Source organism: Cryptomeria japonica, chromosome 8 (genome assembly GCF_030272615.1).
Source record: "Cryptomeria japonica chromosome 8, Sugi_1.0, whole genome shotgun sequence".
NCBI lineage: Eukaryota > Viridiplantae > Streptophyta > Pinopsida > Cupressales > Cupressaceae > Cryptomeria > Cryptomeria japonica.
The window spans coordinates 33,384,937-33,673,294 of record NC_081412.1 but is presented as its reverse complement, the minus strand read 5'-3'; the positions used below and the strand labels follow the sequence as shown (position 1 = coordinate 33,673,294).

Genomic DNA, 288,358 nt, shown 5'->3' with positions numbered 1-288,358 from the left:
AAAAACTCATCATCATTTTCACCCAACTTCATCAAAAACTCATAAACAAAATGGCTCATACCCGATCATAGTCAAGGCAGCGGGAAATAGAAATTGAAGAAGAAGAGGAGAAAAATATCAATGAATTTCAAGAAGCGCTTGGAGGAAATGCGAATGATAAAAACCCAAGTACTCCTACTCTTGCAACAATAGAAAGGGCTCAACACAACCCTCTGTTTAACAGACTTTTTGACGAAATACTCAGGAGCAATGCGGATGCTCACTTTTTAAAGCTTGCTTAAGAAGGAGCTAAACTCCCCTCTGACTTTGATCTTGCACAACTAAGACATGCATCAAAATGACAAAGTCACCATGTAGAAGAAAGAGGTAGAGATCCCATCAAATATAACATTCCTCGAGGCAACCCACCTCCTCCTCCTCCAAACGACATAGAGATGTTGCGGCAACAAGTTGAAAATCTCGCCCAACAACTTCGTAGTGGTGTAAAGACTAATCAATTTTCACTCAATGATATTTGTCCCTATCCCTTTGATAGGAATTTTTATATGCCACCTTTTCCACGAGGGTTTGAAACACCCAAGTTCAAAAAATATAGAGGAAAAGGAGATCCTCATGATCATGTCAGAGAATTCCATTCAGCCTGTCTCGAAGTAGCATACAAAGATACATACCTCATGCGCCTTTTTCCCCAAAGCTTGGGAGCAACAACCACATCATGGTTTTCTTGATTACTAGGTGGCATTAGGACCTTTGAAGAGCTAGTTCAGAAGTTCTTGGCACATTACTCTCATAACATTGAACGTGATATCACCATGGTGGATTTGTGTAACACTAAACAAAAACTAGGTGAACTATTCTCAGTCTTCCTGCAATGATGGCATCAAATGTCTAGCAGACATTCTCTTCAGTTGCCTGAATAAGAACTAGTGGAAATATTTATTTCCAACTTAAATGACGAAATGGAATTTCACCTAGATGTAAAAGACATAGACTCTTTCAATGACATGATCACCAAAGGCTTAAAATGTGAGTGGGCTCTCATCAAGAAAGGACTTATCAAAATATACAATGAACCAAAGGATGGCCCTCGTCCACGCTTCAATAGTGACAAACCAAACTTCTCGAACAAAAACAAAAATGTCGTCAACGACGGGGTTGTGGATGTAAGAACTATCAAAAGTGCACAACCTGTAGTTCGATTTGCAGGACAAAATCCCCCACCTAAGACTAACACAGTTGCTCCTCCAAATCAAGGCTGCATCACATCTCAAGATGAACCTAAATCGCGTCAACAAAAACCAAAGCAAACATACACTCCCTTAGGGGAACCCATCGAAACAGTATTACGATAATTGGTTTCTCAAAACCTGGTAACCCTACCTAAAACATCAAACTATGAACCTCAAGTCAAACCTGCATGGTGGAGAGATATTGAACACTGTGATTTTCATCAAGGAAAAGGACACAAGACAAGCAATTGTCATAGATTAAAAGATCTTATTCAAGATCTTATTGACCAAGGTGATATTGAAATCAAAGGACATGACCCAAAGACAACAAACAATGATCATCTGATGTTCAAAAATCCACTTCCATCACAAGATCAAAGGGGTCCTTCCACTTCCAGGAGAAACACTGATAACACTGATTATACACAAGCCGCGTATAATTACACTGTGAATCACTTGTATGATGCCAGTGAACAAATTGCAACTATTACCATAAAAAATTCACCCAATTCCGATTGCAATGTTGTTACATGTTGTGGCAAGATTATCATAAATGCAGCTCCACAAGGCACCACCTCCATACCAAAGCAGTACAATCTTGTGGAACAATTAGACAAAATGCCTATGCTTATATCCATTTTAGAGCTATTGCGCCTATCTTGGTCTCATAAAACAATCTTGGATCAAGCTCTCCAAGAGGCGTCAGTCCCTGCTAGCTTGAATACAGATCAATTCCAAGCCATGGTTGGAAGTCTAAGATCATCCCCTTGTCTCACTTTTTCTGGAAGTGACAACTCATCCTTCCAGCAACCTCATAACGCCTCACTACACATTGAAGGATTTATCAACCAACATATGATCAAGCGAGTCTTGACCGATAATGGAGTTGGCTTGAATATTTGTACACTGCAATTGGTCATAGCTTTGGGATATGCCATTGAATCTGTGGATCCGCGCAAGAAAATCACAATCAAAGCTTATGATGATGCAGAGTATTCATCCAAAGGAGCTGTTGTACTACCAATCTGAGTGGGCCCGGTGGTGAAGCACATCATATGTCAGGTTCTGGACCTTCCTCTGCCATACAATTTTTTGTTGGGAAGACCTTGGATACACGCCATGCAAGCCGTTCCATCCACTTACCATCAATGTATCAAGTTCCTACATAATGGTGCAGAAATCACAATCCTGGGCAATGCAAACCCCTTTGCATATTGTCATAACATAAATCATCAGCCAGAGATAACTGTTCCCAATAATAGAGAAGCCATCTCCTCCACATCATATGTAAGTCCAGCTTCCCTCTCCAGCTCAAACACTATTATACCCAAGCAAGAGAAGCTCAAGATGAAAATTGCAAAGGAAGGTCCGGGAGAATACAATCTAAGCCAACTCTTTTGTGTTGGACAAATGCCTACTTCTCCTAAAACACATGGCAAACCTCAACAAGTACTTCAAACGGCACTGGTTAAACCAGCATGTGCATTGACACCTTTCATCCTTGGAAAGAGTCAAGAATAGGAAACCAAAGATGAAGACGTAGTAGAATGGATCTATAAGGATCCTATCACCACCAACATTCCACAAGCTCAACTTCCCACAAATCAATATGGCAAAGGTCTTCTCATTATGCAAAGAATGGGATATGATGGTCAAAGTGATTTGGGGTAATGTAAACAAGGGTGACATGAGCCGCTACTGCCGGAATTACAACCCAAAGACAATGCAGGCTTAGGCTTTCAAAAAGAGATCTTTCCTAAGCTCAGATTCAAAGGAAAACCCAACAAACCACTATATCAACCTACTACAAAGAGGTCACCTTTGATTATAAAAGCAGCACCCCAGACCATTACAACTGTCTCATTGAACCTAAAGATCCCAGCAAAACCATCCGCAAGGACAGTTGTCCCATCAATCGAACCAATAACACCATCAGCAGCAGTGATAAGATCAATAGTCCCATTAGCGGCCACAACTATCTCCGAATACCCAGCAGTATCTACAACACCAACAATTCTAGTAGAAGTAGCATAATCAACACTCCCAATGCTCCCTGTATTGAATTCATTAATCCCCCTCATTCTTCCTGTAGCACCAATCATTTCATCCACAAAGGTACATCAACCGATCACACCTGCAGTGTTTAACTCAAAGGATATCCCAGTATGGTACAGTAACTGGTTACTGGAAAGCAACTCAGAGACTGAATCACATGAGTGGGAATTTGATTCTGTTCAGCGTAATACTTTAGATGAGGAAGACACATCACTACCTCCACCCTGCAAAGACATCCCTGTTTACGGAGAAGCACAAATAAAGACCTCTTGGGTTCCTGAGCTGGAAACTTCTTCCACAGACCCTATGTCACATCCTACGCCTGATTCTGATAGGGAGAGTACCATCAATGACCTTTACCATAACATCTTAACCCTCATTGATACATCTAATGAACTTAACCTAATTGATGAAGTAATGCCCATTATCCATCCTGAACTCATCGAATGGAACCAACCTAATCCCCCATGTCTTGACCACTTCCAAAACGATGAGGAGATTATTGACTTCTTGGACTTACGGGATAACATACCAAGCGGGGATCACAAAGCTGGATTTTCCATAGAACTTAATAGCGCAACATACTTTGGGGTGGATGCCAAACCTTTTAGCTACAAAAATATAGCAATAAAGCATGGATCTTCCAGTGAAAACCACATTGTGGTAATGTTTGATCCTACAAAAGTAAAAAGAAATAGCGTATCCAATGGTGAAAACCTCTCTGAGGCACCTAAGGATGAAAGGTTTGACATCCTTCCCTATAGCACACAATGGGAACGATCAACAATTTGCATTGAAGAAACCAAAGAATACAATGTGGGGACTCCTGAAACTCCTCACCTCATACATCTGGCATCTCTGATAACTTCAGAGGAACAACCCAAGTTTGTCGATTTCTTCCAGAAGCACTAGATTAACTTCACATGGTCATATGCAGACATGCCTGGACTTGATCCTGATTTAGTCATGCATCACCTCACAGTAGCAAAAGGAGCCAAGCCTGTCAAGCAAAAACTTCATAAGATGCATCCTTAGATAGCAGTATTAGTCAAAGCTGAACTCAAGAAACTTCTAGATGTTGGCTTCATTAGACCCATTGATTATGTGGATTGGATATCCAACATTATGCCTATCAACAAACTAAAAGGGGGCATTCACATTTGTACTGACTTCAGAGATCTGAACAAGGCATGTCCTAAGGATGACTTTCCCCTACCAAATATCAATATCATAGTGGACCTAACAGTAGGACATGCCATGCTTTCACTCATGGATGGCTTTTTAGGGTATAATTAGATAAAGATCACACCAGAGGATCAACACAAGACAACCTTCACATGTCCATGGGGCACATACTGCTGGAATGTAATGCCTTTTGGTCTAAAGAATGCAAGAGCGACCTATCAACGAGTAATGACTACTATCTTCCATGATATGATGCATACCATAATGGAAGATTATGTTGATGACTTACTAGCAAAATCACTCACAAGAGAAGGTCATCTGGACATATTAGAGAAAATCTTTGATAGGCTAGAACAATATCATGTTCGACTCAACCCAAAGAAATGTGTCTTTGGAGTAACCTCAGGGAAACTTCTAGGATATATTGTCTCAAAAAAAGGAATTGAGGTCGATCCAACAAAAGTCAAGGCAATCATGGACATGCCACCTCCAGAGAATATCAATCAGCTTAGGACACTACAAGGGTGGCTCCAATCTATTCATAGATTCATCGCACAACTGGTAGATAAGTGTCACCCATTTACATACCTGCTACACAAGAACATCCATTTTCAGTGAGATGCTAGATGCCAACAAGCATTCCAGATGCTTAAAGATTATCTCATGAATACACCATTGTTGATCCCACTAGATCCAAGTAGGCCTCTATTACTCTATATATCCGCAACAAGTACAACATTGGGTGTACTACTAGCACAACATAATGCAGAAGGGAAAGAGTGTGTTGTTTACTACATCTCTCGCACACTGGTTGGCTATGAACTCAATTACACCCCTATTGAGTGAGCTTTCCTAGCAGTAATCTTGGCAGCCACTAAACTAAGGCACTATCTATTAACACACAAGGTACAACTCATTGCAAAGATTGATCCACTCAAATACTTACTTAGCAAAGTAGCATTGACAGGCTGCTTGGCCAAATGGGTGATGATTCTCAGTGAATTTGACATCGAGTATGTGGACCGTAAGGCTATCAAAGGTCAGGTCATTGCAGATCAGTTGGCCCATGCGCCACTCATAGGCAATCATCCTCTCATTTCCAATTTTCCAGATGAAGAGATATTCCTGATCACAGAAGCACAATCATGGAAGTTGTACTTTGATGGTTCACACACTAGGCATGACTCGAGGGCAGGCATTCTATTTATCACACCTCAAGGTGAGAGCAACTTGAAATCTTACAGGCTTGCATTTCCATGCACAAACAACATAGCTGAATATGAGGCCTTAATTACAGGACTTAGGCTCATCGTACAATGGAAGTTACAAGAACTACAAGTATCTGGAGATTCCCAACTGCTCATTCAACAAGCAACAGATGAATATCAGACCAAGGATGATAAGCTCATGCCATACAAGCAAATGGTGGACAAATTAAAGGCATCATTTACTACTATCACCTTTGAGAAGATACCCAGAGAACAGAATCGAGTTGCTGACGCTATGGATACCATCGCATCTCTCCTAGGTCTTCCACAAAATTCAACATGCTACAAGTTCTTGGTAGAACAACTTTGGATCCCCGCTTATGATATCCCCGAATCTGAGATGATATGTGATCTTGTTGGTTCCAAATCCCCATGGTACGGTGAGTTCTACACCTATCTCCGCGATCACACCTTTCCTCCTAACCAATCAAATAACCAACGTAAAACCTTCATTTGGTAAACTGCTTGATATACCATTATTGCTGAAACCCTATACCGACGCAGTCTTGATGGTACTCTCCTTCGATGTCTAGAACAAGATGAGATAAAAAAGGCCTTGGAAGAAGTACATGAAGGAATTTGTGGGACTCACTCAAGTGGCCTAGCCCGTCACTAGCCAAGAAGATCATACGAGCTCGATATTATTGGCCATCCATGGAAAAAGACTCCTACCACTTTGTCAGAAAATGCAAGAAATGTCAAGTTCATGGAGACCTGATACATGCACCAGCATAGGAATTGCAACCAATCACAACACCATGGCCTTTTTGTCAATGGGGACTTGACCTTGTGGGTAAAGTCCATCCATCTTCATCCAACGGCCACAAATTCATTATTACCGCCACCGAATACTTCACAAAGTGGATTGAAGTTGTTCCACTTACCCAAGTTACCGGAAAGCTGATCACCTCATTCATCCTCAATTACATCATCTATCGGTATGGTGTCCCCATGTCTATCATCACAGATAACGGTCTTCCTTTCAAAAATCAGGATGTCCGTGAACTCTGTGACAAATTTCACATCCAACACCGCTTTTCCACTCCCTATTACCCACAAGGCAATGGTCAGGCCGAAGCGTCAAACAAGAACATATTAAGAATCCTAAAGAAGACAATCAATGATGTCGGTCGTGATTGGCATGTTCAATTGAATCTAGCACTATGGGCATATCGAACTAGTATTCAAACCCTTACAGACACAACTCCTTACTCACTGGTCTATGGTGCAGAAGCTATCTTACCTATTGAGGTCGAGATACCATCACTACGGGTTTCCTTGCATAATCTAATAGATGATGAAGCCTACAGGGTATCACGTCTTCAGGACTTAGAGCTACTTGATGAGAAATGACAAGTTGCATACAATCACCTCAAAGCTTATCAACAACGCATGAGCAGAAGCTATAATCACTGAGTTAGACCTTGTACATTTGAGGTAGGTGATCTTGTTCTATGAGAGAATCCTCATAACCAACCCAACTGAGAGCATTAGGGAAAGTTCACATCAAACTGGTTGGGTCCATATCTTATCACTGTTGTATTTGGGTCTGGGGTATATCAGGTGGCTACTTCAGAAGGAGAATCGCTAGCAGATCCGATCAACAACATGCACCTCAAATGGTTTTATACATAAGCTATACAGAGCATCAAGCCCCCATACATACCAACAAAATACCAAAAACATTCAGAAAAATGTCCTGAAGAAAATACAAAAACATCAAAATAATAAATAAAAGATAATACATCCAAACGGTGAACAACCACTCTGGTGGCACCTTGGGTAAGTGCGATGGTGAAAACCTGGCAAACATGTACCACTCATAAAGGGTATGGCTCCATTGTCTTTCAGGCTTGTTGTGATCGCATTCATTCATACACACATCCATCCATCCAAACCATGGCTTGTTATTGATTTGCAATCAAGAAAGTACTTCATGCATCTTGCATCCCGCTTTTTCATAGTCATGTCTAAACTGGGGGCAATGCCCTTAACCTATTTTGATGGAAGTGGGTTCTACATTACTTGTGATTCATTGGGTTCTTCATTCAAAACTGTCTCACAAAAACTCCAAAAACATTCAAAACAATCACAAAAACTCCAAAACATTCAAAAACAATAATCAAAATACCAAAAACATTCAAAACAATCATCAAAATACCAAAAACATTGGAAAACTATCTCACAAAACCCAAAAACATTTCAAAAACATCAAATAAACAAAAACATGGCAACACCTTATACATACTCATCCAAGCAGACACCAAGCAAACCTTGTGAAATACTCAAATGATGACCACTTATCAAATCGACCAAACAACCAACATCAACACACAAACTGTCTTAACAAGGATGCATCCTTCCTTACCAAAACAAAGGCATCATGACATTTTCTTTGACAAGAAAATTTTGTTTAAGCTATCAAATACTTGGTTTATTTGTAGTTTATTCATTCATTTATATATATCAGGTTCCTACGCTACTCCGGGATATCCACGAGTGATTAGAGTGGCTAGGATGGTTCCTAAGCATTGTTTGAATGTCTTTTGTGAATTATTCTGATGAAGTTTTGGGGCATGTACTAATGGTGTCTACATGGGAAGTTCACTAAGTTACATGATCTTATGCGAAATACAATCATATATCACTACGGCTTGCTGACTATAGCGTATACCTCGACCATAAAAGCATGAACCATTATTGAGGATCCATATTCTTTATTCTTTATTCTTTATTCTTCATATATGATGTTTGCTTGCAGGTACAATGCTCTTTCTTTGGTTCCTCCTACCTCATCCAAACTGGATAAAGGTGTTATCTCTTATTACGGTATGAACTTGTCTCGGGATACGATCAACCCAAGATCAAGGAGGACGTTCCAAGTCATGCATGAAAGGAGATGATCCTTATCTGTTCCACAAGCAATACTCAGGGCAACTTGATCAATTATATCAAGTTGCTTGTATTAACTTGCTATATCAAAATCCATGTAAGGAATACTCAGGTCATCTTGAATCAGTATGTCAAGTTGCTTGCATTTCTTACAACATTTTAAAGCTCAATGATGAAAAATAAAGCACTATGGATCGCCATTCCATCTCATCTGTATATATTGCATTCCGTTGCATTCCATCCATCCATACATTCATAATAGATGCATATCATGCATACATAGTAATGACAATGGATACTCTATTTTCCTTTTCTTCCATAGGAATGCATCATAGGTCCTCCATTTCTTCTATCTAAACATCAAACACTCCCTCACCCTCCCCATCTCGATAATCAACATCACATACCCTACATCATTTCCCATCAACCCAATCAAGCAAGTTACTCTATCTGCATAGATACCTCGAATCACACACACCTAGACTATCAATAGATACTCTGATCAAGTATCTTCAGGTCTGAACAGGTAATCGATCATGGTAATCCTAGACTACATCAGGCATTTATCATAATGACCTAGTCGCAATGGGGCTGCTATGATTAACCACAACCATCCATCACACACACACACTATCAATTGATCAACCAATCAAACACAATCCAATAGACAATTACATCAATTTTCTAAGTCACCATCAGGTCACTTTGATTCACTTACTCAGACTTTATCTTGTCCAAGCAAACAACTGACATCAACTATCGCGCTTTGACTCGACCGGGGCAATTTAACTAATTGCACCAGATTGTCCAACCATTTTGATCAATTATATAACATCATTCAAAAGCACAACACCACATTTGTATTGTATCTCCTGCATAACCTACGGGTACTCACTGGCTTGCCATTTCTCCGTATTTACTCTATTTTCTTCCATTCTTTCACCGTTATTGCTAATTTCTTCTATTCTACCTCCCCTCCACTTCTCGTTCTTTTTTGAGGGATCGCCTGATTTTTCAAAAAAATTCAGCCCATCTCTCGAGGGGGCATACCACCCACTAAATTAACATTTATGGGGCACATTTCTTCACACCTATTTTTCTTTCTTTGAAACGACGCGATAAAACCACACCATCTCAAAGAGGGGCAAATGTAGTCACATAAATCTGTCCACTTAATTAATTGAATATTTAGTATTTATTTGATTATTTAACCATCAATCAATAATTAATTAAATTAATATATTTAATTAATTCATCTTAACCCTCTTCTCCTATTAAATAAAATAAATTATTCAATTTATTTGATTTAATTCACTTAACCAAATTCAAACCATTAATTAAATAAATAAATCCTATTTATTTAATTAAATCTTCTCTCACATTTAAATAAATTCATATTTATTTAAATTCCCCCAAAATCCCACCTCTCACATTTAAATAAATTAACATTTATTTAAATCACCTTTATTCTCTACCCACTTGTATTTTCCAACAAATGCAAGTTGCACAACTATTTTAAATAAATCATTTATTTAAATCACCTTTATCCTCCACCCACTTGTATTTTCCTACAAATGCAAGTTGCACAACTATTTTAAATAAATTATTTATTTAAAATCCTATTTATCCTCACCCACTTGAAACCTTTAATGGTTTCCCTTAAAGTCTTCAAACTTAATGGCTTCCTTCTAGAGTCTTCTCAAGCCTTTAATGGTTTCCCTTAAAGTCTTCAAACTTAATGGCTTCCCTTAAAGTCTTCTTAAGACTTTAATGGTTTTCCTTAAAGTCTTCAAACTTAATGGCTTCTTTCTAGAGTCTTCTTAAGCCTTTAATGGTTTCCCTCAAAGTCTTCAAGCATTTAAATGCTTTATCTTCCTTATTTTCATGTAAATAAATTAAGATTTATTTCAATCCAAAATTCACATTCACATTTAAATAAATTAATCTTTATTTAAATATCTACCCAAATGCAAATTACACCATTTAATTGAAATAAATGATTTTATTTTAATTGAAAATCTCAAAATTCCTCCCACTTGCATTCTCTACAAAACCCACTTGCATGCCTAAATCCCTTCTAGATTCTTCTAACTCCTTCTAAATTAGCCTAATCCATCCCCTAAATATTGTCACATTCCTAAGCAACTCGGAGTCACTTCTCAAAGCCCTCAAAGTATTTGAAAGGAATTTAAGGAATTTAAGGCTTTAAGTCTTCAAATGGTTGACCTCTAAAGTCTTCCAAACCATTAAAGGCTCTTACATAACCATTTATGGTTAACTCACCTTTTACCTTTGGTTAGAGACTTTCCTCTAACTTAACCATCCTTTTGACTCATGCGTCTCTTCAAAGCATTTATTTCTTTGACTAGGGTAACCATCATGTCCCCTCAAACATTTAATGCTCCTTATCTCTCCTCTCAAGCCTCCTCATGGTGACACTTGTCAACATGGGATTGGGTTGAAAATCTCACATGGATTGAATATCTTTTAATCCTAACCTTTGTTAAGATTACTCAATCTTAACCCTTCATTTCCCCATTTCTTCTATAAATAGAACCCTTCTCCTCAAGCAAAGGAGGAAGCATTAGAGTATTGTTGTTATACTGGTATCAGCATAGATATTTTTCATAGCATCACTATCTACACTTGCATAGCATTTGTTTATCATATTCAACCATCTTGAATCTCCATATGGCATCCATGACTAGTGCTAAAAGCTGAGAGCTACAGTCATGTGGAACTTGGAGAGGAGACCAACAAGGGAGGAGCAACTATGAGCATTTTGATTAGCATTTGGAGGAGTATAGTTTATGTATTCTATGTTTGTATGCTTTCTATTTCATGCTTAATATCTCTCTTGATATGCCTGTTTAGGATAATCTTTTGTTGCTAACACTAACATTTGTTTCTTGTGCTCTTGTGTGTGTTGCCATCAAACAGATTTTCTAATCCTTTTTTGCAGAGCATCACATGGTATTGCTCAAATGTTCTTACCATATCAGAGAATTCAGCCAAAATACAAAAGAACTTCTCCACGATTTATAGAATAGGTGAAAACATCAAAACCATCTTATTGTCGAAGTTTTTGGAGAAGACTGGATCAACACCTTCACACTGCACAATGCTGGTAAACAAGCCATACTATTATCAGACCCATAATTGTGCTGCAACAAAATGTTATCATCTAAAATCTCAGAAATAGACATTAGACCACAAACAAAATCTATTTCCAAAACCTTATGGGAATATCTAGTAGTACATATCAATGCAGACCAAAAAGATATATGTCAGACTCAAATGTATGCCAGAGCTTGTTGGACTCATACCAGAGTATACTGGACTCATTTTGCTGAATCAAAAAAATATCAATGACATCAATGAAAACATTCTAACAAAGGTAAAACTTGTTTAGAAACAACCTCAAACTTTAGAGTTATCCCTTGAACCCTTGCTAATTACTTGAGGTCACAAAGGTATCATTTCTCAAGCATTGCCTGCATACCTAATTCTAAATGATATTGAACTTGCATGTAGTTTTCCTCATAAGGACTCTCAAGGGAACATACACTTGGAAATCTTACTAGAAAACTCCTCATCCAATTAATAAATAATGATGATACAACTTTCCACCCGAAGGGAATTAATTAAACCCTAGCATATTAATATTTTTTCTTGCAAACCCACCAAAGTTCACAAATTTTGAGATTATCTCATGCAGTTGAGAATAATGATTACCTTAGTTTTGTCAAGAATACTACTATATAAGGTCTATCTCTCCAAGCATGGAGATCTAAACATAGCTAGGTACAAAGTTGGTATGAACTATGGACTAAATTTAAAGACTAAACATCAATAAAGAGTGTTGTAGACACCTAAAAGTTGTACAATGAATTAAGTGACTTTTATTCATTAACTATCCTTAATTATTCTAATTAATTAAATTAAGATTTAATTAAAATCCCTATTCTTCTAATTGACCTTTTAATCAAATTAAATATTTGATTAAATCTCCTTCTAGCCTAACCTATTAATTAAACTAAGGTTTGATCAAGTACCCTTAGCCATTTGATTAAATAAATCTTATTTATTTGATTAAAATCCCCTTTTCCCATTTTGATTAAATTCACATTTCATTGAAAATCCCCTTTGCAAATAAATAAATCATTATTTATTTGTGAATAGTCCCCCCACTTGCAAAATCCTACAAATGCAAGTTGCATTCCTTTTGGCTAAATTAAATCATTTTAATTTGCTAAAATATCTATTTTCCTCACCCACTTGCAAAATCCTACATTTTCCATTATTCCCCTAATCATCCTTCTAGAAACTTCCTCATCATGTCTAATCTCCTAATCATGTCCTTTCCCTAAATTTGGGGGTCACTTCTCCAAATTTGGAAGAAAGTCTTCAATATGCATTTAAGACTTTATCTATTTCAACAAGTTAACTTGTTGAGTCTTCCAAACTTGTAAGGCTCTTACGTGAGACTTAAGGGTTATCTACCCTCTAGCAAGTTAACCTCTAAAGTCTTGAAAATGTATTTCATGCCTCTTACAAGCCCACACCCCTTAGCCATGATGGTTGTCCCTTTAACCATTTTCCCTTGTTGCACAAGGGTTTACCTCCTGGGTAATAGCATGCCTCCCTGGTTAATGATGTTATCCAATGATGTCACTCCTTGAGGTTATCTCTAATTGCTTGTTTAATATCCTCTCAAGCCCTCTCAAGGTGACATTTGTCAACTTGGGATTGGATTGAATCTCTCCCATGGATTGATAACTTTCAATCCTAGCCCTTGTTGAAATTACTCAATCTCAACCATCCATTTCTCTATTTGCCTATAAATAAAGCTCATTTCTTCAATTCAAGGATCTCAATCTTGTGCATCCAAATTATAGTCCTTTTTCAAGTTATCAAGGAGTTCATTTGTCATCTTCAAGCATCTAAGTCTTCTAGCATTAGCATCATAGCATTTAGCTTAATTGCATTATGTTTTAGATCATTTAGCCTAAATTGCATATCAAGTACATACTTTTTCATCTTCATCTAGCTTAATTAGCTCATCATAATCTTCAATTTGGAATTAACTTAGCCTCATATCATCTCCACCATCTTGATCATAACTAGCTTTTCATCTTGCATCCTTAACTTTCATTCATATCATCATCTCACCATTCACTAGGATCTTAGTTGCATTCATTTTGATCCTAGAATCATCATTTAAATCGTGTTCTCTAGGTTGACATCCAAGAGATCAAGTGCTCTTCCATGTGAGGGCCACCTTGAATCTTAAGGATCTTTAGGGATAGAGGAGCATGGAACGATTTTGAGATTTTTTGGTTCACTAACATGTTTTTGTGATTACTAACTCTAATGCAATGTTTCATGTGTGTGTTTGAGGTGTTTTCTTAACTTTACAAGATGATCCCACATTTCAAGCACACAAGTGTAAATCCCTATAAACTAGTAGAAAAAATAGCATGACATGTATGAACTATGCAAAATATTTTACATGGCTCCAACTAAGGTCCCATTACAATAGTATTCTATAAAATTAAGTATATAATCATTTATGAAACATGTATTAACAAGGTCATATAAATAATTCATTGAACCTTGAAAGACATACATCTATTACTACACGCTTGCTTTAAGCATGATCAATAGTAGTGCAATACTTAAGATAGTTGATGACTCTATAGCTTGTAGATCATCATACATAAATGTCCCCTTAATAATATAGTAATAACATTCTTAACCCCTTGATTTCAATTACATTATAGTGACATCCAATATTCTTATAATAGTCTAGTTAATTGACTATTATTAAATATTTTAACAAGAGTAAATTTAATGTTTCCCATCAACTAAAATGATTAATTTTAGGTTGGAGAACCAAGAAGTTGAAAATATAGCAACCCATGTAAGAAGTCTCAACAAAGGACATATGGATCTCAACTTGGACCTCCCCAATTTTAATCCAAATTCAATGGGATCATCCCAGAACACTTACAATTATCTATATGGGATACCATGCAACAGATAAGCATATTTCTAATATCACGTTATTTTTAATGAAAATATATAAAGAACTCAACGAGTGATTCTTAGCATAAAATACAATGAAGTTTTCTTGCCCAAAAACCTTTTCATTTAGGTCTTAGATAGCGAAAAGATTAAGCACAATCCCTCACTAGGTTTAACAAAGTTCCTCAACTTTAGTCTACCGTACTTACCAAATTATCTAAGCCCAAAAAGTTCCTTAAAAAAACCATCACTCCCAACTATAATTGTAGACACCTAAAATTGGCACTTTGCCAATTTTGATTATTTCTTCTAAAATTGATCATTTACATTTGATAAATTTCCTTGTTCTCAACATATATATTAATTCAACAATATTTTTATTATTTAATATTTATCTCTATCCCTATCATCCTCATTCCTCATCTAAAATGATTTCTATTTTATCCCTAATGTCTAGCCCTTGGTAAATATTTATGTGGTAATTATTTACCTAGACCCTTTATCTTCCATCTTCCCAAATTAAATAAATATTTTAATTTTCTATTTTGTTCACTTTTCATTATCTTACATAGTCCTCTATTACCACCTAATCACCATCTATTCATGTACACATGGGATTACCAATTATTAATCTAGGATATGACTCACCCAAGTCCTCATGAGGATCCATTTGGCATAGCATATACATGACAAGTGGTACTTAAGGGTACGACCAAAACTTTTATTCTTTGATTTTCAAGTTTTCCTAAGTACTTGAGACATGGGGTGAATCACCATTTTTCATTAAATCCAAATTTTACCTTTTTAAAATTATTCCCAATGTACCTTTTAATATACCCCATACACACCATCCACTTTCTGCTATGTTCAATCACATCCACTGATCTTCCCATATTCTTTGAGCCTTCCTTTCCATCTAGTCCCCATTTTCCAAATTTTTAACTCCATTTTCTTGAGAGATCTCATTCATTTTGAGCCCTTGATCATTTCTTTACATCTTAGCCCCCCGTTGATATAGGAGCATCCCCGGTTCACAACAATGTTGCATCAACCAAAAACATTTCTTTTTTGTTTTGTTTGCAGTTTTAGTTTTCCTTTCTGTGGGTCACGGTTTTGGATCACTAGATCCTATGGAGTTGGATTCTACTTGAATACTTGATCATCTTTGTTGCTTTTAAATCAAATCTCATTTGGATAACTTTCTGACAAGATACTGCTACAAGTTTTCATGACAGTTTCTTGTTACGAGTTGTTCCTTTGTTATCGGTTGCCTGAGACCTATTATGGTGATCTACCATAACCCTTTCCGAAGCTTCCAGAGCCTTGAGTATTGATCTCAATGTTTCTTGGCGTGTGGTCGACCTTCTACGTTTCATCCTTTGGGTTTTCCACAAGAATATCTTGGTGGGGGCCGAGCTTGTTCATTTTGCACGTTAGGTCTTGTTCTTAGGGTTTTGATCCTTTTTTGGCTGACTGGATCCTTTGGATCGATATATATATATATATATATATATATATATATATATATATATATATATATATATATATATATATATATATATATATATATATATATATATTTGTAATCATGCTTTAGAATGTAATCAATTGAAGACCATGATAGACTTATAAAGCACTGAGAGGGGGGGTGAATCAGTGACACTAAAAACAATACTACTTTAAAAACTGTCCGGTAGATATACTTAACAAATTTACTCAACACTATGCATGCAATCTAAAAATGATATTAAAGCATCCACAAAAAGTAAAACATCCACCATAACGGAAGTGTTTATACATGGAAAACCCAAATGGGAAAAACCACGATGAGATGGGACTCACAAGTTAACTATCTGTAGTAATAGGTAATTGATCGATTAAGGTCTACAAAAATGCTTTGCTAGGAGCGAATCTTGTTAAAGATCCCAAAGCTCTGTTAGGAGCTATACCCTGTTAAAGGTAGTACCCTGTTAGGAGTAACCTCAGTAGAGGATTTCTGAATCCAAACTAATGGATCACCTGGTTAGAGGATTTGTACGATGAAGCTTGTTAGAGCTTACCCAGTTAGGGGATTTGAGTATTGTAGCGATTAGAAAACAATAGGTGGTGTGATCTAGAAATAACACAACTTGCTTGAATAGATCCTCTACTGCGCACTCAAAACTACATTATGAACATATTCTGCAACTTAACACTTTTATCTTTGCATAAAATCATCTCATATCATATCTCATCATATGTCTAAAATAGTTCATCATAATGTCATTATATAGACATTTAGATTTCATGTCGGCCTTATAAATTATATCACGATTTCCTAGGTGCAGTGTAACTGGACAATCAAACATAACTCATCACAAATTACTGCCAAAATTTATCGGTTAGGATAACTCATCATGACCGGTGATAACTCATCACACAATCAATGAATATCGATTGGAACACCGATACCGGTTAGAGTTAACCTATGTCAACATATAAACTGATTGTCCTTCATTGTTTCTTTGATAATCTCCACTGGATCTTCAAGTTGGTGTCGGGATATTCTTGTATATACCGGTTGACGACATGTACTGGTTTGACACCATCATAAGCTTTCAATACAGGTTGCAATACAAGTAATCTTTAGAAGTAATACCGGTAGACAATATGAACATATGTGTGTGAGTACATGTTCCTTCAATGATAACATATGAATTCATTCATTACAATCATCATCAAGCCAATAGATCAATTAGGATCAATCAGAGATAGATTGTGCCTAGAAGATAGATCTTTCGATTCAAGGTCCTGGTGAGACCTATTCTACTAGGCCTATGTGCTGGAATATTGTAACCTGGTTGTTACTGTTTGGATGCAATCAAATTTCATGCAATAAAATTATTTGTTCTGCATTGCCTCCATCATATATGTGTGTTTCCATTGTGTTTACTCCTGCTAATCGGTTTGGAGTGATCTCCTTGAGGTCCCTCACTAGTGATTGCTTCAAGTGGTATCAGAGTGAAGTTTCATTCCGAAGGTTGTGTGTCTTGAATTTTGTTGTAGGGTGGTGGATTGCGGATCCAACTTGCAATTGTAGAGGACAAGCGCCAATCTATGGCATGAAGAGGAACTAGGAATGGTGGAGCACGTGGGAATGCAGACCCTGCTATGATGGAGATGTTGCAAGGAATAGTAGCCCAATTAGAAGCTATGGAGACAACCCAGAGAAGAGGTTGACCTATTGAAGATCCAAGTGAAGATGAAGGAGAAGAAGCCTCGAAAGAACAAGTAAACCTACTGGCAATTGATCCAGATGAACAAGGGTTTTTAAGGGTTTTGAGTAGGGAAAACACTAAACCTCATTTTACCCCACCGAAATATGATGGGAAGTTAGATTCGGATCAATTGATGGACTGGATCTTGGAGATGGAGAAGTGTTTTGATTTTGAAAACATTGCACAAGAAAGGAAGGTGAAATATTGTACCTAGTTGAAAGGTCATGCATCTCTTTGGTGGGAGCATTTGCAAGTTGATAGACAAAGAAGAGGTAAAGAGAAGATTAAGACATGGGATTGGATGATTGCTATGTTAAAATCAAAGTTTGTCCTGGCAAATTATCAAGTGGATTTGTTCCAGAAATTGCAGAACCTGAGACAAAAGGAATCTAGTGTGAAGGAATACACCGAAGCATTTTAAAAGTTTAACATCAGATCCAGACAAGTTGATGATGAAGTTGAACAATTTGCAAGATATTTGAACAGATTGTGGATTTCTATACAAGATGAACTACTCAATATGATCAAATTGGAGAGTGTTGAAGAGGCTTACTAGTATGCACTAAAGGCTGAAGAGAAATTGAATAAAAGACATGAGCAAAGATAGAGAGGTAGGGGTGGAAGGTTTACTGGAGAAAGATTTCAAGGAGGAAGAGGATATACCGGAGGAAGAGGAACCTATAGATCAGAACAAGGACAAGGAAGTGAGCAAAGAAGGTAATTCATACTAGAAGGATGATAGAAATTTTTATCGGGGGAGAGAACTAGATGGTTACTGGAATGAGAACTTTGGAAGACAAGACAAGAGGACATTTAGAGGAACTTGCTTTAAGTGTGGAGGAGAAGGACACCATGCATTTGAATGTAAGAAGACAGAGGCTACCGAAAGAGTAGCAGTGGTGGAAGAAAAATCCATCGGATTAGACAATAAACAAGAAGATGGAAAACTATTGATGACGAGGAGAGCTTTGTGTCATACCAGAGGAGATGAAGAACCCTTGTAGAGGAAGAACCTATTCAAGACCAAATGTAAGGTATCCGGTAAGTGTTGTAAAGTTGTTATTGATAGTGGTCGTTCAAATAATCTTGTTTCAAAAGAGATGGTGAACAAGTTGAAATTGGAGAGATTGAAACACCCCCAACCTTATCAAATAGCATGGATTCATGATGAACCTAAGCTGTTAGTAAGTGAACAATGTTTTTTAAAATTAAAAATTGGGAAGTATCATCATGAAGTTTTGTGTGATATTATGCCTATGAATATTTTCCATCTTTTGTTGGGAAGACCTTGGCAGTTTGATAGATAGTGAATACATGATGGAAGGAAGAATACATACACTATTATGGCTATGTGAGTTTGAATTCCATCCTCAGAATGTTACCTGTAATAAATTATTTCACAAAATACAAATGGAAATGCATACAGGAATTCCAAATTCAACCAATGAAACTACATGAAATACATATTAAAATAAAACATTATTTTACCTTCATGATTTATGTCTCAATTTGTCCTAACTCCACTGTTCCTGGTTGCAGATGGTGTGCTCTCAGACAATGCATTGATGGCTTCCAGGATGGCATATGAAGAATGGTTTGATAACTTGTAGTTAACTGATGCTATGATATGCAAATACTACAAGATTATGCTAAAATGCTATATGATAATTGTTATTTCTATTTTCTATTTACTTCAAAAAACTCACGAATACATATGATTAATTTGAAGACTAACTCTCTCTCAACTGAAGCTCTTGATTTTATAAAATTTGAGAGGATTAGATGATGTGGCTCAGATCAACGATCATGATCAGATCTATAGATTTGGATGGCTGTGAGCAAAGGTGAAGGTTGAGAGAAAGGGGGAAGGAGAAGACAAGTGTCACTCATCTCACCTTGATTGGGTTGCTGGCTGAGAGAATCTAGGGATGGTTGGAGGAAATTTAGGCATGAGAGGACAAGTGGACTCAAGTCCTTCCTAAGATGTAGGGATGTTGGAGAGAATATAGGATAAGGTTATGAAATATGTGTACGTACACAATATTCATTGAATTTTGGAAGTTGGAGATAAATGGTGAATTAATATTTAAGAAATATTAATTTCCTTAGCCACATGATGGATGAGTTGGCAAAGGGAAGATGAAGTGGAGATGAAGGGTGAGTTGGATAAGAAAGATTAAATAATTTAAGAAATTATTTAATATTCGAGACTATAGGATAGGAGAATAACTATTAAATATTAGATATTTAATTGTTTGAAGAAGATAATTAAATATTAGATATTTAATTAACTTGGTTAGAAGAATAATTAAATATTATATATTTAATTAATTAGAGGAATAAGATAAATGAATTAATTAATAAAATATTAATTAATAGAAAGACATGAAAATGAATTAAAAAAATTAATCTTTTCAAATTAACTATTTAATAGAAGAATAATTATTAAATAAATATAAATTATTTATTTAATTGCTCATAGCCATTTTTATGTGGATACATTTTGCCCCTCTTTGAAATAATGTCAAGACAACATTGTTTCAAAGATTAAATCAAGTCTCGATAATGCACCTGATAGAGATAAAAATCCTGATTGTGTGCCCCCTCAGGAGATTGATCGTGAAATTGTCGAAAATTCTGTTTTGAACGATTGATCTCATGATAATTGATAAAAATTTAGTCAATTAAATTCATTTGTAAAAAACAAATTAAATTGCCCCATTTGAAATTAATTACTCTTCAAATAGTAAATATAAAATTAACCAAAGCTAATTTTAATTTCATTGTTATCCTTGTCAGCTTGTGGAGAAAATATTCTTGCCGAGGTGGCGAAATGGTATCTTATCCTGAGCCTTGTTTGCAAGTTTTCATTCAAATTTTCATGTTTTAGGCGCATTTTTGAATTTTCAAAAAAAAATTTGAATTTTTTCGACGTTAGGTTAGCGCTTTTGCAATTTGTTTTAGCGCAAATGCATGTTTTAGCGTAAATGTCTTTAGATTTAGTGCATATGTTAAAGTTGTTAGCACTTATGCATAGGATAGCACAAATGATTTATTTGTTAGTGCTTTTACTCAATAAGGTAGTTCTTTTGCATGGGTTTGCGCAAATGTCTTTAGATTTAGCACATTTATTCAAAAAGATAGTGCAATGCACTAGGTTAGCGCAAATGCTTTTAGATTTAGCGCATTTGTTGTAGTTTAGCGCAAATGCTTTTAGATTTAGCGCTTTTGCTCAAATTTGATGTTTTTGATAAGTGCAAAGGTTAAAAATCACTTTGATGATTAGATTTAACGTGTTTAATACGCATTGATGATGAAATAGGGTCTTGATTGAGTGATTGCATGATTGATAGATCGATAGATAGTTTTGATTGTTGGATTGATTGATAGGATTGCTTTGACTAGCTTGATTGATAGAGTAGCTTTGATTAGCTTGATTGATAGATTAGCTTTGATTAGCTTGATTGATAGAGTAGCTCTGATTAGCTTGATTGATAGATTAGATTGCTTTGATTAGCTTGATTGATAAAGTAGCTTTGATTAGCTTGATTGATAGAGTAGCTCTGATTAGCTTGATTGATAGATTAGATTGCTTTGATTAGTTTGATTGATAGAGTAGCTTTGATTAGCTTGATTGATAGATTAGCTTTAAGAAACCGATTTAGTTTTTGATGTAAGAGCTTAGCAGAGTTTTGAGTGAACTCGGTGTTTGATAGAAAACCATGATTGATAGGTTTTAAAATGTTTTGATAGCATAAGTTGTTTCAATTTGATTCAGTTTGATTTGATAGATAGATGATGATTTGATTTGGTTTGATTTGATAGATAGATGATGATTTGATAGATAGATAGATTTGATGATTCAGTTTTGATTTGATAGATAGCTAGATGATGATTCAGTTGATTTCTCTTGAAAAATAGGAGAAACATGATGTTCTCCAGTGTCGAGAAAAATTACTGGCAGTGCATCATTTAGTTCCGGAGTTGACCCAGGGTGAGATTAGACATATAGATGCTTGTGGTTTACGCTATTTATTGTATATGCCTGAGATTATGCATAATAGAGGATTATTGATGATTTTGGCCGAGAGATGGCATAGCGAGCATAAATCTTTCCACCTACTGACGGGTGAGATTAGTGTGACTCTTGAGGATGTCTATAAGATTTTGCACATCCCAGTGATTGACGAGCTAGTGCAGTATGATTATCAGGATCAGGTTGGGATAGAGGCTTGCAGAGTCATGTTTGCTGATGAGAGCATTAGTAGAGGAGAGATCTGATGGGTTGATATGGTGATGTATTACGAGGCTCTTCCTGTTATTCTTGTTGTTCTGATTGGAGGATTTATATGTCCTGATAGGAGATCACGAGGTTTTTCAGTTGGTTGGGGTGAGATTCTCCTGAGTATGATGCAACATCATACTCGATATGCTTGGGGTGTTTGCATGCTGGCACACTTATATCATGATCTTCATCAAGTGGTGTATGATGAGAGTGCGAGTTTGTCTACAGGATGTACTTTATTTAGATCTGGTGTTGGGAGCACATTATTATTACTCGGCTTATCCATCATAGAGTTCGGGGAGAGAGGCAGCCATATGTATATTTCTATGCAGGTATCCTTACTCAGCATAAGTTGGGTAAGATGGAGTATTGGCATTGGGTGCTTGATTCATTAGACAACATTACTTGGAGACCATATGTTGATTGTGATCCATGGATGGATGATGCATAGACATTACCATTTATCATGCAGATTAGATATCTCATTGGTCAGACACCTTTCATTATTTAGCGACAGTTGATTGGTTGCATTTTAAGACAGTTTGGTATCATACAGCCTATGCCTACTGGTGTGATGATATATACTCGACGGTACAGAGATGGGTGAGATTGGGGACCTTCTTTATCATTTGAGATTGCTCGTGCAGAGTTTGTTGCTACTCCGAGAGTGGCTTATGATATGAGATTACACATTCTTGATCCTGGGGTTACTGCAGATTATGCTCAGTATATATTAGCTCATCCATTTCCTCGTATTACTGATCGAGTAGATCCTCCTCCAGCTCAGGAGATGATGATGATGACTCAGATGATCCAGTTTCTAGGAGACGCAGATGGAGACAAGAGCTTAGAGCTGCTCATGAGGCTGGGGGAGGTGGAGATGATGGTGGGGATGGAGGTGGTGGTGGTAGGAGACCTGGACAAAGGGGAGGTCAATTAAGAGTCCGTGGAGGACCGTTTGGACCAACTGACAGGATTGGGAGAGCATGTCCTATGGGTGGGAGAGATGTTGGATGGATTGGGAGGGAGCATGGCAGGGTAGGCATGAGATCATCGAGAGGGTTTCCATTGACAGGAGGCAGGGTAAGTGGACTGGATGGGGGTTGCGGGAGAGGTATTGATTTTGGGCAGATTCAGCCAGATGCTAGGGTTATTGCAGTGCATGGTGGAGATGATGAGGATCTTGAGGATCATGTTCCCCTGATTAGATGATGGGTTTAGAGAGTTACTCAGACTGAGATTCCAGCAGTTGGACAGGTTGGTGGTGAGGGGACTGGGGTTCATGCACCACAACAGGATTTACTAGAGCAGGTTGCACCAATACATGATATGCCAGAGCAGGATGCACTAGAGCATGATGTGCCAGGGAAGGATACCATTGACAGTCTGAGAGAACAGATTGATCAGCTTCGAGCATGGGTGCAGACTCTTATGATTGAGCGGGATAGAGCTCTTAGGAGACAACAGGATACTCAGGGCCTTTTTTATCACATTCAACAGGTTGGATCAGGTTCTCTCTTGGCTAACACTGTTAGAGCATTAGTTCAGGTAAGGAAGGAGACTTCCCACTGGCGACGACAATATGAGGAGATAGTTGCAGAGAGCCAGAGAGCAGGTAGTTATCATACCAACATATTGATGGATACTAGTAGTGGTGGGGTCATGGGACCTCCTCAGAGGAGTGGTGAGCATGGGAGACAAGCATCTAGAGGATCTTCTTGCCCACAGCCATGAAGATGGACAGAGTCAAGTGGTAGTGGTACAGGACAACCGTGACTTGATTTGTATTTGATGAGGCATTTGTATGGTTTATTTGATATCATTGTATACTTGGACTTTCATTGTTTTATGATGATCTATATGCAGACATGGACTCTATATGATGATGATGATTTATTTGCATGTATGTTTTTATTTGATGATGATCTATATGTTGTGATTATATAGATGCAATGATTATATAGATGATGCCATGATAAATGCTTTTGTTTGATTTTTTATTTTATTTTGATGGGCTTGGATGCAAATGAAAATGATTATTATCTTTAAATGATGCAAATGCAATGATCTATATGGAATGCAAATGAATGATTGATTTGATGCTTATGATGATGAAAATGATCTACATGAAATGTTTTTGTACTTTATATGTAATATTTATGAATCTAAGTGCAAAGATGCAACTAAATGATTGTTAATGGAATGATAATGCAAATAATAATGATGATACACTACATGATGAATGAAATGCACTTAATTGAAAGCAAATTAATGCAATGATAAAATGCAACTAAATGAAATGAATGATGATTAAAATGATTCTGAGAAATGAATGCACCTATAATGATTAAATGCAAATTGTTTTTGTTTGTCCACGTATACTCAATCTTTTTTTATTACCGTTGATCTGTGAATGAAATGAAATGCTTATAATACAACTGACCATGAATGCTTATAATGCAACCGAATAATGAGCTAACTAAAAATTGTACTGCTTTTCTTCATATGTTATCTTGTAACAGTGATTTGATTTCATTATTGAGCTTTAAAATGTTGTAAGAAAATACAAGCAACTTGACATAATGATTCAAGATGACCTGAGTATTCCTTAAATGGATTTTGATATAGAAAGTTAATACAAGCAACTTGATATAATGGATCAAGTTGACCTGAGTATTGCTTGCATAACAGACAAGGAGTATCTTCTTTCATGCATGACTTGGAACGTCCTCCTTGATCTTTTGCTGATCATATCCTGAGACAAGTTCATACTGTAGTAAGAGATAAACCACAGACAACAATCAAAGAAAATAATCATGTCTCATTATAGCTTCTCTAGTCATGGACATCCTTGAGTTGCATAGAGTACATTATTACCAATAAAATCAAGATATAAACACTGAATCTTGTATGTCATTCACATGTTCTTATGGTCATTAACTGATATAATCATCTTGATGAATGATCTTTAATAATCCTGTATTACTTGTTGATCTATTCTTTGGTTTCTGATTTGCATGATTCAATTGTTGATAAAATGCCTTGATTGATTTGTTGCTTTGTTGCTCATTATCTATTTCAAAATCCTAGGTGTTTCTGGTTTTTCTAAGTTTTTCAAATGTTTTGGATTTTCAAAGATTCAAGAGATCACCTTAGAAAAAGGAATTAGGATTTTGCCCCCAGCGGAAACAAATTTATTATGGATGTATGAATTGATCAAGATCCAAACCATGGAAGAATACAAATGCAGATTGATTGATTCTGATAAGGTCCAAGATAGTGACTACGACAAGTATGTCAAAGATTGATAAATGTTGGTAGGCTGCATATTTTTTGCTAAATGGTTCAAAGCAATGGATGCAAAAGATGGAATGGATAAGCTAAAATATATGGAAGCGATAGATGCAATAGGATGGAGTGGATAAGTGTGAAAAGAGATCTCATAGATGGAGGAACCTACTTCATAGATAGCGCCTATTTACTAGGTTTTCACCATCTAAATTTATTGCAATTTTTTGGATTTTATATGCTTTTTATTGAATTTTTCAGGACTGTATATGCTTTTTATTGATTTTTTCAGGACTGTATATCTCAAGCATAAAATTTCTTGAGATGGATAGAATTGATAGGTTGATCAAACCAATCACCTTCAGGGGTAGATAACTTGTATGATCTTGATCCATATGTTTCTACTATGACAAAAGGTCCTAGCCAATTCGGTTCAAATTTTCCCTTCTTTTCTTGATCTTGTTGATTTCTTGGATTCTCCCTTAGAACTATATCTCCAATTTGGAAAATATGTGGCTTGACTTTGTGGTTATAAATTCTTTCCATTCTTTGTTGGTATACTTTCAAATGTTCTATTGCATTTTGGCGACGTTCCTGAATCAGTTCTAGTTCCTGGAGTCAAGAGACTTGTTGTTCTTCTTCTGGTATAAGATCGTGCAAAGATACTCATAGAGAAGGTATCTCTGCTTCTATAGGTAATATAGATTCTGATCCATAGACTAGACAATATGGAGTTGCCCCTGTTGGAGTGCGGACGCTAGTTCGGTATGCCCACAGAGCAAGATTTAGCTGAATGTGCCAATCTTTTCCAGCTACATTGACTATTTTCTTCAAGATTTTCAAGATATTTTTGTTCGATGCCTTAGCTTGACCATTACCTTGTGGATAATATGGATTAGAGAATCTATGTTGGATATGAAACTATTCACATAGCTCTTTCACATCTTGATTTTTGAATGGTCTTCCATTATCAGTGATAATGGTCATAGGAACTCCATAGCGACAGATTATGTAATTCAAAATGAATGACGATATTTGTTTTCCTTTCACTGTTGTTAAAGGCACTGCTTCTATCCACTTAGTAAAATATTCAGTAGCAAGCAGATTGAATTTATGTCCACTAGAAGATGAGGGATTTATCTTTCCTACCAAATCAAGGCCCCACTGTGAAAATGGCCTTGATCCTATCATAGGATATAACTCTTGTGTTGGTGCATGAATGAGATTTCCATGGATCTGACATTGTTTACAATTTCTAGCATAGGTGAATGAATCTCTTTCCACAGTAGGCCAAAAGTAACCCATATGAAGAAGTTTCTTAGCCAATGTTAAATCACTTGAGTGTGTACCACAAATACCCTCATGAATGTCATTAAGAACTCTCTCAGATTCATCTTTTTCAAGACATCTCAACAATGTACCATCTAGACCATGGCTATATAGGATATCAACAATAATAGTATATTGAGAGGATTGACGGATAAAGTTTCTTCATTGATTACGAGATAATTCAAGATGAAGGATATGATCTTTCAAATATTGGTAGGTTTGATCGTATAAGGATTGACTGGTTTCTGATATATGGCAAATTCGATAGGTATGCTAGGATTGGATGGTAGGGGTTAAGATATCTTCCATGAGAAATTCGTAATGCTGTTGATTCTCTTTATTTTGCAAGAGAGATGATATTGTAGCCATTGCATTTGCTGCTTTATTCTCATTTCTGGGAATCTGGGTGAATGTGATTTCTTTAAAGTGTCCTTTAAATTCCTCCACTAGCTGTTTGTATGGCATAATCTTATCATCCTTTATTTGATATTCATCATTTACTTGATTAATAACAAGTTGTGAATCACCATAGACATGGAGTTCTTTGACATTCCACTTAATAGCCATTTTAAGCCCTATAGCTAATGCTTCATACTCTGCAGTATTATTAGTGCATGGAAATCGTAGTCTATGTGATTTCAGAATTGTGTGTCCTTGAGGTGTGATGAAAAAGATTCCTGCACCTGATCCATATTGACTATAAGAACCATCAAAGTACAATTCCCAAAAGTTTGTACTTACTGTCAAGATATCTGGATCAGGAAATTCGATGTACAAAGGCATGTCATTTTGTAAAGGTGCATCAGCTAATTGATTGGTGATAACTTGTCCCTAGATAGCTTTCCAGTCAACATATTCTATGTCAATTTCACTTAGTATCATAACCCATTTGGCTAGTCTCCCTGTCAATGTTGACTTGCTCATCAAATATTTGAGAGGATCTATCTTTGCTATTAGTTTCACATAATGAATCAACATATAATGTCGTAGCTTCTGAGTTGCAAATACAACTGCTAGACATATCTTTTCAATAGAGGAATAATTTAATTCGTAGCCAACAAGCGCTCTACTGATATAGTAAACTACTCTTTCTTTTCCTTCATCATCATGTGGGGCTAGGAGAGCGCATAATGATACACTTATTGCTGAGACATAGAATAACAATGGTTTTCCTTTGGTTGGTGATATTAGTACTGGAGGACTCATAAGATATTCTTTTATTTGCAAGAAAGTTTCTTCACATTTTAGATCCCATTTGAATGGAATATTTTTATGTAGAAGATGGGTAAATGGAAGACATCTATCGGCCAATTGAGAAACAAATCTCTTGATAGATTGCACCCTTCCTTGTAAAGATCGCAATTGACTTATGTTCTTAGGTGACTCCATCTCCATGATAGCTTTAACTTTTCTAGGATCTACTTCAATGCCATGAGCTGATATAATGTACCCAAGGAGCTTTCCAGAGGTTACCCCAAATGCACATTTCTTTTGATTTAATCTCAATTGATATCTTTCCAGCCTGTCAAAAATCTTGCTTAAAATGTTCAAATGTTCTTTTCTTGTGTGAGATTTTGCAAGTATGTCATCAACATAATCTTCCATAAATGTATGCATCATATCATGGAAAATTGTCATCATAGCCCTTTGATAAGTTGCTCCTGCATTCTTAAGCCCAAATGGCATAACATCCCAGCAATACATTCCCCATGCATAGGTGAAAGTTGTCTTCTCTTGATCTTCAGGTGCAATTCTTATTTGATTATATCCTGAGAAACCATCCATTAATGAAAACATCTTGTGTCCTGTTGACAAGTCCACTATGATATCAATGTTTGGTATAGGGAAATCATCTTTTAGACATGCTTTATTCAGGTCTCTAAAATCTGTACAGACTCTTATGCTCTTGTCTGGTTTTGATACTGGTACAATACTTGAAACCCATTCTGGATAAGCAATTGGTCTTATGAAACCCACTTCTAATAGTTTCTTCAGCTCGGTCTTCACAAGAAGAACAATGTGCGGATGCATCTTTCTTAGCTTCTACTTAACAGGTTTTGCTTTTAAATCCACATTAAGATGATGCATGATAAGATCAGGATTAAGTCCTGGCATATCGGCATAAGACCAAGCAAAATTTATTTGTCTTTGCTTAAAGAAATCCATGTATTCTTTCTTCTCTTTTTCTGATAATGAGGCAACAAAATGAAGTATTTTAGTATCCTTTGATGTATCAATGTTTACTGCTTATGTTGGTTCTATCAGGATAGTAGATCTCTCTTGAAAATATGCAAGAAGACTGTCAAACTTTCCATCTTCTGGCACCTCAAGGAGGTTTTCACCATCAGATATGTCCTTTGTTTTCTCTTTTGATTGATCTAATGTTGCCATGAAATGGATTTCAACAATAGGTCTCTTTCCTTATTTTATTTCGCTTTTGCGACTGGAAAATTTGGCATTCTCTCGACTATGAGAAACATCACTTGATTCTGCAATGGAAGATATCTTAGTTGGGATGGGTTCAACAACGTTAAGGTACACGGCTAAGTCATGATCATTCGAAAAGACATTCAGTTCGGGATTGTCTAAATTATCCCAATCAATTAATTCAGGATGAAGAAGGGGTAAATCGTAATCGTTGTCATCATTAGGTGTTTCAACGTTCATGACATAATGATCATAGTTTGGCATAGAATAGGTATTGTTTAAATGTTTTTGAGAATTATCTTTCCCAAGCGTTTCCAAATTAGTCTTAACAAAATTAATATTAGCATTGTGTAGTTCACACTCAAGTGGTTCTTCAACTGTCCATTAAATGAATGGATTATGTCCACACGCACATCTTTAACACTGCAAATTCCTTCTTGATTGACCTCATCTGTATTTTGGAGTTGACATACTTGTGTATGTGATAAAGAGGATTCTTTTGCTAGATTTTGTCTTCTTTCAAATTCAGCTTCTTTTGGACTAATAGTCAATCCAACTTGACTATCTCTTAATTCTTCTATGGTTCTTGCACACCTGATCTTTGTTTGCGCTTCTTGTGGCATTGCTTCTCTGTCTTTTTCATTCCCTTTTCTTTTTGCACACGCCTCTTTTCTTTGAATTCTGACTCTCTCTTGTCTTCTTTCTAACTTCATCTTTTGTTCTGCAATAGACAAGTCTTCTTTCATGATAGCTGCTTGATCTTCATTGTTTTCCTTACTTGATGTAGTAGATAAGACATCTGGACCCCGTTCATATTCATTGGAATCTGTCTTTGAATCTTGATCTAAGATTACTCCACTATACCATATCAGAATGTCATATGGTGCAAAATGTTCTCTGATTTCTGTCATCTCTATTTTTATTGCTTCTAGAATATCTTGTTCAGATTTTATCTTTGTTTGTATTTTCAGAACTTGTTGACAAGATTTTTCATCACCTTGGATGGTAATCTCCTCCTCTTTCTTTTCATGTTCTTCTTGCTTCTTTTGTTTATTGGTTATTGTTTCGACTGCTTGATGTAGCTTTTCTTGCCAATTTTCTTCTTTAGAAATTGATTTCTTTCTCCATTTTTGCTGTTGATGATTATGTTGCTTTTAATTAGACTTTAGATATCCCAGCCTAGATTTATCTTCTGTGGATTGTGAGTGCTGACAAATAGGTTCTTAAATACCTTGATGTTGCTTACCAACTGGTCCTTTTCCTTCATATCCCATATTTTGCATGATTTCATATCCTTTGCCGTATTGTTTTATGGGAATATTGACTTTTGTTGTCATTGCTATAGTTTTGTCCTCATCCTTGTATAACCAACCAAGAATATCTTTGTCTTCACTTTCCTCTGTAAGAGTTCCAGCACTAACAAATGTTCCTTTAAACATATGTTTTGATCTTTCTGATGGCTTTGATTGAATATCTGTAGGCTTTCCATATGACTTAGGGGAAAGTGGAAAATTATGCAAAGAATATTTTCCCATTTCTTCATCATTTAACTTTAGCTTTTCTTCAAAAGTTTCCCATAACTTTGCTTGAATTTCTTTTGTAGGATATACTAATTCTCTGTTATGCGGAATTCTTGTATCTTGTGTAGGTTTCAAATTATTGCAATATTGACTAGAATTTGCAATTATACTAATTTCTTTTCCTTCATGAGGAGATTTCACACATTGATGATATGTAGAAGGAACTGCTTGCATCTTGTGAATCCATGGCCTTCCTAGAAGAAAGTTGTAAGAGAGGTTCAAATCTAAAACCTGACACAATGTATCCTTTTCCACAGGTCCTATCCTTATTGGTAGTACAATAGTTCCTTTAGAAGAACATTTTGCTTCATCATAAGCTTTGATGGTTATTTTTTTTTGGGTCTACTGCATTCTCTGAATATCCCAAAGCTTTTATCACACTTAATGCACAAATGTTTAAGCCATCTTCTCCATCTATGAGCACACGTTTGATACGAGTTTCATTTATGGAGCATGTAAAGGAGCATTGTGAGGATGTTGTAAGCATGTGTCATCATTTTTAGAAAATGATAAGCAATGAGGAGCTATGAGGTGTCCTACCATGTTTTGGAACTGATCTACTTCCAAATATTTTGAAACTATTGTTTCCACTAAAGCTTTCTCCAAAATTTCCTTGTGCATAGGTGAAACCTTGAGAAGTTTCAGAATTGATATTTGAGCGGGTATTCATTATAATTGCTCTACTAAATTGTATTGTTGTGATGTGGATGTTGGGTCCTTTGCTATACCTGGAAAAGTAGCCTTTGCTTTGCTTCTCGTGATAACATTGATTGGTTCTGAAGATGAATTTTTGTTAACAATGATCACATTTACCACATCATCGTATGTATAAGTATAATTAACTTTGGCTTTTCCTTTGTCATCTTTTAATTGGGATGATTCACCTTTGTCATAAGTCAGAAGTGGAGTTTTAAAAGCCCAGTGTGATTCGTTTGTCTTATGGTTATCCACTGTGATGGTTCCATTATCGATTATATCTTGGATAAGGTGTTTCAATCTCTGACAATCATTTGTTAGGTGTCCTTTATTCTGATGGTAATTGCAAAAATGATTGTCATTCCACCAATTCGGCTTGACAGGTGGTTCATAACTTCTTGCTTCTGGCAAAACAATCAATTTGTTAGCAAACAAAGTTTTTAGAGTTCATTCCAAAGATTCTCCAATGTTTGTGAATTTCCTCCGTGGATTGGAGAAAAAGGACTTGGCTTTATTATTTTCTAGATTGTTATTGCTTGGGATTTGACTTGATAGATTGAAAATTGGTTGTTGTTGTTTAATAGTACTATTGTCATCATTCCCTTCACTGCTGACATTCCTCTTCTTTGACCAAAACTTGGGTTTCTCATTGTTGTTATTGTTGTTGTTGTTGTATGAATTATTGTAAAGTTTTAGTTCTCCTTTCTTTACCATTGCGTTCTCTATTTTCAAACTATTCTCGATCATTTTGGCAAAAGAGGGAGGACATTGCATCCTTAGTCGATAACTCATTTCACTGATAAGATTATCAATGAATATGTCCATTTTTTCTTGATCAGTTACATCTCTGGGATACCTATTAAACATGCATTTCCATCATTGTAAGAAAATCATAAAGGATTCACCATTCTTTTGTTTAACATTACAAAGATCCAGCATTGTTATTTCATTCCTTATATTGTAGGAGTATTGTGAAATAAACCTAATCACAAGTTCTTCAAAGGATTTGATTCTGGATGGTAATCTTGAAAACCACTCCATTGATTATCCATTTAAACTCCTAGGAAAAAGATGCATTAGGTAAGTTTCATCATGAGAAAACTCCATGCTCATAGTACAAAACTCCTAATGTGATCTTGAGGATCAGATTTTCCATCATATTTGTCATATTTAGGAATCTCGCAATGTTGCGGAAATGGTATCATATTCAGATTTTTATCAAAAGGATATGGGCATATATCTTCTAATGAATATTTCTTGGAGCTTGTCCCATTTTTCATGTCTTGTATCTGTTTTTGTAGAGTTTGTATTTGTTGAGTAAGGTTTGACAATGGATTATCCACATAGTTTCTCCTTGTTTCTTCGTGAGTTCTCTTATCACTACGCTCTTTTCTTGTGTCATCCTTTTCCTTCCTTGTTTCTTCATGACTTTCTTTGTTTGCTTCCTCGTTATTTGGATCATTTGTGTTTTGGGTGTTACTTGCCTCCACATCTTGTTTCAAGCTTTCTATGTTAAAGTCTTGTGGTAGTTTAGCTCCAGATTTTGGCAACATCAAGAGATATTTTTCTTTTTGTTTTGCTAACAATTTTTCCATTAGCCTATCAAATTTGAAATTTTTCTCAAGGTCTCTAATGGTGCTATTGACTACTTCTTCGTCAACAACGATAAATCTAAAAGTGTGGAATACAGGAGTATCTTCTTCCTCCATTTGTTGTTGTTTTCTAAGTTGTTCGTGTTGGGCTCTAGTCCAGACTGGCATGTGATTATTTCAAAAGTTGTTGAAAGTTCCAAAGGATAAAGTCAATAGGTGATTATTGGTTTAGGAAGATATACTTTGTTGATCTTACCACTATTTTTTGTTCGTTGGGATAAAGCGTCTCTTTTTTGAAAGACACGCCTTTGTAGAGTTTCACCGTCAAATTCTGTACTGCAGCCACATAGGTAGTGACGAAAATGATGTAGGAATGTCCTATGTTTCAATAAGATCTTGCAATTGATATACACGAATCTTATCCTTTTCTGAGTAGCTTTATAACTGGGTTTTCTTTTCTTAGGGTGATACTTAAAAGTCATATAAGCATTTGGCAATTCACAAGTTTGTTTGATTCCAATGTTGGTGCAATTTTGGTTTTGATATAACCTAGGTTCAAAATAGGAAATATATATCCAAGATTAGGAACCTAGTATAGATTTGATCAAGCTTCATGATAGAGGATTTCATTATCTTGATGAGAAACTTGACAAAGATGTTGATTTTTTTGCACTTAAGATGGTTGAATCGATAGCTTGTTAAATGTTGATGTTTATAGATCCTTTTGGGAATAACCTGTAGGATTAGTGACCTAGTTGTTTGAGCTAGTTTTTGACAATATGTGATGGTATAGAGACAATATTACTTCAAGAATTATTTTGATATTGATGTTTTGACACTTCAATTTTGATCTGGTGTTTCAAGTGTTGAAAAGCTTTTTGTATTACTCTTTTTGATCAAACTTTTCCAGCAATTTGTTGGATTTTTGCTCACTTGTAGATGATGATTTTCTTCAAATTTTTGACCATTTGGAACATGTTACAGACATAGAAGACACAATGTTTAATAAATAAAATACACAAGCAAGTACAAATCCCTATGGCAAGCTGAGACAATAGTTGTTGAATCTCACCTGGGGTTTCCCTCGAGGCTACGCTATTCAAAGTGGATATTTAGATGTTTGACCCCATTGGCTCCACCCTCGGCACCCACGCTATTCAAAGTGAATACATGATGGAAGGAAGAATACATACACTATTGTGGTTGTGTGAATTTGAATTTCATCCTCAGAATGTTACCTGTAATAAATTAGTTTCACAAAATAAAAATGGAAATGCATAGAGGAAATCCAAATTCAACCAATGAAACTACATGAAATACATATTAAAATAAAACATTATTTTACCTTCATGATTTATGTCTCATTGTGTCCTAACTCCACTGTTCCTGGTTGCAGATGGTATGCTCTCAGACAATGCACTGATGGCTTCCAAGATGGCATATGAAGAATGGACTGATAACTTGTAGTTAACTGATGCTATGATATGCAAATACGACATGATTATGCTAAAATGCTATACAATAATTGCTATTGCTATTTGCTATTTGCTTCAAAAAACTCATGGATGCATATGATTAATTTGAAGACTAACTCTCTCTCAACTAAGGCTCTTGATTTTGTAGACTTTGAGAGGATTAGATGATGTGGCTCGGATCAACGGTCATGATCAGATCTGCAGATTTGGATGGCTATGAGCAACGGTGAAGGTTGAGAGAAAGGGGGAAGGAGAAGACAAGTGTCACTCATCTCACCTTGATTGGGTTGCTGACTGAGAGAATCTAGGGATGGTTGGAGGAAATTTAGGCATGAGAGGACAAGTGGACTCAAGTCCTTCCTAAGATGTAGGGATGTTGGAGAGAATATAGGAGAAGGTTATGAAATATGTGTACATACACAATATTCATTGAATTTTGGAAGTTGGAGATAAATGGTGAATTAATATTTAAGAAATATTAATTTCCTTAGCCACATGATGGATGAGTTGGCAAAGGGAAGATGAAGTGGACATGAAGGGTGAGTTGGATAAGAAAGATTAAATAATTTAATATTTGAGACTATAGGATAGGAGAATAATTATTAAATATTAGATATTTAATTGTTTGGAGAAGATAATTAAATATTAGATATTTAATTAACTTGATTAGAAGAATAACTAAATATTAGATATTTAATTAATTAGAGGAATAGGATAAATTAATTAATTAATAAAATATTAATTAATAGAAAGACATAAAAATGAATTATATAAATTAATCTTTTCAAATTAACTATTTAATAGAAGAATAATTATTAAATAAATATAAAATATTTATTTAATTGCTCATAGCCATTTTTATGTGTATACAGTGGCCAATGAGATGAAGCAAACCTTGTTACCTTTGGAGGAATCTTTGAAGGGTGAAGTTTTTACAAATACAAGAATCTGTTTAGTAGATGGATGGAAATTCATGAATGGACTAAGACATGAGAATGTGTGTTTCGCCTTAATTCCTAAGAAGGCTGAGAGACCAGAACTGGAAGGAGAATACCTGGCAGAGATAAGAGATTTGCTGATAGAATATGAGGACATCATTTCAAATAATGTACCTGATGGATTGCCACCTATTAGAAGCATTAGTCATTGTATGGACTTGGTTCTCGGAGCTAGTTTGCCTAACAAAGTTGCACACCGGTTGACACCGACTGAGAATGAAGAACTGAATAGACAAGTGCAGGAGTTGTTAAAAAAAGTTTGATCGGGGAGAGTCTGAGCCCTTGTGCAGTACCAACAATATTAGCACCTAACAAGAATGGATAATGGAGGATGTGTACCGATTCAAGAGCAATAAACAAGATCATAGTGAAATATCGATTTCCTTTGCCTAGGATGGATGACATAATGGACTATTTGAGTGGAGTAAAATACTTTACAAAGATAGATTTGAAGAGTGGATATCATCAGATCAGGATCAAAGAAGGTGATGAGTGGAAGACAACATTTAAGACAAATGAAGGACTATATGAATGGTTGGTGATGCCTTTTGGATTGACTAATGCACCGAGCACTTTCATGAGGCTGATGAATGTGGTATTAAAGAAATTCTTGAGTAAGTTTGTTATGGTGTATTTGGATGACATTCTGATTTTTAGTAGAACAAAAGAGGAGCATTTGTTATAGTTAAGACAAGTTTTACAAAGGTTGAGAGAAGAAAAGTTGTTGATCAATATCAAGAAGTGCACTTTCATGAAGGATGAGTTAGTCTATTTGGGCTTTGTAATATCTGAGGATGGTTTGAAGATTTGAGAAAGTGAAAGCCATTGTTGAGTGGCTTACACCGGAAAGCATTGGAGAGTTAAGATCATTTCATGGATTGGCTAGTTTTTATCGGAAGTTTATCAGAAATTTCAGTTCAGTTTGTAACCCTATGACTGAGACCATGAGAGGAGATCAAAAGGAATTCAAGTGGACCACCGGAACAAACATAAGTTTTGAATTGTTGAAGTAAAAATTGACTGAGCAGCCTATGTTAGCTTTATTGGATTTCAATAAGGTATTCCAAGTGGATTGTGATGCAAGTGGAACAACAATAGGAGCAGTTTTGAGTCAATAAGGGAGTGCGGTAGCATATTTCAGTAAGAAATTGAATGATGCCCGACAGAGATATTCAGTATATGATCAGGAATTTTATGCCATAGTTCAAGCCTTGAAGAAATGGAGACACTACTTGTTGCCTAAGGAGTTTGTGTTGTATACAGATCATCAAGCTTTGCAGTATTTGAATAGTCAGAGTAAGTTGAATCAGAGACATATGAGATGGGTAGAATTCTTGCAGAGTTACACCTTTGTGTTGGAGCATAGAAGAGGGATATCTAACAAAGTTGTTGATGCATTGAGTAGGAGAAGGAATTTGCTGAAAAAAAGAGAGTGACAGTATTAGGTTTTGAAGATTTGAAGACCTTGTATGATGAAGACCTAGATTTTGTAGAACCTTGGAAAACATGTAGAGAATCAGTTATGATTGATAGGAGCAAATGGTTGGATTATTTCATTCGGGATGGGATGTTATTCGGGGGATTTTGTTTATGCATACCTAAGAGTTCCATGAGAGAGAACCTAATCAAAGAGAAACATAGTGGAGGTTTAGCTGGACATTTTGGCATTAACAAAACAATAGCATTGGTGAGTGAGTAGTACTTTTGGCCCTAGATTCATAAGGATGTAAAGGGATATGTGCAGAGTTGTAGAGTTTGTCAAGTTGCAAAAGGTAGCAGTCAGAATGTGGGATTGTATAAACCTTTGACAATACCGGTTAGACCTTGGGAGGATATAAGCATGGATTTTGTACTTGGATTGCCTAAGACACCGAGAGGGAATGATTCTATATTTGTGGTAGTGGATAGATTTTCAAAGATGGCTCATTTCATGCCTTGTAAGAAGACATCAGATGTATTTCACGTAGCAGGCCTATTTTTCAAGGAAGTGGTGAGATTGCATGGATTACCTAAGAGGATAGTTTTAGACAAAGACACTAAGTTTGTTGGATATTTTTGGAGAACACTTTGGAAGAAGATGAAAATAGATTTGAAGTTCAGTTCTACTTTTTATCCATAGACTGATGGACAGACAAGTAGTTAACTAGATTTTGGGAAACTCGTTGATATGTTTAGTGGGACATAAAACCGGAAGTTGGGATTTGATCCTTGCATAAGCAGAGTTTTCTTATAACAATTTGGTGAATAGAAGTACTGAAAAAACATCTTTTGAGATTGTTACCATAGTGCATCCTAGAGGAATAGCAGAATTGAGAGACATTGGCAGTGAAGATCGGAAGAGTTCAGAAGCAGAAGATTTTGTAGATCACATTGTAGTATTGTATATTCAGGTTAAACAACATTTGGAAGACATGAACAACAAATATAAGGAGAAGGCAGATGAGAAGAGGAGACATAAGGAATTTGAAGTTGGCGATGGAGTGATGGTATACTTGAGAAAAGAGAGATTCCCAGTTGGAACTTATAGTAAATTGCAGATGAAGAAGTTTGGACTCTATAAGATTTTGAGAAAGTTCAATTCTGGAAATGCATATGAAGTGGAGCTACTGGATAGTTTAAGTATTTCATATATATTCATGAGTACCATGAACCAAAATTCAGTGAGGAAAATGTTGCAGACTTGGAGAAACAATTGTCCCGGAAGGAACCGGATCAGATTGAAGAGATTTTGGACAGTAGGATTGGGCATAGTACCCAGAATAGTCAGTACAAAGAATATCTTGTGAAGTGGAAGAGTGGACCAGTTGAAGATTCATCTTGGATTTCTCAGGTAGAGGTAGACCGCATTTGTTCCCCTCTGACCCCAATAAAGTGAGAGGCTCACTTTTTCATTAACCCCAGATGTCTGATGCAGGAGCATCCCTGGTTCACAACAATCTTGCATCAACCAAAAACATTTCCTTTCTGTTTTGTTTGCAATTTTAGTATTCCTTTCTGTGTGTCCCGATTTTGGCTCACCAAATCCTGTGGAGTTGGATTCTACTTGAAGACTTGATCATCTTTCTTGCTTTCAAAACGCATCTCATTTGGATCACTTTCTGGCAAGATATCACTACCCGTTTCCATGGTACTTTCTTGTTACCGGTTTTTCCTTTGTTACCGGTTTCCTGAGACCTATTCTGGTGATCTACCAGAACCCATTCCGAAGCTTGCAGAGCCTTGAGCGTTGATCTTGATGTTTCTTGGCATGTGGCCGACCTTCTACATTTCATCCTTTGGATTTTTTGGAGGAATCTCTTAGCGGAGGCTGACCTTGTTCATTTTGCACGTTAGGTCTTGTTCTTTGGGTTTTGATCCTTTTTGGGCCGACTGGATCCTTTGGATTGATATATATATATATATTTGTAATCATGCTTTAGAATGTAATCAATTGAAGATCAATTAGGATCAATCAAAGATAGATTATGCCTAGAAGATAGATCTTTCAATTCAAGGTCTCGATGTGACCTATTCTACCAGGTCTGTGTGTCGGTATGTTGTAATCCGGTTGTTACTGGTTGGATGTAATCAAATTTTATGCAATAAAACTATCTATTCTGCATTGCCTCTATCATATCTGTGTGTTTCCATTGTGTTTACTCTTACTAACCAGTTTGGACTGATCTCCTTGAGGTCCCTCCTCACCAGTGACTGCTTCACTGGTTCAATCCTTAAAAAATCTATAAATTAGAGGTGTAACTAAGAATTTGGAATGAGCATCAAAAGCGAATAATTAGGCAACCACAAACCTAATTAGCTATGATAGAAACTCAAAATTCAATCAATAGAAGAATGAAAGACAAAATATCAAAAGAAAGTGTAAACAAAAACACAGATGTTGCCTTTATTGACCTCCATTGTTCTTCTTTCACCTTCAAATTGGATGTGGATCTCACCTATAAATGCAAGTGAAAATGAAAGCAAGTTGATGACAAAATGATAGCAAATTGGACAACATAAGGATATGCAAAGCGTGGTTGAAATTAATTGATGAAAGAGACCAATTTATAGAGAAATTGATGAAATCATGAAAATAGAATGAAAGATGATGGAAGAAGCAACCTCATTTGAAATTTGCAAACTGATTTGAAAGAGACATGATTATGACAAATTAATGACACATTTCTATGTCATTTATGACAAATTGCTATGCAAGGAATATGACAAGTTGCTATGCAAGGAATATGACAAGTTGCTATGTCAAGAATATGACAAATTGCTATGTCAATTCTATGACGAATTGAGCACAAAAATAGCTCATGATTTATGACAAATTGAGCACAAAAAGTGGAGAAAAATGTGAGAGAAAATATGGGAAATGGGAAGCATGAAATTAGGGATCACAAATTATAACAAAATTAGGAGAATATTTAGGGAGAGAAATGTAGGAATAATTAATAACTTTTCATTTATTAATTAGCCCACAAAAAGGAAATTAGCCAAATAAATAAAACACTTAATTTTGACACAAAACATAGGGTCCTCAGAAAAATATTAGTAAAAGATTAATAATTAAAGAATTATTTAAGCCTAGAAAGGAGAAAAGGAATGAAATAGGTTAAAACAATGCCTTGATGTGATTAATGTGATAAATGAATGATGACGATCATGATCAAGAAGATAATTGACAAGGAACAAAAGTTTATTAAATTGATAATGACATAGACCAATGACAAATTGATCAAAATTGGCAAGATTGATTTGATAAAGGATGATTGATAAAGGATTGAAGACAAATCGATCAAGATTGACAAGGATTGATTGAAATTGACAAAAAATGATAATGATAAATGATGATTGATAATTGATAGGGATCGGTGATAAATCAATCGAGGTTGATAGAAATTGATAATGATTGAAGATGATAAATGATGTCTAATTAACATTAAAAGTCGATTGTCATCATGAAACAACAATTGAGAATGACATCGATAAGACCTAAATTGAAACAACTGAATAGGATCGAATATGAAGAGAAAGTAGAAGAATGACATGATGTTGACAAATGATAAAGATCAAATTTACAACATAGAGGAAGTGTAAGTAAAATGCAAAAACTTAAAAGAAAGTAACATAGACAGATTAAAGTATGACACCGCAAGCATTGACCATTTTTTAGTGCCTCAATTTTGCACCTTTGAGACAATGCGGTTTTGAGCATTGTTTCAAATAATAGTAAAGAAAAATCGCAATAAACATTTCCCCAACAACGATGAGTTACAAGGGTCTCCCCTCGAGAAATTGGGCGAAAAATTTAGAAAAGAGGCCAATTTATCAAAAATATTGCTAGGATTAGACTAAGATGATTTCAAGGACTGGCAAAAGGAATGTTAGTAAGAGGAAATTAGACAAAGAACAATTGGTGATGAAGAGAAACTTGCTTTCACAAATGCACAAATGTAGGTGAGAGCCTTTATTTGATATGGCAAAATGGATGTGGCACACCATGGCAATGAAGGTCGGGGCGCTAATGCAATCCCTTTGCGTAAAACAAACACGTCGCACACAAGGAATGAATCAAAACATCCTAAGACATGAAGTGTGTCAATGGTCGAGGTATGTGAGATAGCCACAATGTTGACGTGCAAACACATACACCCAAGACATACTTGCCCCAGAATGCTAGAAAAACTCCACAAACAAAAGACAAAAACAAAAGAGGACCATGAGCCATCTCGGCCACTCTAAATCACTCAGTGACATCATTGAGTAACATAAGAACATGAAGAAAAAGATGGCTATTCAAAATGTGGATCACAAAGCTATGAAAGTTGTTATTGATACCATGAATGCCCTTGAGGCTGAGGTCGTTGAGACCCTCAGAAGCCTAATGTAATTGGGTCGTATTCTATTTTCTGGTTGTTGGATCTGTCTAAGACTGGGTTTGGTCTTTTTGTTGTCTTTTTGTGCCCAACTGGGCTTTTGTTGTCTCTTTGGCTGCTATTTCTTATGCTTATCCTTGCAGCCTGTTTTGTTTTGGATGTCTTTATCTGATTCTATACCTCTTAGAATCACTTTGTAAAGGGTTTTGGGGCCCCTTCAAAACCTATTTTTTCTTTAATTCAAAACATAGGAACATGGTCGAAGCCAAAGATAAATCAATAAAAAGATAAGACTCGCAAATTCAAACAAGTCAAACAACCATTTTGATCTTCATTGTCAAAGTGATAATGTTGTGATGAAAGGACAATCGAGTTGTTTGGTTTTAGGGAATGCAATACCCTATCTAAACAGGACTTAATCTGGTTTCAAGTATACCACACCCTATATAAGACCCATGATAATGTTGACAAGGACTAATGATATTGATGTTGATTGATTGATAGGACAATTGGATCAGTTTGAATGCTTGATTGATTGAACAGTTCATCTGTCGTTACATGATTTGTTTAAGAGAATTGTTTATAACATGTTTTATATTTGTTGTCTGCTCAAATGTTTGTCTATGTACAAAGTGATAGTTTATTGGTGAAATGAAAAATGATTGTTTTTGTATTTTGACATTTTCCATTTTTTAGGGTTTTTGAACTTTTTGATTTTTTTGTGCTTTTTTCAAGACATTTTACGAATGTTTTTTGGATTATTTCAAGACATTTTATGAATGTTTTTGTTTTATTTCAGGACATTTTATGAATTTTTTGTTTTATTCGGGACGTTTTGTAATTTTTTTGGATTTGTTCAGGACTTCATTTTTTTTTAGGGATTTTTTCATGAATTTTATGATTTTGCCCCCAGTGTCTAGCAAGGCAAGGAATATGACAAATGGATAATAAGCTTGTTGAAATGTCGGTGGATAGAGGAAAGATAGAAATCATTTATGATGGAGATAGAGTGGATTCAATTCTCAAGGGCTATCACGGAATAGGATAAGAGACTTGATATGACAATGTAAAGAAATGACATAGCATGAGGAACATGTCAAGAGGTTTTTGAAACCATGTTTTGCATTTTACGTCCTTATGTCGGATCAAGATCAAGGGATAGAAAAGAGGGTATGGACGGTGAAAAGATTCGAATAGGATAAGAAAGATCAAGAATGGATAAGGGATATTGACTGAAGGTTGTGATAGGTCAAAGGATAGTGACAGAAGGTTGCAATAAGCCAAGGAATATGGACGAAAGGTTGTAATAAGCAAATGGATAAAGACCAAAATCTATGATAGATTGAAAGTTGTAGGCAGGATACATTATGTTCATGAAGATCCTCAGCCTTGTCAAGATAAAACGTGGAAAAGGGAATATGGATATGAGGAATGATAGGATAATGGAGGGTATGATAGGGGTATGATAGGATATGAAGGAAAATAGGGTAATGAAGGGCAATAGGATATGATGGGATAACAAAAATGAAACTTGCCCCCAAGTATGGTATGCAAGAAGTTCATAGATTGCACATGACACCTATTTGTCAGGTTTTCATCATGGTACTTGCCCAAGGTGCCTGTTTGTTAGGTTTTCACCAATGGACGAATTATTTTTCTTTACTCTTTTTATGCTTTCTTTTTTTTTTTTTTTTTTGTATTTTTGAGTTTTTTGAAGAAAATGGACACATGATAGGAGATGGAAGTAGGACTCAAACATCTCATTGTCTAGATTGTATCTTTCAAAATTGGGCAATGACTATTAAAAGTATGCTCAAAGACGTTGGTAGGATAATGACGTGGAAAAATGACAAGGGACTAAGGTAAGGATTTATGCAAAATATTAGACCAAAGGGATAGAAGGATGGAAAATATGCATTGGATAATGGATAGGGTATTGGAAAAATTGGGCTTGAGTAGATGGAAATGTTGGCAAGATCAACATTGGCACACACCTTGAGGGGTGATGGACGGATGGAGGAAAAGTGGATTTTGGATATTGAGATTTTGATGGAGGAAAGGCTAGGTATTTTGGGACATAAGGACCCAAAATAGATGGAGGAGGTGATGGAGAAATAGACTTGGAAGGTTCGGATAGAGGAATAGAAATGTTGGATGCCAATCTGGATTTTTCTTTAGACTGTTGTGCTTCAAGGAGCTGCTTGGGAATCCACAGTGTTTTAAATTATTTTTCATTCTTTTGTGGTTCCTTGGAACACATTGCTTCTACAAGTGCCTTAGAAAACCATATAGCTTTCAACTCTTCTTTATTTTTCTCAATGGGCCTTTATGGCCTTTTGGATACTTCTTTTTTTGGGGGGGTCATATTTTGATTTGTTTTGACATGTCGATTATATTGGACATGTTGATCCTTGAATACATGTGGATTTTTGGACTTATGAATTTTATGCTTCGCATCCAAATTGCTTGGAGAGGGAAAAGAATGTGTGGATGGATAGGAATGAAATGGACATTGTTTGGATGGACGAAAGGTGCTCAAGGATGTGTGCCTTTGTTGATCTTGAATAGGGGACGAAGGGATATAAGAACCTAAAATGGATAGAAGGGATGAAGGGGAAGCCGTATATTTGGATTTACGTGGAGGGATACCAATGTCTTGAGGGTGAGCTATGTAGCCATGACCATTAAGATTTTCTTCAATATGGAGGAGTTCTTTCTTGTGAAGGTCTACCCCTTTGCCTTTATGAATATTTTGACACACAGCATACTTGTTGCTTTGGGAAGAAGATGCAAGTCCATTATGAGGTGGATATGATATGATGGGAATGATGGGATCATGAAGTGGATTAGATTGGACCAAAGTGGAGGAACCCATTGTGCATGTGGAGGGTTCATGAACATCTTGCACCAACATGTTAGAATCATGAGGGGGATTAGAATCATGTGGGGAATCAAGATAAATGAAAGGCTCTTCATGAGATGGCGTGGCAGGAATAATGGGATCATCAAAAGAAATGAGATCTTGGAGTGTATATGGAGCATTATGACATTAAGATGGAGGGATAAAGGAATCTTGTGGAGGATTTAAAGGGATAATAGGGTCTTGTGGTGGACACGAATCTAAAAGGATACTTTGATCTTTACAAGGAGGAAGATCATTGGATCCTCTATAAAGGTGCTCTGCTCTTGACTTTCAATGAGATCATTCGAAAGAATGGCCGGAGGGATATTTGGATCTTGCTTAGGAAGTGGAATGTCAATGGGATTTAAAAGGACATCTTGTTCATGAAATGGAAATGGATCATTTTAGATAGGATGGATTGGGATGGGATCTTGGTGAACAATTGTATGGGATGGTAAGGTTTCAGGATCTTGATCTTGATATGTTTTAGGACTCAATTCTTGGTGCGTTAAATCATCCTCTTGACATGGGGTTGGACTTTGAACATACACGGAGGATTCTAGCAAGGAATAAATGCTCATCAAGCTTTTGAGTGTAATACTATGCTATCAAATTTAGGACTAGCATCACTTAACAAGTTGACAGATTAATATTTAATAGTGTAACTAGGAGGTTAATATGGGTTGTCACTAGATGATTATATTTTTTTTCATCTCTTACATGCCTAATCTTGAGTGTATGTTCTTGATTGTGATTGATCAATTTTGTTTGTTTTAGGTTGTTCGTTTATAATCACCTTCAATTGCACATACTTCTAGCACACCTGATGGGATGCACATACCTTGTTATTAATAATTTTTTTGTTTTTCACATCTGTTTATTATAGTTTGGCAATTAAATTATAGGTCCAACAATTCCGTCTTGTCTTTCAGTGGATATATTAAGCACTCACTATCACATTTTCTAGCGTTTTCTTGTTAACTAACATAAGTCATCCTGCTACTATTTTTTCACATTCTACATCTATGCAAGATTAACCATTGTTGTTGCAAGATTAAATATCTCAGTCGCTCTTGTTTTAATTCAAATCTTATGTTTACAATTGGTTGTTTCATCCTATACTTGAAGATGGTGATTCCATTGTTTTTTAGGCATATGTTAGCTTATGTTTTTAATATTACAAGCACATAAATGGCCATAAACCCTAATACATTAAACATTAAATAGAAAAATAATAAACTAGAAATAATAAACTGGTATCTTGAGCAGCACCAAATCTACATACTATAGAAAGTTAGTTTTAAAAGGTAAACAAAAGAGAGCAAACTAGCTAAGAACCAGGAGATAAAGAGAAAACAAAAAAAAATAGACTTAACTAATATGATTCTATTTTTCTTTTTTGCCTATGTCTTGTTGTTCCTCCACTCTATCTTGTTTCTTTGTCTATTTCTTGATTTTGGAGTTCCCTATTGCTATACCAAAAATAGTTTTTTTTCATAATCACTTAATTATACTCCCAAGACTGTAGAAAGAATTCTCCATTTTTCTAACTCAGTCTTGATATTGACTGAGAGTGCTATAGATATTCTTCCACTTGTAGTTGTCACAATGCTTATGCTCTTACTTTTTCCTTTACATCCCCAACCTTGATTTTGAGAGCTTCAATAACTACATCTAAAGAAACCACAAGGTTTTCCCAATCTTCCTTGTGCTTTTCTTCCTCATTCTATTCAATTCCTTGAGTTTTTTCCTTGTCATCTAAATTCTTAGGAGTCTCTTCCCTAGACTCAAAATTTTCCTCATTTTCTCAAGCATAGACCCCCATCTCATTATAAGGAGAAGAAGCCAATTAATATTCTTTATCAATATCCTATTCTTTTCCATCCTCTTCACCTTCCTTCTCTTGAATACCTTCCTCAACATCTAGCTCCTCATCTTTTATATCCTTTTGAGGGGGGGGGAATCATTTCCCCCACATCTACCTCTTCATTTATAGGAGGTTGGAGAATCTCTTCCTTATCATTTGGCCCCCCTTCTTTATCAATCACCTCATATTTTATATCTTTAAAAAAAAAATAAAAAAATTTAGTGACAACCATAGCTAACCTAGTCAACCTTCTAGTTAACGTTTTAAAAATGTATTTACATCATTTTCACTAGCAATTTCTCTTGGTTTCTAATAGAATCAAATTAAACTACATTACAATTAATTGAAATCTATTTTTTGTGCAAGAATCCTATTCCAACAAATCCATTCTTATTTTATTGGTTGTGTATGCTACATTAGTGGTTTTGTCATAGTATAATTTTTTATTTTTTACAATTCAACAAATGCGTCTATATAAAAACAATTGCATGGTATAATTCAACAATTCTATTTTCTACATGTTTTTATTAGCTTTCATTTATTTTGTCTTGGTCCAATGTTTTAATCTACCTTTCTTGGATTTTGTGTTTTTTCTAACACCTATTCAATAACTTTTATTGTAATTTAGAAACCAAACAAACTAAAATTACCATATATCATCTTCCATCTTCTAGCACTTATTGTCAAAGATTTTATTTTCCACTAGTATTAGTTGCACTTAATTAAAATTGTGTAAAATAAATTATGTGACATGTCTTGGGAGCTTGTAGAATCTATTCTCTCCCTTTGCATCTTTTGGTGACCTGGGAGATCAAGTTTCTACACTTTCCCCTTTGTTTAGATTAAGACTTAAGAATACCACTCACGCATGCTCTCTCATACTTCGAACAATCTTGGAGATCAAAAGTGCCTAGTATTTTACTTCCATAAAACAAGATTTCTTGTAAATTGCATCATCCCAAGGTACAACCTCAACCATGTGGTTTGTTGGGGTAATATGATAGGGGGAGAACAAAAATTGTACCCCAAACTAGTTATATACCATGTAATATACAACTTTGGGATTCCTTTTCCATTAGGACCAAAGACAAAGGAATTCTGTCTTGCATAGATATCATGCTTGTTAGTGGGTAAGCGTCCACATATTAGGGGTCACATACCATTGTGTTATTTCAGGGATACCCTTAAAGAACCTATATATCGTAGATAGGACCTTTGGTCACCCTCTTATGGTGCATCAAATGAAGAGTACTCTAAAAAGTTACTCCAATGTATCTCTAATTGTTGAGATAGGGTTAACCTTGACTGACGCCTTTGGCCATCCTTGGTAAGGGATCAGATGCATTGTAGTATTCCCTAGCTGTCCCTCGCTTGGTAGATTATATTAGCTGAATTTTGTGAGCTCACAAGAGGTACCAATCTCACCTGACTAATCTTAGGAGTGTGCATGCGTTTGGCATGTAATCATGCGTTTTATCAATGATTGTTTCAAGTCGTAAAATACCTTGAGTACCAAGATTGAGTGCCAAGTTTACATGGTCTTTCATTCACTATCTCCCTAATTTCCAAGATTCTAAGCGCCCCTAGTATTATACTTTGTTACAATAGCGTGGTTAAAGAGCAAATAGATGAGTTCAACGGTAAAAAATCTTGGCGTGCCACAAGTCCTCTTAAGACAGACTAGCTATTAATTTAATTTTGTCTTTATCTTTTTCTGCGCATAGAATTGAACCACCAAAAAACACCAAATCCTAAGGTTTCAGAACTTCCCTGTCAACGTTATATCATAACAACAACGACAATGACATACTAGATTTTTCCTTGGCATTTTGCATAATTGAGTTGTCATTCTGAGATCAATATTCTTTAGAATAAAAATCTTTGAAATCCATAAAAAGGACATACTGACTCAGATTGTATACTTTCTGTTTGTGGGCTGTATGTCCTTTGTAGTCCGCTTGATCTTCTGTATTGCTTTTTGTGTGATCTTGCTTTATGTCCTTTGTATTCCGTTTGATCTTCTGTATACTTGCTGTTTGTGGGCTGTATGTCCTTTGTATTCCGCTTGATCTGAGTTTAGTGTATTGCCTACTCTTTGGGCAGCAGCAATAGCCTTTCTTTGCTGATGTTTGCTGATTGAGCTGTATATTTTTTGTATCGTATTCTTGATCTAATAAAAGAAAATTGAAATCAATAGCAACTTTGGCATTGCAGGTTGCATTGTAATTCATTATTATAGTATAAATGCTGAGGTAAGTATTTATCAATTCAGTGTGCCCTAGTATTTAAGTAATAATGTTTTGCCAAATTTGAAACATTTGCATTACTTTAATGAATTAAATAAATATCATTCCAAACTTATGATTCAAAAAACTATTTCTTCAACCATTTTAAGTACCCCTTCATTCAGGATTCTTTTCTATTTCGTTTCTCTTCATTAAGCTTTCAATGTTGTTGACATTTGTACAGAACTTATTACGGTGAAATTTCTCCAATCTAGTGCCATGGGCAATTTGGGAGGAACATCTTCTAACTGTGAATCTCAGGGAGCTCATGCTAGCCAATGATCCTCTTTTCTATAAAGTAGAAAAGTATGTGTCCTGCCCACAGTCACTTGTAGATAACACTGTAGGAGTCAGAATTACAATATACCAAAAGTACCACCTTTAAGAGAAATGAGCATGTAATTTCTGGTCGTGTTTCTATGAAACTTGGGTTACTGCAGGATGCACAATATGGTAATTCAAAACGAAATCATGATTCACATACAAAAGGAAAATAGAAAATCAATCAATATATTCACAAATCCCTGCAGAGATGATGATATACCACAAGCTTCACCTCAGAGCTCTGTAAATATGCCCTTCTTGACCAGACAACAAAAGCAGCAAAATAGAGACTATTTAATGCAAAATGGAGGGTAACATGAAAAATCATAAAATCAAGTTGCTCACTGATCAATATGCAGACTCCATTTGGTGCATAATGGAGGGTAACTCAATACATCATAAAATCAAGTTGCTCCCTGCTCAACATACAACCATTTTCAGATGCATCTTATCAAAAAATAAATCATCAAACGCTCGGACACATATCGACATATGATTCCTATGAATGGTAGAATGCCACTATATAAAATAACTCAATGCAATAATTAGTCGTGGTCACCAAGTAGCTTCTTAGGGATTGTGCATCTTCCTTCAGTGTGAGAACAAGCACTATCAGCAGTTGTTTCCTGTATCCATCTATCTTCAACCTTATTATGCTTGTGGTGCAATATCATGTTCACGGTATTTTTTGAGTCATTAGTGTCATTGCTCAATTCAGAACCTGACATCTTACCATGCTCTGAGTGGCTGTCAGTAAAGGAAAATAAAGGCATGGGAGGAGGAACCCTGCATTTCAAGCCTGAAACGCCAGCAAAGCCACCTGCAAAGCCCCCAAGAGCCCTGTGAGGTGTAGCTCGGTCAACAGGAGTAATCATCACAGTGCTCAAATTTGAGGATGACTTTTCAAGCGATTGGTTGCAGAACATACTCCAATACTGCCTGAAGATAGAATCCCTACAAGGCCTCATAAACTGTGACTCTATAGCATTAGGAGATCCCTTCATGCCTTCTGCTTGCCAGCATGGCATTGACTTTAGAAAATGCAGCCTTGCTCTTCGGTCAAGAACATAAGCCAGGAAGACACCCAATAGGTGACTAGCTGTAATTACAAACAATAAAGCTAGACTATCTTGTCGTTTGCCTCTTGCTGAAATAGCGGCAGCTTGACATGCTAGCCCAAAAATCCTTAGCCGCAGATGCATGCTGTTGCAGAAATGTGACATTTTACATACACTCAATGAGATAAAGACAAATGTCAACTCTGATGAAAACACAAATAATTCAATTACCTTAAAAGGAAAAATAATTATCATAGATTTGAAATCACATAACAATTACTTGAAGAAAGTTTGGAAATCTATACTTACAAATTAAAGTTAGAGACAAAATAATGTACAATATGGAAAAAGTTCCAAAGGAAACAAATTTTGAAATCAAGCTCACCACTTACCAAAAGGGAATCTGGTAAAGGATGCTCGTGCATGTGGAAAGGGCTAGAGCGTGATAACTAATGTAAGTCCATTCCTGCTTGAACACATGAAACAAGTTTCTGCCTTAATAAAACAGATCCTAAATGAACGAAGCTCTTTGTGGAGACAAATCCACAAGCCAGTCCTCATAAAGACAAAACAACATTACAAATAAAAAAGATGACAAAAAATCATCTTACAGTATCAGCCATCAGGAAAATCTGAATGCTTTCCCAGATCCATAGTATTGTTGTCATGTACTGCAAGATGATACCCCTGCATCCTTGATACCTGAAGGATCATTTGCGTTATTCTTCACAAAGAGATATTTAATACGCTGAGTTTTAACAGCCCATAAGTTTGACTATTATATGGCAAAAAATTTATCTCAACCATAGAAGTATATGAACATCTAAAGCAAATGCTCATTTCTACCATGACTTGTAAGCCTTTTGCTACCAACTAATCATTTTCTATAATTGGCTACTAGTAGAATATTTACCATAAAATTTATATTACAATCAATCAACTAATCAGTAGGTTACCATTTCCATTTTCCAATGCATTCAAAAAACATTGACCTAATCCACAAAGAAAATTCTCCAATCAATTTCATCACACGTTTGAAACTATATAGCCAGTCAGGTCACCACAAACAAACAGACTTTTAAATCCACCATATTTGCTTGCCTTTGTTTACAATCCTTATTTGACCTAAACCAGCCCTATTCTTGCTAGACAAGGTACGCATGCATTAAGGAATTCTGATTTTTCTTCTTCTATTTCCCTACCAATTTCTCCCAGTATTTTTGCCAAATATTTTGCTCATGTGTTCTGGTCAAATTATCTGTCTATATTCTGCCTGGTTCATGCAACTTAGGTGAAGATATTATTGCAATAGCCAGTGCAAGAAAGAGAAAAAAAAGTTAATTTGATTAATATACTAGCTTTCTCTTGAGACTGTTACTAGAGAAAAAATTACAAATTACCAAAGTTATAAAGAAGTGCTGGCAAAAAGAAGGAAAGAAAATTTACCATTTAGAAAATAACATCTGAGAGCTTAGAACTGTTATACAGCATACAGCAATCCAAATGTAAACCAAGAAGTGTACTTGGGAAGATGGTGAATCGTTGATCATTTTCTGCAAATGAAAAAAACTCCACCGGTAAGGAAATATTTATAAAATTTCCTCTCAAACCAAAAGAAAACTTTTTTACAAGAGTACATAACAATTTTGCACTCTACAGATTGGACCTTCAAGATACAGTTTCAATTTGATCATATCAAAAGGACAACAGGAATCATTGTTTTAACAAGATGTTATGTTTTTATGTTGCAGTTCAGAAACCTACCCAACTTCAGCACTGTATCAGAGTTATGTTAACAGTTAAACCATATTTCAAAAGCCTTATTTGAAAATCTGCAAAAAATTCAGTCATATTTGAAAAACCTTGGCATATCTGAGTCGCAGATTTTTCAAAGACATTAGAAAAACATAAATGATGTACTAAGCACACAGTGGTACTAAGAAGTAAGAACCCTACTCAACCTTTTGCCATTAATCATGTATATCAGTTTGTTCTTAGTTCTTCCTCTCTTTGCTTGTGGAAGTGACAAGAACCTACAGTAATGCCAGGGTGAAAGGGAAGAATTCTAGTCTAACAGAGCAATATTGTTTTGTGCATATGTCTTCTAAATGGTCCTTAATCCTTCGTTGCATTCACAGAAGAGGCATTTCTTTATGTGATTGCAATTAGAAAGAGAAAATGTGAAATTGCAAAGCAGTATTAAGTAGATTTTTCAGATTGCAAAGCTGAAATTGCAAAGCTGTATTAAGTAGATTTTTCCAAAACTACAATATTTTTGGGAGATATTTTTCAGATTGTACACAACCGGCTTCAGGGTTCTAAGTAGATTTTTGTAGTTTTGGAAAACTTTTGACATCCTTTGCCATTGATGTCAAAGGGGGAGTGATATAGTGAGAAAAATGTACAGAGTAAGGCATGGTGAAAAGTGAACAGAAGGAGATCATTTGCTCAGGGGGAGCACTCGCAGTTTTGGATTTCAATTTTGGATTTCATAGTTTTGATTTTTCTCATGAGTGTTGCCATCAATGATAACATCTACCTTTCTCATCTGAGTGTATAATGCCAACATACTGAAACTTGGCATTTAAGAAAACAAAATCAATACTCTTAGACTCCTACGGAAACTACAGAAAGACTCTTACAGAAACCACAGAAAGGAAGTGTTATGTTTTCACTGGCATAGACATAACAACCAAAGACATGGTTTATGCTTAAGTTTCTCACAATCTATATTAAGAAGTTCCACTTAATGTTTTATTCACACTACAAAAATCTTCTATTATTATTAACTAATGTTGACTTGATAAAGATTCACCTATGCAATAGCAGGATTTCTTCAACGTATCATTCTGTATGTAAGTGTTTAGAGTATTTTTCTCGACTCTATTGTTCCCCTGGTCCTTTCTTTTATCTAAGTTTTCTTCACACAGCAAGAGTGAGCAAAGAGAAAAAAGCTGTATCGTGCAAATACATTTGCATAGAAGCATAAGACCAATAGACAATGGAGAAACATAAAACAATGTACCAATTTGAATAAATCAATATCTTCAAAAGTCGCACAATTACACAACTCATGTTTGACATTTAATCCAAAATAGAATGTAGAAGAACAAAGACACTGCAAGCTTCCCTGTGAACAGCATATTCAGTGGACGCCTGAAATAAATTGTTTATGTTTCAGCTCAAAAAAATCTAGTTTCGTCAATGCAAAAATTTGTTGTCAATAACATTCATATAGAATTTACAATCGCTTAACATTGCCACCCACATATACAAACCACCATTGACCTAGTTATCTCATTCCTACCTTTACCTCTACATTTACGTTTACTAGAAAACTTTTTAATGGAAGACCAAAAAAAATTAAGCAACACACCTGCAAGCAATTTAAAGTGGGAATAGGAAATTTGTTCAAAAGCATTAATTAAGAGAAAAGTAAACAGAACTTAGTTATGGTATTCTCCTATCCATCTCCTTTTGCATCTGATGTTGCATACGAAGAAGCATCTTAAGATTTAATTGTTGAGCAAACTTAAAGCTGGCTTAGTATTTCAATGAATTGCAGAAATAAAGGATTCCAAAGCTCCCTGCAACCTTAATGATAAAACTTCCTCACAAAATTAAACATTGTATGTGCACACTATTATAGTTATAACGAAAAGTGGAAACCTTAGACTAGTATCGTTGATAAAGACCCCAAGCTTTAAATGTATATTGTACAAAAGACAAACAGTGAACCAATATAGAAATGCCCTTGGTGATTTGACATGTTTATCTATATTTCTAATCATCAAAAAGCAAAAAGGAAGTGACCTTAAGTTAAAAAGACGATATGCAAAAGGCAAAAAAATGGATGTAGTAACCATACAGGCCTGAACAGATGTAAGGTGCATGCGGCCAGCTCGCATGCAACAGGGAAGGAAGCAATACTATCCATATATGAAACAGATTTAAGCCTGTAAGCTCCTTCAAGTCTTGAATCTCTAAATCCCAATGACCACCAGTTGTAAGAATCACAAAGTGGCTTCACTGCTCCACCTGCCTTCACCGCTGCCTTAAGTTGGGCTGCGCCTTGCCTTTGTGCTTCTTCAGCTGCCTTTTTTGTTCTCTCATATAGCTCCCTCTCTGCTGCAACTCCTAATCTCACTCCCATCCATGACAAACCTTCATAATCCATGATAATACTTTCTTTGAGCTTCCTATAATTTCTCACTTCACAAGTTCACAGAACACATTGCCCTACTGAAAAACATTATAAACCCCAATTCTAACTCCATGTGTACACTCAACTACCTATCAATCTAAAACCCACCCACTTGACAACCCAGAAATTACACCATTCTAAAAATCCCCAATACACACCACCAAAGCCCTCCCAAAAAACTCTGAGAAAGTGCACTCACAAAACCCACATATATACACAAACCAATTCAATAATCAACACCATTAAGAACTACTGCTTACCCAAATCATAAAATCAGAAATTACACGAACCCAAATCCTAATATCAGAAATTATCCAAACCAAAAAGCATCTCTGTCTTCCCTAAAACAGCCCAAAACCGCTGTCTCCGAACGCTACAAGCACAAACCCCCTATCGCATAATCATCATCATTAACAACTACTCAAGTAAATGATAAAATCATTAATACACAAAGCCAAATAATCACATCATCCCATTGTCAACTTTCCCCTTTTTTTTTGAAAAAGAAAAACAATCTCCAAACCCTACGCATACTCACCCATCAATCCCACAATCAACGCCATTAAAATTCATTGCTTAACCAAATCAGAGAATCAGAATTTACACCGCCCCAAACAATCACATCATCAATCTGTTCAAACATACCACGTTGATCCACCTCATTACCCACAAATCAAACACTTCAGAATTTAAAACAACAACATGAGAAGCATCCCTGCATCTCTGCAAATCCAACTTTTAAGAATTTTAAGTTTGTCAGGTCAGTCAATTCCTAGTCAAAAAAGGAATATAAGGTCAATGTGCGACAGCCATTTAAAAAATAGTAAAATAACATTTTCACAAAGTTCATCATTACTTTACTTTGCAGGTAAAATGTTTATGTTTCTGACGGTTAACAGACACTGTTGTATGTCCGCAGTTCCTAAAAAATAAGTTGCCTTTTGTAAAAAGATGCGATTAAAATACTTATTTTATTCCTGCAGCGGCGGCGACAGAATTTGCACGCTGAACGTACAATTTTGTTTGTGGGCTTTCAAAAATCGTAAGGATTTCTTTAGCTGTTTTATCTCTTTCAGAAGTTGTGTTCATAATCATGAATTTTCCGTCACGCGCAGACACAGGGATTAAAGTGGAGGAAAATCTGTTAACCGTCGTGACTAAATTATGTGTAATACTCTGTTTTGCCCTGTCCGGACTGTTAAGCGTATTCCCGACATCCCTGTTTGTATATTCTGCTCAAATTTTATCCGTCGATTGACGGCCTCGATGGGCCCACTCATGTGAGTGTTGTTTTCGAGGTTGTTAGTCAAGCATTTGTTTTATTGGTGACCCATATCATGACAACTATAAAAAATTATAATTCTTTCCTTCAAATTCAAGAGAGACTGACCTGCAAATCACTAACCTGCCAAGGTCATGGGGTAATACTTTTGTTGATTTTTGTTCAACAAATGATTAACCTTTGGTTGAGTTTGTAATGAAGGTATCTAAAATTCAAATGAGTTTATCATTCTTATTACTTCAAAATGATTAAGGGTATTTCAACATGATTAAGGTTGGAGGGTGTTGATTAGGGGGATAAAAGTGTTCATTTCAATGTGAATTTAATGTCATAACATTTGATTACGTTGAGAGGTGTAATCCTACAATGATGGCGAGTGTATAGGAGGTCAACACAATCCATGTAAGAAAAACAAAGTGTCACTGCTAGCTATCAAATAATATTCATCTTTTGATTTCAAATATAACATTCATCTCTAGATTTCAAATGAAGAAAAAAGCAACAACTAACAATGAATTTAAAATTTAAAATGTAAGACATAATTAAAGCGTGCAAGTTTCTAAGTTTCTACTAGCATATATATCAAAAAATTAATCTATATATAATATGCCAAGAGATATCCTTGTTGAGGCATCTATTTTTTCACAAAATTAAATAACTTAACGAAAATAAAAATATAGACATCTCAAGAAGGATATCTCTCGACATATCCTACATAGATAAATTTTAAGATATATATGATAGTTTATTTTGTTTTATATATATGTTGATTTAAATATAAGATCTATAAGATCATCCTTTTTTTTTTTGAAGAATTTAATAGTTTGAATCATTTTCTTTGCGGTTATTGTTTTAGTTTAGGTTGCATTATGGGTGTAGTGTGTCCCTTGGATAGGATTGCATCAATTGCCCAGTCCTCCCAATTCAACTTTCATCTCTTGCTTTCCCAAGTTGAACACTTGGATAATTTATTTGTTTTTAAGCATAAAGAAAAGAATTATATTAAAAAAGCAACTAATTACAGTTGGAGTCAGCTAGTCTTAAAAAAGGCTTGTGACACAACAATCTCGAAAAAATCATAAAAATCCAAATTGATTGGAGATAAACCATCAAAATAAGAGGAGGAACCCTTTGAGCTCAATAGACAAGGAATAAACCCTTATATCCATGAGTAAAATCTATTTGTTATTCATTACTTTGTGCCAAAAACTCTTCAAAATGAGCATCTAGGATATTGTATTTAAGGATAGTACTAGGTCATTAATTATCATCAAATATTGTTTACATCACTGTATAAAGACTTGCAACTTGCATCATTAGTGGATAGTCCATTATCAATGTAGGAGCATTTCAAGGGTCATGCAATCTTGAATTAACCAATAATGTAAATATTTCATGTAGTTTGTTTTTAATTTGTTTCTCTTGTGTTTTATGTGCATGTTTGCACAAGTGTTGTGTATCATGCATAAGAGATCCTATGAAGATTCATGCTCACATATAGGAGTATTTTGATTGCATGGTGATTGTACAGCTTCATCTCTAAAGGTCTAGTTGTGTGCACATATTTTTATTTGCATGTCAACAAGTTATTTAATAACACAATTGACTTTAGAGCTTGCATACACAATTGACTTTAGAGCTTGCATACAAAATTTAGACGGTGACATAGTTATTTTATCACTGTGGCAAGAATGTAGTGAACCACTAACAATCAAGAAAATTCTTATGAGTTAACCATTGGCTTATGAATGTAGCTCATGATATCATTCAACTCGTTATTGTCTTGGGCATAGTAGTTAGTTTTCATTCTTAGAAGGTGAACTAAGTGTTTATACCAAGTACCTAATTTCTATTTATAACAAATTAAATCTTAAAGGTTAAATAGAAAAGTTTGAATTAGATGGAAACAATTTTGACCAAGGATCTCAATGAATGAGAGAATGAATCATGAAGCACATCAAGATGGTTTTATAAGTTTGAAGAATGAACTCAATAAAGAAGATACATTTATTTAGCCTTGATGAAGTGAGGGAGCAAATGAATATTTTATATATTGAGCTACGTAAGAAGCTTAAAGGGAAAGGAAATAGTTTGCTATACTATTGAGTCAAAGATGTATTATGAGTTTGAATCAATAGAGGACCCTAAGCAAGTAAAGTGTGTTTTTATAAATTTGAAAGGGCATATTGCTTTGTGTTAGGATTCCATCTAGAAAAGTTGTGCGTAGGGAGAAAATATGTAAGGTCTCATAGTGAGATCGCATGGTCACCAAGCTAAAGGGTGAGTGCATGTTTGCCAACTACACTTTGGACTTATTCAAGAATATGGACATAAGTTACACCAATGGGAGACATATGTGAAGGAATAAATCCAATAGTTTTATTGATTCAATATACATGCTAATCATGTGGAGGGTGATATAAAGAGAGTTATTCGTCATTTAATTAGTTTGCCCACCTTAATATGGGATGAGATTTTAGTGCTACAAACTCATTTTGTAGAGGACACCAAACAACTCACACACATCATAGGGGATAAGTTGAAATATATATAGCAGAGCATTCACAACAAGAATAAAGGTGGAAAAGAAAAGGGATGGAAAAAGGAAAAGTTATGTGTAGAAGTAAACTATTGAATCCATCAATAATGCACAAATATTAAAGGATGAGTAGACCTCCAAAAAAGGTGGAGGAAGAGGAAAAGGAGGTTGTGAAAAAGGCTTTGGTGGTACTTTCTTTAGGTGTGTATGACTAGGTCATTGGTGCTTGACAATTTAGACAACGCGTGAGGGAAATGTCATATAAAGAAACATCTACATATTACACAAGGAGAAGAAGAAATTAATAATGAATAAGAAATCATTACCTTAGATGCAAGGGAAAATTTGATGATGCACAAGGTTATTCTAAAACATGTTAAAAATGAAAATGGACCATGGGTAAAGAAGACCATATTCCACACTAAGTTCAAGTTAGGAGGGAAATGTTGTATTTGATCATTGATGGTTTTAACAAAAATAAATTTAATTCCACATAAATGATTCAAAATTTAAGGTTGAAAATTATTGCACACAATACAAAGTCTCTTGGTTGTAGAAGGGAAGGAAACTCTCTTGTGACAAATTAGTGTCAAATTTTATTTCATATTGGAGCATATGTGGATGAAGTATGGTCTAAATTGACCCTATTGGATATATGTTATGTTTTGTTGGATAGACCTTGATAGTGCAATAGATGCACACTATAAATGGAGGAAGAACAACTTCGCCATCATGAAGGATGTGAATAAATTTACATTGTTGTTGATGAGGGTGAAAGAATAGCATGTAGAGGGAAATTTTATGTTTTGTATTCATGAATGAGTTTTCCAAGGAGGTGAGGAACTCAAAAAACTACTTTGCACTATAATTAAGTCTACTTAAGAAGATACAAATGAGTTACATAGCTCTGAGGAGAAATATGTTGCGGCAATGCTATGAGAATTTACTAATGTGATGGATGGTGGTATGTTAGGAGAGTTACCATCAATGCTCAACATCTCACTTTGGATGGATTAATTTGAGTTTCTAGTTTACTAAACAAAGTGTTGCATAGGGTAAGCCTTGATGTGAGCATAAAATTATATAAATGGGTTGGAGTTGATGTAATGAGGTCTTATTTGAGAAATTGTGAGTCATTGCACCATACCTATATTAGAGTCACCAATGGAATCAAGCTCCTTGTAGACATCTAAAATTAATTAAATTAATATTTAATTAATTTAAGCCTCTCCACATAATTAATTAATTTAATTATGTTGGTCTCTTTCTTCCTAAAATTAATTAAATCAAATTTAATTAATTTAATCACTATGGTCCTATAATTAATTTATCAAAATTAATTATTCCCCCACTCTTCTAAAGTCATCTCAATCATTAATTCATCTAAATTCCTCTTAGTTAGTCATGTGATTCCTACAAAACGCTTATCCTAATCCTCACTCAACCTAATTAATTCTTCTAGAAGCTCGATTACCATCATTCCTCAATTTTATATTCCTCCACTCATTATCTCTCCTCATATCACATCTTCCTAACTTTCCCACTTGCTCCCTAATCACTCATTAAGCCACCTAATTGATAGGGAGCTTGCCCGAAAGTGCTTAACAAGGAGGGTTTGAGTCTAATGGTTCAATTTATTTTCCAAAGACTTGTTTGAGGTTGTTGTATATGTTTGCAAAATCATTCTTGTGGTTATAATGCCTAGCAACCCATCATCACTTTCCAAACAAACTCCCATTTTTAGTGAGCTCTTTCCCTTGCTCCTCCATTATTGGCTATATCCAACCATTACAACTTTCCTACACATTCCTATGTCCTTTGGACATTATTCTGATTGTTCTTTGTCATTACAAACTCCTCCATGTGGTCTAGGAACCCAAGCAAAAGTATTGTTTTTGGCCTTGTGTAAACTTGGGGTAATTAAGCATTTTTGGTCTTCCTACTCAAGCCCTTTGCTAGACTTCAAACCACAAATGTCTATGTCATACTGTCAAGAAGGTGGATGGTTTTCCTTCAATGTCCCTAGGTAGCTATCCTTAGGTTCTTCAAGTTCTACCAAACCCAAACCAATCGGGTTCTTGAAAAATGTGTGTTATGCAGTCAAAAGGCTTGTAGCCCGTGGAGGCCTAATTGGCACCTTTTTGCTCATTATGCTCAACGTTGGACAAATCCTCCCACAAAATTGTTTTGAATGATGATTTAGAGGTCTAGGCTTAATTATTTTTTAGGTCTTAGGCTCCATCAACCAGGTTTAGTGACTGTCCATAAACTTGGGCTTAAAAGTAGGGTTTTGGAGTAATACCACAGTGTTGGCATCTTTGTTCACCAATGTAAGTGCCTAACTCTTCAAAGAAACTTTGTCATCACTTCAGCATGTGTCCCCTTCCTTTGTCACACAAACAATATACCAAACACTTGGCAAACAACTGAGAAAAGAAGTGAAATACCACTGTGATTGTTAAAACACTGCCCTTTTACCAGTCAACTGCTACTACATCTTTGGACCTACATAACAAGGAGTTTGAATTGGAAATATACCTCAATGAGGTCTAAAAAACACTAAAGAATCTTCCTATTACACAGCCTTCACAGTTACAAGGCTTGGTTAATGCTCTTGAAGCATTCCTTGAGATATTTGACAATGCAAATCACAAAACAGTGAACTTGCTGCTAGTTACAAAAATTGACAAAACTTGCATATTACAAACTTGTCAACTATTGAAGTTGAATCAGGCTAACTTGTAACACTTCTCAGACTCCTTGCTTGGCATCTTTAACACTCTAATGCATTTTATTACAAGAATTTGAGTTTTCAAGAAGGATATTAGTCAAGTTCCAAAACCTGTCTAATCTTCACTCAAATTTGTCCTCCAACCATAGCTCTGACTCAAAAATAAATATATACACAATGTACATGCATAAACCAACTTGAACCAATCCATTTTGTGGGATCCCAGACCTGGATTAGTCAAGTGGTGACATTTTGAAACCTCAAACCCTTGATAGGGCAGTGAGCACACAAAATGAAAGTTTTTTTAATTTCTCCAGCTTGCAAAAAGAAAGCCAGCGCAGTAATAAATTGAATAGCATTAGGAAACCAATATGTACACTTCCCAAAAGGTACACTATGGATAAAGAGTGCTACAGTACGGACTGCTACTCCAAGGAAGGAAAAAATAGTGAGAAAAGCCAAAATTTCATGATTTCTATTCGGATTCACTTGTTCATACAATAACCAACCTTTCTCAAGGAAAAGGGAGGCCTTTTTATATTATTTCCAATTAGTTACCAATCCTTGTATGGACGTGAGGCTTCCACAACTGCATTTTACAAGAAAAAACCCAAAAATGACAACTTTGACAACTTTTGCAAGCTCAAATGACAACATTTCTTGCTCCAAAAGACATTTTTGATAACCTAACCTCATCAACTTGTCTAAACACCTAATAAATTCTTAAAACTACTTAGGAAACATGTTTCAATGCTTTGGAAAGCATTTGGAGACATTTTAGGTAATTTTACACATTTTTGCCCAAATTGTCAACTCAAAGCCTGAAAGGCAAAACTTGACCTCTTTAGCCCAAAATGAGATCAAAACCACTAGACAAGACACATAACAACCTAAAACAATAATATAAACTTAACAAAATACATTACAAACATGAAAGCACAAAATACTCAAAAAGGAGAGTTTTACCCAACTAGGTGCTCCTGCACCATACTCCCCCAGAAACAAAGAAGTTATGTGACTCCTTGAGGCAGAAAAGAAGAAGAGATGTCAAACTTATGAAAGTCAGTTTCAGGTATCCATGTGGCCTCTGAGATAGGCTTATCCTTCCATTTTACTAGGTGCTCCATATAGGTGTGATTCCTTGTCTTCTTAAGAATCCTGGAGTCTAAAACTTGTTCTGCTTGGGGAATAGAAAGAGAAGGGAGAGATAGATCAGAAAGGGATTGTGGAACATCTGAAACTCTTTGAATCTCCTCAGGTGGCTGCCCTTTGAAAGCAATCAAATCTGCAACATTAAAAATGGGAGACAAAGAAACATCAGTAGGCAAATCAACTTTGTAAGCATTAGACCCATACTTAGCCAAGATTTTGCAAGGGCCTATTCTCCTCATCTGAAGTTTGCTTGGAAATCCCTTTTGTAGCCTTGCCTTGTTCAAATGAACCATCACATAATCTCCTATGGAAAAATAAACATCTCTCTTTGTAGCATCCACTCTTGCCTTGACTTTTTGGGAGGTGTCTTGAAGAGCCTTTCTCACTTGCTCATGAACCTCCTTCATGGATTGAGCCATGTCATCTCTTGTTCCACTCTTAGGCTGCAAGTTAGTGATATCCCTCAGCTCCATTATACCCCTTGGATGCATACCATAAACAACTTCAAAAGGGCTTTTACCTGTAGACCGGTTGATACTATCATTGTAGGCATATTCTGCTTGATGAATGAGATGATCCCAACTTTGCCCATATTCCTTTGTCAAACACCTAAGCATGTTTCCAAGAGACCTATTCACAACTTCGGTTTGGCCATCAGTTTGTGGATGATAAGCTGAACCAAAAGAGAGATTAGTACCCAGTCTCTTCCACAATGTTTTCCAGAAATGACCAAGAAACTTAACATCCCTATCTGAAACAATGCTAGTAGGCAAACCATGCATTATAACAACTTCTTTGAAAAACAAGTAAGCAATATGACTTGCATCATGTGTTGTCTTACAAGGAATAAAATGAGCCATTTTGCTAAATCTATCCACTACTACAAAGATGCTATCAAATCCTTCTTGATTTCTAGGTAATCCTACCACAAAATCCATACTAATGCAATCCCAAGGCCTATGTGGAATGGGAAGAGGCTAATATAAACCAACATTGGAGGAATTACCTTTTACTTTCTGACATACCAAACACTGCTCCACATACCTCCTGACGTCTCTCTGCATCTTAGGCCAATAATAGAACCTTTGAACCAACTCTAAGGTCTTGTTGAGACCGAAATGTCCACTTAAGCACCCATTGTGCTTCTTCTGAATGCGGTTCTCTCTCATAGAGCCTTTTGGAACACATAACTGTCCACCCCTGAATAACAAACCATCCTACAAAGTGAAATCAACATATGCACCATGGAAATGATTCTCAAAACCTTGACAAACTTTATAAGCTTCAGCAAAATCATCATTAGTAGGATACATATCTTTAAAACTATCAATACCAATGCTCTGTACTTGAATCTCATGAACAGTTAGCAACCTCCTACTCAAAGCATCTGCTACTTTATTCAACTGACCCTTCTTATGCTTAAGAGTAAAAGTGTAAGCTTGCAAGTACTCTACCCATATAACATGCTTATGATTCAATTTATCCTGTGAGTTCAAGAAACTTAGTGCCTGATTATCTGTGTATACAACAAACTCTTTAGGAAGAAGATAGTGTCTCCATTTCCTAAGTGCCTGTACTAATGCATAGAGTTCTAAATCATAGGAAGAGTACTTTTTCTAGGCATCATTCAACTTCTCACTAAAGAATGCAACTGGTCTATTGTCCTGACTTAAAACAGCTCCTACATCAATATTACTAGCATCACATTCAATAGTAGAAAGCTTATCAAAACTAGGTAAAATGAGCACTGGTTGAGTAGCTACTTTAGTTTTCAATAATTCAAACCCCTTATTGGCTGCATCTGTCCACTGAAATTTTACCTTTACACCCCCTTTGATGGTGTCTAACATAGGAGCACAAATCTCACTGAATCCCCTGATGAATTTTCTGTAAAATTGTGCCAAACCATGGAAACTTCTGACATCACTGGTTGTCTTAGGAGTTGGCCAACTGGTTATTGCTACAACTTTAGATTGATCCATTTTCAGATTGCCTCCTGATACAACAAAACCAAGATAGACCAATTCTTGCTTCAAGAAATCACACTTTTCAAGATTAATGGTTAGTTGTTCATCAGATAATTTTCTCAAAACATTAGCTAAATGCTTCAAATGCTCTTCCTTAGTTTTACCAGAGATAAGAATATCATCTAAATACACAATAACAAACTTGCCAATGAAATCATGTAAAACTTCATTCATGAGTCTCATGAATGTGCTGGGAGCATTAGAGAGTCCAAATGGCATGACAAGCCACCCATAAAGACCCTCATTTGTTTTGAAAGTTGTCTTCCATTCATCACCCTCTTTGATTCTTATCTGATGGTAACCACTCTTCAAATCAATCTTACTAAAATATTGTGCACCCCCTAAACAATCCGTCAAATGCTCCATCCTGGGTATGGGAAATCTATATCTGATGGTGATCTTGTTTATGGCTCTAGAATCTATGCAAAGTCTCCATGTTCCACCCTTCTTGGGTGCCAACACTGTAGGTACTGCACAAGGACTAATGTTGTTCCTAATCAGCCCTTGGTCTAAGAGTTCTTGTATTTGTCTTGCTACGTCTTCATTTTGTTCAGGGGTCATCTTATAGGGTGCCTTATTGGGTAAAGAGGCTCCAGGTATAAAATCAATCTGATGGCTAATGGCTCTAGGAGGTTGTAAGGTTGCAGGTGTACCATCACTGATTATTTCTTTAAAGTTATCAAGGATTTTCTACACCTCATATGGTATCTCAACTTTATTTTCTACCTTTTCTTCCTTGGGTTTCACTATGACTGCAAATCCCACTCCTTCACCTTCTTCTAGTGTTTTTATGAATTCTTTCTCATTCACTAACAAGATGTTAGGCACTTTATTGCTGCTCTCTCCTTCTTCATTGAGGGATTGAATCTGATAGGTTACTCCATCTTTCTGAAATGAGCAGGAGTTTCTTTCCCCATCATGTTGTGCTTTTCTATCAAACTGCCATGGTCTACCCAACAGTAGGTGACAAGAATCCATAGGAAGGATGTCACATAGGATCCTATCCATATATCCACCTATGTGGAAATCTACCCAAGCTTGCTCATTTACTAACACATGTTGTCCCTTATTTAACCATGTGACCTTGTATGGCTCCTTGTGTTGTATCCTAGGTAGTTTCAATTTACTTACTACTTCCTCTGATATGATGTTATCTGTGGATCCTGAATCTATGATCACCTTACACACCTTTCCCATGATTTTACACTTAATCCTGAATAATGCTCTTCTATGTGAGACGTCTTTACTATGTGGCTTCTTCATTAACACTCTCTTGATCATTAAACTCTCACCATCTTCTGAAGCTAGGTTTAATGCTGAAGTTTTTGTATTACCTCCATCTTCCCGAACATAATTTATCCTCTTCTCACCACCATAGGATGAACTAGGCTTCTCTGGGCATCTATAGGAAGGGTGGCCCAACTTTTGACAGTTATAGCACTTCATGGTTGAGAAGTAGGATCCTCTCCCTGGTCCATTAGATCTACTCCTACTCGGGTTGCTTGATCCCCTACCCCTATAGTTGGGTTTGCTTTGAGAATCCCCACTTTGCTCTATAAGTTTAGACTCTCCCTGGGATCGTTTATCTATGCTCCTTCCCCCAAAACTGCCTCTATGGCCTCTACCATCTCTTCCCCCACCTCTTCCTCTGTTATTTTGTTCTTACTTTCTCCTACTTTTCTCTTCCACCTTAAGTTCTAGTTGATAACACTTGTGTACTGTTTGTGGGCATAACAATCTCATCTCTTCCTGGATGTTCCACCTCAACCCATTCAAGTACCTTGCCACTTTTATGCTCTCATCCTCTACTACTCTGGATCTCATACACAGTTTTTGAAACTCCTCAGTGTAGCTACTGACATCTAAGTCTTTTTGTCTCAAATTTTGTCTTTTCCTGTGAAGTTGTACTTCATAGTCTTCAAGAAGGCAGGTTTCTTTTATTTTGGCTACCATTGCTTTCCAAGCGGCTATTGGTTGCTTACCTTCTTTCACCCTTTGCTCTTGGATGAACTTCCACCAAGTTAAGGCTGCCCCTCTCAACCTTGATTTTGCTACCTTAACCTTTTATGCTTCAGTTATTCCATCACATTCGAAATGATTTTTTAGACCTTCAATCCACTCTATAAGAGAATCTGGATCCATCTTTCCACTGAAAAGAGCCACTCCCTCTGAGGTTTTACCACTCATATCTCTCAAAGCTTTCAAGAATGGTTCTTGCTCAATAATAGGGTTAGGTAAGGGAACCTCATCTTCTATGGCCACCATTTTACCCTGATCTCCAACCTTATCATGGACTTCTTCAATTTTGACTTCTACTTCAGCTAGTTTCATTGCTAGTTGATCCAGTCTTTCTATGAGTGCCCTATTTTCCTCCTCTTGGTCTTCAACCTTCTTGGCTAACTCAGCATTAGTCACCATATTTTCCTAATGATCCTTTTCTCCTGAATCTTTCGTTGGCTTTGATACCACTATGATAGGGAGCTTGCTCGAAAGTGCTTAACAAGGAGGGTTTGAGTCTAATGGTTCAATTTGTTTTCCAAAGAATTGTTTGAGGCTATTGTATATGTTTGCAAAATCATTCTTGTGGTTATAATTCCTAGCAACTCATGCATCTCTTTCCAAACAAACTCCCCTTTTTAGTGAGTTCTTTCCCTTGCTCCTCCACTATTGGCTATATCCAACCATTACAACTTTCCTACACATTCCTCTATCCTTTGGACGTTATTATGATTTTTCTTTGTCATTACAAACTCCTCCAAGTGGTCTAGGAACCCAAGCAAAAGTATTGTTTTTGACCTTGTGTAATCTTGGGATAATTAAGCATTTTTTGTCTTCCTACTCAAGCCCTTTGCTAGACTTCAAACCACAAATGTCTCTGTCATATTGTCAAGAAGGTGGATGGTTATCCTTCAATGTCCCTAGGTAGCTATCCTTAGGTTCTTCAAGTTCTACCAAACCCAAACCAATCGGGTTCTTGAAAAGTGTGTGTTATGCAGTCAAAAGGCTTGTAGCCTGTGGAGGCCTAATTGGCACCTTTTGGCTCATTCTGCTCAACATTGGCCAAATCCTCCCACAAAATTGTTTTTAATGATGATTTAGAGGTCTAGGCTCAATTATTTTTCAGGTCTTAGGCTCCATCAACTGGGTTTAGTGACTGTCCACAAATTTGGGCTTAAAAGTAGGGTTTTGAAGGGTTTTGGAGTAATACCATTGTGTTTGCATCTTTGTTCGCCAATGTAAGTGCCTAACTCTTCAAAGAACCTCTATCATCACTTCAGCATGTGTCCCCTACCTCTATCACACAAACAATATGCCAAACACTTGGCAAACAATTGAGAAAAGAAGTGAAATACCACTGTGACTGTAAAAACACTGCCCTTTTACCAGTCAATTGTTGCTACATCTTTGGATCTGCATAACAAGGAGTTTGAACTGGAAATATACCTCAATGAGGTCTGAAAAACACTAAAGAATATTCCTATTACATATCATTCACAATTACAAGGCTTGGTTAATGCTCTTGAAGCATTCCTTGAGATATTTGACAATGCAAATCACAAAACAGTGAACTTGCTGCCAGTTACAAAAATTGACAAAACTTGCATATTACAAACTTGTCAATTATTGAAGTTGAATCAAGCTAACTTGTAACACTTCTCAGACTCCTTTCTTGGTCTTGGCATCTTTAACACTCCGATGCATTTGATTACAAGAATTTGAGTTTTCAAGAAGGATATTAGTCAAGTTCCAAAACTTGTCTAATCTTCACTCAAATTTGTCCTCCAACCATAGCTCTAACTCAAAAAGAAATATATACACAATGTGCATGCATAAAAAAACTTGACCCAATCCATTTTGTGGGATCACAAACCTAGATTAGTCAAGTGGTGGCATTTTGAAACCTCAAACCCTTGACAGGGCAGTGAGCACACAGAATGGAAGATTTTTTTATTTCTCCAACTTGCAAAAAGAAAACTAGTGTAGTAATCAGTTCAATAGCATTAGGAAAAAAATATGTACACTTCCCAAAAGGTATAGTACAGACAAAGAGTGCTACAGTATGGACTGTTACTCCAAGGAAGGAAAAAACAGTGAGAAAAGCCAAAATTTCATGATTTCTATTTGGATTCACTTTTTCATACAATCACCAACTTTTCTCAAGGAAAAGGGAGGCCTTTTTATAGTATTTCCAATTATTTACCAAGCCCTATATGGACATGAGGCTTCTACAATTGTATTTTACTAGAAAAACCCCAAAATGACAACTTTGACAACTTTTGCAAGCCCAAATGATAATATTTCTTGCTCCAAAAGACATTTTTGACAACCTAACCTCATCAACTTGTTAAAAACCTAATACATGATTAAAACCATTATTAAACATGTTTCAATGCTTTGGAAAGCATTTGGAGACCTTTTAGGTAATTTTACACATTTTTGCCAAAATTGTCAACTTAAAGCCTGAAAGGCAAAAATTAATCTCTTTAGCCCAAAATGAGATCAAAACCACTAGACAAGACACATAAAAACCTAAAACAACAATATAAACTTAACACAAGACATTACAAACATGAAAGCACAAAATACTCAAAAAGGAGAGTTTTACCCAACTAGGTGCTCCTGCACCACTAATCAATCCCCTTAATCATTTGCACATCCCTAAGAAATTCAAATTCTTTGAATCTTCCCATGCATCCTCTTCCAAAGGAATTTTAAATTTCTTTTCTCATTTAGTCTTCCCACAGATCCTCTTATTTTGGAATTTTTAATTCCTCCTCCCTCCTCCCAAGGAATTTTGTAATCCATTTTCTCTTCCTAATGTACTTGGGAGCTCTTCCCCATGAACCTTGAGAGGTGTGGAGACAAGAAATGCCTTTATGGCATATCTCTTGAATCCCACACCTTGTCCTCTCAATCCTTTCCTCTATTTCAAATTGATCTCAAACCTTCATCTCAAAATCAGTCTTGGCTCTCAACTTTGACCTTCTTCAATCTATAAATTGGAGTCGCTTTCCCTCATTTTCATATATCCACTTTTCATTTAATCTTATGATGTCCATTTGAGATCCAAAATCATCTATCATGCCATCATAATTCCAAAATATTCCCTCATCTAAACCAAATCTTTCTCATCCATCATCATCATTCAGGTCCAATCCAAATCCAATCTTGTTGTGTAGTGGAGAGCAATCACCAATCCTCATCCAAGGAGAAAATCAAGTAGAGCAAGAAGGGTTCCTCTACTTCATCAAGCTCAATCAGAGGAAGAAGTGAAGAACTAAGGTATAATGGTTTATTTGTGTATTTTAATGCATTTACTTATGTTTTATCTTGGTTTATGCACTAACCATTAGGCTTTATATTTTCACATCTTCACTCCTAACATCACTTGCAAAAATAAAAAGTGTCTTCCACAAGAGAGAAACATGAGAAAAATATTCCTTGATTATGGTGCATTAAAGATGTAAAGTGAACATATGATGCCTTGCTTATAAAGGAAAGGTTGAGAGATAGGACTAACTAGGATGATAAAAGGTGTAGATTAATTCTGATGCACTACAAAAAAGGATGTTAGGAACACACAAGAAAGACAAATGTTAGTGTTAGTAGTATCAATCACAAAAAAAATACAAAGGAAACTACCATCCTAAGCATGCATATCAAGAGAGATATAAAACACATTAAAGAAAGCATACAAAAACGGAGAAAAGATAAAAAACACTCCCAAATGCTCTCAAACATGCTCATAGCTCCTCCTCCCTTGTTCCTCTCCTCTCCAAGTTCCACATGAGTGTAGCCCTCAACTTTTTGCACTACTATGGAAGTCTTATGGAGATTCAATGCTTTTTGCACTACTATGGAAGTCTTTTGTAACATTAACTTATTATTTATCACATTGTTAGAGAAAGAAGGTTGAATATAAGTACAAAAGGATAGCCAACATACAAAAGGGAAACAAAGAATGCAATAATTCAAAGTAGTAGAGAATGAAGATGGATAATTATTCTATGTGGCACAATAGAGATAATTATCACCAAGACAAGGTATCCCTTAAGACCTTTTTCATTCAATACTCCATATTCTAGTTTAGTTATAAAATTTACTAATTTGTACAATGTATTGATAGATTATATGCCACAAAGAGATTTTCAAAACCTAATGCCACCCGAAAACTAGATAGGCCAACAAGGAACATGATAGTTGCAACCATATCAAATACATTCCATAACCACTAATGGCAAGCACAAACTAACATGTGGGATTGTAATGAAGGAGGAACCAATTTTGTTTCAACTTAAACACTAGTTTCCAACAACAACTACAACCACAACCACTATAGCAAGAACTGGGGCTCTAATACAAAATATCACTGCTCTTACCTCACATAAATCCATAAAAATATCTACTCAACTTGCACCTAAACCAAACAATAATTTGGTTAATTCTATATATTATTGTAGTGTCATAAAATTGCGACCCCTGCAATTTTAACCGCATTTGGGATCCTTACCTTGGCGACGGTATCTCCTTCCTTAACTGGGACCTATTTCTGCTTTTCCAACCCTTCTCTCTTCCTCCTTCATGTCTTGTGTCTACTTTAGACCCTATTCAGGCCCCAAAATAGGGCAGGACAGGGGCATGGTGCCCATGTCCCCATCTCTTAGGGTGGTCTTATGTGTGGGTTGCCCGATCTCCTATGCATTATTTGTCTTTAGGGTTTGCAATCTCTCTTTGTTGGCCTTCGGTGGTTGAAAATTAATCCTTGAGGTATGTATAAAAGGGAATTCAATACCCTCATTTATTCACAATGGATGATGGATGAAAAGCAAAAGGACAGATAGAGAGCATAAGGAGAAGATAGAAGATTTCAAGGTCATCATCAAGCATTCAACCATTCAAGTCTTCTTCATTCATCCATTGGAGAAACATTACAACATTCATTTGCAAGCATGTGTGTGTGTTAGGGTTTTGTCATGTTACATGTCATTTCATACAACATTTGTGGTTACCTTCAAGAAGCAAAGCAGTCATCATCAACAAGTTGTAGATCTACAAGGTATATATCTCCATTGTTTACATTCAAGCATTTGCAATTACTTTCTTTCTAGGTTGATTCCTCAACCGAGGTTTGACTGAGGCAAACCCCTATCCACAACCATTCCCCCTCTCCTTTTTGTGTGTAGGTTGCAGGTGCGCAACTGCAATTGCAGGTTTGGGCTTCATTTGCAGAGACGAAAGAACCCTTTTCGCTTCGCGGATTTTGTGGCGAACCATGTACATTCCCACCACGGTCCTGATGACTTTTCTCCAATTTTTAGGGCAGATCTGCATCAGTCTAATTAGCTCAAATCCAAAGTTACAATGCGATCCTGAACTGGTAGCACCTCATTTCACTCATTTTCTCTCTCTTTTCCACAAAGTCAACAAGTCAACTTTCTCATTTACAAAAGAGGGTAAACCACACTTCAACCACTTGCAATCCACTCAGAATTCACATCCTTGTTTCCCTCAGATTTGAATCTAGTGGATTCAACCCCTCTTTTGAATGTAAAGTTCTTCCCAAGTGAAAATCATCCTAGTGGCTTCCTTTCTCTCTCCTAGTTGGGGAGTCATTAGGATCCAATTTTCCACTTTACATTTTGGTGAACTCGACGTCTTACACATTAATTTTGATTTCTTATTCTTAGATCTAATTAATTGCAATTTGAATTTCAAATTTTCATTTTCAAGTTTAATCTATTTGCAAATTTTAGAGGTTAATTGCATAAAAACCCTAATTCTTCATTTTGAGAAAATTAAGCTTGTGAAGTGTAAAATTTTAATTACTTGTTTCAGATCTGATTTATATTTCAATATTGCAATTCAAATTTGTCTCTTCATTCTGAAAATTCAATGGTTAAATCATAAAACCCTATTTTTTAAGATTCTTCTATTTTCAACCTTTGACCGCAAGTTTGACCGATCTAGACATCTTGAAATAGGCTATTTTTTTGGATTCCACATTAAAATAATAATCTCTATCATCCCTAAAAAAAATTTAAAAAGTTGGTTGGATCGTGTGCGTTCTTGCCACGATCCTCGGCTTTTTCCCAAAATTTCGGGAGATAGAATTCACTGTATTTTTTTTCTCAGATCTAGAAAATCAGCGTACTTTATCAATTTTAACACTCTCTAAGGTCAAACACAAATTCAAATTTCATCAAATTCAAATCTTAAAATTAATTTTCATCAAAAAGTCCTAATTTTAGATATGCTTTTCTAGCAAATTCAGATTATACTTAAGAGACTTTTAATGACAATTAATAAATTGGATTTACTTGCTCTTTAACATGTGTTTACATTAATTTTTGCATATATTTATCATGTGTCCGATAAGAGTTTCTTCCCTTTTCTGTTGCTTCTCTTTATTCATAACACTTGGTCATATTGTGTTGTTAGGATTTCCAAATTATTTCCTTTTCAATTAGATCTCAAAGCTTTCATGTACCATTTATGTTGCATTATGGTAATGTTATTAACAAAATGCATTTCCTACGTTAATCACCTTAAAGCTTTTGTAGATCCTAAACTTAAATATCCTAACCCTTGTACCTCTCCTCATGGGGTATCTTGTGTGAAAGAAATGAGATCTAATGCTTTACCCAATGATCTTTCTACAAGAGAGCAAACATTAGAAAGTAATGCGGATCCATCTTCTTCTTCTACACATACCCTTGAGCAAGGAGGGCAATATGACAACATCAACATTATTACATCTTTAGATCCTCCATATTCTCCTAAGACCTATCTTCAACATCAAAGTCTATGTAGAGAGGATGATGTCATGCATTTTATCCATGATATTTCTCCTCGCATAGAAATCACTAAAAATGAGCTTTGAGATGATGAGGATGTTCTTCCCCAATCTTACAAAAAGGATAAGCTTGATAAAGGCAAAGAGATTCTCATTCGACATGATACTCCTCCTTCATCTACAAATCCTTTTCTACCTCCTTACACATCAGATTTCAAAGAAATTCATGATCTTGTTCTTCCATCTAGTCAATTGCAACATTCTTATAGTCGTGGCTTTCATATAATTACAAAACAAGGTTTTAAAGGACAAGGACTTGGGAAATTTGAGCATGGAATTCGTGTCCCTATAAATTCGCCTACACAAACTACTACAAGAGGCCTAGGAAGTGGTACCCCTCTTTCTATGGACAAATTCCTTAGACTTCAAAACTGTAAATATTAGCTTCCAAAACAACAAATCAAGAGAGTTCGCAAGAATGCTTCTTCTTCAAAGCGTCCTTTTTGTTCATTTCATCAAACCCATGACCATAATGCTAATGATCGCCCTGATTTTCAAAAATCTATTCAAGATGGCATAGAAAGTGGCAAAATTAGAATTATGGATAATGAAACTTCCTCACCTAACAAACCTTCTTCTTCATGGGAAGATGATATTTACCGTCCTGACAGATTAGCTGCAAGAATCTATTGGAGGTTGACATATGACAAGAACATTTCCTTTCCTTCTCAAAATAAAACAAAAAATCTTAAGCAAATGAAAGGTATTGAATATTACATTTTTCATGATTTATATTCACATTCTATTGGAAAATGTTATTCATTTAACAAATTTGTTCAACTACAATATGATCTTGCGCACATTTGTCTCATAGAGGATCTAGCTGTATTTCTTGGTAAAAACATCATGCCTTAGCACTTCTTTTCCCTTCATGTTTCTCTTCACCCTATGGCATAATTAGCCCATTTACTGAGGGCTCTTTATCATTAGTGGTGGTATTATTTCACTTTAACATTCTCTGGGGAAGCAACATGAAGTCCATTTCTCTTCTTCTTTCTATACACTTCTCTCTATCTTTGTGCATTATTCATTATTAGATATCTTTTCTTGCATAGGGCTACTCCTATGTGAGCATATAATTATTCTTTGGTTTTCCTCTTTGCTTGGAGAGGGGCATCTTCAATGAGTACTGCACTTCTTCTCTTTCCTTCATTCTCTTGGAAATCTTACCTTTTTTATGGTTTCGAATATTCACAAGTATGATATGCCCCTTAGTAGGGAATGATCTCTTGAGAAGCATGTATCCTTTCCTTGAGAGGATTTTGGTCCACTAGGATGACATATCTCTTTAAACTAATCACCATCATAAAATATGTAATATTTCTCCTTGTTCTCCTCACTTGGGGGGCAAGGATTTTCTCTCCTTTCCCTTGTATAATTATTTCCTTTAGGGGTTGCATTGTTCATATGTGATTATCATTTCTTACAATGGTATGCTTTTATGATTATCCCCCTTGGGGAATATATGATTCTTTTTCTCTCTTCCTTTCGAAGATTACCACTTCTTGAGATGTGTATTTTACACTTAGTAATGTATTTTCTTGCATGTGTTCATGTAAGCTCATTGCACATTTGCTTATGTTTAATCTCTCTCTTGTAGATTGTGTAAGCTCTTCTCATTGTCCCTTAGCTTGGGGGGAAATGATCTTTCTCTCTCTCTTTCTCTAGAGATCCACTTTGCCCTATTAAGTGGACGGTTTGAGTTCTATTACTTGATGTCATTCCTTGTGCAAAATTGTTGGTTATTGACTTAAGGATTCTTTCTTATACAAGAAGTGCTAATCCTTGACTATGACCTCTTTTACACTCGGTAATGTACATCTATGATAAATCCAACCATCCCTCTGGGGGCTAAATGTGAGTCATTCCTCATCAAGAATCCCTTTCACCTAGAAATAGGAGGAAGGATTGCATTCTTGTTCTTTCCTTTTCTTGTTCTAGAAGATGTTATATTTGTCTAAGACAACTCCTCTTGGGGGTAGATGTCTTTTGAACAAAGATCTCTTCTCCTCCAAGGACCACCTTTACACTTACAACAAGACATCTCTTGTCAACTATCTTATCCTTTCTTGAAGAGTATGCCCTCTCTTGCTTGGATTTATGACATTGTTGCATAGTGGATATCTTCTTTGTGATAAAGTTAGGTATCCTTGTTCTTCTTTCCTTCAAATATAAACATCAGCCTATGTTGACATCTTAAGGGGGGGGCACCCACTCTGCTCCTTTGTACTATACTTCTCTCATGCATTGAACAATGGGACATTTTTGGAACCAGAGGGAAACCTCTTAGAGCAAGATGCCATCACTTTTTGTATAGTGGGTCATTCTCGGAACTAGAGAACGATCTCTTAGAGTGAAATGTCTTCACTTCTTCTTGTCTTATATAGTGATACAATCTTGGAACCAAGGGGAAACCTCTTAGATCAAGATGTCATCACTTTTCTCTTGTATAGTGGGTCATTCTTGAAAATAGAGCATGGTCTCTTAGAGTGATATGATGTCACTTTTCTCTTATGCAGGGTGATTATTCTCGGAACCAGAGCATGGTCTCTTAGAGCGAGATATCACACCTTTCTTGACACTTGTACTATACATTCTATACAGGTTGTGGTGTACTCAAGCATAGACTCCTATGAGGCACTTCGAACCTCACTTGCACACATACGCATGAGGCTGAGTGGAACTAATGGAGTTCTCACTCTCTCTCTCTTTACATGGATCACCTAGCCAATCTCTAGGGGTGAGATATCCATGGTTTCTTTCTTCTTCGATTTTCTTCTCATGGATCACCAAAGTGTATATTCATGTTCTCTCTCTTCTTCCTCTCATGAACTCATAGTTTTACTATTGATAGTTCATGGATGATGTCAAATTTTCTCTTTTATGTGATCGCTCATGTTTATGTGATGGCATTGGTCTTTGTGTCATGATAAGTTGTTGAGACATCTAAGCTCGAGATCTCTTTGGCTAGTTAGTTTGCTGTCTTGTGTCTTATTCTTGCTGTGTGTCTTTTTGTGCTTTGTCTTTGTTTTGTGTGTATTGTGCCTTTTTGTTTTGTGTGCTCTTGCATATGTTGGCATGAGTTAAGAGCCTAAGATTGGGGGCTTTTCGCTCATCATATATTAGTGGTGTCTTATACTCCTTGTGGTTTTTGCTCCGCTTCTCTCATCTTCATCTCACTCTTTTCTTCTACTTTACCGGCAGTAGTGGCATAAGCCATACTCCCGCTAAAGTGGGGGATAAATGTAGTGTCATAAAATTGCGACCCCTAGAATTTTAACCATATTTGGGGTCCTTACCTTGGTGACGGTATCTCCTTCCTTAACTTGGACCTATTTCTGCATTTCCAACCCTTCTCTTTTCCTCCTTCATGTCTTGTGTCTGCTTTAGACCTTGTCTAGGCCCCAAAATAGGGTAAGATAGGGGCGTGGCACCCCTGTCCCCCTAGGATAGGGGCATGGCGCGCCTATCCCCATCTCTTAGGGTGGTCCTCTGTGCGGGCTGCCCCATCTCCTATGCATTATTTGTCTTTGGGGTTTGCAATCTCTCTTTGTCGGCCTTCGGTGGTTGAAATTTAATCCTTGAGGCATGTATAAAAGGGAATTCAACATCCTCATTCATTCACGATGGATGACAAATGAAAACCAAAAGGACATATAGAGAGCATAAGGAGAAGATACAACATTTCAAGGTCATCTTCAAGCATTCAACCATTCAAGTCTTCTTCATTCATCCATTGGAGAAATATTACAACATTCATTTGCAAGAATGTGTGTGTGTTAGGGTTTTGTCATGTCACATGCCATTTCATACAATATTTGTGGTTACATTCAAGAAGCAAAGAAATCATCATCAACAAGTTGCAGATATACAAGGTATACATCACCATTGTTTACATTCAAGCATTTGCAATTACTTTCTTTCTAGGTTGATTCTTTAACCGGGGTTTGACTAAGGCAAACCCCTATCCACAACCATTCTCCCTATGTTTTATGTGTATAGGTTGCAGGTGCGCAACTGAAATTGCAGGTTTGGGCTTCATTTGCAGAGACGGAAGAACCCTTTTTGTTTCACGGATTTTGTGGCAGACCATGTACATTCCCGCCACGGTCCCAACGAATTTTCTCCAAATTTGCAGAGCAGATCCACATCAGTCTAATTAGCTCAAATCCGAAGTTACAATGAGATCCCGAACTAGTAGCACCTCATTTCACTCATTTTCTCTCTTTTCCACATAGTCAACAAGTCAACTTTCTCATTTACAAAAGGGGGTAAATCACACTTCAACCACTTTCAATCCACTTAGAATTCACATCCTTGTTTTCCTTGGATTTGGATCTAGTGGATTCAACCCCTCTTTTGAATTTGTGAATTTCTTCACAAGTGAAAATCATCCTAATGGCTTCCTTTCTCTCTCCTAGTTGGGGAGTCACTAGGATCCAATTTTCCACTTTACATTTTGGTGAACCCGACGTCTTACACATTAATTTTGATTTCTTATTCTTAGATCTGATTAATTGCAATTTGAATTTCAAATTTTCATTTTCAAGTTTAATCTATTTGCAAATTTTAGAGGTTAATTGCATAAAAACCCTAATTCTTCATTTTGAGAAAATTAAGCTTGTGAAGTGTAAAATTTTAATCACTTGTTTCAGATCTGATTTATATTTCAATATTGCAATTCAAATCTGTCTCTTCATTCTAAAAATTCAATGGTTAAATCATAAAACCCTATTTTTTAAGATTCTTCTATTTTTGACCTTTGACCGCAAGTTTGACCGATCTAGACATCTCCAAATCGGCTATTTTTTTGGATTCCACATTAAAATAATAATCTCTATCATCTCCAAATTGGAAAATTAGATCCCATGTTGGCTCATGTCAAAAAATTAAGTTGTTTTTCGATGGGTAGGTATAAAAGGAGGTCTACCCCTCTCATTTTGACATCCAGGAATTCAATCAAGCAATCAAGCATTCATTCAAATTCAAGTGAGAAAGCACTCGGTATTATTTCAAACATTGGAGCATAAGTAAGGTCAATATTTAAGCATTGGAGTTGGCATTCATGTTCTATATTTATGAAGATTTCATGAAACCCTAATTCCTTGTGGAGACAAACAAAACTCCATTAAAAGGTATATCATTAGTGTTTTTAGTTATTATTCAGCATATCCCTCAAAAGGAGAACATTTCCATTACTGCAATTCAATTACATTTCATTTCTACTACATGGTTAATTCCAAAACTGGGGTTTGACTTAAGGCAAACCCCTATTCCCAACCTATTTCCCTTCTCTAGTGTGTGCAGGAATAGGTATGAAGTGATCTTTAGAATTGGCTTTATTTACAGTGATGAACAAATTCCCCTTTGGACGGAGAAAAGTGCGGAGGACCAGTGCGACGGTCATACTGGTCCCAACATTTTAGGAGCTCCTTCTAGGAACAGATCCTAATACACTTGAATTCCTCATACCCAGGTTTGTGGCTCGATCCGATGACTGTAACTCATTGTTCTTGTGTTTTTACTTCAATTTCAACATTTTATAATTCAAATTAAAAGAGGGCAATCAATTCAAATCCAGTAGACCTAATAAGGATTCTTAGCCCTTTCCTTGCATATTTGTGGTTAGATCTATTGGGTTTACCCTTCTTTTAATGTAATGGTCCCTATGTAAAAATTAGTGGTTTTCATATATCTACTTGTGGAAACCCTAATTTTACACCATTACACCTATAATAATGGAACTTTGACCATTGAAAATTAGCCTAACAATTTAATAAGTCACCCAATCCCAAGCTAGGTACATCTAGGATTGAAACCACAAGCCATAACACTCTATTTCCTACAATAATACAAACAAAAAAGCTAAAGATTGAACCTATGTTCAATTTCTTGTGCAATGAAAGAATTTTTATTAAAATTCCCCTATTCTAAGCAATCAAAGATGTCCCCATCTATACAAATACTATTAGAAACTTATTGGTCAAGAAACTTGAATGGAAGCGACAGTACTCATAAACTATTTTACCTATTGGAAAACATGTTGATATGATGCTTAGAAATGTTGTACTTCTAAAGTAGGTCAACATAGGAAATCCAAAATTTTAGATGTTCATATAAATGGTATTCTCATGAAAAATACTTTTAATGAATTATTGATGACAAAAACTATGAAAAAGAAACTATGTAAACCTTAAAATACATAAATATTTTCCCTACTCTTATGATGGTGTAATTAGTAGATAGATCGATAAGAAATTGGATTTGTTTTGATATAAAATAAGCACTCAATTAATAGATTTTTAGAGACACAAAATTAGAGGGATAGAAAAGAGGTTCTCAACCTATGATAAGGAACCATTGCTCATCATGCATGCATTGGCCAAATTCAAATAATACTTGGTCAGAATTTTATGGTTAAAATGCACCACACTAGTTTGAAGTACTTCTTGAGTTAGAAGGACCTTAATGAAAGACAAACAAAATGGGTTTTCAAAATTCAAGCTTATGTATTTGGCACTAAATTTATTAAAGGTAAAAGGAATATAGTAGTAGGTGCCTTGTAATAAATCCCACTCTATGTTTTATGAAAAATATTCTGGCTAATTGGACGATTCATATCTATAAAGTGGAATATAGGTATGAGGTGGTCAATGAACTCATCTTCAAGAAGAATAGAATCTATATTGTGCATAAATCTAAGATAAAAGATAATATTTTAAAAGTAGACTATGATACACCTTTATCCAAAAATGAAAGGCACTTCAAGATGTATAATTAGATTAAGTAAAGGTTTTCATGGAAGGAACTCAAGGATGATGTCCTTAATCACACTAGGGAGTGTCTTGTTTGTTAGAATAATAGGATGGAATAGACATTACCATTGGGCTTAGAAAATCCCATACCCATTCCTAATTAGAAGCTAGAAACTATTTCTATGGACTCTATTATTGTGCTTTCCAAATTGTAAGGTAAACACTGCATCTATGTTGGGGTGGATAGACTCACAAAGTATGTTCACTTCTTTTCCATTTATTTAGATTAAAAAGAAGATTATGGAATTGTCTTGTTTGTTACTAGAATGGGATGGAATAGACATCTACAGTAGGATTACCAAATCCCCTACCCATTCCTTCTTAGAAGTTAGAAACTATTTCTATGGACTTTATTACTAGGCTTCCCAAATTGCAAGGTAAGCATTGTATCTATGTTGTGGTGGTAATCTCACAAAGTATGTTGCCTTCTTTTTCATGTATATAGATTACAAAGCACCTCAAACTATTGATTTAATTATTTCTAAATATTTAGGCTCCATGGTTTACCTAAAAATATAATAAGTGATAGAGGTAATAAGTTCTTAAGCTTTTTGTAGCAAGGACCTTTTCATTTGATAAGAATCAAGCTCACCCCTAGCACTAGATACCACCCCAAGTAAATGGCCTATATAAAATTTTAAAAAGGTATGTGGAAGGCTACTTAATGAATTAGTTTGTAGGTCATCAAAAAACATATATCAAATGGCTCTATTTGGGAGAGCATTGTTATAGCACCACCTATCACATGCATATTGGTATGATTCCATTTATGGATTTATATAGATAGGATGCTCAAGCCTTTGTTTGCCTTGTTGTTTTTGACAATAGAGTTCCAAAAGCCAAATATTTGCTTGAGTAGAGTCAAGATATCTTGAAAATTCTCAAATAAAATCTCCATCAACCAAAAGACTATATATATAAATCAACATAATATTAAGCGCACTTTTTATGTTTCTCACATTATCTTTTTAAGATTATAGCCTCACAATTAATCTTATCTTAAGAGGATTGGAGCAGAGAAGCTCAAGCCTCATTTCTATGAATAATACATGATCAAGAAAAGGATTGGAAAAATTACATTTTGTTAGAACTATCCAAGTAGAGTGGAATTCATAATGTGTTTTTATGTTTCTTTCCTTAGCAAGGCACTTGGGCATCATACCACACAATTATTTGAACGACCTCCCTTGAATGACCAAGGGAAGTTGATATTGGTTCCTAAAGAAATTGTTGACACCAAAGAACAAAAACTAAGAAACAAGTGCATAAAAGATTATTTTCTTTATTGAAAGGATCTCCTAGTAGAGGATCCAACATAAAAATATCATAAATTTTGAGAACATGTCACTTTGTAATTTCTTGTGGACAATCAATTTTAGGGAGGGAGGACTATCATGTCCCTTTCTCTAACAAAAGATAATTAAAGACCCTTAGTCTATTTTCTTAACTTTTTTCAGGGGCTAATTCGATGGTAAAAGAGGAAATAGTTAATTTAATTTAAGTATTCAAAAACTAACTTTATATTTTAAAAAGGAGAATTATGTTAATTATTAAAAAATATTGTTATAAATGTGATTGAAAAGTGTTGCTATCACCAAGGTCCTAAAATATATATTTTAAAGGCTATTTTTAGTAATTCGATGACTGTGAGGATAAAAATAAAAAATAATATAAAAGTATACTATATTACCTAGAAAATTCATATAGTTACAAAAAAGAAGTAAAAAAAGGAATATAATTATTTTTTAAGAGAGAATGAACAAGATTTCATCTTTTTGTGCTTAGGAAAAAACTCTTTTTGACAAGATAATTTCATAGATGAAAACCCTATTGGACATTGTTGTTGTTAGGATATGTTGTTGTCATTGATGTCAACATATTCCTGCTCCGGTGATTGAAGATTAGTTCATTGGGATTATACTTTGGTGCATGGAGTATTCCTAGTATCACTATATTCTTCTATATTGGTTTTGGTGATCTGGGAAGCTTAATTGATCATATCATATGATCCGGTTTTGCAGTTTGTTTTTCTGATCAGTGCTTTGCAGAGTTCAGCATTTCCTCCGATATATTCTAGTGTGATTAGATCTTATGCTGAGATTTTGGGATATTGTTTGGGATGGTCTTGTGTATCTTGATTTCAGATGGTTTGTGATTTGGTGCTCCACAAGTTATCTTTCTTCGTGATAGTTGTTGTTGTTTGAGTGTTTCTGAGTTTCAGATGTTGATAGACAAAGATTTGATAAGTGGTATTGGTGCAGTTGTTTCTGATGATTCTAAATTTTTTGTTGGTGTTTCCTAATTGTGTCCTATTTGTTTTGATTATTGCATTGATCAATGTGCGAGTTCTTGGTGATTTTGTTGAACCGGTGATGTCCTTCGTGTTATGCTATTTTTTGTGGTGGTATAGCGTGTTGCGGTTGATCTTGGTGAGATTTTTGATGGTGTTGCGTGTTTGGGAATTTGAATTTGGCCCATGTTATGTCATGTATATCATTATATTGGTCTCATGGTTGATCTTTGTATCGTGTGATGTAATTTTATAATTTTGAGTTAATGGTTTACTCGACCTTGTTATCAAGGTTGATGAATTGTATAAATAGGTGATATTGTCATGTAATTTAGATATCAAGGTTGTGTCTACATTATTAAAGAGCAGTATATGTGCAAAAAAGATTTCATCCTTCGACATTATGATTGAGGAGAGATTGGTGTTGTAGAGAGAACAATTGTGCTTAACCGGAACTGTCATCAAGCATTTGCAGATGCTATTATTGTAGTTCATTCATTCCAGATTGTAGTTCAAATCTTGTTGTAAATTAGTGAGACTTCCCTGAGGGTTGTAGCCTTTTGGGTCATTATCATTTGAGAATTGAGCTCTAGGCAGTTTGCCTAAATGTATGTGCATTCCCCATTGTAATGTTTTCACATATTACTGCATAGTATCATCTTATTGTGGGTAGGTTCCCACAACGGTTTTTACCTTAACTATATTTTCCACGTCAAAATATTGGTGTGGTGTGTTGTGCTATCAATTTTCTTATCTTTGTTATTGCTACATTTTATCAGATCTATTTTTGTGATTAAATTTGTAGATATGATGAAAACTAATTCAGCCCCCCCTCTCAGTTTTCCTCCATTGTTGCGGCTAACAATTGGTATCCGAGCTAGACCCTTTGGAAGAAGATTAATCGCTTGAGGAGATCCAGGATGACAACTGGAATTGGAGGTGTTATCTTTAAGAAGGAGAGTCTAAGATTTGATGGAAGCAACTATGCTATATGGAAGAACTGAATGGAAGTGCACTTGAGATGTCTTGGAGAAGATTACTGGAAGATTACAAAGAATACCTATTTTGCTCCTTCAAATGGACCGGTTACTGCTGATGAGATCAAGGAAGTTGAACATAACATTAGAGCGAAGGAAGCATTGCTGAGTGCCCTGACTGATTCAAAAATGACAAATGTAATGGGACTTCAGACTACACATGAGATCTGGGAAAATCTTGAGACCCTATATGAAGGAGATAAACAAGTCAAAGTTGCTAAGTTGCAAAGTTTGAAAGGGAAATATGAGACGCTAAAGATGGGAAAAAATGAGAACATAAATACCTTTATGGCTAAGGTGAATGACCTTGTCCTAGGTATCAGATGTGCCGGTGGAACCCTTGAAGAAAATGAAATTGTTGGTAAGGTGTTGAGATCTTTGCCTTCTGCTTATAAACATAAGGTAGCTACTATTGATGAGATTTGCAATGTGACTACAGTGACAAGAGATATGTTGGTTCAAAATATTCTTGCATTTAAGTTGAGCAAATTTGGTGAATCACATGGAAAGGCTGAGACAACATTTAGAACATCTGTATCCGGTAAACAGAAGTATGAACCTGAAGAATGCTAGGAATATCCAGATATGAAAGAGAAAGGAGAGAGATGGAAGAGCAAGAAAGAGAACTAGATGAGCTTGAGGTCTTGATTGCTCAAAGATTGCCTAATGGTAAGTATGATGGAAAATTGCCCTTGAAATGTTTCTCTTGCAATAAGATAGGACATTTTGCTTCTAGATGGTCGGAAGGAATGGCTAAATATGATAAGCATGATTAATTTGATAATCATGACAAAAATGATAGATATGAGAAGCATGAGAAGTATGATAAGCCTTACAAGTCTAACCAGAAGCATAGGAATCAAAAGAACTGTTATTATGTTGTTGATGAAGGTGTTACAGATGAAGAATCAGAAAGATATGAAGTTGTGTTTCTTGCCATTAAAGAAGATGGACCGGTACCTGTTGATTATACTAGTTGCACTATTGAGGAGAAAGCTTTAGCTGCTAAAGTTGAGGAAAGAGATGAATGGGTAATTGACAGTGGTTGTTCACATCATATGATCGGTGATAAAAGAAAATTTGTATGGAAAGGTATGATGGTGGAATAGTGAGATTTGGAGATGAAAAAGGTTGTGTGATCTGTGGTAGAGGTTCTATTTCCTTTGATGGTAAGCATAATATTGATGATGTTCTGTATGTTGAAGTTTTGAAGTATAATCTTTTGAGTGTTGGACAGATGGTTGACAAAGGTTACGATTTTCAATTCAAGAATGGTAAATGCAAGATCCTAAATGCCTCTGGTATAGAGATTGCATCTGGAAGCAAGACTAAAGGTAACAATTTTCATTTCAATGTTGGTGAGAAAAGTTGCTTGATTGCTCATATTGATGAAAGTTGGTTGTGGCATAGAAGAATGTGTCGTGTTAACTTTGATTCAATGATTAAGTTCAGTTCTATTTAAGTTGTTAGAGTTTTTCCTAAGATTGTTAAGATTGTTGATCTAGTATGTAAGGAATGTCAATTGGGTAAGCAAACAAGAATTTCTTTCAAGAGAAAGCAGTATATGTCTGATGGATTTATAGATCTTGTGCATACTGACCTCTATGGACCTACAAATGTTAGAAGTGTGCAGGGTGATAGATATTTTATGTTGTTAATTGATTATTATTTCAGGATGATGTGGGTTGTCATTTTGAAGGAGAAATCTGAAGCATTGGACAAATTCAAGATATTCAAAACAAAGGTTGAGACTGAGTTAGGAATGAAGGTGAAATATTTGAGATCTGACAAAGGTGGAGAATTTTGTTTTGGTGAGTTTGATTCATTCTGTGAGAAGCATGGGATTAAAAGACAATTATTTGCTCCTAGAACACCACAACAAAATGAAGTTGTTGAAAGGAAGAACATGATTGTTTTGGATGTTGCAAGGACTATGTTGATTGAAGGGAATGTTCTGAAGATCTATTAGAGAGAAGCTATCAACACTATTGATTACACATTCAAGCGAGTTCATATCAAAGGTGATAACGATAAGACTCCTTATGAGCTATGGTTTGGTCATGTTCCTACAATGAGATATTTTAGAGTATTTGGTAGCAAATATTATATCAAGAGAGATGAAAACATAGGAAAGTTTGATGCAAAAAGTGATGAAGGAATTTTCTTGGGATATAATTTAACAAAGAGAAAAGTCTACCAGTGCTACAATAAGAGACTAAGAAAGATTGTGGAAAGTGAAAATGTGAAGGTGGATGAGAACTTTGGAAAAGAGATCAGAGCTTGTGGATATGATGATGGTCAACATGTTGTTGTGAATCCTATTCAGACTAAAGAATCAAAGCATAATGATTTGAAAAAGACAGTTAATCCGGATCTTGTTGCTGTCGGTGGAGAGGTGCAAGAAGCTGAAAATTAGAATAATTAGAATACTCTGAGGTATGTAAGATTTAATCATTCTGAAAATTAGATTATTGGTGATAAAAATAAAGGTGTGAAGACTAGAAGAAGGCTAGCTGCTGAAGAGGTATGTTTGATTTTCAAAGTTGAACCTAAAGATGTTGTTGAGGCTTGCAAAGATGAAAAATGGATGAGAGCTATGGAAGAAGAATTAGATCAGATTGAAAAGAATAACACATGGGAGCTTGTGCCTAGACCTAAGGATAATAATGTTATTGGTACTAAATGGGTATTCAGGAATAAATTGAATGAAGTCGGTGAAGTTGTCAAGAATAAAGCAAGATTGGTATGCAAAAGATATTCACAGAAAGAAGGAATTAATTATGAGGAGATTTTTGCTCCGATAGACAAACTTGAAGTTGCTTGCATATGTTGCCTATAAAGATTTGAAGGTATACTGGATGGATGTCAAATATGCCTTTTTGAATGGTGATCTTAAGGAAAAACTCTACATTGAGCAACTTGATGGATTTTCATTATCAAATGATGGAGACATGGTATGTAAACTGAAGAAATCTCTTTATGGATTGAAACAAGCCCCTAGAGCTTGGTATGCTAGATTGGATAAGTATTTGCTGAAATTGGGATTTAATAAAGGGACTGTTGATAATAATATGTACTTTAAGATTGAGAATGATAACATCTTGATTGGTATAGTCTTTGATGATGACATTATCGTCGGAGGTGATGGTGACTTGAGCATCAAGTTTGTCGATGATATGCAGAAAGAATTTGAGATGTGTATGATAGGTGAGATGAAATTTTTCTTAGGTTTGCAGATTTCTCAAATTGGAAAGGGTGTTTTTATATCTCAAACTAAATATGTGAAGGAATTGTTGAAGAAGTTTGGATTAGATGACTCCAAACCGGTTGGAGCTCCTATGGTGACTAGTTGCAAACTGTCTAAGAATGATGAATCTCTGAAAGCTAATAAGAGCTTATACAAGTCTATGGTTGGTGGATTGCTATATCTTACTCCTGACATTATGCATGTTGTGTGCATGACTGCTAGATATCAAGTTGATCCGAAAGAGAGTCATGTCACTATTGTGAAGAGAATATTTAGATTCTTGAAGGGGACTGTAGATTATGGTTTGTGGTATCTGAGGAATGATGATTTCATGTTATGTGCTTACACTGATGCTGATTAGGCTGGTGATGTTGATGACCAAAAGAGTACCTCCGGTGGTGCTTTATTTTTGGGTAAGAAATTGGTTTCGTGGGCTAGTAAGAAACAAGATTCAATGTCCTTATCTACTACTGAAGTTGAGTACATTGTTGTTGCTGGTAGTTGAACTCAGGTTGTTTGGATGAAGCAAACGTTGAAGGATATAAGAGTTATCTATGATGTACCTACTGTCATATACTGTGATAATTCCAGTGCTATTAAAATGTCAAAGAATTCGATACAACATTCAAAGACTAAACATGTGTCAATCAAATATCATTACTTGAGAGAAAAAGTCATTAAAGAGGAAGTGAAGCTGGAATATGTGTCTACAAAGGAACAAATTGCTGATATTTTCACTAAGCCTTTGCCTACAGATACATTTTTTTTATCTGAGAGACAAGTTAGGGGTATCCACCCCTCCTGATGATAACTAGATGCATTGAATTGCATCAATCTGATGGATCTCCGAGCCTTATCTTTCTATTTGGATTGATGAGTTGGTGGTGCTCCTCTGGTGGAGTAGTCTGGTTATGTGTTTAAGTGGGAGAGTGAGTTTTATTTTCTATTTTGAGATCTTCGACATTGTTGTCAAAGGGGGAGAGAAGCAGGTGAAAAATTATTTTATCTGCTTGATCTTAGGGGGAGTTTGTTGGAGATGTTTTATTTCTTTGCATTGATTTTTTTTCATATTCATATGTTGCCATCAATGCCAAAGGGGGACATTGTTGTTGCTAGGATATGTTGTTGTCATTGATGTCAACATATTCCTACTGCGGTGATTGTAGATTGGTTTATTGGGATTATGGTTTGGTGCATGGAGTATTTCTAGTAGCACTATATTCTTTTGTATTGGTTTTGGTGATCTGGGAAGCTTAATTGATCATATCATATGATTTGGTTTTGCAGTTTTTTTTTTATCAGCGTTGTGCAAAGTTCAGTATTTCCTCCGGTATATTTCGGTGTCATCAGATCTTATGTTGAGATTTTGGGATGGTCTTGTGTATCTTCATTTCAGATGGTTTGTGATTTCGTTCTCCACAAGTTATCTTTCTTCGTAACAATTGTTGTTATTTGAGTGTTTCTGAGTTTCAGACATTGACAGATGAAGATTTGATAAGTGGTGTTGGTGCAATTGTTTCTGATGATTCTAATGTGCTTACTAGTGTTTCTTAATTGTTTCCTATTTGTTTTGATGATTCGCATTGATCGTTGTGTGAGTTCTTGATGATTTTGCTGAACCGATGATGTTCTTCGTGTTATGTGGTTTTCCTGGTGGTGTAGCGTGTTGCGGTTGATCTTGGCGAGATTTCTGGTGGTGTTGCGTATTTAAGAATTTGAATTAGGCCCATATTATTTCATGTATATCATTATATTGGTCCGGTGGTTGATCTTTGTATCGTGTGGTGTAATTTTATAATTATGAGTTAAGGGTTTAGCCAACCTTGTAATCAAGGTTGATGAATTGTATAAATAGGTGATATTGTCATGTAATTTAGGTATCAAGGTTGTGTTTGCATTATTAGAGAGTAGTATATGTGCGAACAAGATTTCATCTTTCAAAATTGTGATTGAGAGGAGATTGGTGTTGCAGAGCAGACAATTATGCTTAACCGGAACCATCATCAAGCATTTGCAGATGTTATTATTGCAGTTCATTCATTTTGGATTGTAGTCTGAATCTTGTTGTAATTCAGTGAGACTTCCTTGAGGGTTGTAGCCTTCTGGGTCATTATCATTTGAGCAGTGAGCTCTAGGCAGTGTGCCTGAATGCATGTGCATTCCCCATTGTAATATTTTCACATACTACTACAGAGTATCATCTTATTGTGTGTATGTTCCCATCATGTCTTTTCTCTTAACTAGGTTTTCCACGTCAAAATCTTGGTGTTGTGTGTTGTGCTATCAATTTTCTTATCTTTTTTATTGTTGTAGTTTATCAAATATGTTTTTGTGATTAAGTTTGTAGATCCGGTCAAAACTAATTCAACCTCCCCACCCCCCTCTTAAATTTCCTCCATTGTTGCTACTAACCAACCCTCCTATCTATTAGAATAATTTGATATAGGAATTACCATTACGCTGATAGTTATGAAGGTTTTTAGTTTAGAGTTCTTTGATTGTGGTGTGACATTTTTAGAGAGTAAAATTAATTTCAATGTGAATCAATTTTTGAGTACGAATTTCTATATATTATTGCTAGTGATTATGTTTTGTTGAGATGTATAACTTCATGTATTAACTATTTTCATATAGAGATATTGGTGAATCAATCATTTTCCAATCATATTTGTTGAATTTATTGCTATTTTGAAAGCCATACAATTTCCATAGTTGGCTATACTATTTCAAGCCATGGGCATGCTATTGTTGAGTTTACATGCTAGTTAATTTTTTATTCTAAGGAAACTGCTAGCTAGGGGTAGCTACCATTCTATTCATTTTTAAAAATTGCATATCGAGTAGAAAGAAAGAACAACAAAGTTTGAATAGCCTCTATGACTTCTTGCTCTCTCTCAATCTGTTCAGATGGGAACAGACTCCCGTTTTTAGACATCAAGTATTCCCAAGTTTCGAAATTGTTGCTACAAATACCATCCCTCAACACTTTGATAGTGTCAAGTTTGTTGCCATCAACAAGCAAATCCTCCACAAGAAAGACATCTGCAACCAAACCATAATATGTTGTGGGATTTAACTCCTTCAAAGCATCAACTACAACATCCTGTAGCCCGAGCACCACCATTCTCCCAATAGCTCCCTCTGCGACATCAAAATCTCCACTAGTTCGGGCTATTTTATAGACAAAGCGCTACAAAAGAACTCCATTGTTGGAGTGATCACCAGACAAAAGATTCTCCCTAATAATCTTCCTCACAACCTCCTCTTCCACATCACCATCTTGCACAAAAATTTCCTTGAGCCGCTCTACAATGGAGCCTTGATTGCATGCACAACCGCACTATGGAATTGTGATAAATTTCGCAAAACCCTCCATTATATCCTCAAAATTTTGCATTTAAGTTTATCCGGCCCTGTTTAAATAGACCCACCAATCTGTGGGCGATGATAACCATAGGTATTTCCAAATCCAAATTGGCAGAGAAAAATATAAGGAATCCATGAAGTAGACCCTTCGTCTCCCGGATGTCATATTTCTATCAGTCACACTGAACGAACATTCCCCATGAGCCTGTTTCGGTGACAACTAAGGACAAACCGTCCCAGTTAGCTGTAGAGTTGGAGATTATCTCTGAGATCTCCTGATCAATGACATGATTTGAGAGGAAGTCAACATCCCTATTGGCTTCCCGATACACGTTCTTAATGGAGAAATCCATATCCTTGAGTGTCTCTCGAATCCCACCAAGCCACATTTCTGATTTCCAACTAGAGGTAGAATTAGAAATAACTGCTCGAATGACATTAAGAGAATCGCCAGCGATATCGATTGATCAAAGGTTCTTTTCTGCACATAATATGAGGCCGCAAAGCAAACCACATACTCGGTATCATTGTTAGTGTTGTTCAATAGTTTAACTAAACCTCCCCACACCAATATTCCTCTATAATATTTGATTATAAACCCAACACCTGACAGACCAGGATTCCCTCTAGAAAATGCTGGTTAATTTATCTATATGAATAATCATAGCTTTATGAGGTCTATTTAAGTTGAAGACTTGGATATTTTTTGGTATTTTCATGTAACATGTACTGTCATAAATTGTAACTCCTTATAATTTCACACTCCTCTTTGGGCTCTTGCTTTAGTGTGCTTTCTCCTATGTCATTTAAGCCTATTTGGTGTTCTATCTTATTTTAAATTTCAATTTACTTTATTTCCCACTTAAATTTTGTTAATCCAAATATAAATTCTAGGGATTTGACTAAGGTAAAAAACTCGGTACAACAAACTACAACAATATCTTTAGATGCCACCAAGTTTAAACAACATAGCCAAATACATTTTCAAGGATTAGAAATGCCTAGATCAAAGACCTTCAAAATGTGATAGTTTCAAATTTGATAGTTCTTCGAAATGTGTTAGTTTCAAATTTGATAGTCAAACACCAAATTTGATTACGAAACAATATATACAACAAAATATACCCACATTACAAACAAAACAAAATACATGTACTTTATTTATCAATTAAAAAATCACATCTATATAATATTAATATTATCTTCTAATGAATCTTCCCATAGTTTGTAATGCAAGATTACTCTTTGTGAGTATTTCTAGGTTATCATGGTATGCATCAGTTACTTCCATAGTGTTGGAAGGTTAGACATTGTCTTTTTCTAGTAGTCATTATATATATATCAGTTGGCTCTATAATGTCCGAAGGTTAGTTAATACTCTTATTTTGTCTTTCTTTCATGTAAACTTTAATTTATACATAATATAATATTTCAAACATGAGCCTTTTATCAAAACAAAAAAAAAAAAAAAACCATTATTTTGTTAATCTAAGATAATTTAGACATTATTGCTTAAATATATTTATTTACTCTCATCCTTTTAAATAATTATACATGCATAAGTCAAATTGATCCATTACAACCACCTTGATAACAGCCTATGAGGGTAGATGTGTGTCCAATGTGTGAACAAACTTCACTTTACAAGCAAAACTTTCTTTATTTCGAGTTCTACATAGCCCCATTTTTCTTTAATCTACCACTTTAGGGTATTCACATGGGGAATTGTGTTCCTTAATAACAACCACCCTTTATGAAGCTCCCTTGTATTTGTGCTTACATATCCAATTTAATAATAAAATTCTATCTTTTAGGTTCTCGAGTAAAAATGTCACTGATTTTTAAAATATATTTTTCTAAGGGTAAGGAGACAAACAATTATTCCCAAATACTTGGTGGATGTCCACATGCTCTTGGAATTAATGTAGAAGATTCCATTTATGTGACCTTGGTATGACATCATAATATTTTTATATCGATATAAGTCTAGGATTATGAATGTAGGATATACAAGTTGCATTAGGCATTTCCCCATTTTTTTTGGTACTATACAAGTGTAATGAAGTTTATATATTCTTTTTTATTTTTCATTTAAATAAGTATTTTTTATATTATTTGTATAAAGTAAGGTACATTGTATAAAAAAGAGGTGGAAAGATATCACATTTTAAATTTATGTAATTTTAAATTTTAAATGAAAATATTAAAAAATTAAACAAAATAAATAATTAAATCATTAAATAATAGTAGTTGTTTATTTAGCAAGAGTTAGAGGTAAGTTGTGATTATCATACTTATTTTAGTCATTAAGAAGGTGTTGTTCATTAATAATTAGTTTTTGATCAATAATAGTTCTTTTATCATCTTTCTCTCCATTTAGTCGTTAATTTTCACTCATGGTGTAAGAAATGACCAAATTTAATCAAATAATTTTACCATTACATGGTCAATCAAAAGCATCCTTATCACGGGGTTTGTGACATAGGAGAAGGTAGGTGAGTTTACAAAGATCAACTATGAACACTATGACCTTGTGCTTTACATGGATGTGATGAAGAACCATATGAACTATGAGAATCATGTCTATGAGTATTGTACATACATACACACTAATGCCTCATTCACAAGATCGAACCTTATAGAAGGACGAGATTGATAGGAGTCTAGTAGCTATACAAAGTGCATTGCCCTAATAATTAGGAAGCACATGTAGATGAGCAACTTTAATAACCTACACTTATATGCATGAGAATATTAGAGTAAACAATAGATTTAATACATAGAGAAATAGATATTAATAGAAGCTTCCAAAAGAAAGAGTTAAATTTTTGTCTTTCCAAATGCTATATCTAATCTTCAAAATTTGAAAGCATGACAAATTTGGGTGAATTTAGCAGGAATTTTGGGCCAATCTCCTAAAACAATTATATACAAAGAAAAATAATTGGTCTAAAAGGATAAAGAAGTTTTAGATCTAGTTCCAAGTTGATTGGGTTGTAGTACAAAAGTAGAAAAGATGTGTACCATCATAAATTGTACACCCTTGCAAATTCATGCTATGTTTAGCACCCATTTTGGTGGTTGTACATGATCATGTGTAAATAGGCTTGTCTCGGGTCCAAAGTGGTAATATTGGTCACACCTCCTAGTGATAGCCATTCGTGCAACTAAATTGGACAAGACACTAGTGCCCAATGCTAATGTCCGCCCAATTTTGGTCACATTCCCTAGTGCCTAGCCTTCTATGCAACTAAAATTGAGCAAGACACTAGTTCCCAACATTAATGTCCTAATTTGGCTTCAAATTTGAAATATCAAATGTCGATTTTAGGCCCTTATTAATTTTAACCTTGTGGTTGACATCTCTTAAATAATTACTTGTGAAAAGGTGTAAGTCTAACATAAATGTGATTCCCTTCTTTATTTGAAAACATATCATCCTCCCTATGAACTCTACTGCTTAATTATACCAAGCAATCAATATCAACTCAACTAAGAAGTTTGAGGCCTTTATCAATTACAAGGGTATGTGCAGGATCATGGTGTGCCAAAACAGGCCCTTAAGTGGCAATGAAATTTCAGAAAATCAGAGTTATGCAACTTGACATGAAAATTTGAATAAGTTGTGAACATTATTTTTAAAATATGTAAGAAGAGAATATATAGAAAATTGAATTTAGTTTCTAAGCTACTAGTTGTTTTTTGTAAAAAAAAAATCCTATTTGATGAAAATTTCAAATTTCAATGTAGTGGTACTAAAATTTCAGGAAAAAAATAAGAAGTAGACGTATGTCTGACCACCCTAATCACAATCAAATCTTAATATTTTTTTATAATATTTATAATATAAGTATTAGACTCATGTTCGGATGTGACACATATTTTTTTTTAATTTAAATAATTATTTATGAATTTTTTACTACAGTTTTTTAGAAATTCAAAAACTCCTACGTCTGACCACCTTAACTTGGTCAAAACCTTATGAAATTTAATTTTTTTTAATTTTTCCCTATAGTAGATGAAGCATAGGATGTGATGCATGTTTCGGTTTCAAAAAATGTTATACCGTTTGAAAGTTATGAGTGTTTTTCAATCAGTATATCAATCAGGACTATTGTCAGAATTCAATTAGAAAATAAATAATAATAATTTATTAAAGTTGAAATAAGACAAGCCTTACATTGTTGGAAAGCTGGGAATGTCCTTAAAAAACCCTTTTCATTTTATCAATTTTGGCTACAAAAAAAGATGTCAGCCACCAGTGCAAAGTCTGGAAAATCAAGGACTATTGAAAAAGTCGTCAGCCACCAGTGTAAAGTCTGGAAAATCAAGGAATACTGAAAAAGTCGTCAACCACCAGTGTAAAGTTTGACAATTTTGAGCACTTAGGGTGCTCAAGGGACGACGGTGGTAGGGTATGACCTCGAGTGTTTGATCGAGTGGGGGGGCAAAATAGGAGCATGCATAGGGTAATAATGCCTAACTGGACATGTCGGAGCCAACGGTTCGTCATTGCGACGAGCAAAACGAGAAATTGGCCACGCGACAACATTCCATTGAGTGAGACTGACGATATTTTTGCCAACTGAAAAATTGTTGCCCTAATAAAACCATAGGGCAACTTGAAAAACTGAGATAGTCTTTTGTAGGGACCCCTCTTGTGGCCCCGTAGGTTCAAACAGATCATTCGCAGGTGCCACGGATTCTGAGTTAGGGCCCATTAAAGTTTGACAATTTTGAGCACTTAGGGTGCTCAAGGGACGACGCCGGTAGGGTATGACCCTGAGCGTTCGATCGAGTGGGGGGGCAAAATATAAGCATGCGTAGGGAAATAATGCCTAACTGGACATATCAGAGCCGACGGTTCATCATCACGACGAGCAAAACGAGAAATAGGCCATGCGACAACATTCCATTGAGTGAGACTGATGATTTTTTCGCCAACTGAAAAATTGTTGCCCTAATAAAACCGTAGGGCAACTTGAAAAACCGAGATAGGCTTTTGTAGGGACCCCTCTTGTAGCCCCGTAGGTTCAAACAGATCATTCACAGGTGCCATGGATTCCGAGTTAGGGCCCATCAAAGTTTAACAATTTTGAGCACTTAGGGCGCTCAAGGGATGACATCGGTAGGGTATGACCCCGAGCGTTCAATCGAGTGGGGGGCAAAATAGGAGCATGCATAGGGAAATAATTCCTAACTGGACATGTCAGAGCTGACGGTTCATCATCGCGATGAGCAGAACGAGAAATCAGCCACGCGACAACATTCCATTGAGTGAGAATGACGATTTTTTCACCAACTGAAAAATTACTGTCTTAATAAAACCATAGGGAAAATTGAAAAACCGAGATAGGATTTTGTAGGGACCCCTCTCATGGCCCCATAGGTTCAAATGGATTATTCGGAGGTGCCACGGATTCCGAGTTAGGGCCCGTCAAAGTTTGACAATTTTGAGCACTTAGGACGCTCAAGGGACGACGTCGGTAGGGTATGACCCCGAGCGTTTGATCAAGTGGGGGGACAAAATAGGAGCATGTGTAGGGTAATAATGCCTAACTAGACATGTCGGAGCTGACGGTTCGTCATCGCGATGAGCAGAATGAGAAATCGGCCACGCGACAACATTCCATTGAGTGAGACTGACGATTTTTTCGCCAACCAAAAAATTGCTGCCCTAATAAAACCGTAGGGCAACTTGAAAAACCAAGATAAGCTTTTGTAGGGACCCCTCTTGTGGCCCCGTAGGTTCAAACAGATCGTTCGCAGGTGCCACGGATTCTGAGTTAGGGCCCGTCAAAGTTTGACAATTTTGAGCACTTAGGGCGATCAAGGGACGATGCCGGTAGGGTATGACCCCGAGTGTTTGATCGAGTGGGGGGGCAAAATAGGAGCATGCGTAGGGTAATAATGTCTAACTAGACATGTTGGAGCCGATGGTTCATCATCGCGACGAGCAGAACAAGAGATCGGCCACGCGACAACATTCCATTGAGTGAGACTGACGATTTTTTCGCCAACCGAAAAATTGCTGCCCTAATAAAACCGTAGGGAAACTTGAAAAACTGAGATAGACTTTTGTACAGACCCCTCTCATGGCCTCGTAGGTTCAAACGGATCGTTCCCAAGTACCACGGATTCTGAGTTAGGGCCTTTCAAAGTTTGACAATTTTGAGCACTTAGGGTGCTCAAGGGACGACGTCGGTAGGGTATGACCTCGAGCGTTCGATCGAGTGGGGGGGCAAAATAAGAGCATACGTAGGGTAATAATGCCTAACTAGACATGTCGGATCTGACGGTTCGTCATCGCGACGAGCACAACGAGAAATCAGCCACGCGACAACATTCCATTAAATGAGACTGACGATTTTTTTGCCAACTGAAAAATTGCTGCCCTAATAAAACCGTAGGGAAACTTGAAAAATTGAGATAGGCTTTTGTAGGGACCCCTCTCGTGGCCCCGTAGGTCCAAATAGATCATTCACACGTGCCACGAATTTTGAGTTAGGGCCCGTCAAAGTTTGATAATTTTGAGCACTTAGGGAGCTCAACGGACGACGCCGATAGGGTATGACCCCGAGCGTTCGATTGAGTTGGGGGGCAAAATAGGAGCATGCATAGGGTAATAATGTCTAACTGGACATGTCAAAGCTGACAGTTCATCATCGCGACGAGCAGAACGAGAAATCGACCACGCGACAACATTGCATTGAGTGAGACTGACGATTTTTTCGCCAACCGAAAAATTGCTGCCCTAATAAAACCGTAGGGAAAATTGAAAAAATGAGATAGGCTTTTGTAGGGACCCCTCTCGTGGCCCCATAGGTTCCAACGGATTGTTCGCAGGTGCCACGGATTCTGAGCTAGGGCCCGTCAAAGTTTGACAATTTCGAGCACTTAGGATGCTCAAGGGACGACACCGGTAGGGTATGACGCCAAGTGTTCGATCAAGAGGGGGGGCAAAATAGGAGCATGTGTAGGGTAATAATGCCTAACTGAACATGTCAAAATTGATGGTTCGTCATCGCGACAAGCAGAACGAGAAATCGGCCACGCGACAACATTCCATTGAGTGAGACTGACGATTTTTTCGCCAACCAAAAAATTGCTTCCCTAATAAAACCGTAGGGCAACTTGAAAAACCGATATAGGCTTTTGTAGGGACCCCTCTCATGGCCCCGTAGGTTCAAATGGATCATTCGCAAGTGCCACAGATTTCAAGTTAGGGCCCGTCAAATTTTGACAATTTTGAACACTTAGGGCGCTCAAGGGATGATGTCGGTAGGGTATGACCCCGAGCGTTCGATCAAGTGGGGGGGGAAAATAGGAGCATGCATAGGGTAATAATGCCTACTTGGACATGTTCAAGCCAACGGTTCATCATCACGATGAGTAGAACGAGAAATCAGCCATGCGACAACATTCCATTGAGTGAGACTAACGATTTTTTTGCCAACCGAAAAATTGCTGCCCTAATAAAACCGTAGGGCAACTTGAAAAACTGAGATAGGCTTTTATAGGGACCCCTCTCGTGGCCCTGTAGGTTCAAACAGATCGTTCACAGGTGCCACGGATTCCGAGTTAGGGCCCGTCAAAGTTTTACAATTTTGAGCACTTAGGGCGCTTAAGGGATGATGCGGGTAGGGTATGACCTCGAGCATTCGATCGAGTGGGGGGGAAAAATAGGAGCATGCGTAGGGTAATAATGCCTAATTGGACATGTCAAAGCTGACGGTTCGTCATCGCGATGAGCAAAACGAGAAATCGGCCACGCGACAACATTCCATTGAGTGAGACTGATGATTTTTTCGCCAACTGAAAAATTGCTGCCTTAATAAAACTGTAGGGCAACTTGAAAAACCGAGATTGGATTTTGTAGGGACCCCTCTTGTGGCCTCATAGGTTCAAACAGATCGTTTGCAGGTGCCAGGGATTTCGAGTTAGGGCCCGTCAAAGTTTGACAATTTTGAGCACTTAGGGCGCTCAAGGGACGACGTCGGTAGGGTATGACCCCGAGCGTTCAATCAAGTGGGGGGGCAAAATAGGAGCATGCGTAGGGTAATAATGCCTAACTGGACATGTCGGAGCCAACGGTTTGTCATTGCGACGAGTAGAACGAGAAATCAACCACACAACAACATTCCATTGAGTGAGACTGACGATTTTTTCGCTAACTAAAAAATTGTTGCCTTAATAAAACCGTAGGGCAAATTGAAAAACCGAGATAGGCTTTTGTAGGGACCCCTCTCGTGGCCTCGTAGGTTCAAATAGATCATTCGTAGGTGCTACGGATTTTGAGTTAGGGCTCGCCAGAGTTTGACAATTTTGAGCACTTAGGGTGCTCAAGGGATGACGCTGGTAGGGTATGACCCCGAGCGTTCGATCGAGTGGGGGGGCAAAATAGGAGCATGTGTAAGGTAATAATGCCTAATTGGACATGTTGGATCTGACAGTTCTTCATCGTGATGAGTAGAACGAGAAATCGACCACACGACAACATTCCATTGAGTGAGACTGACGATTTTTTCGCCAATCGAAAAATTGTTGCCCTAATAAAACCATAGGGCAACTTGAAAAAATGAGATAGGATTTTGTAGGGACCCCTCTCGTGGCCCCGTAGGTTCAAATGGATCCTTCGCAGGTGCCACGAATTCCAAGTTAGGTTCCGTCAAAGTTTGACAATTTTGAGCACTTAGGGCGCTCAAGGGACGACGTCGGTAGGGTATGACCCCGAGCGTTCGATCGAGTGGGGGGGAAAAATAGGAGCATGAGTAGGGTAATAATGCCTAACTGGACATGTCCGAGCCGACGATTTGTCATCGCGATGAGTAGAATGAGAAATCGACCATGCGACAACATTCCATTGAGTGAGACTGACAATTTTTTTGCCAACCGAAAAATTGCTGCCCTAATAAAACTGTAGGGGAACTTGAAAAACCGAGATAGGCTTTTGTAGGGACCCCTCTCGTGGCCCCATAGGTTCAAACAGATCATTCGCAGGTGCCACTAATTCCAAGTTAGGGCCCATCAAAGTTTGACAATTTTGAGCACATAGGGCACTCAAGGGACAACGCTGGTAGGGTATGACCCCAAGCATTCGATCGAGTGGGGGGGGGAAAATAGGACCATGCATAGGGTAATAATGCCTAACTGGGCATGTCAGAGCCGACGGTTCATCATCGCGACAAGCAGAACAAGAAATCGACCACGCGACAACATTCCATTGAGTGAGACTGACAATTTTTTCGCCAACTGAAAAATTGCTGCCCTAATTAAACCATAGGGCAACTTGAAAAATCGAGATAGGATTTTGTAGGGACCCCTCTCGTGGCCCCGTAGGTTCAAACGGATCGTTTGCAGGTGCCATGGATTCTAAGTTAGGGCCCGTCGAAGTTTGACAATTTTGAGCACTTAGGGTGCTCAAGGGACGACGCCGGTAGGGTATCACCCCGAGCATTCGATAGAGTGGGGGGGGGGCAAATAGGACCATGCATAGGGTAATAATGAATTGTATCAAGTATTGTTCATTAAATGAATTGTATTGTATTGTTCATTTAGTGAATTGTATTGTTCATTGAATGAATTGTATTGTATTGTTGATTAAATGAATTGTATTGTTCATTAAATGAATTATATTGTTCATTATAAAACCAACACTTATGATGAAATGAAATGAGTTGTATTGTTCATTAAATAGCCATTATTAACCATTGTTAATTATTGGAATGAAGATTAAAGATTTTCTTGATAACACCACGCACAAATGAGCAACAATTTATATGATTGAATATCAACTTCTGTATATATAAAAATGTCAAATGATTACAAATGTATGTCCATACACAAATATGGCATAAACGCCAACTGAAACAAAATGTATGTCTAAATACGTGAATGTATGTCCATATACAAAATATACATGCCAACTAGTCATGTAAGCATCCCAAAACTATCTATAACATCCTAAGCTACTGATGGATCATCAAAATCGATCCTCTTCGCCGTACTGCTCGGCTCTGAAGGATCCTACACAAGAAAAACAAACCATGATTAATATTAGTTATATTATATAATTCACATTCAAAAAGTTAACATAAAAATGAACTATAATTGAACTATTCAAGTTTACCTCATCTCCACGTTTTCTCTTCAGCTTTGCAGGACTCTCGATGTATGTCTTCAATAGAGGAGGTATGTTTTGAATATTTTCATACACAACCTACATATGTTCAGAAACATGACATTGATACAAGTTAGCATATAATTGTCACTGATAATAACAAATTATATCTACTAATCAAAAAATAAAATAAACACACATCTACTCGAGGCATCTCTTCTTCTTCTTCAGGTATACTGGGTGTAGTCATCAAGGATGTGAAGCCAAGAATTCTCTGTATATATACACAACAAGTATATGAAACTATCAATCTATGTCTAGACATGTATAATCACTATAAGTTATTTAAACTATTCATTCAATCATATTTGCATTCAATTACCTTTCCCTTGTCTCCAACTGCACTACCAGATCCTAAATCACACTGCCCCGCACTCGTGCTGCTTGTGCCCTACAAGAGTAAAATAAGATATACATGCAAGTTACTACATAATCTAATTAATACCAATATAAATGATGAGCATGTATGTACAATAAAATACAAACGACTAGGTGCAATAATATATGTACCATCAAGCTATCAAGGCTAAATGAAATGGCCGACAAGGTGCCCTCCTGAATCTATCTCAACTCATCCTCGGTCATCAACTGTTAAATAGACCATGTAAATAAAAATTAGTACTTAATATTGTAGCATTGTAAATTGTACGCACTTGCTAGGGTGGTACAATTTCACACCTAGTTTAGCACCCGCCTTGGCGCATTTTGCATTTTGCATTGCATTTCCCCTTTAGCACTTAATTAATTAAATTAATTAGGTCTAAGGTTCTATTTTATCATCTCCCATATCATAAAGTTGGGCCCTTTTCATTAAAGTGTGCCCCTTTCATTCTATTCTTCCAATACATCATTTAATCTAAAACCCTAATTAGGTCCTATTTTGAACTTTAAGGCTTGATTTCGGGGGTCAAAACATCTTGAAATCAGCTGTAACTTTGGGATTCTCTCTAAAATCATCATATCCGACGGCCTTGAAAATTTGGTGAAAAGTTGTCAGGACCATGGCGCCCGGAGTGCACACGGTCCTGGACATTTCTCCCAAAATTTTAGGAGCGTGATCCAATCATAAAATAAAGCTTAACCCCAAGAAATTGGCGGGAGATTCAATCTCTAAGTCGGCCTAAAGTTGAAATTAAGACCTAGGGTTTCATATATAAGAGCTCTCTTTCTTCATTGGAAAGGATCTGAATTTTGGTTTTCAGGGGCCTTCTATGTAGCGAAAGAGTAGATCTTTGAAGACTTCAACAACATTCAACATCCATCCATCAAGCATTCATCAATTTCATTCATCCATTTAGGGCTTTGAAGACATTGAAGAGCAATAGGGGATCACCGACTGAAGATTGGCTTGTACCCCTCCCTTGGGGTTGGGTATGATTTCATGTTGTTTTCATGTCTTTGCATAAGCCTCATTATATCATTTGTATTCATGCTTTAGATCACTTTGCATCTTGATTTGGAGCATTTACATTATCATTTACAAGCAATAAGGGTTTACTTTCTAGGTTGCTCTAGTTTGCTTACTTTCATTATAGGATCTTGCACACACACAAGGTCTGCACACACAACTTTTACTATACAACTTGGCTATTCGTGGAGGTGGAAATCACCAAAGCGGGGGTTTGACTAAGGCAAAACCCTATATAGCCACCTACAACCCTTTTCAGATATAAGTGTAGATTTCTGAATTCGAAGGACGCCGCAAGTTGCAGATCCGACGGAAGCGGACCGAGACAGAACTTCACACCAAACTCCAACCCAGAAAGCTAGGACAGGGGCATGGGGCACCCTGGTTCTGCTAGGACAGGGACGCTGGGCGCCCTGGTCCCTGGGACAGGGGCGCAGAGGTAGCAGCTTCAGTATTTCAGGCTTCCGGCTTCAGCGGCAGATCTTGCAGAATCAAATCCATTCAAGGTACACATTTACATTTCTCCTCTTATCCTTACAATTGTTCATCATTAAATCTCAATTCTACAATCTTGTGCTCAAAGTTACTAGTTCATACTTACACTTTAGGGTTAATAGTTGAACTTGCATCATTCTATCTATCATTTGCAACAAAGGAATAGAAATCATAATAGGTAGCCCGTGGCTCTCTCTTCCACAAAAAGAAGTAGCCAAATGTGTGATACCTCTAGGCTCTTTCGTATTCCACAAGTGTGTGATTGAAAGTGAGATTAGGGCATGTTTGCTTAGTGTCACTTTTTCCCTTACACAAATATTATCTAATTTATAAATATTTAATTAAAATATAACATGAACTGTGAAAATACAAATCTTACCACTACATCATCAATGTATGATGACGGTGCCTCCTCGCCTCTAGCATATGAGGACTCCCCAGGGTATCCTCTACTCTGTGTAATAACATCTGGTGCATCATGCATCTCATGCACCTCATAATCTGCACTGTCCACAGGAGGATCGATGGGCTATCCAACTGGACCCAAGCATACATGCCTACACATGACACAACTATGGGGCACACATATGTGTGGAGCCGAGGATGACGTGTCACCGACACCGGATGCACCACTACCATCAAGAGTAGGCTGAGCTACTGACACAGCCTGAGAAACCAAAAGGCTACTCAAAGAGTGAATAGCCAATATGGTCTATGAAGGCGCCTCACAAATGATATCAGGATGCTGAATTGTAGCTGGGGGATCAACAGGAGGAGGGGGACATATGGGCCCTGGACTACTCTGTCTGCCCCAGGTCTATTTTGGGGCATACCTAAACCTACACCCTAGAAAGGTTGGATGTCAAAGTAGTTCACAAGTTTGTGTAAAACAAACTCAGCATACAATTTTTTTATGAAATAGAAGGGGATATCAAGATTGTTGTTTGGTGGTTTGTCGAAAACCATCCACTAACGATCCCAAAAGTTTTTCACAATCCCATCATTTGTGCACCATTTAATAGAAAGTTTTGTTTTTTGGGGATCTACGAGCTAACTAGTATGGGGATTGACAAACAATGAGGCAATTTCGGCTTTGGATATCTCAAGATCCTTGATATCCTTATACGACAAGCCATCTGCATATTTTTCCCTCATAGAATCTCGCCACAAAAGGGTGGCATCGTGGTCCTCAGTCATGGTTTCCATACTTTTTATGATCGACGTGAGAGGATCAAACATTGGGTTTAGACGAGGGATCCTACAATACACTTCTGCAATCCCCCTCAATTCATTCAAATTTGGTGCAATCAAATCCTGAATTGAGGGGGGGTTTGGCAAATGAGGGTTTGGTTGTTGCAGTTGTGGTTGGTCAGTGTTTTCATTGTTATCCCCCATTTTTAACCTAATTGAATGTAAACAATTAAATTTAGTTAACAAATTTAAACAATTAGGTATTTGATTTAAAAAAACCTAGTTTTCATGAAAAAAACCATATTTTCAATGAAAAATCAAATAAACATTAACAAAAAATACAAAAAATGAATGAAAATGATTCAAAACGATAAAATTCTTACCTCTGAATCTATTTTGTAGCAATTTTTAGTCAAAACACTAGATATCGGATGGAACAGATATCGGATTTTGATGAAATCGCGCGGCCCGTGAGTTAAAAATGACTCACAGGCTGTCACTATCAAAATATAAATAACATATATAATATAATAATATATTATATAACATATTATTATATTATATAATACGTATTGTATTATATATTATATAATATATAATATAATTTAATATAATATAATATAATACAATATTGTATTATATAATATATTATTATATTATAATATAATATAATAATATATTATATAATACGTATTATATAATATATTATTATATTATAATATAATATAATATAATATAATAATATATATAATGTAATAATATATTATATAATATATTATTACATTATATATATTATATAATATAATAATATATTATATATTATATAATATGTAACATATAATATATTTTTTAAATTAAAATTACAAATAAAAATCGGATATCCGATTTTATAGGATATCCGATTTGCATAGGTAATTACCAGGCCAAGGTGTACTGACACCTAGGCCAAGCAAAAAATTAACATGGATTTTTGCATTTTTAGGCGAGTGAGGAAGGCTATTTTTTTCACATTGCCACTTTTTGGCCCCCCTTGATCCTGCACTAACCCACAATGTTATTTACAATTGAAGTAACTTTGTTTCTTATTGTTATTATTATGTGGTGTACTAACACTTGCATGATTTCATCAACACCTTGTGTGTGACTCAAGCAAGGGCTTCACATAAAAGATAGTCATTGTTATTTTCAGCATTGTCACTACTCCTATGGGAGTACACAATTGTTATCACACATCATTGTTGTTATGGAGGTAGGAATGCCAACATGAGGTTTGACCGAGTCAAGCTCCTATACAACACAACATTTTCCTCTCTTTTGTGTGTGCAATTAAAAATATGAAGGTTTTATACTGCAACAATAACATAAAAAATAAATCAAACAACAACAAAGAGTTTTAGTCTTTGTAGATCCCGAAAACCTAGGACTATAGAACCCATTATTAGTGTTTGTCGATCTAGCTCCCTATTTGAATGATAGCAACCCAAATTCATACCCATGTTATCTTTGGCATCAACTCTCTACATAAAAACCTTCAAACACCAATGCCCAATGCCTTTGTCCTACTAAGTCAACTCCCAATTTTAGTCACAAACTCTCCTCAACATTTCACTTCTAGATCCAGTCTTCTCTTTTGCACTTTTTTCATGTATTTTTTTCATTTTGGTAAACTTGTCCAAATTAGTCTCTTTTAGCCTAGTTCATTGCATGCATTCAATCAATCCCCAATCACAATAGTAAAAACATAGTAGATGGGGATCAAGGACTATGTGGCTCTCTCTTGAGGATTGTAGTCAAACCCATTCATACCTCTTCTAAATGATTTATTTGTAAAAAGGAGATTCATGGACTAGATTAATGCACATGTTAGTATAGGATCATTTTCTTACATATTTGTTTAACTAGTATATCTTGCACTCGTATATCTTTTGATATAATTTCATATAACTAATTTACATATCTTACTATACTTGATTAGGTAGATAGTAAATTTCATACTTTATTTGACTATCTTCTTTTGTTATCAACAATAATGGAGGAAAACTGAGAAGGGGGGGGGGTGAATTAGTTTTCACCAGATTCACAAACTTGATCACAAAAACAAATCTGATAAACTACAACAATAACAAAAGATAAGCAAATTGATAATACAACACACAACACCAAGATTTGACGTGGAAAACCCAATTAAGGGAAAAACCATGGTGGGAACCTACCCACAATAAGATGATACTCTATAGTAGTATGTGAAAAATATTACAATGGGAATGCACATGCATTAAGACACATTGCCTAAAGCTCACTACTCAAAAGATAATGTCCCAAAAGGCTACAACCCTCAGGGAAGTCTCACTGACTTACAACAAGATTTGGACTACAATCCAAAAGAAATGAACTGAAAGAATAACATCTACAAATGCCTGATTACAGTTTCGATTAAGCATAATTGTCTGCTCTGCAACACCAATCTCTACTCAATCACAATACCAAAGGATGAATCACTTGATCGCACATGTACACCACTCTCTGATAATGCAAACACAACCAAAATACCTAATTTACATGACTATATCACCTATTTATACAATTCATCAACTTTGACAACAAGGTCAGCTAAACCCTCAACTCACAATTACAAAATTACATCACACGATTCAAAGATCGACCACCAGACCAATATAATTATATACATGACATAGCATGGACCTAAATCAGATCTCCAAACATGCGACACTACCGGAAATCACACCAAGATCAACCACAACACGCTACATCACCAGGAAAACCACATAACACGAAGAACATCACCAATTCAGTAAAAACACCAAAACTCGCACAATGATAAATGCAGATCATAAAAACAAATAACACACAATTAAGAAACACTAGAAAGCACGTTAGAATCATGAGCAACAATTGCACCAACACCACTTATCAAATCCTCATCGATCAACATCTGAAACTCAAGAACACTCAACCAACAACAACTATCACGAAGAAAAGATAACTTGCAGGTCACCAAATTATGAACCACCTAAAATGCAAATACACAAGACCATCCCAAACAATATCCCAAAATTTCAGATCCAGATTTGACCACACTAGAATATACTAGAGGAAATACCGAACTCTACAAAGCACTGATCAGATAAACAAATTGCAAAACCGAATCATCTGATATGATCAATTAAGCTTCTCAGATCACCAACACCTGTACAGAAGAATATAATGATATTAAAGTGTAGCGTCCTAAAATTGTGACACTTGCAATTTCGACCGCATTTGGGTCTTCACGATGGTGATGCAACACGGAACCTGAATGGAGACCCCGAAACTTGTTCATGACATCAAAAACTGCATTTTTCAGCACCCTGGCCTGATCCTCCTTGCACCCCGCTGTCCCTGGAGGTGGGACCATGGCGCCCAGCGCCCTGGTCCTTCAGGACTAGGGCGCCCAACGCCCTGGTCCCCCAGGACCATGGCGCCCAGTGCCCTGGTCCCTGGCCCTATTTTTGGGCCCGATCTCTTTTGGGTCTTGGGTCTTTATGATTGCAAATTGGAAAGAAAATCAGTCTATCAACCCTAATTGACAAGTATATAAACTACATTTCCTCTCTCAAAAAAAGGGAGGAGGACATATGTGAGCAAGGCGCGAAAGCGACATTCAAGCATTCAAGCATTCAAACATTCTTTCAAGCAATTGATCATTCTAAGTCTCCATTCAAGGCTAAGTGTTGCATTCAAGACAAGGATTCAACCATTGAAGAGGAGATCACATACAACATACAACATACAACAACATTTACACCTTCGCATGTAAGAATACAAACATTCTTACAACAAGGTATCAGTACTTGTTTACATTACAAACATTTACATTTACAGCATTCTCATTTCTTGGTTAATTCCAAAACCAAGGTTTGACCTAAAGGCAAACCCCTCATCCCTAACCCCCCAATCGTCTTTGCTTTTCTATGTGTAGGTTGTAGGTACGCGGCTGAAATTGAAGATTTGGAATCCTTGTGCAGAGACGAACAGATCCCCCTTCGTTTCGCGGATTTTTCGGAGGACCGTGTGCACACCGGGCGCCATCGTCCCGTCAAATTTCGCTCAAATTTGCAGAACAGCTCCGTCTCGACATTTTACTGCTAATTCCAGGTCCGCAGCTTCATCCCATATCCCTATCTCTGTTTATAAGAGAATCTTTCCTACTTTACATGCATTCCTAGTTCAATCATTCTATCTACATTTCTTTACAAAAGAGGGTATCCTTGATGTCTTAACCCTTGAAACTCATTTAGAATCCAATCTTGCATTGCGTGGGATTGGATCTTGTGGGTCTCAACCCCTCTTTTGAATGTAAAGTCTCTCCCAAGTGAAAACCATCAACCCTAGTGACTCTCCCTTCTCTCTCCTCGGAGTTGGGGAGAGGAGAACGACTAGGGTTCGATTTTTTCGCTTTACATTTTGGTGAACCCGACGTGAACATCCTCATTCTGATTATTCATGGTTAGATCTGAAAATTTTGTTTCCTTAATTACATTTCCATGTTTGATCTTTTGCAAATTTTAGAGGCTAATTGCACAAAAACCCTAAAATTTTCTTTTTAGTAATTAAACTTGTGAAATGTTTAATTGTTAATGCTTGTTTCAGAACTACCTTTCTATTGCAAATTGTCAATTCATATTTGTGCTTTAATTCTGAAAATTAAGTGGTTAAATCTCAAAACCCTAATTTTTAAGACCTTCTTGATTCAACCTTTGACTGATAATTTCACTGATCAAAACACCTCCAAATCGGCTGTAACTTTGGATTCCGCAATAAAATCACAATATCTTTCATCCCTGAAAATTTGGAAAAAAGTTGCAAGGACCGGGTGCACCCCGAGCGCCATCGTCCCCGACATTTTTTCCGAAATTTCGGGAGCTAGATCTTACTGTATTTTTCTGCTAAAATCCAGAATTTTGGCTGATTCTATCAATTTTAACACTTTCAAAATTACAATCAAAGTTGGTTTAGCGATTGCTTGGATTGAGGCTTCTAATCATTCAAAAATCGTTGAAATTAAAATTCATGTCAAAATTGTGTTTCTTACAGTCCTAAATCTGAAAAGTGTGTTAGTATTCATTCGAAATTTCAGTGTTTTATACAAATTTTTGCAATTTGTGACTTTTGAAATTAAGTGTCTAATTGCGATAACCTTGATTTCCACTTTCAAATTTGAATTTTGCGTGAAATCGAGTCAACTTTTAAATTTCAAAACTTGCATTGCTTTTAGTATTCCCTCTAAAATCATAAAATTCAAAATTTCAGTTACCCTCTCTTTTTCAAAATTCAAATTTTACATTGTTCAACAATCTTGGTAGGGTTCAATTTCGAGATTGCAACTTTAATTTGGCCTATCTACAGATCGTAAAATCACTCAATTTTTTCAGATTAGCTTTAAAATCATCATAACTTTCATCCCTGAAAATTTCGAAAAAAGTTGCGAGGACCGTGTGCACTCCGTTCGCCACGGTCCCGGACATTTTTTCTGAAATTTCGGGAGATTGTCCTGATTGCATTTAACAGCTTAAATCTAGGAGATTGGCTGATTTTATTGAAATTTGCTACCTCTAAAATTCAAAATCTTCTCTCTCTCTTTAGTGCATGAGTTTTACAACAATAAGCCCTACTTACACTATTCCCGTTAGACGAAGCCTTAGAATTAAGTCTTTCCAAGGTTTAATTACTGAGGAGATGGAGCCTAATTTGAATGGCCTTTTTAACGAGGACATGGGTAATTCCTCTAATCCTCTTAATGATGAAGAAGCTCTCCATGATGTTTCTGTAGAACAACTTTCAAAATTGGATAACCAATTTGATGATTTTCAACAATGGATGTCTCAAGAATACCCCGATAGTCAAGCTCTTTCATTAATTGAGGGTCTAAAACGTATGGTTCAAAGTGATAAGAATGGAATTGATATTTTGCATGGTATTGCACACATTGTGGATTCGAATGTGATGCCTATGAAAAGTTGTGCCGAAACCTTAGGTTATAGACAACCTCCTACTCAAGTCAATCATTCTATTCCTTTGACAACTCCTATTGCTAGTATACCTACTTTTACATCAAACATAATGACTACTTCAATACAAGACATTCCACCTATGATCACTAGTCATGGGGGCAATCCTTCTTCTTCAATCAACCCTCTTCCTTCATTCAATCCGACTTCTTCATTCATTCCTTCAATGAGTGTCCCTATTACATCTCCACAAATGAACATGACACAAGGGGGCAATTCGTTTTCCATTCCTCCTTGTAGTGTTCCTCCTGTCCAATCATCTCCTATGACTAATTATCAGAGTGTCCCACCACCTTACTCTCTACCTTCTTTCAATAAAATAACACCTCCATCATAATCTAACACGTCTAATATGAACTCTTCGACTAAAGCGACCATTAACAATCTTGCACAAACTGTCTCTTCTTTACAACAACAAATTGCTTCTATGAATCAATCTAAGTTTAGTGTGCCCACATTTGATGTTGCGAGCCCACTTTCTCTTGACATTGTTCGAGCTATCCCCCCTAAACATGTTGAAATTTCGCATTTGGAGCTTTATAATGGTAAGGGTGATCCTCTAACACATGTTAAGAATTTTCAAACAATATGTACTGATTTTGCTTATGACCAAAGGTTGCTTGCAAAACTGTTCACTAGAACATTAAGAGACAAAGCCCTACAATGGTATTGCTCGTTGCCTTCCTATTCTATTTCTTCTTTCGAACAACTTGCAAATGCTTTCATTCAACAATTTCAAAACAATATAAGTCCTAAAGTTATTGATTTAATGCATTGTAAACAAGGTGTTAAAGAAAAAGTGACTGATTTCATTGGTAGATATAAGCATTTGTATGCTCAAATTTCTTTTCCAGTGCCTGACAATGATATTCAAAGAATCTTTATTTCTAATTTACAAAAAGACATTAGAGAAAAACTCCTGTTTTCTGAGTTTACTTCTTTCCAACAGTTGTGTGCAACTCTTCACCATTATCAACTGACTGTGAGTCAAATGGAACAAGCAAATCCTATGGCTCCAAGTGATAAGGGTGATAGTAGTCAACAACCATTTGGGAAGTTTAAACTGAACAGAGAGTCCATTAAATTCAATGAAAACATCATCAACAACAATGTGAATGCAGCATCAGGTGTGCCTCCTATTTCTAAGTTTTTCAAGAAAGAAAGAAAGTTTACTCCTTTGAATGAATCATTGCATAGTATTATGAATAAGTTATTGGAACAAAATGTGCTTACCCTTCCTCCTATAAGGCAAATAGATCCTGCAAAGATTAATTCACCCTATTTTGATAACAAATCTTTTTGTCAATTTCATCGTCAACCTGGGCATGATACTGAAAAATGTTTTGCTTTAAAGGGTAAAATTCAAGATTTGATTGATAATAATACTATCTCTGTTTCTGGTGTGAATGATAAAGGCAACACATCTGTAGCTCCTCCTAACCAAAATCTTCAGATTTTTACTGATCCATTGCCTTCTCATACCTCTAATGCGATTGATACTACTGATTCCTCTGTCTCACCTGATGATCTTGTGTCTATGACTCCTAATGTGATTAACTTTGTGGAGCAACAGAAAATCCCTAAAGAACCTTCCATCACATTTGATTCTAGTGAAACTATCAGGGCACCTGATGGTCCTTTATATATAGTTGCAAAAGTCAAGAATACACCTTGTCGTGGAGTGCTTATTGATCCTTCTTGTATGGTTAATGTCATTACTGAAGAATTTCTTTTACTTTGCAATTGAATCAAGTGATTTATGATGAAACAAATGTGGATGTGAAACTATTTGATGCATTTTCTTCTCCTGCAATTGGTTCTATTACATTACCCATTGAGGTCCATAACAAATCCCTTGATGTGGACTTTTCTATTATTCCATCATCCGAACAATTTCGTGTGAAGCTAGGCTATCCTTGGCTGTCTTCCATGAAAGCTATTGCTTCTCCTATTCATAAGTGTTTGAAATTTCCCCATAATGGTGAAGTTGTTACTGTCAATCATAGTCTCTTTAAACCAGCTGAAAGAACTTCTAGGGTTCCTATTGATTACTTTTGGCCTAAACAATTTCAGTCTCTTCCTCCGCGAAGTGATCATCTTTTCAAATCTTATCAAAAGTGGAAAAAAGATATGATCCTATCTCTAAGTGAACCTAGAACACCCAAACTTGACATTCCTATCATTCTTGAGAAGGAAGTTCTTCCTTTGAAAGATAAAACTAATGTCTTTCCTCAAGAAGATTCCCAACCCATCCCTATGGATGTGACTATGCCTATATCTAATAAACTTCCTAAAGGTAGACCTATCCCTCCTCGTCATGATGGACTTGGTCTCCTTCCTAAACCAAATATTCCTCCCTTATATGGAGCAGTTCCTCCTCCTTCCTCTTATGGAGAGAAGAGACCTTCCTCTTCTCCTATTATTCAACCTAAGAGACCACAACCTAAACACCCAAGTGATAAGGATGAGAACATTCCTCCTCCTCAATCTTCTCAACTTCCTACTAAGACTAGACGGAATCGTTCTGCACGTGAACGCCGACGAAAGCGTCGTCTTAGAGCTCAGGCAGCTGCTTCTCAAACTTTGCAATCCCCAAAAACACCTTCAGCCAATATTATTCCATTTTCTCCTCGGCCGACAATTGAGCCGAAATCTCTTGAACATAAGATGCATGATGGTCTTGATCCTGTGCGAGTTAAAGATCCTATTTTTATAAATCTTGATGATGATATAGATGAAAATGTTATTCATGATGAAAATGTTACTCCTGTTCATTCTGATAGTGAATATGAATATGTTGATGTTGATAACCATTTATCTAACGCATTTTCTAAAGCACTTATCCTAGCTCCTAGACAAGAACACCGTGGCTTGGGGTATGAACATAGCCCTTATTTGGATCTTGTGATAGCTCCATCTGCTGTGTTGGATGTTCCTCCTCTAGCATGTTTCCTACCTTCCCGAAATATTGATCAGCAAGATCGGGGGGTAGATGACGTGCTAGACTAGTTTCATTAGCATAGCAGATTCTCTCCTCCTCTCTTTCGTTACTTCTTCTATGTTTTATTCTCATTCTTCTATTTGTTGTCCTTAGTGTTTTCTACTTGAGGACGATGCAAAGCATTGAGATCTCTTTTGGTCTCTCATGTTGACTCAAAAGACACGTGTTCCCTTCTTCTAGGTGACCTTCCTTGATTGGGGAATGAAGAACAATTATGCATACATACATATGATACACATGAATTATCATACAGCATACTGACCCCGAGGAAAGCGAAGTCACCTTGTGCTTTGTGTTTTGTGTCTATTATCCTTGGGCTTATCACACACTTGGGGGCTAAATCCTTGTGATAACATGCTCCTTTCCTTTCTCATTTCTTATATGTATCACTACCTTAAAGCAATCACCCCTGGTGAGGCGTGTGCGATCGCTTTAACGTAGGGGGGCATACATCCCGTTCATATCTTTTCAAGATACTTCAAAATTTATTGACAAATTTAAGCTTTGCCTTGAAAATTTTTGATATCTTTCTTGCATGATTCATAGTGAGGGAACCTTACTACTGACAGTCATGGTTCTCCCTCGTGATCTTCCCTTTTACTTTGTCAATCGAAGTCGTAAGATCCTTAGTCCACTGGGGGCTTGGTGTATCTTGCCTCCTTGACGTGGTGAAAGTTTTTCAATGTTGTTTCCTTGTACTTTACCGGAAGTATGAGCGTACGCTTATACTCCCGCTAAAGTGGGGGCTAAATGTAGCGTCCTAAAATTGTGACACTTGCAATTTCGACCGCATTTGGGTCTTCACGATGGCGATGCAACATGGAACCTGAATGGAGACCCCGAAACTTGTTCATGACATCAAAAACTGCATTTTTCAGCACCCTGGCCTGATCCTCCTTGCACCCCGCTGTCCGTGGAGGTGGGACCATGGCACCCAGCGCCCTGGTCCTTTAGGACTAGGGCACCCAGTGCCCTGGTCCCCCAGGACCATGGCGCCCAGCGCCCTGGTCCCTGGCCCTATTTTTGGGCCCGGTCTCTTTTGGGTCTCGGGTCTTTATGATTGCAAATTGGAAAATAACATTTCCTGGTCGGCCTAAGGTCGAGAAAATCAGTCTATCAACCCTAATTGACAAGTATATAAACTACATTTCCTCTCTCAAAAAAAGGGAGGAGGACATATGTGAGCAAGGCGCGAAAGCGACATTCAAGCATTCAAGCATTCAAACATTCTTTCAAGCAATTGATCATTCTAAGTCTCCATTCAAGGCTAAGTGTTGCATTCAAGACAAGGATTCAACTATTGAAGAGGAGATCACATACAACATACAACATACAACAACATTTACACCTTCGCATGTAAGAATACAAACATTCTTACAACAAGGTATCAGTACTTGTTTACATTACAAACATTTACATTTACAGCATTCTCATTTCTTGGTTAATTCCAAAACCAGGGTTTGACCTAAAGGCAAACCCCTCATCCCTAACCCCCCAATCGTCCTCTCTTTTCTGTGTGTAGGTTGCAGGTACGCGGCTGTAATTGAAGATCTAGAATCCTTGTGCAGAGACGAACAGATCCCCCTTCGTTTCGCGGATTTTTCGGAGGACCGTGTGCACACCGGGCGCCATCGTCCCGTCAACTTTCGCTCAAATTTGCAGAACAGCTCCTTCTCGACATTTTACTGCTAATTCCAGGTCCGCAGCTTCATCCCATATCCCTATCTCTGTTTATAAGAGAATCTTTCCTACTTTACATGCATTCCTAGTTCAATCATTCTATCTACATTTCTTTACAAAAGAGGGTATCCTTGATGTCTTAACCCTTGAAACTCATTTAGAATCCAATCTTGCATTGCGTGGGATTGGATCTTGTGGGTTTCAACCCCTCTTTTGAATGTAAAGTCTCTCCCAAGTGAAAACCATCAACCCTAGTGACTCTCCCTTCTCTCTCCTCAGAGTTGGGGAGGGGAGAACGACTAGGGTTCAATTTTTCCGCTTTACATAAAGATACCCCATACACCATACCATAAGCCCAATAAACCAATATGCAGTCACCGAAGCAGGAATATGTTGACATCAATGATAACAATATATCCTAGCAGCAACAATATCCAACAATCTCCCCCTTTGGCATTGATGGCAACATATGAATGTGAAAAACAATCAATGCAAAGAAAGAAACATCTCTAGCAAACTCCCCCTAAGATCAAGCAGATAAAACAATTTTTCACATGCTTCTATCCCGCTTTGACATCAATTCCAAAGACAAAATACAGATAATGCTTCTCTCCCCAAAATTCATCCTCATGAATCTTTCCCCCTAAAACACATAACTAGACTACTCCACCAGAGGAGAAACACCAACTCATGAATCCAGATAAAGAGATAAGACTGTGAAGTCCACTGGATTGATGCAACTCAATGCATCTAGTTCTCATCAAGAGGGGTAGATACGCCTAATTTGTCTCTCAAATAGACAAATGTATCTATAGGCAAAGGCTTAGTGAAAATATTAGCAATCTATTCCTTTGTAGATATATAGTCCAACTTAACTTCCTCTTCACTGACTTTTTCTCTCAATTAATGATATTTGATTGACGCATGTTTAGTTTTTGAATGTTGCACCAGATTCTTTTACATGTTAATAGCATTGTAATTATCATAATATATAATAGTAGGCTCATTATAAATAACTATGATATCCTTCAACATTTGCTTCATTCAAACTACCTGAGTGCAACAATGTACTCAACTTCAGTAGTAGATAAAGACACTGAATCTTGTTTCTTACTAGCCCATGAAACCAATTTCTTACCCAAAAAGAAAGCACCACCGGATGTACTCTTTCGGTCATCAACATCACCAGCCCAATCAACATCAGTGTAAGCAAATAAAATGAAATCATCATTCCTTGGATACCACAAACCATAATCCACAATTCCCTTCAAGTATCTGAATATTCTCTTCACAACAGTGACATGACTCTCTTTTGGATCGGCTTGATATCTAGTAGCCATGCACACATCATGCATAATGTCCAGCCTAGTCTAAGTAAGATATAGCTGTCCACCAACCATAGACCTATACAAACTCTTATTAGCTTTCAGAGAATCATCACTCTTAGATGATTTGCAACCAGTCAGCATAGGAGTTCCAACCAGTTTGAAGTCATCTAAAACTTCTTCAACAATTCCTTCACATATTTAGTTTGAGATATAAAAATACCTTTTCCAATCTGAGAAATCTGCAAACCTAAGAAAAATTTCATCTCACCTATCATAGAAATCTTAAATACCTTTTGCATATCACCAACAAACTTCATGCTCAAGTCATCATCACCTCCAAAGATAATATCATCAACAAAGACTTCAACAATCAAGATGTTATCATTTTCAATCTTAAAGTACAGATTACTATCAGCAGTCTCTTTATTAAATCCCAATTTCAACAAATACTTCTCCAATCTAGAATACCAAGCTCTAGGGGCTTGTTTCAAGCCATAAAGAGATTTCTTCAGTTTACATACCATGTCTCCATCATCTGATAATGAAAATCCATCAGGTTGCTCAATGTAGACTTCTTCCTCAAGATCATCATTAAAAAATGCACATTTGACATCCATCTGATATATCTTAAAATCTTTATAAGCAGCATATGCAAGCAACGATCTAACAACTTCAAGTTTGGCCATTAGAAAAAAAGTCTCATCATAATAAATTCCTTATTTCTGTGAATATCCTTTGCATACCAGACTTGCCTTATTTCTGACAACTTCACTGACTTCATTCAATTTATTCCTGAATACCCATTTAGTACCAATCACATTTTTATCTTTAGGTCTAGGCACAAGCTCCCATGTGTTATTCTTTTCAATCTTATCTAATTTTTCTTCCATAAATCTCATCCAATTTTCATCTTTCCAAGCTTCAACATCATCTTTAGGTTCAACTTTAGAAATCAAACATACCTCTTCAACAACTAACCTTCTTCTAGTCATCACACCTTTATTTTTATCATCAATAATTTGATTTTCTGAATGATTCAGTCTTACATACTTCAGAGTCTTCTGATTGTTCTTATTTTAAGGTTCCTGCACCTCTCCACCAACAACAACAACATCTGGATTAACAGTTTCTACCAGATCATTCTTCTTTCATTCTTCAATCTAAATATGATTCAAAATAATATGTTGATCATCATCATATCTGCAATATATGATCTCTTTCCCAAGGTTCTCATCCACCTTCACATTTGTACTTTCCACTATCTTTCTTAGTCTCTTATTTTAGCACCGGTAGGCTTTGCTCTTTGTTGAGTATCCCAAGAAAATTCCTTCATCACTTCTTGCATCAGACTTTCCTATGTTGTCATCTCTCTTGATATAGCATTTGCTACCAAATACTCTAAAATATCTCACAGTAGGAACATAACCAAACTATAACTCATAAGGAGTCTTACCAATATCACCTTTGATATGAACTCAGTTGAATGTGTAAACAACAATGATAATAGCTTCTCTCCAATAGATCTTTAGAACATTTCTTTCAATCAACATAGTCCTTGCAGCATAAAAAACAGTCACGTTCTTTCTTTCAACAACTGCATTTTGTTGAGGGGTTCTAAGAGCAGATAGTTGTTTTCTAATCCCATACTTCTCATAGAATGAATCAAACTCACCGAAACAAAATTCTCCACCTCTCTCATATCTCAAACATTTCACCTTCAATCCTGACTCAGTCTCAACCTTTGTTTTGAATATCTTGAATTTGTCTAATGCTTCAGATTTTTCCTTCAAAAAGACAACCCACATCATCTTGGAATAATTATCAATGAGCAAAATAAAATATCTATCTCCGTGCACACTTCTAACATTTTTAGGTCCGCACAGGTCAATATGCACAAGATTTAGCAATTCATCGGATGTGTACGGCTTGCTCTTGAAAGAAATTCTTGTTTGCTTACCCAATTGATATTCCTTACATATTGGATTAGCAGGCTTAACAATCTTAGGCAGATCTCTAACAACTTGAATAGAACTATTCTTTATCATAGAATCAAAATTAACATGACACATTCTCCTATGCCACAACCAACTTTCATCAATCTGAGCAATCAAACAACTTTTCTCACCAACATTCAAATAAAAAATATTACCTTCAGTCTTAGTTCCAAATGCAATCTCTATACCGGAGGCATTTAGGATTTTGCATTTACCATTCTTGAACTACAAATCATAACCTTTGTCAATCATTTGTCCAACACTCAAAATATTATGCTGCAAACCTTCAACATACAAGACATCATCAATATTATACTTACTATCAAAAGAAATAGAACCTCTACCACATATCACACAGGCTTTGTCATCTCCAAATATCACTATTCCACCATCATACCTTTCCATACTCACAAATTTTCTTTTATCACTGGCCATATGGTGTGAGAAACTACTATCTATTACCCATTCATCTTTTTCTTCAACTACAGTAGCTAAAGTTTTCTCCTCAATAGTGCAGCTAGTGGGATCCATGGGTACTGGTCCATCTTACTCAATGGGAAGAAACACAACTTCATCTCCTTCTGATTCTTCATCTATAACACCTTCATCAACAACATAATAGTAGTTCTTTTGATTCTTATACTCCCTGTTAGACTTTTAAGGCTTATCATACTTCTCATGCTTCTCATATCTATCATTTTTGTCATTCTTATCAAATTTATCATTCCTGTCATACTTAACCATTCTCTTTGAGCACCTAGAAGCAAAATGTCCTACCTTATTGCAAGAGAAACATTTCAAAGGCAATTTTTCATCATACTTACTGGCTCCCTTAGGCAATCTTTGGGCAATCAATGCTTCAAGCTCATCCAGTTCTCTTGAACTTGTTAGTGTAGGTTTTTTATTTTCCTTATGTTATGGGATATTTATTTTTTCCTACACATATATTATTTAAGCTCGCTTAGGTTAATAGGAGTGGTTTATATGAGGACACGTGGCGAAATACTTCAGCTACATGTGTAACTCTCCACCTCACATGGGTAGTTGAGTTACACACCCTCTTTTGGCTTGTTGTGCCACCTCTCATAACCACTATTTTGTCATTTCCTAAGTGGGTTATGGGGTAGTTGGGTTTCACACCCTCTTTTGACCTTATGTGCCAACTTTCTCAACTCCTTTTTTGTCTTCATGTAAGGAGGTTATGCCACATGTTTTGGCATTTACCAAGAAGGTAAAACCTCCCACTTTTTATGGGGAATAGGAGTTAATGCACCCCTTGGATGTATATGCTTATATTTTTCTATATAATAAGCACTATACTCTCACCTTCACTAGTCAAGCAGGTGAAGTGATAGCTCGGTGAGAGTCTTCTCCAAATTCTCTTCTTTGTCTCTATTTCTCTCTCATATTGAAATTATCTTCATTCAGCTATTTTGATCTTCGATCATCCGTTGTGTGAGGAGTTGCATGTGATCTACGACTGACATCAAATCTTGGCTCGATTCTCAATTCTCGTAGAATCTCACATGGTATCAGAGCTTATTGTCTGGTATAGCTCATTGTTTTTCTTAATTTATTTGAGGGATTTGAGACTTTTATATAGCTAATATTTTCCTTAAAAACTAAGTATGCTCTTCTCCTGCATTCTCGTGTGATCTGGAGAATCAGAATAGCTTAAAGGAAAATAGCTTCTAGTTAAATCTGGTTTACATGTATGTGTTCTTGTAAGATCTGGGTGATTGCAGTTTTGTGGTAATATTGGAAGCTTAATAAGAATTTCCAGAGTGTCCATAAGGCTTGACAAAGTCAAAAGTGACTTTTACTTCACCAAAATCAGAGTTTGGAGGACACAGTAAAAAATCAGAGTAATTTTTTTTTTTACTGGAGCTATTTTCATTTCGGCTTTAGTGTTTCAACTTCTAATCACTTTCCTAAAAAACTATTTCTGGGTTTTCTTTCCAACATCGAAAAACTTCTGAGTTTCGGATGGTATTTCTAGAAAATGAATAAATTTTGCAGAAATCGAGCTTGAATAGGGCCTAAGCCATTTTTCTATTAGGGAAATTCAGCAACATTTCTTAAAAGTTGCACAACTTTTGCCTCGGGTGTCAGATTTTTACAAACAAATACTTGACGGAAAGCTGAAAATGAGCACTCTCCATTATTGCAGGTCTAATTGAAATTTTTTGCCTTTGTCTATCAGATATTAAAGGTTTTGTCAGCTGCTTCATTTTCTCTTCAACTAGTCATATCTTTCTCCTCACAACTCTATTTTTCAAAAACTAATAGTTGTTGGAAAGGTATTGAGATAAATTAAGCAGTTATAAGGTTGATTTGTTTCAGATCTTGTCTCAAATTATTTGTATTTTAAATCTCTATTGGTTTCTTAAATAATTGTAATCTGATAAAAAGCCTTGTAAATGCACTAATTATAAAGTGCCAACCTTGTAATATTTGGGGGGGTGATTTCTGAGACTAGTGAAAAGGGGGGGTGTCTCTTGTGCCTTCTTTCTTGCACTTTTCCTGATTCTTTGCAATTTTCTTTTCTACTATCATGGATGCATCTATAGTTCCACTTTTAACACCATATAATTACTTTGAATGGAAATCTAAGATGATTATATATCTGAAAAGACATGGATATCATCGTGTTACTATGGGACTTGAAACTGAACCTCAAGATGCTGCAGAAAAGATTAAATGGTTTAATAAATGTGATGAATTTTTTGGTACTCTATGTATGTCAGTCTCTCCAGACCTTCTTTTTCACATTGAATCTGCCACTACATCAAATGTAGTGTGGACCACTTTGGAAAACCTCTTTGGCAAGTAGGATGAGCTAAGAGGTCATCAGTTAGAGAATGAACTCATAGGGTTGAATCCAACCAATTTTGATACTATACAAGACTTCTTCACTAAACTTAAGTCTGTAAGATTGCAGTTGGAACGGTGTGGAACTAAGAAAGATGATAAGCAACTGATTTTGAGTATTCTTTCTAAGCTTGGTCCTAACTATTCAGTGTTTGTTTCTACATTCTATGCTACAAAATGTGCCCTAGGTACCACATTCAAAATGCATTCTCTGGATGAATTTGTTGTAGAACTCACTAGGGAGCAAGACAAATTGGTTCAAATGGGTACAATAAAACCCTCTAAGTCACATGCCTTAGTTGTAAATCAAGGCACGAAAGAACAAAAAGGGTCTAGTAAGCAAGATAAGAAACAAAAGAACCAAGGAGAGAAGAAAAAAGATCAGAAATCTACTACTTCAAAAGCAGATAATCAGACCTCTTCATCAAGAGGTGAACAACCTAAGAAGGAGAAGGTCAAGTGTTCTTATTGTAAGAGGCCTGGTCATGATGAACATAAGTGTTTAAAGAAACAAATTGATCACCTTTCAAATCTTCTTGAAAAGAATAATATCAAGGTGCCTGATTCAGTCAAACAGAGTTCATTAGAAGGATCTTCTAAGGATACAAATAAGAGTAAAGGGAAAGGAAAGGGTAAGGCCCTAGTTGTTGTTGCTTCACAACCCAATTCTTGGATAATTGACTTGGGTGCTTCGCACCACATGGCTTCTTCAAAAGATGATTTCACCTCTTTAGAGCCATGTTCTATGCCTTCCATACTAATGGGTGATGACACTCTTGTTGAAGTGCATGGGAGAGGGTCTATTGATGTGGGCGAAGGAACATTTAAGGATGTCCTTTGTGTTCCATCTTTATCAACTAATCTCCTATCTGTTTATCAGATCACTCACACTGGTTCTAGCAAGCGAGTTGAGTTCACGCCAGATACAGTGGTAATCAGTGAAATGCATAATGGGTCTACTATTGCTGTGGGAAAAGCAGATCATCAATCCAGATTCTATCAGTTTTCTCACTTTGTTCCTGACTCTCCTTCGACAGTTTTACTCACTCATGCAGATGAGATTAGTTGTTTGTGGCATCAACGATTTGGCCACTTGAACTATCATTACTTGCAACAACTCAGTAAACAAGACATGGTTTCAGGGTTGCCTTCTATTCGATTTTCTGATGGAGTTTTCCAGGGATGTATTCTTGGTAAGCATCCTAAGGAGAAGTATGATAAAGTTAAAGCATGGAGAGCTCCACAGCTATTGGAGTTGGTACATAGTGACTTGGCAGGACCATTTCCACAACCATCTTTCAGTAGGGCTAGATATGTCTTAACATTTATTGATGACTTTTCCAGATTTACATGGGTTTACTTTCTCAAACAAAAGTCTGAGGTATTTGAGAATTTTCTAGATTTCAAAGCTTTTGCAGAGAAACAATCTGGGAAGTTCATCAAGATTCTGCGTACAGACAATGGGGGTGAATATGTTAATAATCAGTTTGAACAATTTTGTGCTTCAGAAGGTATCAACATGCAGCACACAGTTCCATACTATCCTCAGCAGAATGGTGTCGCAAAACGAAAGAATAGGTCCTTGAAGGAGATGGAAAATTGTATGATTCACTCCAAGTGTTTGGCACCTCAGTATTGGGCAGAGGCCATCAATTGTGCATGTTACATCCAGAACCGAGTTCCTCATAAAGTTGTGAAGGGGGTAACTCCTTTTCAAGCTTGGACTGGTCGGAAACCTACAGTTAAGCATTTCAGAGTGTTTGGTTCTCTTGCATGGGCCCACATTCTAACAAAGAAATGCAAGGCTATGGATCTACAGAGCAAGCCTTGCATATTTGTTGGGTATCCAAATGATGTCAAAGGGTATAGACTTCTCCATCCCTCTACACATGAGTTGTTCATTGAGAGGAGTGTTCATTTTGAGGAGAGTTCTTCTATTTCTTCTCATACCACTTTTCCATCCACTATCACATTGGAGACATTGCATGATGTTGACAGTTCTTCTGAGGATCTTAATCCTCCTAATCCTGTTCAGGAGTCTTCTTCCTCCACTTCAGATGGTGACAGTGATGGTGAGGATTCACATTCTTCTCATAGTCATCCTTTAGAGGTTGATGATTCTCCCCCAGACTCTCCATCTTCAGTGCCTCTTTGGGCTCGACAAACTTTTGAGTCAGCAGGACATTGGCTTGGTGATCCATCAGATTCTAGAAGAACTAGGTCACAATTTCAGCAAGCTCCACATCTCTTCATTGCTTTAGCTTCTGATCCATAGTCTTTTCGAGAAGCTACAGGTGTTCCCGAATGGGATGCTGCAATGCAAGAAGAGTTTAATTCCTTAGAAAGGAATCACACATGGGATTTAGTTCCTCTTCCTAAGGGAAGGAAACTTGTTCGATGCAAGTGGATCTATCGAACAAAATTTGCAGCAGATGGGTCGGTTGATAAGTATAAGGCTCGCTTGGTAGCAAAAGGCTTTTCCCAAGTTCCAGGGGTTGATTACTCTAAGACTTTTGCTCCAGTTGCTAAGATGAATTCCATCCGACTTGTCCTTGCTATTGCTGCAACCCATCGTTGGAAAGTTCATCAGATGGATGTCAAGAGTGCATTTCTTCATGGTGACCTTCAGGAGGAAATCTACATGGAGCAACCACAAGGGTTTGTTCAAGATCCTTCACTTGTGTGTCGACTTCGAAAGTCTCTCTATGGCCTCAAACAAGCTCCTTGAGCTTGGTATGCCAAGATGGACTCCTTCCTTCTGACAGTTGGTTTTACTCGATGCCATTCTGATCCAAACATCTATATTCTGCACCAGGATGATACTCTCACATTTCTAGTTCTCTATGTTGATGACTTGTTCATTACAGGGAGTCACTCATCCACCATCAAGGTAGTGAAAACTGCTCTACATGATAGATTTCTGATGTCAGACTTGGGTCTTCTACATTACTTATTGGGAATTGAGATTACTCAATCTTCTTCAGGTATCTTTCTTGGACAACCCAAGTATGCACTCGATATGGTCTCTAGATTCATGCAGGAGCCACATGAGTTGCATTGGAAAGCAGCTAAGTGGATTCTCCACTACATTTAGGGTACTCACAATTATGGAATTCAGTATGCAGTAAGCATGGATATTGACTTGGTGGGATATACGGATTCAGATTGGGCGGGTGATTCTCAGGATCGCAAATCCATTTCAGGGTATTGCTTCTCACTTGGTTCTGGTCCAGTTTGTTGGTCGAGTAAGAAGCAGTCTGCAATTGCTCTTTCATCAACAGAGGCTGAGTATCGAGGGGAAGTTAATGCCACCACTGAGGCTATTTGGCTTCAGAATATTCTCACTGAGTTTGGTATTCCAGTTAGGAATCCTACTATCATCTTTTGTGATAATCAAAGTGCTATATAGATCTCAAGAAATCCAGTTCATCACCAGAGGACGAAACACATTGAGATACATATGCACTATATTCAGGTGCTCAATCTAGAAGGCATCATTGATCTTAAGTATTGTTCTACAACAGAGCAAACTGCGGACATCTTCACCAAACCCTTCACCGAAAGCAAGTTCCTTCATTTGCGATCTCTGCTTGGGATACGATAGGTGTCTACTGTAGGAGGGACTTCTTAGTCCTCCTTTATTTCTCTCCTTATTTAGGGGGGGGGGGGGGGGGCTATTCATCTTATGGGGGGCTTCTTCTTTTGGGGGGGCTATCTATGTACATGGGTACCTAACATGGTTGCATTTGTTGGGACCCATATTTTCACCCACCTAAGCTACGCTTAAGGGGGGGTGTTAGTGTAGGTTTTTTATTTTCCTTATGTTAGGGGATATTTATTTTTTCCTACACATATCATTTAAGCTTGCTTAGGTCAATAAGAGTGGTTTATATGAGGACACGTGGCGAAATACTTCAGCTACATGTGTAACTCTCCACCTCACATGGGTAGTTGAGTTACACACCCTCTTTTGGCTTGTTGTGCCACCTCTCATAACCACTATTTTGTCATTTCCTAAGTGGGTTATGGGGTAGTTGGGTTTCACACCCTCTTTTGGCCTTATGTGCCAACTTTCTCAACTCCTTTTTTGTCTTCATGTAAGGAGGTTATGCCACATGTTTTGGCATTTACCAAGAAGGTAAAACCTCCCACTTTTTATGGGGAATAGGAGTTAATGCACCCCTTGGATGTATATGCTTATATTTTTCTATATAATAAGCATTATACTCTCACCTTCACTAGTCAAGCAGGTGAAGTGATAGCTCGGTGAGAGTCTTCTCCAAATTCTCTTCTTTGTCTCTATTTCTCTCTCATATTGAAATTATCTTCATTCAGCTATTTTGATCTTCGATCATCCGTTGTGTGAGGAGTTGCATGTGATCTACGATCGACATCAGGTCTTGGCTCAATTCTCAGTTCTCGTAGAATCTCACAGAACTTTCTCTTCCAACTCTCTCCTTTCTCTTTCATATCTAGATATTATGCATTCTTCAAGTTCATACTTTTGTTTACTAGATAGAAATTCTCTAAATGTTGTCTCAAACTTTCCATGTGATTCACCAAATTCGCTCAGCTTAAATGCAACAATCTTTTGAACCAACATATCTCTTGTCATAGTAGTCACACTCTGGATCTCATTTATAGCAGCTACCTTATATTTATAAGGAGGCAAAGATCTCAACAACTTAGCAACAATTTCATCTTCTTCAAGGGTTCCACCGACACATCTGATACCTAGGACAAGATCATTCACCTTGGCCATTAAGGTATTTATGTTCTCATTTTCTCCCATCTTCAGGATCTCATATTTCCCTTTCAAACTCTGTAGCTTAGCAACTTTGACTTTTTTATCTGCTTCATATAGGGTCTCAAGCTTCTCCCAGATCTCATGTGCGGTCAGAAGTCCCATTATATTTTTCATCTCTGAATCATTCATGGCACTCAACAATACTTCCTTTGCTCTAATGTTATGTTCAACTTCCTTGATCTCATCAGCAGTCGTCGGTCCATTCGGAGGAGAAGAATAGGCATTCTTTGTAATCTTCAAGTTATATTCTCCAAGACATCTCAAGTGCACTTCCATCTGGTTCTACTATATAACATAGTTACTACCATCATATCTCAGACTCTCCTTCTTAAAGAGAACACCTCTAGTTCCAGTTGCCATCCTGGATCTCCTCAAGCGTTTAAGATTCTTCTAGATGATCTAGCTCTGATACCAATTGTTATCAACAACAATGGAGGAAAACTGAGAGGGGGGGGGTGTGAATCAATTTTCACCAGATTAACAAACTTGATCACAAAAATAGATTTGATAAACTGCAACAATAATAAAAGATAAGCAAATTGATAACACAACACACAACACCAAGATTTGACGTGGAAAAACCGGTTAAGGGAAAAACCACAATGGGAACCTACCCACAATAAGATCATACTCTGTAGTAGTATGTGAAAAAATATTACAATGGGGAATGCACATGCATTCAGGCATACTGCCTAGAGCTCACTACTCAAAAGATAATGACCTAGAAGGCTACAACCCTCAGGGAAGTCTCACTGACTTACACGAAGATTCATACTACAATCCAAAAGAAATGAATTGAAAGAATACCTAATTTACATGACTATATCACCTATTTATACAATACATCAACCTTGACAACAAGGTCGGCTAAACCCTCAACTCACAATTACAAAATTACATCACATGATACAAAGATCGATCACAAGACCAATATAATGATATACATGACATATAATGGACCTAAATCAAATCTCCAAACACACAACACCACCGAAAATCACGCCAAGATCAACCGCAACAAGTTACATCACCAAGAAACCCGCATAACATGAAGAACATCATCGGTTCAACAAAAAAACCAAGAATTTGCACATCGATCAATGTAGATCATCAAAACAAATAGGACACAATTTGGAAACACCAACAAGCACACTAGAATCATTAGCAACAACTGCACCAACACCACTTATCAAATCTTGATCGATCAACATCTGAAACTCAAGAACACTCAACCAACAATAACTATCATGAAGAAAAGATAATTTGCGGAGCACCAAATCATGAACCATATGAAATGAAGATACACAAGACCATCCCAAACAATATCCCAAAATATCAAATCAAGATCTGATCACACCGGAATATACTGGAGGAAATACTGAACTCTGCAAAGCATTGATCGGATAAACAAACTGCAAAACCGGATCATCTGATATGATCAATTAAGCTTCTCGTATCACCAACACTAGTACAGAAGAATATAATAATACTAAAAATACTCCATACACCATACCATAAGCCCAATAAACCAATCTGCAGTCACCAAAGTAGGAATATGTTGACATCAATGACAACAACATATCCTAGCAGCAACAATGTCCAACATCTTTAGTGTTTGCAAAAAAATGTGTCGGTTTAGAAATAAAAGCATGTAATGTCTTATTGGCATTTCATTTGGGAGAATTCTCTTGCATATCTTCTATTCCATTGCACATATAGATGAGTAATTTATAAATTGGTTTAATAATGGCATTTTCAAAGATGTTCCTTTATTTTTTTTGTCTTAGATCATCACTACATGCATCTTGTTGCACTTTTGATGATTCTTATAATGATGATAAGGTTGATACTTGTCCCTCTCCCAAAAGTGATTGTACTCATTAGGAAATTTTGGTGCAAGAGGACCATGTTATTGAAATTTTTGTTCATGATACTTCACCCTCAGTCCAAATCAATGTTTCCCCTTACAAAGATAAAGCATTGATGTATGAAGAACATTGTTCCTCTCCCAAGCTTGGTTCCACTTATGGAAATCTTTAGGTGCAAGAGGATGACATCAATTTCCTTAATACTACATGCATGGATAACAATTTGGTTATGAATGAGGCTAACAAGGATCTACTTTCTCACAAAAGGATTGATTGTTTTTTTCCTAGTTACCTCTTGTGTGCGTCAATAAGTGACTACACATCTTATTTTAGTAGGGTTAGTAATGCGATCTCTCCCACTCCATCAAAGTTAGAAACACATTGTGATGTTTATTTTAACATGCTTTCTAAATATGGATATAATGGACGTGGTCATTGGTGTATGGAACAAGGAATTGAAGTCCCTATGTAGATCACACCGCTCTTTTATGGAGAAGGTGTAGGTTCTTAGATTTATCCTTTGTCTCCACTCCATTCTCTATTATCTCCTACTAGTAGGAAGAAAAGCCTTCATTCAAATGCAAAATGATTGCTTCTTAATCCCTATCCTTTTATCAAGGAAAGAGAAAACCTTGTAGAGACTTCTTAAAGCCTACTTGATTCCTCTTCCTCCAAAAGATCATAAGTTTGAAAAACCAATCAAACAAATATCATTTTTTGTGCATATAATCAAATGCTTGGCCATGCCACTAGTGAATTTAATATCTTTAAGAGAGATGCCCCATATATTCTTAATGATGGTATTATTCATATGACAAGCGAGATTTATTTTCTTCTTTGTCTCATCCCTCATGATTAATCAAATCTTATCTACAATGTTTCTCCTCACAATGTGACACTTGTAGCCCTAAATGGAGGCTCATTTCCATTCATGGTGGTACAATCTTATGTCCAATCATACTTTATTTTGGGAATCCCACATAATAGTATATGTTGTGTTTGTCCTTTCCTATATAAGTTATGGGGCAAGGATAATTGGCTCTTTGAGGCATGTATTCTTCGTAAGGATCCCTATCTTTTCCTTGATATATCGACATAGCAATATGATGACATCTTAAGGGGCACATATGGACTCCTTTTATTGTTTTCATTAATCTACTCCCTTTGCATTGGTTTTGATTTCATAGTGCCCCTTGAGGCATGGTTATCAATTTTAAATCTTGTAAAATTTGGGTGGTCTATGAATCAACCAACATAATATATCTTGTCGACCAGTGACATAATTCATATCAATCACCTTGATCACCTAGCATAATACAACTTTTTTTTTAGTTGTCGTTGTTGTTTATGCTCCCTGAGGTGTTGGTGTTTTAGGAATCAACTAGCATAATGCATCTTGTTAGAATTCATGTTATACACCTTGATCACCTAGCATAACATAGGTTTCTATTTTGTGATTCTTTTGTTGTTGGTTTATAAATCACCCAACATAACACAACTTGTTGGCCATTAGAACTCATAGATGTATATTGGCATCCATGATCATATAGAATAGTTCAACTTGCTAGACCCATGGGGCCTTTGTAATGTGCATGTCCCCTAGTGACAGAGAAAGCTTGCGCTAGAGTCATCTACCCATCATTTGTTTTCATTATTTGTATTCTCACATGTATGTGTTTAATTTATTATATGTGTTTGATGGAGCTCCTATAATGTTTCCTTGTATGTGTTTGTTATTTGTATTGATTATGTTTCTCTATGTGTTTACTATATTCTCAGAATAATGTTGATATTGAGACAAAATTTCATTCCAAGTTCTCCTTACTTTACTGACTTGGAATATTTTATTCCTTTAGTATTATGATTTTTTTGATTTTTTTTATGATTATGTGTCTTGCACGTATGCTTCGTGTCTTACGTGTATGCTTCGTGTAGATTGCATGTTTTCTTTGTGTCTTGCATGTTTGATTTGTGTTTGATTCATCTTCACCTTGTGTTTTCCTTATGTTGTGTATGTTTGGTAAGTGCATTAGCCTTGATTTATCTATAAGTTATCATGTATATGGGCATAAGCTCGTACCCTCACTAGAGTTGGGAATAAATGTACCATTGTAAATTTGTACCCTCATAATTTTACACTATTTTAGCACCCATTATGGTGGTTGCGTGACCTTGTGCAAATAGGTTTGTCCCAAGTCCAGATGGGAATATTGGTCACACCCCTAGTGCCTATCCCTGTGTGATACTAAAGTGGACTAGACATTAGCACCTAGTACTAGTTTCCTCCCAATTTGGCTTAAAATTTAAGATATCAAAATTTTTCTTTGGGCCTTAATGGTGTTGGCCTCTCTTGGATAATTGTTTGTGAAAAAGTGTGAAGTCTCATACAAATGTGACCCCATTCCTCATCTAAAATCCTATCCCTTCTCCATAAGAACTCTAATGATCAGTTCTATCAAGCAATCAAGATCAGCTCAACTAAGAAGTCTGAGGCCTTTTATTAAGCACATTATTATATGCAATTGAAGCAATTTTGTTTTTTATTGTAATTATTAGATTGTGTACTAACACTAGTAGGATTTTTTCAACACCTTGTGTGGGACTCAAGCAATGGATTCATATCTAAAGTAATCATTGTTATTTTCAATATTATCATTATTTGTTTGACTATGCTCTTGTAAGAGTATGTAATTGTTATCACTCATCATTGTTTTTGTGGAGGTGGGAACATCAACATGAGGTTTGATTGAGGAAAGCCCCAATACCACACAACATTGTCTTCTCTTTTGTGTGTATAGGTGCAAATCTGAAGGTTTCAAATTGTGACAACACCACCAACAAAGTAGATAGTAACAAAGAGTCTCAGACTTTGTATAGCCTAATACCCTAGGACTATAACATCCAACAGTAGTGTCCTATTGATATAGCTCCATATTTGAATGACAACAACTGAAAATAATGCTTAAGTCATCTTTGCATCAACTCTCAATGGAACATACTTTTTCAACTCTCCTCAACATTTCACTTCTATATCTAGCCTTCTCTTAAGCACTTATGTCCTTTATTTCCTACATTTTGGTAAAATTGTTCAAATTAGTCTCTTTTAGCCTAGTTCATTGCATGCATTCAATTAATCCCCAATCACTAACAATAATACATGTAGAATAGGTGTGGATCTAGGACTCTCCCTTGAGGATTGTACTAAAACCCATTCACAACTCTTTTAAGTGATGTGTATGTGAAAAGGAGATTGATCCTAGATTAATGCACATGTTAGTTTGAGATCACTTTTCGTATATATCAAGATGATTGGGAGTTTCACAATGTGCATAAAAGGGACAATGAGGATTGACTACCTTGGTTAGATCAAATGAGATCCAATAGGAAGAGTATGGTAAAGAATACACCAAAAATGCGAGCAAGATTAGAATCGAAAATGGTTATCCAAATAGTTTCCAATCTATGTTTTCATGAGCTAGATGTGGGCTTTAAAGCTCACTATTAATTAATTTTTTAACTATATTTAGATGTAGTTTGAGATATGATAAAATTTTATGAGTTTTATAGCTGGGAAATTTGTATCAATATATTATTTCCAATCTTTCCATAGGGTTTATTATATGAAACCCCTATGAAGTATTTCTATAGCAAAAAAATCAAGTCATTTGGAATGACTCAAAATTCTAATTGGAGCTATAAAATTTTAATTTAGCTTAAGGCCAACATAACCAATTTCTTGTGACTTTTATAAAATATATTTGGGAGAGTGTTGATGCTCATATTAAAATAATTTTATGTGGACCCAAAGAATCTAAATAGATATATGTCTGACCTTGTAAGTAATCACATAAAACTACCATATGGACTATTAATTATTATAAAAACCATTCATGTTTCATAGAGACAATGGTTTTATGGCTACCCAATATTTACATATACTTTTAACCATAAGCATGCCCTAGATATGAACAAGTTCCTTTGTGATGAGAATAGAAGGAAACCCAATTTTTTAATAATTTATGACCATGAGGAACCCTAGAAGAAATATAGTAGTACAACAAAACCTTCCAAACTTCATTTCTCTCTAGGATTCTAATAACCCACTTAAAACACAAATTGAAACCTTTACCATAGATATTAAGAAGGCCAAGAACAAGGTAAAAATTAAACTCCTATATGTTTTGCTTCATCCATGAATTCCTCCTCTCATTCAAGACATCTTTAGAGACAACCCTAGACTATATATTTGTCTCCATTTATTTAATTTGTTGAAGTCATCTAAAGAAATGTACCATAGTAATAGCTCTTCAATAGAAACTATACCTCTTATAGCTATAAGAATATCATAAGAGACTAAAAATTTAAATTTGAATTTTCTTGTGATAAAGTTTTTTTTTTTTTTTTTCTCTATTTGCTTCTATTTTGAGTTAGAAGTGTTGCTAGCCCATATTTCACATCTATAAAGCATTGCCAAAATGACTAATAGCCCTAGTAGGATTTAAATAGTTTTCCAATCCCTAAGTATACCTCTACATATATTTTAGAGAGAAAATAGTGCTACAACCTCCCAAAATCCATTTCTTCCTACAAGTGTGCCAACTAAATTTTTTGTTAAAGTCAATCCTAAAGATTTATACATTGTTACTTCTTCTAGAATACTTCATTCAAAATAAATCTCAAAGATTTTTTTTTCCCTTTCTATTGGAGAAGATCATGATATTAGTCTTGCTAGTGTTAACTTGCATCCCTAGTTCTTTGCAAAAACATTTCAAGGGCATACAAATGATCTTGCAACCCTTGAGTGGGCCTAGCAATCCATAGGCATAAAAAGAAGTCTTATAATATATTATCCTAGAAGAACACCATTTATACCTTGCAAATTCATCCATTCTTCAAGTATGTAAATATATAAGCTAAAAAGAGTAGGGATAATAAACATCCTTTATTAACTCCAATGTCACTTTTAAAGACTTTTGGAATGCTTTCTTCACTTCTAAATTTTACTCAAACCTCTTCATAGAGCCTATGGGTAGTCATCCTAAATTTGCATGGTATACCAAGATCCTTCATTCTACATCATAACTTATCTTGATTAAAAGCCCTCTCGCAGTCAACAAAATAGCAATAAGCTTCCTCTTTTTCATTCCAAACTTTCCAATAACGTCCAAATCAAAGTTATTTCATGACCCAATGTTGATTGAGTGTATTGGTCTAAAATTTTATTGCCCTTTTTCTCTTTTATCCACTTGCTAATTAAGAGCTCAATAATGATTACAAACAAATTTATACGCAAAAGATTGGTCATGATGATGTTGGACTTGGAAGGATAGTTAACACCTCCACTCTTAAAGAGAAGAATCACTAAGTTGCTAATCCAATCTCATGGAACCCCATGTTGAATGATGTTGAGTATTTTCACAATGTGAAGGGAAAGGATTTTAACCCTCCATTTTATGTATTTAGCCTAAAAATCAACCATGTCACCAACCTTTCATGTACCCAATTTATTAATACCTTGCTTAGCCTCTTGTAGAGTCAACAATTTGTTGTCATATTGATCTTGGGATACCTTAGCCTCTAACTCTTGCTCATACAATTGCTTTGCATATTCAAAATATTGAGTGGTTGTGATGTTATTGTATGTTTGTTTTTTCTTAGTTAGAGTTCTCTTTAAAATATTTATGGGTTATTCTTTGCTATATATATTAGCTCTACTCTCCTTATGTTTATAAAAACCCCTTTTTACACTTTGATAGTCTAATAGTGGAAATTTAACTTTGACTTCTCTTTACTTTAAGAGATCTCCTAGCAACTTTGCACCTCTTATCGAACAAAGTAATTTGACAACTCCTAAGCACTTCTTGAAATATACTTGTTATCTCATGACTTTTTAAACCCTATTATTTTCTTCCCCTCTACAATAATTGCCTTAGTGCTTTCTTAAAGATATAGTTTTCTTGAGTTTAAAAATAGATTCCCTTTCTTGGGGTTAGCAATTGAGTTGCTCTTTTAACATTTTATTATTATTTTCCCACCAAGATGCATTTCTATAATGAATTATAGTCTAATTTAAATTTCCAAAGGGATTGTCGATTACAACCTATGTTATCCTTTCAATCGAACTTAGCAAACAAATGGAATAGTCAACAACACATAATTTTTTGGATTCTTTTATCTACTCATGCTGTTGTAAATAATCAAATTAAAAGTGCAAAAGAACAAGTAATTTTTTAGCCAAAATGATTAATATCCCCATTATTTGTTGAATAGCTTCACCATTGGTTTTCCTCTTTGGTAGGCCATAGAGGATTGTTATCTTCCTTGCTATGTAAAATTTTAGTTTATTCATTTGCTAACCTCAAATTGAAATCTCTCCATTGTATTGGGAGTTGAATGAATATCTGTTTTTAGAGCTGCATAAGGGTCCTTACCATCCACACCATTCCTTTTTTTGGGTTTTTAAAAGAACTTGCATTTGTTAATACCAAGCAATATAAGAGGATTTTACAACGACGACAAGCTAAAATAGTTAAGAGGTTAAGGTGGATAGGGCATACCAAGTTTATCACTATCTTGCAAAGGATAGTAAACTTCAACCAAACAATAGTAATCCATAAGGTGTAGCATGAACAAGTAAATATAGGGATGAAAATGCAAGGGGATCATGAAGCTTAGGTTGGAGGAGCACACCAATAAGAACATAAACTCAAGTGCATTGATGGAACAAAACAACAAAAGGAAAAAATTGGAGAGGAGATGGAAGATGACAGTAAGACTAATACAACCCTAATTCAACACCTCTAACTTGGTCTTCAGACCAATATGTTCATGAATTGATGTGATTAAAGAGAAGGATTGAAGGCCTGGAAGCATTGAAACAGTTGAAGTATAACAAATGGAAAGAGGTTGTGGAAACCAACTATAAAATAACCCAAGAAAACAAGTCCCTTAAAGAGGAAATCACCAAATTACAAGCTAATTTGAAATAGGGCAACAAGAAATCATGACTGTGAAGGAGGAACTAAGGTAGATAAAAAATGGCAATTTTCCTACAACAATGGAGGAAAGAGACACTCCACACCTACAAGAGCTCCAATCAGCAATAGCAAACATAGAAATAAAAGAAGTTAAGCTAAAGGAGCAACTTGAAGAGGCAAAATTGTGGGTACAAGTAACAAAGGGTTCAACAAAGAGTCAAAAGGAACTCATAGAGAAGCAAATCAGAGTGCAAATAGGGGAAGAAAGACAAAGAAAAGATAGGGCAATGCATATAATAATAAATTACTTGAAGGATTATGGGGAAGGTGAGCATACCGATAGGTTAATAAAAGACTTTCTAGCAGACAAGTAGGAGTAGACATGGCATAGTCATCAAGCAAACAGAATTGGGAATGTGTCACAAGATGGTAGAAATAGAAATGTAAGATTATTATTAAAAAGTATTGAGGACAAGAATAGACTTTTGAGGAACAAAAGGTTTCTCAAAGGCACACGATTCTTCATAGATGAAGATTTAACCCCTTTACATTTAGAAGAGATAAAGAAAGAATAGGAAAAAGTCGTAGAAGCAGGAAGTGTAGGTAATGAAGCATGGTTGTATAGAGGGAAAGCCCAATTCAACAACAAAACAACACATAGTAAATAAGAAGGTGCCCCCCCCGAGGACACCTCTCAATGGTAAGTTGAAATTGTAGAGGTTACCCTTGGAGGAGAGGGTTCACTTTAGGGCCCATTGCGAAGGGGATGAACGTGATTGTCCTCCTTGAAACACATGAGCATGAAGGATGTAAGGTTTCAAATTTTTAGGGATATACGAAGGTATCGGTATGGAATGAGCTAACTGAAAGTGGAAAAGGCCATGGAGGAGTAACAATCTTAGTAAGAGATTCTTGGGAAAAAATTATACATGTGGAAAAATAAGATCCCAATAAATAGTACATATGGATAAAAATAGAGGATAAAGAGTTCACAATCTACCTTACAGCATGCTACTTTGCTCCTTATGGCTCAAAATTTTATAAGAAGAAGAATTTAGACAAAGAGGACCCTTATGCAGCCTTGAAAAGAGATATGTCAACATATAATCACAAAGGTGAGATCATCTTAATTGGAGACTTTAATGCTAGAATAGCCAATAACTAGTCCCTTTGCCTTAATGATGAGGAGAGAATAGGGGACAATCCTTTATGGTTAGAGGAAGAAGGGAGTCAAAAATGGGAAATAATGTCTCAAGATGAAAAGGGAGCTATCACACATTATGGGGCATAATTTCTAGGAGTTTGCAACTTGTATGATTTGATAATATGCAACGGTTTAAAAGCTTGGTCGAGCTCAAGGAACATTACATGCCACACTTATAATGGCCAAAGTGTAGTGGACTATGTTATAAGCTCAAAGAAACTTGTGACAAGTGTAATAGATATTGTGGTGAAGGATTGTCCCATAGAAATGAAATCAAATCACAACCTAATATATGTTAAGATTGGCATGCAAAAAGACAATCAACACCAAAAGAAGAAGCAACAATTAGAAAAGAATGAGGTCACTCAAGAAGTTATCCTCTTAACACATGAAAATCAAAAAATCTTTCGAACAATGCTCAAAAAATGGCTGCAAGAAGAGGGAGTCAATGGGTTGGTCAACTCAAACAAGGAAATGATAGGTAGCGTAAAATTGACATCTATAATCCTCAAAGCTCTCAACTGATGCAAAAGGTCTAGACCTAAAAAGGGCAATAAGAACAGCTTCCCCGTAAACCCATGGTATGATGAAGAATGTAAGGCATAAAAGAAAATGATCAAAAAATAGTACATGCAAACAAGAAGAAAAGAGCTGATTAAGCTTGGGAGACAAAATCCAAGGGGCTTTTGGAAAGAGTTGCAGCAAAGAGACATAGGCAAAGAAAATAATATCACAGATCTTCAATGGCTAGAATATGCAAAGCAACTATATGAGAGAGACCAAGACAAAGATATCCCTCCGATGATCAGATCAGGAATTAAACTCTTCTCTTTAGACAATATTAAAGAAGGAATTAGAAAACTTGTGGTGGGTAAATCTCGAGACATAATAGATGGCATACAAGCACAACATTTAAGATGGGGATTAGAAATCCTCACGCCTCACATCAAAAGAATATTCAATGGAGTCATCCAAAATGGTTTTCCAACAAATTGGTCAAGTAGTGTGGTCATCCCCTTGCTCAAAAGTGGTGACATCAATAACCCCTCAAATTACTACACTATAATGATCAATCCTCTCTTTGGTAAACTTTTTGGGAGCGTGATAGAAAGACGAATCAGTATTTGGGCTGAAAAGGAGGTAAAAAGAGCAAATGAGCAAGTGGACTTTAGGCCAAAGTACTCTACCATTGATCATTGCATAACACTCAAACATTTGATTGAGAAAGCATGGGATAAACAAGGAGGATGTAATTCTCGCCAAAATACCCTAGAGAAATACACTAACAAACATGCAAAATAGAGATAACAATTTTTATTTAAAACATCACATAAACTAATGCAACATAAACATGATCATCAACATTATATGCAAGCAGACATAAACATAGTTACATCAATAACATCTATCTTCCCTAGGGTATCTCAACGCCATTACTTAAACTAAACAATTCCTAAAGATGATAACATATTACTTCCATTTTCCAAATGTAGTCTAACTTACTATCATTAATTCCTTTCGCACAACCTCATATGGTTCATTTCTTTAACCTAAAATGATTACATCCATCTATGAATACTCAAACCATCCCATGAGGTTCATTTTAAAGTACAAAACAAAATGTTCCTAATCCCAACCATTCATTTCTTTTAACATCAATTAACCGTTTCAATACCAATTACCATATTATTAAACCATAGCCATATGAACTAATTACATCATCACAATCATAACACAAGTACACATCCATACATTCAATATCCATTGTCCTCATTATTAATCATTATCAAGATACACATGATACATCATTGTTTCCCCTAATAATATCTACTAGATACATGAATACAATTTCTTTTACAACAATGAGCATAGTTCTCAATACAATTACATATACATGTTAAATGAAACATGTACAATAATATGCTACGAATATCCATCCACGACCTGAAGAGATAAGAGATCCACGTCCATGCAAGGCATCAAAAAAAACATCCCAATGGAAGAAAGACACCAACCACCCGACCATGTGGAACCAAAGGAACCAGCCCCCGTGCTAGAAAATGACACAAGATCCCACACGCACTCTAGATTTAAGCTGACACCTAACAACCAAAGAGGAAACAACTCTAACACAAACCAAGGAAAACATACCAAACAACCAAGAAACCTCCAGTGACAACTTAACAACAAAACATAAGGAACTAGCACGAACATGTAGTGAAAAAGTGTCATCACATGCTACCACATAGGATACACATGCAAAACCATCTCAACCTTTGAGGAAATCAAGGGAGTTCGGTTTATCTGGTTACTAGATCTTCCACCTCACTCGAGTTTCTGATCCATGAGATGGGCACCACAAAACTCAATTCTTATCTTACTTAGATGAGTTACTCTACCCAACCCACCTAATATTGATTATTATGTTATCACTTATCAATTACAAAGGAAAACTTCCAATGAGCTATCCAAACGGTCTAGACCCTAACTCTATTACTCAAGGATCCTAGCAGTCTATTCCTCATGACCTCGACAGATTCATGGAAGCCCACTCCCCCTAATCATGCTCCTAGGCCTTACTAATCTAAGCAATCAAGCAAGAAGGATCACAAAAAGCAATCCGGCTAACCAAGATAGAACATCATAAATGCACAATGAGCAAATAACATATACCACATAGGACACATAGATCACACAACATCATAGAGAAAAGAACTATTAATATAGCAAGGTATTACTCATCTTGCAACAACCCAAAAGATCAAATAATGCATCAAAACATTACTTTAGACATCCAAGAATACTCAAGAGCACAACACAGCCTCTGGGCAAACTCCTGAAACAACTGAGAAATCAGAAAAAACCAAGACTGAAACTCAAAAATCTAGAAAAATGACTCAAAACACATGAAATAACCAGAATCGCACATTTACATAAGTGCGCAACGCATATACACAGTTCTATCACACATACACATAGACTAGTGACACATTTATACTTGAAGCAACGTATTTGGTAATTCTAATAGCGCATATGTGACACAAATTAGCACATATGTTAAGGGAAATCGCACATTTGTTAATTTTTGTCATGCATTCGTAGTTTTCGCGCATTTGCAAAAATAAGGCCACAGACTCAGAAAATTTGTGAGAAGGAAACAAAATCAAAGACATAACAAAAAGGCTCGAATAAGATCTCAATGGAGATGCCCAGGCAAGACCAAGAGATAGATATAAGCAATGTAGAACCAAATGAATCATAGAAAATGATATATCAAAATTTGCATCACGGCCATTGAGCCAAATCTTAATAGAGAAAATCACAGAGAGCCTAAGATGGCCCGATAACACATTCAATAAGCTCACAGACCCAAATGAGACAAACTCTTCCAATAAGCAAAACACACGAGTAGGGAAGGATTTGCATAGATACAAGTCTTAGACCAAAATCACAGTGTCATGCGCTCATGATAGGCAATACCTAGAAACAATAAAATTTCAACAAAAACTATATCAAAACCCATATAACATAAAGTTTTCCCCATAAATATTTACTTTTCAAATTATATAAAACTATGTAAATGAAATATTTTTCCCAAAACTCTTGAGAACAGACACAAAGAAGACAATCTTTTGAAATTGAAAATACAAAGGAAGAATCCTTCGACTTGGTAAAATGCTGAAATGAAAATCTGAAGAACAATGAATCCAACCAAGCTCAGCCAAAACAATCCAAGCTCCTCGCAAGCAATCCAAAATTCAAAACCACAGAGAACGCATATCCCAACCTAGAAAAAAATTGGCAGAGAACTCACTAATAGCTAACCCGACAAAATGCACAGGCGGCGATTAAATAGAAGATCAAAGCCAAACTATATAAAATGTCGACCAATCAAAATAAACAATTAAAATATATTTCTTACCTACCATGCCAAAAACCAAAGCATGAAATATTAAAATAATATATTAATTACTTACCCAATAAATTCAACCAATTACCAAATAGGATAAGTAGAATAAATATTAAATCAATTAACCCAAGAATATAAATAATTAAATAACCAATCAAATAATACTCACACGCATGATTTATACAAAGCCCAAAAAATAAACAAAGGCTATAATTAAAGCCACAATAATAAATCAAATGTTATTTATATAATTAAATATTTTAATTAATAATAGTCTTTTCTTACTAAATGATAATATGAATTCCAAATCAATAATTAAATAATATGATATAAAATCATTTATCCAATATTACTTTCTCAATTAATTATTTATCATATTATTACCAACTACATATATTTATTTTATTATAAACTATATAAATCTATTAATTTAATTTAATATATTAAACTATATATCTCAATTAATTAATTAATAATAATTAAATCAAACAATAAACACAATATGCCACACAAGATAGCAAAGGGCAACTCAAGAGATCACTGACGCTAAACAACAATTCACACCAAGATACCAAACTGACTAGAGTAATCAACTTAAACCTAGTGTAGAATGAGTTTTCATGTCATCTCCGATCAACTTACCATTGGGATAAGACACGCTTAGACCTATGAAGCCGGGTGGAGTCGATGTTTGGTATTTGCAAATCCTGCTTCCACAAAGTCACGATACAACATATACAATATATAATATAGGCAAGTGATAGAGAATCACAATGGCACATCCCGCTCACAGTGACTGATGTGATATCATCCCTATCACGAAGATAGTAGAAGACACTCATAAACAATCAAGCAATATCATAATCGATCTCACATCATGAATTAGGGTTAGTACATCATAAAGTATCCTCAAATCATCGTAAGAGAGTTTAAACAACACATAGAATGGGTACGTATAAGTCATCGAATGAGCACCTACCCTTATAATAACCCATATAACAATCCATAATGTCATCATCCACATGGAATAGTAATGTCAAATGCAATATAATATGTCCAATATCCATGATAAAGCATTTGAACCACATAGAAATCCACAATAGTCTAATCCAAGCATCACAAGATAGCCTATGCTATGACAAAATAGTCTATCAAAGCACAAAAGGAAAAGATAAATCGGGGAGGGATACTACAGAGGAGAATCTTTTGTTGTTTTGTGGATTTCAAAAAAACTTTTGACACGGTACCTAGAGGCAAATTGTGGAGTAGAATGGAAGCGTTGGAAATTCCAATACAATATAGAGTTGTTCATAGATTGTATGACCAAGTTTGGGATAAGATACAAACAAAACAAGGATTATCAAAATGCTTTAGAAGTGACATTGGGGTCAAGCAGGGCTGCCTATTATCTCCTACCCTATTTGGGTTACAAATTGACAAGTTAGAAAAATGGATAGACAAGTTTGGAGGTGGGGGAGTTCATCTGACCAACTATGTAATCAAACTGCTTTTATATGTTGATGACCTTTTATTTTAATGGCAAAAATAACACAAGATTTGAAAGAACACTTTAAGTCTCTATAACATTTTTGCCAAGAGACGAGGATGTAGGTGAACATTAGCAAAACCAAGGTCATGATCTTTACCTTAAAAAGAAAGGTCCATAGAGAATTTGTCTTTGAGGGAAACACCTTACAAGTGGTCAATGAATATAAGTACCTTGGCCTAGATTTCCACAATAAACTCAGCTGGGTAAAATGTAGAGCAAAAAGGATCCAAGGAGGATGGGAAGCCTTATACTCACTCCAAAATAGATGAAGAAGAGCAAAATAATGGGATTGGAAAACTAAGAAAACTCTTTTTGGGCTTTTTGCAGTTCCGATGGTATTATACGAATGTGAGGTATGGGGCAGCAACACTTCAACAAGGAAATGGAAGCAAATAGAGAGATTACAAAAACATTTAATTACAACTAGTCTTAAGTTTAAATCATCTATCCCATATGAGATTTTTCTTAGCGGAGGTGGGGGCTTTCCCTATTGAGGCATCAACTATGTTCCAACTGCTAAGTTACTTAAGGAGGTTAAAAAACATGGAGATACATCACTGGCCAAAAATGGCAGCAGGTGAGAAGCTAGACAAAAAAAAAAGCAGATGGATGAAACAAAACATTAAATGGATGAATAAATGGAGTATTAACCTACAAGACTAACCAAATAACAATGGAGAAAATTTTTTAAAAGTAGAAAAAAAATTCAAAGAGAGCATGTGGGCAAGTCAAATAGTGAGGAAAAAGGACTACCATATCAAACACTTCAATCCTACACATGACCATACACAAAAGAACTACATAGGAATGGACATAAAGTGGAAGGCAAAAATGTTAATTGCTCAAATAAGGACCAGCTCACCTCAACTTAGATGTGAAACTGGGAAACAGGGGATACCCAAAGAGGAATGGGAAGATAGAAGATGTAGATATTGCACACAAGGGGTGGTGGAGACTAAATGACATTACATCATGAAGTGTCTAGCCCATAGTGACATCCAGAGTAACTATGTTGAGACACTAAATGTGAACACCTTGAGTAATCTATTTGACGAAAAAAAGATACCAAGAGTTGCAGGTTTCCTAATCAAGTTACACAACAAAAGATCCAAAATGCAAAAGGAGGAGAAAGATGTTTAATAGTTTGGATTTGTTCAGGCTTTGCATGCCTTCTTTTGCTAGCTATCCGTGGGTCCCATCGGCTGTTTGACCTAGTGGACATCATTAAAAACATTCATTCATTCATTCAAAACATGAACAAAACAACAAGTTACAATTCTTGTGTGTCTGCCATTCTCTAATATTTTGAATCAGACATATTGTTTGTGTGTATTTCTTTCTCCAACTAAATGTTTCTTGCCCATGTTTCTTTTATTAAGGTCATTATGCTACGGTAACCTGTCATTTCCAACCATATTGTTCCAAACTGCAAACTTCATGTATTTTTCAAAAGTAGTAATCGTGAAACCATCTATCTTTGGAAATAAAAATAGTGTGATAACTTTTCTCATGGGGGCAGCCAAAATGTGAGAGATGGCTGCAAAATACTTCATCTATTATGCTTCTAAGAATTAAATTTGCTGATTTTCTTCAGCTGCATGTAATAAATTATTTCTGAATGTCCCTAAGTTGCCAGAGTTTGATAAGCATTCTAATGATCCATTATCCTTGGCAGTATTGACTTTGGTTGGAAGAGGAAAGAACTTTGCAGCATTTGATCAGAGAAATTGAGAAAAGGATTTTTGAGGGTTGGCTAGACTTGGAAGATAAATCCCGAGACTCGTTGGAATCAATAAATGACAAGCTGTTTTGCATTATTCCAAACATCCTCCGATTCAGTCTTTCAAAAAGAAATAGATTATGATAATAACTATGCTGAATACGTCTCTATAACCTGCAGCTCAGATACACTGGATAAGACTCGCTTTAATACAATTCTGTAATATAGTTTAGGATGACAAACAGCCTAAGATAGTTACTGTGCCTCTGGTTCTGGTGTTTCATTGATGCTATTTTCTGATTTGGGAATATTGTTAGAAGCTATCCCTAGTGCCCATACACTTTGGCACGGATGTTACGAAAACCACTTTAACTTAAATTTGAGTTGGCTAGCGCTTACGGTTTGATCATGTTGCATCTGCCATGTTCCTGAGCATTGGTCCAGATCTGGCCCACTTTTTATGTATTGAGCTGTTTTTGGTGGTATAAGAGTTTGTTGATTAAAAAAATTGACAAAATTGAAATACATAAAATAACAACCAAAATGCAATTTTCCAATGAAATTGACTGTAGCCATGTTGCGTAGTGTTTAAAAACTGAAAGCTCCATAATCCACTATAAATTGTGTTTTATTGATTGTCAAAAGTTATCTAAACTCTGAAATACACATTTTTTTAATTTTCAATGAAATTGACTGTAACAATATTGCATGAGTACAAAAATATTGAGAGTTCCATTTCTACTATTATTTTTTACTTAGAAGCTTAAGAACTATGGTACACCCTTCAGTCACCTTAAAATTTTCATCCTGAAGTTGACTTGGCATCTCTTTTAGGTATTCAATAGTCTCACAAATTTTCAAACATGTAAGATGCAGATCTAGTTCAGAAAGCTTGGAGTGCATCCTATATATCTCTGAGTTCATGTACGCCATTCTGTCCGACATTTTTGACAGGAATTTATGCAACTTTAGGCAATTCCTCTCTTTTATACATTACATTACTATTTGTTGCTGGATAAAGGAGTGGTATTAGGCTGTGCATTCCATTGCTGCAATTTCAAGTTTTCCTTTTACCAAAAATTAGCTCCAAAATGATGTTAAAAAAACTTAAGTGGCTGTATTGTCCGCTAGAACAAAGTATTTCATTTCTTCATTTTGTGGAATACTTGCTGCACAAATCTGTTTGATAACGTACATGCTTGAGCAACATAATAAAGCACCTTCTCTATGTACATCCTAAGCGGACCTAATGGTGGAGACACAAGTATTCATAGATGTCCACTTTTGAACCTGGTAAGCAGTAGGTATGCATGCCTGATATGAACAATATACAATTAGCAAGCCATGCACAATACACCTAATAACTATAACATTTACTGTGCTATACATATAGCCATGCTACAATGGCTATGCAGAATAAGCTAGGGATGAGTTCAAAAAGCATCTTGATGTCCCTGATTCTCCAGATCTTATTGTCACATCATTTCACATTCTATTTATCAAAAAGATATTTATGGTGATTAAGGTCCTTAGTTTAGAACCAAAAATTCAATAGGATTTACTTTCATGTCATATGCAGCACATATTTTACAATTACAAAGCCACCAATACCTAACCTTTCCCGATATGTACAACTTTCAGTCGATGCAAAAATGTAACGTGAATGCAAAAAGTTCTCACATCAATTACTGAAAACTGTGTCTCCTATGGCCAATACCAGTCCTAGGTTTCTTTAGATGGGCAGGCCACCGAAACTCGCATAGAGATTCAAGCTTACTGATTTGCCTCTTTTTAGAATAAGAAACTTGAGAAGGGTAATCAAAGGACAGTCCAACCAACATTTTGCTAGTATCAGGCACCTTAGGAACTATCCTGGCTTTGTTCTCCTCTTTGCCTATTTGCTTTTGCTTCATTTTACCAGTAACAAGCTCTGTAGTAGAAGGGACCTCTCCAGCTTCACCAGCTTTACTTTCCATCCTGTTTTCTGACATTATTTCTTTTTGATTTTCTGTTTCATTCAAGTCATTGTCATCAATAAAATAGGTTCTTCACAAAGGTTTCAGATAACCAGAATCAAAAACTAAATCATGATCCTTTTTTCATTGATCTACCTTGAAACTGTGCAGAAAGAGGACTTGAGTGAGCATGTACATATGAAAATTGGGATTTTATTGAACTAATATTCAGATATGGAAAGGTATGGGCCATTTGCTGGAAAAACAGTTCTTGCAATCTTCTTGCTCCTGCCTGCATTTGTTTTTGAGAAATAATAATAGACAACAAGTTAATCCCCATTAAAATCTGAACATTAAAGATATGCAATATAAGAAAAACGTTATGATACCTCTTCAGAATCGTTATGATACCAAATTGCATTTTCAAGCATCAACCGCACATCTGCCACAAAGTCTAAAACACTGGCATACTCATAGCGATCAAGCCGTTGCATGATCATTTGAGCAATAATAGGGTTCGTGATGACCCTGGAGTAGCCTGGATTCTTGTCCCACTCAGAAAACTCCAAAAAGCTAGCTGCTCGTTGCCTTGCATCCTTTATAACAGCACACAGCAGTTTGCTGAGAACATTCTTACACTGCAGTAAAAAAGAGCATTTTTGTTATTTCCCAGAGTTAATAATCAGATACTGGAAAAAATAGGAAATCTTCCAAAAGAAGCAAACATCAAAATCAACAGATAAGGAAACGCATTTGCAGGGCAGCATCACGGTGTCCTCAAGCATTAAATTGCAAGATTGAGTCCAACAGAACATTAGAAATAAAGGATATAATGCTGTTAATATCTAGGCAATGTCACAATCTATTTTCCAGGTTTTCATCAGAAATAAAACTAGCTATCAGGTTGAACTACTAGTCACTCAACTCAGAGATGTACATGATATTTATATTTATATATTCTATACATGCATTATGCATATGTATGTATATAAATATACTTTTACATAGATATGCACGCACACACACACAAGCATTTACACATGAATATCAATCTATCTATTTATCTAAATAATCTCTAGAAGACAAGATTTGAAAAGAAGCCAGTCACTGAAAATTCCACAAATTGTTGCATCAATAAATGTAACTAACTAGTTTTGACATTGGTTGAAACTTAATGGCTCTAAGCATCTTATATTGACTAGAAGCATGCCTCAATGTTTCAAGCAGAAACCTGAAGCACTTGTGCCAATGTCTTGTGAACAATAATGATTTTAGTGGAAAATGCTTTTGCAGAAAAGAATTGTCTGGTCGTTGTATTTTGCAGATACGGGAAGTTAGCTCAATCATATTTTAAAATGTAAAACATTCCCAACATTTCACTGGCTGGCTAACAAAGAAAGCCTACATTATGACCTACTAGTTTGGCAAGAAGAATCAGTTTTTGAAAATGTAATGCATCAAATTGTATCTTCTGCTGAACTTTCTTGGCAATGTTAAACACAATATTTTGCCAGTAGATAATTTACTCTACCTTTTGCGCGTTCACACACATAAGCGTTTCACCAGCACAGCTTGCAGACTCAGCAAGTTCCGAGGGCCCATTGAACTCGTGGGATTTATCCACACAATGTGAGTGGAAAACTGTATGTCCCTCCAGCAACTTGTCTTCACATGTAAAAAGTTGCCGCCCCATTGGATGCACGCCACATTCACCAGATCCATTATTAAATGGTTCTCTAATAGAATTTTCTTTCTGCTTAAGTACTGTGTGCAAACCACAATGTATGGATCTCCAACTCAGATTATAATTGAATTTCTCATAGAAATATGGGCGTAGTTTCACTGCAGACCACCTACGGCAATGTGATCCACCCCTCTTCCGTTTATTTTTTGTTGGTAGAATTGCTCTCTCACCATCATCAGCCTTTTCATATACCTAAAAACGAAAGTTGGTCACAATCCACAGCCAAATGTCCTGTGATTTCTTGATATAAATATTTTAGCCACAGGTGATATGATTTACAACACAAATACTACACTTGAATACATTAGTGATAAAAAGAAAGAAATTCTTACATAACTCTTCGAAACATTAAATCTTACCTTCAATTGGTGGGTCACTGGCTTCACTTCAAAGGCAGCCAAGGATATGAATTTTTGAGATGATGCTGGTCTACAAGATACATATCCTTTATTTAACTTTTCATATTGAGATGATAGTTCTGATAAAGTATCCTCCCCATCCTTGAGATCTTCTCCAAAATGCAAACCCTTATCATTTGCAGCCGAACTTGAACATTTTATAGGTACAAACTTTTGTCTCTGAATTTCCTTGTCTACACATTTTATATGAGTCTCTTTAAATACTGCTTCTTCACTTGGCTCCTCTTTGTCTAAGTAATCTACTGGTTTTTTCTCTTCATTATCTACAAATAAAGCATTCTTCTCTTCTGCACTTGTTTTGAAATACTCTTGGCATTCATCCTTTATATATCGTCCATTTATATCTTTGTCAGGTAATTGCAGTTTAGTACAGGAAGACTTTTTAGTTTTACTATAAAATGAGTTCTTCAAGTTTGGTACACCCTTTATATGAAAAGTTTGCAGAGACATTGCCGGCACCCTTTCCTCTTCTTCTTTCGTACCAATGATCTCCATTGGTACACCTGTAAAAACCTTCTTTGACATGACATCTACAGCTGCATTTATTTCAGCAGAACCAACACGAAGCCAGGTTGGTATATCGCAATGCTTCATCATCTCACCAGGCCAATCCCATTCCTTATCCATTTCATCAAACATGTGAACTTCCTCTTCACTTCTTGCAATTAATCTATTTACTTCTTGCATTGAAGGTACATCATGGACAATTGCTTGGCACCTCTCTTCATTATGTAAAAGTGCTTCTAATGTCATACGGCGTTCCTCTTGGGTTGTCCTCTGATCAAAGCACCCTGCATTTATCACCTCATCTGCCATGTCCATCTTGTGCTGCTGAATGCTGCTTCGAATAAGGCTTTCCACAGATCCCATATATCTCGCTTTTCCTGCTAACTCATGTTCCACATCTAGCATGTTACCACTTCGTAATTCATCTTCCACATAGGAGCTGGTTACTATGTCCACAACAGATTCCATATATATAACTTTGACATCTTTCTTTTGTCCAATTCGGTGTGCCCTAGCTACTGCCTGCTGCTCGTTTTGGGGGTTGGCATCTGGATCATAAATAATGACTGTGTCTGCAGACTGAAGATTCAAACTCCTTCCAGCAGCACAAATGCTGAGCAGAAAGATAAAGCATTCACTTCCAGTCTTGTTGAAATCAACTATAGCTGTTTCTCTATCTTCTAGGCTAGTTGAACCATCTATCCGTCTATACTTCAGATCACGCCATTGCAAATATTCTTCTAAAATATCAAGCAATTTTGTCATCGTACTGAATAAGAGTACACGATGCCCTGCACTATGAAGCTTTATCAAGACTCTATCAAGAACCCAGAGCTTTCCACATGTCCTTACCAAGTAGTCATTTGTATATTTACCATAAAAATCATAACTTAGGAATGGGTGATTGCAGACCTTCCTTAATTCTATACATTTGTTCTTGAGTGGAGCATACACTCGCACTTGCCGTTTCTTGTTTCCTGCCACTCTCCTGGTCTCACTCTCTGGATCTAGCCTAAGTGTACCTGTGGATTTTACCCAATCATAGATTGCTGCCTGAAGTGCTGATATTTTACATCTCAGCACCACTGAAACCTGTCATCCGCATGCAGAAATCATAAGCAAAAATGACATCATAAATGGCAAAATAAAACATTGGTCTGAAATTTGCAATGATAACCTTTGGTGGAAGCTGGCCTTCAACATCTTTCACTTGACGACGAAGCATGAATGGCTCCAAAATTTGATGCAATCTGTGAATGATGATCACTTTCTTCTCTATTTCAAGGAAGACATCCTCAGATCTCTTATTAGAATATACATCCTTTAAAAAGGGCTTGGAGAACCAATCATTGAAGACTTTAAAATTATTAAAAACATCTGGTAGCAGTAAGTTGAGAAGTGACCAAAGTTCTTGCAGGTCATTCTGAATCAGAGACAACATAAATCGCCATCTTAGGTCAACAAATAAGATTCCATTCATACAGCCCTACGCTCTATCTTGCAAGTGTTGCTGCTATCAAAAAAATAAAATTATTGATATACAACCTCAGTTGCCCAATAGAAGAATATACCTGTAACGGAGTTCCTGTAAGTAGCAACCTCCTCTGACTCTGAAAACTATCTAGATCATGTGATAATTGAGATTCTCTGTCTTTAATGTGATGTGCCTCATCAATGATGATATATTTCCAATATAATTTTGAAAGCTTTGCACGGTCACGCATAATAAATTCATATGTAGTAACAAGAACATTGAACTTCATGCCAAGAACATCCTGCTAATTGCAATAAAAGTACATGAGTACAATGCTCTTATGTACACCATATAAATGAGATTTTCTAATATGCAAAAGTTGTCACTCTTTTAAGGACTGCAAAAACAAAAACTACAAATTTGCCATATAACAAAAATTTATCTTATGAGAAACAGAAATGGTATCTTAAGATTAAAATCTAAAACTAATCAGTCAACTGCTATGCAAAACATAACTGCGTAAGAGTAACAAAGTCGCCCAAAGTTCTTGTAGACCAAACAATGTAAGCCAAAATACTGTGGCAGATATAATAATAGAGGGTGCTCATGTGAGCCACATCTTGAATATTCTGAAAAAAGTTATACACTTCAGTGTGCAATTATTTTGAAATGTTACAATTAAGAGATAACATGATCCAAAAGGCTTGAGTATGTTTGAGTGTAGTATTTGATCCATACAGAGGATGGATAGATACAAAGGTAGTAATTGGCTGAAGTAACTGTGAAATGAAATATTCTACATGATTACTCACGAGTATAGAAAGACCATAAGTAGAAAAAGAAAAAAGCCTGAGATTACAGGTAAGAAAAATAACCAGTTGATGCAAAAAAAGATAAGGAATAACACTTAAGAATCTTTACAACTAGAGGAACCACCAATTATCAAAGAGTTACCCATATGAGAACAGATTCAGGAAGTGATATAGCATATATTCCAGAAGCTATAAATATATTAAGAGTGTTCATGGATATTTAATTGAATGGAAGAATTATTAAAAATACACAAAAATCTGCCTATAAAGCTGTAAAATAGAATTGTATCATAAGCTTACTTACAAAAGGACAAATTAGCCATCCAATGTGCTGTTGATATATTTTTTAGTGATCCATGTGAGAACAATTCCATTGATGCTGAAAATTACAGAAAACATACCTGAGCATACAGTTTTGTGCATTGATCTTTGGTACCAACATAAAAAATACAAGATAACGATGGCAGCCAACGACACAGCTCACTCTGTGATCATTTATAACATCCCAGGGGAGTCAGGTATATATAAAAATCTAATATATTTAGCAAGTACAGAATTGGAAATTACCTTCCAGTTGACAATAACAGCATTTGGCACAATAATGAGGTGGGGCCCATAATTTCCCTTGAACTCCATAAGATATGCAATCAGAGCCATTACCTGTATTCCAAATGTCAGGTATTTGAAGTTCTAAGCTTCCCATATACAATGAGATACAAATCTTAAGCTAAAGAAAATGTTCTTAATAATTTCTTGAGATAAACATTCCTTAATATTCATGATCTTTTTAACGCAATGCTAAGCTGTAGTACACATGTACCATGGTCCATGACCAAATCCTTATACTAAGCAGGATATGGAGGATGGTTCCAGAGGCAATAGTCAACAAATTTTCCATACCAAGGGAAGCAAGGACAAAACGTGCTCGTCAATACACATTTTGATTGAGTAATTGTTGGGCCTAACAAATGCCACCATCAATTCTCGGCATGATGCCCAAGATGAATAAAACTTTAGTCACAAGGTTTGAATTCGATAGCCATGAAATTCAGATGAAATTCGACCTGCGAAAACTTCGAAAAAAAAATCGGATAAAATTCGCCTTGTATAATTTTGTTTATTTTTAAATATATGAATATGGGACATTTATGTGACAGCATATATATAATAACAAACTTCCTTAATTTATCCATGCCTCAAGCATCCTTAACTATATGTATACGAGACAAATATAAATATGATAACAAACTTCCTTAATTAGTCCCCGCGCTGAATAATATTTCCAGACCTTCGCCAATAATTTTACCAAGCCAAATATGAAATCCCCAACAATGGATAATAACAAACTTCCATCACTGAATATTCAGCAACGAAAATATACGAGACATTTACCGTCACACATACTTAAATTTGCCTTCAGAAAATCCCACAGAAGTTTAAGGATTCCCTCAACTTAAAGTTTAAGGAGACATTTACCGTTGCACATACTTAAACTTCCGTCACTGAATATTCCGTCGCATATTAACCCTTGTTGGAGAAAATCTGACGGCAACCCAATAGTTGCAGACACCTGCAACCCAGCAATTGCCGAATTTATGGACGAATTTGAACGATTCTTTTATTAAAGTTTGAAATTTGATTAAATTCTAACCTCATCCATGAAAATCGCCGTATTCTATGACTTAGAATAAAACTATAAAACTGCTTCCTCCCCAAATAAAAAACCGAAGTAAAAATTCAATCCATTCATAGAGAAAGCATAGAACAAACTGTAAACAGGGTATAGCAAGTAGTTTCAAACTTGCAACCAATTGCCAAATAAGATGCTTTTGTCCTATTAGACAAATCACCACACAGTCAGCTAGTACAACTCCAAGTTATACACAAAAAGACCAATTTGGGATCAGCTCTGCACAGCTGCAACATGGATGGAGAAACAACATAGAAAAAAAAAAAACAAGATCAACTTAGCAAGGAAGCTCTTCTATGATAAGTGTAAGAATTTGTCAAATATAGCCAAGATCTAGAGCACAATGAATAGCACAAAAGGGAGACAACAGATTTAATAAGAATAAGCTATATTCTAATCAAGATGCAAAATAAGATCAACTAGATCATTACATACAATGTAGATGAGCTTGCTTATAAAGGCAAAGCCATATGGATATGTAAGCGCACAATCATGACATGTGGCTCAATGATAAACAAGGGTAGGTGAGGGTAGGTAGGACTAGGTAAGAGAAATAATAAAATATTCCACAAGAGGTGGATCACCCACCAAAGGTGGAATATAACAACAAGATAAAACCACAAAAGGTGGAATTTCTCCTACATGCGTCATTCCTATGTGCACACTTCCCTAAGTGTCTCATATGTAAACTACTATGAAATGCATTACCCTAAGTCAACTTAAGTAAAGTGTAATTATGAGACATAATTTACACCAACACCCCTCCCCCCCTCCCCCCTCTCTCTTAAGTGCAACTTAGGGGAATGTAGACTCAAGCTACCAATGCAAGATGGGTTCCGACAACTAGGCCATGGTAGGTACCCATGTACAAATGCAAATGCACTCAAACCAATGCAATCTCTCACAAACAGAGAAAGGGAGAAAACCACGTGGGAAAAAACTCCCCCCCCAAAAGAGAGATGAAAACTATACAAAAGAATTCTCAAAGAAGTGTGAGAAGGACAAAATCCCATGTGAGGAAAAAGTCCCCCCCGTAAGAGAGAAGAGAGACCAAGTATCCCCGCCTCAATGTAGAATCTGCACCAATGGCAGAAGCTCGAGACTGAATGAAGTAGTTGCTCCACAATCGTCAAACAACGTTCCTCCCCTTAGGAAGAAACAAAACCAAAGGTGAATCCATGAAGTCTTCCCAATCATGAAAGGAAGATGTAGGAAAAAAACTCAAGATGTAGGGAGTCTCTAAAAACTGCTCAAGTGTCCACATTTTGATGCTAAAAGCTGCCCCCTCCAAATCAGGTGTACTAATCCATACTGCTGAAAAAGGCAATCCATGATCTAGTGGAGATGAATGTAAAACATGATCCAAAGACTCACATGTCTCCTCTAAGTGCAGAGAGACCTTCTCCAAATGTTATACATAAGAATCCACAATCATGTCAACCTCTAAAGAATGATCATGTAGAGAATGAACAAGAGGGTCAAAGTGTTCCCTTGCAACAATCGAAGAAGGATCAGCTCCACCAAAGAGAAGATGAATATCATCAATGATGTCTCCCAAATCTGCAATGTAGGACTCCACAAACAAACCTGCAATGTTTGTCAAGTAGTCATCCCAATGAACTGAAGCTAGAAGACAAGGTATATCCTGCAACACTGAATCACAAGAAGACCAAACTGTAGTAACATGTGCATCATCAAGTGCAATAGTCGACGTGATATCAATAGGAGGAGATGGAATGCTAGTCTCAAGAATGGGTTTCCATGTGAGAACACCCAAGTTCAAGTAAGAAAAGGTCTCCTCGATATCTGAATCAACACGAAGTGTGATCATCATGTGAAGAATCAATCTCATCAATAGGAACAAAATCTGCAAAGGAGTACAATCGAGATGCATGATCCACCAACCTTGTAGCAATAATAGCTCTAGTCTCCAAGTCTCTAATGATAACTGAATCAGGTGTGAACTCCACAGTTTTCCTTATTGTCCCATGGGTGATCTGATAGATGGAAATAAGATTGTTTGTCAAGTGGGGTACACACAACACATCATTGAAGGAGTTATCCCCAATGGCAATAGATCCTTTCCCAATCACATTCATATATGTATGATTGCCCATCAAAATCGGTGGCATGCTACAAGGCTCAAATGAAGAGAACATAAGTTGCGAAGATGCCATATGATGAGAAGCTCTTGAATCTAGAAGCCATCTCCCTAAATCATGACTTGTAGTAGCACAAAGAGCTTGTCCCTTTCCTTTTGACTACGAGGAAGGTGAAGGAGATGAACCCTTCTTCTTGTAAGTGGATGGCAAATCAATGTTGTTCTTCTTGATGATGTTGGTCAACTCATCAATCTGCTTGGTGTGGCAATGATGCTCATCATGACAATTTTTCTTGCAATATGAACAAGAAAGCCTCTCCTTATATGATTTTCCCTTAGGTGAGGATGTAGAATCCTTTTGTTGTGGAGAGTGTTTACCAGTGGGGTAAACAGGAAGAATACAGAAACTGAACAGCAATGCACAATGCAATTACAAAGGAAGTACCAGAATAAGCTTTCCATTAATGTCAAAAGATGTTCATATTATAATCCGTCGTCCATATTCCATGTCCTCCAACACCCGGAGTTGGTACAATATATGACAGCCGAAGGGGTGCGACACAACCGTCGCGACTCCAACTACCTACCCGTCGGCTAACTGACTATCAATAATTAACATTACTAAACGATACATATTTTCCGATAACATCATCCCCCCCCCAAAAAGAAGTCGTCTCCGACGACTAACAACAAAATGGAGACAATGCATATATACACCCAAAACAAAGTCAAGGAGGGTGCTAAGGAAGCGTCCCTGAAGTCGAAGGCTGGGATGCTGGTGTCTGGGCCACCAGGCGGGCGCGGAGGTCATAAACCTGCTGAGTGCGTGCTGCCACATCCCGCTCCAACACCAACACCTTCTCTAAAGCCGTCTTCACCATATGCGCAGCTTCCAGCAACTCCTTCTCCTTGGTATCCGCGGACTCTGTCATACCGACCAACTGAGTCTGCAACAAACCCCGCTCTGCAGTAACAGCATCCAACTCCTGCTGCACAAGGCTCCGCGCACTCTGCTCCTCCGACAGGCGGATGTCAACCGCAACCTTCTCTACACGGGCTGTCTCAAGCTATGCTAACAACTGCGTCCTCTTGGCTGCCCACGAAGCCTGCTGTCTGGCGAGATCTCTCTCTATCTCTACACGAGCAGCCTCACGGACCGCGGACTCATGCTGCGTCTGCCGCAGTGCATAGTAGGCATCCCTGTAAACCTGCTCAATCTGTCGGACGAGAGTAGTCACCCTACTCTCCACGACGGGCTGAGGCACACTCCAAGCCTCGAGCATCGCATCTGTCTGGATAGCTGGCCACCCCTGTGACTCAAAGCATGTAGCAAAAGCTGTCGGACAGCCTACCCGCATAAACTGGAGGACCTGCTCTAATTCCTCCACAACCTGCTGCAAAGCTCGCGTCTGAGCCGTGGCCACCACTCGCCGACCCCTCGTCACCATGTCTGCTATGTAAGCCTCAATGTCCTCCCCATCCTGCCCCGAAGGCTGGGACCCCGATATAGGTGCAGAAGGCTCAAGTGGGACCAAAACTGCTGCATCCTACTGGCACAAAGGTGTCTCCTCTACCCCCGCCTGCTCTTGGATAGCAGGGACGACTTCTCCTATCTCATGCCCTACTATTAGTACTGGTGTCTCACCCGATGAATCCTCCAAGTCTACCACCTCCGTCAGAGGCTCTCGCCGAGGTGAGAACACAACAGCTCCCGCTGGTGGCATCACCGTCATCTGAAATCGCCGGGTCAGCCAACTCCCCATAGCCACCACCGATGGATCCGTACTCAACACCTCCGGACCTCTCTCCACCTCTAAAGTGTGTCTATCCATGGGCTCCTCCAACAAGGAGGTAGACACAGTCACTACTGCCTCGAATCCCACAACGTCCAACCGCACCTGAGGCTCTGCATCGACCACCTCCTTGTGCTCCTCCTCTGCCACTACTTGCTGCGGTGATCCACACGACTCCGCCATGCCTTCTATACGTGCCTCTATGGTCGGAGGCGGTCCCGCAGGTGGCGCACTAGCCTGCGGAGGTGGTACGATGGAAGGTGATGCCACCTGCTGCATGGGCCCAAGTGCAACGGGCGTGCGGCCCTCCCCAAAAGCTGGAATCGACGTGCCTCCCACTCTCGCGGATGACCTCACAAGTGTGCCAAGTGGTAGTGAGGGTGGCGCAAACAAGACTCGCTCCCCCGCAGGCTCCATCCTCCCCTCTTCTGTCGCCCTACTGCTACTATCCTCTGCCGAATCATCCTCCTCCGAAACCTCTTCGCTGCTGGAAGTCTCTCTTCCACTATCAGGTTCTACCGAGGGGGTCTCTACTATCCTTTTCCGTTTCGCCGAAGAATGGCCAATGTCAAGGTGTCTCCAATGCATGATAGGAGGCTCACCTACAGCCAATGGTCTCTGCGGCTATATCTCCAATTCTGCCTCCGGTACTACTTCTCGCGTGGCCTCTAGAAACAATCCGATGGCATAGTGGGGCATGTAAAACGTGCGCTGCTCCATCATCAAGAACTCACACATCCGTGCTGATAACAGTGTAGCCCAATCATACCTAACGCCATTCAGAAGTCCATTCATCAATATGATCTGCGGGAGAGCGATGTCGGATGCCCTACCAGACCCCGTCAACCTGCTCTTGATGACATCCATTATACACCGCCAGTGAGCCTCTGCAACAAAGGTCCTACGTATCCCACGGTTTTTCGTGGCATCCACAATGCTATCCAATTCTGCCTTGGTCAAGTCGCGGGTCACTAGTTTAATCCAATATTCTTTTTCGTCCCGCGTCATCTTCTTAGCTTTCAATTCAACTTTCTTGCCATGTATGCCTGGGATGCCAAACACTCTAGTGAAATCTGCAGGTTTGAAGGATATTGTGATATCCTTCCCAAGGTACTCAAAAGTACTCGTCCGTGAATGGCTATCAAAGGTATCAACCATGAACCGTAATGCTCCCTCGTACTCACGGACAGCAAACACAGGCATTCGGATGGCCCACTCCACTCCTACTTTCCGTAGGCTCTTCTTCACCAAATCATCATCTGGTGTATCCTGCCACCACTTCCTGCATTCGGACCCATTCAATCCCTCAAAGGTGATATTCTGCGGAGTCCATGTGTTCTTCCCTCTTGCGGCATGCTGCTGTGGTGTCTTTCTCTTCTGCGTGGCGTCCATTGTGCTACCTGCTATGCGTACACCCGAAGGGAGAACTCACTTATCCTTATTCATGTGGCTGCCCTCCTGCAACTGTTTTTTCCAATTCCTTTTTCCTGCAGACTCCATTAGTTTCCTCCTCCAACTGATTCTTGAGTTTAGCCGTGTCGTTGCAAAAGCCACTAACTATCTCCGGGCAGCTAAGACCGTGCGGAGGTGATCATCACTCCGCTTGCCAACCAACTACTGTCCATGCGGCCATATATGGCCCAGCGCCGCCAGTACCAACCAGGACGCGCGTGGAAAGATCAATATAATTGGAGCCCCCAAATTGCCAATACGAGTCGGCGCGGAATGTTCTATTACGCCCAGCAATCAAACACTTCCCTTAACCGAGATGACTGTGCCACTTCCAAGCAGACTTGCTACACGTCTAGCTGTGCGATGACCACGGCCAATGACTCCCACACCCAAGCATAGGTCAGAACGGTTGAAATCCACCTCCAATTCGCATGCCCTCAAATTGCGAATACGTGTTTTGAACAATCCGGAGCACAAATTGCAAATACGCGTTTTGAAGAAATGTTGGCCATGCATGGAAATGCCTACCAAGTAATTCCCCTCAGGTGATCCCACTGTTGTATGTGCCTATGCGTTGGGCGTGAGGTAGACACTGGGAGGAGCAAACCCAAACTTCTCGCTGCCTGTCCGTGGGGTATGTGCGGTGTGCGGCGTGGTGGCTTCTTTCGTGCGGCGTAGTGTCTTTTCCTTGCGGCATGGCGTGGTGTGCCTTCGGCGATGTGCGTCCTCTTCCTTTCCTTGGCGTGTTTTTCTTGCAGCTTGGCGTGGTGTCTCCTTCGTTCCCTCGGCGGTGTTTATAGCTTACGCGGCGTTTTAACCTTGCGGCCTTCGGTGGCTCCCACCGCACGGTGGTGCCACCTTCGGTGGTCCACTGTACGGTGGCCACTTTCTCTATTTTTTATTTTATTTTTTTATTTGTTTGGTATATATATATATATTTTTTCCAATTTTCTTTTATATATATATATATATATTTTTTCAAGTTTTTCAATTTTTTTTTTTTTTTTTTTTTAAGCGGCTAATTGACTGGGAGGGTCCCGTTTCCCTCCGTTCGTGATAGATCTTCAATTTCGACCCGTTGACTGCGTCTGGTATCTCCTTCCCGTCCAGCGTCCATAACTTTATCGCCCCGTTCGTGTTGACCTCACGTATCCGGAAGGGCCCTAACCATCGGACTTTGAATTTCCCCGGTTTAATTTCGTTTCGTCCATTATATTTACAGACTAACTACCCCGGGGTGAACCTCGCCCGCCGAATGTGTTGGTCATGCCAATGTTTCCTTCGTTGCTGGGCCACGTCTGTCACCCATTGTGCGATCAGCCTTCGTTCATCGAGTTTGTTTAGAGCATACAGGCGCTCCCTCAGGCTCTCCATATCGCCAAGTTTATTCTCAATAGCAATTCGGAGACTTGGCACCATGAACTCCATCGATACTACCGCTTCCTGTCCGTACATTAATTGAAATGGTGTCTGGCCCGTCGTTACTTTGTAGGTGGTGCGGTATGCCCATAACACCGACGGTAGTCGCTCCTCCCAATCTTCCTTTTCTACCCGGCACGACTTATAGATGACCGAAACCAGAATCTTGTTGGTCGCCTCTACTTGACCATTGGCCCTCGAGTAATACGGACTGGACAAGGAGTGAAAAATTTTGAACTCCGTCGTAAGGAGTCTCACCACATGGTTCACAAAATGGCCTCCTCTGTCACTTGTTATCTGAAGCGGAATTCCATATCTCGTGATAATTTGTTCATAAATAAATCTGGCTGTACTCACCGCGGTGTTATCGGGTAGGGCCCGTGCTTCGACCCATTTTGTCAAGTATTCCGTAGCTACCACGATGTATGTACATCGCCGCGGTCTACTGACTTTTAAAGGCCCCACAAAATCAAGCCCCCAACGTTCGAATAACTCTTGTGCCATGAAGTCTCGTTTTAGTGGTTTTCCGGCCCTCTGGCATGTATCACAGCTTCCGACCCATTCTCTGGTGTCGCTGTGTAGCGTCGGCCACCATAGTCCGGCTAACAGTACTTTCCTGGCCGTCATGTCCGGCCCCATATGCGGGTCCTTCGTGTGCTTCCTTCAAAATCCCCGGTATCTCTTCCTCCATCACGCATCGGCGGAGTATTTGATCTGTCCCCATTTTGTAAAGGAGTCCATTGATCAGTTGGAACGTTCGGCTCCTCAGAACCAGTTTGCGTCGTTCCCCTGGTGGCATGTCCCGAGGGAACTGGGACGTCGATAGGTACTCGCCAATACGAGTGTACCAGGATGGTAAAACCGCAATCCGGAATAAGTGCGCATCCAAAAAATCATCATTCACCCCCTCCGCTCATTCTCCCGACTTGATTCGTGACAGTTGGTCAGCGATCACATGGCTCTTCCCTGGCCGTACTATAACGTTGAATGTGAATTCTTGCAGTAGTAACAGCCACCGACTCACCCGTCCTTGAATAATAGGTTTATTCACCAAGTACATCAAAGCTTGGTGGTCTACATAGAAGGTGAAGGGTGTCGCCAACAAATAATGCCGGAACTTCTGTACTGCGTAAACCATGCCGAGCGCTTCCCGTTCAGTTGTACTATAATTCCTCTCAGCTTTCGAGAGTAGTCTACTGGCAAAGTAGACCGGGTGATCCAACCCATGATCCCCAACTTGTGCTAATGTTGCACCTATTGCATAGTTGGAGGCGTCGACGTGCACATGAAATTCTCTGTCCCAGTTTGGGTAAGCCAGTATTGGTGTCGCCAACAGTCGTGATTTCAATTCCTCGAAGGATTCCGCCTGCGCCGTTCCCCATACGTACGGTTCCCCTTTTCTTGTGAGGTTATCCAGGGGGAAGATATCTGGGAGAAATTTTTTATAAACCTTCGGTAATATCCGATGTGTCCCAAAAAAGATTTTACCCCTGAGACATCCTGTGGGGGTTCCATCTCCACAATCAACCGAACTTTATTCGGGTCTGTTTTAAGTCCCGCTTTACACACTATGTCCGAGTAGTCTAACCTGAGGTACCATGAATCTGCATTTCTTAGGGTTCAGTGCGAGTCGTGCCCTCCGGCACCTGTCCATACATTCCCCGAGTGCCTTCAGATGCGTCTCCTCCCCGCTGTAGATGGACCAATCATCTAGGAACGCCTTGAAGTTACCCACGGACATTTTATCAAAAATGTGGAGAATTATTCGTTGGAACGTTGCCGGAGCATTGCAGAGACCGAAGGGCATCCGGTTGTAAGCATATACTCCGTCCTCCACCACAAATGTCGTCTTCAGCGTATCTTCCTCCGCTATTGATATCTGATTATAGCCGGAAAATCCATCCATAAATGAATAGATTTCATGGCCGGCCACTTCTTCTAGAATAGAGTCTGTGAACGGTATGGGAAATGGATCTTTGATGGTAACTGCATTGAGTCGCCGGAAGTCGACACAAATCCGGATCTCGTTACCATCCTTTTTGAGAGATATTACGATGGGGGATACCCATTCGCTATTCTGCACCCTAAAGATAATCTTGGCCTCCAGCATTCGTTCAATCTCTTTTTGTACTTTTGCAGTATAGTTTTTATTCATCCTGTACGGTCGCTGTCGTACTGGTACTGCGCCTGGTACCAACAGAATACGATGAACACATAACTCCAGTGGGACTCCCTTCAAATCCTTATAAGTCCATGCGAATACATCTTTGTACTCGGTGAAAATCTTGAATGCGGCCGTTTTCAGCACTGGGTTCCAGTCATCTCCTACCAGAATGATTTTCTTATCCGCCTCCGTACCTAGATTCAAAGGTTTCACCGCCGGTTCTTCATACTTCATGGCCTCCTTGTTTCTAAATTGATGTGCGGGTACGGTGTCCATTGTAGCTTCTCCTTCCTTATACTCCCCGTATTCTGGAGGATATTGATCTGGCTCCTCTCCTTCGACGCTTAATACGTTACAGGAGGGTGAGAACATCTCATAGTCCTCCTGCTGCCAATGGAACAATCCATTTAGTGAATCTGTGTCATCCTCCGAACAGCAACCTCCGATTTTTAATATGCCTTCGGCATCTGGGTCCATCCCCTCTCTCCCTTCGTCTCGTGGGTCATTTTCCCTCTCGGATTCAGATCCCGAGGAAGAGGCAAGTTCCTCGCTCACCAACTGCGTCCGGAGATCAATAGTGAATTTCTTGCCTCCGCTCTCCATCGAGAGTGTATTTCGTTTCCAGTTGTGGTTTGCTTTCGCTGCCACCAACCATCCTCTTCCAAGTATGGCGTCATACCCTTTCTGTTTCAATGGAATGACCACGAAGTCGAGTACAAAAGGTTGTGCACCCACGGTGACTTGCTGTGCCATCAACATGCCGAGGGGTTTAATCCCGTGCTGGTCTGCACCTAGCAGATTAAACGTAGGTGGCCACAGAGTGGGCTTTCCTAGCTTTTTCCATGTGTCCTCCGGAAGGACATTTACTCCGGAACCGCCGTCTACTATAGTATCTGTCAGGATGGTGCCCAGGATGCCCATCTCCACCACGGCTGGGTGTCGGCCATTGTTGACGGTAAGTACAACTGGATTTGTTGCCGAGCTTCCTAGTATGGGAGCGTCCATGTCTCTCGGTTTGGGTTTATCAACCTTTGTGCCCAACAACATTGTCCCCAATTGCGGTATGGTGTGTAGGAGGTCTTCCAGTTTCACAGGTACCTCCATTTGGAGCATCTGCCGTACAATGTTCCTCTCCGCATCTGTGCAGTAGGGTCTAGATGACTCGTGTGTCTCTCCCCGTTGGGCTTTCATGGCCCTTTCTATTTCCTCCCTTGCCTCCGTCATTCTCTGCTTCTCCGTGCGGGGATGGGGGTATCGGGCTTCCTTTGCCTGCCCTCGGGTAAGAGCAAGGATGGCTTCTTTACCCCGTGTGTTGCCTTCGATATCAATCAGATTGGCCCCTACGCCAGACTTCGAACAATCGGCATCTTCATGGTCACCTGGGCCACACCACCGACATAGCTTTTGAGCGGTGTCATTGTTATTACACTCTCGTGCGTAATGACCCCATTGATTGCAAGCCCTACATTGAATCATCGGGCATCCCTTCGCATCGTATTGGACCCTGTTTCTGGTGGAATTATTATTATTCCCCCGTCCGCCTCGTCGGTTTCCTCGGTAGCCTCCGGAAGATGCATTATTGTTTGAATCCGATGTGGAGGGCTGCTCATGTGCAAAGAGCACTTGCTGGTTACGTGCCTTCAGATTGTATGGGCATACAGAATGCCTTCTTGGGACAGGCACCCTTTGTGTGGCCGCTCTCCTTACAATCCGTGCACCACAGTTCATCATCCTTGCTTGTGGCCCCCTTCATTGTCTTAAAATCTTTTAACATCCGTTCCATATCCTTCTGAAGGGCCGTGACTTTCTTCTTCGGCTTCTCATCACTGCTACTCTCTTCTTCCGACGCATCATCTTCAGAGGATGACGAAGATCTATTCTTCTTCTTTTTGGCCGTCTTATTTTCACTTTCCAAGTCCATGGCCCGGTTGTATGCATCATCGTAGGATGTCGGAGGCACAATTTTCATCTTTTGTCGTAGCTTAGGGTTCAGACCCTCGACAAACCACCACTTCTTTAAGCCATCAGCTGGTTGGCTTTCCATCTTTCCGACTAATTCCTTTAGCCGGCGGCCATATGCCCGTACGGTCTCCTTCTTTCCTTGCTTTGTTCCATAGATTTCGGAAACTATCTCATTATCATCTCGGAGAAGCCGAAATTCCTTCTCGAATGCTTTCTTCAATTCATCCCACGTAGTTACCCCGGTTTTATCCAAGTCTGAATACCAGTCAATAGCCACTCCTCTCAGTGTGGCGGGGAACTACTTCATCCATTCATCCTGGTCAGTCACCCTGTTGGCTGTCCAGATGGTTTCGCAGGTACGGCAATGCCGTGCGGGATCATCTTTGCTATCCCCGTTGAATTTGGGCAACTTCTGTTTGGTCGCCATTGATGGGAGTCGTCCACTTGGAGGTGGTTGTGGCCGTGTCTGCCCTCCCACGCTGCTCCCTCCGATGCCGCTGATGTCTCTTGTGGTGGTGACCAAAGGTACGGTGTTCTGCCTTGTACCTATCGTGCGGTTAGCTTCCCCTTCGTGGTCACCCGTGCCCGGCTCCCTTCGGTGATCCTCCCTTTGTGGCGTGAGAGATAAGTCTATGAACCGATCTCAAGTCTCTTCAACTAGTTCTCACCGTAACCTAGTTTCCTCCAGAAACTCTTCGAGGCTTCTCGCTCTACAATAGTCTGGCAACGCGTAGAAATTCCCCTCGGCTTCTACACCTTCCGTGACACCTCCTTGGTTCCCTTCGGGCAACCCTTCGGCAGGTCGTCCTTCGGCAAGTTGCCTCAGCCTCAGCCTCCGTCTACGTTCTACACGTTCCGGAATCAAAGCCTTCTACACAGCCTCCCACTCGTCGGTTTCTAATTTCTTATTTCTATCTTTATTCAATAAATTGGGCATTAATTGTCGTACAATTTCATATTTCACCACACAGACCAAAACACAACACGTCTTTATTAATTCATTCTTTTGTATATAATCAACATAATTCTTCTGCTTCTAATAGTGTTCTTTATTTGTCTCCCTTCACAATTTAAGGATTATTTGTCCTTCGTCGGTCTTCCCTACGTCCGTCCTCCTGGCGCTCATGAAATTCTCGTAAGATTTGCTGTCGTCGGTTCTCACGGTAGATGTCTTCTCTACAATTTTGAAGAGCCAAAAATGCTTGAGCCAGAAGGTTAGGCAAATTGCTCATCAACCGGTTCACGGCCGGGCTTACACCAAGCGCGCTCCACACAGCATCCTCTGGAACAGCCTCAATGGTGGCTTCCCTCCGTACGTGTGTTTCGATGGCCGCCTGGAGGATGCAAGAGAAATCTTTTGTGAGTGCTCGTTCTCCTTCGAACAGTTCTTGGTGATCTTCGTCAGGGTTACTGCTCGTCCCCTCGGGCAATGGTTGTCCCATTATCCCTGTGCCATGTAGTATATTCCCATCCCTCCCAAAATAATTTCGGCAACGGCGCCAAATGTTTACCTCACTGGGTAAACAAGAAGAATACAGAAACTGAACAACAATGCACAATGCAATTACAAAGGAAGTACCAGAATAAGCTTTCCATTAATGTCAAAAGATGTTCATATTATAATCCGTCGTCCATATTCCATGTCCTCCAACACCCGGAGGTGGTACAATATATGACAGCCGAAGGGGTGCGACACAACCGTCGCGACTCCAACTACCTACCCGTCGGCTAACTGACTATCAATAATTAACATTACTAAACGATACATATTTTCCGATAACAGAGAGGGAGATTGTGCTCTATCTTGTTGTGTCTTAGGCTTGAACTACTTCTGCTTCTTGTTGGAATCCTTTTCATGATTCTCTTGATTAACCACCAAAGCCATAGACTTTGAAGGCTTGAGGATCCCCATGCTCAACAACTTTGACTGCTCCAACATCAACATTTTTGTGAATGCATCAAATGAGGGCATAGTGAAAGAACTACCCATTGTCAAGCAATGAGTTTGGAAGCTAGAAATAAATGCTGCATATTCCGATCAAAGCTTTCCCAATAGGTTGTAGACCAATTGCAAATCCTTCTTATCAATGGCACAATCCTTAAGTTGTGCTCTTAGCTCATTTGCCTTAGTGACATAGTCTTGGATTGTATCAAAGTTCATGGGATCTAACATGGTGAGATCATTATCAAGCTTGTAGCCCCTAATCTCATCAGTTTGACCATACAATTTGGCATAAATATCCCAAGCATCCTTGACTGTAGTACATTTTTCAATGTGAAAAATGAGGTCATCTGATGCATACTTTTTGAAGGTTTCAAGTGTCATAGAATTTTTAGTGAGCCATTCAACTTGAGCATTAGGATCAGGTGGTGTTGTTATTGTTCCATTTACACAATGAATGAGTCCTTTTTCCATTAACTTACTCCATGCTTTAATTTTCCATGATGCATAATTATGTGGAGTTAAAAGTGGAAATTTAGGAGAACCCATAGCACCAAAATGAAAATAACACAAGATAGCAAGAGGCACAATCACACAAGACACCCCCCCAAATTCAGTCAATCAAAGAACCCCTCCCCCCCCCCAAAAAAAGAGATGATTTGGCACTTTATACTTAGTGTGTGTACAATAGGCCACTTGCAAGAAATGACAAAGTGGACTTATGATTTCAACTTTACAACTGCCTCATTTAGGCTATAAAAGACAAACAAATACTACAAGTGATCTAGATTGAGATCCAAGCAAATTACAAGTACCAAATAGGCCAAAAATGACCAAATACTGAAAGTACAATTTCTACTCAAGATGGTGAAAAATAGATAGCACCATGTGAAAGTAGACCAAAAATTATGCACTTTAAAAAAAAACGGCACCCGAAAAGGTCATATGAGCCCGAATGAAGCCTTTGAAGTTGCAAAATTGAGGACTGAACAAGTATAGTTGTGAAAAACTGAAAATTCTCAAAAAATTGTCAATTGAAATCAGAAAATAACCACACCACTGCAAAGAGCACAAAAAATTAGCCCAAATAAAAAAAATTGCGCTCAAAAAGGCCTCAAAATGACCAAGTTATGGGCCTTCAAAGTTCGCTTGCAAAATCAAAAAGTCCAATGAGAGCGGGTCCAAAAAATTTCAAAAAGGTGCTGATGCAAGCTGATGTCAGCACTTAACGACATTAAATTTGATGGCCGTATGACCGTCACCAAATCGTCACTCCCCTGCAGTGTGGCATGTTCGTACAACACGGACTAGATGATGTAGCCAAACAAGATGTTGACACGTGTTATATGGTCGATGACTTGGCATGTATGGATTGTACAGAAAATCGATGTGGCGGGTCCGCGTGGCACCGTACGGAAATGACGTGGAATTTATGGCCACTGACTGGACAGAGACGTGGCAGACCGATGTGGGATTGATGTGTTAGATGACTGTGCACAACGTGGACTAATAGGAAGGCGACAGGTGTCTCTTGCTGGCAAGGGATGAATCGGTGATGATGCACCAACTAGGTGCTCGGCTGGCAAGCAATAGCAAGTATTCCGCCACATGTTCCAAGGGTGGTAGGTGATGTTGACAGCGGGGGCAAATCGTGTTGCGCCGCGTGGCTGCCTACGTGTCATTGAGGTGTCGGTCCCACGTGGTAGGTGATTGGCAGAGAAGACGTTGCGTGGACCAATATCTATGAATGCCACGTGGGCGAATATGATTGCACCAAGTGGCGATCGAGAGTGGAAGTGCTAGCAAATAGAGAAGTACCGTGTGGCCGAGGAGCTAGGATGCCACTGGGAGCACTGTCGGCGTAGGAGGGACTACCACCGAGAAATAGGGAGCACTACTGGCATAGGAGGGAGTGTCGGCCGAGAGAAAGAACGTCGATGACCGGTGGGTGGCCCAGAGGCCACAAGAAGGCGTAGTAGCCGGAGGTTGTGGCGGTGGGTTCATGGTAGCGGGCAAGCAGAGCTGATCGGTGACGCCGGGAGTATTCGAGGCAGGGGCCGGAAAATTAGTACGGTCCCATATAGTCAAATTGGCTAAAATTTTCCTCCAGGGCCCAAAAATCACTTTTCACCAAATATAAGCAAATTTATACTCAATTTTCATGGAAATGGCCTCTCGGACTCAATGGTGAGGTCAAAATCACAATAGGATGCCCCCAAAATACGCAAATTCTCAGATCCAAAAAATGAATGCTCTAAAATGTCTCCAAATAGACTACTCAATGAAGCCCTAATCGCTCTGATACCATGTAAGAATTTGTCAAATATAGCCAAGATCTAGAGCACAATGAATAGCACAAAAGAGAGACAATAGATTTGATAAGAATAAGACGTATTCTAATCAAGATGCAAAATAAGATCAACTGGATCATTACATACAATGTAGATAAGCTTGTGTATAAAGGTAAAGCCATATGGCTCAATGAGAAACGAGGGTAGGTGAGGGTAGGTAGGAGTAGGTAAGAGAAATAATAAAATATTCCACAAGAGGTGGATCACCCACCAAAGGTGGAATGTAAGAACAAGATAAGACCACAAAAGGTGGAATTTCTTCTACATGCATCATCCCTATGTGCACACTTCCCTAAGTGTCTCATATGCAAATTACTATGAAATGCATTACCCTAAGTCAACTTGTAAAGTGTAATTATGAGACATTATTTACACCAACATATGCCATACAAAAAAATTTAGACAATTTGAAACACACATTAGCATGCCAACATTAAGGTGAAGTCTTTGATTTAAATATTTTAGAATCCCAAACTTGCCCATCAAAAAGGACACCGACATGCTCAACATTGGGCTCACAAATAGGATCTTTCTACCATTTTGGTTTCCCACGACCACACTATAAAAACCGATAATAACCAGCCCACACAATCAAAGTGCCACAAATGAATGGAATGGCATCACAACATGAAACTCCAATGTCCATTGCTTAAGACCTTTATTATCACCATGTATAAATTATTCTTTAAATTGTAAAATTGTGTGCAAAATTAATTAATTCAACATTTTGGATCACACTTGGTGATCCATCATCAGGAATTAGATAACTAATGATTTGGAAATTTGCAGAAACGGTCAAGTCTAAATAGAGGGAAAAGGAGGAAAGAAAGAGAAGAGCCAAAAAAGACAAAAAAATAACAATCACAATAATTAAATAGAAAAATTAAAATGAAACAAAAAAAGAATAATCACAGAAAGAATTTTTTTTATGAAGACAAAACAAAAGCAATTAAAAGAAAACCATAAAACATTAAACAATTAAAATTGAAGATAAATAGAAATACAATCACACAAAAGAAAAATTGATATTAAAAATTAAAATACATAGATAGATATATGTATCAATAAAAATATTAACCAATGCAAAGGAAAAGATAATAATATTAATGGGAAAAAAAATGACTAAGGAATTCAAAAGATTAAACAAAAAATTAAAAACTAAAAGTTAAAAAATTAAAAAATGACTCAAATCAAAATGAAAAAGATGCCAAAAAGGAAATCAAAAAATAAAATAAATAATAACACACAATAAGGCAAAAACTAAAAAAGAAGAAGAAAAAGATTCAACAACAATAGGAGAAGCATTTCTTAAGCTAGCGAGGAAAGGTTACCAAGGATGACTAATACTCCATCCTCCATCCCTGTTAAGATTTAACGGATAGGTATTAATTTCTCTTTTGTGTGATTCTATTTCTATTTATCTCCAATTTCAATTGTTTGATATTTTTAGTTTTCTATTAATTGCTTTTGTTTTGTTTCCGAAATATTTTTTTCTTTCTATAACATTTTTTTTTGTTTCATTTAATTTTTTCTTTAGTTTTTTTATTGCTACCTTTTTTGCTCTTACTTGATGGCTCTTCCCTTTCTTTCCTCATTTTCCCTCTATTTACACTTGACTATTTCTGCAATTTTCCAAATCATTAGCTCTCTTTTTCTTGATGATGGATCACAGTGTGCGATCTGAAATGTTGAATTAAATAATTCTGCAAATAATTTTATCCAAAAGCCATTCAATTTAAAAAATTATGGACCGTGGAAACCCAATGGTTCTTAAGTATACATTCATTATTCCTCATAAATGCTCCAGGGACAATAGGGTTCTAGCTTCAACTGTACTCTATCCAGAATCCAAAGCAAAGAAATCTAGCCAAGATATGCAACATAAGCAACCCAAATCTCAATTTTCTAAGAGTGCTTTCTCTATAGCATGAATACCAGATGGACAGGGAGAAGATAATTTAATCATACATACATATCAAAGATGCAATGCTAACTCACAAAGGTGAAACTACTCCAACTCATCCTCATTCAAACTGTAAAGTTCAAAACAGGAGGATAGGTTGATTTCAATAAATTTCTGACAAATTCTGCAATTATGTCACAAGACCTTATATCATTGGACTTCCAAATCACAATTGCAAAAATGAAGAGAAACTCCAAACTTTTATCCAAGTCGATAACAGAAGACATCAAATTTTGCCAATGTAGATATCTTTGTGTTAGCCATTCACCTATGAAATTTTTTACAACAAACAATCAAAATAAGTCTAGAGCTGCAAAAAATTGAAAACGCAATGTCTACAACTCCAAATCTCGGAAAAAATACTGAAGCAACTGCAATTGTTTTCCACATAGTATAAAAAAATATTTTAAAAATTGCAATTACTCACAATAAATTAGCGCTCACCTCAAGGCACAATTTTTTCTACCATTTTTTACCCATTCTCTAAATATGCCACTCAAAAGTTAAGGAGAGCCCTATTCCGCCCATCTATCCATCCATTTGATAAGATGCTACACCCCTTTCTCCAACATACTTTCTCTTAATTATCAACCAAAATCTAAGTATTTTTCACAGCTTCCTCTAGTTACAAAAAAAATGAATACATGAATTAATAATAGAGATGACAATGCATACCAAATAAAAGAGTAAATTATGTCTTTATTCACACATGAAATTATTACAGAAGAAGACGAGTTGGTTGGCCAAGGATCAAAGTCGATCCAACTAAATCATATTGCTTTCCTTAAAAATACACAATCTATTTAAAGGACCCAACAACAACAAATAGGAACACAACTATCAACCAACACCTATAACTACTTGAAGCCAACAAACAATTAATACACAATCGAAAAAACCATATCATCAAAACATAATAATAGGCTTGTACACTAACTGAAATGTCCCCCTTAGTTTTTTCCCAATTTCAACACAACAATTTCACCCATTAGCATTAGCAAAGATGAAACATTGAAAGCATTGAATGTTGGCAGATGGACCAGCCACTTCCACTTTTACAGCGGGATGAGAAAATACTGAAATTAAACAACAACTTGGCGGTATAACCTGCCACTTCCACTTATTCAATGGGGGAATTACAAAATCAAAACAAAGGCTCAACCACTTATGTAGTGGGAGCAATACATTAGTAGCTAACAACCAAAATGTTGGAAAGATAAAATAACTGTGCTAGGTGGTAAACCAGCCTCTTCCACTTATACAGTGGGTATTAGAGAACTAACCAGAATAAAGTCTGCTATTAGTACTACTAATCAGCATTACATTATGAAGCATGAATTGCAAATGAAGTAATATTGTTGTCCAACAGCTGCAAATGATATCCAACGTTTTTTCCCAAATTTTGAGAGGCTCACAACCAAAGAAAACAACCCCAAATGCCAAATGCTAAAGTCTAGTATACTTAACCAGCAAACTGAAAATACAGACCAGCAACATGAGACACACTAAAATGCTCCTATCTCCTCCAAAACACAATGGATTGACTTGAAATAAAATGCAAATGAAGCCTAGAGAGGGGGCGTCCAAGCCAAGACCCAAAACCAGTTGCGAATCTGATCTAACAATTAAAGCACGCTTCCCAAGACAACCACAGGCATGGTACAACTTGGGAGGGAAGGGCAAACTTCAAGATAAAATTCCAATCTTCAAAATAAAATCTGAACATTAGTAGGAAGGGGCACCTAGACCATAGGAAAACAATGAGAGATTACCCAAAAGCAACAAAAAATCCCTTAGACTTATGATTGAAAATCACTTTCAGCTCCACACTAAACCAGCAACCTGGAAACTCACAACACCCCAAAAAACATCAAAAAACATCAAAAGATTTCTTTACAATGAACTCCATCTGTTCTTCAGTGTAAAGAACAACCTCACAATCTCAACTAGTTGCTATCTCTCAAGCAAGAAGCCAAGAACAAGCTAGAGGTATGCATTCCTTGAAGCAACTCAATCTCAATTTTGGCAACGCTTCGTTACAAAATGTTCATGAATAAAAAGCAAGAGCCCAACACTCTTATTTATAGCCTTTGTGTCTCCAAATTCAAATCAACATTCCCTCCAAATGGACGCCAAACCCAAATGCACAATCACTTCTCATTATTTTGAAATTTATATTTCATTTTTCCTTTTTTTTTCCCAAATCGTCCTTCACAAAGAGGCAAATATACTTTATAAAAATATCAATAAAGTATAATGTGGTGTCCATATGTAATAAAGTGAAATATATTATAAAATCAACTTATTCCTCCTTAAGGCATCCACCATGCCTTAAATAATATTTCACTTTATAATACATTTTACCTCAACAATGAAGCGCCCAACACAAGCTCTGAATTGCCAAAAAATAACTCCAAGAATGCTGGAAGACCATCTACTCAAACTAACCTACCAGAAATAGCCATCCAAACTAGCCTGTTGAAACCTTGCTAAAAATAGCACTTACTAAAAATAGTGTGTCCAAATGCATTTTAACCACATTTTGAGCGACCGTCTCAACTTACTAAAAATAGTAAGTCCGAAAAAGTCTCCAGATTCAGTTGCATGTCACACCATCGCGGAGCTCTCTAAAAACCCAGAAGGAATCTGGAATCAAAACAGTAAAACTCCAACATGCAAGCCACCAAAACTACCAAAGCATACTCCAAGAAAATAGGAAACCCTAATTACTGCTCTCGACTAGCCTACGGGGCTCCGGAATAGGCTAATGGCCAACTGAACTGATCATTGCTGAAAAGGGGACATTACACTAACTACATCATCCCACCTCCCTCCCCATAAAAAAAATATCGGAAAACAAGCATCAAGTAACATTAGGGAAAACTATCCAAACTAATGACGATATTGCAGATGAGGCCCTGTAGACAAACTTGGAGGTGTACTTTGCGAATTCGAACTTTGAGAGTACTTAAAAAATCAAATGAGGTCGATGGGGATATGGGGGCAACACCCCAATGGGTTCAAGGGGTGATGCCCCTTGTGAGTCTAAGGTTAGTTGCAATACATGGAGTCGAGGGGTGAAACCCTCGCCACCAAGCCCAAAGACCTTCAAACCTGCACAAACCTTCATAACACATCATTTTCATGATTTTTCAAGAGGAAATAAACATTGTTGTCAAAGTAAAATAACAAAGAGTTTTGAGCGTTTAACCAATGTATGCCAATATGTGAATAATGCTTTGGACCAACCAAGGGACCTCATCTAATTGCACAATGAAAGCTAAGAGTCTTGCACCCAACCGATCACTAAAAGCCCATATAGTACTGCAATAGAGGTGTATTTTGGCTATGCAAATACGCATAATACTAGAAGCAAAGAGAATGGACTATGGTTGAGAATACATTGTACTGCTCCTGGGACTAGATTTTTGCTGAGAAAATAGATCATAATGCTCCCGAGAATAGATTATTGTCGAGAATGCCTCTCGAGAATAAAGTTTTGTTGAGAATGTCTTTCAAGAATAAACTTTGTTGGGACAATTAGAAGGTCGTAAAATGTTGAGGATGTTGAACACCAAGTCATACAACTGAATTTGTAGGTCGAAAAATAAAACACATATTTTGAAGAATACTACAATTGTACAATGATAAAATCACCATCAAACTATACAATTGAGTAAGTCTCACACTAGACAATTGCAAAATTCTCCCACCATACAATAGAAGACTTCTCCCATCATACAATAGAAATTTTCTCCCACCGTACTGTAATTGTGGAAAAACTAAGGTTTTATTGATAACGATAGTAAGACCACTAATCTTTGCATGGGGGCCACCACATTGAAAGAGGGGTGAACCTAATAGATCTAGCCACAATCCAAATATGGAAAGGGTTGAAATTCTGATTAGATTCATTGGTTGTGTATTGCCCCCTCTTTATACTTGACGAGTAGATATGAATAATTATGAAATCAAGGTAAAACAAGGAATGATTGAAGTAAATTGTCGATAACAAATTGCTACAGATATCCCACGGAGCCACCAACTAAGATCTAGGCAAAATAAGGTATTTAGAACCTATTCTCAAAAGTTCGGCCTGATTTTTTGAGATCGGGTAGTACATATACCGCCTAGTCCTTTGAATTTTCCGCCCTCGAAAGCTGAACCTGTTTGTCTTTGTTGACTTTGTCGGAATCTCGAAGTACAACTCCTGAGCCTATTCCCTGCACACATAAAGAAAGGAAATAGGGTTGTGGATAGGAGTTTTCCTTAAGTCAAACCCCGGTTTAGGAATTAACTTTGAATGAAATTATGCAAATACTGAAATAAATGCTAAAGAGATATACCTCAGATCTGCAATTGTTGACATAAGGATTGATGATGTAATGCTCTTTGAATGTAATTACAAATTGAAATGTTGAATGTAATAGCATGACAAACAAATGAACATGAAAAACCTAATCACAAACACATGCTTGCATGAAGATTGATGTAACTTTGCTCCACAATGCTTGAAATGCAGCCTTGAATCTCTGAAAATGCTTGATGATGAATGCTTCACAGATGCACAAATGATAGGGTATACGACTGATGGAGACTTAGATCTAAAATTAATTGATAGGATGTCTTTATATAGGGTTCCTTAGGTAAATTACCAATTAGGCTGACCTCCAACAGTCAAGTATAGCCACAGAGACAAAATGCCATCGAGGAGATAAAGAACTTGCCCCATTTCAAATTGGAGCTTGTTTAAGGGAACCAAGGCATTTTGGGGCGCCCTGTTCCAGAACAAGGCACTCCACACCTTAGTCCTTCAACAAACAGGACACCAACACAAAGGGAAATGGAGGAGAGACCTCTAGGATGGGGTCCACTCAATGGTGTTCATGACATCAGGGTTGGAAAAGGGACCAAAACGGACCTAGAATGGGGATGAAGATAGAACATGCTAAAGTAGAAGAACAAACATGAGGTGTAAATTGGACCGCTTACAATTTACGACGCTACACGTGCAATAGAAGAATTCTCCCACTATATAATAGAAAACTTCTCCTATCGTACAATAGAGAAATTCTCCCACTATACAATAAAAAAATTCTTGTTGTACAATAGGAAATTTCACCTGCTATACAATTGAAGGACTATTATGTCATATAAGTGAACAGTTATGCCATACAAGTGAATGTCATACAATAGAAAAGTCGATACAATATAAAAAAGAATGGTATGATGTGCAGGTGTAATGTTCCTACTAGTTACAGACCACTGTCCTGCAAAACAGATTGTTAGAATACAACAGATATACATATATAGCTAATCTAGTTCGCAATTAAACTTAAATTACTTAATTAATGCTAATCTCTATTCTTATTTAATAAAAAGGATACAAGTGCAGTATCGGGACATGTCCTTAGGCGGTTGTGAAACTCGCCTTCTTGGAACCCATCTTGGTTCCAAACCATCCAGGAAATCGAAGGTTAATTCGAAACCTGTCTTGGATGTAATTTCTTACACCCAAGCCATTGAAGAAATCGAAGGTTAATTCGATTCCTGTCTTGGATGTAATTTCTTACACCCAAGCCATCTAGGAAATCGACGGTTAATTCGATTCCTATCTTGGACATAATTTCTTACCCCCAAGCCATACCAAGGAAGACCATCCTGTATGATCTATTCCTTGCCTTGGATGATGCATCTCATCATCCAAGTCTACCAGAGAGGACCGGTCAGATCCGTCTCTTCTTGGATGAACTTAGTCAGCCAAGCCATATATATGCATATAGATATTCAATATATACTGCCTACTAGGGATTATCATAATCCCTCCATTAGGCTAAGGGAGTTTCCTCCCTATAGCCTCCATCATACAATCACATTTATATTACAATTTACAATTTATTACTATTTTCCATTTCATAATCTACATTTACATGTTCCTAACTTAACATGTATTCCATAACGTATATTCAGGAAACATCCATTATCATATATTCACATTTATTTATTACGTATATTCCTAACTATTCATTAATATGTATTCATTAACATATATTTTCACATATTCATTAACATATGTTTACACATATTCCTTAATATCTAAAAACCATTCATTAAAATATATATTAAAATATTCATTAACATATATATTAAATATGCATTAATTATATTCATTAACGTATATAATAAAATGTTCTTTATTTATATTTATTAATGTATATCATGAAGTATTCATTCATTACTTACCTGTCGTAACCTGCAGCTATAGCTTCCAAACCTCTTCCTCTTTCCACGCAGCAGTCCCCTTATCCTCCCCCTGACTTTCTTTCCTTACCATCTGTTGTTGTTCCCCCTTTATACCCCATGAAGGGTTGTACCCCTCCACGGGTCCCCTTCCGCATGAAGGGGTAATCGTGGTGGGGGGGGGGCTTGTTAATAGTAATAATACATAGGTTAATATTACATCACGTGGGGGGCTTTTTGAGTATTTGATGTTTTAAATATATTCACTATTAAATTGACATATATTAAATATTGACATTGTAAATATATTAAATATTAAATAATACTTTTCTTATTATTATATATTAAATATATTTCCTTTATTTTTTATATATTACTATTTATCATTTTAATCATTTGTTTATAATAACCCTATTTAATTAATCCATATATTAATATTATTAAATAATTTTACAATAGGTGATACCGTAGGGGTTATCACAATCCCTTCATCTCAATTTTGCTTGTCCTCAAGCATCTTTCGATCTTCCTCTTTTTCCCAAGTAGCATCCTCATTTGGGAGATTCTTCCATTTAATTAGGTGTTCGGTAATGGTTCGGTTCCTAAGCTCTTTTTTTTGTGTATCTAGAATGATCTCAGGGTACAAGGTGAGTTTCCCTTCATCATCTAGGGGTGTTAGTTCATTGCATGGAGCCAAGTGTTGCCCGAGGACCTTTTTGAGTCGGGAGACATTGAACACATTATGTATTTTACTGTCTTTGGGGAGTTCTATTTCATAAGCTACTTCCCCAATCCTTCGAATTACCTTATAGGGTCCATAGAACCGGGGTTTCAATTTTTCAGCCCCATTCTTCTTGAGGGAAGATTGCTTATATGGTTGCAGCCTTAAAAACACCAGAACTCCGGCCTCAAAAGTCCTTTCTATACGCTTTTTGTCTGCATAGATCTTTTGTTGATTTTGGGCTTGTTGTAAATTCTCTTTCGAGGTCTTCATGATATCCTTACTCTGTTGAACAAAATCTTGTGCTCTTGGTACTTTGCTTTCTTGGTTTATTAGTTCTCCAAAGCTTGTGGCCTCATATCCGTACAAGGCTTGGAAAGGGTTCATCCCTATTGACATGTGGTGTGTCGTGTTGTAACAATGTTCTCCTAGGTGTAACCACTTGACCCAAGCCGTCTGTTGCCCTGTAACAAAATTCCTTAGGTAGCCCTCTATCCATTTGTTCACTATTTCAGTTTGCCCATCAATTTGAGGATGTTAACCGGTACTAGGGGTCAAGACAGTTCCTGCCATTCTGAAGAGTTCCTGCCAAAATTGGCTAATAAACTTGCTATCTCTGTCACTGACGATATTCAGAGGGAGTCCATGGAGTCTGAAAATTTCCGTGAAGAATAAATCTGCTATTTGGTAGGCTTTGTATTCGGTGGGGACTACGAGGAAATGGGCATACTTCGTGAGTCTGTCTACCACCACAAAGATGCTATCCTTTCCTTGTGTCCTTGGCAACCCTGTTATGAAGTCCATTGAAATGCTCTCCCACTTCTGTTTGGGAATAGGTAATGGTTGAAGCAATCCAGTCGAGTGAGTGAGTTCGGTTTTATTGCGTTGACAAGTTAGGCACTCTTGTACATATTTTTGGACATCTCTCTTTTGGTCTTTCCATGCATATTTTTCCCTTGTGTGTTTATAAGTTTTATGGTATCCTTGATGTCCTGCCAAGGGGTTATCATGGAATTCCTTTAGGAGCTTGTTTTTGAATTTGGTTTGAGGGGTCAAGTATACCCTTCCCTTGTACAAGATGAGGTCTCCCCTAACTTTAAAGTCTTCATTGGGAAGGTTTCCCTCCAAGATCTCCTTTTCTTGTGGATCTTGGTTATATTCATTAAGGATTTCTTCCTTCCAGTCCCTTGAGATGTTGGTAAGGGCATTGAGGTGGGCTCTTCGGGATAATGCATCTGCTGCCCTGTTATTCACCCCTTTTACATATTCTATATCAAAGTCATAGGCTTGTATTTTGCTCACCCATTTTTGTTGCCTATCATTAAGGTCCCTTTGGCTCAAGAAAAAAGCGTAGACTGTTATGATCGGTTTTCACACCAAACTTCCCATAGACAAGGTATTGGCGAAATTTGGCCAAGGCGCGCATTATGGCTAACATTTCTTTGTCATAGATAGAGTAGTGTCTTTCTGCTTCGATAAGTTTATGGCTCTCAAAAGCTAGGGGGTGTTTCTTTTGCATGAGGACTGCCCCAATTCCCTCCCCAGATGCATCACATTGTAGTTCAAAAGGTATAGAGAAGTCAGGAATGGCCAATACTGGACATAAGCTCATGGTTATTTTAAGTTGTTCAAAGGCCTGTTGGGCTTGGTCATTCCATGTGAAGGCTCCTTTCTTAGTTAGGTCGGTGAGGAGTGCTGCTATTTTGGAAAACCCTTTTACAAAACATCTATAGTAGCTGCATAGTCCCACAAACCCTCTTAGTTGTGTTAAGGTTCTAGGGGTGGGCCATTCCTTGATGGCCCTGATTTTTTCCTCATCCACACTTACTCCTGCCTCACTAATTTTGTGTCCTAGGTAGATGATTTCTCTCATCCCAAATTCGCACTTGGAGGCTTTAGCATATAAGGATTCAGACTCAAGAATATTTAATACCTCTTCAATGTACAGGAGATGTTCTTCCCATGTCTTGCTGTAAATGAGTATATCATCAAAGAATATTAGAAGAAATTTGCTCAACTGTTGCCTGAATGTATGATTCATGCATGACTGAAAGGTGGCTGGGGCGTTAGTGAGACCGAATGGTAGAACCAAAAACTCGAAATGTCCATAGTGACATTTGAATGTTGTTTTGGGAATATCCTCTTCCCTCATTCTAATCTGATGGTATCCTGACCTTAGATCGATTTTAGAGAAATATCTTCCTTCGTGTAGTTCATCAATTCTTGAAATAGGGTATCTGTTCTTTATAGTCTTTTTATTCAGGGCCCGGTAATCTATGCACATTCTCATTGTCCCGTCTTTCTTCTTGACCAATACTACTGATGAAGCAAAAGGGTTGCTGCTTGGTTGGATGTGTCCCATTTCTAATAATTCTTTTATGGTTTTTTCAATCTCCTCTTTGAATTTGTGGGGGTGGTGGTAAGGAGTGGTAATGACACGTTTTGCTCCTTCTTCTAATTCAATGGAATGCTCAAATCCCCTTTTTGGGGGTAAACCCGGAGGAATGTCTTCGAAGACTTTTTTGTGTCTCTTAAGGATGGGTTGTATATCATGCTGAACGATTTGACCTTCGGTTGAAGATTTATCCAAGACGATAGATTGGGCGACCCACTCTCCTTGATCATGTCTAAGGATTTTCTCCATTTTATTACATGATACTATCTTTGGAGAGCCATCGAGAATTCCCTTTAATGTTATCTCCCTCCCTTCATGTTGGAAGCATATCTCCCGATTTGGACTATCCATGGTGAATCGTCCCAATGAGTTTATCCATGGCATCCCCAAAATGATGTCATTCTCTAGGTTCACCACAAAGAAGTTCCTTTTAATTGTATGCCCCCCTAGGGTGACTTCCAATTGAGATATAACTTTAGTGCACCTGTCTATGACTCTGTTGCCCATGATCACTTCAAACCCTCCAAACTCTTGAGTTTTTAACCTTCTCTTTGCTGCTAAGTGTTTGCTAATGAAGTCATGTGAGGCTCCTGTGTCAACTAATGCGATTACTTTCTATCCTTTGATAGTCCCTTTTAGTTTGAAGTATCTATTCTCACTTCCTTGAGTGATGACTACCAAGGTACTTGGTTCGTTGTTTCCAAATCTGGCCCTTTTATAGGGTCTTTCCTCCTCCCGTATTTATTCTGTGTTATTTAACTGTCCTCTTTTACATTCATGGCCTTTCCCCCATGGAGCTTTGCATTTGAAACATAAACCTTTCTCCATGAGTTCTTCTCTCTCCTTACATTGGTGATTCAAACTCCAAGGTTTCTTGCAAAAGCGGCAAGGCCTCTCCCGGCGGTCCCTCTGGGGTCCCTCATTCCTATGTGGTGTCTTGGTTGAGGTATTCTTGGGAGCACTAAATTCAACCATCCTAGTTTTCTTAATGGCCTCTCCTAAATTATGTGGTTCCAGGGGTTTTACAAAAATTTTAATAGTCTTTCAAGCCTTCTAAAAACATGTAGGTAAGCCTTCTCTGGGATAGGTCGGGGACCATTACTGATAGGTTTTGGAATTGGTCTATATAGTCTTCAATGGTTCCTGATTGCTTAAGGTGTGTTAACTCTTGGAAGTACCATTCGGAGTCTTTGTGGTCGAATCGACTGATTAGCTTTTGGGTAAACTCATTGTAGGTGAAGACATTTTTGTGTCCTAGGGTAATGAGACCGTTATGCCACCAATTATGGCTTGTTCCGGTTAAATGTAGTATGGCAAATTTTATAGCATCTCCTTCGGTCATGGGGTTGTATGAAAGGTATGTATCTAGTTTTTGTACCCAAACTTGGGCGATATCCTTCCCTGACCCATCAAAGCATGGTAGGGACATTTTGTTGACTTTAGCTTTGAGGCCTTTACCCATAGGTTTTCTCCTTCTACCTTCATTAGTCTTGGACTCACAGAAGTCCCTGAAGGAAACCACCCTCCAAACTTTTGGCTCTAATCTAGCATAAATTTGGGCGATTTCTTCCACCCCAAGTGTGGCTGGTTCCTCTTCATCCCCCACATGTTCCTCTCTAGGAAGAAATTCGGGAATTGTTTGTCTAGAACTCTGAGGAGATCGTTCATTATCGGCGTGATTAGAGTGTATCTCTCTTCTAGGGTTTGGCATATCTCTATTGTTGTTGTTCGTACTTTGGTGGATTAATTGGCTCATTCTTTCGAATTTCTCATTGGTTTGCTCCATGAAAGTCTGAAGTTGTTTGGCTAATTGATCGGCCATTGCTTTCGCGCCTTTCTTTCTCTGATATGTGATCATAAACTAAGAATCCTTCCCACAGGTTGGCAAGATTATGCTCTGATACCACTGTAATGTCCCTACTAGTTAGAGACCACTGTCCTGCAAAACAGATTGTTAGAATACAACAAATATACATATATAGCTAATCTAGTTTGCAATTAAACTTAAATTACTTAGTTAGTGCTAATCTCTATTCTTATTTAATAAAAAGGATACAAGTGCAATACCGGGACATGTCCTTAGGCGGCTGTGAAACTCGCCTTCTTGGAACCCATCTTGGTTCCAAACCATCCAGGAAATTGAAGGTTAATTCGATTCCTGTCTTGGATGTAATTTCTTACACCCAAGCCATCCAGGAAATCGAAGTTTAATTCGATTCCTGTCTTGGATGTAATTTCTTACACCCAAGCCATCCAGGAAATCGAAGGTTAATTCGATACCTGTCTTGGACGTAATTTCTTACCCCCAAACCATACCAAGGAAGACCATCCTATATGATCTATTCCTTGCCTTGGATGATGCATCTCATCATCCAAATCTACCAGAGAGGACTGGCCAGATCTGTCTCTTCTTGGATGAACTTAGTCAACCAAGCCATATATATGCATATAGATATTCAGTATATATTGCCTACCAAGGATTATCATAATCCCTCCATTAGGCTAAGGGAGTTTCCTCCCTATAGCCTCCATACAATCACATTTAAATTACATTTTACAATTTATTACTATTTTCCATTTTATAATCTACATTTACATGTTCCTAACTTAACATGTATTCCATAACGTATATTCAAGAAACATCCATTATCATATATTCACATTTATTTATTACGTATATTCCTAACTATTCATTAACATATATTTTCACATATTCATTAACATATGTTTACACATATTCCTTAATATTCATTAACATATATATTAAATATGCATTAATTATATTCATTAATGTATATAATAAAATGTTCATTATTTATATTTATTAACGTATATCATGAAGTATTCATTCATTACTTACCTGTCGTAACCTGCAGCTGTAGATTCCAGACCTCTTCCTCTTTCCACGCAGCAGTCCCCTTATCCTCCCCCTGACTTTCTTTCCTTACCATCTGCTGCTGTTCCCCCTTTATACCCCGTGAAGGGTTGTACCCCTTCATAGGTCCCCTTCCGAATGAAGGGGTAATCGTGGTTGGGGGGGGGTGCTTGTTAATAGTAATAATACATAGGTTAATATTACATCACACGGGGGGCTTTTTGAATATTTGATGTTTTAAATATATTAACTATTACATTGACATATATTAAATATTGACATTGTAAATATATTAAATATTAAATAATACTTTTCTTATTATTATATATTAAATATATTTCCTTTATTTTTATATATTACTATTTATCATTTTAATCATTTATTTATAATAACCCTATTTAATTAATCCATATATTAATACTTAAATAATTTTACAACAGGTGATACCGTTGGGGTTATCACAGAAGGTCATAGAAAAGTGAACAGATTGTACATTGAAACATAAATGAGGTTGTACAATGCATGAGGTGGACTATACAACAGGGATAGGAGATGAACTTAGAATAAGTCGTACAATGGGGTTTAAACATCATATAATATGTTTTATAGGTTGTACAATGGTTTGTATAGGCAATAAGATGGGTTTTATAGACCATACAATCAAGGAAGAATTGTAAGTTGTACATTTTCTTCAATTTCATCATATTTTGCCTTTTAATTTTCAAATTTTCCTTAGTTTCTAATTATCTTTTCCTTTTTCTGTAAACTTTCCATGAAGTTGATTAGACTTACAAGTATTCGGATGCTCCAAGTTAAATATTTTACTCTTAGTACTTTGAGGCATACCGTCAATAAGTTTGCATTCTTCTACAAAGTCAAATACCTCTACTAAAACTATCATCTTTTGCAAACTATGGATTGAGTTCTACACATGTAAACTATCCATTTTTTTGAAGTCGTTCTTCCTTGGTTGCTTATCAACAAAAAATCCTTGTTTGCTTTTAAAAAATATTAAAATTACAATTTGACAAAAATACTTCATAATCGCCCTTTTGCCAATGGAATAGGCCATAGATTGAATTTGCTTCATCCTCCAAACACGACCATAACTCCAAAATTCATTCATCATTTCGTTTCATTAGACCTTGATTCTCCATCCATTCTTCTCCAAAATCTGAATTTGACAAATCCAAGGAAGCTACTTCCTCACTAATTTCATAATTCTTCAAAACGATTATATATTTTCAACCCTTATTCTCAATGGAGATTGCATTCTTTTCCAAGTTATGATCGGCTTTGGCTGCTACCAACCAACCTTAACCTAACAATGCATTCTTCCTTAATGAAATTACCACACAATTCAACAAAAATGCTTATGTTTCAATAATTACCTTTTGTCCCATTAAAAATCCAATTACTTTAATAGTTAATAGTTAATACCTTGTTGATTTTCAACCACCAATTGAAAAGTTGGGGACCAAATGGTTAGCTTTCTTAAACTCCTTGAAATGTCTTCCACAATTACATTCACCTTGAACCCGCTATTAACAATTGAATTTGTGAGATTCATTCAAAGGATTTCCATATTCACCACTGCTGGTTTCTTTGTCATGTTAACTATCAATAGCATTGGATCAATCACTTGGTCACCTAACAACGAAGGTACAGTTATTGTGTAATGTCCCTTGTTGAACCAATTTAAGTTTACCTTACTTTTTAATGATTAAGTATCTAATGTTGCAAATGAATCAGTGACCTCTAAAGAATTGTATTGCTTGGTGCAAATGGATCTATGAATATCTAAATTTTGTTTCACTAATGGCTTAGTAAAGGAATGAGGAATTCAACCAATATTATTGCCAAATGATCTTATGATGACAAGATCTGAGTTTATTATAGATTCTGCAATTCTGCTCCAAGTAAGAAATCTAACATGTACATCGATCTGAGAAAGAAAGGATGACTGATATAACTACAAATCAATCCTTCTTTAATGCAAATACTATGGAGTGGATTGTGAATGTATATCTATATATGAACAGATGTATGTGTTATATAGCCAGTCGCTGTCTCAGATTAATATCAATGTAATCACATGAGTATTCGTATGTGAGAGACAATAGTTTCAGTCTGAACGCTATGTCTGATTATAATCCTTTATTCCAGCGAGAATGGTGGATGCTGTCTCTTCTTATCAGTTCCTTAATTTCATGCGTCTTATGGTCTGCAAGGGTGGATTCACCGCCTTTACTTGGCTTCCTTTGCAGTTTGCTATGGATTCAAATAATAAATCATCAAATCTTTCCCCCTTCACCTCTATTCAATCTTTATTTATATCTTCAAATCTCTAAGACTCATATCCTTTTGGATAAACACTTCATTAAGAGACATGTCTTTTAATTATTAATTGTTGCTTCTCACTTGACTAAAATCCAATCGTACTGCTCATGAAATGAAATGAGGGCTTTAATTAATAGTTATGTGCTTTGTTTCTCAAGTGCACCTGTCTCATGAATCACACCCTTTGGTATCAATTGTTCTCCTTGATCACTGGCTTAGTTCGTTTAATACTAATCGCTGCTTGTATTTTGATCATTGCTCAATTATAATAATAACTCCTTTATTGCTGTTCCAGCATTTCCTTTTGTTAATCGATCACTCCCCCTTCCCTTATCGATTGATGTCTTCTGAAGACTGTAATTGCTTGCCTCTTTTGACTAAGTCAAATCTGACTTGTTTAATTAACATTGCTGACTGCTTAACAGGTCGCACTCCTTCATGAATGTTTGTTCTTCCACTTGCCTTTCATTTGTCTTTGTTTATTAATACCAACTGCTGCTCCTCCTCATCAGAAATCAATCCTTCTTTAATTATCATATCATTATGACTTCTGATGAGGAATGATTTCTTTCGAAGTTCTTCTCGAATGTCTTGCGGAAGAAATATTCTCTCACACCTATCTTTTCCAAAAAGATAATTGTCCTTTGATATCTCCTTTCTAGAGGGATCTTTTTCTCTTATTTTGGTGGAATCAAACTTAGTAGCTTTTAGGATTGCTTCTTCTAAGTTTGGTGGATCTAGGGCACTCACTATGCTCTTGATTGATTCCTTTAGTCCTTCCACGAATAAATATGTGTCTTATTTGAGAGATTTCCGATACCATCACTGCTAGTTTTTGGAATTCAATAGCATAGTCTTCAACTGTTCCATATTGTTTAAGTTGAGTGAGTTCTCTAAAATACCACTCAGGATGTTTTTCGTCAAATCTTGTGATGTGTTTTTGGGTAAACTCATCATAGGTAGGAATTTGTTGGTGGCCTTGAGTAACGAGGCTGTGGTGCCACCAATCATGAGCTATTCCTTCTAAATGGAGCACGACAAATTTAATAGCATTTTCTTCAATCATAGACTAAGTCTAATATCCCGGATAATTTTTTTTGTTTTTAAGTGCAATAAGAATTACCAACAAACACATAACCTGTTAAGGTTAGAAAACATAATCTCAAAGCTTGCTGAAAATGCAACCCTTCCACTTTCTGATCACCAAGTGCCCAATGTGGGAAGGTGAGAGCATACGGTGATAAGGGGTTCGTTAGCTCACAAATCTGCTAGAAATGATAAAGCAAATACAATACTAGGCGGCAAGCCAGCCCCTTCCGCTTATCCAGCGGGAAAGAAAGGAACTTGGCGGTGAACCAACCAAGAGAACAATACTACAGACACAAATCACTCTACCGCAATATTTCAACGGGAGGACTGAATTACAAATTACTCAACTCAACCGCTTATTCAGTGGGAGGACCATTACAACCAACATCACTCGACCACTTATGCAGCGGGAGGACTGAATTACAAATTATCAGATGTAGGCGTCAAGTCAGCCTCTTCCACTTTTCAGCGGGATAAGAGATTACAATCCAGAATGGGTTAGTAGTACTACTACTTAACCTTACAATAACAAGGGAAGTGAGAGTAGAAGAATAATGTTCAACATAAGAGATAATGATCATGAAACTCTTTCAACATCAAAAACAGCAAGCTGGAAATGCATAACCAGCAACCCATAAACTCACTAAATTACTCAAATCTCACTCAATTCACCCCAAATCACTCCCAAACCAACACTAGACCAGCAGCAACTAAGACAAACCAAAAAGAATCTACAAAAACACCAAAAATTACTTTGCACACATCCCAATGCACCCTCTAAAACCCACGCCTAGCTAGATATTTTCGATTTGCATTATTAAATTCAATACTTCGAGAAAAGTGCCACAAACTTACAATATGAATCGACAGCACAAAGGAAGGTTGAACCAATACCCAGAATGACTAGTCGCTCGGGCAGAGAGGTGTGATAAAAAACGTGCTTCAACCATAGGGAAACCAACAACTCCATAAATCACTCCAAACTCCAAAAACACTGAAATATGCAATGAAAGTATCATAGATTACAGCACGCAGCTAGGTACTATATCTCAAATATGAAACTGGAAAACACTAGGGAGCCGCACTTCGAAGCTTCAAAGTTCATACACAAATCCGGCAACATAACGATGCAAATTTTCAAGATGCCCAAAATGAGAGCCCAAGGCTCATATTTATAACTTCACGCCTCCCCAGATGCAAATGCAAATGGCACCCAAACTCCACTCAAATTCACTTTCATTTCACCTTATGTCTCCACCAACATGGCGCCCACTTACCTTTCCTAGGCAAGTTCGAACTTTGCCTTATGGTGGCGTCTTTTTGCAATATTAAACATTAAACAAGAGATGTTTAATCCTCCTAAATTGCCACCAACAAATTCGCTTTTTGACTTAGGAAATAACACATGGATATCAATTAATTATTTTTCCCCAAGTCCTCCTCAACATTTAATCAATAACTGCAAATATTTAAATATTAAACCTTTGACAAGGAAATAATATTTAATTAAATTACTTATGACTCACATACTGATCATTAATAGAAACCAGGATGAAGCGGAGTAAAGAAGACCATAGAACTGTTGCAGGACCAGGACCCTGTCCACTGCCAAAAATAGAAATACTCCATACTGCCACTTACTAAAAATAGTAAGTCATGAATTACTGCTCCGAAAAGCATGATCTTCCCACCCAGTGACAGAGCATGGAAAGATCAGTAGGACAACATCATCCAAACAGCCAACCCCTAACTTACTAAAAATAGTAAGTTCTCGCCTCACCAACGTTTGAAACCCTAATTCTTCGGTCCACATAGCCTGCGGGTCTTGGAAATAGGCCAATGGACCACTGAAAGCACATCATCAAGAAGGGGACATTACACTAAGTGATAGGTAGGTATCTAGTTTTTGGGCCCATGACCGAATTTAATAGCATTTTCTTTGGTCATAGGACTAAGTGATAGGTAGGTATCTAGTTTTTGCACCCATGACCGAATTGTACATTTCCCAGATCCATCAAAGTTTGGAATGGTCATTTTACTTATCCTTTCCTTAAGGTCTCTATCGGAATGCCTTCTTCTCCTATTTGGGTTGGCCCTGGTTTTCGCTTCACAATAATCTCTAATGGATACACTTCTTTGTACCTCAGGATCTAACCTAGAGTATATTTCAACAAGATCCTCTACCCTATCTATAGCCGGTTCTTCTTCTCGCATGTGTTCTTCTCTTGGTAAGAAAGGAGGCATGGTAGGTCTAGGAGTTGACACCCATGTGGGGTGATCATTTTCAGAGTGATTTGAATGAGTATCCCTACCCTGGTTATGATTGGCTCTAGAATTGTTATTACTATTTATGCTTTAGATGGCTTGTTAGAGGAGTTAGGTTGTTCTATCGAACTTTTCATTTTGACTAATGAGGGTTTGATCTATTTGTTCCATGAAAGCTCTCGATTCATTGTGCAATTTCTCACCCATGTTGGATCTAGTTCCCCTTCTTTGGTAGGTTTGCATAAACTACTTCTTCACAAGATGGCAGGAAAGTTGCTCTGATACCACTGTAATGCCCCTTGTTAAACCAATTTAAGTTTACCTTAATTTTTAATGATTAAGTGTCTGTAAGCAAGCTTCTGGAAACGATTGTGTGAGAGTTTTTTTATCAACGTTTTGGATCATACTCTAATTCATCCCGATGATGGATCATGGAGCATGATCCGAAACATTGATCAAAAAACTCGCACACAATCGTTTCCAACTTTCCAAAAGCTTGCTTACAGATAATCTATTCATTGTGGAAATCTCATTTCATCGATTAAGTGTCTAAATATTGCAAATGAATCAGTGATCTCTAAGAATTGTATTGCTCGGTACAATTGGATATATGAATATCTATATTTGTTTCAAGAATGGCTTAGTATATGAATGAGGAATTCAATCAATATTATTGCCAAATGATCTTATGATGGCAAGATCTGAGTTTATTATAGATTCTGCAATTCAGCTCCAAGTAAGAATTCTGATATGTACATCGATCTGAGAAAGGAAGGACAACTGATATAACTATAAATCAATCCTTCTTTAATGCAAATACTATAGAGTGGATTGTGAAAGTATATCTATATATGAACAGATGTATGTGTTATATACACAGTCGCTGTCTCAGATTAATATCAATGTAATCACACAAGTATTTGTATGTGAGAGACAATAGTCTTAGTCTGAACGCTATGTCTGATTATAATACTTTATTCCTGAAAGAATGGTGGATGCTGTCTCTTCTTATCAGCTCCTTAGTTTCATGTGTCTTATGGTCTGCAAGGGTGGATTCACCACCTTTACTTGTCTTCCTTCGCAGTCTGCTATGGATTCAAATAATAAATCATCAAATCTTCCCCCTTCCACCTCTATTCAATTTTTATTTATGTCTTCAAATCTCTACGACTCATATCCTTTTGGATGAACACTTCATTAAGAGACATGTCTTTTAATTATTAATTGTTGCTTCTCACTTAACTAAAATCCAATCGTACTCGTCATGAAATGAGGGCTTTAATTAATAGTTATGTGCTTTGTTTCTCAAGCGCACCCTATGAGGGCTTTAATTAATAGTTATGTGCTTTGTTTCTCAAGCGCACCCTTCTCATGAATCGCACCCTTTGGTATCAATTATTCTCCTTGATCGCTGGCTTAGTTCGTTTAATACTAATCGCTGCTTGTATTTTGATCATTGCTTGATTACAATAATATCTCCTTTATCGCTGTTCTAGCATTTCCTTTTGTAAATCAATCACTCCCCCTTCCCTTATTGATCGATGTCTTACGAAAACTTTGTAATTGCTTGCCTCTTTTGACTAAGTCAAATCTGGCTTGTTTAATTAGCATTGCTGACTTGTCTTAACAGGACACACTCCTTAATGAATGTTTGTTCTTCCGCTTGCCTTTCATTTGTCTTTGTTTATTAACACCAATTACTGCTCCTCCTCATCGGAAATCAATCCTTCTTTAATAATCATATTATTATGATCACCATGTTTCACTTATCCAATCATATTATTATTGCTTGAGTAACTCGCTGCCTTGTGTTGTAGTCGAGTCACTTGATGATAAACAATCCCGAGATTGCTGACTTGTTATTATATAAACTCTCAATCATCTTCTGATTAATTGCTTTCACCAACTCACTCACTCGTGGTGAAGATGGCTGACTTTAAGTTCAATCTTGAGACAGTCATATCAGGAAAATTGGTTTATCCTTTATATGCATCCTCATTTGTGAAAATAATACAAGGAGCTTTCTTATACTGTTTTGATTTTATGGATTGAATGGGAACATCACACATTGGATCTTCATTCTTGCCAGGATTTAATTGGGGCATAGCATGCACTGTTTCATTCTGTCCGAATACAGTGCTAGTCATAAGATTTTGGAGTTCAAGAATTATCTACTACTTTGATTGCTATAGTAGCTTGAAGTACTTGCCTTGAAATATTTGAACTGAATGGTGATGCAGGAGCATCCCCGGTTCATAACAATCTTGCATCAACCAAAAATATTTTCCTTTTTGTTTTGCTTTCTGTTTGCAGTTTCAACCTTTATTTCTGTGTATCCCGGATTTGGCTCACCGGATCCCATGTAGTTGGATTTTACTTGAAGACTTGATCATCTTATTCCCAAACCGCAGAGCATTTGGATCTTTTCCCGACAAGTTATCACTATCGGTTTCCATGACAGTTTCCTATTACCGGTTGACAATTTCCTGTTACCAGTTGCCTGGACCTATTTGCATTGGTGATCTACCGGTCCCCTTTCGTAGCTTGTGGAGCCCTGAGCGTTGATTTCGATGTTCCTTGGCGTGTGGCTGACCTTTTCCCATGATCTACACTTCATCCTTTGGATTTTCCGGAAGAATCTCTTGGAGTCTGAATCATTGTTTGTCAAAGAATCTAAGTGTGAGTTTGGAATGAGGGAGTTGCTCTACTTGGGGCACATCATCAATGCAAAGGGTGTGAAGGTGGATCCCGAAAAGATTAGAGCTATCCTTAATTGGCTACCACCTGAGAACATAACTCATTTGAAAGGATTCTTGGGTCTATGCGGTTTTTACAGAAGGCTTGTGAAGGGTTATTCTCAGTTGGCTGCCCCCCTCACAGATCTCACTAAGAAAGGAGCCTTTGAGTGGTCTGCAAAGGCACAAACAGTGTTTGATCAGTTTAAGGAAATCATGAGCTCATGCCCAGTTTTGGCCTTACCAAATTTCACCAAGCCTTTTGAGCTGCAATGTGATGCGTCAGGGGAAGGTGTTGGTGTAGTTCTTATGCAAGACAAGCACCCTATTGTCTTTGAAAGTAGAAAGCTGAGAGGGCCTGAAAGGCTATATTCAATCTATGACAAGGAGATGCTTGCCATAATGCATGCCCTTGCGAAATTCAAGCAATACCTAGTGGGAAGTAGGTTCGTTGTTAAGACTGATCATAATAGTCTTAAGCATTTCATGCACCAGAAAGATTTGAATGAAAGGCAGCAGAAGTGGGTTAGTAAGCTTCAGGCTTATGACTTCCACATTGAGTATGTGAAAGGGAAGAACAACATAGTGGTAGATGCCCTTTCACGAAGACCCCATCTAAGCTCTATATGTAAGCTTACTGTTGATTGGAGGGACTTATTGCTTGCTGATTATGCGAAAAATCAGTTTGCAACCAGCATTGTTTAAGGCACTTTTCATGATGAAAAGTACAGTTTGGTTGATGGATTGATTTTGTATAAGGGAAGGATCCTTCTTCTACCTAAATCGAAGTTGAAGGAGAAGGTCTTGCAGACTTTTCACGACATTCCCCTTGCTGGCCACCAAGGTTTTTTCAAGACTTACAAGCAGATACGAGAGAGATTCTCTTGGAAAGGGTTGAAGAGAGATGTCTTGAAGTACGTTAGGGAATGCCATACTTGTCAGAAGAATAAAGATGAACACACAGCACCCGCTGGTTTATTGCAACCATTGTCAATTCCCAGTCAAAAATGGGAAAGCGTCTCTATGGATTTCATCACTGGGTTGCCAAAGGCTAGTGGGAAGGATTGTATCTATGTAGTGGTGGATAGATAGACAAAATTTGCTCTTTTTTTTGCCATCACTAGCTCATTTACAGCAACTCGGGTTGCTGATTTGTTCTTCCGTGAGGTGTTTAGGCTACATGGGCTGCCTAAAAATATTGTGAGTGATAGGGACAACAAGTTCCTAAGCTCCTTCTGGCAAGAGATTTTCAGATTATGTGATACTGTGATAACCCCAAGCACAAGTTACCATCTCCAGACAGATGGACAAACAAAGATAGTAAATAAGTGGTTAGAGGGTTACTTGAGGAACTACGTTTCAGAACAGCAGAAGGCTTGGGTAAGATGGCTACATCTTGGTGAATACTGCTACAATTGCACTTATCACATGTCCATTAGGATGTCTCTTTTCATGGCACTTTACGGTTATGAGGCCCCTAGGTTTGCTGATTTGGTGTTTGGAGATAGTTGAGCACCTCATGCTAGGGATATGGTTTAGTAGTGTCAGGACATTCTAAAGGCATTGAAGGACAACCTCCAGATTGCACAGAACCGGTAGAAGTTGTATGCTGATTAGCAGCGTATTGAGCGCTCATTTGAGGTTGATGATATGGTCTACCTAAGACTTCAGCCCTTCAGACAGTCTACTCTCAAGAAGAGTAGAGCAGAAAAACTCAAGCCACGTTTTTATGGTCCATTCAGGGTCATTAGGAGAGTGGGAGTTGTGGCTTACGAGTTGGAGCTACCAGCGAGTAGCCGAGTACATAATGTCTTCCACGTGTCACGTCTCAAAAAGGCGCTTGGGCACAATGTGATAGTCTCTCCTGATTTGCCTCCTTTGGATGAAGAGGGAGAATTGGTGCTAGTTCCTGAGGCCATCCTTGATGTCAGGGAACGATTGTCGAGGAGGAGAACCATCCGAGAGTATTTAGTTAAGTGGAAGGACTTACTGGTGGAGGATGCTACTTGGGAGAATGAGGAGGTTTTGCAGCATCCCGGCTTGCGATTGCTTGAGGACAAGCAATTTTGGGAAGGGCGGATTGTAATGTCCCCTTCCTTGTGATGTTGCATTCAGTGGTCCATTGGCCTATCCCGGAGACCCGTAGGCTATGTGGAAAGGTGAATTAAGGGTTCCCATGTTCCTTGGAGTTCCGACCAAACTTGTTAGGGGTGGAATGTGAACTTACTATTTTTAGTAAGTTAGGGTTTGGCTATCAGGATGGTACACAGTTGCTAAGCTCGCCAATCTCCTTCTCTGGTTGCGAAGATAACGATTTTTGGAGCATTATTTCATGACTTACTATTTTTAGTAAGTAGCAGTTTGGGGCATTCTATTTTTGACAATCCTGGATTTGGTCCCGTCCCAGCACAATTTAGTGATCCTCATTACTCAGCCTCATCTGGATTCCGTTAATAATCAATACTAGAACTATAAGCAATTTAATTAAATATTATTCCTTATCCTAAAGTTATTATTTAATTATTTTATTACTTATTGATGCTATAGGAAATTGTGCAAAATATGATATTTTTCCTAAGTCATGCCTGGGCAATTTATTTGGAGATTAAAAGGAGACTTCATTCTTTATATTTTTTAAAAAGTTTATAATGCCAAAAATCGTGGCCCCTCTCCTTGGCGTGATTTTGACTTAGGAAAGTGGGCGCCACTTTGGGTCTACCATGAAATGAAATGCAATTGGAATGAGGCAAAATTGGGAGGCAGTTTCATTTGAATTTCAGATTGGAAAAGCTATATAAACAGAGGTTGGGCTCCTCATTCGGGTATCCAGAGAAAATATATCGTTATGCTGTCGGAATGACTCCAGACATTCTTCAAGGGTGAATACCTCCTAGATCCTTCCTTCCGGTTTCGAGTGTGAGACATCACTCCTAGCTATAATGCGTAGTTGTGAGCTTTTTGGCGATTTTTGGGTGTGTTGGTGAAGATTTGTGTGCTGCTGGTTTTCTGGTGTTGCTGGTGTGTGTCGGCTGAAAGCGTATTTTGCTCGTAGCTGCCTGTGTTGAATGCATCATTTTGGGTGAGGGCTCATTGGAAGCGTACTGGAGAGACGATAAGTCTCCTATATTGGCGTGGCATTTGGAGAACTCTCCAATTTTTAGTTGCAAATTGAACTATTCAGCGAAAACGCCATTTCCAAAATTGCATTGGGATGTGTGCATTGCTGTTGGTGCTCTTTAGTTGCAATTTCGAGGTATTGTTTTGTTTGCTTATGTCATACGCTTCATTTGCTTCTGATTTGGCATGATTCTATGGGGTTTTAAGTGAGTTACAAGCAATTTAGTGGATTTCAGGATGGCTGGTTCTGCATTTTCCTTGTATTTGATTTAAGAACAGCAAGTAGTATTATTGGTTAGAATGTGTTAGTGAATTCATAAGATATGTACTTCACTCTATCTCCTTTCACATTTCTATCAATTTAAGAATTGCTTCAATAGTACTGACCAATTCATTGTATGTTGTATTTCCCACTGAACAAGTGGAAGAGGATGGCTTAGCCGCTTGTATGTTTGTAATTCAGTTTTGTCCTCCCACTGAGCAAGTGGTTGAGTGATATTGTCCTCCCGCTAAGATATGCGGTTGAGTGATAGTTTCATTTAAAAGTCCTCCCACTGCATAAGTGGTAGAGTGATTTGGTTCTATTATGCTTTGTTGCCTTGGCTGGTTTACCGCCAAGTTTGTGTTCTTCATCCCACAGAAAAGTGGAAGGGGCTGGCTTGCCGCCCAGTTTTGTAATTGCATTGTAATTTCCAGCGGATTAGAAACCTAACGAACCCCTTGTCACCGTATGCTCTCACCTTCCCACATTGGGCTCTTGGTGATCAGAAAGTGGAAGGGTTACCTTTCAGTGGCATTGGAATTATATTTCCTAACTTTAACGGTTGCATTGTAATGTTGTTGTGCTTGAAATCCAAAAAAAAATGAGGGAATTTTACATTGCGTGTCCTGAAATTTTTGTTGTAGGGTGGCGGACTATGGATCCGACCTGTAACTGCAAAGGACTGGCGTAAACGATGGCGTGAAGAGGAATTAGGAATGGTTGAGCGCGTGGGAATGCAGACCCTATTGTGACGGAAATGTTGCAAGGGATAGCAGCCCGGTTGGAAGCCGTGGAGACAGCCCAGAGAAGAGGCCGACACATTGAAGATGTAAGTGAAGATGAAGGAGAAGAAGCCCCGACAAAACAAGTAAACCCACCGGCGATTGATCCGAATGAGGAAAGGTTTTTGAGGGTTTTGAGTAGGGCGAATACTAAACCTCATTTTACCCCACCAGAATATGATGGAAAGTTGGATTCGAATGAATTGATGATTGGATCTCGGAGATGGAGAAATATTTTGATTTTGAAAACACTGCAGAAGAAAGGAAGGTGAATTATGCATGTACCTAGTTGAAAGGTCATGAATCTCTTTGGTGGAAACATTTGCAAGTTGATAGAAAGAGAAGAGGTAAAGAGAAGATCAAGACATGGGATCAGATGATTGCTAAGTTGAAATCAAAATTTATGCCAGCTGATTATCAAGTGAATCTATTCCGGAAGTTGCAAAATTTGAGACAGAAGGAATCTAGAGTGAAGGAGTACACCAGCGAAGCATTTTACAAGTTGAATATCAGATCCGGACATGTTGATGATGAAGTTGAACAAGTTGCAAGATATTTGAATGGATTGTTGGTGTCTATACAAGATGAACTCAGTTTGATCAAATTACAGAGTGTTGAAAAAGCTTACCAATATGCCCTAAAGGCAAAAGAAAAGCTAACCAAAAGACATGAGTAGAGGCAGAGAGGTAGAGGTGGAAAGTTTTCCGAAGGAAGATTTCAAGGAGGAAGAGGATATACCGAAGGTAGAGGAACCTATACAAATCAGAACAAGGACAAGGAAGTGAACAAAGAAGGTAATTAATACCGGAAAGATGATAGAAATTTCTACTGGAGGAGAGAACCGGATGGCTACCTGTTGATGTGTTTTTTATGCACATAACAATACAGAATAAATTACCAAAGTAATTTACCCTCTCTTGAACAAAATCACCTCAGATGCTAAGAATGAGATCAACTAAAATGATTCCAAGGTTTCTGCATGTCAGGTCTTGATGAGTGGGTAAGTTCAGTGGTTGATGTGAATTGTTGTGTTTCACTTTGGGGACTTACGCAAATGTTTGGATTATCATGAATGATGCGGAATAGGTGTGCTAACAACTTAAGATTTATCAATGTGGCTCTAGATTTACTTCTTAAAAAAAGGGGGAAAAAGAATAGGATTCAAGAAATCTATTCTAAAACTAGGAATGTAGGAAATGGTGAATGGATTTAGTGGAATCAAACCAAGCAAGGTCTCACAATCAGGTATTGACACAAGCTTAGTGCAATCATCTAAGGTATACTTAAAGATTTTCAAACTATTACCATCAAACGTAGACACCATCCAAGTCGATGCTTGTCAACGAACGAGTAATAGTTGAAGTTATGCTTACTTAAATTCCAGTTGACCACACAAGGCGCACTTACCAGCGGCAAGAGGCTAGTGGTATGGATTAAGGATTCCACACAAATGAACTCAACAAATCTTCCACTCAATCCAACATACATGAAAATAAATTCTAATCTAAATTCTAATCTAACTTGGAGGAATTGAGAACCCTGAATGCAAATACAACACTTGAAGAGCAAAATCACCAACAATTGAACAATGATTAGGATTCAAATAGCTACAACATATACCAACAATTCTACAAAAACTCTCTTACAAATGAGAGATAATGAGGCATATATAGAGTCTCTTACAAAAATGGATGGCCTAGATTGATCTAAGATCAACGGTCGAGATCATGCCAACAAAACCCTAGAATTGCCCTAATTAGGGTTACATCAAAAATGGTGCCACCAACATATGGCCCGATGAAAAGATACCTAGTCATCATATAGGGAATCTTCTAGAAGATTCCTCCCTGCATCTCTCTCTCTCCTAGCATACTCCAAGAATCTAGCCAATACTGAATCTAACTCCTCCATGGAAATGCTAGGCAAGGTATCCTACTGTAAATCAATCACGTCCAGTGAATCCGAGCAAGCATTCAAAGTGTTATCCCATTCTTGCATAAGCTTCTGCGAATTATGAACATGAATCAACAAAGAGACCAAGTTATCAATCTGACTCTTCTGCAAAGAGTCCAACTGGCAAAAATACATAAACTTCATCTTGTCTCTTAATTCGGCTAAGTGTAAATCACTAGCATCACTAACATCAATACCCAATAATTCCTCAATCGAGGCAAGGATCTTCATCTGAATGTCCTGAATTAATCCTTCCATCTCCATACAACTCGATTGGGCGTTCTCATAAGCTGATTTCTTCAAGGCTAATGCACAATACCAACCATGGAAATCATATCTATCTCCACTGTGCACAATGTTCTCGTTGACCAAGGTAGAATTAGGAACCTTCTTCAATGCCAGGAGGCGTGGAATAGTCTTCTCTTGGATAGGCCGGAATTCTTCCCAAACTCCCTCCAAATACTGAATTTGGAATACTAGCGCTGTTGTCCTATCATATGCATTGACAAATTGAGTAAGGAAATCATCTGCCTGTTTTCTTGTGTTTTCAATCCACTTTTCCACCTCCGAGTGTGTACCTCTCGCTACCTCGCAATGTGAATGTATTCCATGGTCAACTACAATAGGGGAAATAAGGGTGGGATTCTCACGCCTTGTCCCTGCAATATACTCTCTAAGTCTAATATTTTCTTCTCTGTACCTTTCATTCTCTGCAATCGCTGTGTCTAACCTTGCATTGATTGCTTGGAGGTTGTCACCAATCTCCGGAAATTCCTGTTTACTGGATGTACGACCAAGGGCAACTGAAGTGATCTGGAAATCCATAGGAGTAGCAATGTCCGCCGTCATGCCTGCAATAGGAACAACAATCTGTGCAATCCACATTCCTGTCTCATCTCTAGCTATGTGCGATAAAATCTCCGCTCTCTTGGGCTCCTCCTTAGCACTCCTAGCTAGGTAGTCATCAATATCATGAATAGGTTGTATCTCTATCATCTGTTTACTTTTCTCCATACTCTTCTTCAACCATTCAGGAATAGCGGTCATCTCCATACCATCATCGAGACAAATTTCTCGATCAAATCCTTTCAATGCCGAGATAACTTCATCATTATCATCAGGATTATTCCTGGTCCAATCATATACTTCATTTCCCAAACCAACTTCCAAAAGGACAGTAGGGGATTCCGGCTGATCATTATTCTCATTAGGAGGTGCAGATGTCGCTGTGGCGTGAAATTCCTGAGTATTCTCTGGTAGTATCACTGTGTTGGAACACTGTTGAGTCTCCTTATTCTGTTCTGTTACTTCAATCCCTTCGATTGATGAGACATTGGGAGGGGGTGAAGGAATGATAAGTGGAGGAATGATAGTTTTCTATTTCTTCTTCACCTCCTCAATCTTCTTCCCTCTGGCTTTGACTTCTCCAGGCGTATTCTTCCTTCTCTTGGGAGCTTGACTCTCTTCGTCTGCATGAATCCTGACATCACTGACAGTCCTCTGATCATCCTTGGAAGTAGACTCTTTCAGCTTCATCCTTTCATAAGTGAAGGGAACGCCCATGTCAACTAATCTGTTCATTTGTATATCCACCCATGTGCGGGAGAAATTCAAAACCTCTCTCATCAATGCATTCAGGTCAGTCTCTTCTAACTCTGACCAATTTGGCAATAGGATTGCCTTCTTCATTTCACTCTCCTACTGTGGATGTGTATGATCTCTATCATCTAATACCTGATCGGGAATGAGGAAAAGTCCACACTTCCTCATGAAATCCACTGACATTTTGGACCACATTCTTCTCTTCACTGCTTGTTCGTCCATCAAGTTAGCCCAATAATCTTCTATGTCAATCTTATGAGTGAACTTTTCTCCTCTAATCCTTCCGACCTTCTTGTCTGGATCAAATCTTTCTCTCTTCTTATAGGTAGCAAATCAGTAGAATGCAAGCTCCTCACCTGCAGTGCTGGCAGCTATGGCGGATTGGCAAACCTCTGATGTCTTCCCAACTGAAATAGGGAATGTCATTCCTGTCCTGTGCTTCTCTCTCTGGATAACATCGAACTCTAGAAGTTGTCTCACCACTTCCAATAATATCATTTTGTCGGTAGGATACCTAGGAAGTCTGTAGGGTTCGGATTGAAACCCATGAATCCTCAAGTACGTAAAAGTGGGAAACTGAATATACCACAATCCATATTTCTCTATTAACTTTGTTGCCTCCCTGGACAATCTTTTGTGTATTCCGCCTTGCAGCATCCGCGTGATGTACATAGTGAGTGCATCATTCACTCTTTTATAGTCTTCAATTCTGTGCATACTCAGCTGGGGGTAGCATTCATAACTCTTGTACTGTCCTTGCCCATTCCCGACTTCACCTTTGCATATTAATGCTCTGTATGAAACAAATCGTGCAAGCAGGTACACCAGTTAAGAAGTCATGGCGAATGACTTGGACCGTTCTACATTCTTCAACTAGAAATCCAGGTTGTTACTTATAATCTTGGACCAATTCACTAGTGTTCCTCTCAGACAATCCTGAATGAAGTAGAACATCCATCCATGAAATATTGCTCCCTGCGGCATTCCCATCACTCTGTTGAGTAGGAATATCAAATCGCTATATTCCTCCTTAAAATTTATGCACATAAGTGTCTTGGGAGCCTTGGAATGATGAGACCTAGGCTCAATCATCCACTGTTTGTTAATTAAACTCTTGCATACACCCATCTTCTTCGTGTATCTGTCTGCATAATCCTCCTTGGTCACATCCTTCATGTCTGTTCCACGTGGAATTCCGAACACCTCAGCAATGGCATCCTCAGCAAGGTAGGCGATGACAACACCCTTGGGACTATTGATCATTCTTGTGAGCGGATCATAACATCGTGCACACTCCAGGATCAACTCACTGCACTGTATGGACTGTGGGAATCTAGCGGCATGGAAAATGCCACTCTTCATAATATTCGCATATGCTGGGAAAGGAACTTGATCTCTGGATCCGAACATCTGACGTTGCATCTGGTCGAAGTCCAGCAAATGCATGTTTGTATCTGCGATCTCCTTCCATCTGGATGAAATCCTAAGCTCTGGATAAAATCCACTCTCCAGCGTCTTCAACAGCTCTTTCCTTTCCTTGTATCCTGACTTTGACATCGCACCTGTACGAAGCTCGAAGTTAGACTTAGGAAAATAAATAATACTTGGAATAAAATTCCTGACTTTCTAAAGATTTAGTTAATTCAGAGCATGGAGTCAGGAAAATAATCCATACACTTGGCAAGTTTTAGCAATTAAGTTCAAAGTGTGACAACACTAAGGCATGGAAACCTTCCATAAAATTCATTGAATACCTCCTTATGCTTAGAAAATATGCAAGCAAAAATGCAAAGGAGTATACCAGATTGATGATGATTAGGGAGAGGTGTGAAAGGTTGTGTTTTCACGCAATGAATGTCTGAAGACACCTTCCGCAGTCAACAATGGAGGTCAAAATTTATGAAGACAACCTGAAAATCAGTCTTTCAAAACATGTTGTAATCTTCAAAAATGTGCATAAAATCAATAAAAATCAGTTTTATTGATGAAAACAATCATTTTCTGGAATGTAAGTATGGCTAGTAAAAATTAGTTTTCTGAGGACAAGTCTGAAAATTGGATACTTCAGACTTACCAGCACCTTGCAAAGTGGTTTAAATTCTTGAAAATGATGAAATATGGCTAAAGGAACAGCCCCAAGCAAATTCGCCAAAACTGGTTAGGTGGCTGGAAATGAAAATTTCTGAGGACAATCGCCTAACAATGGAGTTTCAAACCTGCAACAGCGATAAAATGGTCTAAAAAGTGCACAGAAAACTCCATAAAACACCTCCAAATGCTAAATGTTTAAGTTGGAATTGGCTGGGCAATAAAAACTTAAGTCTGAAAATTAATGGCAGCCATTAATGGAGGTCAAAATCTGAAGCAAACCTCAGATCTGAAGCGAGTCAGCAGGCTGGAAATGATGGCAGCCATCAAACATGCACGGAAAATCCACCAAAATGTGGCCTCCAAACAAAATCGAAATTTTCCCAAGTCTAGCGCTAAAATGGAAATCTGAAAATTGATGCCAATGGTAGCTTTGATCTGCAGCAACAAGGATGATAGCAATCTGAAAAAAATCACCCAAGTTGGGGTTGGAACCCCAAACACAAAAAATTGCCTTCCTTAGCAAAAAAATTGAAATTTTCAGAATTCTGAAAAAATGTTGTTAATGGCACCAATCTGGAGCAATGAAGGTCTGAACAGCAAGCAAAAATGGTGGAGGAAAAATCGCCCAAGTCTCCAAACATGAAGTTGCCAACTTTCACCCAAAAATGCTAAATTTGGAAAAAATCGCCAAACTTAGCAAAATCGAAAATCTGAAACTGGTCTTTAATGGCAGCCAAGGAGGATAGATCAGCAAGCTGGAAAAAATGGAGGAAAATAAATCCTCAATCCCACACTTCACAAAAATGCCTTGCTAAAATTTCGCCCAACTTGGAGAAAAACCGCTTTCATGGAGACACCTGGCAGAAATAATAATAAAATAATGCTGAAGTTCCTCTCATATACTTGCTTTCACCTTTCGCTTTCACCACACAAGCAATGTGGGATAAAACACTTGTATAAATACTTGCTGGGTGAAACACTAACTTGCTTCTAGAAGGTTCAAACATTTAATAATTATTGCAAGTTATTAAATTTGCTTTTAAATTTTAAATAATTATTTAAAAGCAATTAAATGGGGCTTATTTATTAAAATATTGCAAATTAAATCCAAAATAAGCCTCCAGGGGAAAATCGATATCAGTTGGGATTGAAAACTCCCTTCAAAAATACTTAAGTGTCAAAATTTACCCCATATGGGAAATTCGACCCATGCTTGGACAAAAATCTATGCTCAAATTCATCAAAATGCACATAAAAACCCTCCCAGGGGAAATTCGGTGTGAGTTTGGACAAAAATCCAGACAAAAATGCACTCAATTTGCAAAAAATCACCCCCAGGGGAAATTCGATGTGTCTGGACAAAAATCCACACTCAAAACTCACTTAACTTGGAAAAATACCTCCCTGGTGGAAATTCGACCTCAGTCTGGATGAAAATCCGGACTCAAAACTCTTCATAATGTTCCCAGTGGAAAATCAATCCCTGTCTGGATGAAAATCCGGACAAAAATCCTTACAAAAATGCTCAGGGGAAAATCGACCTCTGTCTGGATAAAAATCCGGACAAAAATCCTCACTTAGTTGTCACAAAAATCCTGGTGGAAAATCGACCCAGGCATGGAATTATCCTCGTATTTTAGTCCGCACTCCTGGTGGAAAATCGATGGCAGTCTGGATAAATCCTAGCACTTAGCCAAATTTTAGCACTTGCAGGGGAAAATCGCTATCAGTTTGGATAAACAGTGGGGGAAATTAGTGGCTAGTATGGATTCTAGGGGAAACCCATGTGTAATGTGGATTTTGAGTGGGGGAATGGGTTGGGTAGTCTGGAATGTGAGGGGAAAGGCACCTCTAGCATGGATTTTGACCCTTTAACCCTTGGAATAAGGATTTCCCTTAGGATTTTATCATTTTAACCACTCAAAATCACTCAGTGACTTTAAATTTAACTGGACTTAGACTAATTTTCCAAAAAATATGAACGAAACGCCAAGAAAATATTGGAATAAAGTGCGAAATCAATTTAAATAATACCTTAGGAACGAGAAAACAACTCCAAAAGGTTTGTGAATATCTTGGCACTTTAAAATCACTTGATTCACGTGTTTAAAAACACGTTAACGCTCAAATGGTCAAACACTTAGCAAAACTTAGGATCATTAAAAATATCAACTTTTGCAACTTGATCCTATAACTTTAAAAACCCTAGACGACACTAGGCATGATCAAAACTCTGAGACTCGGGCACGGGAAACGCAAAATTGCCCACTAAGCAGCCAAAACCCTAACCTAACAACGTAAAAAGCTGGCAAAGAGGGGGTCCCCATTAGCAATGGGGCGATGTGTGAAAAGGTCACAACACTACCCAAATGAGAATTTTGGAAGTCCAGACAAGAGAACATTTAGAGAAACTTGCTGTAAGTGTGGAGGAGAAGGACATCGTGCTTTCGAGTGTAAGAAGACAAAGAATACCAGAAGAGAAGCAGTGGTGGAAGAAAACCCCACCAGATCAGACAATAAACCGAAAGATGGAGAACTGTTGATGATGAGGAGAGTTGTGTCATACCGGGATAGATGAAGAACCCAGATGTAAGGTATCCGGTAAGTGTTGTAAAGTTGTTATTGATAGAGGTAGTTTAGAAAATCCTGTTTTAGAAGAGATGGTGAATAAGCTGAATTTGGAGAGATTGAAACACCCTAAACCTTATCAGATAGCATGGATTCAGGATGAACATAAGTTGTTAATAAGTGAGCAATGTTTGGTGAAATTGAAAATTGGGAATTATCATGATGAAGTCTTGTGTGATATTATGCCTATGGATATTTGCCATCTTTTGTTGGGTAGACCTTGACAGTTTGATAGACATGCAGTACATGATGGGAGGAAGAATACATACACTATTGTGGCCAATGGGATGAAGCAAACCTTGTTGCCCTTGGAGGAACCTTTGAAGAGTGAAGTCTGTACGAATGCTAGAATCTGTTTGGTAGATGGAAGGACATTCTTGGATGGATTAAGACATGAGAATGTGTGTTTTGCCTTAATTCCTAAGAAGACTGAAAATCTGGAGCATGAAGAGGAACAACCGGAAGAGATAAAAGGTTTGCTGACAAAATATAAAGACATCATTTCAGATAATGTACCTGATGGATTGTCACCTATCAGAAGTATCAGTCATTGCATGGACTTGGTTCCCGGAGCTAGTTTGCCTAACAAAGCTGCACACCGGATGACACCGACAAAGAATGAAGACCTAAATAGACAAGTGCAGTTGTTGAAGAAAGGTTTGATCAGAGAAAGTTTGAGCCCTTGTGCAGTGGCAACAGTGTATTAGCACCTAAGAAGAATGGAGAGTGGAGGATGCGTACCAATTCCAAAGCAATAAACAAGATCATAGTGAAATACCGGTTTCCTTTGCCTAGGATGGATGACATAATGGACTGTTTGAATGGAGCCAGATACTTTACAAAGATAGATTTGAAGAGTGGATATCATCAGATCAAGATAAAAGAAGGAGATGAGTGGAAGGTAGCATTCAAGACAGATGAAGGACTGTATGAATGGTTGGTGATACCTTTTGGGTTAACTAATGCACCGAGTACTTTCATGAGGCTGATGAATAAGGTATTGAAGAAATTCTTGGGTAAGTTTGTTATTGTATATTTGGATGACATTCTCATTTTCAGTAAGACAAAAGCGGAGCATTTGTTGCATTTGAGACAAGTTTTGCAGAGGTTGAGAGAAGAAAAGTTGCTGATAAATATTAAGAAGTATACTTTCATGAAGGATGAGTTAGTCTATTTGGGATTTGTGACCTCTGAGGATGGTTTGAAGATGGACCCTGAGAAAGTAAAAGCAATTGTTGAGTTGCCTACACCGGAAAGCATTGGAGAGGTAAGATCATTTCATGGATTGGCTAGTTTCTACCGGAAGTTCATCAGAAATTTCAGTTCAGTTTGTAACCCTATGACTGAGACCATGAGAGGAGATAAGAAGGAATCCAAGTGGACCACCGGAGCAAACAAAAGTTTTGAACTATTGAAGCAGAAAGTGACTGAGCAGCCTGTGTTAGCTTTACCGGATTTCAATAAAGTATTTCAAGTGGATTGTGATGCAAGTGGAACAACAATAGGAGCAATCTTGAGTCAAGAAGGGAGAGTAGTAGCTTATTTCAATGAGAAATTGAATGATGCCCGAAGGAGATACTCAATGTATGATCAGGAGCTTTATGCCATAGTTCAAGCCTTGAAGAAGTGGAGACATTACCTGTTGCCTAAGGAGTTTGTGTTGTATACAAATCGTCAAGCTTTGCAGTATTTGAACAATCAGAGTAAGTCGAATCAGAGACATATGAGATGGGTAGAATTTTTGCAGAGTTACACCTTTGTGTTGAAGCATAGAAGTGGGAAATCTAACAAAGTTGTTGATGCATTGAGTAGGAGAATGAATTTGCTGACAGAGATGAGAGTGACGGTATTAGGATTTGAGGAATTGAAGATGTTGTATGATGATGACCCGGATTTTGCAGAACCTTGGAGAGCATGTAGAGAACCGATTATGGTAGATAGAAGCAAGTGGTTGGATTACTTCATTCAAGATGGGATGTTATTCAGAGGAGTTCAGTTGTGCATACCTAAGAGTTATATGAGGGAGAATTTGATAAAGGAGAAACACAATGGAGGATTAGCTAGACATTTTGGTATTGACAAAACAGTAGCATTGGTGAGTGAACAGTACTTTTGGCCCCAGATTCATAAGGATGTTAAGAAATATGTGCCAAGTTGTAGAGTTTGTCAAGTTGCAAAGGGTAGTAGTCAGAATGGGGGATTGTATAAACCTTTGATAATACCGGTAAGACCTTGGGAGGATATAAGCATGGATTTCATACTTGGATTGCTTAAAACACCGAGAGGGAATGATTCTATATTTGTGGTAGTGGATAGATTCTCAAAGATGGCTCATTTCATACATTGTAAGAAGACATTAGATGCATTACATGTAGCAGACCTATTTTTCAAGGAAGTAGTGAGATTGCATGGATTACCTAAGAGCAGAGTTTCAAACAAAGACACTAAGTTTGTTGGCTATTTTTGGAGAACACTTTGGAAGAAGATGAAGACAGATTTGAAATTCAGTTCTACTTTTCATCCACAGACTGATGGACAGACAAAAGTAGTTAACCGGAGCTTGGAAAATTTGTTGAGATGTTTAGTTAGAGATAAAACAGGAAGTTGGGATTTGATCCTTGCACAAGCAGAGTTTGCCTACAACAATTTAGTAAACAGGAGTACCGGAAGAACACCTTTTGAGATTGTTACCGAAGCGCATCCTGGAGGTATATCATAATTAAGAGATATTAGCAGTGACGACCGGAGAAGTTCAGAAGCAGAAGACTTTGCAGATCACATGGTAGCCTTACATATTCAGGTTAAGCAGCATTTGGAGGACATGAACAACAAGTATAAGGAGAAGGCAGATGAGAAGAGGAGACATAAGGAATTTGAAGTTGGCGATGAGGTGATGGTGTATCTGAAAAAAAAGAGATTCCCGGTTGGAACTTATAACAAATTGCAAATGAAAAAGTTTGGACCTTGCAGGATTTTGAGGAAGTTCAATTATGTGAATGCATATGAAGTGGAGTTACCGGATAGTCCGAGTATTTCACCTATGTTTAACATTGCAAATCTTCATGAGTATCATGAACCAGAATTCAGTGAGGACTGTATTGCAGACTTGGAGAAACAATTGCCCCGGAAGGAACCGGATCAGATTGAAGAAATTTTGGACAGTAGGATTGGGCGAAGTACCTGAAGCAGTCAGTATAAGGAGTATCATGTGAAATGGAAGGACAGACCAGTTGAAGATTCATCTTGGATTTCTCAAGCAGAGGTAGACCACCTTGGTTTTTCTCTGATCCCAGCAAAGTGAGAGACTCACTTTTTCAATAACCCTGGATGTCTGATGCAAGAGCATCCCCGGTTCATAACAATCTTGCATCAACCAAAAATATTTTCCTTTCTGTTTTGCTTTTTGTTTTCCGTTTCAGCATTTCTTTCTGTGTATCCTAGATTTGGCTCACCGGATCCTGTGGAGTTGGATTTTACTTGAAGACTTGATCATCTTCCTTATTCCCAAACCGCAGAGCATTTGGATCTTTTTCCGACAATTTATCGCTGTCGGTTTCCATGACAATTTCCTATTACCGGTTGACAATTTTCTGTTACCAGTTGCCTGGACCTATTTGCATTGGTGATTTACAGGACCCCTTTCGTAGCTTGCGGAGCCCTGAGCGTTGATTCTGATGTTCCTTGGCGTGTGGCCAACCTTTTCCCATGATCTACACTTCATCCTTCGGATTTTCTAGAGGAATCTCTTGGCAGATGCCGACTTTGTTGGTTTTACACGTTAGGTCTTTTTTTTGGGTTTTGATCCCTTTTTGGGCCGACCAAATCCCCTTGGATCGTATAAATCATTGTAATTGAGCACTAAAATGAATCAAGTAGTTAGATTGAGTGTAGAAGATAGATCTTAAGATTGAAGGTCCCACTTGTGGCTTATTATGTACTTTGAGCATGTTTTAGCAGGCCTGTGAGCTGGTTTCTGTAACCCGGTTGTTACCGGCTGGTTGTAATCAATTTTCATGAAATAAAATAATTTGTTCTGCATTGCCTCTATCATGACTTTGTGTTTCTGTTGTGTTTACTCTTGCTGACCAGTCTGAATTGATCTCTTTGAGGTCCCTCCTAACCGATGACTGCTTCAAATGGTAATTGATGTATTATCATACTTGCATTTGCATTTGAGTGGCTTCGTCTTTAGCCATAACATTGTCCACTTTGGTCCTTGCTTCACGAAGCCTTTCTTTTTCTATACGCGAGTCTGGGTACACAACCTTATTTGCTTGGGCGTGAGTATCAACGAACATTTCATTTTTCTTGTAAACATCAATCAAGTTGATGTTGGCCTTTTGCTTCAGACATTCAGTGTCTTCATGGTCTCCAAGTCCATACCATTTGCACAATAATTGCACTTGGTCATACTTGTTTTGGCAATCTCTCACAATGTCCCCATTCATTACACTGTTGACATTGTATGATCGAATGTCCTTTGGGGTTGTATTGTATTTAATTTCACCCTTCTCTTTTATTTTGATAATTGCCTAGAGATGCATTCTCTGTCTTTGATGGAGTGGACTACTCTTTCTATGTAAACAGTTCTTGTGTACTCATGGTCTTTAAATTATATAGGTCCTCTTTTATGGAATGACCCATAAGCTAGGAAATCTCACAAAATGTTTTTCTAGGACAATTACCTTTGATGTGACCTTTATTTTTGCACTCAGTACACCATATTTTGTTAGTTTATTTTCTCGTTTCTTTTTCTGCCTTACATTCTTTCATTATTCAGAGCATTTCCCTCCAAAGCGCTTGTAGAGTTCTTGATTCACTATCACTATAGTTATTTGAACTTCCATCTTCCTTTGTTTTTCTTTCACTATGGGAGAACATTTTATCTCCACTTTCTACTTTCCCAATCGTAGGCTTCTGAACAAGAAGAGGGTAGTACTACCTCCATCTTTTTTCTTAATGATGGCATTAGACCTTCAATGAACCATCTTTTCTTGAGACCATCAGCCGATTCTTTTTCTAACTTCACAAGCAATTCTTCAATTTTAAGATTATAAGCTTCCACATTTTCATGCTTACCTTGTTTCGTATTTGTAAAATTTTGCTACTATTTCATTGTCATCACAAAGAATTTTGATTTCTTTTTCAAATTCTTCCCTTAACATCTCCCATGTAATTTTGGAAGATGCTTCAAGCTCTATATACCAAACTATTGCTATACCCCTCAAGGTTGTTGGAAATGATCTTAACCAATAGGATCTGTCATCCTAGCCATTGGCTATCCATATTGTTTCACAAGTTTTACAATGTCATACAAGATCCTTCAATCCGTTACCTATCACTTTCAAGAGCCTCTCTACGTTTGGACTTTCCAAGGTGGTCACCATCTTTCTTCCTTGATGCAACCTTTGTGACTAGAACTCGGTTGAGGAGTTTTGAATCATACGTTCCAGTGCTTCTCTTGAACTCTTGGCCACATAAGAATCCACTACTTTGTAATGTCCCCAACTCAAGCCATGAGGCTTAACTATGCATTGGTTGTCCTCTCTTTGGATTGCCCAAGAGGAAGAGGACTTAGAGCATCATTGGGTAAGTGTAAGAGTCTTTGGCTTGCTCTCTATTCTATTCTTAAGTTGTGGGCATGTATTTTTATGCAACTTACACGATCTTAAGTTGTGGGCATGTCTTTTTATGCAACTTAAGTGACTTTTAGCCTAAAGACTTATTATTTCCTCTTTTGAGTATTTGAGTGATTCTTATTAAACATGTGCAACAAGGGCAAAAGAGAGCACTGAAAATTAAGGCACCTCTTGGCTCATTTTTTAGGGCTTTATTTTGAGAGTTGGATTGGGCCTGCAATGAATCTATGGTTGAGATTAGATCATTCTTTTGGGAATCATTATATAACATGTTAGGGTTCTCTTGGAGCTCATTATGCAATGATACATTTCTCTATTGCTGCTGCAATTTCTTGGCTTGAGGCTTGAATCCCTTGAGTGACCCTGGTTTCGGAGAGACATACAAGCTCCCCCTAGTCAGTAGGGTGTATTTTGTTAAACTAGATTAGATTTCTTAGTAGATAGAAATAGAGGTATCCTTTAATTTTATTGTCTCACAAATGATTGCTCTCACTAACCTATGAATCTTGCAGGTTGCTGCAAGTATAAGGAGAAGATAGTATGTCGATTCACCAAGTATTGATAATACTTCAAGTGTTGCTGATTATATCACAAATATTGCTGAGTGTTGATAATGAGATCGATCTTCAAAGGCTTGCACTAATAGATTGCTGTACCACCTTTCACCGATCTATCGTGGATTATATATATATGGGTGAGGAGACATATCGATGGACAAACATGTCTCCACACATTTCTCTCCATCAATATGTTCATTCATTAATCATTGCAAACATCATACCGATTCATAATCGGTAGTTTATAATCCATTAACAAACCGATTCCTAATCGGTATGTTAGAATGATGATAACACAAGCATTATTAAATCAATACACATTATCGATTATAATAAAGATCAAGTAGTAGATCGATACACATTATCGATTATAGTAGAGATCAATGAAAGTAGTCGATACACAATATCGACTAGGTTTAGATCATGCACAATACTCAATGCAGATCAATAAACACAGATTTATACCTGGAAGAACAATAGTAATGATGGTCGATGTATGATCAGCCATTTGATCAGTCAATCAAATTGATGCTTATTCATAACATGATTATTTATTCCACATAGAATAAATCAATATAATGATTTATGATTTAAAATCCATTTATAATTATGTATGTATGTATATTAATATATGTAATAATAATAAACTCAATTATCATTATTATGTATATTGGTATACATATGTAACAAAACCATAAATCATTCTATTGATGTAATTATCATCCATTATTATATTTATCTGACCAAAGCTATCATCATTAACACTCCCTCTTAGCTAGGGAGGATAAAATCTATCCAAGAGTATAACACAATAGATCCATTAATTGTGAAGGAAGAAAGATACCTTATCGTGATATCAAGAGATATGGTATAACCAAGAATATCATGTCACATGATATTCACCATATCTCACAAATATCCATATTTATGGTATGTGTACTTGGCATCACGTCTCATGATGCCTACCATAATGGATATCAAATCATGGCATATCCACAGATATTAAGACTCATACTATCCACCATGATGATCTCTTGTAGAGTTATTATGGTTTATTTAATGACATCAATCTCATGATATCTACCACAATGTCTAAGAGATATCAACTATCATGATATGTCCACAGATATCAAGTTACATGATATCCATCATGATAGTGAAATTGATCATTGTAAAGTCATCACCTTACAATATCAATCAGATACAAGTGTTCATTATTGAAAAATCGTCACCTTTCACCAATGTCCACAGGGGGCCCATGAAATCATGGAGTCACACACATAACGATAAAAGTGTTTACACATTAAACATCTTTAAATATTAGTACAAATGAAGAATAATTAGAGACTCAATCTCAAATTTAATTTACATTTTCAACCATATCTAGTTTATCCTGAAAGCGTTCAACCTTTATCCTGGAGAGTGGCTTGGTGAGAATGTCTGTTGTCTGATCACTTGTACTAATATACTCCAACTGGATCACACTCCTTTCTACCATGTTTCTAACATAGTGATAAGGAATCTCAATGTGTTTTGATCTATCATGAAACACTGGATTCACTGAAAGCTTGATGCAACTCTGGTTGTCACAATGGATGACAATAGGATTCAAGGGCTGACCAAACAATTCTACGAGTAATTTCTTAACCCACACTGCTTCTCTTGCTCCCATGGAGGCTGCAATGTACTCAGCTTCTGTAGAGCTTTGTGCAACTGAGGATTGTTTTCTACTGATCCTAAACTGAAGCAACATCCTAATGTGCTCTTTCTGTCAACCACACTTCCAACCCAATTTGAGTCAGTGTATCCATGTAGATCTAGGTCTACATGTTTGTATCAAGACCATATCCAATTGAGCCTCGAAGGTATCTCAGAATGTGTTTTGCTGCAACAAGATGTATCTCCTTTGGTTCACACATAAACTAGCTAAGTGCATTCACTGCATAACAAATATCAGGTTGACCAAATACATCAAGGATCCAATTATCTGTCTGTAGAGAGTGGGATCTGCAAATTCTGAGTCTACTGCTGCTTCCTTCAATTTGAGCAAATTTGTTTCCATAGGTGTAGACATGGGTTTGCACTCCATCATTCCAAACCTCTTCAGAATGTCAATAGTATACTTTCCCTGATTCAGAGTGATGCCATCTACCTGCTACCAAACTTCTAATCCAAGGAAGTAATGTAGGATACCCAAATCCTTCATATCAAATTCTGAAGCTAAGTCCTTTTTACACTGGGTAATTAGGTGATCTTCTCCTGTGATTAACAGGTCATCAACATATAAAATAAGAGGTTTGGATCTGCATCATTCTTGGAAAACCCTAATCCCAAGAGGTAGTGATCAATCCTTTCATACTAGGCTCTAGGGGCCTATTTGAGTCCATACAAAGGCTTCTTCAATCTACAAACATGTGATTCAACCTTATGTATAACAAATCCTTCAGGTTGCTCTAGATAGACTTCCTCCTCAATCGTGCCATTCAAGAATGCAATCTTCACATTCATTTGATGGATCTTCCATCCCTTTGATGTTGCAATAGCAATTACGACTCTAACTGAAGTGTATCGAGCAACAGGGGCAAAAGTCTCTTCATAATCAATTCCCTCTTTCTGAGAGAAACCTCTGGCAACAAACCGGGCTTTGTGTTTTTCAACGCTACCATCTGCAGCATGTTTGATCTTGAAGAGCCATTTTGATGATACAACAGATTTTTCTTTAGGCCTTGGTACGATGTCCTAGACATCATTTTTTACAATAGACTGATATTCTTCTGACATATCATCTTTCCACACTTGATGATTGGGAGCTTCTTTAACACAAGATGGTTCTGAATTTATGATCTCACTCATCAAGGCAACATAACTAGAGAATCTGTGAGGTCTCTTGCTTTCCCTAAAGGTTCCCTTTGGTGCTGCATAATTCTTGGCTTCCTGAATCATCTTCCTAGCCCAAAGTGGTCTCTTTCAGTTTACATTACTGGGTTCATTTAAGGGAGCAATTTGACCTTCACTTTCAATTTCTTAAGGACTCTCCCTCTGAATCTCAGATTCATGATCCTCTTCCATATTTTTAGGAGGATCTTGATCTTCTATCTCATGAGAGCTTTTGGATCTCTTGAAAGCAATGTCTTCCTCAAAAATGACATCTCTGCTAAGTTCAATTAATCTTTGCCCAGGTATGTATATCCTATTGGCTTTAGATGTTTCACTATAGCCTACAAATACTTGTTTCATGCCTGAGGGTTCTAACTTAGACCTCTTTTCTTTAGGTACATGTAAGTAGACAGGACAACCAAAGATTCTTAGATGACTTATATCAGGTTTGATGCCAGTGAGTGCTTCTTCAAGGGTTTTGTTGTTTAGAAGTGAATGAGGACATCTATTTTGAATGTAGACAACTATTCTAGAGGCTTCGGCCCAAAATGAAGTTTCTATGTTTTGATCATACATCATAGCTCTAGCAGCTTCTACTATAGTCCTATTCTTTCTTTCTGCCACCCCATTTTGTTGGGGATTATAAGGTACAGTAAACTCCCTCCTAATCCCAGCATTTACACAAAACTCCTTAAAAATGTCTGGAGTATATTCCCCCCCATTGTCTGTCCTTAATGTTTTGATTTTCTTCCCTGACATGTTTTCTACAGGGCTTTGAATTCCTTGAACCTCACAAGGATTTCTTCAAACTCTTTACATTTAAGAAAATATATCCAAGTTTTCCTAGAGAAGTCATCTACAAATATTACATAGTACAAGAATCCTCCTAAAGAGGTTACAGACATGGGTCCACATAAATCGGAATGAATTAGTTCTAATACATTTTTAGATTTTCTATCACTATTGTGGAAAGTTCCTTTTGTATTCTTTTTTAGGGCACAGCCCTTGCATGTTCCTTCATGATTTTGATTTAGCTTAGGCAAACCAATCACCATTTTCTCTATGGAGGGTGGAGCACGAATATGGAAATGTCCTAATCATTTGTGCCAAATCTCGTTTGAATTTGAAGTCTCATGAATTAGGGCTTGAGTGGGAATAGCGCATAGTTTGTAATGGCATCCATGTCTAACTCCTATAGTATGAGCCTTCTTGATTGTGGAGTTCTTTGGCCATGCTATAACTTTGCCTTCCATAAAGGTTATCCTATACCCTTTGTCTTCAAGTGCAGAAATGGAGACTAGATTTCTCTTTATGCCTGGCACAAATAATACTCCTATGATTTGAAGAGATATGCCTGATTTCAGATTTATGGTACAAGTTCCAATCCCTTTGACTGGGTAGTTAGAATCGTCCCCAATGGTTACTTACTCATCAAAATTCTCCACCATAGTGTCTAGGTGTTCTCTGAATTCGGTGATATGAAGCGAGGCTCCACTATCAATCACCCAGGTGTTGGGGCTGGTTGAAACTTGGCTTGATAAGGTTGAATAGAAGACAAACTTCTCGGGTTCATTCTCCACGCTAGCTTTTCCAACTTCAACAATGGAGGCTTGTTGTTTTGGCCTATCCAAACACTTCATGGCATAATGTCCATACTTATCACATCTGAAACACTGCACTTGAAATATGTCCCTCCTCTTCTTAGAAGAGCCTTTTCCATTGGTGCCCTTGTCCTTCTTCCTCTTGAAGTTCCTCTTCTTCCCTTTCTTGTGAGAGTGAGAGTTCAACACATGAATATCTTCATTGGTGGTATTTTGGTTAATCCCCCTAGTGATCAATCTGGATTCTTCTTGAATGCAATCAGTCTTCAACCGATCGAACTTGGGGAGCTTTGAACATGCACTTATTCCTTGAATAAATGATTCCCATGATGTTGAGAGTCCAGTTAGAGCCATCAACGTTAACTCCTTGTTGTCAATTAGATGACCAATTGTAGAAAGTCAGTCCCTCAATTCAGTGATCCTCATAAAATATGATGTGACAGTTTCTCCCTTATTCATCTTCACATGATGGAGTTGTCTTTTCAACGAGAGAGCTCTGTCGGTATTGTTTATTTCATACATGTCTTCAAGTGATTTGAACATGCGGTATGTTGTGTCATACTTTGAAATAACTGGAACTATATGGTCTCTAACTACATCCATGATCACTTCATAGCTTTTCCATTGTTCTTGTTCCATTGAATTTTCTCAACATCATTGTTTGGTTCAGGTATGTTTCCCTTTATAAATGAATCTAGTTCATTCTCCTTCAAGGTAAGCATGATCCTAAACTTCCATGATACATAGTTAGACGCTCCTTCAAGACGATCTTCGAATCTGACTCCGCTTGCCATTATGAAGAAAGGAATGCGATTTTTCCTAAGAGCAAAATGATAGTCTAGATAATCTACTATCTTAAATCTAATCGGATCTTCCTTGACCTTGCTCTGATACCATGTTAAAGTAGATTAGATTTCTTAGTAGATAGAAATAGAGGTATCCTTTAATTTCATTGTCTCACAAATGATTGGTCTCACTAACCTATGAATCTTGCAGGTTGCTGCAAATATAAGGAGAAGATAGTATGTCGATTCACCAAGTACTGATAATACTTCAAGTGTTGCTGATTATATCACAAATATTGCTGAGTGTTGATAATGAGATCGATCTTCAAAGGCTTGCACTAATAGATTGTTGTACCACCTTTCACCGATCTATCGTGGATTATATATATATATGGGTGAGGAGACATATCGATGGATAGACATGTCTCCACATGTGTGGAGACATGTCTCTTCCGCGATATGTCCATTCATTAATCATTGCAAACATCATACCGATTCATAATTGGTAATTTATAATCCATTAACAAACCGATTCCTAATTGGTATGTTAGAATGATGATAACACAAGCATTATTAAATCGATACACATTATCAATTATAATAAAGATCAAGTAGTAGATCGATACACATTATCAATTATAGTAAAGATCAATGAAAGTAGTCGATACACAATATCGACTGGGTTTAGATCATGCATGATACTCAATGCAGATCAATAAACACAGATTTATACCTGGAAGAACAACAGTAATGATGATCGATGTATGATCAGCCATTTGATCATTCAATTGAATCGATGCTTATTCATAATATGATTATTTATTCCACATAGAATAAATAAATATAATGATTTATGATTTAATATCTATTTATAATTATGTATGTATGTATATTAATATATGTAATAATAATAAACTCAATTATCATTATTATGTATATTGGTATACATATGTAACAAAATCATAAATCATTCTATTGATGTAATTATCATCCATTGTAATGTCCCCACTTTAGCAGTTGACCAAGCATATGTGTGTTAGCCTAGCTCTACATGGTCCCGAGGGCTAATGAAGGGTTTAAAGGGATCCTAGAGTGTTTTGGTCTAGTCATTTCCAGTTTAGGCCAAAACGGAGTTGATTTACTTAGTTTCAGGCATACTTACTATTTTTAGTAAGTCAACAGGACACAACGGAGGCTAGTTCTGGTGATTGGATTCGATACTCCTTGGCGAGAGCTTTCCGACGAGTTATCAGTCGCACTATTCGGAGTCCAATTGCTAGTATATTTTAATGCCTGAAGTGTTATTAAAGTAACATTTAATTTAATTGTAAAATATTAAAGTGTTAATTTAATATTTATTTTATGGGGATGTGTGCAAATCAAAGGGGCATCCAAGGGAGACATAAGTGAATATTTTAATATGTTTTATATTGCACATGTTTTATCCCACATTGCTTAAGTGAGTTGGGTCGACCCTTGGAGAAAGAATAAAAGGAGGCTTTTGTGGCTTCATTCAACAGGTTGAATTTGAGAAGAAATTGATGTGTGAGTTGCAGATCCTTTCTTGGCATTAGAGGACGTCTATCCTCTCGTGTGACATTTTAGACGTCATTCCCTTGGGGTTTGGCCTTTGGAATCCATTGCTTTCAGCTTCATTAACAGGCAGATTGGGTGCATTCTGGGTGCATTTCCAGCTACAAGCAGCAACACTATTTGGGTGTATTTCCAACTACGGGCCGCAACACTATTCACGTGGTACTATTCACGTGAGCACAATTCACGTGGCACTATTCACGTGACACTATTCACGCAGCACTATTCATGTCATTGTAGCAACAAGATTGGAAAACATTTGATGGAGCATTATTGCTGGAGTATTTAGTAAGTTGAAAAAATTTGCTATGTATTTGATTAATTCTGAAAATAATATCATATCAGCAATAGTTCAATTTCCAGTTGCATGTTATTGTAGTTTCATTCTTGTTCATATTCTGTGATTTCAATTCCATGTAAAACAAACCAACATTTCATTTTTGGAGCCATAAGGGAATTTAAAACATTAAACGGAGAAATAAGGAGTTGGATGCAAACTGTTTGATAAAATTCCTAGCAGCAGTTGGTATGGTTTTTGGGCATTCCAGGGTGTCCATTACAATGGTATCAGAGCCAAGTTTTTCCTGCCATCCTGTGAGGGTTTCATGCGTCCAGCACATCAGTATTACTTGAGGAGAAACAGGTCAAACACAAACCTACAGAATTCACCAGAGATTGAAGAAGAGGGTGACCTTTTTTCAGCACCAGCCATGGGTGACAGAGATGGGGAAAGGGGAGAACCTAGCACTAGGTAGATGCTCAGTGATCTTGCTAGGGGTCAGAGGGAGCTCCAGGCTACATTACAGCAAATGGCTATAGCATTTACACAGCATTTGACGAGAGTAGATCAAGGCAATAATGCCAACCGAGGTAATAATGGCAACCAAGGTAATAATACCAATCAGGGTAATAATGCTAATCAGGGAGGTGGACAGAGTAATGGAGGTAATGGAGACGCATCGGTTAACAAGGGAACTAGGACATATGCTAGAGCAAGTTCTTCTACTACGAGACCACTCATGCCACAGTTTCCTCCGAGACAGAATGACCAAAATAATGTCGGTCCTACACAGCAAGAGATTCAAGATATGATTATGGATGATTGGAGGGACTCTAGCCCTGAGTTAAAGGCTGAGATGACATTCAGGGAATATATGGATGTTAGACTCAAAAATATGCCCATGAGAGGAAACCGACAACAGAATTATGAGATGAGGAAGAAGTTGGGAAAGTTGTCTATTCCATACTATGATGGTACAGGGAAGGCTTTAGCACGGACATGGGTCCAGAAATTAGATACTTATTTTCAGCTTAATCCCATGCTTGAGGAGGATGCGATTAAGTATGTTGCATTGCACTTGGATGGGAGTGCACACGAGTGGTGGCACCATGGTATGGTCACATTGGGCCATAATCAAATAGACACATACGTAGAGTTCACTAAGAGGTTGATTGACAGGTTTGATACGAAGGATCCAGAACTCCATTTCAAGGAGTTAGCTCAGTTGAGACAGTGGGGTCCTATCAACAGTTACATCTCAGATTTCCAGAGACTATCAGTATTGGTTACAAACATTTCAGAGAGGAGGTTGATTGTACTGTTTGTGGATGGATTGTCAAAGTCTCTTCGTGGTTGGGTGAAGGGACATGATCCCCTCACATTGCAGGATGCCATTCGGAAGGCGAGAGATCTTGCACCTTCCGCTTCTAGGAGTAAGTTCACTCCTAAGGATCCACACTTCAAGAAGGATAAGGATAATAAACCTCCACATAGGGATTCTCAACCTCAGAAAAAAGAATCAAAGAGGTTAGACAATGAGACACTGAACGAGTTGAGGCGGAAAAAACTATGTTTTCAGTGTAGGGAACCATGGGATTTATCTCACAAGTGTCCTCTGAAGGCTAAGGCCAACCAGATGGAGTACTTCTCTGCTGAGGAGTCACAGTCAAAGGATGAGGAGCAGCAATCAGAGTCTGATGGTGAGAGCAGTGCCACTGAGGAGGGTTCAGGGAATGAGAAGTCCCTAGCTAGATTGACAGGTGCTCAAAAGGCAATTACTTTTAAGGTGTGTGGCACCATACAGGGACAGAGGGTGGTTGCTTTGTTGGATACTGGGGCCACACATAATTTCATAGATTCACAGTTAGTGGCTAGGAGAGGGTGGCAAACTGAAGAACATTTAGGATTCCGAGTCATGGTAGCTAGTGGTCACAAGTTACTATGCACACAGAAGATTACAAATCTTCGCATCAGACTGGGAGATGGTTATGAGCTTCAGGATGAGTTCTATGTTGTGGACATGGGTGATTATGACGTTATCTTAGGCATGACTTGGATGGCATCGTTGAGAGAGTTTACTCTCAACATGGAGAGAATAGAGATGAGGTTCCAACATGAGGGCAAGACCATGGTACTCAGAGGATTATCAGATGGCAATTGTAGGGTAGTTTCTTTGAGAAGGATGGAGAGGTTGTTCAGACATGATGATGTTGAGTGGGCAGCAGAGTGCTTGATTATGCCAGCATCACCAGAGCCACAGGTTAAGAGTCATCCGCCTGATATGCAGGACATCCTTGATAGACATGCCAAGGTATTTGGCAGTATTCCACATGGCGTTCCTCCAAATAGGGGGATAGAGCACGTCATTGAGTTAGAAGAGGGGACTAAGCCCATTATGATCACGCCCTATCGTCATCCAAAAAAACACAAGGATGAGATAGAGAAAGCCATCAAGGAGTTGTTGGAGATGGGGCACATTAGGCCAAGTAAAAGCCCTTTTGCTTCAGCAGTTGTTTTGGTTAAGAAGAAGGATGGAACAATGCGCATGTGCATTGACTACAAGGCCTTGAACAAGAAAACCATTAAGAACAGGTACCCCATTCCGAGGATAGAGGAGCTGATAGATGAGCTACATGGGGCATGCGTCTTCACAAAGATAGATTTGAGATCAAGGTATCATCAGATCAGTATGAGGGCAGAGGACATTGAGAAGACAGTTTTTCGGTGTCACTATGGTCATTTCGAGTTTCTGGTTATGCCATTTGGGCTAACCAATGCTCCTGCTACTTTTCAGAGTTGCATGAACCAAGTGTTTAGGGGGCAATTGAGGAGATACATTTTGATTTTCTTTGACGATATTTTGGTCTTTAGCAAATCATGGGGGGAGCATTTGCAGCATCTTGAGGAGGTACTATCTATTTTGGAGAGAGAGTCCCTGTATGCCAAGGAGTCTAAGTGTGAGTTTGGGATGATAGAGCTTTTGTACCTTGGTCATATTATCAGTGCAAAGGGAGTTCGGGTGGACCCTGAAAAGATTAGAGCTATTGTTGAATGGCCCACGCCTACGAACCTTACTCAGCTTAAGGGGTTCTTTGGCTTATGTGGTTTTTACAGGAGGTTTGTTAAGGGGTTTTCTCAGACAGCTGCTCCCTTGACAGATCTTACTAAGAAGGGGGCCTTCATGTGGACAGAGGCAGCACAAAGGTGTTTTGAGCATTTCAAGCAGGTGATGTCTTCATGTCCAGTTCTAGCTCTACCAGACTTCACGAAGCCTTTTGAGCTTCATTGTGATGCATCAGGTGATGGGATTGGAGCAGTATTGATGCAGGAGAAGCACCCCATCGCTTTTGAGAGTAGGAAGCTCCAAGGTGTGGAGAGGAGCTATTCTATTTATGATCGTGAGATGTTGGCCATCATGCATGCCTTGGCCAAATTCCGATCCTACTTGGTTGGAGGGAAGTTTGTGATCAAAACGGATCACAACAGCATAAAGTATTTCATGAGCCAGCCAGACTTGAATGACAGGGAGCAGAAGTGGGTCACTAAATTGCAGGCTTATGACTTTGACATTGAGTTTGTCAAAGGGAAGAAGAATGTAGTAGCTGATGCCTTATCCAGAAGACCTCACATTTGTGCTCTTGCAGAGATTACAGGAGATTGGAAGGATAAGATTATAGCAAAGTATGTCAGAGATACTTGGGCTTCAGGTTTGATTTTAGGTACTATACAGGATGATCGCTATGAGGTGATAGATGGATTGATCAGATTTCAGGACAGGGTCTATTTGATTCCGTCATCACAGTTGAAAGAGGCGATACTGAGGGTATTTCATGATGCGCCTACAGTTGGGCATCCAGAGGTCTTCAAGACCTACAGGGAAATCCGAGAACGGTTCTCATGGAGAGGGCTCAAGGATGATGTTCAGAGGTATGTCAGGGGGTGTGTAGTTTGTCAGCAGAATAAGGGAGAGCATACGTTCCCTGCAAGTTTACTACAGCCCTTGCCCATTCCGGACAGGAAATGGTAAAGTATTTCAATGGACTTTATCACTGGGTTACCACGAGTGCAAGGGAGAGATTGCATCTATGTGGTGGTAGACCGCTTAACGAAGTTCACTCACTTCTTTGCTATTCCGTCCACTTACACAGCAACACAGGTGGCAGATCTTTTCTTCAAAGAGATATTCAGGTTACATGGGCTGCCTAGATTCATTGTCAGTGATCGAGATAGTAAATTTATGAGTATTTTCTGGCAAGAGTTGTTTAGGTTGTGTGGCACAGATCTTACACCCCGCACTAGTTGCATATTATTGTAGTTTCATTCTTGTTCATATTCTGTGATTTCAATTCCATGTAAAACAAACCAACATTTCATTTCTGGAGCCATAAGGGAATTTAAAACATTAAACGGAGAAATAAGGAGTTGGATGCAAACTGTTTGATAAAATTCCTAGCAGCAGTTGGTATGGTTTTTGGGCATTCCGGGGTGTCCATTACATCCATGATTATATTTATCTGACCGAAGCTATCATCATTAACATATTTCGATGGAAGGGCTTTGGTCTTTGATTCCCTAGCATATCATTTTCAGAGCTGCCTATTCTTATCATGTTTTGGAGACCATTTTGGAGGTGTGATTCAGAGATATCATAATCAGATTTGTACAACCTACAACAAGAATCCTACAGTTTCCTGAGCATCCTTGAGGTTAACATCAGCAAGGACGAGGGTGACATCTTTGTGAGACCCAACGCTGATTTTTTGAGAGTTTTGGTAAAGACGGCTAGGGATTTGAAGGCATTTCCTGAGGTATTTGGGCATTACCCTGTATATTGCTGATTACATTCATCTGCTAAAAAAAAAACTGAGAAAAATAATGTAAGCTATTTTGAAATTGCTGGGCAGTTTTAGTGTGTTTTCTATAACTTTTTCATATTCAGAAATTCCTATATAATCATAGAAAACTTAGAAAAATATTCTGAGCATAGATCTGAGTTTATTGAAGGGTTATCTATTTGCAAACGAAATGTCAGACTTTTCTATTACATATTGTTGGAGATATTGTGGTTTTTCCATTATCCCTATTTGGGTATATTACATACTCATCCTATCTCAGTGTTCCGCACACTCAGGTTGCTCTCAAAATCCTTCATGTGCTCCCAGTCTTTGAGTCTTAGATCCTCCAACTATCAGCTATTCTATGAGTAGTAGTTCTTCAATGCATTAGATGTTATTTTTGTATGTTTTTGACAATGAGTTTGTGGACTCTCCTTCCCACTCTTCTTCTTCTAGTGGTGAATGTACTGATCCTTTCTTGGCTTGATTGGAAAGCTCCACATACACTTCATCAGGAGCAACAAGTACCTTTCTATTTCTTCCCACTCTACCTTTGTGTATTTTCTTGTCAGGGAGAAACAAGTATGTCCTTATTCACACATGAAATTATAACAGAAGAAGACCAAAGATGGATCGAAGTTGATCCAACTAGATCATACTACTTTCCTTGACGACACACAATCTATTTAAATGACCCGATGATTGTCAAGAGGAACATAACTATTGACCAACTTACACTTATAACTACCCGAAACCAACAAACAATTAATACATAGTTGGATAAACCATATTATCAAAACATAATAATCAGCATTGTACACTAACTACATCCTATAGCAATAGCCTACTCAAATCCTTGGTTGTACTAGTCTTAAAACTCTACCAACAATTGTCAATACATTCACTGACCCTTCCCAATATGAGTGGTTCACCACATTTACACGTAAATTATTGTCATACCAAAATTTTATTGCTGCCATCCTAGCCTCATTGTGTTTTTCCTTATTTCGAGAGGTGCCTTCAAGCGAAGGTTGTGCTTCTAGAACATTGCTTGGAATAAAAAATTGATGTCAATGAAGGAAGATGGATAGAACCCTCAAGAGTCTCATGAGCAAAGGAAAATTGATGATGAGTTTTTGAGGCAACAAAGGAATCTATAGACAAATTAGAATTGACAAGATTGCCACTACCATTGCTTCCTTTGTCCTCTAATTTTTCATTTTTTCATTTCATAGCTAGCAAGGAGAGCATTCATTTCTTCCATAACCTCTTCAAACACAAAAGGGCACACTTTCACATCTTGTTTAAGCATTTTAGCAAAGCATTATTTAATCTACTTATTCCCCCTATCATATGAAGCATACATTCATTGCAAAAGACCTGGCCCTTGATAGCACCTAATGTTCCATGCTTCCATGCAGAGTCTCTCTTACTAGTCATTTGTGTTGAACTTGACATTGCTGATTTTCAACTGGAAAAATAAAACATGGTGTAAATTGATTTCAAGTAGAATAGAAAAATATTAGGAAATGATGGGAGGGGAAATGGACAGGTTTACAACATTTGTTATTTTCAAATCCAAAAAATCAATATGTACTGGTTTGAATCTTTAAAGACGCCTTAAAATCTTTTTCCAATCCCTTCTCTCAACATGTTCTTGTCATGTGGATGTTAAAGAGATCATTTACAGGGTGAAATAAGACTGATTCAGAAAGTATCATGGTAAAGATGCTTGGATTTCTAATTAATAAATTGGCACTGTAACTTGTTGTGGACCTATTTTTCAAGTTCTACTCTCTAGTGAATCCCTTACTTGGTAACATGCTGAAGCTTGTGAGTAATATAATCATATGAATGGTTCAAAATTAATTGTTGTATATCTATTTTTATTTGTTTGATGAATAATAATAAAGCCTGTCCCCTTTTTTCAGATGATGAATGATGATAGATATTATCATCTTTGAAAACAGCAGCTGCAGATACATTACCGAAATTTGCTCAGATTGTTTACAGTATGGCTGACATTAAAAAATAGGACAGCACAGAAGACGAACCTACAAATTCTAGCAGTGGAATCCTAGTCAATGGTACAATTTCCACTTAACATGCCAAAGATAGGGGTGAAGACATAATGAGATTCACAGTCTCTGATGCAAGGTACTGTACAGGAGTACAACTTTGTATAAATGTCAGCTTCTTTTGCTAATATTGTTTACATAAATGATAAATTGCAACTTCTTTGACGTTTTTTGGGCTTAATTTTTCAAATACAATTTTTGTATATTATTTTAATACCTGTTCCCCCCTCTCTGAAACTTGGAAAAACACTGTTCTATTGTAAGAGGTAAAAATGCTTTGTATCCAAAATCAGCTGCTACAGCTGCCAACAGGGTTTATAGAAACTTTTCTTTTTTATATGAAAATTATACTGTCATTTATCAAAAAACAAAAAAGGATGAACAAACTATAACAATACAAATTTAATGCCAATCAGATGGATTTCAATCTATCTTCCAGCATCCTCTCTAATCAAAGTTAACAAGTAGTTTTGTATGGGCAAATCCTCCAAGACACCAGCCCAATGGTTCAGGCAATTTCAGAGATGTTAACATTTCAAAGGAGAAACGAATGCTTTACTAATATAACAATAATTCACAAGGACACATGAATGTGAACAAATTTTCCAAAGTTTCAAACCAAAAACAATGATGTTAATAGTTACTGTAAATTTCACCAGTAACAATTTATCAATAGATTATAAATGTTAATGCACGAGATTAGAGTGTTAATTCAATCAGAAGTATCTTCCATTATAAATAGTTAGCTTGAACAAAAGAAACACTTCAGTAACAGAATTAGTACATATTCTCAGGGAACTACAAGAACAGCTTATCAACTTTATGTTTTTCAGAAATGCAGTGTTCTACATTAAAAAATCAAGAGACAATGGATTAGGTTTAACACCATCATCTTGTGCATAAGCAGAATTTAGAATTGTCCTAACGTCATAATAGAATGTTACAGAAAAAGATGCTTAAAGAATAAGGGATATGCTGTGTCAAAGCTGAAGATTGCATTGAAGTCCATTCCTAACAGTTTCTAACTTCATATTTTCAAGAAGCTAGCACATACAAAATTCAGGATAACCAACAAATTGGAGGATATTCATTATAATCCTCCAGACAATTAGAATGATGAATGGGTGAAAGCAGAAACATAAATATATATACCTGCACCGTCTTGCCAAGACCCATCTCATCTGCCAAAATCCCATTTAGCTGATTATTGTACAAAGAAAGCATCCATTGCAACCCAACCTGTGGCAAAGCATAGATGAGTGTTCAAATATAAAAAATCAAATACAACTGAAATATTAAGATGCTTATAGTTATCAAATTAGTTAATCTTTCAAGAAAAACAACTTACCAATTGGTAGTCATGCAATGTCCCACCTTGAAGCATGGAAGGTTGATGCATAATTTTTTCATTTACTATATGTGCCAAATTGTAATACCTAACGAATAGATGGTGTAAATATCTGAATTAACTTATGATTAACAAATCCAAACAACTAATTAAAGTGTTAAGATCAGAATACATACTTGTTTATGGATATATTATCTCTAAATGGGCCACATGCTGAGGAAACATCTCTATTCACTTCCTCCTCCTGTGCATGAGTTGCTATCCTGTCAACATCTTCAGAAACACCCTATATCACCAGATCAATGGTTCCAGTCAGCAACAGCTACAGAAAAACCCAGAAACTCTAGGGAGTAAAATAATTTCTCCCTGTAGTATACCTGTAACGAGGCAGCTGAAGCAGAGACCATTATTGCTTCCCCCACCTTTTGATTATTCTTTACTGCTATTAGTTTTGCTCCTAGTTTCTGCAGATACTCTTCTGTCTGTGACAAGAAGGAAGACAAGATTTTATAGCAATCTCGAGCATCACCAGATAATTGAGTTTGCTGTTCCAACATTTCACGGTAACAGTCAAGATCATTATTTTTCAAAGCTTCCATTCTCTCATTGTGGTCTTCATCCTTCATTTTTGAATACTCCTTCAACATTCTCTCATGGTATTTGGCAACCCCTCTGTTACGAATAAGCCTAGCATCTGTATTGATCCAGCTAGTTTTCAGAAACCTTTTGCGACCTCGAAAAGCCTCCTTCAATTGTTTTTCATGATTTGCCTTTAGAGAGACTGTGACATTCCTGGCAAGTTTGGTCCTTTTACGTTCACAAAACCGCACAAATTTACAATATGTCCTATCAGACATCATCATAATTTGCCGTTGCTGTCGATCAATTTCATCCCTTAACTGCTTCTGAACATCTAGTAGGCGGAGCATGCGTTCTTCAATTTGGAGCTTTCGAAAAAAATCAAATCTAATTTTCCATCCATTCCGTTTCATTTCCAGCAAACAATTCACTTTCCTCAACTTATCTGTCCTCCTCTTTTCAAAAACATGTAATCCTTCTTCAGACAACAATTCCTTTATGTCATATCCTAAAGTAAAAGGACCGTATACATGAGTAGACATTGGAACAAAATCATCTGTCTTCCCACATTGTGGAAAGTCAAAAAGTGGACCAACATATTTTCTTACATGATTTATATTCATTGGATGTTTTTCAAATGCAGGCCCAGTAAAATTTTCAGTCTGACCAGGAACAGCTATGGAAGAAGATTTCAACATGATAAAGTTGTTTCCTCCTGTATCAGATTTGTTCCCCCTTGGTATGTCTGGCTTCATGACAGCTGCAACATTTTCCTTCGTTCTCAATTGAACACTACTGATCTCTCCTTTTTCATGGCCATTTTCACTAAATATCATTCCCAGTATTTGCTTCTTCTCACCACCATTAACAGAGAGTTTTTCTGCATTTTTTCTGTTAAGCATGATTTGGCTTCTATCTAAATGCATACGTATTTGAGCATAGAAGTTTTTATGAGCGGTGACATTCCTTGCATCTTCATCTAAAAATAAACCCTCTGGATTATTTTTTGCTTCAACTAAATTTTGGCCCCTGGTTCCATTATTTAAAGCATTTACTTGTTCTTTATGATGTTTTAACTTACCAGTTGATACTGTTTCTGAAAAAACTTGATCTTCATGTTCGGTAAGTGGCAGTGGCCCAATGCATCCAATTACATCTGGTGGTATAGTTCGTCCATGCTATAGAACAATTTTAGAGTCAGAAAACTAAAACAATTATTTTAACATATCACAAATTGCAAAATAATTTTGTCAGTAAATAAAATAAACTTTTTTTTTCTAATTATTTTCAAAAAAAAATTATGATCTTACTTTTAATTGTTTGAATGCCAATATCTGAGCCCTAAGAACAATGAGCTGCTGATTTGTGAAACCATAGCCCTGACAGAGAATTTGAACACTGTGATTGAGCTGCAATGCCCTATTTCTATTAACCAAATTGAAAGGAATTTGATTCAACTGTTCTGAATCACTGAAATTTTGCATTTGTGAAGTGCCTTGAGCCAGATTATTTCCAAAAGTAATAACTTCTTTCTGAGTAAAATCAGAAGAAGGTAGCGAACAGTGACTAAAAGATGTTATAGTATTATCATATGCATCAAGAGACTTGTTGCCACCAAACCATGTGTTTTTAAAATCACAATCCCCAGCTTCAGGCACAAAGTGGCATTCAGCCAATGCAAGGTTCCTCACCTTTGGAAAGGATTCAGTCATACCACTCTGCAAAGAATTCGAGTATATCACATCACTATCAAAAATGCTACCACTCACAGAGTCTTTGATTGTCAAACTTGCATTATTCTGGACACATGATGAAGATGCAATATTTTGTCCAGTCTGCAACCTGTTACTCTGTTCTTCTGTAATATATCTGTCAGAAACCTTATGTTTTGCTGCTAGATTGGCTTGAATATCAGGATTGAATGGAGGAGCCCTGATGTTTGTATCCTGTTCCACGGCAGAATATACCTGAAGATCTTGCGATTGAGTGCTATCCATGAATTGGGAAGGCATATTGTTTTTCAATTGACATTGATTTTGCACATCAAATAATTTTTCGATGTTGTTGCCCACTAATGGTGTCATCTGTGTCTGCTGAGACTTGAGAAAATTACTTCTACTACCATCTTGTAGATTTGTTTGTGTTTCAATGTGCAAAAAGTGGCCTGGTGATTTTCTGAACATGGACAACTGTGGAAAAAGTTGACTCACGTCATGTAGAGTAAAATTATTGAGGTGTATGTTCTGAGATGCATTTCTCTGAGCATCCAGGAAAGCAAATTGCAGGTACTCTTCAGCTTGCAAACTCTGCATTTTGACTTTGTGCAAATACTCTTGGGGTACTGCCTCACACAAGATTGTTGATGGCTGCATTGGAACACCCTCAAAACTATCTTGAAACTCATGTGCCTGATGAGCAGGTTGTTCTTGAATGTCTTGCAGTTGCCTTCTAGGTTTTAGCAACTGCACCACAAACATAAAACCTATATTATCTCAAGGAAAGCATCACTGTGTTTATTAACTTCAGCTGATTAAGACAATAAGATCTCAGCATGGACACTTTGCCATTTAATTACAATTTAAAAAACACTTTCCATGATATAGCATATTTATGCAAATTCCATTTTGGCCATTGCGAATCAATTTAATTCATATGGACTGTAATATCCCCAACAATTTTTTTATTTTTATTTTATCCGTTTTACAAGCACACCAACACCCATTAGGGTTAGAATAATAAAATCGAAACCAGCTGAAAGGAACCCTACACCTTTTGATCACTGAGAGCCCAAGCTGGGAGGGTGAGAGCATATGGTGGCAGGGGATCGTTAGATGCAAACTTCTGAAAATGTTTTTTACAATAATGGGCGGCAAGCCAGCCCCTTCCACTTTCCAGCGGGTAAAACAAGGAAACTTGGCAGTAAACCAGCTAAGTAAACAAGAACACACTCAAGCACAAATCACTCTACCACAATATTTCAGCGGGAGGACTTATTACAAAACAAACTCAACTCAACCGCTTATGCAGCAAGAGGACAATGCAAAGAAATTACAAATCAACTCTACCACTTATGCAGCGGGAGGACATGAATGGAAATTACAATCACTCAACCGCTTGTGCAGCGGGAGGACAGTATTACAGAGACAAATGTAAGCGGCAAGCCAGCCTCTTCCACTTTTCAGCGGGGGTTTGCTTTACAATCCAGAAATGGCTGTTAGTACTACTATTCAGCCTTACAATAGAGAGATACAATGCATAGAATAGAGAGATTATACAGTCCAATTACTAATGAATACCTCCAAGCTTAACACAATTAGCAAACTCAAACACACCCATAAAGAAATAACACACCACTGATCACTGAACTAAAAATACAATCTGCTGTTCACATAACATGCAGAAAACAGCCACTACCAAAATCACTGTTATACTCATAACTCGCCTAAAACTTCACGGAATGACACAAGAATAGAAGCAAATGAAAGCTAAGACTGAGGCGATGCAACCAGAAACTCAAACCTGCACCACGAACACCACCAACAACCGGCACACAACCCAAGGCAGCCAAGGAATGGTGCGACCAGCAGCAGAAAATTGATTTGCAACAAAAAATCAGAATGCACACCAAAAGAGACGCCAAAGCAAAAGAAGGATCACCCTCCAGATACGCTTCCAATGAGATAATACCGAGAGTGATCAATTGCACAGGCAGGGAGATATGAACCAATCTTCGCTTCAGCCACACCAAAAACCAGCAACACTGAAAACAACACCACACTGAAAATCTGAAAATGCACACTGAAAACTTCACCAACGTTCCACCACTCAACTAGGTACTATGTCTCAAGTATGAAACTGGAAAAACTAGGGAGCCACAACTCTGAAGCTCAAGTTCACTCACCATTCCGGCAGTATAACAATATGACTTCTTCAAGATAATCAAATGAGGATCCCATCCCTTGTATTTATAGATTTTTCCATCTGAAATTCAAATGCAAATGGCGCCAAACTCACGTGAAATTCATTTTTTCAAGCCTCCCTAGTTGAACTTTACAAAGGAAGTTTGAACTTGAGAGAATGTTGTAACGTGTAAAATGACTCATTTGGGCACCCACCTGACTTAGGAAATAAAATGTGACTTGGGATAAATAATATAATATTTTCCTTCCTAAGTCATTCCTCCAAAATAATCAATAAAATAATTAAATATTAAACTTTAGAATACAGTGATAATATTTAATTAAACAATTATAAATCGCCCACTGATTGCTGCCAAATCAACCATATGAACTGGAGTGCAGGAGATACTAATTTTGGACTGGATTGGAACTCTACTCAAGACTGCCACAAATAACTCTGCCTGAACTGATACTTTCTAAAAATAGTAAGCCATGAAAACATCTCCGAAAGACATGCTCGTTGAACCCTGTGAGAGAGCTCGAAAAACCAATAAAAACCTCAAAATCCAATCAACTGCCACCAACTTACTAAAAATAGTAAGTTTAGAAGTCACTCGGAACAGAATGCATGTTAGACCACCATGAAGCTCTCGAAAAACCCAGAAGGAATCCTCAATGCTTTCTGCCAAACTCCAACCAGAACATCCTTGAAAATTGCGAGGAATCCCCTAGAAAATAGGAAACCCTAATTCCTCATTCCAATCAGCCTACGGGTTTCCAAAGTAGGCTAATGGACCACTGATTACCTCCTATTGAGAAGGGGACATTACATGGACTAAACAGTAGAGAATCAGAGAATCTAAGAAGAACCATAGAGGCATCAAAGCTTCATAATTCAACCATCTACCAATAGCAAAGTTGCATGGACACGGATACAGATACAAATAAACAGGCATTTTTGCAGACTCCCAATATGGATACAACTAGACACGACATTCATAAAAAACACATACACATTTAACATAATTTTCTAAGTTTATAGAGAATATTTTTGTTAAAGCAATATAGACACATAATTTCTACATAAATAATTATAAGTTGATTTAACAATTTACAATATACAAACCATGACCTATAATTGAATTAATAACAATAATGTCAAGCTAGGGGCCTCGCTCAATTGGTGAGAGCTTCTGATGGTAGGCACGAGGTCACCAGGTCCAATCTCCCCCCAACCCATGTGGTACCGGAGGATGTGTCACGCAAATGCCACCGATCAAGTTTAAATGTTTACCTTACACATTGCAGTTTATAGGGTGGTTACCCGTTTCCTGCAATCTAAAAAAAGAAAAAATTAAGAACAACAATAATGTCAATTAAATCCATAGTAATTATAAAGGATATGGCGGTCACAAGGATCGAGGGTAGGAGCGAGACGCAACATGGAGGGAGTGAACAGCAAAAGGCGCACGATCAGTATGTCGATATCTGGTCTAGACCAGGTGGGCAAGGAGGAAGGCAACAGGCGTCGAGATGATGCGAAGTAATGGATCCCAATGGAGACCTTCAGAGAGAACATCAATAATGGCTAGCAAGCGTATGGAAAACCTAAGGTAGGAGTTGAGCAAGGCCGGAGGGACCTGTGCACTCCTCCCTCACTGCAGTATGATCAAAACATACCACAATGGGTGTTTGAGAATGGTCGATGGGTTGATAAACTGTCATCCTCAATCGGCGAAGAGAAACCCTAATCAGCCCTATCGCAAACAAGGATGGGTCCCTCGATTGAATAAGGGCAAGAAGCTATATCAGAAGTAATTGGAGCAGAGAACCGCCATGGATTAAGCCAAGAGATAATCGACTAAACCAGAATCTACAGGTCTCCAATAATGATTGGTCCGCTTCTTCACAAGAATGGAGGGAGAAGGGCTTTCAAAGAGGGAAGAATGGGTGGTTCAAGAAAATAGCAATTCCCAGAGTAGATGTGTCGGGAAATTGGAGATCGAAGCAAGTAAAGGAGGTGCAAGAGCCAAGTATCACGAAAGGGCAGGACAACAAAGGTAAAGGAATCCGAGACAATGGTGAGGGCCCCTCACGAAGATCTGGGCAAATTTCCGGTAAGTCTCCACAAGAAGGGGCCCTGTTTCCAATTCATATTGAAGAGGATATAGCTAGGCAAAACAAGGAATTTTTGGAGAAAGTAGGGCTTCTCATTAAATTGGGGGGGGGGGGGGCGTAGTTGCAAAAGCTGGGAAGAAATTAGGTCTTGGTGTTATAGGCATTGGGGGAAGAACACGGTGATCAGGCCAATGGTGAACAAGTTTTATTTGGTGTCCTTTGCATCCCAGGAAGAAAAATAAAGGCACAGGGGTTGACGCTTTTGTTCCTGGATGGAGCACAAATGCATATGATAGATTGGATACCAAATTTTAATCCATGGGCTCGTTCAATAATAGAAAGCTCATTCTGGTTTCGCCTTTACAATTTACCTGCGAAATACTGGGGAGAAGAGGTGATCAGAGATATTGGGAGGAATCTGGTAAGTTTCAATTTATGGATAGGCCATTGGAAGATCAAAAGTTGGGCACATATTTCAAAATGTGTAAATGTACCAAGTAAAGTAGAGATCCCAACTGAAATCGAATTGGTATCTAACTCAAGCAGCTGGAAACAAGCAATTGTTAGGGAAGATATGTTGGATCTATGCCCTAGATGTAAGTTGATGGCCCATGGCTTGGATAAGTGTTTTTCTTCAATCTCAGTAATCGGTCTCAACAAGTTTCATCAGACTGTGTTAGGAAAGATGGCGATGGGCATTCCTTTGGGAGGTCCATTAATAGACATGGAAAAAGAATTGATAGACTCAATATGGCCGGTAGTAAAGGGGATTGAGTTGGAAAGGGACTTGTCAAGCAAAGATTGGGATTCTAAGTCAGAAGGGAATATGCAGATAGGCAATGAAGAAGGGGCAGATCCTCTGGGAGAAGATATTGCAAGCAAAAAGGATCTTATCATTCCCTCGAGTACTAACACAATAGACAAAATCAGTTAGGAATTGGAAGTTGATGGGTTTCCATGTTTATCAGATATGTCTAAACTAGTTCAGGGAAATCAAGCGGAGGAGTTGGCCATTAATTTCATTGGAGAAGGGAAGGTCACCGATAGTATTAAAGGGATTGAGGAGGATAGATTAGATACTGAAGTGTGTAGTGAGAAGGTTAATGAGGAGGAGAGTGTAAGTTCGGATTCTGATCTGGATGATAGCTTTGAGGAGTACCAAGCTAGAATAATGGAGGAAAGAGGACTTGAGCAAATCCAAATAGGTCTCAAGACTCTCAAAATCAGATCAGCTAAACGAAAGGGTTGCAAATCCAACAAAACAAAACTGGCAATTGTTGGGTACGCAAAAGGACAAACAAAGTTATTTCAAACAATTCTTAGAAACAAGAAGGAGCTACCCCTTCCTGAGGAGCCATGAGGATCATAAGTTGGAATGCTAGGGGCAGCAAATGGTGCCTCTTCAAGCGTCAAATTGATACCAGTAGCGCTGATCTTATTTTGATTCAGGAAACTAAATGGAGTAAATAGGAGCAGGAAATTAGGATGAGACATTGGAGGCAGTGGGAAGGTTTGTTTGCGGAATCAAATGGGGCTTCAAGAGGTATTGAGGTGATATGGAATCTAGTAAAGGCGACCTGCTCTTTAGAGTCATTACACCCAAATTGGATGATGATAACCTTTAAAAGTTACCAATGCAATAAATCTTGGAGAGTGATCAATGTCTATGGGCCCATTTCAACAATTGCCAAGAGGGAGGTTTGGAGAGAAATTACATTTGAGCTCAATTTAAAAAGGGATGAGAAGATTATCATAGGGGGAGACTTCAATGCTACGCTCAATAACACTAGAGAAACATGGTGGTTCCAATACTTTGACCAAAATTCAGCAGGATTTCCGAGTTTGTGGATGATAATAAGTTGAGAGAAGTCATTTCAAAAAATGGGAAGTTCAGTTGGACCAATAGAAGGCAAGGATTTACGTGTATTGATGAGAAATTGGACAGATTTTTTCTATTTGGAAATTGGAATGAGGAAATAGAATTGGTAGAAGCCTCAATACTGCCATACAGTGGGTCGGATCACTATCCAGTACAGTTACTATTTGCCATCGATAATTATAACGATGGGTCCCCTTTCAAATTTGAGAAGATGTGGACTAGAGATCCATTGTTATATGATTTGTTAGTAAAACGGTGGAATGAAGTCTGGGTAGGGAATCAGTCTAAAATGTTTCTTTTCTGTAAAAAACTATCACATATCAAGTGCAAATTGAAGGAATGGAATAAAGTACACTTTAAGAAAATATTTGTTGAAAGCGCTTGGATTGAGGATGAGCTGAGGGAGCTGAATGAAATTGTTATAGAGAAAGGAATGAGAGAAGAGGAGTTCAAGAAAGAGCAAGCTCTCAAGGCTAAGCCAGCGGAAATTCTAGCCAAGGAAGAGCAATTTTGGAGGCAGAAATCTAGGGAGGTGTGGCTGAAGGAAGGGGGCAAAAATACTAAGTTCTTCCACAATTCAGCAATTGTCAGTAGAAATAAAAACAAAATCATTGAATTGGTTAAAGAGGATGGGTCTATGGCACAGTCTAAGGAGGAGGTCAACCAAGAAGCTGTGAGATACTTCCAGACTTTGTTGAACCGAGATAATCAGAATCAGGTAGCAGATAGGAATGTCTTCTTAGACCAGATTCCTAGCCTAATCTCGGATGTTGATAATAGGGAGCTCCATAAACCAATTGATATGGAAGAACTCAAAAAGGCCACTTTTCAATTGGGACCTAACAAAGCACTCGGGCCGGATGGGTTTCTTGCATGCTTATATCATTTATATTGGGAAATCCTTAAAGATTTGTTGAGAGCAATGGAGGAATCAATAAAGAAGTCAATTGTGTTAGGGGTTGTCAATCATACCTTAATTGCTCTCATTCCAAAGAAAAAAGATGCTACCTATATGAGTGACTTTCGGCCAATTGCCTTGTGCAACACATTTTATAAGAATATCGCAAGAATCATTGCAAATAGGATAAAGAAGGTTATTGGCAAGATCAGATCTGAAGAACAAAGTGGGTTTGCGCCAGGGAGATCTATAGCAGAAGGAATTATTCTTGCTCATGAAGCAGTTCACACTACTAAAAAATTAAGGAAACCCGGAATGATGATCAAGCTAGACATATTAAAAGCCTACGACTTGGTGGATAGAAACTTCTTGTTGGATGTGTTAATGAGGTTTGGATTTGATAAAGCTTGCATGGACTGGGTTAGAGGTTGTATTGCGACCCCAAAATTCTCAGTACTGGTTAATGGAGTGGCTAAAGGTTTCTTCAGTTCTTATAGAGGGATTAGGCAAGGTGATCCTCTTTCTCCATTTTTGTTCATAATCATGACAGAGGCACTAGGAAAAAGCATTACGTAGGCTAGGGTGGCTGGTAGATGGATTGAGATAGATGTCACACCGGGAGTTGAATCAGTCACTCATCAGCAATATGTTGATGACACAATTTTATTGGGAATTGCTACACAGGGAGAGGCTAGATGCATAAGATCTATGTTGGATGATTACAGTAAGGCCTCGAGGAACTCTATTAATTGGAGGAAATCAAAAGTCTTCTTCCTCAAAGTGCAGTTGGGACTTCAAAGGAGCATAGCACGGATTATGGGTTTAAGAGTGGCAAACTTTCTAGGGAGCTTCCTGGGTATGCCTCTTTTGGGGGGAATCAATAAAAGATGCTATTGGGACAAGCTTCTTGAAAGTTGTAAGCAAAAAATGGAGCTTTGGAAAGGCAAATGGCTTACATCGACGAGTAGGCTATTGATGGTCAAAGTTGTCCATTCTGCGATCCCTATCTACTCAATGTCATGTATGAAATTGCCAACCTCGGTTGAAGACAATCTTAATCAGATCACGCAAAAATTCTTTTGGAATGGGCCACAAGATACCCAAAAGTAATCACTACTTGCCTAGGATAAGGTGTGTAGATCACAAAATGCAAGTGGTGCTGGGGTAAGGCAAGTAAATATTATGAATTTTGCCATGGGAGCAAAACTCACTTGGATGATGACTAAAAGTAGTCTAAAATAGGCCAGGATTTTAAGAAGAAAATATTTGGACTTGGAGGACCCTATTAGTATAATCAAGATCAAAAATCCCCAACGAGGATCAGCAATTCGGAATTTTATATGTGATAGCAAGGAGATTATAACTAAACATACAACTTGGGAAGTTCATAATGGTCACTTGGCTTCCTTCTGGGAAGATTCCTGGGATGGGCATCCAAAATTGAGCAATAATCCGAATTTGCAGGAAATAAGGAGAGAAACAACCAAGGTTTGGGGAAAAGAGGTTTGCAATTATGGAGGTGTGGTAAGAATTGAAGGTATTGATAGATGGTGTTGGAAGTCGTTGGATGGTACTAATGCCCTACAAGGTCAGATAGACATGCTCACAAATATACTAAGGGGCAGAACTATTACAGTGTCGCATACAAGAGATAAACTTAGATGGTGTGCCTCAGTCGATGGGGAATATAAAGTGAAGATTGGATATAAAATCAAGGAAGCTACGGATAAAATCAATCAATGGCCCACTGAGCTTCTTTAGGGGAAAGATATTCTACCCAAAGCTGGAGTTTTTGCCTAGCTAGCCATTCAAAACAGAATTCTGACTCAGGACAGATTGGCTAAAATTGGTTTCAAAGGACCTAATAGGTGCATTCTCTACAAATCCAACTTGGAAACAACCAATCATCTATTATGGTCATGCCCCTATGCTGAGTTTTGTTGGAAAGCAATTTTTGAAGAAATTGGACTTTCAGTTTGTAGAACCTCCTAGGTTGCAAGAGTGGTTCACCTCGTGGCTAGGGCGTTTGCACAAAGGTATGTTCAATAGCATTTGGCAAGTGCTCCCCTCAACTATTGTTTGGGAGCTTTGGAAGGAGAGAAATCATAGGATATTTAAAGATCAGGCAATGTCGAGATAAGTATTAGTTTCAAAAATGGAAGCCTCAATTGTAGAACTTGTAAATGAGGCAATGTTGATGTGTTTTTTATGCACATACGAACACGGAATAAAATACCAAGGTATCTTATCCTCTCTTGAACAAAGTTATCCGAATGCTGAAGATTTGCCTAAAGATCAGTCGAAATAACTCCAAGGCTCTTATATGTAGGGTCTCTACGTGTGAATAAACTCTGTTGGTGTGATGTGATTATGCTGGATTCACAAGGGGACTTACATTTGAATGCCTGAGCGTTTGATTTGCTGGAACTCAAGCCCTATCTACTCACCAAGATAATAAAGAAATATCAAAAGGTGTAGGGTTTAGAGAGTCTAATCTAAGACCTAGAATGCAAGAAGATAGATGAACGACTAGGTGGAGTCCTACTGGGCTGGGTCTCACCATCAGATTCAACAATTCAACACCAACTCAATGCAATCTTCTAAGGGATGCTTCAAATATATTCAAATCGTTACACCATCAGACACCGATCACCATTCAAGTTAATGCATGAACAATAGACGCATAACAATTCAAGATTAAGCTCATTCAATGCCTGTTGACCACACAAGGTACACTTACAATCAGTAAGAGGCTAGTGATTTGGACTAGGCAGATTCCACGCAAGTGCATTCAGTAACTTCCTTCATTCAATCTAATCATTTACCATCTAACATGAAGATTCAACAATAAACCATGCACATTGCAAAGAAACGACATATTTCACCATATCTTCAATGAAAATGGAGTCTTTTACAACCAAGGCAACAATTTCTTGCCTTCTCTTCCTACTCTATTCTAATTACTATCTAAGCTTCTATTCTTCTATCCTACTCACAAACTATTCCCTATTAACCCTTACAAATGAAGAGCTAGAGCCTTATATAGAGAACTCTTTACATTTCAATGGCTCCGATTGATTTACAATCAATGGCTAGGATTTCAAGATGAAAACCCTAATTAGGGTTTGTTACAACAAACTCCTTTAGCCAATGAGAAAATTACATTCAATGCATGAGAACCAATAGGAAACAGGGGTAGGTACATCAGAGTTTGTGCCATTGCTAGTGAGTCAGGTACATTGCATCTAGACATGCTGATGTGGAACCCTTCTGATTGGAGGCATAGTGACTAGGATGCCACCTTGTCTTGCTTTTGTGCTTGGTCAAGGAACGTTGTATCTCTTGATATTCAATGTGATGATGATGAGAAGCTAACTTTGATTAACTCTTCTAAAACTATCTGCTTCTTCAACGTTCCCTTGCATTGACCTTGGTTGATCCTCCTTCTTCCTTGATGTACCTGATGAATAGCGTACCTCTCCTTGACTCTCTTATGTTTGATGAAGCCTCCTCTTGATATTTTGTGATCTCCTAATGTGATAGAATGAGGTCCTTGAGAATATCTTGCTCTATTGCTTGTAATTGTTGATCATTCGAAGTCCTTCAACTTGGAAGCACTTTGAGTCCTCTCTCACGCATTTGAAGTGTCCTTGACGATGATGAAACTTGAAGAGGTCGCCCTTGTCCTGGCCTGATCTTCCTCCAACTTGATTTTATCGATCTACAAAAAAAAAGATGATTACGAATACATGATATATATTGATTCTAACATGGCATTTCTTACCTTAAATCATCAACAAGAAGATATTTAAATCAATTTCGCTATGAACCCTCTGGAAGGTACATGAGTGAATTAAGCAATTTCACTTAATTCCCTTATCATAACTCATTCTTCAAAGCATTAGACTTCATAATTGTGTTCTCTCTAGGCATAGACAAGTCATTTGCTCCCAAAAAATTGCCTAGGAATGGGGCCGTTCAAGGGCTAAGGCAAGGTTCAAGGTCCATTGAAGAAGTTCGCTCTAGACCCTCTCCAAGGACAGGACCAATAATGAAATTCGCTCTGGACCCTCTCCAAGGACAAGACCTATAATGAAATTCGATCTGGACCCTCTCCAAGGACAAGACCTATAATGAAATTCAATCTGGACCCTCTCCAAGGACAGGACCTATAATGAAATTCGATCTGGACCCTCTCCAAGGACAGGACCTATAATGAAATTTGCTCTGGACCCTCTGGAAGGGTCAGGAGTGAATTTTGCATTTAGTCTCAAATTCATCATTTCCTTTGCTTCAATTCACTTCTCAAGGCAAGTATACATCAGCCCTCTCTCAACCACGCCATAGGAACAAGAATTTTGACCCCAAACAAGGAGCAAATAGGTGCTTAGGAAAATTTGCTCTGGACCCTTTGGAAGGGTCAAGAACGAATTTTGCATTTTGCTCAATTTTCCTTCATAAAAATTAATTTCTCATCCTTACCTTATCAAGATCAAGTCATTTGCCTTCAAAAAATGTTTAGGAATGGATTAGTTCAAAGGTTTGAGCAAGGTACAAGGTTTCTTGAAGAAATTCGCTCTGGACCCTTTGGAAGGGTCAGGAGCGAAATTGATAAATAGGGCTTAGACATTGATAAAGTTTCGTCTTAGCTTGCTTGTTCAACTTCAAACCATCTTAGGAAAAGACCTTAAGGGCAATTTGCTTTAAAATTGGGAGGAAAGTACATGTTTTTGAGAAATTCGCTCCTGTACCTTTGGAAGGGTCAGGAGCGAATTTGTTCCTCTAGGCCCAATTCTTCCTTCTTTTCACTCATCTTGCTTTAGACTTGTCCTTTAATCCATTTCTTACCATAATCAAGCCAATTCGCCCTCAATTTAGCTTAAAACAAGATCTTTTTGGTGCATTAGGTGAAATAGGGAGCCCTTCTAAGGATTTCGCTCTGGACCCTTTGGAAGGGTCAAGAGCGAAATTGGCATTTTTAGGCTCAATTCACACCCGTTTTCAATTGACTTTATCTTAGACTTGACTTTTGAATCCTTTTCTTTCCATGCATGACCACAATTCAATGTCCCTAGTGAGGAATTAGGTCTGTTGGAGGATTTCACTCTAGACCCTTTGAAAGGGTCAGGAGCTTAGATGAAATTCACTTTGGACCCTTTGGAAGGTTTGGGAGCGAATTTGGCAATTATGCTCAAATCCCTCACATTTTCATCACTTCACTTTGTTGTACACATCAATTCTCTCTCAATCACGCCATAGGGACAAGGTTTATGATGCAAATTAGGACCAAGAAGGGAGATCTAAGGAAATTCACTCTGAACCCTTTGGAAGGGTCAGGAGCGAATTTGAGGAATTAGTCTTAGATATCATACAAACATTCAAACTTCACCCTCATTCACATTGTTCTCACCTTAGGACATGCTAACAAATCACCTTGAGGAGGCACCTAGTTCAAAATGTTGGATCAAAAGTACATCTTAACAATTTCGCTTAGGTACCTTTGGAAGGTACATGACCTTGAGGAATTTCGCTCTGGACCCTTTGAAAGGGTCAAGAGCGAGTTTCATATTTTCACTCAATTTATCCTTCATTTTACTTTTGTTTTGACCTTGGTCTATGCTAGGAAGGCATCCTAAGGGTTTTCCTTGGTCAAATTTGGGATCAAAGCACAATCCTTGGCAAATTCGCTTAGGTACCTTTGGAAGGTACATGATCTCAAGAGGAATTCGCTCTAGACCCTTTGGAAGGGTTAGGAGCGAAATTTGCTTCTTAGCTCAAATTCCTCTCATTTTCCTCATCTCACTTGGTTGCAACTCACTTCCAAAGGCATGGTTAGATGATTTTTCATTCACTCAAGGCGTGGAATGAAGGATTTTAACCCATGTTAGAAGCAGGAGAGGTTTTTAGAGAAATTCGCTCATGCACCCTTGGAAGGGTCAGGAGCGAATTTTAGCTCTTTAGCTCAAATTTTCCAATTTTCCTCAAGTTTTCAAGTTTAAACTTCATGTCCTTGCTCCTTCGAGGGATAGGTAAGTGGATGTTGCATAATCAAGGCCTTGAATTGGAGGAATCCATCCAAATTGGAGCAAGAATCTCTCACTTAAGGAATTCGCTCATGTACCTTTGGAAGGGCCAGGAGCGAATTTGGTCTTTGCATCTATATTTCTCTTGTCCATGACCAAAATTCGTTCAAATGTAGTCCCAAAGACACATCTAAGGTCAACTTCACCATAGTTGAGGCTTGAAGCAACAATTTAACTTGATTGAAAGGCAAGAAGGGAGGTCTTAAAGGATTCGCTACCGTACCCTAGAGAGGTCCCTGAGCAAATATTCTCATAATGTGTCAAATTTCCACTATTTGCCTTGAATTTACCTTTCAGACTTCATGATTGTGCCCAATCTTTGCTTCACCATTCATCAACATGACCAAGCTAGACTCTAAAGGGGGTCCTTGACGACACTTGCATCAACATTTCACATTCTTTATGCACATCCATGACCTATTTTAATTCACTTTCTTAAGCAAGGCCACCCTAAGACCTATCTACCTGGACGCCTGGCAAGGTACAAAGATTCCTTGACTCTTAATCAAGACTTAACTCTAGCACCAATTCTAAGCCACTCATTGATTCATCTCAACTCAACAAGAGCATCCTATCCAAATGAGCTTTCTAGCAACTCTTCGATGCAAAGACTAATAGCACAAGTCAAAACAACAAAGCCAAGAGAACTAACCTAAAAAGCAAAAAGTAGGGGGCCCCATTTGCAATGGGCCGATGTGTGAATACATCACAACAGGCAGCTAAGAGGAAATCCAAGAAGAACAACATTTTCACAAATAATGATAGTGAGCTAATGAAAAAAAATTGTGGATTAGCTGTCCCAAGAGGTTATGATCCTGCACCTAAGAATCATACGGCAGATTTACAAAAGAATATAACTTGGTAGACTCCTGAACGGGGCTGGATCAAAATCAATTTTGATGGGGCATCATTGGGGAATCCAAGGCCCATGGGAATCGCTTGTGTAGCCCGAGATGAGTATGGAGTCATTATAGGTAGAGCATCTAAGTATATTGGAGATACAATGAACAATGTGGCTGAAATTCAGGCAGCTCTGAGGGGGTCTTGAAATGAGCAAGATGCTACGGGTAGATTGGATCCACCTGAAGGGAGATTCACTCCTAGTAGTCAATGCAATCAGAAATAATTGGACACCAAGTTGGCAGCTTCAAAGATGGTTAGAACCCATTATATGTTTGCTAAATGGGCTTTCAGAATACAAAATCGATCATATCTACCATGAAAAGAATAGTATTGCGGATGAGTTGGCAAAGTTGGTTGTAGAAAAGAGAGAATTTTTAGAGATAAACTGGATTATCGGAAGTCGAACTTAGTAAAGATAGAGTGATGAATTGAATGGTTGGTGGCCTAGGTAGCAGTAATGATGTTGGGAATCTTTGTTGATGATGATGGCAGTTTGGCTGGCGTAAGGAAATCCCCCCGGAGGTGTGATTTATTGAGATGCGGTGTTTAAGGTAGAGAATCGTGTGGAATTCTTATGTCGTATTGGGTGGGATGTCCGAGGCATATAAGGTCCAAAATTATGAGAAGGGATGATTTTTGTTTTGCGCAGGTACAAACTATAGGTGGCATTTTTGCAGGCTTCCAAGTGATAATATAATGATTATGAGATCAAATGATAACTCCAAGGCATATTTTGAGTACGATTTGGGGTTTTGCTGTCATAATGGCATGTACTCATGACAACTCACAACCTTTTTGGGTTTGTGGCTATTTATGTGGGTAGTTTGCTAGTGGGGTCTCATTGTTTCAAGGTCGGATTTCTTGAAGAGGTGCTAGTTTGCAATGGATACCTGTTGTGACGTATTCACACATCGCCCCATTGCAAATGGGGACCTCTGCTTTTTGCTTTCTAGGGTTTGTTTTCTGGGTCTTTTAGGGTTTTGTCTGGTAGCCTTTTGCATGATGAGTGCTGTCAGGGGGATCACTGGATAGCAGGCTTTGCTTAAGTCAGGGTGAGTCCACGATGCTCCAGAATTAGGGTTTCTTTGAAAGTCTCCCTTAAGCTTAGTTTCTGCTCTTGTTGCTTATGGTGTCAGGAGGTCATTGAATCTCGATGAGGGAATTTTGTCTTTTGAGGGTCTGAGTTGGGCAAATTTGGCTAGGACGTGGAAGGAAATGGATCAAAGATCTAGCCTAGGGCAAAGTCAAGTGGAAAAGGAGGTGAATTAAGCCTAAAAAGAGGAATTTCGCTCCTGACCCTTCCAAAGGGTCCAGAGCGAATTTCTCCGTAGGACACTCCACCTTAACCCAGGCTCTGAGCTAACCCTTTCCTAGGCTTGAATGAAGGTAAAAACACTTGTGTGGATGAAGAAAGGTGAAATGAAGCCAGGACTTGAGCTAAAAGAGGAATTTTGCTCCTGACCCTTCCAAAGGGTCCAGGGCGAAATTCATGTATAACCCTACTTTCTACAAAAACTGGAGCTATATGTCAACCTAAAAGATAAATTTGCTTGATAGAGATCAAACGAGGCCTAACAAGTTATGTCCAAGCCAAGGAAAGGAGAAGGGAATCAAGAAATGAGCCTAAAATGAGAATTTCACTCCTGACCCTTCCAAAGGGTCCAGAGCGAAGTTCACCTTTTCCTCTATTTTGCTCTTTCATATGGCCAAGTTTTGGATTTTTGAGGCATAGTTGAGGAGGCTTGGACACATGTTTGCCTTGAGGAGGAAGTTTAAGGCTTTGAAATGATGAAAATCAACCTAGGAGGAGAATTTCGCTCCTGACCCCTCCAAAGGGTCCAGAGCGAAATCCTCCATTTTGCCTTCCTTTGGCCTTAAAAACTTAGTTTGACCTTGCCTAGACCCAGTTGGATGATGGATTGTCTGGATTGCAATAGAAGGAAGTTGATTTGATCAAGTTTGGAGGAGAATGAAGTGAACCTAGGTGAGAAACTAGCCAAGGATAGGGATTTCGCTCCTAACCCTTCCTAAGGGTCCAGAGCAAAAATCCCCTTAAACCTCAATTTCTCACTTATCAAGGCCAAGTTTTGAGTCCTAAGGCATGTATGGAAGTATTTTGACATGTTCTAAGTCTTAGGAGGTGAGTAAAGGTGGATGAGATGAACGATTCTAGACTAAAAGATGAATTTCGCTCCTGACCCTTCCAAAGGGTCCAAAGCGAAATTCTTGAAAACACTCCTTTTCCCCTTTGCCAAAGTCAAGACCAAGATGGAGATGCAAGAAAAGCGACCTATGTTTGCCTCCCAAAGAGGATTGGAGTTGGAAAAGTCAAGAATCAAGCTCAAAACATGATTTTCAGTTCTGACCCTTCCAAAGGGTCCAGAGCGAAAATCCTTGTAGCTCTTATTTTCTTCCCTGTTTTGTCTAGGCATTGGCATGATGGAGGATGAATTGGTGTGTTCTTGCCTTGAGAGGGAGTTAGACGTTTTGAAAGATGAGGATTTTGCCCAAAAGGTTAATTTCGCTCCTGACCCTTCCAAAGGGTCCAGAGCGAAATTCATTATATACTTCATTTGCTCCCTTGTTTGGGCTTAAAACCTTGTTCCTTAAGTGGAGAATGATCTATGTTTGCTCCCAAAATAAGATTGAAAGTTTGAAAAGCGAACAATCTAGCCCAAATCATGATTTTCGCTCCTGACCCTTCCAAAGGGTCCAGAGCAAAAATCCTCCTAGACCTCATTCCTTTCCTTGTTTGACCAAACTTTGACATCCAAGACATGATGAAAGGAAGATTGGACATGTTTTTTGCCTTTGAGAATGTTTGAAGCGTTGAAGAGTGAGGATTTTGTCCAAGAGGATGAATTTCGCTCCTGACCCTTCCAGAGGGTCCAGAGCGAAATTCCTTGCAAGCCTATTTTTTTTAACCTTGCTTGGGCTTAAACCTTGTTCCTTGGGTGAAGAGGGATGAAATTTTACCTTGCAATGAAAATTGAAGTTGAAAGGATGAAGGAATATGCTCAAGATCAAGAAATTCGCCCATGACCCTTCCAAAGGGTCCAGGGCGAAATTGTGCAAAACCTATCTTTTCCCTCAAATTTATGACAAGTCTAGTGTGGATCAAGATTAAAGGTGTCCTTAGGAATGATTTCAAATTGCCAATGATTATCAACTTTGAAGGAATTGAGCCAAATAGTGAATTTCGCTCCTGACCCTTCCAGAGGGTCCAGAGCGAAATTCCTAATATCACCCACTTTCTTGGTGTTGGTTGAAAATTTTGTACACTTGGGGGAAATATACAAAATTATGGTTTCAACCACAGCACACGAGTAAAAACTCTCCTAATTAAGGGAAGGCTCCCCCTATCTAACTAAAACTGAAATAAAAACAGGATGGGACAGCAGTCTTCCTTCTTTCTTCAAGAAAGACAATATCCTTTTCTCTTCACAGAAAAGGATAGCGATTGAAAATGAACAGCAGTAACTACTTTCAAGTGAAATGAGAGAAAGGAAATGAAGTTTCTTGAAAGCGCAAAGACTTCCGTCACTTCCTTCGGGACGGGACAGCAATATCAAACTCAAAGACTTGACTATTGGAAGTCCTATCTACCCTTTGCTATACTAAATTTTTACAATGAATAAAAGATAACAGCTCAAAGACTGGAATAATCTATTCTTTTAACACAAAGACAAGAATTAATGCAAGTTCAAAGACTTGCTGCTATTTCTTATCAAACAGTAATTTTCCTCAAGAATAGACGCAAGCTCAAAGACTTGCTGCTCCTTCTAGAGATTTTCCTATTTTAATTAATCTTCTCTACTTGCAGCTCAAAGACTTCAAATCAGATTGGACTAAGCTCCTTTAGAAACACTTGGCATAGAAGAAATAAAAGATTCAAACTCAAACATGTAGCTCAAAGACTCAAAACTTGAGTAATCTTTCTTTATTATTCTTCAAAAACTTTCAATCCACATACATAAGCTCAAAGACTTCTTGCTGTAAATTTGGCAGAGTTTTTGCTTGCTTTCCAAAAGATATATTTACAATGGACCTCTCAAGTATTTATAGAGGAGGAGCCTTGAGAAAAAGGTGGGAGGATCCTAACTAACTTGAGAGATTCTCTCAACCACCAAGACTCATTCAATAAATAACTGAGACTTCATTAATTAACTAAGAGTTACTCTAACTAACTAAGACTTATTCCAACTACAGTCCTAATTGGACACAACTTGTAGTTGCCTTACATGTAATTACAAAAGTGCAAGTAATGTGTAACTTGCATTTTACAAAAATACTTTTACATGTAACTTGTCAAAACAAAATTACAACTAAAGATTACAAAAGAGGGAAAATTCAACTAAGTGTTGAAAAGCACTTAAGTTGCATTTTGTGAAGACACGAATCTTTGAAATTTCCGGATGCTCGCTTGTAGTTCCTCGGGATTCGGTTCATGGGTGTTCTTAGCAACAACCATAGTCTTCACAATAGTGTCGTGACAGCGGAGGAGCGCGGAATTGTCTTTATCCAGGATAGACTGGATCTCATGCAAAAAGGCTTGGTGTTTCATCAATGCTTGAATTGAAGCTGCCAAGAATTGTTCGCTCCTCCATTCATTATGAATCCTCATTTGTAAATCAGCAAGAACCTCTTCTTTTGGAATCAGCTCTCCATCCTGACTTACTATATTGCAAGAGGCCCTTTCACAATGTGAGACAATACCTCGATAGACTTCATCCCGAAATCTCCTTGCATCACTGATCTCCTCAATGAGGGATTTAAGAACAAGGGTCTTGTTTTCCATGAGTTCCTCAAATTCCAAGTACATGACCTTGGAAGAGATGATGGCGTGCTCCTGCAAAATACTCAGCTGTTGTTGGGGCATGGTACGCCAGATTGCCAGACTTTTCTCAACACTTTCCAGATTCTTTTTGAAAGTGTTAGAAGTCTGATCCAGTATCTCCTCAATGGTTTCCATCTTAGACATTATTTGAAAAATGTCTTTTACCACTTGTATACATTGATCATGAAGCTGATCAACCCAGAAATCCAGTGCTTGTACTTTCTGAGCAGCCCTTTCCACTCCACGAATCAATTCTTGGGAACCGGAAGAACCTATGGAGTTACTCCCTTCAGCAGCAGGTTTTGTGATTTTATGAATGGCTGCCATGAGTTGTCGGTTTTCTTCTTCTAGCTTGTCTTTCTTTGCAAGAAGATCGTCACACCTTTGCACTAGTGAAGCAACAGAAAACTGAGCATCATGTTTAATGACCTCATGTGTTTGCTTGCCCAATTCTACCCTTGTAACCTTATAATCAGCAGCTGACACTTCATCAAGTGGTTTATCTGCAATAGGTTCCACAATTTCAGCTACTTTCATCTTGTTGCTATCAACAGTTACCCTAGAGATAGTCTTTGCCTTCTTAGCAACTTTGGATCTGGACTGTTTGAGTTGCTAGTAGTCAAAGGCATTAGGTGAGATCTCTTGCTTCTTTCTTTTCGGGGTGAAAGAACTAAGCCATGGAGGCAAAGTCATCAACTCACTTCCAGTAGCAGCCGTAGGCAAAGGAGAAGCAGTTTCTGTTTGAATTACCATGGTTACCCTGGGAGGAATATCTGTTTGAATAGCGACCACGGTTTGCTCAGTTACCAATGGACATGAAGATTACCTCATGAATTCTTCAAAACCAGAAGTAGAAGTATCAATTTCTAATAACTGAATGCAAGTGGGATTATCTTCAGGAACTTTCAACACACTTTCTCGTTGTTGATCAGGAGAAGGCTCGTATGCTGAAATGGGAACTGCATTCTGAGGAGACTCATCTATGAGCAAATCGGGAGGAGAAAGAGGCGTCTCAATGGAAACTGGAGGAATGAACTCGTGAGGCGAGTCTGAAACTGGAGACTTAGGTGCATCGTCAGATTGCTGCCCCTCTTCTGGATTATCCAGATCGATCACCCGAACATGGAACCGTGATTTCTCCTTCCCACGAATAGTCGTCTCCTCAGGGGGAAGCACTACTGCACGACTAACTCGTAACTTGATCCTTGTGCCTGAAGATGAAGCACCCTCTTTGTTATCAATCTGAATCTCAGACTTCCGTCCAAGTGGCTCTGTAGAATCATCTTCTTTACCAACCTTGATTTTGATAAGTCTAACAGCATTACTTTTCAGCCATGCATTAGTGTTGGCCAAGATAGGCTGAAATCTGTCAAGGATGGAGACGCACTCCTTGTGTGACCATTGGATCAAAGGAAGTGGAACTTCCTCAACCCTTCGTGAAATGTATTCAGGATCAAGTATATGCCCGTCATCGATCATCCCTTGCAGGATATCCGCCAAGTTCAAGTCAACAATTTGCTCAACAGTGAACCTGCAGTAATCCATCTTCAGAACTTCGGCTTCCGTGCGAAGATCTACCCAGATGTCTTCAATGCGATGAACATGCACAAAGGATTTCTTGATCTTCTCCTTCATACCTCTATAATCAAAATCAGCTCTAGGTTTGAACCTCTTAGGCTTGATTTCCTGCAATTCAACCTCCATGGCCTTAGCCTTCACAGATGTGACAAGGGAGTATCGACCAATTTTCAATGGGTTTGTGCTAGAGATCCCCATTCCAACCTTGTGTCTAGCAGACTGAAAAGTATGAACAGCCATGATCTGTCTTCCCAACTCCATAAGAATTATCTTATCGGTTGGGTATCTTGGAAGCATGTATGGCTGTCCATCATAGCATCCAATCCTCATATAGGTGAAGGTGGGAAATTGCAGGAATAAACACCCATACTCAGACACTTTGACCCATGCCTCATCTGATACTCTTTTGTTTCTGAGATCCATGTCAAACTGACACATGAAATATCCAAAGAATGCATCTTGGACTCTTCTGAAATGCAGTCTGCTAGGTTTCAATGGCAACTGGTCATAATATTCCCAAACTGGTATAAGCGAGCGATCACCCTTGGTAGAAAGACCTGGAAAGTGTCTAAGTGACGCTGCTAAATATACCAAATAAGAATTCATGAAGAAGGTCATAGTGGTAGGAACTGCTGCAAGTTGTTCGCACAATGCATCGCTGATGATTTCACCCCATGAAATGTGATGCGACTGCCGTATGAACATAATGAATTGATACATCCATGGATCAAAGACATTAGAGTGCTCAAGGCCCATCATCCTGCTGAGAAGAGTGATGGTGTCTCCTATCTCCCACTTGAAATCACAACGGTACAATTTTGCCCATCTTGAGAAGGAAAGACGTGGCTCTTGGATCTACCTATTGATGTGTCGCTTGCAATCTTTTTCCCTTTTCACATAATACTCCGCTACACTTTCTTTGGAGATTTCCATATAAACAGGTGCAGGAGGTATCTTGAAAACTTTCTCGATCATATCTGCATCAAGACGGATCATGACTTCGCCATCATCATTTTTGATGACTCTTGACTCTTTGTCAAAATGATGGGCACATGCAAGAACAAACTCAGGTTCTAGGGCAGCCACTGGAAAAGAAGATGCACGATGGATATGGCTGTCCAACAGCCGCTGCAAGTTGTTATCCTGTGGATCTTCTACCCTGTGAATGAATTCTGCCATATCAACGTGCCCTATTTCCGTGTCCCTGATGCGATCCAAAGGAGAAGAAACCTGGGAAGGTGAACCTCATTCTGGTATTTGTCATATTTGTATTTCATTTTCTTTGGAGTTGGCGATGCCGGCAAATCTGACATTGATTGTGAACCTGGAATGCTGTGATGAAGACTTAAAAGAGTTAAGGCAACATCATAATTAGCTGCAAATATCATTCTTCCTTCTTTAAATGGGTAAAACTTTGATCTCTGAATTTCACAATTTTGTGAGAGGAAGGGGGGGAGATATGTAGAAATGGAAAAATCTTGACTTTGACCAATTTCGGATCTTGGGAGAATTTTCGCAAATATACAAGTTGGAAAGGACATACATGCAATCGGGGTTTTAAAACCCAAATACAAGTACACTTGTAAATTCGAAAATGGAGAAATGGACGAAAAATGGGATTTTGACTTGCGGGAAATGATAGAAATGGACGGATATGGGGAACGTGAATGAATAGAAACGGGAATATCCGGGAAAGTCATTTTTATGAAAATGGGAAGAACTCTTCAACATGTAATCCGGTTTTTAAAACCCGAATTTGCAAGGGAGGGGTATTTCACACTTTTCAAGCTTGGAATTTTAACCAAAAATGATTAAGTTCCTTAACCGTAGGGGAAGAACAAGAATTTCCAGCGAACTTGTAATCGAGATTAAAAATCCCGAATACAAGTTAGGAGGGAATTTTGGGAAAAACAATGCAACTCAACAATTGCATTTCAAGGGGAAGATTTCTTTCACGAAAACCAATTTTTAGGGGAAGAACATCACATGCCAAAAATGCAACTAATAACGAAAAATAAAGAAAACAAGAAAATAATAAAATGAAGAGAAGAAAGGAAGGAGAACATACCTTTCTTAAAAATGCAAAATGCTTCTCCAACAATGCAACAATTCTTGAAATGAAGAAGCAAAACCGGTGAAAAGGAGCAATCCGGAAAATCAAACCCTTATCACATTTTTTTGCAAAAATGTCTTGTATGGAAAAACGTGGCACCAAGCAAGAGCAAAATGTCATGGAAAATGCTTGAATGCTTCTTAAACCTCAACGCCTTGGTACTTCAAGCTAAAACGATCCATGTCCTTGAAGATGCGTGGCATTCAACACTTCTAAAATGCAGCCATAATGATTCACATGGAGGAAAAAACGTGGCACTTGTTGCATATTGGAGGGCATCATTAAATGGCTTAAAACTCCTCCCAAACTCCACGCCTAGGTGAGAAAGGGCAAAACGATTTAGAAGTTTGCAGTTTGTTAAAGATTTAACCCCTCAAAATGTGGCATTAAAGAAAAACGTGGTTGCTGATTTAGGGCAAAAAACCAGCAAATGTATCCTCCAAATGGCGTGAAAGATGTCCAAGAATGCATGAAGATAGGATGCAAACCAAAACGCCTCCTTCCTCCAACAATTTCTCCACAAAATTTGCCTTGAAATGGTCCAAAATCGTTTTTTCCCTTGCATTTCGGGTTTTTTGGAGCAAAAGACAAGTTCGAAATGCATAAGGGAATGAAAATCGGGTTTTTTAGAACAAATAACAAGTTCTAAAATGCACTTTTTCACTCACTAGGCCAAAATCGGATTTTTTGAACCAAATAGCAAGTTTTATTTTTCACTTCTTCACTTCCAAGGCAAATTCGGGTTTTTTGGAGCAAACTACAAGTTTTATTTTTTTACTTTTTCACTCATCAAGCCAAAATTGGGTTTTTTGGAGCAAACTACAAGTTTTAAAAATACTTGTAAAAGGGAAATAAAATCCCTACAACAAGTTAAAAACACTTGCACATATGTAATGGGAATTTAAAATCCCTATTACATGCAAAAACCATTAAAGTAGGGGTTTTTTGAACAAACTGCAAGTTTACTTGCAGTTGAGCCAAAAAATCCCTATTTTAACTAAAAATGAACAAAAAACAATAAAAAGATAAAAACATTAAAGGGGAAACTTAAAATAAATTACAAGTGACATATTTAAAAAAAAAGTGCACATGTAATTGATCAAAAATTCCCCTACAAAGACCATAACAATGAATATCATTAAAACTTGCAGTTTGAAGAAAATTCTCCACCTGCAGTCGAGGTTTTAAAACCCGAAATTGAAGGAAAGGCATAGCAAACGAACCCAGAATTGGACAAAATTCGAAACGTAGTTCGAGAATGGACTGAGGATTAAGCCAGTCCAAGGATTAGTCGAAATTCTGCCTCGAGAAGCGTGCCATAGAGTAAAAATTTCAATTTTTTCATAAAAATTTCAATTTTTTCATAAAAATTTCACCGTAGTGGTCCTTCATTTTTGAAAACAAAAATGAGGACAACACTTGGCAAGGCGAGTCAAACTTTGTGTTTTTATAGCTTGGATTAGTGAGGAGTGGTGTTTTCTTGCCCTTTGAAGATGATTCAAGTTGAAAGGATGAAGGAAGAAGACTAAAAAGTAATTTTCGCTCCTGACCCTTCCAAAGGGTCCAGAGCGAAAATCCTAAAACCCATCCTATCCTCCAAAATTTGTGCCAAGCCATGCCTAGACCAAGGTGAGGGATACCCTTGAGATTGCCCTTGAATTGATTGTTGTCTCCAAAAAAGATGAAAAATCAAGCCTAGAAAAAGAAATTCACTCCTAACCCTTCCAAAGGGTCCAGGGCGAAATTCATTAGAGGTCCTGTCCCTGGCCATGATTTCTAGCGAAATTCTCTTTTCCAATCATTTTGAGGTCAAACAAAATGTTGCAAGCATGGGAGAGGGATCCAAGGATGAGATTCCAAGTATAGAAAGTGAAAAAGATGGACCTTGGTGAAGGAAAACAAACAAAGAGAGAAATTCGCTCCTGACCCTTCCAAAGGGTCCAGGGCGAAATTCTCCAAATCAACCATTTTCCCCTTGAGTGAAGCTACAACTTTGATACCTATGGCATGGTTGAAGGTGGAGTGAGGTATTCTTGCCTTGTAGGGTGAATTGAGGTAAAGGAAGTGTAAGATCAAGACTAAAACTTGAATTTCGCTCCTGACCCTTCCAAAGGGTCCAGAGCGAAATTCTTAAAACCTCTCTTTTGCCTCAAATTTACATCAAACTTGGTATTGGTTGAGAATATAGGGATCCTTAGGCATGCATCTAAGCAAGCGTAGTCGCAAAGTGAGGTCTAAATGAGCCAGGAATGCAAAATTCGCTACTGACCCTTCCAAAGGGTCTAGGGCGAAATTCTTATAGAGCCTGTCCTTGGAGAGAATCTTGAGCAAACTTCATTTTGATATCTTCTTCTTGATGATTTAAGGTAGAAAATGCTATGTTAGAATAAATATATTATGTGTCCTTAATCATCTTATGGTTTGTTTTGCAGATGAAAGAAGACCAGGCCAGGGCGAGGATGACCTCTTCTAGTCCAGCATCATCAAGGACGACCTCTTCCAGTCCAGCATTTCAAGGAAAGGTACACCATCCGTCCTACACATCAAAGACAAAGGAGGTTAAAGCAAGGGTCCGTTGAAGAAGCCAATAGTTTCAGAAGAGTTAATTAAAGTTATCTTCTCAGCATCATCAAATTGAACATCAACCAAGTTACAAGTGTCAGACAGGGTGGCGTCCCAGTCATCATTCCTCCAGTTGGATTGGTCCACCTCAGTGTGTCCAGATTCAATGTACCTGACTCATCAAGGATGACACAAACTTCGATGTACCTACCTGTTGTGACGTATTCACACATCGCCCCATTGCAAATGGGGACCCCTGCTTTTTGCTTTTTAGGTTTTGTTTTCTAGGTCTTGTAGGGTTTTGTCTGTTAGCCTTTGTGTTTTAAGTGTCACCAAGGGGATCCCCTGGATAGCAGGTTCTGCTTGAGTGAGGTCAAGTTGATAAGAGATGAAGTCTGAAAGACCTGATCCTGAAATTTGACTGAGTCTGGAAACTGAAAATCCTCTAAAACTAGATTTTGCAATATAGCTCCTGGAGGTCTAAAACCACTCTCAAACATCCTGAAAGTATATATGGAATATACCTTAAAGTATAAGTGACATTAATGTCACTTATACTTAAATGTTATATTCCATAAAATTATCTTGACGAAGAGTTCAAAAAGTCAAATTTCGCTCCTGACCCTCTCAGGAGGTCCAAAGCGAATCGCGCCCCTGACCCTTGGAGAGGATCCAAGGCGAAAATCAACCTAGGACTCATTCCTTGCCTTATTTGACCAAATTTTGATTTGCAAAGCATTTTGTTTGGACTTTGGGATTGATTGAAAACCTTTAAGAAAATGATGGATTTTGGCCAAGATTAGGAATTTCGCTCCTGACCCTTGCTGCGGGTCCAAAGCAAAATTCATTATAAACTTCATTTGCCACCTTGTTTGAGCTTGAAACCTTGTTCCCGGCCTTGAAAACGATCTTACCTTGCCCTATGAAGTGATTTGAAACTTGAAGATGGAGCAGTTTAGCCTAGATTGTGAATTTCGCTCCTGACCCTTGCTAAGGATCCAGAGCGAAAATCTTATTTGAGCCTATTCATCACTAATTTTGGCTAAATTTTTATGTGCAGGGTCTCCTGGAAGGAAGGTTGAACATCATTCAAATGTTTGAACGCTTGAAAAATGGTGAATTTTGGGCAATAAAAGCAAATTTGCTCCTGACCCTTACTGAGGGCCCAGGGCGAAATTTTGAATAGCTCTCATCTTGCATGGAAAAAAGTCAAGTTTTGGACATAGATGAAACAAGGACATCTCCCTTTACCCACTTGAGAAAGTGTCAATTTGAAAAAGTGAAGGAATTTGTTGAAAATGCAAAATTCGCTCCTGACCCTTGCTGAGGGTCCAGGGTGAAAATCTTGTGGGGGATGTTTTTGCTTAGTATTGGAATGTCAAAGGGGTTTCAAAGCGAATCTCGCCCCTGACCCTTGGAGAGGGTCCGGGGCGAAAAACCTAAAATTGGACTTTTTCCTCCAGAATTGAGCAAAGCTAGGCCTATGAATAAGCTTGAGATGATGTTCTAATGCCTTGGAAAGTGATTCGAAGTTAGAAGGATGAAGGAGTTGTCCTTAAACCAAAAAGTCGCTCCTGACCCTTGCTGAGGGTCCAGGGCGAAAATCATAAAACCAACATATTTCCTTCAAGATTGTGCTAAGGCAAGGTCAAGCTAAGGTAGAAACGACCTTCAAAAACATGATGAATAATGATTTGCCTCTAAAATTTGATGATTCTAAGCTAGGAAGGAAAAATCGCTCCTGACCCTTGCTGAGGGTTCAGGGCAAAAATTTGAAAAACCTCCACTTTGCCCTGCAGAAACAAAACAAGCTTGAATGAGTGGATGAGGAAGGACATTACCTAGTGATGAATGAAGTTTCCACGAAAAATGATAATGAATTGAGCCTAAATTTGAAAAAATCGCTCCCGACCCTTGCTGAGGGTCCAGGGCGAAAAACTTGGAAAGAGGATTTTCTTGCTTAGTTTGGAGGCATAAACATGATCTTGCTTGGTGAAGAAGTTCTTAGATGAGGAAGTGAGGATTTTTATTCAAAATTGCAAAAATCGCTCCTGACCCTTGCTGAGGGTCCAGGGCGAAAAACATCAAAATTGCACTTTTTCTCCCAAGTTGGATAGAGTAAAGTTTGGAAGTTAGTGAGAAAACTTATTTGAAATGTTCGGGAAAGATTTTGAACGTTGAAAAATGCTAATCTTGAGCAAAATTAAGAAAATCGCTCCTGACCCTTGCTGAGGGTCCAGGGCGAAATTTCCTCTAAGGCATTATTTCCTTCAAAATTGTTGATGAATTAACTTGGTAATGTAAGGAAATGGATCTTTGGGAGTGGCCTAGAGGGTTCAATAATCAAGCCAAGGTGGATTATAACTTAAAAATGAAAAATCGCTCCCGACCCTTGGAGAGGGTCCAGGGCGAAATTGACAATTCCACCTATTTTCCTCATGCAAAATGTCAAAATTTGAAGTGCAACACCTTAATTGGATATCAATTTACCCTCCAGGAGATTTTCAAGTCAAGATGCAAAGTATTCAAGGCTAAAATTGCAAAATCGCTCCTGACCCTTAGAGAGGGTCCAAGGCAAAATCATCATGGAGTTTCATCAAGCCTTGTTTTAAAAATTAATATTCTCCAATTTGCATTAGATCGCCAAAATTGCTAATTTTGAGGCATTTGGAAAATTAAAATTAAATTAGCATTAAATTAAAAGCATTTTGGCGTTTAATAAATTGATTTTAAGCCTTGAGAAAATCGAAATTTTGCTTTGGAGGCATTTAAAATTAATTTTTTTTATTAAATTAAAATTAAAGATAAAGCGCTCAAGGCACTATTTTGCTTTCTTTTTGCCAAGTCGGCCCCCTTTTTTTTGAGATTTTATTTATTTTTTAACCTCCTTTTTTCCAAGTCGGCCTAGGGGAAGCAAGGGGTGAGCGCTCTATATAATAGGGATGCTTTGATCAAGTTTAATCATTCATTCAATCATCCTTTTAAGTGCGAAATTGGAGAACTAATTGGAGGTGCAAAATAGAGCTGGTTTGGAGCGAATTTCTACTAAGTGTTGAAGATTAAAGAGGGTGGAGTCTATTCTTTTTGAAGCTAGAGGAGGCACAATTCATCCAAGAGAGGGCTTTGATCTAAACTTTGCCTAGCAAAATCCATTTTTCTTGCATCATTTCTTAGAGTTTAGTACTCAAAAGGAGGTATGGCAAAATCATCTTAACATCCTTGGTCAAGATTTGATTTTTTTGACATTTTTTTAGAAAAGTCTTAGTGTTGCATGGTTAATTAGGAAATGATAACTCTAAATTTATCATTAAGTTTCCTAATTAATATCTTAAATCTTCCTTTTGAGTCTTAATTTCTACACTTCAAGATATAATGCTTAAGAACTAATTTTGAAATGTTGTGTAGGTATCAAGATGGCGACTCCAAAGCCCGGAGGATCTACAAGTCGGCAGGTTCTCATCAAAGAAGATCAAGCAAGGATAAGGGCAACCTCCTCCAGTCTAGCATCGACAAGGACGGCCTTCCTCGGTCAAGCATCATCAGGAATAACTTCTTCCAATCCAGCATTCCAAGGCGAGGTACATCATCATCATGCACATCAAAGACAAAAGAAGTCAAAACAAGGATTCGTTGAAGAAGCAGATAGTTTCAGAAGAGTTAATTAAAGCTAGCTTCTTAGCAACATCAAATTGGCATCAACCAAGTGTCAGATGAGGTGACATCCCAATCATCACTTCTCCAGTCGGTGTGGTCCACCTCAGCGTGTCTAGATTCAATGTACCTAACTCATGGGAGATGGCACAAACTTCGATGTACCTACCCCAGCTATCCATTGGTCGAATTTTCCAAAGAAGACATGTGTCCAATTAATACAATTATTTCATTGGTCAGAATTGAGTTTGTTGTAACAAACCCTAATTAGGGTTTTCATTGTAGAATCTTGGCCATTGATCTCAAATTGATCTTAGCCATTGAATTGTATTAAGGGCATTATATAAGCCCCGGCTCTTCATTTTGTAAAGGCTAATAGAAGATAGAGAATAGGTAGAAGAGGAATAGTTAGCTAATAGTGGATAGTCAGTTGATAGAATAGCAATTAGAGTAGAGTAGAGAGAGAAGGCAAAGATTGTTGCCAAGATGTTGTTGTAAAAGACTTGTAAAACTTCATTGAAGAAATGGTGAAATTTATGGGTCGATTCAACAATTTGCATGGTCTCTATACTTCTCATATTTGATTTCATGTTATTAGATGAGTGGAAGAAATGTGTTTGATTGATGGTGAAATTCGTATATCCATACTACTAGCAGTTTGTTGATTGCAGACTTGCCTTGTGTAGTCAACTGGAATCATTCAGCTTAAGCTTAACTTCAATTGTCGCTTCTTCATTGATATGCATCAGCCTGATGGTGTCTATGCCTGTAGTGATGATCTAAACATCATAAAGCTTTCCTTCGAAGATTGCACTAACCTTGTGGAGATGGTCCTGGGATGTCAAAACAAGACTTAGTTAGAATTTCATCAAAGATCATTCATTGCTCCTACATTCTTAGTATCAGAATTAGATCCTTTCCTCGTCCTCGTCCTTTTTCCTTTTTTTTCAAATCTAAGCCGGTAGGACTTGTGATTCCAGCAAATCAGACGTTCAGGTCATCAAGTGTAAGTCCCCTTGTGATTTCAGCAAATCACATCATACCACAGAGAGCTTATCCACACGTAGAGATCCTATAGCAAAGAACCTTGAAGTCATCCCGATTGATCCTTTTCGCGACATCTTCAGCATTCGGAGACTTTATTCAAGAGAAGATAAGGTACCTTTAGGTATTTTATTCTGTATTCGCATGTGCATAAAAAACACATCAACACTACCCCGGTTATCCATTGGTCGAATATTCCAGAGAAGACATGTGTCCAAATAATGCAATTATTTCATTGGCTAGAATTGAGTTTGTTGTAACAAACCCTAATTAGGGTTTTCATTGTAAAATCTCGGCCATTGATCTCAAATTGATATGAGCCATTGAATTGTATTGAGAGCACTATATAAGCCCTGGCTCCTCATTTGTAAAGGCTAATAGCTAGAAGGTTAGTAGTTAGTTCATAGAGGTTAGAATAGCTAATGATCGATAGTGAATAGAATAGAAATTAGAGTAAAGTAGGAAGAGAAGGCAAGAAATTGTTGCCTTGATTGTAAATGAACCCCTTTTTTATTGAAGATATGGTGTAAAAATGTCGTTTCTTTACAATACGCATGGTCTCTTGTTGAATCTTCATTATAGATGGTAAATGATTAGATTGAATGAGGAAAATTGTTGAATGCACCTACGTGGAATCCGTCTAGTCCATACCACTAGCCTCTTACTGATTGTAAATGCGCCCTGCGTGGTCAACTGGCATGAAATGAGCTTAATCTCAAGTCGTTACACGTCTATTGTTCATGCATTATCTTGAATGGTGATCAATGTTTGATGGTGTATGATTTGAACGTATTGGAAGCATCCCTTAGAAGATCGCACTGAGTTGGTGTCGGATTGATCAAGCCTGATGGTGAGATCCAGCCCAGTAGGACTCCACCTAGTCATTCATCCATCTTCTCACATTCTAGGTAGTAGAGTAGACTTCCTGAACCCTGCATCTTTTGCCATTTGTTTGTCTTCCAGTTAGTAAATAGGACTTGTGATTCCAGCAAATCAGACATTCAAGTCATCGAGTGTAAGTCCCCATGTGATTCTAGCAAAATCACATCATACCGCGAGAAGCTTATCCACACGTAGAGACCCTACATGCAAGAACCTTGGAGTTACTCTGACTGATCCTTCGGCAAAACCTTCAGCAGTCGGGAACTTTGTTCAAGGGAGGATAAGGTACCCTTAGGTATTTTATTCTGTGTTCGCATGTGCATAAAAAACACATCAACAATACCCCAATTCTCTTGGAAGCTACCAAACAACAAATGGCTTTCTTGGGTGAAACCTCGAACAAGAGACTGCTTATGGTGATGGAATCTAGGCACCCGCTGGTTCTCCACGCTATGAAGAAGATTTTGGGGACGAAATTTCTTCTGGCACATCACAAGCACAGAGTGAATGCAGATATTTCGGCTATGTTTTTGGCGCTCTGCATTCAATTGGGGGTGTGCAAGCTGAGGGCAAAGAAAGTTTGCCAAATGATCTTCCACCATTCATTCTTGGGAGAGATTGATGTTGTGTTAGACAATATTGATGGGCAAAGGCATATCCCTATGGCGCACAAGTATTATTTGTCATTGCATGGAGGCAAGGAAGTCAAGAAATTTCTCGTTGTTCTGACTTTGGACCTAGAAAATTTCAACCATAGTCGTCCTAAGCGAAATCGTAGGCTGATCTTTATTCTCTTTGTGACTGGCAGCCTGGCAAGACCTGAATCTTTTGAGATGGGTAGTTATGTGAGGGCTAAGGGGCTCCAGGGATGTATGGATATTGGTGTGGATGATAGTGGGAAGGAGGAAGTTGGGAATGATTGGGGGTTTGGCTCTGGCGAATTGTGGATTCCAGATGACGAGCAACACATATAGGAAGTTGTTGCTAGGGAGGCTCATTCAAGGTGTGGCCTGGACTGCCCGGTGATTGCGAAGGCTCTTGCAGCGCGGAGGATGCATACAAATGAGGGAAGCTCGTCTGGGGATCTCTAATATAGGTTTTTTCAGTTCCTGTGGAATGTAGTATGTTGTTGTTGTTGATAGTTTTTTTGGTATATTGTTTTATGAAGAATATGGTAGGATTATGGTGGATTGATATTATTAATAGTTGGTGAAGTTTTCAGGTTTCAGTCTAATTGTCCAGATAGTTGGTCGTGTCTACGCATAGCAGGTTAGAGTGCCTCTGATCCAGTTTTGTTAAGTTGGTGGTCTGAGGCATGAATGTAGTTCAAGCATTTTGTGACTAGCAGTGTTTTGTATTTGGGAATGTTATAATGAAATACATCTGTAAAAAATGAAGGCCAGTTTTTTCTCATCGGCTGTGGAGGACAACCTATGTTTAGACACCTCGAAATGTAAGCTTTTCCATATTAATATATAGGTGTTGGCCTATCCAACTATTTACTAATAGAAAAAAAAATGTCAATTAAATCTAAATTAAAATAAAATAAAATATGATTTAAATATAAAATAAAAAATATATATATCTAGATATATGAAAAATTTAAGATTTAAACATAAAGAACTACACAAACAACAATAAGCTAAACTTCCCAAGCTACTGATCTCCTAGTTAATAAAGGAGTAATGGGAATGGAAATCACATCTTCTACCACATCATCTTGCGATGGCCTTTGTTAGATTGTGATGAGGGATCATGGGCTCGATTAGCACTAAGGTGGCATGTATTTGTGTGGTGGAGAATATTGGCAAAATGAACTGACCATTGTATCATCCCTTGTGGGCCTCAGGATTGCACATTATCTCCTTTTGCACAAACCAAAGCAATGGTTCTTTTAGATTTGAGACACCCGGGAATGTTGCAACTAATCCTCCTTCTAAGTGTAGTACTTTGACGACGTCTCACAAGAAGCATATTTAAATGAAACCCCCGTTGGGATTTTCTTGTCTTTCAGTAGTCTACTCCTACGGCCAGGAAAGTATAAATATGTGGATTTTGAGCCCATCTTCTATAAAATGGCATCTCTCTCCACTTTTGGTGTTCAATGCAAAAATGCTAAGGAAACCAAGGATGAACAAATACGTAGGCTATTCAAAGCCGAGGAAGCCAAGACAAGGGAAGCGATTGCCAAAATGATTAGCGCGGCAAAATGGTCGAATGGACATATCCATGACGACTATATTTATGAGACCCTCTTTACAAACATGGTGCAGATCATGGGTGCGCAGACATGAGGTACCATCTTTGCACACAATCTGGTTGTGAACACAAATGGGGAGGTTGTGAAAACGACTATCCACTCAATCAACATGAGCCCAGGGTTCGAATTGATTGAGGGATCTTTGATGCAAGTGTGGCCAATAAAAAGCAGATAGAAGATCAAACACTAATTCTATATAAAAAAGGCTTGGAGAGGAGTTTTTTGGGCACCTTTGGTAACTACATAAGTTAGTATGGGAACCTATTTTCCCCTCCACAAATAAAGAGGATCCATGAGTACATAATGCATATTATGCATAAGCTTTTGTAATTTATTTTTCTGATAAATAGAAAGGAGTTGCCCCCTAGGGCAGCACTTATTAATCAAAAAAATAAAAATAAATAATAAGGTAAACTTCAAAAATAAAAATTCGCTTTCACATTAAATTTTTTAAATCTTAAAAAATGAAAACTATAATGAAATAAGTAAATAAATTAAAATAATATTGAATTTAAATAATAATAATTTAATAAAGATAAACATTTAAATATGTTAATAAATTTTATTTATATTTAATGGATAAATTTATTTTTTTTAAATCTCTAATTTTTAAACAACATAATATAAATACTAGATATAAATATAAAATTATAAACAACTAAGTTTTTTAAATCTATGAAAATTAAACACCAAAAAAAAATAGTAGAGTTGCATAGGAATAAGACCCCCAAAAAATGGGTTGCCGAAATAGAGAAATGCTCATTTGTCTTCCTCATTTGGTGTAGGTTTTGTTTATACCATTTTTTTTTTTTAAAACTTGCATGATTGAAGTCTTTTAAACTTAGTTTAGGAAGATTCATGTTGTCCTCATTTTTGTTTTCAAAAATGAACGACCATTACATGAAAATTTTACTCTATGGCATGCTTCCCGAGACACAATTTCGCCTAATCCTTGGACTGGCTTAATCCTCAGTCCATCCTCGAACCACGTTTCGAATTTCATCACATTCTGGGTTCGTTTGCTATGTCTTTCCTTCAATTTCGTTTTTTTCTCCCTGACTACAGGTGGAAAATTTTCCTTGAATTGCAAGTTTTAATGATTTCATTTGTTTTGGTCTTTGTAGGGAAATTTTTGGCTAATTACAAGTGCACTTATTGAAAAAAGAACTTGTAACTTACCTTTTGTTTCCCCCTTGATGCCTTTTGGCTTTTTAAGTTATGATAGGGATTTTTTGGATAAGTTACAAGTTAATTTTAAATTGCATATTTATAAATAACTTGTAATTCTTTTCTAAAACCCCTATTTTAATGTATTTTGCTTGTAATAGGGATTTTAAACCCCTATTACATGTGTTAAAGTTATTAAAACTTGTTGTAGGGTTTTTATTTTCCCTTTACAAGTAATTTGTAACTTGCACATCTCTCTCCAAAACCCGATTTTGCTTAGAAATGAAATAAAGTGACATTTTAAACTTCCTATTTTGCCCAAAAACCCAATTTTCTCCATAAAATGCAAACTCGGGAATTTTAAACTTGTAATTGCATTTTCAAAACCCAATTTTGCCTTGTTGAAGAAAAAGTGACATTTTAAACTTGTTATATGGGAAATAAAACCCGATTTTCTCTATTGCAAGTAATTTGAAACTTGTATTTCTCTTCCAAAAACCCGATTTTCCTCTCCTAAGCCAATTTTGCCACAAATTCTTCCCAATTGTTTGTGGAGAAATTCATGGAGCAAGGAGGCGTTTTTGTTGCAAGGCGATTTGTGTGAGCTATGGGACATGTTGCTGCTATTTTGGTGAATGATTCAACCCTTATTTTCTACCAAACAGTTTACCAAGTGATTCCTAAATCCGCATTTTGGGGGATCTAAACTCCACAAAGTTGCAATCTCCTAGGTCGTTTTGCCTTCCTTCACCTAGGCGTTGAAGTTGGAGGGAGATTTGGCCACTTCTTGTGCCATTGGATTTGCATTTGATGCCATGTTTTTCTGCCCAAGGCGTTTTTGTAAAACATGGCAAGGGTTTTTGAATGCGGTTTAATCTCTATTTAAGAGCTACCCTTTCTTCTTTCAAAGACTAATCATCTTTTTGAAGAGGCATTTTCAGTTTGAATCAAGGTATGATTTTTTTCCTTTCTTTGTTTCATTTTCTTGTTTTCTTGTTTTCTTGTTTTTCCTTTCTAGTTGTAAATTTGTGTATATATTTATTTTGCCCCAAAAATCGGTTTTTGTGAGAGATTTTCCCCTTTGAAAAGCAATTTTTGAAATGCATTGTTCTTCCCCATTTTCCCTCTTTACTTGTATTCAGGATTTTAAATCCCAATTATAAGTTGGATGAAAATCATTGTTCTTCCCTTAAGGTTAAAAAAATTTGACCATCTTTTGTTGAAATTCCAAGTTGCAAAGATGAAAAGACACCCATCCTTTCAAAGTCGGGTTTTTAGAACCGGATTGCATGTTCAAAGTTCTTCCCATTTTCATGAAAATGTCATTCCCAAAATCTTTCCATTTTTATCCAATCCATATCGCCTATATCCGTACTTTCCGTTCACGTCATTTCCCGCAAGTCTAACTCTCCTTTTTTACTCATTTCTCCATTTTCCGTTTTACAACTATACTTGCATTTGAGTTTTAAAAATCCAATTGCATGTGCATTTTTCCCAACTTGTATACTTGTAAAATTTTCCCCAAGATCCGAAATTGGTCAAAGTCAAGATTCCTAGCATTTCCCATTTATTTCCCATCTTTCTCTCACAAAAACGTGAAGTGCAAGGGTTGGATTTCTTCCCATTTGAAGAAAGAAAAATGTTAGTTGCAGCTGATTATGATGTTGCTTTAACACTTTTAAGTCTTCATCACAATATACCAGGTTGTCCTTCAATGTCAGATTTGTCATCATCTCCAATTCCAAAGAAGATGAAGTATAAATATGACAAGTACCAAAATGAAGTTTCACCTTCTCAAGTTTCCTCTCCTTTGGATCGCATAAAAGATACAGAGATAGGGCATGTGGACATGTCAGAATTTGTCAAGAGGGTGGAGGATCCGCATGATAGCAATATGCAGCGGTTGTTGGACAGCCATATCCATCACGCATCCTCTTTCCCAGTGGCTGCCCTAAAACTTGAATTGAAGTTGTTCTCACTTGCGCCCATCGCTTTGACAAGGAGACAAGAACCATTAAAAATGATGATGGTGAAGCAATAATCCACCTTGACGCAGATACAATTGAGAAAGTCTTCAGAATACCACCAGCACCTATTTATATGGAAATTTCAAAAGAATGTGCAGCCGAGTACTATGTCAAGAGGGAAAAGGATTGCAAACGTCATAGTAACAGATGGATCCATGAGCCATGAGCCGCCTTTTCAAGGTGGGCTAAGTTGTACCACTGTGACTTTAAGTGGGAAATTGGAGACATCATAACTCTCCTCAGCAGGATGATGGGTCTTGAAAACTCCAATGTTTTTGAACCCTGGATGTATCAGTTTACCATGTTCATAAGGCAATCCCATCATATATCATGGGGAGAGATTATCAGAGATGCTTTGTGCGAGCAACTTGTAGCGGTCCCTTCCACCACGACTTTCTACATGAATTCATACTTAGTGTATTTGGCAGCGTCACTCAGACATTTCCCTGGTCTTTCTACCAAGGGTGACCGCTCGCTTATACCTGTATGGGAATATTATGATCAGCTACCTTTGAGAACCAGCAGATTGCATTTCAAAAGAGTTCAAGATGCATTCTTCGGTTACTTCATGTGCCAGTTTGACAGAACTCTAAAGAACAAAAGGGTGTCGGATGAGGCATGGGAAAGAGTGAATGAGTATGGGTGCTTGTTTTTTCAATTCCCAACCTTTACCTATATGAGAGTCAGATGCTATAGTGGGCAGCCATACATGCTCCCTAGATACCCGACTGATAAGATCATACTTATGGAGTTGGGAAGACAGATCATGGTTGTGCATGCTCATCAGTCTGTCAAACATAAGGTTGGAAAGGGGATTTCTACAACAAACCCACTGAAAATTGGCCGGTATTCTCTTGTCACTTCCATCAAAGCCAAGGCTATGGAGACTGAGATGCAGGAAATTAAACTCAAAAGTTTTAAGTCCAAAGCTGATTTTGATTACTGGGGTATGAAGGAAAAGATCAAAAAGACCTTCGTGCACGTGCATCGTATTGAGGATATCTGGGTAGATCTCCGTACAAAAGTGGAAGTTCTCAAGATGGATTACTGCAAGCTTCCTGTTGAGCAGGTTATTGATTTGAACTTGGTGATATTCCACAAGGGATTATTGATGATGGGTATGTACTTGATCCCAAATATATTTCACGAAGGGTTGAGGAAGCTCCACTTCCTTTAATCCAATGGTCGCATAAAGAATGCACGTCCATTCTTGAAAGATTTCAGCCTATCTTGGCTAACACCAACACTTGGCTCAAAGGTAATGGTGTTAGACTCATCAAGATCAAGGTTGGGAAAGAAGATGACCCTACGGGGCCTCTTGGACGTAAGTCTGAGATTCAGATTGACAATAAGGAAGGTGCATCATCTTCTGGCACCAGGATCAAGTTGCGAGTTAGTCAGGCAATAGTGCTTCCTCCTAAGGAGGCGATAGTTCGTGGAAAGGAAAAGTCACAATTTCATGTTTAGGTGATCGGTCCTAATAATCCAGAAGAAGGACAGCAATCTGATGATGCTCCTAAGTCTCTAGCTTCGGACTCACCTCATGACTTTCCTTCCTCAGTTTCCATTGAGACGCCTCTTTCTCCTCCTGACATAATAGTGGAAGAGTCTCCTCAGAATGTCAATCCTATTTCAGCATTTGAGCTGCCTCCTGATCATCAACAAGAGGGTGTGCTGGAAATTCCCGAGGATACCCCTGCATGTATCCAGTTGTCAAAAATTGATACCTCCACTTTTGGCTGTGAAGAATTTATGAGGCAATCTTCATGCCCATTGGTTACTGAGCAAACCATGGTCGCCATCCAAACAGATACTCCTCTCAGGGTGACCACGGCTATTCAAACAGAAACTGCTTCTCTTTTGCTCGCAGCTGCTACTGAAGGAGAGTTGATGGCTTTACCTCCATGGCTTAGTTCTTTTACCCCAAAGAGGAAGAAGCAAGAAATCTCACCTGATGCCTTTGATTATCAGCAACTTAAATAGTCTAGACTCAAGGTTGCTAAAAAGGCCAAGACTATCTCAAAAGTAACGGTTGATAGCAACAAGATGAAGGTGGCTGAAATTGTTGAACCTCTAGCAGATAAGCCACTTGAAGAGATGTCAGCTGCTGATTACAAAGTCATAAGGGTAGAATTGGGCAAGCAAACGCATGAAGTGGTTAAACATGATGCCCAATATTCTGTAGTCTCACTAGTGCAACGATATGATGAACTTCTAGCTAAGAAAGATAAGCTAGAAGAGGACAACCGGCAACTTGTTGCAGTTGTTCGTAAAATCACAAAACCGACTGGTGAAGTGAGTAATCCTACAAGTTCTTCCGAGGCACAAGCATCAATCCAGGGAGTTGAGAGACCTGCTCAAAAAGTACAAGCACTGGAATCTTGGGTTGATCAGCTTCATAATCTATGTGCACAAGTCTTGAAGGAAGTTTTCCAAATGATGGCCAAGTTGAAAACCATTGAAGAACAATTGAACCAAGTTTCTGATACTTTCAAACAGAACTTGGAAAAGGTAGAAGACAGCTTGACTATTTGGCTTAAAATTCCTCAGCAAAAGTTAAGCGTTCTTCTAGAACGTCAAGTAATTCCTTCAAGAGTTGTGTACTTGGAATATCAGGAGCTCTTGGAGAACAAAGCCCTTGTTCTTAAGTCGCTTATTGAAGACATTGATGATGCTATGAGGCTGCAAATGGAAGTTTTTCAGGATATGGTCTCTCATTGTCAGAAAGCTTCTTGCACCATCATGGGTCATAATGGAGAATTGTTGATAGAAGAAAAGGTTATTTCTGATATACAGTTGAAGATCTGTCAAGAGTGAAAAAGTGAACCATTTTCAGCAGCATCGATTCAAACCTTAGTGACTTATCAAGGTTACTTGTAGAAAATTCAGTCTTCCTTTGAGAGAAATAATGTCACAATCCTTTGTTGCAGCGATGTTATCGTGAAAACCATGATTGTGGCCAAGAACACCCATGAACCAGATCCTGATGAGCTACGAATGATCATCCAGAAGTTCGAAGGATTCATGTCTTCACATACTGCAACTTAAGTGTTTTTCAACACTTGTATTTTTCCAGATTTGTAATCTTTTAGTTGTAGTTTTTCTTTTGACAAGTTACATGTAAAAGACTTTTTGTAAATTGCAAGATAAGTCATTACTTGCACTTTTGTAATTACATGTAAGGCAACTACAATTTGAGTTCAGTTAGGACTGTAGTTGAAAAAAGTCTTAGTTAGTTATTGAATAAGTCTTGGCAGTTGAGAGGATCTCTCAAGTTAGTTAGGATCCTCCCACCTTTTTCTCAAGGCTCCTCTTCTATAAATACTTGAGGGGTCTATTGTAATCTTATCTTTTTGAAAGCAAGCAAAAACTCTGCCAAATTTGCAACAAAGAAGTCTTTGAGCTTTTATGTGTAAATTGAAGAATTGAAAGAAATAGAAGAAAATTGCTCAAGCTTTGAGTCTTTGTGCTACATTTTTGAGTTTTTGTTCCATATTACCTTTCTTGCAAGTGTTTCTTTGAGAACTTAATCGAATCTGATTTGTAGTCTTTGAGTTGCAAGTATTGGAGATTAATGTAGTTAAAGTAGAAGTTCTATTGGGAAAAAGTTGTAAGACATTGTGCTTACACTTGTTCTTAACAGAGTTTAGAAGTAAGTAGATTTTATGAGAAATAGCTGTGAGTCTTTGAGCTCACACTTGTTCTTGCTGTCTTGCGTAGAAAGAATAAGATATTTCAGTCTTTGTGCTGTTATAATTTGTTCTTAATAAAATTAGTATGGAAAAGGGTAGATAGGACTTCACATAATCAAGACTTTGAGCTTGATATTGTTGTCTCGTCCCGAAGGAAGTGATGGAAGTCTTTGAGCTTTCAGGAAACTTTATTTTCTTTCTCTCATTTCATTTCAAAAGTTGTTATTGCTGTTTTATATCAAATCGCTATCACTTTTATGTGAAGAGAAAAGAAAAAAAAAGATTGTTGTCCCATCCTATTTTATTTTTAAAGTTGTAGTTAGATAGGGGGAGTCTTCCCTTAATTAGGAAAGTTTTACTCACACACTGTGGTTGAAACCACAATTTTGTATATTTCTCCAAGTGTACAAAATTTTCAACCAACAATTCACATTAGATTTTTTTAAAATCAAATCACACAATATCTAGCACAACTGGAAAATCCAGGAATTTTGGGTGCATGTGGATACGGTGTCCGACATATATCCACGCCATATTGTACCTGTATCTATATCAAGTGCAAGGATACATGCACCTAGGTAGGGGCAAGGTACGTATCTAGCTACTTTGACTAATAGGGAATGTGAAGAACCCTGCTAGTTCTAACTGTTGATACTGAAATTATTTTTGTTTTGGTTTTGAAGTTTTGTAATTTTTTTATTTTTGCAAGGGTTTAACATTAAAAAGCAAATGCATATAACTAATAGAAACTCACAAATTGAACATTCTAAGTTTGCTTATAAGAAATGGCAGTTGCTCTCATATATCTTCATTATACATTGAAATATGAAATCTTTACAAAAGCATGCATACCCGAATGAGAGAATTAACATCTGCTGATTCCATTTTTTGCTAAAAAGCAACTTATAAGAAGTTCGATTCTCCCTTACTAGGCAACGAAACCCTCCAAATATGGTTAGGCTGTGTCCTCTAGTGCTGGCCGATTCTCCTCCAACTTATTTGATTATTTTTCAAGCCTTCCTCATAAAAATCGAACCATTATTAGGACAGGAGGTACGGCTATTAATAATGGTTGTTGTACGGCCTGCTGGGGATGTCAAAAACTAATTTTTTAATGATCAAATCTGCCCCCTAATCTACTCAAAATAACTCCTTCAATTCACCATGAAACCCTTAACCAATAAGCACAAATTTTGGCCTCTATTTGAAGCCAACTCTGAATGCAAACTTCAGTTGGTATTCCACAACCTCAGAATGCTGGTCAATGAAGAATGAACGTTCTCCAATGCCTGAGAATGCCTGAAATTCTGCAAAAACCCTTGGTCTCTCCAAAATCCAAAGCTCTCGAGAAACAAGTTGAAAGAAACACAATAACATAATGAATTCGATTTGGGTTGAAGTCTCTTATATTCTCCACATGGTTCGATTTCCAATAAAGCATTTAAATAACATTTAAAATGTTATTTTTTTTATTTTTTATTTTTTTTTGGTAGGTAATAGGCCGAAACCGCAATATTTTGAATAATTATTATTATTATTATTATTATTATTATTATGTTTGATTAGATTGACCCTAGACCTTCCCCATTTTTATGGAAGGCCAAGAGTCACAACTTAGAGTTCCATTTTGGATGTCCCTATTGGGAATTGAACTTGGGTCTCCACAGTGAGAACCCAGTGTTTTAACCAGTTAAACTCAACCCCTTGGACATTTAAAATGTTATCTTCATTTAGACTTGGGAAATCTTTTAATTTCTCATTAATAATGGACCCCATAATTAATTGTATTAACGGCCCCCTTTCAATGATGACTTGACCCTCATTTATTAAGTTATAACTTAATAATATGACCCTTTAATAAATAATTATTATTTAGGCCAATTAAACATTAATATCTCCCAAAATACTTATTATTTTGCTCTGTCGTCTGAAATGGGAGCCCACCCTGCTATTCCCCATGATCATATGCTCCTGCTAAAAATAGAAAGGGTTCGTCTCAATCAACCCAATATTTAAGTATAGCAAAAGAAGTCCAAATGATGTCAAACGAACGCCAAAACTGCTAATCACCGAACACTGGAGATGATACGAGCCTTAGAAGACCCTTTAACCATCCTCATTGTTGTCCTCATTTTTGTTCCAAAAATGAAGGACCACTACATGAAAATTTTGTGAAAAAATGAAAAAATTTACTCTATGGCATGCTTCCCAAGGCAAAATTTCGACTAATCCTTGGACTGGCTTAATCCTCAGTCCATCCTTGAACCGCGTTTCGAATTTCGTCGAATTCTGGGTTCGTTTGCTATGCTTTTCTTTCAATTTCAGGTTTTAAAACCCCGACTGCAGGTGGAGAATTTTCTTCAAACTGCAAGTTTTAATGATATTCATTGTTTTGGTTGTTGTAGGGGAATTTTTGGCTTATTACATGTGCACTTTTATTCAAAAATGAATACTTGTAATTTGTTTTAAATTCTCCCTTTGTTGTTTTTATCTTTTTCTTTGTTTTTGGTCTTGTTTAGTTAAAATAGGGATTTTTTGGCTCAACTACAAGTAAACTTGCAGTTTGGTCAAAAAACCCCTACTTTAATGGTTTTTGCATGTAATAGGGATTTTAAATCCCCATTACATATGTGCAAGTCTTTCTTACTTCTTGTAGGGATTTTATTTCCCTTTTACAAGTAATTAAAACTTGTATTCCTCTCCTAAAAACCCGATTTTGCCTTGCAAGTGCATTTTTGACAATTTTTAAACTTGTCATTTGCTCCAAAAATCCCGATTTTGGCTAGTAAGTGAAAAAGTGAAAAATAGAACTTGTCATTTGCTCCAAAAATCCCGATTTTGGCTTGTAAGTTGAAAAAGTGAAATTCAAACTTGTTATTTCTTCCCCAAAACCCGATTTTCATTGTTTTATGACAATTCGAACTTGTTGTTTGTCTCCAAAAACCCGATTTGCAAGAAAAACGGATTTGTTGAAGATTTCAAAGCGATTTTTTGTGGAGATTTGTTGGAGATGCAAGGCGTTTAGGATTCTATCCTATTCTCATGCATTTACAAACACATTTTATGCCATTTAGGGTTTATTGTTACTAGTTTTTTGAGCTAAATCAGCTAACACGCGGTTCCTTCAATCCACATTTTGGGCGTTTTTCACTCTACAAATCTGCATTCTCCTAAATCGTTTTCCCTTCTCTCACCTAGGCGTGGAGTTTGGGATAAGATTTAAGCTATTTAATGACCCATCTAAGATGCATTGAATACCACATTTTTCAGCTAACACGTGATTCCTTTGTCTCCATTTTGGAAGCATTTGATGCCACGAATCTTCAACAATATGAATCGTTTTTGCACACTATGCTAAGGCGTTGAGAATAGAAGAGAATTCATTAACTTTTCACGCCATTTCTTTGGGGTTTGCTGCCACGTTTTTATGCAAAAGGCGTTTTTTCCAAAAACGTGGCAAGGGTTCTACATTGTGGTTTGTCTTTATTTATTGATTTTGCTTCTTCATTCCAAGGATTGTTGCATTTTTGGAGAAGCATTTTCAGTTTGAAGAAAGGTATGGCTTCTTTCCTTTCTTTCCTTTATATAATTTTCTTGCTTTCTTAGTTTTCTTTCTTAGTTGCATTTTTGTAAATATGTGTTGTTCTTCCCCAAAAAATCGGTTTTTGTGAGAGGATTTTTCCCCTTGGTATGCAATTTTCGAATTGCATTGTTCTTCCCAAAATTCCCTCTTTACTTGTATTCGGGATTTTTAATCTCGATTACAAGTTCGCTAGAAATTCTTGTTCTTCCCCTACGCTTAAGGAATTTAACCAATTTTTGTTGAAATTCCAAGTTAAAAAGTGTGAAATACCCCTCCCTTGCAAATTCGGGTTTTGAAAACCGGATTACATGTTAAAGAGTTCTTCCCATTTTCATGCAAATGATTTTCCCGGATTTTCCCATTTCTATCCATCCATGTTCGCCATATCCGTACTTTCCATTTCCGTCATTTTCCGCAAGTCAAAATCTCTCTTTTCGTTTATTTCTCCATTTTCGAATTTACAAGTGTACTTGTATTCGGGTTTTAAAACCCCGATTGCATGTATGTCCTTACCAACTTGTATACTTGCGAAAATTCTCCCAAGATCCAAAATTGGTCAAAATCAAGATTTTCCCCTTTCTACATATTTCCCCCTCTTCCTCTCACAAAATCGTAAAGTTCAAGAAACGAAGTTTTTCCCATTTGGAGAAGGAAGAATGATATTTGCAGCTGACTATGATGTTGCCTTAACTCTTTTAAGTCTTCATCACAGCATTCCAGGTTCACAATCAATGTCAGATTTGCCAGCATCCCCAACTCCAAAGAAAATGAAATACAAATATGACAAATACCAGAATGAGGTTGCACCTTCCCAGGTTTCTTCTCCTTTGGATCGCATCAGAGACACGGAGATAGGGCACGTTGATATGGCGGAATTCGTCAACAGGGTAGAAGATCCACAGGATAATAGCTTACAGCAGCTGTTGGACAGCCATATCCATCATGCATCTTCTTTCCCGATGGCTGCCCTAGAACCTGAGTTCGTTCTTGCATGCGCCCATCATTTTGACAAAGAGTCAAGAGTCATCAAAAATGATGATGGCGAAGTCATGATCCGTCTTGATGCAGATATGATCGAGAAAGTTTTCAAGATACCTCCTGCACCTGTTTATATGGAAATCTCCAAAGAAAGTGCAGCGGAGTATTATGTGAAGAGGGAAAAAGATTGCAAGCGCCATATCAATAGGTGGATCCAAGAACCACGACCCTCCTCAAGATGGGCGAAGTTGTACCGCTGCGATTTCAAATGGGAGATAGGAGACACCATCACTCTTCTCAGCAGGGTGATGGGCCTTGAGCATTCCAATTCCTTTGAGCCATGGATGTATCAGTTCATTATGTTCATACACCAGTCACATCACATTTCATGGGGGGAAGTCATCAGCGATGCCTTGTGCGAACAACTTGCAGCAATTCCTACCACTATGACCTTCTTCATGAATTCATATCTGGTATATTTGGCAGCATCACTCAGACACTTTCTAGGTCTTTCTACCAGGGGTGATCGCTCACTTATACCAGTTTGGGAATATTATGACCAGTTGCCGTTGAGACCCAACAGACTGCATTTCAGAAAAGTCCAAGATGCATTCTTCGGATATTTCATGTGTCAGTTTGACAAAAACCTCAGAAACAAGAGAGTATCAGATGAGGCATGGGACAAGGTGTTTGAGTATGGATGTTTGTTTCTGCAGTTTCCCACCTTCACCTATATGAGGATCGGATGCTATGATGGTCAGCCATACATGCTTCCCAGATACCCAACTGATAAGATAATTCTTATGGAGTTGGGAAGACAGATCATGGCTGTTCACACTTTTCAATCTGCTAGACACAAGGTTGGAATGGGGATCTCTACCACAAACCCTTTGAAAATTGGCCGGTACTCCCTTGTCACATCTGTGAAGGCTAAGGCCATGGAAGCTGAATTGCAGGAAATCAAGCTCAAAAGGTTTAAACCTAGAGCTGATTTTGATTATAGAGGAATGAAGGAGAAAATCAAGAAATCCTTTGTGCATGTTCATCGCATTGAAGACATTTAGGTAGATCTCCGCACTGAAGCCGAAGTTCTGAAAATGGATTACTGCAGGCTCACTGTTGAGCAAATTGTTGATTTGAACTTGGCGGATATCCCACAAGGGATGATTGATGACGGGCATATACTTGATCCTAAATACACTTCACGGAGGGTTGAGGAAGCTCCACTTCCTTTGATCCAATGGTCACACAAGGAGTGCATTTCCATCCTTGACAGATTTCAGCCTATTTTGGCCAGCACCAACGCATGGCTGAAAAGTAATGCCGTTAGACTTATTAAAATCAAGGTTGGCAAAGAAGATGATTCTACGGGGCCTCTTGGACGGAAGTCTGAGATTCAGATTGACAACAAGGAGGGTGTTTCATCTTCAGGCACAAGGATCAAGTTGCGTGTCAGTCGTGCAGTAGTGCTTCCTCCTGAGGAGACAACAGTTCGTGGGAAAGAAAAACCACGATTCCATGTTCAGGTGATTGATCTGGATAATCCAGAAGAGGGGCAGCAATCTGATGATGCTCCCAAGTCTCCAGTTTCAGACTCGCCTCCTGAGATCATTCCTCCAGTTTCCATTGAAACACCTCTTTCTCCTCCTGATTTACCAGAAGATGAGTCTCCTCAGAATGCAATTCCTATTTCAGCATACGAGCCATCTCCTGGTCATCAACAAGAGACTGTGTTGGAAGTTCCTGAGGATAATCCTGCTTGTATTCAGTTGTCAGAAATTGATACTTCCACTTCTGGTTTTGAAGAGTTCATGAGGCAATCTTCATGCCCATTGGTAACTAAGCAAACCGTGGTCACTATCCAAACAGATGTTCCTCCCAGAATGACTGCGGTAATTCAAACAGAAACTGCTTCTCCTTTGCCTACGGCTGCTACCGGAAGAGAGTTGATGACTTTGCCTCCATGGCTTAGTTCTTTCACCCCGAAAAGGAAGAAGCAAGAGATCTCACCTGATGCTTTTGACTATTAGCAACTGAAAGAGTCCAGATCTAAAGTTGCTAAGAAGGCCAAGACTATCTCTAGAGTAACGGTTGACAGTAACAAGATGAAAGTCGCTGAAATTGTGGAACCTATTGCAGATAAGCCACTTGATGAAATGTCAGCTGCTGATTATAAGGTTACAAGGATAGAGTTGGGCAAACAAACGCACGAAGTCATTAAACATGATGCTCAGTTTTCTGTTACTTCATTGGTGCAAAGGTGTGATGAGCTTCTAGCAAAGAAAGACAAGCTAGAAGAGGAAAACCAACAGCTTATGGCAGCCATTCATAAAATCACAAAGCCTGCTGTTGAAAGGAGTAACTCCATAAGTTCTTCTGGTTCCCAAGAATCGATTCGTGGAGTGGAAAGCGCTGCTCAAAAGGTACAAGCACTAGATTCTTGGGTTGATCAACTTCATGATCAATGTGTACAAGTAATGAAAGACATTTTTCAAATGATGTCTAAGCTAGAGACCATTGAAGAGAAAAGGATATTGTCTTTCTTGAAAAAAGAAGAAAGATCGCTGTCCCATCATATTTTATTTTCAAAAGTTGTAGTTAGATAGGGGGAGCCTTCCCTTAATTAGGAGAGTTTTTACTCGTGTGCTGTGGTTGAAACCACAATTTTGTATATTTCCCCAAGTGTACAAAATTTTCAACCAACACTCATTAACCTACAAGGGTCAAAATAATAGGCTAATCATCCAAAATCCATGTTTGCTAAAATGGGGACATTACAGTCCGCCCCTCTTGAAATTGCTTGTTCCCAAGTAATCTCGATTGCAAATAAACTCCTCCACCTGGATCCCAAGTGAAGACCTATGCAATGTCCCTACTATCACCCATAGTTGAACTACTTGCAACTCGGCTCGACTCGCCAAGCCCCTGAGAAAAAAACTCGACGAAAACTCGGAAAAACTCGGCAACGTAAAAACACGCTTAATTTTAATAAAAAATGCATTTATTTTGCAAAATTTAATGAGAAGATGCATCCAATGAGTCAATAAATGATAACACAAAAGAAACAAGTTGATTCTAGATATATTTAAATGCAAAGTGTCTACAAAATCGCATCCTCATGAGAAATGCTGATGGCTAGAAGCAAAATAGTAAATAGTTTTTGTAAAACCAAAAGTAAATACAACTTCCTCTTCCCAGCTCTAGCTAAAACTAGTTTCAAACTTTCATCATATTTGAAATTTCATCATTCATACTCATAGTTTCAAACTTTCAACTCTAAAAAGTATAATACCAGGATTTCTTCAATGCTAATTATGTTGTTATATGGAGCCTAATCAGACTCAAAGGTTAAATTTTCCCTACTTCCATCAGTGCAATTTCCCCCTATATTTTTCGACAGGGGTTTGAGGGCAGCGCCCCCAAGTTGGGGTCAAGGGGCATCGCCGAAGGATCCTGAAATTTGACTAAGTCTGGAAAATTGAAGAATCCTCCAAAAACTAGATTTTGCATTATAACTCCTGGAGGTCCGAAACCACTCTCAAACATCCTAACAATATATATGGAATATAACTCACTTATACTTAAATGTTATATTCCATATATGAATCCTGACGAACAGACCAAAAAACTTGGCGATTACTTGAGGGCATAGTGGGCTCTCGACGTGGCCCTTCCAAATGAGTTTCCCCCTTCTCAGCCCAAAACCATATCGAAAAACAAAAAATGCATGTATTTTTTGCCGTTTTCGACTGTTATGCTAACGCGGGTGAGTTTTTCTTTAAAACTCGGCGAGTTTTCCTGGCGAGTAGAAGTCATTACTACTCGCCAAGTCCAAAAACTCGGCAAGTTTTTGCCACTCACCGAGTTTTCGGCGAGTGTGCCATCTATGCTATCACCAAACAACTCCCGTAACACTAGCACATCAAGTTGAACCTGCTGAATCAACTCATCCTCGTCATCAGGTGTCACTGGAGTAAGAGTCTCGAGTGGAAGCAACTCATAACACCGATTTTGGTTGCTTCCAAACTTGGCACAAGATATGTTGTCATACAAACTGTCCATCACATATGCCACTGAACTACACATCTAAAATAAATCATGTACATAAGGATCAAAGGTAAAACTGTACATTACACTGCCTTTCTGTTCTTTGCTTCCTGTATAACTTGTTCAATGCTCTATCAAGATGGATTATACATTTGCTGATGTATAAGATGTGTATGGTGATCCCAAGCCCTAACATCTCTCTTCTATTTACTTGCAGGTATCCAAGGATAGCGGAGCAATACACAGGAGAATCCGGCCAAATTCAACAAGCGACCTTTGGGGTTCGTCATTCCAGGCAATGACGGATCCCTATCCACTTCTTATGCATTTTTTTTTCTTGTTCATCAAATGTATAGTATATTTTTATATCGCATAGAATAAGTTAATCCCACGGCTTGTGTGGGAAACTATACACTTGTTAACTGAATTTATGAATAAAGAAAGCAAATTTCATGTACTGTTGTAAACTCTTGCTTCTTGTAAACACTTGCATGGTATTCATTTGGTAGCATCTCTCTTGCATAAGAACCTAAACATAATCATATGTGCACTTTTAGTTTTTCTTTTTTTTTTTTAGCGCAACTGCTGTCCCAGCTCTACCTAATTGAGCTTGAAAGCGAAATTTCGATAACAGTTTGTAATAATTGTGTTATTTTGTGGTGTATTTTGTTTTTCCTCCATGAATTGATTTATCTTTTTATTGAATTCTTCCATACTAGTCTCTTCACAAGCTGGCAGGAATGTTAGCTCTGATACCACTTGTAATGTCCCCTTATGTTAATGTTTAGGAAATTAGGGAACAATTGTCTTACAAGAGACTTCTTTCCTTAAAGTCTCTAATAATGTCTAAAATGATAATGATTCAAGTAAGAATAATAGTCTATGATACCACTTCTAAGAGATTTATCCTTATGTTATACAATTGATATAATTTATAATCTGATGATATATGATATATGGGAACAATTCCACTGCTATCTCTGATTCAACACTTAGGTATATGCAAGATGATTTTGATCTATACATCCATACTTAGAGAAATGCAATCAATGTTAAGATTATCTCTCCGGTCTCTAATATGATTGATGACAATTGTGCAAGGATGATCTTAATTACCAATCTATGCTTCTGCTAAACAATATGTATTATGCAATCAGATTTGTGTAATCAATGTGATTGGTAGCCGTCTCTGATTCGACAATGGAAAGTATGCTGTAATAAATTCTGATCAGTATATATATATATATGTCGCTTATAGCGATGGGTGATCAGCTGCTCCTGATATGTCTTTATGAATATGCAAATGTGTATGATATCACTTACAGCGATATAGTGCTGTTTCTGATCTGTCTTTGTAAACTTACAACAATGGCGCTCTTCCTGATTTTGTACTTTATGTCTATGCAACCAGTTTATGCCGATGGCACTTGCTTACTTGAGTGATCCAACAAAGATATAAATAAAATAAGAAATGGTCGATGATCCTCTAATGAGTATGGATTCCTTATTAATATCTTATAATCCTGAACAGTTACATCTCTTGATTTGGAACAGACACATCCTTCTCTTAATCGTGGCTCTTCGTGAATATCAATCGCATCCCTTAGTAGGAAAATAAGTTATTAATCAATGATGGTTTGTTAAGGTCTTAACCTAAATGTATAAACTATTGGTTATTTATTCTTCAACCCTTAATCGGATCTTTAATCCTGGACCAGCGATGATGATAGTGAGCAAATCGCATGTCTTTACATCTTTTGCTAATCGGTATAACTAATTCCTCCTTCCACAATCAAGGATAGGCTTATAGGACGGGCTCATTACACTTAGCTTACTACACCATTTGCAGCTCTCTAACTCTAACTCTCTCATTTATATATTACTGTTTTTCCCATGTCTTTAATTATATGTTATGATATTCAAGATTCATTTAAATGGTTTCAAATTAATTTATATGAATCAATATTTCGTGAGTAGTGTTCACAAGAACCCATATATCATAAGCATGAATGATCCACTTGACACTCATTGTAGATAGGTAATGCTCCCTAAAGCAAAGGAACTTACCAAGAGGTCATATATCCCAATACTACACCAGCTTAGATTATAAAGTGCTTCGGAACTACACAATTGAATCCTAAAAACCATACTACATAATTTGATGCACTGCAGAAGTGCCACTTTTATATACACAAAATCTTGTTATAGCAAGGAAGATCCTGATTCTTTTCAAGTTAACACATATTTCATTGTAGGATATGTCATACATATCTCAAACGCATCACAATGATAGCAACCACAATAGAAGGCAATGGTATCCACAAAATAGGTGCAACGTATGCTGCTAGTAATGTTGGTACTCAAGAAAAGGAGGTCCTACCTCAACCTGGGTCATTGCCAAATCATCAAGGCACCTTTGAACATGAAATCTTCACTGAAATAGGAAACCTCCTAGGACTACATGAATGCATATTCCTGCAGTGAGTCTTGGGGAAATTTTAATGTTTTACTGATGACTAAGGTCAATTTTGGCAAAAGTGGTTATTCTATTGTTTCAATTCTTTTTCTAAATTCAGTCAGTCCAAAAGGAAATTTAGGTGATTGGAGAATTCAGACAGCTATGGTGAATCCTACAAAATATATGTATCATGGTTCTTTTCTAATACCATACTCCCCTGTCCACTCCTTTCATCGGGTTTAATTCATTAAAAAAAAAATTCAAAATCAATCCCCCAAAACAGATCAAATAATTACACGAAAAAACAGACAATACCGTGCACTGAAATGCGGCCCGAACATTGTAAAGACAGATTCTAAATGAATTGTACTAAAGAAAGATATTAGTGTAAGATATATCTGCACTAAAAACCCTACAGAAGGAAAAAGATTAAATAATTGAATAAAAAAGAATAAAGCAAAATTTTCTAGGCACTAAAAAGCAAGAAGAACACAGGCCATATACGAAATAGACGTGTAGTAAATAAGTATAATATATGAAAACGCCCAAAAGAAAAAAAGAACGACGAAAAGACAAAGCCATACACAATATGGCTTGAGAAAGAACACACACTGTGTTACTGAAAGATTAATAATAAATGTATACAAAACATATGACAGATACGAACAGTAAATCAACTTTAATTTTAGAAAACAAAAGAAAAATGTCACGCACTGAAATACAAGAGGAACACAGCCCTTTAAAGGCACAGACAGAAATCGCATTACTTTAATATAAATTATAAGATAGATAATAATTCTATCTCATGTCTTGTACTACATTAACATATATCTGAAAATTCTCAGATAGAAGCAAGCGGAAGATAAATACATACATTTACATATGTATGGAGAAAGTCTCGGCCTACGTGTGGTACATACATTTACATATACTGAATGTAAATACCTCATAAGATAAATACCATATATATAAACATCATATAACAGATAATAAATTAAGATAATCTGATATAACCCCAAACCAGCTACCATCGGAAAATACATATGCTAAAAGCAACATCATATACTATATATATAAATATATGATCAAACCACAATAAGATAAACAAAAAAGGTAAAAAGTAAATTTTACCCACCAAATAGCAGGTAGTCCACGGTCCACGAAGGCCATAGACCAATAGATACTAGATGTATAAACATCATATGACATTCAAAATGCACATACATCGAACGACATATATTCAATGTATATACATCATACAGCAGGCACGAAGTTCAAATACATCCAGGGCATTTGCGCACGAATATAAGGAAGAAAGGCGCCTGCCACTAAACACGACACACCATAAAACATACTAAATGTACATACATAGTGTAACAGACACTAAATTAACATAAAATTACGAGACTCATTGCAGACAAATAAATGTCAAAGAGATACTCAATGTATATACATCAAGTGGCGGATACTCAATATATATATACACACTGTTAGCTCCAAACGCCTGTCTTGAAATTATTTATTTGTGTGCAATGGGTCCGGAATTTTATGTTAAATTAAGGTGTTTGTTACATTATGTATATGTATTTATATAGAGAGTATCCGCCACTTGGTGTATATACATTGAGTATCTCCTGTGACGGCAGATACAATGTATATACATCATGTTGCGGATACTAAATGTATATACATCGACAACAGATACGTATATACATCCTTTACCATTTTCACGCTTGAAAGATACGTAATGTGTATGCAACATACGAGACATATTAAATTAATTTGCATCCGAGACCTGTTGCGTTAAAAAATGTGTAGATGGAAATTTGAGCGGAATTTTAACATTGTGAAGCTGCTGCTGCTGCTGACCGTGTGGGGCCTCGAGCGGTTTAACGTCCCCGTCAGCAAACAGAAACAAAAAAGTAGAAAAGAAGTACGAGATAGAGGAAAATAAGCAGAAAGAATGTCTGCTACAGACGAGACAGAAACAACGTTAATTGAAGATAATCCTTACCTGAGGGAAATTCAAATGACTCTGCTGTTCCTGCTCGACCTTGTCCTGCTGCTGCTTATGTGAACTGGCCTGCCTGTGCCAGCCTGGCATAATAATTGCGCCGTCAGAGAAAGAGCAACCAATGGTATTGCAAGCTGACTGCTGATGTGCAGGTGGCGCAGTGGCGGAAGCGAAGGATCCGACATAGCCGCCTCCCCCACCACCGCCGCGGCGCTGACGTTGCTGCTGGTGCGCCATTTTTAATAGCATAAGTTATTAAAGCAATTTGTTTCTCAAATTTCGAATGTTTTTCGGTGCAGTAATTTTGACGTGAATGATCTTCCTGGTGATTGAAGAAAAACAGACGTGTAAAGTTGTCTGTCGATTTTTCCTCCGCAAATTATGTTTAATGATTTTTTTTTTCCTCTGGGACCCTCGAAACCCCAGAAATATTGTTCTTGGTCAATGCGACTGACGGATAGATGATAAAATTTGTGAAATAGTCGTCAAATTAACAAAGACAAGTTTTGTTTTCTCTAAATCTGCAGACAGTGACGGCTGATTAGGGTTTGGAATGGGCTGTTAATGTTAATACTAGGGTTTCTTGATTTTCGAACTCTGTGTCTCTTTGTTTTGTGTTGTCAATGTCCGCCGCTTTTCTAGGTTTTAGCTGGAAAATGTATATACCTAGATGGGCTCACATGGCATGACTCGATTTCACATGTCAATGGGAAGTGTAGGGTGATGAGTCATGAGACGGTAAATATTTAATTAATTCAAAATGGGTATTGAAATAGTGAATAGATGAATATTAGTACTTCCCTCATTTTTCAATATTATAGTTGTTTTTTTCTCAAATATTTGAAGGGGGTGGAATCATCAATTAGTTTTATTAGTAAGAGCATCATCAACATTCTCTTTAAGAGGTTGAGTGCTAACTGTAAATGGCGAGCAACACTCGGGGTACGTGTTTGTTAGTCAGAGGTTCACAAAGGAGAGAACATACTTGAACGTTGAGGCCATCTTTCACAACTAGCGAAATCTCTTGGATTATGAGGTACGAGACTCACCGCTAGTTGAACTCGTGGATGTGTCCTTTTACCATCCTCTATTTTTATTTTTTTTTGATGGAGGATTTTCCATTATCATAGTCGTTTTAGCTACCCAATACTAGAGCACAAGCTTAAGGTTGAAACCTCTTTTGCCTAAGAACCAAGGGGTGAGGGATATCCATTCCGCCAAATTTGTCGGGGGCACGATCTCAACCTCATCCCTTATGATATCGAAGTCTTGCACTCAGCAAGATTTATTGTAATGCAAACCAAATTAAGAACCATTCAATTTCACCAGAAGACCAAGGACGTACTAATTTCTTTATATTAATGCAAAGATAAATAAGATATATTCATTAAAAAATATTATAATTGTTTCCATCCATATATATGCATGCTATTTAAAGAAATACTTCACAAAATATATGAATTAGTGATTTTGAAGATCTTCAAGGCACGGTGATTGATGTAATAAGAATATTTGTGGACTTCGAGCGAAATAGGTGTGAGTTTTAATATGGTGTGACTAGAGTCTTGAATGATAATGTAAGTGAGAAATCCAAATAAATTAATAACAAGGGATGCAATGCATCAAGTTCCTGCCGATAGTGTAGTTAGTTTAGAGTAGATAAAAGTAGAGATGGAGATAGAGTGGGGGAGGAAGAGGGAGAGAAATAGTAGATAGAGAGATAGAGATAAAGAGATGGACAAATAGAGATGGTAGAAAGTAGAAAACATAAAAGAATTTGATATGATATCTCTTTTGATCACAAAACATTAATTGCTAAAAGATTGCGAAAAAAATTCTTTAATTTCTCTTATGTTAAGATATAATTAAGTTGTACTTATGTCATATTGAAGTCATGAACTTGGAAGAGTCGTGGTTTCAAGTTTAAAGTTTGCAAAATTAACTCTTTGTTTTTAGATTACACAAATGAGATATCATGAAGATGAAGATAGCTATCACTATGTTACTATTCATTTACTGTGTTTTGACTATTTTGTAATGTCATACTATAATGGCTCTTAAGTCTACTATATTAATATTTTGCTATAATAAATGTTTATATTATATTGTCATATTATTATGGTCTTTAAACTATTTTGTTGTCATCCGATTATCACTCTTTAAAATTTGGGTAAATATAGAGAGTTGTCATGCTATAATTTACTCTTGATTTAACATATAATATTATTTTTGTTGTTACTTCAAACTTTAATACAATAAAAAGTTATAACTATATAAACAAAATTTATTTAATTATATTTATTAAAGTTCTAAATTTTTTAAAATGAAGAAATGAAATGAAGAGAATAGCATCAACATTAACATCAATCAAAACAAATTGGGTGTTTGCAAGACTATTGTTTGATCCTAATATGATATATTTCTAGGTGTAATAAAGATAAGTACGTGTGACATACTTAATCATAATGATTTCCTTTAGTAGTTTTTGTTTGTTTGTTTTTTCAACTTAATTGAATTAAAAGGGTGTGTCCCTACATAATTATGCATGTAAATAAGTGTAGACACATAAATTTGTCCACTTAATTAAATGAATATTTAATATTTATTTGATTAATTAGCCATCAATAATTAGTTAATTAAATTAATATTTATTTGATTCATCTTCAAACTCTTCTTCTATTAACTAAATAAATTATTCAATTTATTTAAATTAATTCATTAAACCACACTCTAACAATCAATTAAATGAATAAAACATATTTGTTTAAATTTAACCCCTTTCCTCATATTAAATAAATATTTATTTAAATCCCTAAACTCCCCCCCACTTGCATTCTCCTACAAATGCAAGTTGCACAATTTTAGTTGAAATAAATCATTTCAATTAAAATCCTATTTTCTTTCACCCACCAAACCCACTTGCATCCTAAACCCATTCTAGATTCTTCTAATCCATTCCAAATTAGCCTAATCCTATCCCCTAATTATTGTCACATTCCTAAGCAAAGAGAAGTCACTTCTCAAAGCCTCCAAAGTCTTTGAAAAGCATTAAAGGCTTTTATTCTCCAACAAGTTAACCCCCAAAGTCTTCCAAACCATTTATGGCTCTTACATAACCATTAATGGTTAAACTCAACTCACCCACATGGTTAGAGACTTTCCCTCTAACTTAACCCTCATTTAGCTCATGGGTCTCTTCAAGCATTTATTGCTTTGACCATGGTTATCCCCATTAACTCTTGCCATGGTTATCCCCATTAACTCTTGCACAAGAGTTTGTCCATTGGATAAAGGCATTATTCATTGGATAAAAGCTTTATTCACTAACTCAAGCCTAGCCAAACCCTCCCAAGTTAACCTTCATGTCATCTCAAGCATTTAATGTTTCTTCCCTCTCCTCTCAAGCCATCTCATGTTGACATTTGTCATCATGGGATTGGGTTGAAAGCCCTCACATGGATCACAAACCCATCAATCCTGACCCTTGTTGAGGTTACTCAATCTCAACCATCCATTTCTCCATTTTTCCTATAAATAGAGCCCATTCCTTCTTCAAAAGAATCCAAAAATCTTTATGCATCAAACTTATAGTTATTTTGAGAAAACATTTAGGAGCATTTTCTTTGTTACTTTGCTAAAATTAACATAGATTAATTAGGTGCTTTCTCATAGTAGCTTGTTTACACTTACATAGACATTTTGTTCTTATTTCCATAATCTTGAATCTTCATAAGACATCCATGAATAGTGCAAAAAGCTAAGAGCTACACTCATGTGGAACTTGGAGAGGAGAGAAACAAGGGAGGAGCAACTATGAACATTGTGAGGAGCATCTTGGGGAGTTTTCTTTCCCTTTTCCATTTTTTGTATGCTTCTTATTGTCTATTTTATATCTCTCTTGATATGCATGTTAAGGATCATAGGTTCATTTGTATTTCTTTTTTTATTATCACTAACATACTAACATTTGAACTGTGTTCTCTTGTGTCCTTTTTAGCGTGCATCAATAAGAAAGAGAGAAAAGGTTCATGACTACACTAAAGATTCAAGGTTGCACTTTTGAAATCAAAGTCACACTAGAAGGGTTCAAAGCCACAAATGTAGCCTTGTTCCAAGCCTTTGTGCATTATTTTAGATTCATAGTGCACATTCATCACAACTATTTATTTCCAAGTACAACATGAAATTTTGAGTAGGATTCCTTAATCATAGTATAATTAATTTCCTTTTTTAACATCAAAACACACATTTACTTATTTTATTTTTACTTCAATTCCAAAATTAGATTAAAAACATAATTAAGTTGAGAGGCTTCTACAATGGCAGCAAATTTATGCGTCAACATTTGGGGGTTTTCAATAATTTTGACGGTCATTTGGTTTTCAATTATTTAAGGTTTAAAATAATAATTAATTAATATAGAATGTAAAATAATTAATAGATTAATAGATTTGGTTTTCAAAACGGTTACAAGACAGTTTCACTCCATTGGATAATTAAAAATTGCAAAAACGGTAATGCACCATTCTTTGAATTGTAGTCTTGTCATTGGCAAAAACAATTTGCAGATAGAGAAGGGATCAATTGTGCAGTTTCAACGTCAGATAGAAGTATGTGATATTGTTTAACAGATATGTGATATTGTTTTACAAATTTCATACTATTTTCATATTGTAGGTTTGTTGAATATGAATTAATGAGTCTATTTTATTTGCAGAATAATTGCAGAATCATCAACATATTAATATTCAACTTTTTGAAAGCTACTTGGATTAGTTCTTCATTGGATTTATATCCCTTTGCTATTCCCTATAAAATCCCCAGAAATTAAATTTCATGTTAATCAAAACAAATCTTATGACTTAAGTTCCCTACATGTTACAGTTGTGTGATGTCGGGTTTGTTTGAATTCTTTTGATATCAGGTTTGTTTGAATTATCAATGCAATCCCCTATACTCGCATGCGTTGAGATCGGATTGGTTTCGCTTTTTCATCTTCCTTGGAAATCAAAGCTTTATAAATAGAACGACACAATCAAATATGCAAGTAATGCTACACATTTGCTTGACACATTATTCCAAGCATGATGATCCCGCCAATCATCTATAAATGGAGGATATCATGCAAGTATTTTAGAAATGATGGTACCTCTTTCACTACGTTATCTCTCGGATCTGAAGGAAGTCAATTTTTTTATGGGAACTCGCATCCAACTGGCAACGGCCCTATGATGTGGCATTTTGCGGAATCACCATCCTTCCACCAGCCAATTTGGAAAATATTTTGGGTCTATAATGTAATGTGATCTTACCCTATTTCACTTGCTTTGTATTGCCAGTTACAGACCTCCGAGGGGATTCGTTATCTAGAGGAAGGACATAAATAAACAATACAAAAATCGAGAACAAAAATACGCACCTCTAAATTAGTAAGACTTCAACTAATGGAAGCTTATAAAGAGTGTTTCATTGGTTCAGCGTTAAAATATTATGAATTAAACGACACTAACATTAGAATTCAATTTTATATATTATTGTTACAATCTTAAATTTATTCCAGTTCTTCCATCAACCCGTGGAAACTCATACATAGATATATATTTATTCCCTTCTTAGAGAAATTAACAACATACTCCATCAGTTTAAAAATAGTTTGGTTCTCTCATCTATTATGTAGATTTTTTTCAACTGCTCCATAAATCTCTCACGAGTAGAGGAGGGTTGATCTAGATTTGGGGTTGCAGAGGGATTCTTTAGCATTTATTCATTTGTGAATTTTTCTAGGTTGACATTTAATATCTTTTTTCTCGTGAGTGACTGGTATATGAATTATAGATTTGTGCATTTGGCTATTGTAATCATCACTTTCAAAAGATTTAGGGTTTTTATATAATGTTTGGTTTTGTTGTATTTAATTTAGGGTTTTCCATTTTATATTTTTGTATATGTTGTAGTGAGTATTGAGATATTAATATTTCATTTATTGTATTAGAAACATATGTGGTAGAATCGTATGTTTTCATTATCTTTATGAATAGCTTCTTTCCAATTTTAATAAACTCATTTGAATTGCAGAAATGAGGAGATCAATGCATTGGAGAAGGAATGGAAGATGCCAGTGAGAGTTGTAAATCTATTTTACAACTAATTATTGTTTCATTTAACAATTAAAAATGATGAATTTATTTCAATTTTAAAATCTGAAATGATTTGCATGCAAAAAGAAAAGATAGAATAAAAATGTTTCAAAATGTTTCTTAGATGTCTAAATTAATTAAAGGTTATGAGTAAGATAATTTTAATTATAAGAAACTTTGAAATATTTTAAAATGTCTATATTTTAATTATAATAAACTTTGAAGCTATTTTAAAATGTATTTATTTCATTAGAACAAAGTTTCACGGTAATCATTTCATAAAAAAATTCAAATAAGGAAAAACAATATTCATAAGAAAAGTACATAATATTAAAGACTTTTTTAATATTTTATAAAAAATAACAATAAGTTTTATGAATGCATTATCTTACAATAGTTACCTATTTATAGCCTTATCTTAGCACTAAACTCTAATTAACTATAACCTTAACCCCTAAACCTAATCTCTCTAAATAAATGTAAACCCTAACCTAATCTTAAAGTTAACTCTAATCATATAGTTTTTAAATTTTTTAAAGTATATCATAAAAGTTTAAACCCTTAATTAATTTTTTGGTTTGATTACCATTAGGGTTTGATAAACATTCAAAAGCATACTCTAATAATTTAAAGTTATATAAGTTTTAGTTTTAAATTTATTCTAAAACTAATTGTTAATTCATTTAACAACATTTAAAAATAAATTTATTTTAATTTTAAAATTTGAATTGATTTTCATGCAAAAAGAAAAAGGGTAGAATATAAATTTTGTTAATATATTTAGATTAATTTCTTTTCTTTTTTCAATTTCACAACTAAAAGCATACTCTAACAATTTAATATCAATTAACTTTTACTAATGCCTATAGAGTATAAGTTTAACTTTTATTTTAAAATATATAAATAAGGAAATAAAATATTCATAAGAAAATTATATAATAATAAAGATTCTTTTAATATTTAATAAAAAATGATTATAAGTGTTATGAATGCATCATCCTATAATAGTAACCTACTAGCCTTACCTTCAAACTAAACTCTAATTAACTATAACCTTAACTCCTAAACCTAATCTCTCTAATTGAATGCCAACCCTAACCTAACCTTAAAGTTAACTCTAACAATATAATTTTAAATTTTTTAAAATTATATCATAAAGGTTAAACCTTTAATTAATATTTTGGTTTTATTACCATTAGGCTTTGATAAACATTAAAAGCATACTCTAATCATTGAAAGTTATCTAAGTTTTAGTTTTAAATTTATTCTAAAACTAATTATTGATTCATTTAACAACATTAAAAAATACAAACCCTAACTATAATGAAAACCTTACCATAATAAAACCCTCACCTTGACAATATCTATAATCTAGACCTGATTGAACTCTAAACCATAACTTGACCCTAAACTTAAATATAACCCTAACTTCACCCTTACTACAATCCTAACCCCAACCCTTAACACTAACACTTAACCTGTGATACAAACCCTAACCCTTGAGATAATCCTTTAAAACGTAATCCTAATCCTAAGCCTAACCATAATCTTAACCCTATCCCTAACCTTAACCCTAACCATGATATAAATCCAAACCCTAACTACAATCCTAACCCTAAACCTCTAATATTATCCTTAAACCCTTAACCCCAATCCTAATGTTGTGATATAAACCCTAACCCTAAACACAAAACTAACCATAATCATAAATCCTAATCCTAACCCTAATCATAATCCCATGATATAAAGCCTAACCCTAGAAATAATCATAACAATAACACTAAATACTAATCCTAACAACAATTGTAAACCTAACCCTAACCTAACCATAAATCCAAAACCTAACCATTAACCTAACCCTAACGATGATGTAAACCCGTATTGCAATCCTAATCCTAACCATTAACCTAACCCTAAAAGTGATGCAAACCATAAATATAAATACAAACTATAACCATAACAATAAATATAAACCCTAAACCTAGACATAATCCTAAATATAACCCTAAATCCTAAGCCTAACCATAATCTTAACCCTTTCCCTAACCTTAATCCTAACCATGATACAAATCTAAACCCTAACCATTAGCCTAACCTTAACAATGATGTAAACCCTAACTATAATCATAATCCTAACCCTTAACCCTAACTCTAACCCTCTAATATAAACCCTAACCCTAACATTGTGATATAAACCGTACCCCTAAACATTAAATTAACCATAATCGTAAATCCTAATCCTAATCCTAACCCTGATTCTAAGCCCATGATATAAACCCTAACAATAGAAATAATCATAACAGTAACATTAAATCTTGACCCTAACAATAATCGTAACACTAACCCTAAATCCAAAACCTAACCATTAAGCTAACCCTAACAATGATGTAAACCATTCCTACAATCCTAACCCTAACCATCAACCTAATCCTAAAAGTGATGCAAACCATAACCATTAGCCAAACCCTAACCCTAACCATGTTGTAAATCCAAACTGTACCCATTAAGTTAACCCTAACAATGATATAAACCATAAACATAATCCTAATCCTAACCCTAACCCTATGATATAAACCCTAACCTTGCACATAATCCTAAACATAACTCTAGAAATCTTAAGCATAACCATAATCTTAACCCTATCCATAACCTTAACCCTAACCATGATATAAATCCAAACCCTAACCATTAGCCTTACCCTAACAATGATGTAAACCCTAACTACAATCCTAACCCTAACCCTTAAAACCGTAACTCTAAGCCTCTAATATAAACCTTAAACCCTTAACCCCAATCCTAATGTTATGATATAAACCCTAACCCTAAACACAAAACTAACCATAATCGTAAATCCTAACCCTAATCATAATCCCATGATATAAAGCCTAACCCTAGAAATAATCATAACAATAACACTAAATACTAATCCTAACAACAATTGTAAACCTAACCATTAACCTAACCCTAACGATGATGTAAACTCGTACTACAATCGTAATCGTAACCATTAACCTAACCCTAAAAGTGATGCAAACCATAAATATAAATCCAAACCATAACCATAACAATAAATATAAAACCTAACCCTAGACACAATCCTAAATGTAACCCTAAATCCTAAGCCTAACCATAATCTTAACCCTTTCCCTAACCTTAATCCTAACCATGATATAAATTTAAACCCTAACCATTAGCCTAACCTTAACAATGATGTAAACCCTAATTATAATCCTAACCCTAACCCTTAACCCTAACTCTAACCCTCTAATATAAACCCTAACCCTAACATTGTGATATAAACTGTACCCCTAAACATAAAATTAACCATAATCATAAATCCTAATCCTAACCCTGGTCCTAAGCCCATGATATAAACCCTAACCCTAGAAATAATCATAACAATAACATTAAATCCTGACCCTAACAATAATTGTAACCTTAACTCTAACCTTAAACCCTAAATCCAAAACCTAACCATTAACCTAACCCTAACAAAGATGTAAACCCTTACTACAATCCTAACCCTAACCATTAACCTAACCCTAAAAGAGATGCAAACCATAATCATTAGCCAAACTCTAACCCTAACCATGTTGTAAATCCAAACTGTACCCATTAACTTAACCCTAACAATGATATAAACGATAAACATAATTGTGTAGGGGAAAAAGCGAGACTAGGCTAACATATCCTAATCCTACCTTTTGACACACATTGTGGAATACAAAAGAGCCTAGAGGTATCACACAATTGGCTACTTCTTTTTGTGGAAGAGAGAGCCACGAGCTACCTATTAGGGTTTCTATTCCTTTGTTGTAATTGAAAGATAAAATGATACAAGTTCAATTCCTAATCCCAAAGTGCAAGTATGAATTACTAACAAGATTGCAGAATTGAAACTAAACAATGGAAAGCTGTAAACACAAGGACAAGACAAGAATGCAAATGCGTACCCGGAGTTAAAATATGAGTGGAAATGTTCGGGATGGGAGCGCAAGCACCACTGTCCTGATACTGCCCCTGAAACTGCTCCTAAAACTGCTGTTCTGCAACCTGAAAAGCTGTCTGAAACTTGCTGTCTGACAGAAGGACCAGGGCGCCCAGCGCCCCTGTCCCAGGGACCAGGGCACCCAGCGCCCCTGTCCTGGCAGGACCAGGGCGCCCCACGCCCCTATCCTGGTCTTTTGCTCTGAAATTTGGTGTGTTGTTCCGTCTCAGTCTGCTTCCGTCAGATCTGCAACTTGCGGCGTCGTCCGAATCCTGAAACCTGCACTTATATCTGAAAAGGTATGGTGGGCGGCTATATAGGGTTTTGCCTTAGTCAAACCCCTGCTTTGGTGGTTTCCACCTCCACGAATAGCCAAGTTGTATTGTAAAAGTAGTGTGTGCAGACCTTGTGTGTGTGCAAGATCCTAAAATGCAAGTAAGCAAACTAGAGCAACCTAGAAAGTAAACCCTAATTGCTTGCAAATGATAATGTAAATGCTCCAAATCAAGATGCAAAGTGATCTAAAGCATGAATACAAATGATATGATGAAGCTTATGCAAAGACATGAAATCATACCCAACCCCAAGGGAGGGGTACAAGCCAATCTTCAGTTGGTGATCCCTTATTGTTCTTCAATGCCTTCAAAGCCCTAAATGGATGAATGAAATTGATGGATGCTTGATGGATGGATATTGAATGTTGTTGAAGTCTTCAAAGATCTGCTCTTTCGCTGCATAGAAGGTCCTTGAAACCAAAAAATTCGAATCCTTTCAAATGAAGAAAGAGAGCTCTTATATATGAAACCCTAGGTCTTAATTTCAACTTTTGGCCGACCTAGGGATTGAATCTCCTGCCAATTTCTTGGGGTT

The 288,358-nt window shown here is 37.4% G+C and overlaps 2 protein-coding genes across 5 annotated transcripts; both read right to left on the bottom strand.

Moving 5' to 3' along the window:
• Positions 1-48,987: 48,987 nt before the first annotated feature.
• LOC131064583 (uncharacterized) lies at positions 48,988-55,040 on the bottom strand. Of its 2 annotated transcripts, none has more exons than XM_057998771.2 (5): positions 53,749-55,040; positions 51,327-51,433; positions 50,492-50,582; positions 50,273-50,349; positions 48,988-50,025 (listed from the first exon to the last, which is right to left on the bottom strand). In XM_057998771.2, exons 1-5 carry the CDS (start codon positions 54,055-54,057, stop codon positions 49,368-49,370), a joined length of 1,242 nt encoding a protein of 413 aa, XP_057854754.2. In that variant the 5' UTR covers positions 54,058-55,040; the 3' UTR covers positions 48,988-49,367. The 2 variants fall into 2 exon arrangements, with proteins under 2 accessions (XP_057854754.2, XP_057854755.2); XM_057998772.2 differs by having other exon boundaries at positions 50,273-50,346; positions 53,749-55,039.
• Positions 55,041-142,767: 87,727 nt separating this feature from the next.
• LOC131064585 (ATP-dependent helicase BRM) lies at positions 142,768-277,998 on the bottom strand. 3 transcript variants are annotated; one of them, XM_057998776.2, is made up of 16 exons: positions 277,364-277,997; positions 224,001-225,152; positions 223,772-223,868; positions 222,489-223,669; positions 222,288-222,397; positions 222,112-222,199; positions 221,916-222,002; positions 149,154-149,246; positions 148,988-149,071; positions 147,872-148,075; positions 147,478-147,723; positions 145,734-147,392; positions 145,162-145,566; positions 144,020-144,268; positions 143,787-143,922; positions 142,768-143,683 (listed from the first exon to the last, which is right to left on the bottom strand). In XM_057998776.2, exons 1-16 carry the CDS (start codon positions 277,610-277,612, stop codon positions 143,361-143,363), a joined length of 6,363 nt encoding a protein of 2,120 aa, XP_057854759.2. In that variant the 5' UTR covers positions 277,613-277,997; the 3' UTR covers positions 142,768-143,360. The 3 variants fall into 3 exon arrangements, with proteins under 3 accessions (XP_057854759.2, XP_057854758.2, XP_057854760.2); XM_057998775.2 differs by having other exon boundaries at positions 222,489-223,868; XM_057998777.2 differs by lacking the exon at positions 145,162-145,566 and having other exon boundaries at positions 222,489-223,868; positions 277,364-277,998.
• Between the last annotated feature and the right edge of the window lie 10,360 nt (positions 277,999-288,358).

Excerpts from the sequence above, each read along its gene's own strand:
- LOC131064585 (XM_057998775.2), bottom strand. The coding sequence starts at position 277,612 with ATGCTATTAAAAATGGCGCACCAGCAGCAACGTCAGCGCCGCGGCGGT. Across the intron at positions 222,398-222,488 it reads CTTCAGCTGCCTCGTTACAG|GGTGTTTCTGAAGATGTTGA; the intron begins GTATACTACAGG and ends CTGGTGATATAG. Across the intron at positions 143,923-144,019 it reads ATCATAACGATTCTGAAGAG|GCAGGAGCAAGAAGATTGCA; the intron begins GTATCATAACGT and ends AAACAAATGCAG.
- LOC131064583 (XM_057998771.2), bottom strand. The coding sequence starts at position 54,057 with ATGGATTATGAAGGTTTGTCATGGATGGGAGTGAGATTAGGAGTTGCA. Across the intron at positions 50,350-50,491 it reads TTTTCCTGATGGCTGATACT|CAGGAATGGACTTACATTAG; the intron begins GTAAGATGATTT and ends CATGTGTTCAAG. Across the intron at positions 50,026-50,272 it reads CTTTACCAGATTCCCTTTTG|CATGCATCTGCGGCTAAGGA; the intron begins GTAAGTGGTGAG and ends TTTCTGCAACAG.